The sequence below is a fragment of the Microcebus murinus genome, chromosome 20 (assembly GCF_040939455.1).
Source record: "Microcebus murinus isolate Inina chromosome 20, M.murinus_Inina_mat1.0, whole genome shotgun sequence".
Classification (NCBI taxonomy): Eukaryota; Metazoa; Chordata; class Mammalia; order Primates; family Cheirogaleidae; genus Microcebus; species Microcebus murinus.
The window spans coordinates 20,707,355-20,995,712 of NC_134123.1; the positions used below are offsets into that span (position 1 = coordinate 20,707,355).

At 42.0% G+C, this 288,358-nt stretch overlaps 7 protein-coding genes, 1 non-coding gene and 1 pseudogene across 19 annotated transcripts; 4 read left to right on the plus strand and 5 right to left on the minus strand.

The window, feature by feature from the left end:
- Nucleotides 1–205: 205 nt before the first annotated feature.
- SNTB2 (syntrophin beta 2) lies at nt 206–100,798 on the plus strand. The gene is made up of 7 exons (XM_075995759.1): nt 206–819; nt 53,731–53,944; nt 63,544–63,754; nt 73,918–74,060; nt 81,014–81,210; nt 91,711–91,895; nt 95,512–100,798. Exons 1-7 carry the CDS (start codon nt 234–236, stop codon nt 95,602–95,604), a joined length of 1,629 nt encoding a protein of 542 aa, XP_075851874.1. The 5' UTR covers nt 206–233; the 3' UTR covers nt 95,605–100,798.
- LOC105858966 (peptide deformylase, mitochondrial) lies at nt 66,304–114,487 on the minus strand. 3 transcript variants are annotated; one of them, XR_012913691.1, is made up of 3 exons: nt 111,922–114,487; nt 104,368–104,587; nt 66,304–67,132 (listed from the first exon to the last, which is right to left on the minus strand). It is a non-coding gene; the product is annotated as a peptide deformylase, mitochondrial (transcript). The 3 variants fall into 3 exon arrangements; XR_012913689.1 differs by lacking the exon at nt 66,304–67,132 and adding an exon at nt 95,487–95,600; XR_012913690.1 differs by lacking the exons at nt 66,304–67,132; nt 111,922–114,487 and adding exons at nt 95,487–95,600; nt 110,884–110,971.
- Nucleotides 110,597–121,847, plus strand: VPS4A (vacuolar protein sorting 4 homolog A). 2 transcript variants are annotated; one of them, XM_012742436.2, is made up of 11 exons: nt 110,597–110,879; nt 114,486–114,597; nt 114,691–114,838; nt 116,441–116,499; nt 116,605–116,724; nt 117,115–117,271; nt 117,815–117,963; nt 118,329–118,410; nt 118,621–118,840; nt 119,819–119,959; nt 120,997–121,847. In XM_012742436.2, the coding sequence occupies exons 1-11, from the start codon at nt 110,859–110,861 to the stop codon at nt 121,096–121,098; spliced, it is 1,311 nt and encodes a 436-aa protein (XP_012597890.1). In that variant the 5' UTR covers nt 110,597–110,858; the 3' UTR covers nt 121,099–121,847. The 2 variants fall into 2 exon arrangements, with proteins under 2 accessions (XP_012597890.1, XP_012597888.1); XM_012742434.2 differs by having other exon boundaries at nt 110,599–110,879; nt 116,438–116,499.
- A 2,734-nt stretch (nt 121,848–124,581) lies between these two features.
- COG8 (component of oligomeric golgi complex 8) lies at nt 124,582–134,085 on the minus strand. 3 transcript variants are annotated; one of them, XM_075995756.1, is made up of 6 exons: nt 133,606–134,085; nt 131,982–132,189; nt 130,161–130,988; nt 128,242–128,410; nt 127,129–127,305; nt 124,582–125,235 (listed from the first exon to the last, which is right to left on the minus strand). In XM_075995756.1, the coding sequence occupies exons 1-6, from the start codon at nt 133,998–134,000 to the stop codon at nt 125,078–125,080; spliced, it is 1,935 nt and encodes a 644-aa protein (XP_075851871.1). In that variant the 5' UTR covers nt 134,001–134,085; the 3' UTR covers nt 124,582–125,077. The 3 variants fall into 3 exon arrangements, with proteins under 3 accessions (XP_075851871.1, XP_075851872.1, XP_012597887.2); XM_012742433.3 differs by lacking the exon at nt 124,582–125,235 and having other exon boundaries at nt 126,830–127,305; XM_075995757.1 differs by lacking the exons at nt 127,129–127,305; nt 128,242–128,410.
- Nucleotides 134,086–134,123: 38 nt separating this feature from the next.
- Nucleotides 134,124–136,744, plus strand: NIP7 (nucleolar pre-rRNA processing protein NIP7). The gene is made up of 5 exons (XM_075995764.1): nt 134,124–134,323; nt 134,437–134,523; nt 134,621–134,759; nt 135,266–135,406; nt 135,681–136,744. Exons 1-5 carry the CDS (start codon nt 134,268–134,270, stop codon nt 135,798–135,800), a joined length of 543 nt encoding a protein of 180 aa, XP_075851879.1. The 5' UTR covers nt 134,124–134,267; the 3' UTR covers nt 135,801–136,744.
- Nucleotides 136,745–138,147: 1,403 nt separating this feature from the next.
- TMED6 (transmembrane p24 trafficking protein 6) lies at nt 138,148–146,473 on the minus strand. The gene is made up of 4 exons (XM_075995762.1): nt 145,478–146,473; nt 143,065–143,191; nt 141,366–141,514; nt 138,148–138,543 (listed from the first exon to the last, which is right to left on the minus strand). Exons 1-4 carry the CDS (start codon nt 145,688–145,690, stop codon nt 138,310–138,312), a joined length of 723 nt encoding a protein of 240 aa, XP_075851877.1. The 5' UTR covers nt 145,691–146,473; the 3' UTR covers nt 138,148–138,309.
- A 1,996-nt stretch (nt 146,474–148,469) lies between these two features.
- Nucleotides 148,470–176,223, minus strand: TERF2 (telomeric repeat binding factor 2). 2 transcript variants are annotated; one of them, XM_012742441.3, is made up of 10 exons: nt 175,816–176,223; nt 175,623–175,718; nt 174,860–174,990; nt 164,342–164,428; nt 163,189–163,335; nt 159,866–159,972; nt 157,329–157,721; nt 152,366–152,451; nt 150,092–150,132; nt 148,470–149,634 (listed from the first exon to the last, which is right to left on the minus strand). In XM_012742441.3, the coding sequence occupies exons 1-10, from the start codon at nt 176,192–176,194 to the stop codon at nt 149,476–149,478; spliced, it is 1,626 nt and encodes a 541-aa protein (XP_012597895.2). In that variant the 5' UTR covers nt 176,195–176,223; the 3' UTR covers nt 148,470–149,475. The 2 variants fall into 2 exon arrangements, with proteins under 2 accessions (XP_012597895.2, XP_075851875.1); XM_075995760.1 differs by lacking the exon at nt 175,623–175,718.
- Nucleotides 176,224–217,840: 41,617 nt separating this feature from the next.
- CYB5B (cytochrome b5 type B) lies at nt 217,841–259,890 on the plus strand. 6 transcript variants are annotated; one of them, XM_012742376.3, is made up of 5 exons: nt 217,841–218,102; nt 240,092–240,220; nt 240,761–240,790; nt 252,783–252,811; nt 255,872–259,890. In XM_012742376.3, exons 1-5 carry the CDS (start codon nt 217,941–217,943, stop codon nt 255,960–255,962), a joined length of 441 nt encoding a protein of 146 aa, XP_012597830.1. In that variant the 5' UTR covers nt 217,841–217,940; the 3' UTR covers nt 255,963–259,890. The 6 variants fall into 6 exon arrangements, with proteins under 6 accessions (XP_012597830.1, XP_075851867.1, XP_075851863.1 ...); XM_075995752.1 differs by lacking the exon at nt 255,872–259,890 and adding an exon at nt 254,391–255,855 and having other exon boundaries at nt 240,758–240,790; XM_075995748.1 differs by having other exon boundaries at nt 217,842–218,102; nt 240,758–240,790.
- Nucleotides 235,525–239,981, minus strand: LOC142862642 (ER membrane protein complex subunit 3 pseudogene; annotated as a pseudogene).
- Nucleotides 259,891–288,358: the final 28,468 nt, after the last annotated feature.

Sequence of the window (288,358 nt, forward strand, 5' to 3'; positions counted from 1 at the left end):
CCAGTGGAAGGAGAATGTGAGCTGGAGGCCGAACCGCAGTCACCCGGGCCGCCCGCGTCCGGTGAGCTGCAAGGGACCGGACAACTTCTCAACCTCCCGGAAGCGGCTCCGGGCCCCGGCCCGCCCCTCCGGAAGGTGGGCGTGGCCCTCATGAATAATGAATCGCGGCGGGGGAGCGGCCGGGCCCGCCCCCTCGGGCGGGAAGGGGGAAGCGCCGAGGCTGCCTGACTGGAATGAGGGTAGCTGCGGCGACGGCGACGGCGGCGGCGGGAGCGGGGCCGGCCATGGCGGTGTGGACGCGGGCCACCAAAGCGGGGCTGGTGGAGCTGCTGCTGAGGGAGCGCTGGGTCCGGGTGGTGGCCGAGCTCAGCGGGGAGAGCCTGAGCCTGACGGGCGACGCCGCCGCGGCCGAGCCGGAGCCCACTCTGGGGCCGGCGGCGGGCGCCTTCAACGGCCTCCCGAACGGCGGCGGCGCCGGCGACTCGCTGCCCGGGAGCCCGAGCCGCGGCCTGGGGCCCCCGAGCCCGCCGGCGCCGCCGCGGGGCTCCGCCGGCGAGGCGGGCGCGTCGCCGCCCGTGCGCCGGGTCCGAGTGGTGAAGCAGGAGGCGGGCGGCCTGGGCATCAGCATCAAGGGCGGCCGCGAGAACCGGATGCCGATCCTCATCTCCAAGATCTTCCCGGGGCTGGCCGCCGACCAGAGCCGGGCGCTGCGGCTGGGCGACGCCATCCTGTCGGTGAACGGCACCGACCTGCGCCAGGCCACCCACGACCAGGCCGTGCAGGCGCTGAAGCGCGCGGGCAAGGAGGTGCTGCTGGAGGGTGAGCGGGGCCGGCGGGCGGCGGGTGGCCTGGGCTCGCCGGCGCTCACTTTGTTCCTGCCCCGGCCCCTTCGCGGGGCGAGCCCCTTTCCTCCGCCTCTCTCCCCAAACTCCGGCTTCTGGGGCTTTGAGTGTGGAAGAACTGATGTTCCTTGCAGGAAAAGTTGGGCAGCCTCCGAAGTGTGGCTTGCAGCCCCTAACTAAGGAAGACTCGGCTGAGATTTAGCAAAAAGCAGCCGCGTAGGAAGCCCCCCCTTCTGCACCATAAGCTGACACTAAGAACTAGACGGAGACCGAACGGCTCGAGCTCCGTAGGTCTCCGTTTGCCTGCTGAGAAGTGCCCGGTTGGCGCTTTTCTTCGCTCACCTCTGGCTCCCCGGGGCGGGCGGATCTATTAAAAAAAAAAAAAAAATCCATCCACACCGATGCCAGCGGTGTGCTTGGGCAAACCACCAAAACGCTGGTTAATTTATGGGAATTTAACCCATCATTGGCTCTCAAGAGTAACCAAAGGAGATCATAGCACTTCGTGGAAGCCAGAAAGCTGAAGCAGCAAGTTTGTGTGGTTAATGAGCCTTGTTTCACTGGAGGCTCACGTGTTTGAACATTTACTGCCAACTAGAGTTTCGCCCCTTTTGCAAAAGACTGGTGCCAGCTTCCTACCGCTTACAGGCGTGCTGTTTGAAGACTATTAGGCTTTTTATAAGAAACTTGAAGTGGTAAATTACAAGATGGGTCTGAATGGCCAGGATTATTCTTTACCTTAAATATGTATGTAATCTGTAAATGGGATCTTTTATGACGAATTTATGAAGCTAAGACAGCATTAAATCTCCTCTAAGGACTCATGCATGTTGGAGGCGACAGAGTATGGTAAATGAAATTGTAAATGAAGCAATTGTCAGTTGCTTTCTTTAGAAATTTTTGAGCGATCACCTTTCTTTCTGATCCAGTCATTCAAGAAGCATTTATTGCTAGCTGCGTAGAAGAGACTATGGTGTCTCTGTTCGGTTTGTAATTCAGGAAATGATAGAAAAATGCAAAACAATTTATAGGGAGGAAAAACATCAAGTTCTTGGTTATAGAGTGCAAACTGTATGTAAATGCCAAAAGAATGCAACATTAGGAAGTAGTGGAAATGGGGTTAGCCAGGGAGGAGCTGAATTTTGAGCCAGGTCTCCAAGGAAGTGATGGACATAGACAGGCAGAGATGAGTCAGGAGGGTTTTCCTGGCAGAGAAAACAGGAGAGAAGGGCTGGGGTTGAAGAGGGACCAATTATTAAACCAAGAGGCAAGAAGTCTAACTTGCAAAATGATTTTCACCTTTTATAAATCTGTATTGTGAATGTTGGAAAGAAATATTAGCTTGCAAGAAATGACTATGCTCCAGTTGTGGAATTCCAGTGTGCTATCTTTATATCATTTTATTTGTAAATCTTATTTATATCCCACTTATAGGTGGAGCTAGACATTGCTCAGAAATTAGTGTTAATAGAAGGAGTAAAATTATGGATTGTGGCTTGGGCACATATGTAAAATAATTGTTACCCTGACCCTGTACCTTGAAATTGGTCTAGCTGAATATTTGGAGCTGGGGCAAATTCTTAGAGCACTGAATTTAGATACTGTTTATGTAGTACTCAGTGATGATGGCAGTTAAACCCTTTACGCTGGTGGTCCCCAATCTTTTTCACACCAGCAACCGGTTTCATGGAAGATAATATTTCCTCTGATGGGGGTGGTGGTGAGGGTATGGTTTCAGGATGATTCAAACACATTGCATTCATTGTGCCACCACACCTAGCTAATTTTTTTTCTATTTTTAGTAGAGGTGGGGTCTCCTTCTTGCTCAGGCTAGTCTCGAACTCCTGACCTCAAGTGATCCTCCTGCCTTGGCCACCCAGAGTGCTAAGATTATAGGTGTGAGCCTCTGGCTAGCCTCTGTTACGGTTTTGATATGAGTCTGCAAGCAATTGATTTATTATGGTCTCTGTGCAATCAAACCTTTCTGCTAATGCTAGTCTGTAATTGCAGCCACTCACCGCCTCAGTTCCACCTCAGATCATCAGGCATTAGATTCTCATGAGGAGTGAGCAACCTAGATCCCTTGCATGTGCAGTTTACAGTGGAGTTCATACTTCTATGAGAATCCAATGCTTCCCTTGATCCGATAGGAGGCGGAGCTTATGCAGTGATGTGAGTGATAGAGAGCAGCTGTCAATACAGATGAAGCTTCCCTGATAACCTGCCACTCACCTCCTGCTGTGTGGCCTGGTTCCTAACAGGCCATGGCCCAGGGGTTGGGGACGACAGCTTTACACTATATTAAAAACAAACAAACAGTTTTTGTGTGGATATAGTTTGAACCTGGTATTCATACCAGTAAAATAAAAACCCCCTAGTAGGCCTGGCGCGGTGGCTCAAGCCTGTAATCCTAGCACTCTGGGAGGCCGAGGCGGGCGGATTGCTCGAGGTCAGGAGTTCGAAACCAGCCTGAGCAAGAGTGAGACCCCGTCTCTACTATAAATAGAAAGAAATTAATTGGCCAACTAATATATATATATAAAATTAGCCGGGCGTGGTGGCGCATGCCTGTAGTCCCAGCTACTCGGGAGGCTGAGGCAGGAGGATTGCTTGAGCCCAGGAGTTTGAGGTTGCTGTGAGCTAGGCTGACGCCACGGCACTCACTCTAGCCTGTGCAACAAAGCGAGACTCTGTCTCAAAAAAAAAAAAAAAAAAAAAAAAAAAAAAACCCTAGTAAATGCTTCCCAGAATTTATTAGTGTAAAATAGGCCACATGTGCTTTTAGAAAGGTGGTTTATAGATGGCAGCATAATAACATATTTATTGAATGCCTTTTTACCTAACACACAGGTTCTACTTTATTTTCCCATTTGGTATAAGACAGGCAGTTTTTGTCCTTATAAATGTGGGGAAGTCAATATGGTAGACTTTAAGACATTGCATTCTCAAGCCAGGGGATATAAAAATAAAATTACTCAAGATATACAATGTCACTGAAAACAGTGATTTAATTGAACCAGTCAAACTATTTAAAGTTGAGTGCTGGTGTTCCATCCAGGTAGGCCACTTTTAAAAGACGGATTTTATGCTTAGTCCTTAAAGTTTTCAAACTGTACTGTACTGTCCTTCCATTAGATGTCTCAAAACTTGAAAAACTGCCTTAACATGGCACAGTGATGCGGGCAGGGAATTTTAGGCATGCTCTTGCCACCCCCATGCTAGGGAAAGCTGTAGTTTCTGGTTGCCTGTGGTTAGGGAATTGAGCTAAAGGGTTCCTTTTCATCTGAGAGATTTGTAGGGATTATTCATTCATTCATCAAACATTTAATTCAGCTCTTATCATGTGCCAGAGGCACTGGAAGATACCTGATTCCTGCCCTCAGGAAGTTTAGAGTTGAGATAAGAGAGAGAAAGAAGTAAATAAGTGCAGTAGTACAACAAAGGGCTAAAAATGCTGTTAACAGATGTCTGGAGAAAGCACAACACAAAGGAGAGGTCCTTATAGGTCCATAATAGGAATTAGAGGATACCCGGGAAAAGTTTGATAGAGAAGTTGAAGCTTGCATTGAGCCTTCCCTTAGGCAGAGAAAGCTGCCACCAGTAAAGACACAAGTGTGAGACATCAAGAAATTAATCTGTCTAGTAAGTTTGTTTCTGGCTAGTGGTTTGTAACCCTTAAGCAAGTTATTTAATCTTGCTAACCTTTAGTTTCCTCATATGTAAAACTGGGGTGATAATTACACCACCCTCAAAGGGTTGTTAATTCATTTGACAATTTAGGTGTTGGCTTTTTTAAGGATAAGGAATACAGCAGTGAACAACAACAAAGTCTGAATGAGGAAGGTAGGACTGGGTCATGAAGGTATGTCACCAGTTAGCAAAGACACTTTCAGAATAGCCAAGATAGCAAGTTGTTAAATCCAAGGCTCCATTTTACTTGAAAAGAAACACATGGTAAGACTTGTTTTAGGTGAATGGTTAAGAAAGGGTTTGGTCCTGTCTTAAAGTAAATCTGAACTATAGGGAAAAAAAAAAAATAATAATTTAAAAAAAAAGTAAAAACAAAATTAAAAAATAAAAAAAGAAAGGGTTTGGGCTGATTAAATGCAGTGGTGTTTACAACTAATTGATCACTACTTCACTTGACTACCCTGTTAAAAAAATGAGTTTGTATTTTTTGGGTGCAAACAACTTTTTCTAAACTTGTTTTTCTGCCCTCTCTTGCACAGGCCAACTTTTTTATCCTTAAATTTTGCACTTAGTTTCCTATCTCTGATTTTTCCTCTTTCTTCACGATTATTACTCAGAGCCTTAAAACTTGCCATTATTACTCAGAGCCTTAAAACTTGCCATTAAGTGTGCGTTGTAGTTTTGGCTAGTGACTCAGCATGAATATTAATTAAGTCATGCAGATAGTTTTTGTATTAATAATGGAAAACTTAAGCATAAAGGGGCAACTCTAGTCACCTATTAGATATTGTATGTTGAATGTACTGTGTCCTTTGTTCTAGAAATATGGTCGATCCAGAAAGTTTCTGGAATTTATATTTTTAAGGCTATGAAGCTGACTAAATGAACATGAATTAGACTACACATTGAAAAGTGTTCTAGAGGAGGTTAGGAAAGATGGTATAAAATATCTAGCTTGATGTCTGATGTTTGAGATAAGATCAATATTTTTGAAGCAATTCTCACTGTCATATTGTTGAAAAATCACCTTTTATTGCTTAAATAAGATTATAACAGTATTGTTACCGAATCTACTAACAAGAAATTGGACAGAGGAAGTACACTGGCATGAAATTTAACGTCAGTATTGAAATAATTTTTCTATCTAGAATGGTTTGCGGCTGGTCCCATTTGAATGGTGTTTACAACTAATTGATCACAACCACTTAGATTTTTTTGTTCCTTCTCCACCCCCACTGCTTCATTTGACTAACTTAATTTAAAAAAAAGGAAGTAGAATGGTTTGGGATTTTGAGTGTCATATATAATATGAATCTTTTTATATGTCAGGGGGCATGTAACAAATACTGCTGACATTATTATTAAGCTACTAAGTTAAAGAAGCTGGCTGGGATTTTCACACCGCCTCTTTCTTCATTGTATATTCAAGTTGAGAGTCTTCTAGGGAAAACATTTTACATTTTCTTTAAGCTTTGCATGTATATTCATTAATCAATCTCTTTTTTTTTTTGAGACAGAGTCTCACTTTGTTGTCCAGGCTAGAGTGAGTGCCGTGGCGTCAGCCTAGCTCACAGCAACCTCAAACTCCTGGGCTCAAGCGATCCTCCTGCCTCAGCCTCCCGAGTAGCTGGGACTACAGGCATGCGCCACCATGCCCGGCTAATTTTTTATATATATATCAGTTGGCCAATTAATTTCTTTCTATTTATAGTAGAGACGGGGTCTCGCTCTTGCTCAGGCTGGTTTTGAACTCCTGACCTTGAGCAATCCGCCCGCCTCGGCCTCCCAAGAGCTAGGATTACAGGCGTGAGCCACAGCGCCCGGCCATTAATCAATCTCTTAAAGAACAACTAAATTGTTAGGATGTTTGTGTTTCTGTGCTTGTTTCTTTTTGTTTAACTAGCCTCTTTATGTTGCACTTCAATGATTAGACGTGCTTACATGAGAAGCTGTTTTTGTAACCAGATTATTTCTCACAGAGCCCCCTTCATGCTCCAATACACCCTCCAAATTATTACCAAAATGTAAGAAGTTGATTGATTCTAAGACAGAGTGGATATGAAAATTCTAAGAACATTTTTAGGGATCATAACCAGGCTTTAATTTAGATCCCAACTGATAACTCAGTAACTTCAACTAACATGTGCCTTGTTGTGTAGTCTTTCCTGGATGAGGGTTACTCTGCCTTGTGATCAGATGTGTGCTTTTGTTCATAAGGGGTGAGGTACAGCCTGTGGCCATGGAACAGTGTTCTGCTGTTCTGAGAGTATCCAAGTGTCCAGTCAGCGTTCTTGGCTAGGCTAGCACACTATGCTAACTGAACAACAAATAATGTCGCTTGCTTGCATTTTCCATTAAATGGTATAATAATACCTTACGTTTTTGTCTGAATATGCCTTTGGATCTGTATTTTCTCAGTTGATTTTTATATAGTCCTTTGAGGTAGGCTGTTTATTTTTGTTGTGCAGATGATTAAACTGAGGTTCACTAAAGTTAGTGAATTACTGAAGGTCTTAAAATTTCTCTTGATTTTTAGGGGAAAAATTTAATGTTTCCTTTGGGCAAGAGGAAATCTCTGACCTGAAATTTTAAAAGTTGTAAAGTCTCATCTCATAGATGAGGAATGAATGGCCAGAGAGTTTAAGTGGCATGATTAAGGTCACCTAACAAATTAGTGGTAGAACTTGGATTAAAACCCAGCCAAGTGCTTCCTTTGTAGTGCCATGCTACCTACAACCGATCAGTCAGATCTTTTAGCCTCTCCTATAGCTCATCATATTGCAATATGCTGTGAGGGATTAATGTGCAAAAGAAGTTGAAGATGGTCCCTGGCATCACAGAATTTAGAGTGAAAATGGAGAGAGAAACTACCACATAGAGACTAATTGCTAAAATGTGTAGTATACACTCTTCAAGAGTCCTCTGAAGGAAATGTCGATGGGGGATGGAAGAATTGAGTGTGACTTCACGGGGAAAGGAGAATTTGATCTGACTCTTGAAGGACAGGCTGCTTCTCTGCAGATGGAAGTCAGTTCAAGTTGAAGGGACAGCTTGAACAAAAGCCAAAGTGAGCCTGACATATGATAGGAAGTGAGGAGAATGGCTAATTGGTATGGACTTGGGAGAAGAAAATAAAGTTGGATATATAGATTGGAGCCAGATTATGCAAGCCCTTGAAAGCCAGCCAGAGGAATTTGGACCTTTTTAATTTTGTCAGTCAACATTTATTAAGTACTGACTGCAAACAAGGTGTTGGAGACGCTGAGAATTCCAAATTGGGAGTAATCCCTGCCCTTTAGGCCAGTAAGGAAATGGGTTATTGCAGGTTGTGATAAAGGTGTGCTTTAATAGAGGTGAGAACACAGGGCACTGGAGGTAGAAGTGCAAAGGAGACGCGTGTCAAAGGTAAGGCAGTGATAAGTAGCTGCTGTGTTGAGAGAAGTGAAATGTGGTAAGGCACAAAAGTGTCAGCAGGCCGGAAAGATGGGCAGAAGCCAGATCGTCAGCGCCTTGTATGTAGTGCTAAGCAATGGTCTCTGAATGTGTTTATTTACTTTTTCAACTTGAAAAAAAGAAGAAATTAAGCTTTTTTTTTCTTTTTTTGAGATAGAGTCTTGCTTTGTTGCCCAGGCTAGAGTGAGTGCAGTGGCATCAGCCTAGCTCACAGCAACCTCAAACTCCTGGGCTCAAGCGATCCTGCTGCCTCAGCCTCCCAAGTAGCTGGGACTACAGGCATACCCCACCATGCCCGGCTAATTTTTTCTATATATATTAGTTGGCCAATTAATTTCTTTCTATTTATAGTAGAGATGGGGTCTCGCTCTTGCTCAGGCTGGTTTTGAACTCCTGACCTCGAGCAATCCTCCTGCCTCGGCCTCCCAGAGAACTAGGATTACAGGCGTGAGTCACCGCGCCCAGCCAGAAATTAAGCTTTATTAACATTTAATGTATAGATAACACTGGTTCTCTCAGTCTTATAAGATGGTACCATCACATACTTGATACACAAGATGATGTCTCAAGGGAAGAGTGGAAACTTCACAAAGCCGAGGAATGCAACTTAGTGCAGCTTACTTGAGACTGGTTGAGCGATTTATATTGTCTGCTTTGAGTTCATCTTCGCAAAGTGAAGTGGCTTAAAGATATGCACAAAGAAACCATAGATTGAAGACAATTCTAACACTGCAAACAATAACAAAAAGGTAGAGCTGACATTTCTCCTCCTAGTGGGAGCTCTTTGTCACATTTCAAGGTAATTATACCTGTCAAAAAGTCATCCTAAAAAACGAAATTGTCAAGAAGACTATTTGAAATATGGATATACACCCATTATCACCAGTAATGAACTTCACCCTAAAAGTATATTGTACTTTGAGTCATACAGTAGCTAATGATAGAATGACTTCATCAGGAATGTTTGTGTGTTTATTTTATCTCTACCTCATTCTTTCTTGATTTCTATACTTTGTATATTTTTTATAATATATATGCATTAATAAATATTCATAGATTGAGGGTGTATACTCAAATTTTTACTGATGTGTGTGCACTGTCAAGTTCTAGACCATGGGGTGCTGCTAAAGTGCTTTAAATGAGGGAGTGGTGTTTTAGAAAGTTGAGAGTGGCAGATGGAGTGTAGGAGCTCAAGATAAGAGGTAAGGGAAAGCAGGAGAGGAACTAGTTTTGGGGGTAAAGATAAATTCAAGTTGGGGCATGCTAAATTTGAGTTACCTGTGTGACATCCTAGTGGAAAAGGCCAGTAGCTGGTTGGAAGTACCAGTCTGTAGTCCAGAGGGGGTGTCAGGATCGAGATGAAGATTTACGAGATGTCAGGGTAGGTGGTAATTAAAGCCATGGGTGTGGATGAAGTTATCAAGAGAGAGTAGTGCAAGTTAATAAGAGAAGAAGAACTAGGATGGAATCCTGCAGAGCCCCTACATTTAAACCAGAGTAAGGGAAGGGCAATCTAGAAAGGAATGGTCCAGGAGGTGGGAGAAAATCTGGAGAAAATGGTGCAGTGGCGGTCAAACAGACAAGTTTTGAGAAGGAAAGGGTGATTGGCATCTTCAGATGCTACAGAAGCCACGACAGTTGAACTAAAAACAAGTCCATTGGATTTGATAATTAGAGAATAAGATAGTTGGAGTCCTCATATGAGCAATTTCAGCAAAGTGACAGGAGCAGAAGGCAGTGAGTAGACTGCTTTTAAAAAGCTGCTCAGCAAAATAAAAGAAGCAAAGGTGGTAACTACAGTTGAACAAAGTGTCCAAGGAAGGTTTTATTTTAGCGGTGGTTTGTTCTTTGTTTTGTTTTCAATGGGAAAGAATTGGGACATATTTGTACAGCAAGAGAAAAGGCCAACAGAGAAGGGGAGAGGTTGAAGAGAAAGAAGGGGTGGGGAACTGATGCAATCCATTTCTGAGCCAGGAAGTGACATGATGGGAACAGAATTTTGGGTTGGCAGCAGTGGATGCACTGGATGCAGTGCAAAGAGGAAAGACTAAAGGTAGGAAAAACGACAGCTGTTGTAGTGAAAAGTAATCCAAACCAGAGGTGATAACCTTTGGAGGGGGTTGTGGTGATGGCTGTGGGAAGAGAGAAGAAGATTCAATTCAAGAAAACACTTTAAAGCAGCTGATTCTTGCTGGGACGTTGCAGAATCCACTGGGGACCTTTTCCTACCTGGACAGTCTCCTTCCAGTTGCCTATGCACTCAGAGATTCGATACTTGTGAAGAATCTCTTGCAGTTGACTTCTGTGACTAGCATAGGTGTTCGATACCTTAGAGATATTGGGGTGGAAAATTGAGAATCACTATTTTAAAAGAAGAAATGACAGGATATGGTGGCAAACTGGATATAGTGAATTAGCCCTGAGATTTCTATCCAGGTTCAGTAGAAGAATGGTTACCAGTGAAAAAAATGGAATACTTTGGAGGGTATTACCCTCATAGCATTCAGCTTTGTTGTAAAGCACTTGTGCAATGTAACTCTGTCTGCTGTCTGTGGGGTTTGAAAAGAAAAATTTTAGTTTATAAACATTACTCTATATCTGGTCACATGGAATGAGAGCATATTCTTCCTTTAAAGGGTTTTTTTTCTAGATTAGAGAAAGGAGTTTTTGAATTCCTCTGGAGAAATGTTGGTGTGCTCATTTGAGTTTAATATTTTGTACCTGGAGAAATACAGTTGATTTGGTTACTTTATTTAAGTGCCTTTCTGAGGGAAATGCCCTGATTCCTTCATAAAATTTGTGTTTGATTTCAGTATAAAAACAAAACTCATGAAATAATTTTATATATGACTCAATTACTAGTGATTAAGGTGTCAGTAGATTTGCCTTTTAGAAAGAATAAGAGAATTAAGAAGATTCAAACTTGGCTTCATTTCTGGCTTCCAAGACATTGCTGGTATGCTTTGACATATAACTAGTTAAGAATATGTGAAATGCAAAATTTTAAATTTACTTTGGCTTTTCTGCAACATTTTTCTTTTTGTTGTCTTCTCACCCTCTTGCTTTTAAATTTGCAAATTGTCTAGAATGCTTTTTAGTCTTGAACTCCTGGCCTCAAGCAATCCTCCTGCCTTGGCCTCCCATAGAAGGCCTTCTGAAAAGGAAACTTAATGAGATAGATGAGAAAGTTGAATAGTGTGTTTTTCAATTTAACCTGTTGTGTACATAAAATGTTAAACCTCACACTTAGAAAATTGGAAGCTTTAATTTTTCATTGAAAGGGACTCAGAAAAAGTATAGATTGATTTATTTATAGTAAAATGTATAAACATGCCTTACTTAAGGCTCTTTGGATTTCAAAACACAGAAACCTACTCAAGCTAGTACAGTACCTACAGTGCAGGTATTATAAAGAAACAGACAGGTCTCAGGACTCGAGGAAGAGCTGGGCAATTGGGCCTTAGAAATGTCAGGAACCAGGACAGCACTGAGGACCACTGTTCTCTCTCTTTTCTCCTCATCTCAGAGCTTCTCTGTTTCTCTCTGAGAATATCTTTGCAGCAGCTTTGTTCTAGTCCTTTTATGGTTTCATTTTTTTTTTTTTTTTTTTGAGACAGAGTCTCGCTTTGTTGCCCAGGCTAGAGTGAGTGCCATGGCATCAGCCTAGCTCACAGCAACCTCAAACTCCTGGGCTCAAGTGATCCTTCTGCCTCAGCCTCCCGAGTAGCTGGGACTACAGGCATGCGCCACCATGCCCGGCTAATTTTTTATATATATATCAGTTGGCCAATTAATTTCTTTCTATTTATAGTAGAGACGGGGTCTCGCTCAGGCTGGTTTTGAACTCCTGACCTTGAGCAATCCGCCCGCCTCGGCCTCCCAAGAGCTAGGATTACAGGCGTGAGCCACAGCGCCCGGCCGGTTTCATTTTTTATATTTAACTCTTTAATCTATGTAGAATTTATTTTGGCATATGGGATGCAGTAGAGATTTAACTTTATTTTTGCAAACAGGTAACTGATTTCTTCAGCATTATTTATCAAATAATCCTCTTGAATGCTAGTTTGATTGGTGGTGGCTTCCGGGAGTGCCATGTGGGGAAAGATTCCAAAGCCATATCTGGGTTCAGCAGGAATGAGTGCTACACTTAATTAGTGATGTCTGCAATGCAATGAGTGTGCCCAAGTGTGGGGGACAATACACATGCTACACATCTGCCACTCTAGGAATAGTGACCTGCCCTTTCCTCATTGATTTGAAATATATCTTTTTTAATATACTTACTTTATTCTGTGATCTGATTCTGGTTTTCATATTCTGTTTGAGTGTTTTGTAACATACTACAATGTATATTATAGCTTTAACATTTAATATCTGGTAATTCAAGTGGACTAAACCAGCCAAGAAAATTTTGAAAAAATAAGAAACAGTTGCTGGCTAGTGTAGTTAGTTACTACTCCAAAAAAATTTTGCAGTGATTTTATTGTTCTTAAATCTTCTGGGATTTTTTATTAAAATTATATTAAATCCATAAATTAATTTGGAAAGAATTGATGCCTTTGTAGTATCTTTTTCCCAATCATTCCAATCAAAAGTACTGGTCCTTTACTCATCCATGTTCCAATCATATGGCCAAGGGTATCAGAAGTTGTGATTGGCTAGGCCTAGATCAGGACTCACCTTGGACCTGGGGAATGAGGCAACTCCCATGGAACCACATGGACTGAAAGTGGGGGTTTCTCAAAGGATAATCAAGGGATGTTACCAGAAGAAGGAGAAATGGATGTGACTACTAGGTAGACCTAAACAGCAGACATCCACTACATTGTTCTAAAAACATCAGAAGATGTTAGCAATTGAATGACAAACTACCATATTAAGAGATTTAGAAATTTTATAGACAGCCATAAAATGAAAGTCAGAATAATAAATTTGCTTGGATACAAATGACCTATAGTTGGAGCTTTCTAAAAATGCTTGAGGGCTGGGTGCCGTGGTTCATGTTTGTAATCTCAGCTCTGTGGGAGCTGAGGCAGGAGGATTACTTCAGCTCAGGAGTTTGAGGTTGCAGTGAACTGTGCTGGTACCATTGCATTCCAGCCTAGGGGACAGAATGAGACTCTGTCTCTAAAAAAAAAAAAAAAATTTTAACCCCTCAGAAAAGCTTGACCCTTCAAGTGAGTAATAAATTATTTCAACACTTACTTTAGTGGTATTTTGAACATTACATTTGTATGAATTTCAAGTAACTTTGCAAATGTGCATTATGACATTTTTAGTGCTAGGACAAGAAAAATATATAGAGGTGGCAGGGATAGGTCTTGAAGTGAGAGATAGATTGGGATGGAGAAAAATCTTTATCAAAATAGACATGCAAAATTTTTTATTTTGGTTGCAGAAACCAAAAACAAACTAATTTAAGCAGAAGTGGAATGTATTGCCTCATGTAACTCCTGAGACTGGGGGTGGATCTAGGTTTAGGTTCAGTGGGATCCAAAGGCTCAAATTATCTTGGCTGCAACATCTCCTGCTGTGGAGGGTCTAATTCTGTGTAGTCAGCTAAGATGGTGCCGGCAATTCAAGGAATGTATTGCCCCAACTTAACCCGTTTAAAAAACAGAAGGGGTTTTCTTGTAGCACCCACATATCGGTCTCAAGAAGGACTCCAATTATCTCTGCTTTGCCTACCCCTTGGACCTATCACTGTTACCAGGATGATGAAGACTGAGCTGGCCCTTGTTCATGTGCTCATCCCTGGTGTATGGAGATTGGCAGCCCTCACCAAACTATAAAATGTGGATTGGGGTGGTTGCTAGGCTAACCGATGTCCACTGTAACAATGCAGACATTGAGGCTATAGAGCTTAAAATATTTTTGTAGCTAAATTGTAAATTTTTAAAAATTAAAGCAATAGGCTGGCTGGGCGCGGTGGCTCACGCCTGTAATCCTAGCTCTCTGGGAGGCCGAGGCGGGCGGATTGCTCGAGGTCAGGAGTTTGAAACCAGCCTGAGCAAGAGCGAGACCCCGTCTCTACTATAAATAGAAAGAAATTAATTGGCCAAATAATATATATAGAAAAAATTAGCCGGGCATGGTGGCGCATGCCTGTAGTCCCAGCCACTTGGGAGGCTGAGGCAGAAGGATTGCTTGAGCCCAGGAGTTTGAGGTTGCTGTGAGCTAGGCTGATGCCACGGCACTCATTCTAGCCTAGGCAAGAAAGCGAGACTCTGTCTCAAAAAAAAAAAACAAAAAAAAACACCAGCCTGAGCAAGAGCGAGACCCCATCTTTACTATAAATAGAAAGAAATTAATTGGCCAACTAATATATATAGAAAAAATTAGCCGGGCATGGTGGCGCATGCCTATAGTCCCAGCTACTCAGGAGGCTGAGGCAGGAGGATTGCTTGAGCCCAGGAGTTTGAGGTTGCTGTGAGCTAGACTGATGCCGTGCCACTCTAGCCCAGACAACAGAGTGAGACTCTGTCTCAAAAAAACAAAAAAGGTAATACAAAAAGATAATAATGACCATTATTGAGAGCTTACTCTGCTAATAAGCATTTTACATGCATTATCATAACTTATTCTTTCAACAGCCCTGTGAGTCATGTGGCATCATCCCCATTTTAAATATGAAGACATCGAGCCCTGGAAGATTAAATAATTTGCCCAAGGTCACAGCGTTTGCAGGTGGTAGAGGCAGGATTAGTTGCTCTGATTTATTGGACTCCATAGCTTTTGGTATTAACCATTATAATACACTGCCTCTCTGGTGGATCAGTTTGGGTTAAGAAGCTAGCAAGTCTAAAGACTAGCAGGATTTATTGTTATGATTGGCTTAATGTTCAGGAAAATTGTGCTCTGGATTCTGTGTTGCATCTGTCTAGAGGTTATCCATGTAATGTCTCCTAGTCTTTGTCTCTGGTTTTTCATGATGGACACAAAGCTGTTATGTGATGAATCCACTTACATTGAATGCCTGCACTCTGCTTAGGCACTCTGGGAGAAATAGAAAACATGAGCCCTATAGATTGTACTTTTAAGAAGTATGTAGGCCGGGCGCTGTGGCTCCCGCCTGTAATCCTAGCTCTTGGGAAGCCGAGGCGGGCGGATTGCTCAAGGTCAGGAGTTCAAAACCAGCCTGAGCAAGAGCGAGACCCTGTCTCTACTATAAATAGAAAGAAATTAATTGGCCAACTGATATATATATATATAAAATTAGCCGGGCATGGTGGCACATGCCTGTAGTCCCAGCTACTCGGGAGGCTGAGGCAGAAGGATCACTCGAGCCCAGGAGTTTGAGGTTGCTGTGAGCTAGGCTGACGCCACGGCACTCACTCTAGCCTGGGCAACAAAGCGAGACTCTGTCTCAAAAAAAAAAAAAAGAAGTATCTAGAATGGGTTTATAAAGACTAATATAAATTGCGTATAAATGGATCCAGATTATCTTATACATTACAGGTGATACATGCCGAGAGAGCTTGGAATAAAGGAGCAAGTAGTGTTGGGAATGTATTTTGGGTCAGATGAGAGAAAGGTGGAACATGGAATGTGGGTGGGAGGTGGGGAAGATGGAGGTATTCAACGTGCAGGCAGTGGAAGTGGCATGTCCGGGGGCAAAGATGGGAATAAGCAAGTGATGTTCAAATACCAGCAAAGCATTTGATGGAATAGCTGATTTTCAAAGACTCTGGACCACTGACTTTTAAAAATAACTTTAATGTTTTATTAGTAATAACGACAAAGTTGACTTCTTATCTCTTTAAGTGGTGAAAATTTTAAAAAAAGAAAAAAAATAATGTAACACTCACTATCTGCTAATTGTTTTGTAATGTAAAAATCAGTTCAACATTTTTTGTTAGCACTTCCGTGTTTTGATATATTACTATGCTTTTTTACTTTTGGAAAATACCAGTTTTAACAGAGTAGTATTCTCCAAATTGTATCTATCTTTACAAAGAAATGCATGCCCAAACGAAAAGAAATTTATTTCACTGAACACTTGGATTTGCCTCTCTTCAAAGATTATTAATTACATTCTAGAATAATGTATTTTTTTTTTTTTACAATGAACATGAAGTAAAAGTAATTGAAACAATTTAGTTGGCTTTTGGCAAATATAAATTCTGCAGAATAACAACAAAAAAACTAAAGTGAATTTCTAAAAACCACTGCTCACCAGAGATGTTTTAATATTGATTTTTGTTGTCCATTTTACAGTGCAATACAGTTGATTTTTGTACTTTAGTTTTACTTTATGATACAGAATGACAGTCCTTATAAGCTTGATGTAAAGTATTTATACTGGAAAATAAAGAAGTGAAATAATTTTAAATACTGCCAAGCTGTTTTTTAGCTGCCAGGTCTGGCAGGTAGTCTCAGACAGTGATAGTTATATGTATATTTTCACATATATATTTTGACAAGAAAGATGTTTTTCTTGCACAGTTTTCCTTTGCTTTTCTCCAAGGAGACTGGTTGGAAGGAAGATCTGGTTCATTCTTATTACTCTACCACCTACCCATTTCCTCCCATTATTCTCTTTTAATTTCTCATATTCCCTCCTACTTCCTCTGTGCTTGAGTCTGAAAAGAAAGCTTTGGGATAGTTAGAGCATCTCCAAACTTCTGGATGTAGTTACAGAAATTACTTCATTTTTCTTGGAAAAAATATAGCAAAGAATTTCATACGACCATTTATTTTTGTGACCTTGGAAAAAATATTTCAGCATTAGAATCATTACATTTCTTATCTATTAATAATATTCCTTCCAGCTCATATTTTAGAATTCAAAATATGGGATAGAGAATGAAGAGTTGTGGTTAATATAAACTGACTATATACAAATGCATGGATTGTCAGAGATTTAGAATATAATCAAAATGATTTTTTTTTTTTTTTTTTTTTTTTTTTTTGAGACAGAGTCTCACTTTGTTGTCCAGGCTAGAGTGAGTGCCGTGGCGTCAGCCTAGCTCACAGCAACCTCAAACTCCTGGGCTTGAGCGATCCTTCTGCCTCAGCCTCCCGAGTAGCTGGGACTACAGGCATGCGCCACCATGCCCGGCTAATTTTTTACATATATATATCAGTTGGCCAATTAATTTCTTTCTATTTATAGTAGAGACGGGGTCTCGCTCTTGCTCAGGCTGGTTTTGAACTCCTGACCTTGAGCAATCCGCCCGCCTCGGCCTCCCAAGAGCTAGGATTACAGGCGTGAGCCACAGCGCCCGGCCTCAAAATGATTTTTAACACTAAAAATATTCTACATGTAATTGAATCTTTGATTAAGATGGAACCTCAGGATTTGCAATACCTTATTGTGAACTTCATTTATTGTTGTGATAAAGATGCACTAGAAGTGTCAGATAAAAGATTTTATGTTGTGTAATAGATTTGCAGATAAATCGGTTTTTTCCATATTTCAACATAACTAGCAACTAATCTCCTTCAGATCAACACAGGCAGAATTTATTAAAGTGATCTTTTTCTCTAAGCACAGAAGAATCATGTACAGAAGAGAGAAATATTGAGCAATCTGGATTGCAATTAATTTTGTCACTGATTGTTGTGTACCTTGAGATTTTTATAATATACAGTTCTTTAGTGAATGAGGGCAAGACTCTAACAATGAAGATTTGCCATCTTAGTGAATATTGCAAAGAAATTCCAAAGTCCAGGACTTACTTATTTATTTTTGAGACAAAGTCTCGCTTTGTTGCCCAGGCTAGAGTGAGTGCCTTGGTGTCAGCCTACCTCACAGCAACCTCAAACTCCTGGGCTCAAGCAATCTGCCTCAGCCTCCCAAATAGCTAGGACCTCAGGCATGCGCCACTATGCCCGGCTAATTTTTTCTATGTATTTTTAGCTGGCCAATTAATTTCTTTCTTTTTATAGTAGAGACGGGGTCTCGCTCTTGCTCAGGCTGGTTTCGAACTCCTGACCTGCAGCAATCTACCCGCCTTGGCCTTCCAGAGTGCTAGGATTACAGGCGTGAGCCACTGCGCCCGGCCCAAAGTCCAGGACTTAGATGTCAAATAATTCCTTCTACTTTTTAGTGTGAAAAATTAAGAGAAAGGGGAAAATATTTACATAAATTTTATACTTATTTGTGTTGGCCATTGTCATCAAACACCTTTACTCACAGTGAATTTAGGAATTTAGATGTTAGGCATATTTTGACAAGGTGGGAAATCAATTTCTTTTGCAAAAATATAATATGTATCTCTATTAGCATTAGCATACCAGCACAAAATTATTAATACTATATATTATTTTTTAGACACAGGGTTTCCCTCTGTGGCACAGGCTGGAGTGCAGTGGTGTAATCATAGCTCACTATAACCTGGGCTCAAGTGGTCGTCCCTCCCAAGTAGCTAGGACTACAGGTATAAGCCACCACTCCTGGTTAACTTTTTATTTTTTCTGGACACAGAGTCTCACTCTGTTGCCCAGGCTAAAGTGCTATGGCTTCAGCTTAGCTCACAGCAATCTCAAGCTCCTGGGCTCAAGCAATCCTGCTGCCTCAGCCTCTTGAGTAGCTGGGACTACAGGCATGTACCATCATGCCTAGCTAATTTTTTGTATATATTTTTAGTTGTCCAACTAATTTCTTTCTATTTTTAGTAGAGATGGGGTCTCACTCTTGCTCAGGCTGGTCTTGAACTCCTGACCTTGAGCAATCCTGTCACCTCAGCCTCCCAGAGTGCTAGGGTAACAGGCGTGAGCCACCATGCCCGGCCTTTACTAATTTTCTTAAGGGTGGATTTTGATGAGCTGAAACTTTTTCTTTCATGGTTAAATATTATGTGTCATGTCCAAGAAATGTTTGCCTACCTCAAGCTTGAGAATGTCTTCTAGGCTTTCTTTTGCTTTATATTTCTGAGTGTTAAGTCTAGACCTATGATCCATCTTGAAGTAATTTTTGTATGTTAACTGTATTTTGGTTTGCTACTACTTTGCCCTCACTTGACTGATAAGGTTTGTCTACCCTAGAGATCCTCATTATTTCTCTTTGAGGGGATAATGGCAGAAGACTGCTCTGTAACTTTTACCAGACACTTTACCGAACACTGCTGCAGCCGATTTGTTTGTGTTTCCTCTTCAGTGATGTCCTCTTTAGTGAAATCTCAGACAGATCAAGTCATTTCTCTGTTTTTTTGATAATTACTCTCCCTCTCACTTGCAGAGCCTCCAAGGGCCTGGTTTGAAAGTAGAACATTTAGGGAAGCCATAGGAAAAATGCATCCTGGCCTAAAAGTTATCACCTGAAATAATGAATATTACATGTGGGCTGGGCGTGGTGTCTCAAGCCTGTAGTCCTAGCGCTCTGGGAGGCTGAGGCGGGCAGATCGCTTGAGGTCGGGAGTTTGAAACCAGCCTGAGCAAGAACAAGACCCCATCTCTACTAAAAATAGAAAGAAATTAATTGGCCAACTAAAAATATACAGAAAAAATTAGCGGGGCATGGTGGCACATACCTGTAGTCCCAGCTACTCAGGAGGCTGAGGCAGGAGGATTGCTTGAGCCCAGGAGTTTGAGATTCCCATGAGCTAGGCTGATGCCATGGCACTCTAGCCCGGGCAACAGAATGGGACTCTGTCTCTAAATAAATAAATAACAAATATGTGAACAGGTGATTATATATTGGGTTTTGATGCTTTCTTTACCTTTTATTTAAGCATCTTGTACTTGTGTTAGCATTGTAATAGTATTAATGTCACCAAACTAGGGCTACTCATCAACACAAATGAGAGAAAATGCACTGAACTAAAAAGTTGTAGTCTTATAACTTGTAGAACTCTTTTCAATGTAGATCTGTACTTAAAGCAGCAGGCTTAAGTACAGATCTTATTTTTGTGATGTTGATGTTGTGCTGAATGGGGGGGAATGGCAAAATAGAAAGGATTAGGGAGGCATGGACATAAAAATCCTTTAATACTGCTTAGTAAGGTATTAATTTGATCCGTTTTAAGAAACCTGAAATTCTTTGTGAAAGGAATTTATTTTTAAGTTGGGGGTGGGGAACTGCTGCTAAATTGTTGGATATTAACCAGGTTTGGATACAGAGTACAGCCGAAAGGAATGTTAATCCTGTTAGATTCTTATTGTCAACAACACTCTTCAATAAAACAAGCAAACAACAACAAAAAAAAAATCAAAAACACTTGAAATTATTCTCTCAGATTGTCAGAAATAATTTGAGCAGTTGTTTTAGATTTCTTACTTGGAGGATAACAATCTTGAGTTTGGTTAAAACATGACCATTAAATAGCATTAAATAGTACTCTTTTTATTCCGAGACAGTCTTCCTCTGTCACCTGGCTAGAGTGCCGTGGCATCAGCCTAGCTCACAGCAACCTCAAACTCCTGGGCTCAAGTGATCCTCCTGCCTCAGCCTCCCAAGTAGCTGGGTCTGTAGGCATGCGCCACCATGCCCAGCTAATTTTTTCTATTTTTTGTAGAGATGAGGTCTTACTTTTGCTCAGGCTGGTCTCAAACTCCTGAGCTCAAGTAATCCTCTCAATTTGGCTTCCCAGAGTGCTAGGATTACAGGTGTGAGCCACCGCGCCTGGCTTTAAATAGTATTCTTTTTTTTTTTTTTTTTTTTTTTTTTTTTTTTTGAGACAGAGTCTCACTTTGTTGTCCAGGCTAGAGTGAGTGCCGTGGCGTCAGCCTAGCTCACAGCAACCTCAAACTCCTGGGCTTGAGTGATCCTTCTGCCTCAGCCTCCCGAGTAGCTGGGACTACAGGCATGCGCCACCATGCCCGGCTAATTTTTTATATATATATATCAGTTGGCCAATTAATTTCTTTCTATTTATAGTAGAGACGGGGTCTCGCTCTTGCTCAGGCTGGTTTTGAACTCCTGACCTTGAGCAATCCGCCCGCCTCGGCCTCCCAAGAGCTAGGATTACAGGCGTGAGCCACAGCGCCCGGCCAATAGTATTCTTAATTATTCATATGAGATTGACCAATTTTGCAGATTATTTTCCTAAAATATTTCATTGTAGCTTTTCTTCTTCTGAGTTGAGGGTGAATTACCACAATTTGTTGCATTTACTATAAGAAGGAAGATAAATTTTAATACTTGCTTGAGTAAAATAAATGTAAAGAAGTAAAGTTGCTGCTTCAAAATAACAAAAAATTCTGAAGATTTAAACTGTTTTTGAAATATCCACTATTGTGGACTGTTTTCTCATCCTTTCCACTAGTTGAGAATGGTAGAGTTAATTAATAGTCCTGACTCCTGTAGAATTTTGCTTCTTACATGTTTTTAACTTGCCTGCTATTAATGCATGCCTTTTCCATGATATTGTTCCAGCAATTTCTCCTCAGTAGTAGGAGTAAGCTGTGCAGCTGTCATGAGCCTATATATGGACAGCCTGGGAGCCACAATTAAGGCTAGACTAGGGAATCAGTGGCTTATTATGGTCTAGGAGAAAGCAAAAGGTCTGAAACTTATAGGTCAACAAATTGAGGTAATCAGAACAGGCCATGGTTGCCTTTCTTCCAGGCAAGAAAATGTGCTATTGAGCAGACGATACCCCAATGAATCTATGGCAGTGATTGTGTTGTGATGTAGCAATAGCACTGGCTTTGGAACCAAGCAGACTAGGGGTTCTACATGATGTCAGGAAAATAACTGATATTTATAGGTGTATAGTATCAGGAAAATAACTTACATTTTTCAAGCCTCAGTTTCTTTTTCAATTAAGTGATCATGATGGTTACATAAAATGTTTCATATAACATTCCTAGCATATGATAGATGTTCAAAAATTGTTAATTCTCTTTTGCTTCTATACTTCATACCTGGATGGAAAATTGCTTCGTGATGTCAGTCTGTCTGTCTGCAGAAACTGGTGCTAGCTCGTTTAGGAGCAGGCCAGTACAGCAGCACAAGCTGATAGGTGATAGCTGAAATTAGAGGAGCAGATGATCTAAACATAGGAGGGGATGAATCAGGGCCCTGAGTACCTATGATGTTTACCTACACCTTTTTGTCCCCAGCTTTTCTATTATCCCTTACCGGCATATCAAATTTAACTGGGACCTAGGCAAACTTCTTTGGGGTCACTTATTATTTAATTAAGAGGCTGTAGTCTAGGGCTCTGTCTCCTCTGCTCTCTTTGGCTAAGAGGCTCTCATTGTTCCTGTCCTTCCCAGCTTTCATCTCAAGGCTTTTAAAAACAGGAATAACTTCTCACATCTCCCTTGTTAGTAAGCCTTATTTTGAATAAACACACATTCCTACCTTTTAGGAGCTTATAACGGAAGGTAATATGATAGATTCTAATCATTCTAAATGTAAGTTGTGAATGTTATGCACTATTGGAATTTCTAAAGATAGTGTTAAATCTTTTGGATTTTTGCCTTTTCTTTCCCATTTAAAAATTTCCATAAACCCTTCCCTTCCCCACTCCTTTTTAAAAAAAAAATTTTATTTTTTTCATTTAAGATGTTGTGACACCATACCCCCTTCTTTTTTCTTAATTGTAATAGGAATCCATTATTTATTGAGAGCTTCCCCTTAATATTGTCTTACAAGCCAGAGACTGGTGAGGCCTGTCGTCCTTTGGAGTGTGAGGAAGCAGAAGTGGACAGCATTGGTGCTCAGCGCAGTGGCTTCCCCAGGGGTCACTAGGAGCACCAGACGTCTCCCCCTGGCCACCAGATTTCGTTTGGTTGTGCTATCAGGCCTTACTCCGTATAGGGAATTTCATTGCTCCCCAAAAGAAAAACATGTTGAGACAGTAGTTACTAAGAATTCAGACTTTGCCACAATCCCCTTTATGTGTAGCGCCTCAGGCTTTTCCTAGCATAGCTTTAAAATTCTTTCAGACTCACAAATTCTTCACAGGGACAGATGATTCATTAATTTTGCTCTGTGGAAAGAAAAGCTTTCAAGTTAATTCCCACAACCTAAATGAACTGACAGCAGATTTAAGCTTTGGGAAATCTAAAAGATATTTAAGAACGTTCAGTCTTGAACCGAAGCAAGGTATTTTCAGATGATCTGTCAACATAAGGACATTTACATTACATCAATAATCCATCCCAATTGAATAGTCTGTGGCCTAAGCAAGTATTTTTCCACTCTCTAGTTTAGCACATCGTTCTCGGCATCAAATTACCTTTCTACCTCATTCAAATTGCTAGTTTGATTGTTGGACTGAATGCACTCGTGAAAGTGAAAATGGAAATTATTTATTCAAGAGATTCAGTGATATTGCTGCTTTGTCCTTCACTTATGGTCATAGTATTTTTATACTGAGTACCTTGGTTTGTTTCCCTGAAGTTATGTATACGGAGTAGAACCCGCTTAGCAAAAGAGGAGTCCTCATATGTATGACCCAGTTTACTTCCCTAGAGTTTAAGGGAGGAAATATTAAGTACTTACTCTGCAATTGCCCTCAATTCCATCCTGGGAAAGAGGTTGTTGACGGAATTCATATGTAACAGATACCTCTTGTGGCCCCTTGTAAATCAGGAATAAAGATCTCCGGTTTTATCTTCTTTCCTCTTTTGTCCACTGATCCATGGGTGTGTGTTCTGGCATCTTGTTGACTTGTTCTTTTATTTGGATAATATTTTCTTTCCCATTTCCTCTTCCCTGCCTTAGGCTTCTCCAGCCAACTTCTTTCATATTTCACACATATGGCCCTCTGGTGATCCCAAACAAAAAGAGTTTTAAGATTCTGGTAACTTTAGATGGATTTGAAAGAGGAAAAGGTAGGATAGATATCTTTTCCCCAAATAAAACTGAAGTTTCTAATAATGCTTCCTGAAAATATTTAAATGTAGCCAATGTATTATTAAAAGTAACCCGTTGTATGTCCATGAAATCCTTTCTATTCAGATCCTATATACCAGCAGTCTCCAACCTTTTTGGCACCAGGGACAGGTTTTGTGGAAGACAATTTTTCCAGGGACTGTGGAGGGTGGGGATGGGGAATGGTTTCTGGATGATTCAAGCGCATTACATTTATTGTGCACTTTATTTCTAGTATTATTCCATTGTAATATATAATGAAATAATTATACAACTCACCGTAATGCAGAATCAGTGGGAGCCCTGAGCTTGTTTTCCTGCAACTAGATGGTCCCATCTGGGAGTGATGGGAGACAGTAACTATAAATACAGATGAAGCTTCACTCATTTGCCTGCTACTCACCCGCTGCTGTGCTGCATGTTTCCTAACAGGCCAGGGGTTGGAGACTGAATCTATATGCTTGTTAGGAAGTGAGGGGAATGTAGCAATTCCTTGTTTCTACCTTGTACCTTTTTGTTTAGCAGTCATTACTCATTTCTCTAATAATTTCTCTATATTATTTGGGCAATCGTAGGTAATTAATCTTCAATTTACATTAGGAAAATACCTTCTTTTTTTTTTTTTTTTGAGACAGAGTCTCACTTTGTTGCCCAGGCTAGAGTGAGTGCCATGGCATCAGCCTAGCTCACAGCAACCTCAAACTCCTGGGCTCAAGCAATCCTCCTGCCTCAGCCTCCTGAGTACCTGGGACTACAGACATGCACCACCATGCCCGGCTAATTTTTTCTATATATATTAGTTGGCCAATTAATTTGTTTCTATTTATAGTAGAGACGGGGTCTCGCTCTTGCTCAGGTTGGCTTCGAACTCTGGAACTCAAACAATCCGCCCTCCTCGGCCTCCCAGAGTGCTAGGATTACAGGCGTGAGCCACCACGCCTGAATATGAAAGAAATTCTTAGAAGCTTTAAAGTATAGATGTTTTAAATCAAAATTTGATTTTATCTAAGGTTATATGTTAACTAGTTATAAAGTAAATGAGAAGACGGCCTATTGTTGAGGTTCAGTTTAAATCTATATTTTAAACATATTTTAATATTATGCATACAGAAAAGTACACAAATCATAAATGTACAGCTAGATGAGTTTTCACAAACTAAGCATACTTTTGTAACCAGTGCCCAGATCAAGAAACATTGTCAAGACCTAAAATCCAGACGGGTGTTGTGGCTTACGCCTATAATCCTATCACTCTGGGAGGCCTAGGCAGGCAGATAGCTGGAGGTCAGGAATTCGAAACCAGCCTGAGCAAGAGCGAGACCCTGTCTCTACCATAAATAGAAAGAAATTAATTGGCCAACTAATATATATATATATATATATATATATATAAAATTAGCCGGGCATGGTGGCGCATGCCTGTAGTCCCAGCTACTCGGGAGGCAGTAGGATTGCTTGAGCCCAGGAGTTTGAGGTTGCTGTGAGCTAGGCTGACACCACGGCACTCACTGTAGCCTGGGCAACAAAGTGAGACGCTGTCTCAAAATAAATAAATAAATAAATAGACCTAAAATCCTCCTAATGCACCTTTTTAGGCACTTTCCATCCAAGGATAACTATTATTCTACCTCTAATACCAGAGATTAGTTTTGCCTGTTTTTGAACTTAATTTTAAAATGGGAAAATATAGTATGTGCTCTTTGTGTTTGACTTCTTTTGCTCAGCATACTTTCATGAGCTTAAACCATATTGCTGTATATATCTGTAGTTTATTCATTCTCATTATTGTATTATACATTAAGAGCATGCCACAGTTTATCCATTGTTCTGTAGAAGAGGTACAGAGATAGTCTATATTTCCCAGAGGCACACAATTAAGAAAGATGAGATCTTTAAAATAATGAAGAATAAAAAATAATTTTTGATAAAACCTTGCCCATTTTACTAGGTAATAAACATCTGCATTATAAAAATCATATATATATATATATTTCTTTCTGTACCTCACATACTACCTTTCTCAAATATTTATTAATTGCATGAACAAGGAGCTGATAGAGAAGCTAGATGAGTTTTTGAATGTTTTTAATCAAATTTTAGGTTCTCTTTCCCAAGCTGTCTGGGCAGATTTTACTGAAATTGGTCTAAACTCTCATTGTTGTATTACTACTTATCCCCATTTCCTTATTTGTGTATATACATGATTTTTACTAATAAGCTTGGTGTGTTTAATCCTGCCCAGGTGCTATAGTTATAACTGCTTCGCTCTGTTGCAGAAATTTGACATCACATTAAATTTATTATCCTGAAATATTGTGCTTAATAGTAATTCTGTCAGTATTCAATTCAACAGATATTTGCTGAGTATCGTTTTGTGGTAGTCACTATTGTAGGTGCTGCTGATATGGCAATAAATATAACGTAAGCTCCTATCCTTGTACAGCGTATATTCCAGTTTGAAATCTTTGGCCATTGGTAGAAATACTTTAAACAGTTTTAGTAGTTATCATAGCAGCTCATATTTTAGTGGCTATATTTATTATGTTTTTATTCTACTTTAATGGACATGTTTTGCTCAAGAATCCATTTTTGTTGAGTGACTTAGAAAATTTGCTCCGTCAGTTCTTCATGATGTTTAAACTTACCTCTATTTTAGAAGAAGAGATAACAGTATAAAGTTAATCTTTTTCCTACAAAATAGAATATTTTCACTTCTTCCTACAAATAAAATTTTTTGTTTTTCAGTTAAATAAATGATTTGTTTAAATTCCAAAACTGAATAACCTACAATGAACAAAAATCCTTAAGAAGTGAACTAGTGTATTAATAGAATAAAATAGCTTATTCCTAAAGAGGTAAAACTAATTATTTGACAAATTTGTAGGTTTCCACACTATAATCGTGACTGACTAGGCTTTTTAAAAAGTTACTTCATTTTTTAAGAGACAGGCTCTTGCTCTGTTGCCCAGGCTGTACTGAAACTCCTGGGCTCAAGTGATCCTCCTGCCTCAGCCTACTGAGTAGTTAGGACTATAGGTAAAAGCCACCACACTTGGCTAGGATTTTATTTTATTTATTTTTTGCTATCATTTGTCCAATATTTTTGCTTACTCATGTCTTATGGTAGTAGTATTGTTTTTTTACTTAAACTTTCTTTGTTTCTGTTGTTTAAGTTATTTTTGTCATCAGTACCTATCAGTTTGGGCTCTGTATTTAAGGGGCAGCAGATTCAACTCTCGACAGTATTTTGAGGTGACTTCTTGTTTTCATGGAGTGAAAAATACAGGAAGAAGACCATTTACATTAAGATTACACAGTACATTCATAATATACCTTAACAGAGCTGAGGTCAATTCAGAATTTTCCTTAACAATTGAAATGCTGTTACAACTCTAGACAAACTTACATTGGTCTGTGTGTGAAATTAAAGTGGGGGTGGAACTTTGTGGGAAAACCACAAGATCTATATTGTTTACACATCTTAGGGTGGGGGATCATTGAGTAGAAAGATTCTCAAGTTGAATATGAGATAAAGTATCACCAAGGAAGTTAAGGGTGTGTTTACCAAAGCAAGAACTGAAAATACTGTATTTATTAATATTAGGGAATCTTATGTTAATGTCCTGCTCACAAAATGGTTGTGATGTTTGATAACTAAGTGAGATCTATGTTGTATCCTTTCTTTAACTAAATTCTTTAAAAATAGATACTTGTCCATTATCTTCTCAAGTTTCCAGTCTGTGTTTTAGTGGTGATCTCAAGGAAAAAAGTCTTTTATAAATTTTAGGGTACTTCTTTCCTTTTGTATACTTATCTTGGGAGCTCTTTAAGGAGGAATAATCCAGAACAGTCAAGACAACATTTCATGATATCTGACAACCCTAAAGTAAATAATACTGGCAACCTTTCAGAAATAGAACCCTATAGTCTAGCCAGCCCTTGCTAGCTGCTTACATCTCTTTGTAGATTTCTTTATCTCCTTGCCTCTATGCCTTTGTCTCTATGCTGTAACCCCAGCCCGGCACACTCATTTCCAGGTTATCTGCCTGGGGCACTTCTACTTGTCTTTTGGTGATTAAGGTCTCCTGTGTGAAACCTTTCCTGACTAACTCCACCCTACTGCCCACCCCCCTTCATAGCTGAGCACTCTACTCTTTTGTTACTTTTTTACTTTGTATATATTTCTGTAATAGTGCTTAACTTTATTTGTTCACTAGTACAACACAGTGGTTGCATGCTGGGTCTTTCTTTCCATCTTTGCTATTTAATGGTAGAATGACAGTGGCAAGTTTTTCATCTTCTCTAAGGCCTCAGTTTCCTCATCTATAAAAGGGGAGTAATCTCATAAGGATGTTGTAAGATTAAATATACGCACAAAACAAAGCATTTAGCTCTGTTTTGACCACAAATTGAACATTAAATGAATAGTGGAAGTAGTGATTGCATATTTGTGTCCTCTATTATATTCTGGCTTCTTGAAAACCTAGGATGTGTTTTTTTGTTTTGTTTTTTTACAACCCTAGGATGTGTTTTATTCTTTTTTTTTTATTCTCCAGTATTTTGCCTATGATAGATTTGATCAGTAAATGCTTATTCAATGAGACATTAACTGTCCACTACCATGAGATCATCACACCTACTTTTCTCTATGTTCTTACTATGTACTTTTTCTCTTCTTCATTTTATTAGTCTGTGCTATGAGAAATACTAGTGTTTTAGGGTTTTTGTACAGTGTATATAAAATTCTAATAAACATCTATTTTAACCACTAATAAGGGTTACTTACCAGTTAATTGTAAATGAGAACTATGCTATGTTAAAATATATATATATATTTGAGACAGAGTGTCACTCTGTTGCCAGAGCTAGAGTGCCATGGCATTAGCCTATCTCACAGCAACCTCAAACTCCTGGGCTGAAGCAATCCTCCTGCCTCAGCCTCCCGAGTAGCTGGGACTACAGGCGCATATACCACCATGCCTGGCTAATTTTTTCCTATATATTTTTAGTTGTCCAGCTAATTTCCTTCTATTTTTAAAAGAGATGGGGTCTCGCTCTTGTTTAGGCTGCTCTTGAACTCCTGAGCTCAAACAATCCACCTGCCTCGGCCTCCCAGAGTGCTAGAATTACAGGTATGAGCCACCACGCCTGGCTGCGATGTTAATATTAAGATAGGATTTCATGACTTAATGGTCTTAGAAGTAACAGTCAATAATATCTTAGTGGCCAGGCGCGGTGGCTCACGCCTGTAATCCTAGCACTCTGGGAGGCCGAGGCTGGCGGATTGCTCGAGGTCAGGAGTTCAAAACCAGCCTGAGCAAGAGCGAGACCCCGTCTCTACTAAAAATAAAAAGAAATTAACTGGCCAACTAAAAATATATATACAAAAAATTAGCCGGGCATGGTGGTGCATGCCTGTAGTCCCAGCTACTTGGGAGGCTGAGACAGGAGGATCGCCTGAGCCCAGGAGTTTGAGGTTGCTGTGAGCTAGGCTGACGCCATGGCACTCACTCTAGCCTGGGCAACAAAGTGAGACTCTGTCTCAAAAAAAAAAAAAAAATAATAATATCTTAGCATATTTTTGGATATATATGAAGTATGTTCATAAATTCTTGCAGATTGAATTACTTTATGGATGAACAAGAAGCCATCTTGAGGGTGTAAATGATAAAGAAGACGAAAGTGACTTGCCTCCTCTAAGTTTGCATAATCGTGGGGACCCCAACACATGTATTTTCAGAGATTTCTGTCCTTATTTTTAATATACTGTCTTAGTTTAGGCTACTATAACAAAACACCACAGACTGGGTAATTCATAAATAATGGGAATCTATTTCTTACAGTTCTGGAGGCTGGGAAGTCCAAGATCATGGTGGCCGCAGATTCGGTGTCTGGTGAGGGCCTGTTCCATAGATGGCGTTTTCTCACTGTGTCTTCACATGGCAGAAGAGATAGACGGGGCAAAAAGGGACTAGGGCGTTCCCTTCATCCTCTTTTATAAGGTCACTAATCACCTTCTGAAGGCCTCACATGTTAATACTATCACATTAGTGATTAAGTTTTAACATATGAATTTGGGGGGGGGGACACATTCAGACAGACCATAGCACCCACATAGAAAAGGGATACATTTCCTATTAAAGAACCCGTTATGGTTCATATGTGTATGCTCTCCTGCTCATTCCAGACATTCTCTTCTTTACATTATTGCTGGGATAGTATTTGTTTAGTACTCTTCTACTTTCAGGATTTCTACCAACAGAAAATAAAAACATAATTGTAAATTAGAGCACTGGGGTGATTTTAAAGGGTGTGTGTGAGTGAGTGAGAGAGACACAGAGAGAGAAAATCATATTGCTCTCTGATTATTTTTTTTAAAGTCTTATATCTGATATATAAAAAGTGAATTACTGGCCGGGTGTGGTGGCTCACACCTGTAATCCTAGCACTCTGGGAGGCCGAGGCAGGCAGATTGCTCGAGGTCAGGAGTTCAAAACCAGCCTGAGCAAGAGTGAGACCCCGTCTCTACTATAAATAGAAAGAAATTAATTGACCAACTAATATACATAGAAAAAATTAGCTGGGCATGGTGGCGCATGCCTGTAGTCCCAGCTACTCGGGAGGCTGAGGCAGGAGGATCGCTTGAGCCCAGGAGTTTGAGGTTGCTGTGAGCTAGGCTGACGCCATAGCACTCACTCTAGCCTGAGCAACAGAGTGAGACTCTGTCTCAAAAAAAAAAAAAAAAAAAAAAAAAATGAATTACGACAGGTAAAAGTACTCTGGCCTGAGTTTTTATAGTATGTTAATGGTAAAGTAATAGTAATAAAATGTAGGCCAGACCTGGTGACTCAAGCCTGTAATCCCAGCACTTTGGGAGGCCAAGATGAGAGTATCACTTGAGGCCAGGAGTTTGAGACTAGCTTGGGCAACATAACAAGACCCTGTCAAATGCATGAAATGAAATGAGATGAAAGGAAACCTTCTGTTAGATCATTAGCTAAGACCTTTGGCCCTTTCTTTTTTTCCCCCATTCTTGAAATGTGAATTAAAATGCTTGCTTGCTTTCATACCTGGTGAGATATCATGTTAATCTTAGATAAAACATGACTACTTCAGTTGTTAACTAATAAAGATCCAGTGTAGGCTGAGTGGGGTAGCTCACGCTAGTAGTCCTAGCACTCTGGGAGGCCAAGGCAGGAGGATCGCTTGAGGCCAGGAGTTTGAGACCAGCCTGAGCAGGAGGCTGCTGAGGCAGGAGGATCGCTTGAGCCCAGGAGTTTGAGGTTGCAGTGAGCTATGATGATGCCAGTGCACTTTGACCAGGGCAATAGAGCCGAGACTCTGTCTCAAAAAATAAAAATTAAAAAAAGAGAACCAGTGAGCAAGTTTGAGTTCTGACTCATTTGTACTGGCTGCTGAGTAATCTATACAAATAGTGTTTTATGATTTTATGCTATCTTAAAAAACCAAACTGGGCTCAGGCATGGTGGCTAACACCTGTAACCCTGGCACTCTGGGAGGCCAACGCCAGGAGGATTGTTTGAGCTCAGGAATTCGAGACTAGCTTGAGCAAGAGTGAGAACCCGGCTTTACTAAAAATAGAAAAATTAGCTGGGCATTGTGGTGCACGCCTGTAGTCCCAGCTACTCGGGAGGCTGAGGCAGGAGGATCACTTGAGGCCAGGAGTTTGAGGTTACAGTGTGCTATGATGATGCCACTGCACTCTGCCCAGGGCAACAAAATGAGACTCTAGTCTCATTAAAACAAACAAAAAAACCAAACTGAAGGTTGAGGGTATATTTCAGGAATAGATAACAAGGGTTTTTAGCCCTGGGTTTGCCATAGACTGTGACTTGGAAGTTGTTTTCTAATTTCTTTGGACCTCAGTTTTATTAGGTGTTAGTATACACATCTTTAAAAACAAACATGTTGCACTGAATTATCACTAAGGTCTTCTCTAGCTCTAAAATTCTGTAAGTTATCTATTCTTAGATCAGTCTTTGTACATAGGACACTGTGTGTGTGTGTGTGTGTGTGTGTGTGTAGAGAGAGAGGGGTGAACACATACCCTTGAAATTAACAGCTATTTTATTAATCTTCCCTAAATATGGCATTTTATTTAGGCTATGTTGAATATAGCTCTGTAATTCATATGTATTTATTACACTGGTGAGTCTTTCTTCTTTCCTAGAATAATCTCCAGGAGAGAGAGGAGGATTTAGCATGCATAAAGACGAATATAATCTCAGGATAAGCACTCTTACTGATCGCAGGAGGCTAATATTAACACAATTGGCTGTCAGTTGCAAGGGCAAACTCCACGTATCCAAAGCTGCTCTGTAGTATTACCTTAATATTATTTGACAAGAATATTTGTCATGGAATTTTGGAATTAAATATAGATGCTGCTAGAACAACAGTATTCTTTGGTTTCGTCAAAGCATTTATGGTTCATTATTGTGACACCTCAAATTTACTCTGGCTCATTAAGAATGAAGGAAAAGAATTTGTAATAACCTTTTAGAAAATATATTTTAAGTGCTTAATTGCACATGGTACTGTGAATTTAAATTTATCTTATGCCTAGTAAGAAGCAAGAAAAATTATGAATTTAGAAATTCTAGAAACAGGCATTAGCATTTCTTAACCTACAACTCTATTATAATTCCTTAGTAAATAACTTTTTAGCACACTGGTAATGAATATGTAGATCTAACAAATGTTTAGGTAGGTTAAGTAAATACTAGTATGTAATAGGTTATAATAGGTGTATATTATAGATGGAATAAAAAGTGAAACATTGGCTAATTTCCTTTTTTTTTCCCGAGACAGTCTTGCTCTGTCCCCAGGCTGGAGTGCAGTGGCATTATCATAGCTCACTGTACCCTCTAACTCCTGGGCTCAAGTGATCCTCCTGCATCAGCCTCCCTAGTAGCTAGGACTATAGGTAGTGCATGCCACCATGCCCAGCTAATTATTTATGAAAAATAATCCTCCCACTTCAGCCTCACAAAGTGCTAGGATCACAGGCCTGAGCTACTGTGCCTGGCCTGCTAATTTCCTTTTTAAAGTAATACGAAACAGGAACTATCAGGCTAATAGATTTTTTTTTTTTTTTTTTTTTTTTTTTTTTTTTATTTTTATTTTTTTTGAGACAGAGTCTCACTTTGTTGTCCAGGCTAGAGTGAGTGCCGTGGCGTCAGCCTAGCTCACAGCAACCTCAAACTCCTGGGCTTGAGTGATCCTTCTGCCTCAGCCTCCCGAGTAGCTGGGACTACAGGCATGCGCCACCATGCCCGGCTAATTTTTTATATATATATCAGTTGGCCAATTAATTTCTTTCTATTTATAGTAGAGACGGGGTCTCGCTCTTGCTCAGGCTGGTTTTGAACTCCTGACCTTGAGCAATCCGCCCGCCTCGGCCTCCCAAGAGCTAGGATTACAGGCGTGAGCCACAGCGCCCGGCCAGGCTAATAGATTTTAACACATATTTGTAAATGTACATTTTAGCAATTATTTTGAATTATATTTTTTCACTTATTTCTCCTAAGGGGGTTTTTGAGGAGACACTTCAAGTATCAAATTTTAAAAGTTACATATATGTATGTATTTATTTCCTAGGTCTAGCATGAATTTTTTACAGTTAATAAAAATATCATCATGATAATATACCACATAACATGTAATAAAACATGTGTTATACTTAAAATTGACATCCCAATACTTGTAACTGGTTTGTATTTATTCATCTATCCCCTTTTGGCCCCATTTATCATCTGTAGTATGTATGTATATTTCAGTTTTCAAAATAAAGTTGTATTATAAGAGTGTGAATAGGAAAACAGCTCTTGATTTTAAGAAGAAACAAATGAATTCTCTCAAACATTGACTGAAAATTCAATCTCAAATATATATTTGAGATAAAGTACAGAAACAGTTGGGTAGGAGCATGTGGTTGTATTCAGACTCTCGTCAGAATTATTGTATATTTATCTCATAAGTAATGTAAGAAAAAATAATTAAGTCTGTACCATAATCACTAAAATATTAATATATCATAGTCACTAAAGGCAGCTTTTGAAAACCAGCCTTAAATAATGTCCACAAGAACCCACTAATTATATATAGTAATTATATTGAAAAATTCTTCAGTCCATATTTTTGAACATTGATTATATATGCCAGGCACTAGACGTGGCATTGGGAAAACAAAGATGGCTAAAACAGCCATAGTGTCATGTACAGAGCATCCAAATGCTTTATGTGAATAATTTAACTTAATTGTCAAACCAGTCTACTATTGTTTAATTCTTCTTCTACAAATGAAGAAATTGAGGTTTTGAAAATTGGGCAACTTGGTTAAGGTCTCTGAGCTATTATGTAAGTAGAAGAGCTACAATTTGAACCAAACCCTATCTGATAATAGAGTGGTGCTTGTAACCCAAATGTGGTATTACATGTATTCTACAAGTATTTAGCCCTCTGGAACATGGAGGAAGAACCTGGGAAAGGGGGAAGGGGATCCCAGGTACAGTGAACTTAGTGAATTAAGTCCCAGTAACCTGAGTAAAACAGCCAAGAGATCCAGGTTGCTGGAGCATAAAGGGAGCGGCAAGAAATGAGGCTGAAAATGTTACCAAGAGAGTTTTATGTCACGTTAAGGAATTTGAACTTTCTCTAGGCCAAGCTAAAGATTTTAAAGGAGGAAAGTATTTAATTAGAGCTGTGTTGTAGAAGTTGAACTGATGGCAGTGTAGAAGATGGATTAGGAAGGACAGTCTAGCAACTGAGAGTGGCATTAGAAATGGAAAATAGGGAGAGACATTTTTAATGAAGACTTAGTGGCACTTGCTAATCTATTACCTGTGTGTTTGAAGAGTCATGTAGAGAAAGGAGTTAAAGGTGACATTGGGTTTCTAACTTGGACAGCTGGTGATGCCATTAACCGCACTGAGTAATTTAGAAATAGGAGAAAGTATGGCATGGGGGAGATGACTTGGGTTTTGGACATTGTATAAGTTAGGCATGCTTTAAGCCACAAGCAAGAAAAACCCAACCAAGAATGTCTTAAGCAATAAGGTTTTATAAAATCTCATATCATAAGAGGTCTGAAGGTAGGCTCTTTTAGGACTGATACAGCATTCTGTGATGTCATATTTGTTCCATTATTCATAATAAGTTCGTTTATCTCATGGTTGCAACTGCAGACATCATATCTAAAGCTGCCTTAAGACATAATTTCAAGGCAGGAAGAAGGGGAACGGGAAAGATGCTAGCTGGATCTGTTCCCTTTATCAAGAAAGGCTTTCCTCAGTGCCTCCTGCAGATTTCAGCTTGTGTATTGTTGGCCAGAATGGAGTCCAGTGGCTTCCAGTAGTGGCAAAGGAGATTGGAGAAGTGACTATTTAGCTTTGTAGTAAAGACAGGAGAGAGAGGAGGATTGGGAATGGGTGTTGGGTTTGCTATCCAAGTGTCCACTATAGATTGTTGAATTTGCAGTATCTATAAGACAACAGATCTGAATCAGGAACTTTTCATTATTTAGCCCTGATTACCATATTATGAATCATAGAACTACAGCTGGTTGATATTAGGAAAGGTTAAATGACGTAAGGAAAATTAAAATGGGACCATCAAGGGCCATGATGGAGAAGCTGGGGAAAAGAAAGCTGTTAGTTTAATGGTTGCATCACTGGAGATGTCAATTTAGAGAGTATTCTAATATACCTCTGGAATTATGAAGCTGGCCCTCCAAATGCAGAACAGATAGTATTGCAGTTTGTGATGATTTATATTTAAGAATCTTAACAGCATATAACGGCAATATAACAGTCATTACGACACAGATGATTATAGTACAAGCTTAAAGATTAAGTAATTTGCTTTAAGGTCATGTAGTGAGCCAGTAATAAAGCAAGGAGGTGAAAGAAATGAACTCAGATTTCTGAGACAGTGAATCATATGATTCCTATTACGTTTGAAAGGGCCCTCTCACTTGGTTGTAAACTTTTTCAGTTATTTAATTGTTTGTACCCAATAGTCACAGAAAGTAGGTTTTGTATTTCTAAGCCAAAGGTACCCATAACTTGTTTAAGCTTCTTGATGGTTTTATATAAATACTTAGACGATGTGTATTTCATTGCAAGAAAGTCAGATGCTTTTATGTCAGATTTGTTGAGGTCTAATTTACATAAAGTAACATCTTCTCTTTTTAGGTGTACAGTTGTGTTGAGTTTTGAGAGTGTACATAGTCTTTGTCACCACAATTAAGATAAATAATATTTCCATCATCCCCAAAGGTTTTCCCAAGCCCCCTTATAGTCAGTCCCTTTCATCCACCTCTAGTCTCTAGCAACTGCTACTCTGTTTTTTGTCTTTGTAAAAGTTTTACCTTTTCCAGCCCGTCATATATTTTGACTCGCACAGTATTGATTCTGGTAAGAAAGTCATATTTGAAGAACACTTATAAATACCATACAATAACAATTATTTTGGGCATGTCATGTTTTTTAAAATTAACATAAAAGTTTAAAATATTCAAAAATAAAGGTAAACTTTTTGTATTACTACATACTTATAGTTTATACTTACACATTCCATGTCTCACTTCCATCTAAACCTGACCTCCTGAAAGTCAGGAATATTATGTGATTTTATATTTCTAGCACCTAACACATTGCTTCTATGATATAAGTGCTTGATAAATGATTTTTCTTTTTGAGACAGGGTCTCACTATGTTGCCTGGCTGGGATGCAGTGGCACAATCATAGCTCATTATAAACTCAAATTCCTAGGCTCAAACAATCCTCCTGCCTTAGTCTCCTGAGTAGCTGGGACTTCAAGTCACCCTGGCTAATTCTTAAATTTTTTTGTAGAGATGAGTCTTGCTGTGTTGCCCAGGCTGATCTTGAACTCCTGGACTTACGTGATTTGCTTGCCTAGGCCTTCTGCTGTGCCTGGCTGGCCTTCCGAGGTGCTGGGACTACAGGCATGAGCCACCATAACCAGCTAGGAACGATATATCACTATTAGAAGGTGGATACCATAAATATTAATAACTGTGACTTAAAGCCAGTTTGCTGCAACAGGTTCTTTGCAATGGTTATTTTCTATTCTTTCTGCTTTTTCTTGATATATAAAAAGTATCAGCTGTAAATTATATAATGTTTCCCTTTTTAATAATACAGCTTTTACAAAGAATAATCAAGTATATTTAAAAGGATCTCAGATTTTATTTTTTAAAAAGCAAGATATAAAATTGTTTGTACAGTATGATTATAGCTGTTAAAATACATAAGACTAGAAAGAAAGACATGATTTATTGGCATTAAAGGTGACTATTTTCTCTCTTTTCTATATTTTGTTTCTTTCTTATATAAAAAAATTATTTTGAAAAATAAGTTTGCAATTTCCCCTAATGTTAATGTTAACATGTTGTATAACCATTGTCAAAATTGTTTTTCTTTTTCTTTTTCTTTTTTTTTTCCTGAGACAAGAGTCTTGCTCTGTTGCCCAGGCTAGAGTGAGTGCCGTGGCGTCAGCCTAGCTCACAGCAACCTCAAACTCCTGGACTCAAGCAATCCTGCTCCCTCAGCCTGCTCAGTAGCTGGGACTACAGGCATGTGCCACCATGCCTGGTTAATTTTTTCTATATATATATTAGTTGGCCAATTAATTTCTTTCTATTTTTATAGTAGAGACAGGGTCTCGCCCTTGCTCAGGCTGGTTTCGAACTCCTGACCTCGAGCAATCTGCCTGCCTCGGCCTCCCAGAGTGGTAGGATTACAGGCATGAGCCACCACGCCTGGCCAGAATTGTTTTTCCTTTGTAATTAATAAGTATATTAGGGTAGATATGTTGAGACTATGTAAATATCCTGCCCACTAATTTTAGCATTCATCAGTGGATCTTATAATAATTATTACTATGGTGTTTTTGTTTTGGTTTGGTTTTTTTGAGACAGTCTCACTCTGTTGCCCTGGGTAGAGTGCAGTGGCGTCGTCATAGCTCACTGCAGTCCCAAATTCCTGGGCTCAAGCAATCCTCCTGCCTCAGCCTCCTGAGTACCTGGGACTATAGGCTTGTGCCACAATGCTGGATTCATTTTTCTATATTTAGTAGAGATGATCTTGAACCTCAGGCTGGTCTTGAACCTCTGACCTCAAGCAATCCTCCCGCCTTGGCCTCCCAGAATGTTAGGATTATAAGCATGAGCCACCGCCCCATATGATGTTTTAATGATTATCTTCTATTTCTCTCATTCCTTCTACATTTATTAATTAGAATTATTCTGTAAGAAAGAGCTGACATTTCTCCCCCATTTATTAACTTATTTTTTCAATTATTATATCAGTATGGACTCAGGGATATTTATTCTGTGGGTTTTAATCCCATGCTACTATTTATTTTGATGCTCAAATTGTTCCAGCTTTTGTTGTCATTACTTTTTTAATTAAGAAAATTAATAAGTTATCAGTGAATACAGTTAGTTACATGATGTGGGTTGAGCAATGTATTACACTATAGTTTAACATCCAATGGTTGATTTCTATTAACTCTGGCAGTTCTCAATTTACTACAACAGAATTCATTTGTTATGTGTTACGTAAGAAGGAAGAGGGAAAGAACATGAACACATCTTTGTCTTCTCTCCTCTTCCTGAACTCAGTTAATTCTGCCAATTTGGTCAGAAAATCCCTAATGACAACAAAAACCTGGCAGTTACTAATAGCAGTTCTTTTCTACAATAAAAAAAAATTTAAAAATGTTTAAAGATATGGAAACTTGGATGGCATTCTTGTTCTCCAGTAGTGACTGTGACTGGATGTTCAGGATGGAATGGTTGCTGACCCCTGAACACAGCTATTGTGCTGGGTTAATACTGTGTTTCCGTCTATAGTTTATCTCTTGGGGTGCTGATCTAAAACAAATCATCCGGTTTATCCACCTAGTCCAAGGCACATCCATTTAGCAACAAAAATAAGGATAAGGATTTCCTTGCACTTAAACTGCTGGAATTTGTTTAGTGGGAAAACTATTAGAAAGTATTTTGTAAGTATTTCCCAGTTATGTCATTTGCTATTGTTACATTAATTATGTGTAACATTTTATTTATACCTCTATAGTATTTGTCATGTTTTGTCTTATTATAATTTATACTTTATTAGTTGGCAAGTTGCAGAGGGGTGTCTTCCTTTTCCCTCTCTACTAAATAACTTGAAGACAATATGTGAATATCAGACATTTTAAATACCCTGTATACTTTGCACAAAAAGCAAGTTGTTGAAAAGGGGGAATGTTATGATTTTTAAGAGTACGCTTTATTTCCTATCATTTATTCTGAAATTGATAAAAGCCTACACATTGAGTTTGTGAGGCAAGGACTTTCTTTACTGATAGCAGAACGTTTTAATCCATTATTGACTCCTTATAATAAGATTATATTTTTATGTCACTGCGGGAACCAACTGCCCATACATAAGCCAGGTGTCTAAGCTGATAATAGTTTATTAAGGAGAATTTTGCTATGATGGCGGATTTGTTTTAATAGCAAACTTACTTAAATTAACATCAATAAAGAAGATCATACATATAGTTTCTGTAACAACCTTCAGTATTCAGAGAGTGACCATGTCCCACATATTGATAAGCACATACTGATATTGAGCAAGGGCCCTTTACCCAGACATTTGCAAAAATCCTTAATCGAGAGCAGGGAAATTGGGACTGGGAAAATATATCTATATTTGCAATAGAATCTTTCATAATTGATCTAATCAATATTTACTATGCATCTTCTGTATGCTAGTGGTCCTTGCTATGAACTCATCAATACACTGCCAAATTTCGACCAATGTATGAAATTTATTTGTGCTACAGCTAAGTATGCATATTGTTACAGTGATGTCACGTGGAGTGGGGTACACCTTGCTCTAAGAGGTTAGCAGCAAGCATAATGTCAAGCCAGAGTCATAGATTATGTGTGGACTAGAAACAGACACAGATTTTGTCTCACGAATGTGCAAAAGAACGTATTGAGTGGCCTTCACGTAGCCCTACACAAACTGCTACATGGTTCTTCTGAAGGGGAACTAAGAAAAAGTAAAAGAACCATGAAGATAAGCACTGTGGAAGTGATGTGTTGTAATTATTGTTGACTTTTTATGGTGTCTTGAGATTTAATTCCTTCAATATACCACTGGTAAGGTGGGAAAGATGGGTGAAACAGAGACTGTGATATATGACAAGAGCCATGATAGTGCTATGTAGAGTGTCAGGGAAATGTCAATGAGAAGACTGAGAGCTGCCAAAATTGGTCTTTTTGTGAAAGTTAAAGACAACAGTTAGTTGTCATTAGGGAAATATCTTAGTTACTATCTCCAGATACTATTCAGTGGTGCATAATAATTCCATTCTGAAGATCATTTCTGTTCAGTGCCTATTATCTTCTAGGCACTGTTAAACAGTTCACTGATATTTTATTAGTTAAGCTTCTTTAATCCCCTCAGTTTATGCAGTAAAAATTGGAATTAGGGTTAGTACTAGAATTTTAGGCTGGGAATGGTGGTTCAAGCCTATAATCCAAGGACTTTGGGGAGCTGTAGCAAGAGAATTACTTGAGGCCAGGAGTTTGAGACCAGCCTGGGCAACATAGCAAGATCTCTTTCTCTACAAAAAATTAAAAAATTAGCTGGGCATGGTGGTGTATGCCTGTAGTCCCGGCTACTTGCTGGGACTGGGAGGATTATTTGAACCTAGAAGTTCAAGGTTACAGTGAGGTATAATCAGGGCACTGCACTCCAGCCTAGGCAACAGACTGAGACCCTGTTTCTAAAGGAGAAAAAAAAAGTATTTTGTAGATTATAAATTAGGATTAAAAAGTGAATTTGTCCAAAATCACAAAGTTTATAATTGGCAGAACTGGAATTCAATTTTGGATCTGTTTAATTTTAAATCTTAGACTCTGGCCACTATTTTCCTTTCAAGTATGTTATATTAATTACGCACATAACACACTAATATTCATGCCTACCACACTCAGGCTCAGGCCTATGTAGATTTTGCACATTATCTCATTTAATTGCCACATCAGCCCTTTGAGGGTGGTATGTTACATTTTACAAATTAGGAGACTGAGGCTCAGAGGTAATCTTCCAACCTCCCAAGAGGTAAATGGTAATACCAAGACTTGAACTGAGGTTCATTTGACTTTAAAGTTTGTTGCTAGATATTCACACTTTAATAATTTTACAAAAAGTATCCAGAGAGCATCAACTATAGGTTAATGCACATTCATTGTAGGGTGTAAGATACAGGCAATTTCATACTGCTACCCCATTATTGCTTCAATATTTATTGAATGACTCTCCCACATGGGTGCATTGTTTTTGCTGTTGAATCTATTTCTGAAATTACTTTTCTAATCTATTTTTTATTTGATGGCATGAATTTAAGTCAACTTGATTGTAATTCATTATTGAACACACAGAGAAGCCAAAAATTATGTTTAACTTCTAAAATAGAAGTCCCTGTAATTGCACCTACAAATATAACCACTATTGGCAAATTGGCATATTTTCTTGAGCACTTTATGGACATTCTGATCTATATATAATTTTTTATACATAAAATTTAGAGCTTGCTTTTATCACTTAGCAAGAACACTGACAGCCTTAGTTTTATAGTGTATGAGTCATTTTATGATGTTTTTAGAAATCTGGTAGGGTTCTTTTTTTTTTCCAAAAATCTAGCCTCTACTTTAATATTTCAGTAGGAGTCTAAGAAGCATTATAAATTATTCCTAACCAACCTGTTTCTTATGCCTTTTCAGTTGTCTCTGCTTTAGTGAAAATGAAATTAAAGTATTTATATTTTTTCTAATCCTGTACAGGATCAAAACTTTTCTACTGTTGTCAACAGTCTCCTTATTTGATTTGTGTGTTTTGAAATAAGCAGAAGGACATGAAACAAATTGGAACATTGTTTCACATAAAGCAATACTTCTTTTTAAGGGCGAGAGAAGTACAAAAAATAAAAAAAAAAATTTGAGACAGAGTCTCTTTTGCTTAGGCTAGTGTCCCATGGCGTCAGCCTATCTCACAGCAACTTCAAACTCCTGGACTCAAGCGATCCTACTGCCTCAGCCTCCTGGGTAGCTGGGACTACAGGCATGCCCACCTAATTTTTTCTATTTTTAGTTGTTTTTTTGTTTTTTGTTTTTTGGGTTTTATTTTGGCTAATTTCTTTCTATTTATAGTAGAGACGGGGTCTCACTCTTGCTCAGCTGGTCTTGAACTCCTGAGCTCCAGCAATCCTCCTGGCTTGGCCTCCCAGAATGCTAGGATTATAGGCGTGAGCCACAGCGCCCTGCCAAAACTGACTTTTAAAGCAGTTGTGTGGGGGGGCGCGGTGGCTCACACCTTTAATCCTAGCACTCTGGGAGGCCCAGGCGGGCGGATTGCTCGAGATCAGGAGTTCGAAACCAGCCTGAGCAGGAGCGAGACCTGTCTCTACTATAAATAGAAAGAAATTAATTGGCCAACTAATATATATAAAAAAAAATTAGCCAGGCAGCATGGTGGCACATGCCTATAGTCCCAGCTGCTTGGGAGGCTGAGGCAGCAAGATTGCTTGAGCCCAGGAGTTTGAGGTTCTGTGAGTTAAGTTAGGCTGACACCACGGCACTCACTCTAGCCTGGACAACAAAGCGAGACTCTGTCTCAAAAAAATAAATAAATAAAGCAGTTGTGGCATAGAAAATAAATATAAATCTCAATACCAAAAGCAAAAGAAAAATATGTAATTTGGAGTGATTGTTAAGATGCAGTGTCTCCCAGATTTTCCAATTATATAAAGGATTTTAAACAAACATATCTACTGTATGACAGTTTCCACAGGGAAATTTGCTGGTAACTGTCTTCCTTAACAAAAACATTTATCACCTTTAAAAATACAAGATGATGGGAAAAAAAACATTTAAAAATGCAAACCCAAGATGTTTAAAATGTTTTTCATTACATCATTTTAAAGTGCTAAAAATTAAAGAACAAAAAGGAAAGAAGAAAAAAAATTTTTTAAATAAAAAATAAATAAAATGTTTTTCATAAAAAGTTGAAAAGTTCACATATTCTATTGCAGTTTGAGGAAACATTCCAAATAAAAACACTTTTTAAAATTCATTTAAGAAATATTTACTTTATAAATGACCCACAACTAGTTTACCATATAACATTAATAGTTAAAGAAATCTACCAGAAGAAATTATATAGTAAACAGTCCAAAACCCTAAATTATTTCAATCTAGCTTGTTCTGTGTTTGTTTATATAAAACCAAGAAAGCTAATACTTTTGTATAAAAGTAATAGATATCTACATTAGAATTTGATTGAAGCCTAAGAAAATATATTTTTTTTGCCCAGTTTGCCTAAATTCATTATAAAAGGCCATAATTTTAAAATCATGAAACTTTAATTGCTAGGAACAAATGTCAGAGCTACCTTATTTCTGGTTTATTTGGACTTATTTCACTATAACTACGAGGTTTAAAAGAATACTTAAGTTCTCCTTGTCATCCCAGTAGTAATTTGAGATCTTCAAAGGATATTTCTTCAACTTTTATTGACTGGGACAGGGCTTGGATTGAAATGGACAAGGAAAGATGGGTAATGAACTGAATTGAAAATCTCAGGACCACCATAAACCATAGTTACTTTTTAAACCAGAAAATGTTGAAATTGCATCTTATAAGCACACATGCTGCTTCTGAGGACAGGCTTGGTTTCCTGGTTGAGGACTTACCCTGCCCCCGACCCCCAAGCCTAGCAAGAAGAAAGGGGCTAACTGCACAGAGTTAAATGATAACGCAATAATGGGAAATTAGGTATGATTGGAAATGTACATCAAAAACTATAATTCAGGCCGGGCGCGGTGGCTCACGCCTGTAATCCTAGCTCTCTGGGAGGCCGAGGCGGGCGGATTGCTTGAGATCAGGAGTTCGAAACCAGCCTGAGCAAGAGCGAGACCCCGTCTCTACTATAAATAGAAAGAAATTAATTGGCCAACTAATATATACAAAAAATTAGCCAGGCATGGTGGCGAATGCCTGTAGTCCCAGCTACTTGGGAGGCTGAGGCAGGAGGATTGCTTGAGCCAGGAGTTTGAGGTTGCTGTGAGCGAGGCTGATGCCACGGCACTCACTCTAGCCTGGGCAACAAAGCGAGACTCTGTCTCAAAAAAAAAAAAAAAAAAAAACTATAATTCACATTTGTGTTAGTTATGAGTTTCTGGTAACTGTCCTGTGACTCCTTACTGTTAAGATGTTATGAATCACTCCTCCCAGTTCTTCAGACAAAAAAAAAAAAAATAGACATGGATTTCCTGCTTTTAAAGAGAAAAAAATAATAACATCCTGCATTTGTTGAGACAGGAGATTGGGTGGGCATATACACAGTTTTTCACCTATTAAAATAGCAAAGATTGTTTTAAATGAGGTTTCTTCACGTTGGCAAGTGTACTGACCTGGATGTGCTAATACACTGCTGGTGGGAGTATAAAATGATAGAATTTGGGGGGAGAAGCACTTTGGCAATATTTATCAGGAGCCTTAAATATTACTTTGACCCAGTAATTTCTCTGAAAAAGATGTTTATTATAGCATTGTTTAAAACTAAGTGCCCAATAATTAGGGAATGACTAAATAAATGGTAGACATATAATGGGATGCCGTATAGTTATTTTTAAGTGATGCTTGTGAAGAGTTATGGGGAAATGTTTGTTCATGTGTTAAGCACAGGACTAAAAAGTCTGGAAGGAAATACGGCAGAATTAGGAATTTTTGTATTTATCTACTTTTTCTTTACACTATTTCCAGTGTAATTACCTGAGAGGAAAGGATGAGGCCAACTGATAAATATTAGCTTTAATGGCTGTTCTCAAACAGCTGATAAGGAAAGGAATAAGACCAGAGTATTGAGATGCAGAGGATATTGTGTGTTATCCAACTTAGTTCTGATGAGTGATTTGGAATGTCTAAGCCAGTTTCAACTCTATGATGCAAAATGGGTGTTTTCTTCTTTTTCACTTCCTGGGTCTTAGAACTACCCTAAGCGATAAATCTTAAGTGTTATCTCAAAGCCCGTGTAGTATATATCTACCCATATCATAGAAACAGCATTGAGGGACATCTTTTTCTAAGAATTTCTAAGCCTTTGTGACTATCTTTCAGGTTACTGGGCTTTTCTCTGTAGCGTCTATCTGCACAGAGAAAGGTAGAGTTTGTTAGAGATTTTAATCACTATGAATGCCCTTCAGGATGCCTGTGAAAGTCCTAGAAGTGGGACCAAGGAAAAAACTAAGAGGAAAGGGGAAAGGAAGGAAAGAAGGAAGAAAAAAAGAAAATAAGAGTGGGGAGAAAGAAAGAAATAAAACAAAACAAAAAAGCCCTGGCACCAATCTGACAGCTTAAAACTGCTGTTTCCCCAGGGCTAACAACATATTAAATAGTACCAGGAATTTTCTTCTTTGCTTTCAGGCTTATAATGAGGAAATTTCTCTGACCAATATCAGGGGGCACATCAGCTGCTGTACTAAGTTTCTTCAAATATCCTGGAATTGTGGTGAGTTTGAACCCACTAGCTACCACTTCTACAGCTGTTCTTGGAGTTGTGTGGATGCAGTCTAGTTAGATATATATTTAATAGAATTATTGGTTTACTTGTACTAGATCTTAGTAAATTCCTATTACTTCTGGATTGGGATTAATAGAAGTGAAATTTGAGATGTGCTTTGGAAAGTGAGTAAGATTTGGACACATGGAAATGAAGAAATGAGGGCATGAATTTAAGTAAAGACACAGCTAGGAAAGGTCAGAATACACCTTTCTGCAAGCAGTTCACTGGGTTGTGGTGGCCTGTGCTTATGCTTGAAATCTTCTGGGGGTTTTCCTGTGCAAGCAATTTAGTAAGGAAAATATGTGGTGGTCAGGGGTGCAAAAGAGAAGAGTTGGTTGGAAAGATAAATTTACACAGAAGACTTAGGCAGTAGGAAACCACTGAGGCTCTTTGAAGTAGGGAGTGTCCTGCTCTGAGTTGGGGTCTAAGACAGTCAATCTGGCACCCTTATGTAAAGGATTGACAGAAGCGGGGAGAGTCTGGGCAAGGGGATCAACTAAGAGTCCAGTGCAGACAGAAAGGGACAACTGTTGTATGATTCCACCTATGTGAGGTACCTAGAGTAGTCCAACATAGAGACAGGAAGCCCTACGGTGGTTGCCAGGGGCTCAGTGGGGAGAGGAATGGGTAGTAGTTTTTAAGTTTGGGAAATGAAAAAGTTCTGCAGTTGGTTGGTGGTAATGCTTGCACAATAGTGTTAATGTACTTAATGCCACTGAACTGTACATGCAAAAAAAGGATTAAACTGGTAAGCTTTATATTGTGTATATTTTACCACAATTACAAAAAGAAAAAAAAAAAAGAGGTCATTACAATGATCTGGGTATCCAGAGGCATGGTGGCAGTGGGAATTGAGGGGAGTGGGTAGATGAGAGAATAATTTCAGAGGTGGGATGCAATGGTTTGGCACCTGATTGGATGCGGGGGCTAGGAACAGTTAGTAGTCTGCCAGGGTTTAGAGACGTGGTTCCCAAACCTTGATTGAGCATGAGAATAAATAGCCAGGCAACCTTTTTTTAATTTTAATTTTTTTATTTCAGCATATTATGGGGGGTACAAATGTTAAGATTACATATATTGCCCCTGCCCTCCCTCCCCCCTCGAGTCAGAGCTTCAAGCGTGACCATCACCCAAATGTTGCACATCTCTCTCATTGTGTTTGTATATACCCATCCCCTCCTCCCCCCTCCCACCCGCCCGACACCCGATAGATGTTTTCCCTATATGTCCACTTAGGTGTTGATCCGTTAATACCAATTTGCTGGTGAGTACATGTGGTGCTTGTTTTTCCATTCTTGAGATACTTCACTTAGTAGAATGGGTTCCAGCTGTATCCAGGAATATACAAGAGGCGCTATATCACCATTGTTTCTTAAAGCTGAATAGTACTCCATGGTGTACATATACATTTTATTAATCCACTCATGAATTGATGGGCACTTGGGTTGTTTCCACAACTTTGCAATTGTGAATTGTACTGCCATAAACATTCAAGTGCAGGTGTCTTTTTCATAAAGTGACTTTTGATCTTTTGGGTAGATGCCCAGTAGTGGAATTGCTGGATCAAATGGTAGATCTATTTGTATTGCTTTAAGGTATCTCTATATTGCTTTCCACAGAGGTTGAACCAGTTTGCAGTCCCACCAGCAGTGTAGGAGTGTTCCTCTCTCTCCGAATCCACGCCAACATTTATTGCTTGGGGACTTTTTTTTTTTTTTTTTTTTTGAGACAGAGTCTCACTTTTGTTGCCCAGGCTAGAGTGAGTGCCGTGGCGTCAGCCTAGCTCACAGCAACCTCAAACTCCTGGGCTCAAGCGATCCTCCTGCCTCAGCCTCCCAAGTAGCTGGGACTACAGGCATGTGCCACCATGCCCGGCTAATTTTTTGTATATATATTTTTAGTTGGTCAATTAATTTCTTTCTATTTTTAGTAGAGACGGGGTCTCGCTCAGGCTGGTTTCGAACTCCTGACCTCGAGCAATCCGCCCGCCTCGGCCTCCCAGAGTGCTAGGATTACAGGCGTGAGCCACCGCGCCCGGCCAGCTTGGGGACTTTTTGATAAAGGCCATTCTCACTGGAGTTAAGTGGTTTTAATTTGCATTTCCCTGATGATTAGAGATGTTGAGCATTTTTTCATATGCTTGTTGGCCATTATTCTGTCTTCTTTTGAGAAGTTTCTGTTCATATTCTTTGCCCATTTTTTGATAGGGTCGTTTGATTTTTTTCTTACTGATTTTCTTGAGTTCTAAATAGATTCTAATTATCAGCCCTTTATCAGAGGTGCAGCTTGCGAAAATTTTCTCCCATTCTGTGGGTTGTCTGTTTGCTCTCTTGACAGTTCTTTGGCTGTGCAGAAGCTTTTTAATTTGATCAGGTTCCATTTGTTTATTTTTGTTGCTGCTGTGATTGCCTTTGGGGTCTTCTTCATAAATTCTTTGCCTAGGCCAATGTCCAGAAGAGTATTTCCAACGTTTTCCTCTAGAATTCTAATAGTTTCACACCTAATAATGTTCAAGTCTGTTAGCCAGCATGAGTTGATTTTTGTGAGAGGTGAAAGGTGTGGGTCCTGTTTCAGTCTTCTACATGTGGCCATCCAGTTTTCCCAGCACCATTTATTAAGGATTCTTTTCCCCAGTGTATGTTTTTGTCTGGTTTGTCGAAGATTAGTTGGCTATATGAGGATGGTTTTATATCTGGGTTCTGTGTTCTGTTCCACTGGTCAATGTCCCTGTTCTTGTGCCAGTACAAAGCTGTTTTAATTAGTATAGCCTTGTAGTATAGTTTGAAATCTGGTAAATTGATACCTCCTATTTTGTTTTTATTGCCTAGGATTGATTTCGCTATACGGGGTCTTCTCTGGTTCCACACGAAGTGTAAAACTATTTTTTCTATATCTGTGAAAAATGATGATGGTATTTTAATAGGGATTGCATTTACTCTGTAGGTCCTAGGCAACCTTTAACACTGGTTTAGATACTGGGTAGCTAGAAAGATGCTGATGCTAATCCTAATAACTAAAACAGTGAGTATAAGAGAAGGGGATTAAGGATAATGAGGATTAGTTCACTTTTGGATATGTTGAATTTGATGGATAGGACAGCACCTAGGTGGAAGGAATTGGGGCCAATAACAGATATTTGTTGTAGAGATCTGTGTTATATCTAGACAACGGCATTAAAAGTTGTCAGGGACATGCAGATAAAGTGAGAAGAAAGTGCTCAAATTAGAGCCTTGGGGAACACACCAACATTATAGGTATAAGAGGAGAAAAAAAGGCACTGAAAAATAAGTGGCCAGAAAGGAGGAACAAAAGACAGTTGATAGTGCATTGTCATAAATATTGTAGTGGTCAAGAATAACAATTGAGAAAGGGCCTTTGGATTGGGTGAGTAAGAAAATATTGGTGACTCTTTAGAATGCAATTTTATTCAAAAGGGATTAAGGAGCAAAAGGAGAAAATAGAAATAGCACCATAAATGCTTTTTTCTTTTCTTCAAGGAATGGCGAAAGGAGGGAGGAGCCAAGTCAAGATTTGTCAAGTCAAGGCAGGGCTTTTTTGGTCTGGGTAAACTTGGTACTATTTTAGGCCAGTATTTCTATGGCGTACTTACATCTCATGGCTCTCCTGCTACCTGCCTTGTCTCCTCCCCAGCCCTTTAACAGTGGAGTGTCCTCTTCATCTACAGTCACTTCCTTGATTGTGTTGGAAGTCTTCTATTTGCCTGTCTAGATCCACTTCTCTACTTGCTGTCTGTCCCAGGAGGCTGACCTACATGTACTACATCAACAAGCTTCCTTGGGCTTTGGTTTTTGTTGGGTTTGGCCAGTGTGGAGCCCCAACAGGACATTAGAGGGAAAAGAGGGGGGAGAGTGAGGTTGGAGTATTTATCACCTTGGCTCCCAATCTGCATGTTCACCTCAGTCTGCCTGATTTGACTCTCAAGTCAGGCTCTGCAGGACTCTCTTCTTCTGGGTCTGGTAACATTTTCTCTCCTAGTCCCTTAGGCTTGGTATGGAAACAGCCACTTTGTAAATAGTCCTAGGACACTCTATTTTCCCATGTGGTTTCCCTCTACTCTTCCCATTCCTTCATAAATTGTCCCTTTGTTAAATACCCTGCCATCATTTCATGCTGAGACCCTGACTTATCCAATTTCATGGTTTTAAATATCAACCATATGCTATTAGTTCCCAAGTGCATATTCTAGGCCAGACCCATTTTCAGAACTACAGCCTCATGTATGTAGCCGCCTGCTAGACTTGGATTATCTAATGTATGTCTCAAGTTCCTGATCTTTCCTCCTAAACCTGTCTGTATTTTTCCAGTTGTTCAGGGGAAAATCTTGAAGTCATCCTTGACTCTTGTCTTTTTTTCACCCGTGTTATCAAACCTGTAGATCTACATGCAGTAGAGACGCAGAGAGTATGACCACTTCTCACCATGTCCACTTTTATTACCTAGTACAACTCCCATCATTTCTTACCTGATAACCTGCCAACTGGTCTTCCTGCTTCTGCCCTGGCCCTCTTTCACTCTGTTTTCAACATAGTCATTCTGCTCCTGAAAACTTGCCAGTGGCTTCCTGTTTCAAAATAAGAGCCAAAGTATTTTTGATGACATAAAAGGCCCTACCTGGTCTGCTTCCCACCCCCATTACCTCTGTGATCCCATTTTCTACTCTGTCTCTCTCACTTGCCCTGCTCTAGTTACTCTGGCTTTCCTTACTGCTTTGACACAGTCTCTTTCTGGTTGGAATGCTTCTTCCAGATATTTGTATCACTAACTCCCCCATCTCCTAAAATTTTTGTTCAAACATCACCTTATTTAGGCTTATCCTAACCACTGTATTTAAAATTGCAAACTGACCTCCTCTTAGAGCAGGTTTGTTTTTGAGACAGAATCTTGCTTTTTTGCCTGGGTGAGAGTGCCGTGGGGCCAGCCTAACTCACAGCAACCTCCAAACTCCTGGGCTCAAGCGATCCTCCTGCCTTAGCCTCCCCAGTAGCAGGGACTACAGGAACACACTACCAACCCCGGCTAATTTTTTCTATTTTTAGTAGAGAACGGAGTCTTGCTCTTGCTCAGGCTGATCTCAAACTCCTGAGCTCAAGGGATACTCCCGCCTCGGCCTCCCAGAGTGCTAGAATTACAGGTGTGAGCCACCGGCCTGGCCTCACAGGAGTTCTGATCTTCCTTCCCTTACTGTGTTTCCTTTTTCCATAACACTTAACATCTTTGAACATACTATGTAATTTACTTATTTTTTTTTTTTTTTTTGAGACAGAGTCTCGCTTTGTTGCCCAGACTAGAGTGAGTGCCGTGGCGTCAGCCTAGCTCACAGCAACCTCAAACTCCTGGGCTCTAGTGATCCTTCTGCCTCAGCCTCCCGGGTAGCTGGGACTACAGGCATGCGCCACCATGCCCGGCTAATTTTTTGATATATATATCAGTTGGCCAATTAATTTCTTTCTATTTATAGTAGAGACGGGGTCTCGCTCTTGCTCAGGCTGGTTTTGAACTCCTGACGTTGAGCAATCCGCCCGCCTTGGCCTCCCAAGAGCTAGGTACTTATTTTTTTAACTTTGTAATTATCATACAGTAAAATTGACTTTTTTCTCCTTAAGATATACAATTCTGTGAATTTTAACACATGTGTAAATTCTTAAAACTATCACTACAATCAGGATATAGGACAGGTTAAAAAAACTCTGTCATTATATCCCTTTATGATCACATTCTTCCTCCTAACCCCTGTAAACCACTGATCTGTTTGTCATACAGCTTTGTCTTTTCAATAATGGGATCATGTAGTATATAACCTTTTGAAACTGGCTTCTCTCTTCAGCATAATGCCTTTGAGATTCATCCAAGTTGCTGAGTGTATCAATGGTTCATTCCTTTGTATTGCTGAGTAGTAGTCTATAGCTGTACTACAATATATCCATTCACCATTGAGGGAAATTTTGGTTGTTTCTAGTTTTGGCAGTTATGAATAGAGGTACTAAAAAACCTTCAGGTATAGGCTTTTATGTGAATGTAAGTTTTTACTTTCCTAGAATATCATTAAAATTAATTAATTTTTGCATATTTTATTCACTGGTATATTATTCTAAGTGCCTAAACAGTTCCCAGCATATAGTAGGAGCTCAATAAATTAGTTAATGTAGTATGTTACTTTAGAATGAAAAGAGAAAGTGAAACCAGAGTCACTCTGAACACATTCAAGGTTCACATCGTCAAACCCTAGACTGCAGTCTACTCAAACCCCAAATGGCCAGGACACCTGCAAGTTAAGAATGTAAAAGGCTTTTTACTGAAAGTAAAGTAATTCCTCCCCAGTGTTTTTGGTGGCCATTTATCAGGTTCCTGATTTGGGGGAGGGACTTGGGAAGACGTTAAGGAGAAACCTCTTGAGAGAATATTTTAACAGTGATGTCAACATAACTCATCACTGTGCAAAATGCAAAGCCAGATCTTCTACCCTGAGGATAATCCAGAAACAAACTTGCTTGCAAAAGCAGGGGATATAATGGGATCATTTTCCTTACGTTGTTTGACCAACCTAGTGTCACGTAAACTCATAGCAAAGATCACCAGCTGGGGTAAGAAAAAAATAAGAGATAAAAAGGAAACTAATGATTATATGAGAGGTTGATATAAGGGAAGGCGATCTGTTTATCCAAATAATGTATGTTTTACAGCCATCTGCTATGTCTGCACTATGAAACAGATTTGAGATAAGCATAAGCCACGTAAGTTGCATTCAGTTTAAAATCAGGTGCTAATACTCCAAACATGGATCTCCTAGTAACCTTATTCATTAGAGCTTGGAATTCAAGTAAGAATCAGTTGGATCTTGGAAACCATCCAGTGCGTTAAAGTTTTTGAAGGCTTAACAAGATTTCAGCTTTACATTGGTTCCATACTTAAAGTCTGACAAGTCTGAATTAAGTTTTCTTAAACAAGTTTTTGTAATAAATGCTATGGACTTTAAAATTTTCAAATTATATAGAACTACATGAAGAAAAAATCAAATGCAACCCTACAACTATATATAAGCACTATTTTTATTTTGATGAAGCTCTTTCCAGATATCTTTATAGGTGTGTGTATAGTACATATATATGTTTCAGTCACTCTAAAAAGGACAAGGGGTAGGAGAAAGCCCCCTTAATGTTCAATAAGAGTGATAAGTAAATAGAAGATAGAAAATTAGCATCTAAACACCCAACATAGTTTATAAACATCAGTGTTTAAATATTTTGAGGATTATCTTCTACTGTGAGGAAAAATGAAATAAATATGAAATATATCATGGGTTCTTAGTTGAACTTAAAGTGACGTGGGCTTGTAAAGGCTCTGCTTATCCATGCAGGTGTCCAGGTTAAGGCCCTGTGACAACTAGGAGGTGTTAATATAGAACTGAAGACCGTTAACTTTCCACCCTTCTCAAATCTCAGATAGATCAGAAACAGATGTCTATTCATAGTTCTTCAGCCATTATGGATGGGTAATTAGATGGCGGTACACGCTGCATTGCTGTCAACTCACATGAAACTCGCTGCTTTTTTAATAAGGCAATCCATAAATTGTACGTAAATGTCTGTTTTTGTTTTAGGATGTGTATAGTAATCAGCCCAGTGATGCTACTGTGTGATTGAATGAACTTCTGAGTAGATAATTAGAGGTTCTTTCTAACTACTATAATATTCAAGAGTAGTCATTTAGAATGTCTTTAATTTCCCCCTGTTGGTAGCCCAATAGTTGGTGTACTGCCTTAAATGTCCAAAAAGCATGTCTCTGCCATTGGCAGTGACTGCTAACCTTAGGAATTTCTGCCAGAGTTCTTGTGATCTAATCTTCTCTTGAAAGCACAAAGCTGAAGTATGTATTGAAATACCTGAGTCAGCTATTCAAGAGATACACTGGCTGTACTCCTGCTGATTTTTCTAGGGTGAAAAATCTCCTTGGTGACCTGAGGCACCTAGCTTTTATTCTCTCCACACAGAAATAAACAAATTGTAACTCTACATAGAAAGCACATACATGTATACACATACATAAACTATATCTAAATGCTGGCATTGGGATTATTATATTTTTTCATATTATGCTTAATTTCAGCAGATCTTGTTTAATAACTTATGAGAAAACAACTTTAATTCTACTGATTACTTTTAAATTTCCACTCTTCTCTAATGTTCTAATTTAGCGAAGGAAAAATAAAGTCATGTATGTGAATATTTGTTGTCATTCATCATAGGAAGCAAAAATACTAACCTCTCCTTCTTTGATTTTCATTCATAGTCAAGTTCATCCGAGAAGTAACACCATATATCAAGAAGCCATCGTTAGTATCAGATCTGCCATGGGAAGGTGCAGCTCCCCAGTCACCAAACTTTAGTGGGAGTGAGGACTCTGGTTCTCCAAAACACCAGAACAGCACCAAGGACAGGAAGGTCATCCCTCTCAAAATGTGCTTTGCTGCTAGAAACCTAAGCATGCCGGATCTGGAAAACAGGTGAGCTGTACCTAGCAAGAACATCATACCTACAGCTTTACAAACTTAAGGACATGTTACAGTACTATGTGGCTCTGTTGACTAAATTATACAGAGGAAAATATTAAATATTAATCTGAGATGAGAGATTCATTTTTGGAGTTCCCTATTTATTTAGTTATTTATTTACTTAGAGACAGGGTCTCTCTCTGTTGCCCAGGCTAAAGTGCAATGACGTCATCATAGCTTACTTCAACTTGAAACTCCTGGGCTAAAGCCATCTTCCTGCCTTAGCCTCCCAAGTAGCTGGGACTACAGGCATGTGCCACCATGCCCTACTAATTTTTAAATTTTTTTAACTATATGGTCTTGCTGTGTTGCTGAGGCTGGTCTCCAACTCCTGAGCTCAAGCAGTCCTTCTGCCTCGGCCTCCCAAAGTGCTGAGGTTACAGGTATGAGCCACCATGCCCAGCCTTAAACTATTTTACATACGTGAACATGTATGGAAAAATTTTGGACAGACACAAAAGAAACTTCATGGAATTATCCTTAGGGAGTGAAATAGGAATAGAAGTTAGAAAGAAAGAGGGGGCCTCTACTCTTCCTTTTATACCTTTCACTAGTGCTATTATTACTTTTCTCACTATGAATATGTATTGCTTTATAATTGAAAAAAAATCTTAACAAATTTTAAATGTGTCCTTAGAAGCAAATTTCTTATATGATGGGTAGTATAAAGAATCAGGAGCTGCATTATAGATCTGGCTATATCATCTAGCAGTTGACTCCAGCAAGTGAGCTTCTCTTGACTTCAGTTTCCTTTTCTGTAAAATCAAAGTTAAATTGGGTAATTTCCAGTGTTCCTCTTAGTTCTGTAGCCATTTGCGTTCTGTGACTTTATTAACTCCACGAAGTGGCAGCAGGTAGAGACTTAGTGTTAAGTTAGAGATTGCGGGAAGAAGATGAAAAAACTTGTCCAAAGACATAGTTAATACAAACTCTTAATAATGTGCTTTTACTATTATGATCTCCTCTGATCTGAATGAACAGCCAAGTGCCTAATCAGGATGGGATGGAACACAGAAAACAGCAAGAAACTGAATGATCTTCTTGGGCATTTAAGGCCATGGGGACGTTAAAGCTTCTGGTGTGCTAGAAAGAGCTGAGTGGTGTGATCAGATAGACTTTGGTTTGAATCCCAACTAGGTCACTTGCTCAAAGTAAGGCTGTGAGCAAGTTCCTTCACCTCCATAAACTGCCATATTCTAATCTATACAAAAGGGATAATAAGGGCCAGGTGCAGTGGCTCATGGCTATAATCCCAGCATTTTGAGAGACGGAGACAGGAGGATCACTTGGGCCCGGGAGTTCAAGACCAGCCTGGGCAACATAACAAGACCCTATCTCTGCAAAAATTTTGAAATTAGCCAATTGTGGTGGAGCAGGCCTGTAGTCCCAGCAACTTGGGAGGCTGAGGTGGTAGGATCACGGGAGCCCCAGGAGTTTGAGGCTGCAGTGAGCTATGATGATGCTACTGTATTCCAGCCTGGATGACAGAGTAAGATCCAGTCTTCAAAAAAAAGGGTGGAGGGGGAGAGAGGATAATGGTACTTAGCTTACCCTGCAAATTAAATGAGATAATATATATGAAGGCCCTTGCACAGAGCCAAGCACATACAGTAGGTTCTCAAGAAACAGTAGCTTAGAAAAGTCTTGACTACTGCGTATACACATTTGGAAAATTATATTCTGATATATTGGTATTATTTTTGTTAGTTTTCTTATAAAAGTTCAAGACATCGTAGAAATTACTTTGTTACATATAGGTTTATTCCTGGAAAGGTCGTTTGCAAGTTGAATCATCTAAGTGCAACACAGCTTGATCTTTAAAAGAAATTTTATATTATTTTCATAAAGTAAGAATTAAATTTGTAAGACAGTCACCTCTGCCTCTTGAATACATATTTTAGTTTTTTTTTTCTTCAAATGGAATACATTTATATAGAGTTAGACCCTTTGGTCTATTAATCATGGGCTTAAAAAAAGGAGCCATAAGGCCGGGCGCTGTGGCTCACGCCTGTAATCCTAGCTCTTGGGAGGCCGAGGCGGGCGGATTGCTCAAGGTCAGGAGTTCAAAACCAGCCTGAGCAAGAGCGAGACCCCGTCTCTACTATAAATAGAAAGAAATTAATTGGCCAACTGATATATATATAAAAAAATTAGCCGGGCATGGTGGCGCATGCCTGTAGTCCCAGCTACTCGGGAGGCTGAGGCAGAAGGATCACTCAAGCCCAGGAGTTTGAGGTTGCTGTGAGCTAGGCTGACGCCACGGCACTCACTCTAGCCTGGACAACAAAGCGAGACTCTGTCTCAAAAAAAAAAAAAAAAAAAAAAAGGGGCCATAGAGAAGTAAATAGAATAGGAAAACAATGTGATGAAGAAGAACAAATTGCAACTAAACTTGTCAACTAGCTGTCTGGCAGAGGAAAGTAGAAAGTAGATTCCATTATAATCATTTCTGAGAATAGGTACCTATAATGCTGCTGATGTAGCTAGGTATTGGAAAAGGAAAAGCATTATAAAGTGTCTATAGAACTCTGGAATGGTGGAAGTAGGGAAAGGAAGGAAGGAAGAGATATGACTTGGCTTGTCTTGCTAGGTATTGGGGGGAAAGGCAAAGCATTGTAAAGTGTCTATAGAATTCTGGAGTGATGGAAGTAGGGAAAAAGGAAGGAAGGAAGAAGTGATATGACTTGGATTGTCTTGCTAAAAGTTGTGCTGCTTTATCATCCACTAAGGCATCTTTTAGAGACTAGTAATCTTGGTTTTCATTAAAACTTGGAGGTTTCATTCTCTTTGGTATATTCATATTTTAAAGACATTTGGTGATGGTTGGATTTGAAACAGGTCTTCAGAATCACATGGAGAAGGCAGTTTGGAGCTGCAAGAGTTGTAGTATTACACCTTCCTTTGAAGTAAGATGATTGGCCTTCTTGACCATGGTGTGTTATACAAGGAAAAGTCTTAGAAGTTCCAAGATAGTGCTGAGATTCTCAGTCTTAATACTGTGAAGTAATTTGTTTCTCATTTTACCTGAAATACCAAAGTTTGCAAATGATTTGCTTTTTGTAAAATATAAATATAAATTAGAAGAGAATCAAGGTTATTCCTATGATTATATCACTTTTACTTGCATTCCAGTCTGCTTTTTAGAGAAAAGGAAAAGCGGTAGAATTACAAATAGTTGGCAAAAATTGTGCATAACTTTGGTTATACCCGTGGGAATGTGAACATCTATGTGTCTTGGCAGAAAAAATGTACAGAACCATTGACTAATTGGACTTCAGTTAGGAGAGAAGATAGAAGTTAGCAAGATGGGCCTTGTAATTTTGGCCAAGCTATTTGTTTTTTCAAGAGCTTCATATTTCCCCTCTATTAAATGAAGATTATAGGAGGATTAAATGAGAAAATGATTATAAAACTGGCATAGTCAGTTCTCAAGGTTAGTGTTCTTGTGACCTTAAGTATGTTCCTTAACTTCTCTGTCCTCTTATTTTGTCTGTAAAACGGACATCATAATTCCTGCTCAACTATATACTTAAATGCACTTCAAGGATAAATAATACCTATAAAATCACTTGGAGCTTATTGGTCCTTAAATTGATCTGAGCTCTGTCAAATGAAATGTCAGTTTGTTTATCCATTTGCCTACTGATCACTTGAACAATTTCCAGTTTGTAGTTACTATTAATAAGGCTGTGAATATTTTTGTATAAGTCTTTTTTTTTTTTTTTTTTTTTTTTGAGACAGAGTCTCGCTTTGTTGCCCAGGCTAGAGTGAGTGCCGTGGCGTCAGCCTAGCTCACAGCAACCTCAAACTCCTGGGCTCAAGTGATCCTTCTGCCTCAGCCTCCCGGGTAGCTGGGACTACAGGCATGCGCCACCATGCCCGGCTAATTTTTTTTTATATATATATATCAGTTGGCCAATTAATTTCTTTCTATTTATAGTAGAGACGGGGTCTCGCTCTTGCTCAGGCTGGTTTTGAACTCCTGACCTTGAGCAATCCGCCCGCCTCGGCCTCCCAAGAGCTAGGATTACAGGCGTGAGCCACAGCGCCCGGCCTTGTATAAGTCTTTTGATGAGCATACATTTTAATTTCTCTTGGGTAAATTCATTAGAAGTGCAATTGCTGGGTGAAAGGCTAGGTGTACTTTAGTTTTAAAAGAAATTGGACAGACTTTGTTCCAAAGTGATGATGTCATTTTACATTTCCACCAACAATGTATGAGAGTTTCCATTGCTCCACATCTTCGCCAGAATTGGTGGTTATGTCTTTTTAGTATTAACCTTTCTGGTGAGTGTGGAATCTCTTTGTTCATCCTTCATTTTTATGTAAAGGCTTCACTATCTAAACCAAAAAAACCTTATTTGATACTAGAAGGAAACACCCTTTTTTCTGCTGACTGCTACTTTGATTTGTTTCCACTGTATAGAGCTGAAGAAAACTGCTATCAGAATGAGTAAGTGAGGGGGAGGAGGAAGTTGACTCCCTTCCCCCACTTTGAGTTTTCAAGACCTCACTAGGTGTGCCTGATAATTATAAACGTTTCATTCTGGAAAGTGAAAGCTAAATAAATAATGAAGTCCAGGGAGAGAACATGAGCCCTTTCCTAAGCAAACAGTATTGTGGGCAGTATGAAGTTTAGCAAGAACAAGGTGTTCTCAAATGCTACTTTTTGGAAATACAGATCTGTTCTTTGGTTCACAATGTCTTGGTCATCTTTACATTGGCTATTTTCCATGTAAAAGGTAAATTTTGGCTTTATAGCATAAAGTTACACAATTATTACTAAATTGAAAACAATTATATCAAAGACTTTACTAAACAGAAGAAATAAAGTAGGCTAGACTTATGCTCTTGTGTACCTAAACATTGGTTTGATTCATCTGATCAAAGTGTTAATTGCATTTCTCAGGAAATCCTCAGTGGTTTGACTAGAGGCCAAAACTTTATACATTATAGCTGTCTCCTCTCTCCTGTAGGCCCAATTACTGGCAGACCGCCTCTATATTTTTATTAGCAGAGTTTTCATTTGAATTTTTCTTTTAAAATAGCAGATTATAGGAATTACTTTGTCCCCTTTGTCAGCTTTAGGGGCTGCTGCTTCAAAGGCCAACTGTTCTGGATCCTAGACTCATTTGATCCTTTTTTGGAGTTTCTTTTCCGTTTCTTCTAATTTAATTTTCTATTTCACAATCCCTTTTTAAGAAACACTGCAAAACAGCTTACCGTCTGTTTTCATCTTTTTTCAGCCAGTGGTCCTGGCATCTACTTGTGTTTAATCAGGCTTAGTTTTATTTTATTATAACATTTAGTTTCTATTCTTTCAGTTATCAATAACTAGGATCTCTGATATCAGTATTTCCAGAATTTAGACTGTCAAAGTAGACATGTTTGAGAGATTGTCCTAGGAACTGTATGAGGTGTAAAAGATTTTAGAAGGTGAATGTTTTGTGTCTAAAGAAGGATGAATTGATTCCTGTCTTTAGTGGTAAGTAGGTCAGTAGGAGGAGTGAAGGAAATTTCTCGTCATGGTTCTGTGACTGAACTTTCAGCATGTGTTTAAAGGATGTTATGCTGGTTACTGTGCCAAAGCAACTAGGTGGAAATAAGTAGTCCCTCTAGAAAATGATCAGTCTGAACTGAGGACACATCATCTCCTCCCCCACCCAATTTAAGGGGATGAGGGTAGATCTGGATCTTTTGCTAGGATGAGGGTGGGGCAGTCACTGGCGCTGGGCGTGGGGAATGCCGAAACAGACTCATCCAGCCTTTATTTCAGCTGCATGCTTTGCTCCCACTTTCCAGGTAACTGGTGCCACCAATTCTCCAGGCTCTTAGGGATTCTGCATCAGGGATTGGCTGGGATTTAGCTTTCCCTACTTTTCTTAAATCTGCTAAGTCATGTAATTCCTCTGTCTGCTTGCCAGCTTCCAAAATTTGTTGTAGTCTTTGTTGTACTCGCTCCTCTCCTGTTCTTCTTGAGCTTGTAGGATTATGCTTTTAAAAAATGGTGATGACTTTTTACATAGAACACCGAAAGTACAATCCATAAAGAGAAAATTCAGGTTGAACTTCTTCCAAATTAACAACTTCTGATCCGAAAAAGAGAGGAGAATGAAAAAACAAGTCACAGACTGGGAAAAAAATCTTTGTAAAACACCCAGTAAAGGACTTGTATCCAAAACATATAAAGAATGCTTAAAACTCAACAAATAAGAAAGCAACCCAATTATTAACTAACAGATCCGAACAGATACCTCACCAAAGAAGAAATACGGATGGCATGTAAGCATATATAGGAAGATGCTCAACACTGTATGTCATGAGGAATTACAAATTAAAGCAATGAGATTACAAATGAGGAATTAGTAACGAGGAATTACAAATTAAAGCAATGAGAAACACACCTATTAGAATGGTCAAAATGCAAAACACTTGACAGCGCCAGATGCAGGCAAAGATGTGGAGCATCAAGAACTCTCATTCGTCGCTAGTGAGAATGCAAAATGGTACAGCCACTTTCTACCTTCATCTGTGCTCTTAGAATGGAAGAACTGTCTGGGAGTCTGTATTCTACTGATGAAGTCTGTGCAGTCTTATCCTTTCAGGGTACAATTAAATCTCATCAGGCCATTTTCCCTCTGTTGTAATCCATCTCACAAACCACTATGAAATTATTTTTTTTTTTTTTTTTTTACCTGCAAGGGAAGGATGGATGAAATTATTTTTATTTTATTTATTTATTTTTTTTTTTATTTTTTTTTTTTGAGACAGAGTCTCACTTTGTTGCCCAGGCTAGAGTGAGTGCCGTGGCATCAGCCTAGCTCACAGCAACCTCAAACTCCTGGGCTCGAGTGATCCTTCTGCCTCAGCCTCCCGGGTAGCTGGGACTACAGGCATGCGCCACCATGCCCGGCTAATTTTTTATATATATATATCAGTTGGCCAATTAATTTCTTTCTATTTATAGTAGAGACGGGGTCTCGCTCTTGCTCAGGCTGGTTTTGAACTCCTGACCTTGAGCAATCCGCCCGCCTCGGCCTCCCAAGAGCTAGGATTACAGGCGTGAGCCACAGCGCCCGGCCTGAAATTATTTTTAAATGAATTTATTTTTAATTATAGTGAAATATATATGGCATAAAATTTGTGATCATAATCATTTTTAAGTATATAGGTCAGTAGTGGTAAGTATTATATATTCATTCTTGTGTAGCCAATTTCTAGAACTCTGTTTTGTTTTCAATAGATTTAGGGGTTACAAGTGGTTTTTGTTACATGACTGAGTTGTATAGTGGTGAAGTCAGGGCTTTTAGTGTAACTGTCACCGAATAGTGTACATTGTGCCTGATAGGTAATTTTTGATCAAAAATAACCTGTAGAGCTTTTTCATCTTGCAAAACTAAACTAAAACTCTGTGCCCATTAAACAACTCCTTATTCCCCCTTCCTCTAGTCCCTGTCAACTACCATTCTTCTGTTTCTTTGAATTTGACTCCTTTAGATACCTCATAGAAGTGGACTCATACACTATTTGTCCTTTTGTGACTGGGTTATTTTACTTAGTATAGTATCCTCAGTGTTCGTCCACGTTGTAGCATGTGACAGGATTTCTTTTTCAGGCTTAATAATGTTGCATTATATGTATATACCACATTTTGTGTATCCATTTATCCATCAATGGACATTTGGGTTGCTTCCATCTTTTGGCTATTGTGAATGATGCTGCTATAAACACAGGTGTACAAATGTCTCATAAAATTTTTTAATTTTATTGTTGCTCACATTGTTCCCCTATTGAGAATCCTTAGTGATTTCCATGTTAGTTACTAATTAATATCCAGACTTAACATGCTATTCAAGACCCTCTAAATTTTTTTTAATAAATTTAATTTTCAGTTTAATCTTTTTTTTTTACAACTCTTCTAGCTTTAAGACCCAATTCCCATCTCAAGCTAACTCTCACTATATTTAGTTATAGAATAGGAAACCAAATAAATGAACTCACCAGAACTATATCTAAAACAAAAGCAAATAGCTTATGATTTACTATCTGAAGATTTTCATCTAAGTAATACGAACTTTCATGTATGGACTTTCTTAAGCACGTTGGTTGTTCATAGCTTTTATTTTATGTTTTGGCTATTTTCTAGAAATTTTGATATATTTGGCTATTGCCCTAGAAATTTGAAGTCATATAAAAGATAGACTGGTAGCTAGGCCTGGAGGTAATCAGATGGGTATTTCCAATAGGAGGGCAGGTGAGTGGGATAAGTAGATAGGTACCAGGTTGATGTGGTTGCAGATTGTATTATAGCATGACACCAGCCTGGTAAGTATGCTCCAGAAGTCTAGAGGTTTCCATTGCGGTCCTGCTTTGCTACTACCACCTTAGGAGTGCTTTTTAAGGCAAGAACATCATAGTAGTCATCACTGTCCTTTTTAACACTTTTTATAACCTGTAATTATGTTCCATTAATTATTCATTTTCTGCTTTCCCCATTACACTATAGGCTCAGTGAGGGCAGAGACTGGCTTTATTGTTATTTTTGTCATGACTCTCTCTCCAATACCAGTGTTGAGCACAGTATCTGACATTTACTAGGTGCTCAGTAAATGTTTATTTAAGAAAGGAAGGCCAGGCGCGGTGGCTCATGCCTGTAATCCTAGCACTCTGGGAGGCCGAGGCGGGCAGATTACACGAGGTGAGGAGTTCGAAACCAGCCTGAGCAAGAGCGAGACCCTGTCTCTACTATAAACAGATATAAATTAATTGGCCAACTAATACATATATAGAAGAAATGAGCCGGGCATGGCGGTGCATGCCTGTAGTCCCAGCTACTCGGGAGGCTGAGGCAGCAGGATTGCTCGAGCCCAGGAGTTTGAGGTTGCTGTGAGCACGGCACTCACTCTAGCCTGGACAACAAAGTGAGACTCTGTCCCAAAAACAATATATAGATTCTCAGTTCAGCATTAATACAGAACAGTCATAGTGTTGAAGATCTCTTAACTATACTTTCACCATGACTCATTAGATGATTTAATCACACGATGTTACCCACAGTTCCAAATTTTCATAAAGAATAATATTTTTCTGCTAATTACCTTTTTCTTTATTTTACATCATGTAAATTTTATTTCATTATTTGGCAATAGGTTGTTTTAACCTGGCACTATGTTATACCAGAATTTCCTAAATATTTAAAAGAATATCAGTTCTTTCTTTACAACATGCCTATGAGGTTCAGGAAGCATGCTTTTCATTTCTTTGACATGGATATTAAAGTGCAAAGTGTCCTACTGTAGACTATACAGTATGTTCCCTCATTGTAGCTCATTACATTAACATGCTGAAACAACAGATCCAGCAGTTAGTCTTTCTGATGATTATCTTTCCATATGTGGTTTTCTCTGGAATTAGACTCTAGGGAATTAAGAGAAATTATCTTTATTTGAGGAATGCAAAATTAAAATAGATTTGCAGTAATGTATGTTAAACTCTAGCAGGTTTGATGACTTCTGACCTAGCTCACTTTTTTTTTCCCTTTTTCCACACAGATTGATAGAGCTACATTCTCCTGATAGCAGGAACACGTTGATCCTACGCTGCAAGGACACAGCCACGGCACACTCCTGGTTCGTAGCTATCCACACCAACATAATGGCTCTCCTCCCACAGGTGTTGGCTGAACTCAATGCCATGCTTGGTGCAACCAGTACAGCAGGAGGCAGCAAAGAGGTCAAGCATATTGCCTGGCTGGCAGAACAGGTAGGCTGGGAGGCATGGCCAGGGCTCACCTGGTACCCATTCAGAGGCAGAATGGCTCCCTCATTTCATATGTCTATAATATTTATCATACTGTTAGGTCTTAGATACCTAGCTTACAGAGCTTTTGTCAGTCTTTTGTTCTCTTCTCTTTTTTCCTTTCTACCATTTAGCTCTTTGGTGCTAATTATCACTTCCACTGGGAAGAATGGAATGTCATGATAATCACCATCACAATAGAACTAAAAAGAGGTTCTTACTACAACTCTATCCTTAATGACAGAGGGTAATTTCATGATTTTAGACTAGGGTCCGCAAACTTTTTCTGTAAAGGGACATAGCATTGCAACCACTAGACTGTGCCGTTGTAGCAAGAAAACAGTCATAGAGGATATGAAAATGAATGGGTGTGACTGTGTTTCAGTACAACTTTATTTACAAAAACAAGTGATGGGCTAGATTTGGCCCAGGGGTCACACTTTGCCAACAGACTTGAACAAGGGTTGGGGAGAGTTTTTGTGGGCAGCAGGCTCTAGTGTATTCCTCTGCTCTGGGAAAAGCATAAAATACACAAAATATTTTACAAGCCATTAGACAAAGGTACAATTGTCTTCCATACCTGAAAAATGAAAGGAAAAGAAACAAGAAAGCCAAAATGGATGTTGAGTAAAGGGAAAGGAAGAAGACAAAAATCCAATTTATTTTAGATCTCAGGTTTGATAAAGGGGAGTAAAATTTCTATGTGGTATTATGTTACATGCCTTTTCCTTTCTGGTCCTATACTGTCAGCTGGGCCAGAGGGTTGGAAAAAAGACTGAACTAACGGGTTCAGGGATGAGCGTTCAAGTGCTAGGTCTGTTTTTAGATTTTTAAAATTTCTTTAGAGTCCTTGTTCCCTCATATGTGCGCAAAGGAGTAGAGAGTGGACTTGACCTTGGCTCCCAGATACATCCGAATCAGCCCAAAGAGTTTTCTCTTCTTTCATTTTTGATTTTTGTTTAACGTGGTTTAAGGCCAGGTATGGGGGGCTCATGCGTGTAATCCCAGCATTTTGGGGAGGATCACTTGAACCCAGGAGTTCAAGACCAGCCTGGGGAATAGCAAGACCCTGTCTCTACAAAAAAAAGAAAAGAAAATTAGTTGAGGGAGGTGGTAGAAGGCTGTAGTCCCAGCTACTGAGGAGGATCCTTGAGCCCAGGAACTGGAGTTTTGCAGTAAGTTATGATCACACCACTGCACTCTAGCTTAAGTAACAAAGCAAGATCCTGTGTCAAATAATTTCCCAGATCTGATCCTCCACCCCAAGAAAGTCCTGATTTTTTTCTTCTTTTTGAATCAAGGTTGATTTTGTTTATTTGGAGAGGATGTTGTCCCCAGTAAAGTTCTGATTTTGTAGATCTGTGGCAAGATTGCGTGGCAGACTTGGTTGGTAGCTCCCCAGATAATTGCAAGGTATGACCAATTTTGGGTAATTTTTTTTTTTTTTACCTCTGAAATTTTACGAACATTTCAAATAAAATTATGATACATGAGAACACAGAATTAGTACAGTGATCATTTCCATGAAGCACAATTCGGATAACTAAGCAAAGAAACTAATGAAAATCATGGTATAAGTACTTATGGCTTTGAAAGTTTTATTTAACATTTCAGTTGTGTTCCTCATTGTTATTTTTATATGTTAATTGAAAGACTGGACTGAGTGGTAATTGTTCTGTGCTTTCGCAATGTTAAAGTCTTAATGATTTTAAACAGGTAACACATTCACATGGTTTAGAAGTCAAAGAATAAAAAGTTAATGAGGCCTGGCGTGGTGGCTCACGCCTGTAATCCTAGCACTCCGGGAGGCCGAGGTGGGCGGATTGCTCGAGGTCAGGAGTTCAAAACCAGCCTGAGCAAGAGCGAGACCCCGTCTCTACTATAAATAGAAAGAAATTAATTGGCCAACTAACATATAGAAAAAATTAGCCGGGCATGGTGGCGCATGCCTGTAGTCCCAGCTACTCGGGAGGCTGAGGCAGCAGGATCGCTTGAGCCCAGGAGTTTGAGGTTGCTGTGAGCTAGGCTGACGCCACGGCACTCACTCTAGCCTGGGCAACAAAGCGAGACTCTGTCTCAAAAAAAAAAAAAAAAAGTTAACGGGTAAAAACTCTAGCCCTTGTTCCTGTCCCCCATCCTCCTCGTTCCCATCCACTCTCCCCCAGAGAGGTAATTACTCTTATTCCTCTCCATTTGAATCTTTTGAGAGTTCCTTTATGCAAATAAAAAGAAAATATGAGCATATGTTCTTTTCCTCTCTTAAAAAAGATAGCATATAATGCATATTACTTTATACCTTGCTTTTTGTTTCATTAAACAGTATATCCTGGAGAGCTTTCCGTGTCGATGCACAGAGAGCTACATCATTCTTTTTTTTCTAAACACCTGTAGAACACTTACCCAATTTTTTGTTACAATGTTTTGTCATTAAAAATGATGCTACACTATCTAAACTCCTGAAATAGATCAGATAAGGGAAGCCACATCATCTGAATACATTTTTTTGTTTTGTTTTGTTTTTTTGAGACAGAGTCTCGCTTTGTTGCCCAGGCCAGAGTGAGTGCCGTGGCGTCAGCCTAGCTCACAGCAACCTCAAACTCCTGGGCTCAAGCGATCCTGCTGCCTCAGCCTCCCGAGTAGCTGGGACTACAGGCATGCGCCACCATGCCCGGCTAATTTTTTCTATATGTTAGTTGGCCAATTAATTTCTTTCTATTTATAGTAGAGACGGGGTCTCGCTCTTGCCCAGGCTGGTTTCGAACTCCTGACCTCAAGCAATCAGCCGGCCTTGGCTTCCCAGAGTGCTAGGATCACAGGTGTGAGCCACTGTGCCTGGCCCATTTGGTTCTTAAGTTTCTAATAGTGAGTAGTAAAACTTTGGTCAGTAAGTTTGGATAATTTGGGTAGTGAGAGTTCAGAGAGTAGGGGAATATTTCTATACCTGTAGGTCAGATCCACAGAAGTGGTGAATTAAAGGGTTATTAGTTATGTATCACTACGTAACAAATTGCCCCTGAGACTTAGTGGTTTAAAATAACATTCACCTCACTTGGTTTCTAAGGATCAGAAATCTGATGCAGCCTACCTGGGTGGTTCTAGCCCAAGATCTCTGGTGAAGTTGGAATCAAGTGATGAGCCAGGGTGGCTGTCATCTGAGGGCTTGACTGTTGCTGGCCAGTTTATTTCCAGGATGATTCATGAATGAGGCTGTTATAGGAACCCTCAGTTTCTTCCTGGCTGTTGGCAGAAGTCCCCACTTCCTTGCCATGTGTGCCTTTCCACAGGGCTGGCTGCCTGAGTGTCCTCGTGACATAGCTGCTGGTTTTCCCTGAAATACGTGATCTGAGAGAGAGAACAAGGATGGAAGACACAGTGCCTTTTATGACCTAGTCTCTGAAGTCATACGTTGTTGCTTTATTCCTTTCAAAAGAAGTGAGTCCCTAAGTCCATCCTATACCCAAGGGGAAGAAATCCAGGTTCTACCTCTTGAAGGAGAAGAATAGCAAAGAATTCATGGACATACTTTACAACTACCACAAAGGATATATATTCTTTTGTAATTTTTTTTTTTTTTTTTTTGAGACAGAATCTCACTCTGTTGCCCAGGCTAGAGTGCCCTGGCGTCAGCCTAGCTCACAGCAACCTCAAACTTCTGGGCTCAAGCAATCCTTCTGTCTCAGCCTCCCCAGTAGCTGAGACTACAGGCATGTGCCACCATGCCTGGCTAATTTTTTCTATATATTTTTAGTTGGCCAATTAATTTCTCTCTTTTTAGTAGAGACCAGGGTCTCACTCTTGCTCAGGCTGGTTTCGAACTCCTGACCTTGATGATTTGCCTGCCTCGGCCTCCCAGAGTGCTAGGATTACAGGCGTGAGCCACTGTGCCCAGCCTTACAGTGTTTAATTGACAAATAATTGTATATATTCATGGGGTACAATGTGATATTTGTGACGTTTTGGGGGTTTTAATTTTTTTAAATTTTTAATTATGGGCATATTATAATAATCGTATCTTTCCAGGGAACGTGTGATGTTTTGATATGGGCATACATTGTGAATTAATCAAATCAGTGTAAGTGGGGTATCCATCACCTCAGCCATTTATCATTTCTTTGTGTTAGGAACATTTTTTTTTTTTTTTTTTTTTTTTTTTTTTGAGACAGAGTCTCGCTTTGTTGTCCAGGCTAGAGTGAGTCCCGTGGCGTCAGCCTAGCTCACAGCAACCTCAAACTCCTGGGCTCGAGTGATCCTTCTGCCTCAGCCTCCCGAGTAGCTGGGACTACAGGCATGCGCCACCATGCCCGGCTCATTTTTTATATATATATCAGTTGGCCAATTAATTTCTTTCTATTTATAGTAGAGACGGGGTCTCGCTCAGGCTGGTTTTGAACTCCTGACCTTGAGCAATCCGCCTGCCTCGGCCTCCCAAGAGCTAGGATTACAGGCGTGAGCCACAGCGCCCGGCCGTGTTAGGAACATTCTAATTCCACTCTCTTAGTTATTTTTAAGTGTACCCTAACTTACTGTTGATTATACTTTGTTGTGCTATCAAATATTGTTCATTCCATTTAACTATATATTTTTATACCCATTAACCATCCACCACTTTATCATCCCCTCTTTGCGACCCTTCCTAACCTCTGGTAACCATCATTCTACGTTCTGTCTCCATGAGATCAATTGTTTTTAATGTTTAGCTCCCACATATAAAAATGTGTGAGATCTGTCTTTCTGTGCTTGGCTTATTTCACTTAATATTCTTCAGTTCCATCCATGTTGTGGCAAAGGGCAGGATTTCATTCTTTTTGTGGCTATATGATATTCCATTGTGTGTATGTACCACAATTTCTTTGTCCATTCATCTGTTGATGGACACTAAGGTTGATTCCAAATCTTGGCTATTGTGAATAGTACTGTAATAAACATAGGCGTGCAGATATCTTTTGATAGACTGAATTCCCCACCCGTGGGATTGCTGGGGCATACAGGAGTTCCATTTTTAGTTTTTTGAGGAACCTCCATACCGTTTTCCATAGTGGTTGCACCAATTTACATGCCCATCAACAGTTTACAAAGGTTCCCCTTTCTCCAGCATTCATTATTGCCTTTTTGACAAAAGTCATTTTAATAGGTGTGAGATGATATCTCATTGTAGTTTTGCTTTGCATTTCTCTGATAACTAATGATGTAGAGCAGTTTTTCATACACCCATTGGCCATTTGTATGCCAGGGATGGGGAGGGGTGGCATAGGCGACGCAAGATTGTCTTTTCTGGCCTCTTCAGTGCCTCTTTCCATGATGCAGTGGTAAAACCAGGTAGTATGATCGCTCACCTGATTTTTGGTTCTTCTTAAGGTATGTGCTTGCATGGACAGTTGTTGAATTTGGTGTTCAGGTGGAGGAATGATCACTATAGGTTTCTATTTGGCCATCTTGCTCTGCCCCCTCTCCTGTGATGTTTTGATACATGTATACATTGTGGAATTATCATATTGGGCTAATTTACATATCCATCACCTCAAATATTTGTGATGAGTAAACTTAAAATCCTTTCTTTTAGCTATTTTAAAATACACAGTACATTTTGTTGCCTGATCAGGAGTGCAGTGGCATCATCATAGCTCACTGCAACCTCAAACTCCTGGGTTTAAGCAATCCTCCCACCTCAGCCTCCCAAAGTGCTAGGACTACAAGCATGAGCCCCCGCACCTAGGGCCTGTATCCCTTTAACCAACATGTCCCCTTTCCCTGTCTACTACCCATCCCCAGCATCTGGGAACCACCCTTCTGCACGTAAGTGACACATTTGTTTTTCTGTGCCTGACTTATTTTACTTATCATAATGACCTATAGGTCCATCTTTGTTGTCACAAATGACAGAATTTCCTGCTTTTTAAAGGCTGAATAGTATTCCATTGTGTATATATGAGTCACTTTTTTTTAACCCACTTGTACGTTGACAGGCACAGTGGTTGTTTCCATATGTTGGCTATTGTCAATAATGGTGCATTGAACATGGGGGTGTAGCCGTATCTTTGACATACTGATTTCAATTGCATTGGATATTTACCCAGAAGTGGGGTTGCTGCATCATATGGTAGTTCATTTTTCAGTTTTTTTGAAGACCTACATACAGTTTTCTCACATGACTATAATAATTTACATTCCCACCAACAGTGTGGAAGGGTTCCCTTTTCTCCACACCACTGTCTTTCATCTTTTTGCTGACAGCCAATGTAACAGGTGTGAGGTGATATCTCATTGTCATTTTTATTTACATTCTCGGATGATTAGAGATGTTGGGTAATTTTTTGTATAGCTGATGTCTTTTGAGAATATCTATTTGGGTCCTTTATCCTTTTTTTATTTTATTATTTATTTATTTATTTTTGAGACAGAATCTCAGTCTGTTGCCCAGGCTAGAGTGCCGTGGCAGTCAGCCTAGCTCACAACAACGTCAAACTCCTGGGCTCAAGCAATCCTTCTGCCTCAGCCTCCCACATAGCTGGGACTACAGGCATTCACCACCCTGCTCGGCTAATTTTTTGTATATATTTTTAGTTGGCTAATTAATTTATTTCTATTTTTTGGTAGAGACGGGGTCTCGCTCTTCCTCAGGCTGGTTTCGAACTCCTGACCTTGAGTGATCCACCACGCCTGGCCCGTTTTTAAAATTTTTAAGAGACAGGATCTTGCTCTGTTACTCAGACTGGCATGCAGTAGCCTGATCATAGCTCACTACAACCTTCATTCCTGGGCTCAAGTGATTTTCCTACCTCAGCCTCCCAAAGAGCTAGAACTACATGCCTGGCTGATTTTTTTTTATTTTTATTTTTTTAGAGACAGAGTCGTGCTATGTTGCCCAGACTAGTCTCAAACTTATGGTCTGATATGATTTGCACCCCGGCCTCCCAAGTGCTGGGATTAAAGGCATGAGCCACCTTGCCAGGCCTGGTTATATTCATAAAAGGAAGTTTTGAGTTGACCAAATGGAGGACATGTATTACCTATGAAATCAGTTTTTAGATGCATTTGGGTATTGATGAGAACAGCCAAAGAAAAGCTTTGCCTTAACAGTTCCTACTTTGTCCCTGATAATGCCAAATTGTATAAGAGTGAAATTAGGAACATACACACTAACTCTGGAGTAGTGGAACGATTTAGTTTTTCCTCCACCCTTGCACCAAAGATGAGTTTTTGCTTTCTGATTTCTACTGTAATAATAAAATAAAAAGAAGTGTATTGCCTGTCAAAAAGAGATTTAGAGGATTAAGGGATCTAGGGAATGAATAATAACTATTAGTGTTTTTTCATCTTTAGTGCTATCCAACTCTATGTATTAGGACATAAAATTTGGAGAAGGCTGTTGTTTGGCCAGGTGAATTATGTGTGAGTATTGAAACACAAGCAAACTAAGCCCTAAATTTAGTACTCGTTTTGTCTCCAGCCAAAAACTGAGTAGTGGAGCCCCAAGGCTGCTTGTGCTGATACCACAACCGAAAACACATACTATATATAGCAGGCAGCATTTTGACTCTAGTGAAAACAAACAGTATCCTTAAAAATTAAGGCAGATAAGCAAACAGAATGACTAAAATTGAGGGTTCACTTTTCTTCAGTAGTAACTAGAAGAGGGAAAAGATGTTCTGTAAAAACTAAGGACTTAAAAGAGCTAAAGAATAAACACTTTAAAAAATTGTTAATTGGCTGGGCATAGTAGCTCACGCCTGTAATCCTAGCACTCTGGGAGGCTGAGGTGGGCGAATCACTCAAGGTCAGGAGTTCGAAACCGGTCTGAGCAAGAGTGAGACCCCGTCTCTACTAAAAATAGAAATTGGTCAACTTAAAATATATACAAAAAGTTAGCTGGGCATGGTGGTGCATGCCTGTAGTCCCAGCTACTTGGGAGGCTGAGACAGTAGGATCACTGGAGCCCAGGAGTCTGAGGTTACTGTGAGCTAGGCTGATGCCACCGCACACTAGCCAGGGCAACAGAGACCCTGACTCCAAAAAAAAAAAAAAAAAAAGTTAATTATGGCCAAGTGGAGTGGCTCACACCTGTAATCCTATCACTCCTGGAGGCCGAGGCAGGAGAGGACTGCTTGAGAGACCAGCCTGAGCAAGAGCAAGGCCCCATCTCTACCACAAATAGAAAAGAGTAGCCAGGCGTGGTGTCGTTTTGTTTTTGAAGTTCTAATAACAACACTGTTAAGCAAAATCAGTATATTAAATTTTTCAAAATCTCTCCTGTAACTTAGGGGAAAAAATTTAGTTTTAAAAATCATTTTAACTCCTTGGGCAGATTTTATATTATTTTCCCTATTGAAATATTGTCCATAATCATCTTGGGGAGAAACACTTACTCTAGTGAACATAAACTAGAATTCCCTTTGGGGTATCTATGATCCAAAAATATAAGAACTGAGGGAATGTCTTTAGAGCTGATATTGCAGAGTTACCTGTAGACTAATATATATAGTCTTAGAAAATTAGAGTTCACTGATAAGAAATGTGTAATTATTTCTATAGTACTATGCTTCAATTCTCAGAGTTGGGTTATGTTTTTTGTTGCCTTCAGCACATAGTAGCTGGAGTTTGTTTACCACTCTTGGAATCTAGCTGGTGGCTCTGGCTAGGAGAAAAGAGTCCCTGTGGTAGATGGTGTACCACCGAACCACTTAGGCCACTGTCAGATTATAGATGTAAGATGTTCTGCCGTGTCCAAGTTACTTTCATAAGTCATTAAGGAAAAGACAATGAAAAGTGGCTCTGAACACAACTCTTTAAGAGGCAAATGATTGATCTACTTGAAGCTGTCAGTGATAGTGAGCTGAAGGATCATTGTTAACATACAGTGTTGTTAAACAGTCCTTGCTGAAAGGTCTCATCTGAGGAGGGCAAAAGTTTTGATGATAGGCCTTTTCTTGAATATAGTCTTTCACTTTTTGGCCTTGGATCCTTGACAGTATGGATAAATAGTGCTTGTTTTCCTGCATTTTTAAACCTTTTCAGAGATAACTGAATTTTATACAAGTAAGTGCAATGGTATATTTGAAGCAGAAATATAAGCTTTTTAAAATAAAATGAGAAACTCTTTGACAATGTATCAGTGTTTTGTAAAACACAACATTAGTGAATCATAATCAACATTTTTATTTTTTGGGACTATAGCTCACTGCAGCCTCCAACTCCTGGGCTCAAGCGATCTTCCTGCCTCATCCTCCCCAGTAGCTAGGACTACAGGGGTATGCCACCATGCGCAGCTAATTTTCCTATTATTTGTAGAGGCAGGGTCTCAATATGTTGCCCAAGCTGGTCTGGAACTCCTGGCATCAAGTGATCCTCCCACCTCAGCCTCCCAAAGTTCTTGGATTACACCATGCCCAGCCATGATTGGCATTTTAAAAAAGTAGAATTATTATCAGAGTACATTGCACAAAATGTAGAGTTGTTGTTTTGGAAAATGTATTATTCAGTTATCTATGTATGTGTGTATTGGGTTGCAATGTAAAACATTTATTATAGTTCTTGATCAAAAACATTTGGAAAACATTTATGTTTAGATCATAGAGACTCATTTTGTAGGATTTCTATCCTAATAGGACTAGGTAGTAGTAGTTTCGATCATGTACTTAGAAGATGTTACTCACACATTAGAAAACTGAAACTATTATTTTGAACACATTACTATGTACTTAATTACAATTGGTAATTGTAATTACAATACCATACAAGTATTGTATCACATACAAATGATATTCAGGCCAGGCATGGTGGTAGCTCACCTAGGGCAACAGAGTGAGACTCTGTCTCCAAAAAAAAAAAAAAAAAAAAAAAAGAATTGGTGATATTCAGTTATTGTGGAATGGGGGAAAAAACTATACTGTATGGCTAAATAATGTCTTCGACTCACTGAGGGAGATCTTTTTCAAATATACACACTACCTCACACCTCCTAGTGGAGAATCCTTACCAGTGGGTAGGAAGTCTCTCGTAGGCTAAGTCTGGTAGGATGGGGAGATGGCCTACCACGGTGAGTTTCCATTCTATCACTAAAGGAACTTTTTATTCTATAAAGACATATCATTACAGTTAGCTCTGATTTCTGGATTTTATCACTATAACAGGCAAAACTAGATGGTGGAAGACAGCAATGGAGACCTGTCCTGATGGCTGTGACTGAGAAGGACCTTCTGCTCTATGATTGTATGCCATGGACAAGAGATGCCTGGGCATCACCATGTCATAGCTACCCTCTTGTTGCTACAAGGTAAGACTAAAGACAAAAAAGTAATATAATTATCCTACTCTAAATCTACCAAACAGTTTTAAAGTGAATCGTATTATCTTAGGTGTCTTAAGTAGCATTTAAATAGGTGATAAATAGTTGATGTAGATAAAAACTTTTCTTTAACAACCTTATTGATCATTTTGCAGCTCCTGGCTCAGAATAAATTGTTTCTGTCACTAGTATTTTTGTGTGCACTTTCTAAGTTGTTAAAGCAACTTTCTATAACTGTTCCTTTTCAAGGCTTGCTTAGTCATGAAGATAATAGGGACTTTTTCTTTATTTTATTGACTGTGACTAGAAAACCACTGCAGCCTTTTGACTGAGTGATGAAATCATTTAAACCAGAATGTGGTACTGTGGATAAACCATACAATTCAGCCGAAATATTCTTCAACTTCTCTTTCTCTAATGTAAGGAGCACATAATTTTGATTATACAAAATAAACATTGATTTGGCCTAAAGCTACAGGATGTTTCTACCATGCCAGATGTGGGGGTTGTAAGGGAAAAGAATAGTGAAAATTAGATTTGGGGGCCAGGAATGGAAAATATATTCCAATTCAGTTCTATTTGGACTTAAAGAATGGGGTGTTGATATAACTCAAAAACTACACATTAAAAAGGAGCCCCACAGTAAAAGTATTTGGTAGTCAAAAGAGCTAAATGATGGAACCATCTGATATAGCCCAAGGGGAACAATGGGGGGGGATTTCCTGCTTTGAGTAGACAGATTCTTGAAAGGAAGAATATTCTTTGCATGCCAGAAAGACTTTTACTTTATATAGGATTTCTCTCAACTCACCAAGTTCCCTTACATGTATTTTTCTTTTTATAAAAATATAATTTTCACATAGCCTTCCTGGAGTATCTCTGTAATTTACAACTGGAGCTCCTAGATCACAGAATAGAATTAAAGGATTTGTTGAGCCTCAGAATCAATGAGGTGTACCCTCATTAATTCCTCCAAGTCATGCTGGGTACAGTGGCTACTGAAATCCCAGTGACTGTTTCTGCAGTGCTCTTCTGTCTTGAAGGAATTATTACTACCATTTTTTTTTTCTTTAGAGACAGGGTCCTGCTGTCACCTAGGTTGGAGTACAGTGGCTCAATTATAGCTCACTGTAACCTAGAACTTCCGGGCTCAAGCAGTCCTATCTTAGCCTCCCTGTAGTTGGGACTACAGGTGAGTGCCACAATGCCTGGCTGATTTATTTATTTATTTTTTTTTGTAGAGACCACTGTGTCACCTTGGCTAGGCGGATGTCAAACTGTCCTCAGAGAAAACCTCCCACCTTGGCCTCCCAAAGTGCTGGGATTACAGGCACGAGCCATTGCACCTAGCCCTTAAAAAAAAAAAAAAAACCAATATGTTTTTTTTTTGAAGCAGGGTCTTGCTTTGTTGTACAGGCTAGAGTGAGTGCTGTGGCATCAACCTAGCTCACAGCAATCTCAAACTCCTTGGCTCAAGCAGTCCTGCTGCCTGAGCCTCCCAAGTAGCTGGGACTATGGGCATGCCTGACTAATTTTTTCTATATCTATTAGTTGGCCAATTAATTTGTTTCTACTTATAGTAGAGACGAGGTCTCACTCTTGCTCAGGCTGGTTTTGAACTCCTGACCTAAAGTAGTCAGCCTCCTCTGCCTCCCAGAGTGCTAGGATTACAAGCATGAGCCACCATGCCCGGCCATATTGTTTCTTAATAAGCCTAATTAACATAACAGCAGGTATACTTTCCTCCTTGTTCAGGATGTACTTGTGGATTAGGATCAAAGACAACAGGCAAGGCCGGGCGTGGTGGCTCACGCCTGTAATCCTAGCACTTTGGGAGGCCAAGGCAGGCGGATTGCTCGAGGTCAGGAGTTCGAAACCAGCCTGAGCAAGACCCCGTCTCTACCAAAAATAGAAATAAATTAATTGACCAACTAAAATATATATACAAAAAATTAGCTGGGCATGGTGGCGCATGCCTGTAGTCCCAGCTACTCAGGAGGCTGAGGCAACAGGATTGCTTGAGCCCAGGAGTTTGAGGTTGCTGTGAGCCAGGCTGACGCCACGGCACTCACTCTAGCCTGGGCAACAAAGTGAGACTCTGTCTCAAAAAAAAAAAAAAAAAAAAGACAACAGGCAGAGGGGAGAGGTTTAGTTTTTCTATGTGGCCATGTAGGCCAGGTGGAAGGCACTGCACAATAGAATTAAGTGGGGCTTAATCATCCTCTGCAACCAGCTGGGTGGGGCCGCCACTGAGAGAACCAGAACAGGAGGTGTCAAGGCCAGAAAGTGGGTGCTTATGTCTTGTCAGTGTGGAGGGAGAGACATTGATAGGAGCAATGAAAAAGGACTGAAATGTTTCCTTTCCCTAAAAAAGATACCATAAACACATAGGTAAGGAAAAGAAAATATGGACCTTGATTATCTAAGTAGATAATCCCTGATAAATTAACAATTATAAGTCAATGTCAAATAATGTTAGAGTGATATAAATTAACATGGACTGCACATTTACAGATGCTTGGAAACCACAGCTGTATGTGTGCATATGTTTAAGTAAAACGTGAAAGTAATAAATGATGATTTTTATTTTGTGCAGTGCTGGAGATTAAAGCCAGATCTATGATATAGGTAGAAAGACATTGATTTTATAAAGTCTTTTGCTATAAGCTTTCTTTGACTGGAAGAGAAAAAGATCTTAAAAGTGTGGAATATTGAATAGCATTGGGCTTATGAGACTTAAGGGGCAAAAGCTGCAAAACGACTTTGCATGAGCTCATGTGGCCTCCCCACAAAGGGGGGCCTTTTGGCAGTGTGTCTTAACCAACCACTGCTCAGCAAGAGTCTAACAGCTGGTTTGAATTAGATTCCTTTTGCCAAATATTTCATAATCGAAATCTGTAGGAAAAAATTCTGCTAGACTTTATATTTTTTAATGTTTGTTTTGGGATTAGCAATCTAATTGAATATGGTAGAATACCCCTGTACCTCTTCCCAACACTGTCTTACTTGGATCATATGTGGAGTAACTTGGAAACTTATTTAACTCTAAGATAGCCAACATGTAACCGGCATTGTAGTTCTACATAATCAGTTCAGTAAAGCAATTTTCAAAGTATACTTCATGGACCTCTGGGGATCCCCTTTTTCAGGGGGTCTGAGTTCAAAGCTATTTTCATAGTAATACTAAGATATTGTTTGCTTTTATTCCCCCACTTTGTTGACATTTGCAGTGACAGTGGGTAAAATTGCAGGCGCCTTTGCATGAATCAAACCAAACTTAATGGTCATTGTGTCCTTCGCTACTCAGACTTGCAGGGGCAAAAAAGCCAGTTTAACTTTAAAATATCTTTGTTGAAATGTTAATTTTATTGAATCTTGGCCCCTGAGCATTCATCTTTTTAGTGTTCTGTGTGATGACATGGGAAGCACTCAGCATTTCTGCTGTGCCCGTTAAGTGTGATCGTTGTCTTAAGGAAAAGAATATGTATGACTGAGTTGTGAGTTGAACTTATTTGAAAGAATGAGGGACTAAAGAACTATGGTTAGTCAGACTTAGGTATTTGACAGACAAGGAAAACACCAATTGTATTGGTAGCCTACAAGCAAAAGTTAGAATTCTGGGAAACGTATCTGCTACCCTGAGCTTGACAGCTTTCTAGGACATACTTTGCCAATAAGTGGTGCTACTACTAGCAAATGAGATTTTTTTTTTTCTCTTTTATAATGAAATGTTTTTAACATTTGGAGAATCTGCATAACTCAGTGAACAAATATTTTCCAAATGACTGATGCATGATAAAAGCATGCATAAGTTAAAAAGATCCATTCAAAAGTGCAAGAGACACCAGTTGATTTTTAATGTAAAATGACACAGAAACTTTATTGATAAAGTTTCAGACTGCACATTCTAATTAACCTTTACAAAACTGCTTGTTGAGTTTAGGTTCCGTTGACAGAGGCTGTCCACAATTACCTGAAAAGGCTATTACAATGCTCCTTCCTTTCCAACTACATATTGGTGTGAGGCTGGATTTTCCTCATACACTATAACTATGTAATGCAACAAAATGCTGAAGCAACCGGGAAAATTCAGATCTTTCTTATTAAGCTAGACATTTAGATTTATAAAAATGTAAAATAATGCTATTTGTTAATTTTGGGAAATATTTTAATAAAAAATTGGAAGTTTTATTTTTATATTTAAATGAATTAAATTAGAAATTTTAAAATTTCTAATTTATTATTAGTAAGTATTAAGAGTTTGGGTCCTCATATCAAAAAGTTGGCAAACCACTAGGTTAGTGGTTCTCAATTAGGGATACACATTTCAATCGAATAAGGTTGCCTGAGACCTACACTAGACCAATTAAATTTGATTGTGTAAGAATATGAGCCAGGCCGCTGCGGTGGCTCACGCCTGTAATTCTGGGACGCTGAGGCGGGCCGGATCGCTCAAGGTCAGGAGTTTGAAACCAGCCTGAGCAAGAGCGAGACCCCGTCTCTACTATAAATAGAAAGAAATTCATTGGCCAACTAATATATATATATAAAATTAGCCGGGCATGGTGGCACATGCCTGTAGTCCCAGCTACGCGGGAGGCAGCAGGATCGCTTGAGCCCAGGAGTTTGAGGTTGCTGTGAGCTAGGCTGATGCCACAGCACTCACTCTACCTTTGACAACAAAGTGAGACTCTGTCTCAAAAAACATATGTTTTTTGAGACAGAGTCTTACACTGTCACCTCTTCATAGCAACATCAAACTCTTGGGCACAAGCAGTCTTCCAGCCTCAGCCTCCCGAGTAGCTAGGAGTATAGGTGCATGCTGCTATGTTCCCTGCTACTTTTTTCTATGTTTAGTAGAAATGGGGTCTCACTGTTGCTCAGGCTGGTCTTGAATTTGTGAGTTCAAGCGATCATCATGCCTCGGCCTCCCAGAGTGCCAGGATTACAGGTGTCAGCCACTGTACCCAGCCTTCATTAACAGTATAAGTTATGTTCTTTCCTTTTTGTCTAGAAATTATATGTATAGTGGTACAATCATAGCTCAGTGCAACTTCAAACTGCTGGCCTCAAGTGATCCTCCTGCGTCAGCCTCTCAAGTGGCTAGGACTACTACGGGATGCCACCCCACCAAATTTTTTTCTTTTTCTGTAGAGGCGGGATCTTGCTGTGTTGCCCAGGCTGGTGTAGAACTCCTAGCCTCCAGCAGTCCCAAAGTGCCACAGTTATAGGTATAAGCCACTGCACTTGGCCTCTTCATTCTCTTACCAGTAATCTATCTTTTGCAGATTAGAAGTTTGTAATTTTAATGAAGTCCAGCTTATCAATTTTTTCCTTAATGAATTGTGTTCTTGTTGTATCTTTTTACATCACTGGGATTTTCTCCTGTGTTGTCCTCTAAAAAATTTATAATTTTATATTTAGGTCTAAGAACCACTTTGAGTTAGACTTTATACTATTCATAAAAAATTATGTCTAGATTTTTTTTTTTTTGCATATGGATATCTACTTGTTTCTAGCACCATTTGAAAAAAAATTTTTTTTTGCATTGCCTTGGTTCCTTTGTCAAGGTCAGTTGGCTGTATTTGTGTGGGTCTATTTCTAGGCTGTTTATTCCATTGATCACTTTGGCTATTTTGCCCATCTTGATTACCATAGCTTTACAGTACCAGTTTTTCAACTTTTCTTTAGTATTGTGTTGGCTATCTGGGTGTTTGGCCTTTCCACATAGACTTGGCATCCGTTTGTCAGTATCTACAAAATAACTTGGTGGGATTTTAATTGGGAGTGCATTGCATCTGTAAATATGGTTGAGAACAATTGACACCTTAATATGAGCCTTCCTCACCATGAACACAAAATATCTGTTTGCTTTTAGAGATAAGGACTTGCTCTGTCAACCAGGTTAGAGTACAGTGGCCCACTCATAGCTCACTGTGTCCTCCAACTCCTGGGCTCAAATGATCCTCAGCCTCCCGAGTAGCTAGGACTACAGGCATTTACTACCACTTCCAGACAACTTTTAAAACTTTTATGATACAGGGTCTTGCAATGTTGCTCAGGCTGGTATTGAACTTTTGGCTTCCAGTAATCTTCCCACCTCAGTCTCCCGAAGTGCTGGGATTACAGGCTTGAGCCCCCACACCTGCCCTCTCCATTTATTTACATCTTCTTTGATTTCTTTCAAAGGTTTACAGTTTGCCTCAGGGATCGTGTACATATTTTGTTACATTTATGCCTATATATTTTTTATGGTTCTGATATAAATGGCATTGTATTTTAATTTCATATTTCAATAGTTCAACGCAACTGGCTTTTGTATATTAACCTTAAGCAATTTCACTGAGGTTGAAAGACATATTAGTTCCAGGAGTTGTCTTGGGATTTCTTTGTCTATTCATTGGGATTTTCTATGTATGTAGTCAGTCATGAAATCTGCATTTTATTCATATGACATTTCTTCATAGGTCAGTCAAATGTATAGCAGCATGAATTTTTAACATAAAACTCATTTGTTTTTGCTGTGTGTCTTTACTAACTACAACCCTTCATCACCCCAGAATTGGTGCTCATTAGAAGTTCTTTGGCTGAAAAGATTGAAATGCAGTCACCTATCCACTTTTCCTTACAGGAGCATATCTTCTCTCTAAAGTTATTGATAATTTATTTCCTACCAATCAAATTGCATCTTTTTTACATGCATAGCCTCTTGGGAACATGAAAGAACCTATGGAAAATTGGGGCCTAGTCTGTCCAGCTCAGGATGGTGTCTGACACCAGGGATCATTTTATGAGAAAACAATGGTGTCTACTTTGCTGATGGCTTCAAGATTAATAATCTTTTCTCTTTGCAGAAGTTTCTGCTTATCAGTGAGCATAATTACTGCATTATGAAAGGAAGATGTTAGGAATTACTTTTGATTTCTGCTTTATGGTCCTAGGTTGGTTCATTCTGGCTCCGGATGCCGATCGCCCTCACTTGGATCTGACCTTACGTTTGCTACCAGGACAGGCTCTCGGCAGGGCATTGAGATGCATCTCTTCAGGGTGGAGACACATCGGGATCTGTCAACCTGGACCAGGATACTTGTTCAGGGTTGCCATGCTGCTGCTGAGCTGATCAAGGAAGTCTCTCTAGGTAGAGATGTTGACATTTCATTTCTAACACTAATTAAATGGAACTGTTATATATAGTCGTGTGCCACATGACAACTTCTTGGTCAATGACAGACCACATGTGAGTGGTCCCATAAGACTACTGTATTTTTTCTGTACCTTTTCTATGTTTAGATGCCCAAATAGTTACCGTTGTTACACTTGCCTATAGTATTCAATGTAGTAACATGCTGTACAGATGTGTAGCCAATGCAATATGCTATACCATACAGCCGAGGTGTAGAATAGGCTCTGCCATCTAGGTTTGTGTAAATACTGATGTTAACAGTGCCAAAATTGCCTAATGATGCACTTCTCTGGTAAGTGACATGAGTACTTAAGTAGAGTACATGACTATATTTTAAAGTAAACCCATCATCATATGTACCGGATTTTAAAATGCACTAAACTATAGCAGCTAGAAGTGATGATGGAAAGAAACCTGGTTTCACTGGCAAAGTTTTCCTAAGCCTCATACATGGCTCTAAGCACATTCATAACACCCTATGTACAACATGGTAAATTGAGTCCTTCATTAAATGAACTGTAAAAATTCCAACTGTTAGATTCTAAAACTTCTTAACTAGAGAGTCAATGTATCCAAGTTATGGATAGACAGCCTTAAAATACAAGTAGAAAATGCTCATCAAAAGTTTGAAAATATATGCCTGACACTTAACTAAGCACCTCTAGGAGAAATAAGCTTGCTGGTCGCTTCCCATTGTGGAAGCGCCCTCTTGTGGCTAGTCTGTGAATTTGATTATCATTTCATATAGATGTATGTATACATATAGATATTTACAAATTGCTTTTCATTTCAAAGTATTCAAAATGAAGGCAAAATTATAGTTTCTAACATGGTTTCATTTACCTTGATCTTGGTTTAATTTTGATCTGCCAATTTCTATGTATTTTGTTTTATAATATTTATATAAAAAGAAAGTTTCAAGAACTGCAGGTCTTGTGAATTATCTTTCTGTTGCTTTTAGAAAGGGATCTCCACAGCTTTAGAACTACAAGGTAGCCCTTCCATAGCCCCTCTAGCACAGAGGTGCATTTTTAATGTTGTCACAATGACACAACTCAACTATTTAGAACTTGGCTGTTATTTTCCTCACACGTACACTGATGATTCAAGCAATAATACCAATGACTAACAAGACCCTAGCTTGACAAAAGATCTCCCCATTGTCTCTGTAGCATGAGGAAAGACAGAATTTGGTCACCACATTAAGAGCTGTGGGAGAGATTTTTGTCTTGGCCACAGACTGACGCTCTGATGGCTCAGGCCAGCACCCTCATAGGGCTCTTCACTAGCATCTGGTGTGCAACCCTCAAGAATCCAAGGTGTGGTGGCTCACAACTGTAACCCTAGCACTCTGGGAGGCCCAGTAGTTGGAAAACAGGCTCAGCAAGAGTGAGACCCTGTCTCTAAAACAACTTTAAAAAATTAAAGAATCCACAGGCATATGCTTCCCTAAATGAAAAGTACAACTTAGATTTTCACCATCTTTTAGTATCTAGCAAGCAGCTAAACTTCATATTATAAGAAATAAACTACCCAGCCTCATAGTTGTTTAAATATGGTGGCTTGAAGAAAGGGAGAGTAAGGGCTAGTTTTCTATATTTCACAAGTCAACTCATGTACTTGTTAGTCACACTGTATTTACAGCTTTGCCAGATACATTGAAATAGCTAAAGGTAAACCACTTTGAGAGCTAGAACTCCATGTGCATGTGTGTCCACACCTACACTTTGTCTAGTATGTCTTAGTGTGCACATCCACAAGCCACCATGTCATTCGGATGCATGTTACCACCCTTTATTACATTGTTGGGAGACTCACAAAGCCTTATTAAAACCATACTTGGTGCTTGTACCACATATTCAGATGTCTGTGGCCTAAAGAAATCAGGAAATTGACCAAAAGACAAACTCTGTTTCTCATCTCTTACATGTTTTGGTTACAGTCTACCCATCTAGAATAATCTCAGTGAATACCTACAAAATTTGACTAGGGAATGTAATAAATGATCTTCATAGTGTTCATTTAGTTTTAAACCTTTTTATATAGTTGTAGTAGAAGTAATCAACAATCCTGGTATGGAAGGACTTCTTCCTTCTTGCAAATATGAACTTCAAGATGAGTAGGCAGAAAACAGCCTCAACTATATAAAAGCATTTTCCATTTGTCACAGGATTTGAAAATACGTTTATAGTTGCTTGTACTTTAATTGGTATGAAAATAAGCCTTTAAAAGCATACTTCTTAATCAAGCCATTAAAGTTTTTAAATTATTCAAGAACTTCACGTAGGTACTTTCTATTTCTGTACCTTTGTAATAAGACGATAAAGGAGCAATACATACAGGTAGGAATTACATTAGTAAATATGCAGAAAATCAGAAAAGAAAAATGGGTATTTTAAACTATTTATATTGTTAGAAAATTCTTGAGTCCCTTTTTTTTTGAGACAGAGTCTCGCTTCGTTGCCCAGGCTACAGTGAGTGCCATGGCGTCAGCCTAGCTCACACCAACCTCAAACTCCTGGGCTCAAGCAATCCTGCTGCCTCAGCCTCCCGAGTAGCTGGGATTACAGGCATGCGCCACCATGCCCGGCTAATTTTTTTTATATACATGTATCAGTTGGCCAATTAATTTCTTTATTTATAGTAGAAACGGGGTCTCGCTCTTGCCCAGGCTGGTTTTGAACTCCTGACCTCGAGCAATCCGCCCGACTAGGCCCTCCCAGAGTGCTAGGATTACAGGCGTGAGCCACTGCACCGGGCCTCGAGTCCCTTTTTACTTATCTGTTTGGCAAATATTTGTGAGTGTATACTGTGCTTTTACTTATTACTTTTACTATTACTTTTACTTATTATACTAGCTATAATAAGGTAGGCAGAGTCTCTGCCTTCAAATTAAGAACGACAGAAACAGAATAATAGGTATTATGTCAGGGTTGTCATAAGGCATAAATGAGATAAGTATCATCTAAGCCTCACACGACCCTCTGAGGCAAAAGCTATCACCTCCATTTTCAAGACGTGGGCACTGGTCAGAGCCCCTGCACTGCCCTCGCCCGATAAGCCATTCTTATGACCAGACCAAACACTCCTGAAGGACGTACAGGATCCATCTCTTAATTCATTAAATCAATGAATTTACTGAGTATTTCAATATTTATCAGGTGTTGTGCTTTGTAATAAAAATAAATAAGACCTACTTCCTGCTTTTAATCAAATAGCTATAAGAGAGTAACACAGTTTCGTGTTCTTTGTAACCCTGGGTATGAGGGGCTGGGCTACCCTACGTGTAGGCACTGGGGATGCCACCCCAGCCCTTCTCTGAGACAGTCCTGGGCAGTCAGGCCAGGTTGAACCTGAGTTACCTCCTCCCTTGTTTTTTTTTTTTGAGACAGAGTCTCGCTTTATTGCCCAGGCTGGATTGAGTGCCGTGGGGTCAGCTGACAGCAACCTCAAACTCCTGGGCTTAAGCAATCCTGCTGCCTCAGCCTCCCGAGTAGCTGGGACTACAGGCATGCGCCACCATGCCGGCTAATTTTTTCTATGTGTATTAGTTAGCCAATTAATTTCTTTCTATTTATAGTAGAGACAGGGTCTCGCTCTTGCTCAGGCTGGTTTCGAACTCCTGACCTCGAGTAATCCACCCGCCTCAGCCTCCCAGAGTGCTAGGATTACAGGCGTGAGCCACCACGACTGGCCTACCTCCTCCCTTCTGGGTTGCTCTGGTGACACATGGTCCTATGACTGCTAGAGGGACAGGCCAGGGAACTTGCTGGAAACACTGGAGCCGGCCCCCCCCCCCCCCCCCCCCCCGTCTCCAAGTCCTACTACCAAGTAACTAGACCCAGAGCAGCAGAAACAGGATTTGCAGCATAGAACACCCTGGTAACCATAGCAGTCTCTTACTTAAACAGACATAAAGTAGATAACATAGGTTGTATTCATTAGTGTTCACCTTGGTGTAATACTGATTAGTTAATGAGCTGTTTTTCCTCCTAGCTATATTAAATTTCTTTACGATTAGGGAGCCCCTTAGTAGTTGTTGTTTTTGAGATGGAGTTTCCCTCTGTCACCTGGGCTACAGTGCCATGGCATCAGCCTAGCTCACAGCAACCTCAAACTCCTCAAGCGATCCTCCTGCTCCTGCCTCAGCCTCCCAAGTAGCTGGGATTACAGGGCAGCACCACCAGGCCCGATTTTTAGTAGAGATTGGCTCTTGCTCTTGCTTAGGCTTGTCTCAAACTCCTGGCCTCAAGTGATCCTCCTGCTTCAGCCTCCCAGCTTGCTACCATTACAGGCATGAGCCACCGCACCTGGCTGAAAGTTATTTTTAATGTGTCATTACACTAAACATCACCACTATGGTCTGAAAAAGCCAGTGTCCCCTCCACTTAAGAGTTTGAGTAGTAGTAGACAAAGCAATAAAAGGAAAACGAGGATTGATGGGGACAGGAAGGGTCATGAAAGCCAAAGGAAGAGTATTTCAAGGAGAGGAATGGTCTGTAGGTCCAGTGTATCAGTTGGGATGATTTAGGCTGAGACAGAACATGCCAATTAAAACTAGAATATTAAAGAAGTACTTATATAAAAGCAAGAATGAAAGAAAGGGGGGACGGCTTCTCTTCCCAATCTTCCCATAGTCCTTTTCGATCTCATTGAGCCAGGTTGGTTCATATGCTCACTGTGGACCATAACAATCACCAGGGGAAAGCCATGCTCTGATCGGCCCAGAAGCTGTCTACGCTTAAATGGAAACACATCAGGACAGAATACACACCTGAATAATGTTGGGGTTCAGCTACACAGAAGTAGAAATAGAAACAGGGTACTTGGCCAGTGATTAGCGCTGCACAGGAGGCTGAAGCAGCAGGAGGGAGGTAGCAACGGAGGGAATCAGTGCCCCTGGGGCGCCACGCTTGATGGTGGTCGCAGCAGATGCAGAGGGCTGAGGAGGGAACACAGGTGAAACGCGGGCAAACTGAGCACAGCTCTTTCAGCAAGCTTCGCTATGATGAGGACAGAGGGAGTGGTACTCGGAGGAAGGTAAGGAGTTGAATACTGGCATTTCTTTTAATAAAAAGAGACTTGAACATTTTAAAAAGTCAATGGGAGGGATCTGATTTCGAGGGAGGTTGAAAATGCAAGAGGTAGAAGGACTAATCAGTCTTGTACGGCTTCTAGGAAGGTGCAGGTAGATGCAATCTAGGCACAGGTGGAGGCGTCAGTCTTAGCCTGGGAGAGGGACGGATGGGAGACAGGAGAGGACGGGAGGGGGGAGATGGACAGCCCCATCTCAGCCGAAGTGGCCACTGCCTTTTTCCCCTGTGCGATTTCTTCCATAAACATACCTGGCTTTTTCTCTAACCCTAATTCTTCGTACAACTGTAGGCTGCTTTTACACTGTTTGGATATTTAACGTTATGTTTGTAGAATCAGGAAGAACAATTTATTTTTTGCTCAAGGAGCCATCAGTCCCGTACACCAAAACCATCACTATAAACAATTTACAATAGGACAGAGACACTGGGACAAGTATTAGAATTTTAGCATAAGGATTTTCTGTGATGTCTAGGAGCAAAATGAATGGATTGTGCTGGGACCCAAATATTGACCCTGCTGTCTCAATTCCAGTGTCCCATGTTTACCCAATTAAGTTATAATCATCAGGAATTATACCCCCAATTGAATATTAATATTGGCAGTTCCTATTAATATCAGCATGCCTGCTACGCCATGGAAACGCTTGGAGAACTTTAGAATATCCATGGGCAAGCTCTACCTCCACAGATTCTAATCCCATTGGCCAGAGCATGAAAAGTTTTAATTAACAAATGTTCATTTAAAATAAATGAATATAGGACTCTGGGAGGCTGAGGCAGGCAGATTGTTTGAGCTCAGAAGTTCGAAACCAGCCTGATCAAGAGCGAGACCCCATCTCTACTAAAAAAAAAAAAAAATAGGACGAAATTAGCTAGACAACTAAAAGTATATATATAAAAAAATTAGTCGGACATGGTGGCACACACCTGTAGTCCCAGCTACTCGGGAGGCTGAAGCAGGAGGATTGCTTGAGCCCAGGGGTTTGAGGTTGCCGTTAGCTAGGCTGACACCACAGCACTCACTCTAGCCAGGACAACAGAGCGAGACTCTGTCTCAAAAAAATAAATAACTGAAACTTTAAAAGTGAAATCAGAGAATCGGGAAGTGCAGATTATTCACGATACAGGGAAATTCTCATGAGAGTACTTTGTTTGGAACGATTGGTCTTAGATGAGCAATTCCTGATCTCCAGTGGTGTGTCTCGCACAGGCCTCGCCCCTCCACACCTCCTCGTCCTCCCTGATCACTCACTGCCTTGTCCCCAACTCCTGCCCCAGTTTACAAGTTAAGAGAGTAGGTCTCAAGGATGCCATGACTCTAAGAGATGACGATGTCTATTTTGCATAATATTTAGTAGTAATTTTCCCAACAGCCCCAAAATTTTAACTTTTAGATGAGTTAAAATGTCATGTATATGCAACTAATTCTGACATACACTTTCAGTGTGCACTCAAAGTGGCTACTGTTATAATTTTCATTTTTATTTAAGACCCAAGTGAAATAGCACTTTTATTGAGTCCTTTCCACTTCCCTGGAGTTACTCTGTTCCCCCTTCCTCCCCCCCCTCCCCCACCATTCTGTCCAGCTGTCTGTTACAGCTGCCCTTCCCACTGTGCCCGTTTTCCTTTTCTTTCTCACTTGTCTGAACAGAAACGATTTTTTATTCAGCTCTGTATCTCCCAGTACCTAACAGTGTCTGGCAAAAACAAGTGCTCCAAACAATTTTGTTTTAGTGTGCACTGGTTGTGATTACTTGCTGCCCTGTGGGAGCAGAGAGTTCAAGAAATAACAATACATGAATGAGAGCCAGGTGTGCCGGCTCACGCCTGTAATCCTAGCACTCTGGGAGGCCGAGGTGGGAGGATGGCTTGAGTTCAGGCGTTCGAGACCAGCCTGCGCAAGAGCAAGACCCTGTCTCTACTAAACACAGAAAAATTAGCTGAGCATGGTGGCAGGCACCCGAAGTCACAGCTACTCAGGAGGCTGAGGCAGGAGAGTCGATTGAGCCCAGGAGTTTGAGGTTGTAGTGAGCTATGATAGTGCCACTGCACTCTAGCCTGGGTGACAAAGTGAGACTCTGTCTCAACAACGAAAAATGAATAAATGAATTAATGAAGCACACTAGAGAACCAAGACATAATTCACAATTCCACTAGACAGTCAGTCTTCATATATATTTTCTGATTATCCTGGGTCCAGGCTAATAATGAAGTTCCTTCCCTTATCTTCACCTCTGCCCACTGACGTCAACCCCACACTACTCTACACAAGGAGCACAAAGCACCCACTGCGCGCAGAGCCCAGCGATGAGTGTTTTATTATCTGCCTCTCTTATCTCAAAAACAGTACTTTTTTCCTCTCTTACACTTCAGTATCTGCTATTGTGCTGCTAATGGATGTCTTTGTATATTTCTAGTAACAACCCCGTTAAGCAAAAATCAGTGTATTTTTTTTTTTTTTTTTTTTTTTTTGAGACAGAGTCTCACTTTGTTGCCCAGGCTAGAGTGAGTGTCATGGAGTCAGCCTAGCTCATAGCAACCTCAAACTCTTAGGCTCAAGCGATCCTTCTGCCTCAGCCTCCCAGGTAGCTGGGACTACAGGCGTGCGCCACCATGCCCAGCTAATTTTTTCTATATATATTAGTTGGCCAATTAATTTCTTTCTATTTATGGTAGAGACGGGATCTCGCTCTTGCTTAGGCTGGTTTTGAACTCCTGACCTTGAGCAATCCGCCCGCCTCGGCCTCCTAGAGTGCTAGGATTACAGGTGTAAGCCACCACACCCAGCCAATGTATTTAACTTTTTACTGAATTATGTATAAATTTGGGTAGACAATGGATTTATAGCCATCTGAAAATGTTCTCGTTGAATCACGACGTAATAAGCCACCTGCAACTGCTCAGACCTTTGCTAATAAAAGCCCCAGATTCCTATCGTGAAAGGGCCATTTCTCACAGGTACCTGCCACCCACCCACACCCACACCCCCACAGGTAAGACCCAAAGGCTTACTTACTTCCCTTTGGTTCATTACTCCTAAGACCCCCTGCAGGTGAGGGTGGGCGGTGTCAGGCCCTTAATCCCGGATGGCCACTGCTCTACTGATTGTTCAGAGAGAAACCGCTTAACTAGTTCTATGTGGCACAGCATTTTCCTAACCAGGCCGTGCCTCTCATTCAAAAGCACCTGGTTTATGAATTACAAGTTTTAAACTAAACTCACTCTCTAGACCTGAACGCGATTCTGTTTTTAAAGTAAAATACACAGACACGTGCACACTGGCATGTGCTCTGCTTTCCGTCCCTCCTAAGGGGAAACAATCTGAAACAGAACATTCGAGAAATCCATCATACAACGATCTTGTTGGGGTTAGTGGCTTGCCTCGGCCAGCTGTGACTGCCTCATCTCACTCCACTGGTGACACCTGTAGCGAGATGCTCATCCACCTGCATCGTGCCTTCTCCAGCCCGTGCTGCAAGGACTTGCTCTTTGAGCTTTGCTTTTCTAGCCTAGAAGTGATCCCCTTTCTCCAGACCTCAATGCCCTTGGCCATGGTATAGCTTCAGTCACGTTAATACAATTGATTTCTCTTGAAAACTATACTTTGCTTGCTTTGATTGAAATCTGGCTATTCTCCCAAACCCCTCAGCCATTCAGATTATTGTGCTGTATTCTTTCTACAGGTAGTTAATTTGTCCATGCTTACCCCCTCAATATTTTTTCTGAGGGTATCTATTAAATAACATTTAAAGTCCATTGTCCAAAACTCTTTGAGTAGTGCTGAGACGGACACGGATAATATTTAACAATTACTCTTTTTTGCTATTTCCTAAACACACCAGCAGCCTTAACTAATTGAATGTTTTTGCATAAGCAAATGAAAGAACATTGGCCTGGGTATGTGATGTGCTTGTTCAGAAACCATTCATTCTGTTTAAAGTGATCAAGCATGGCTTAGCTCTTATCCTTAGGAGATTTTTTTTGGAGACAATCTCATTCTGTTGCCCAAGCTAGAGTGAGTGCTGTGGCGTCAGCCTAGCTCACAGCAACCTCACACTCCTGGGCTCAAGCAATCCTCCCAGCCTCCAGAGTAGCTGGGACTACAGGCATGCGCCACCGTGCCCAGCTAAATTTTTTTCTATGTATTTTTAGTTGTCCAGCTAATTTATTACTATTTTTAGTAGAGATGGGGGGTCTCGCTCTTGCTCAGGCTAGTCTTGAACTCCTGACCTTGAGGGATCCTCCCACCTCAGCCTCCCAGAATGCTAGCATTACAGGTGTGCGCCACTGCACCGGCCCTTAGGAGATTTTAAGTTCAGCTCACAGAAGGCTGTGTTAATTCCCAACACTCAGAGGGTCTCTCGCTTGTAGCCCTATATTAACAACAAAACTGTACCCATATATTAGTGAAACAGACTTCACCAGTTTTGATAGAAAGCATTTGCCACACACCAGAGAAAATATGGTTCCCCCAATGCCTAAAACATTTACCATCCAATTCTTTACATTTACAGAAAATTAATGGCAAGTCCTGCATTAGAATGTGTGCAAGGGAAAAAAAAACAAAACATTCTGTATGACCATGTGTGGCTTAGTTAAAAAGAAGAAATTTAAAGAAAAAAATGAAATTAAAATTTATTCAAAAATAAACACAGCATTTGCCAGTCTCAATGACCAAAATTTTTTATATACTTTCAGTTTAGATGTGTCCTCTCAATTGTGTCTTTGTACCCAAGCAATCATGGCATAAAAAAAAAAAAAAAAAAAAAAAAATCAATTGTGTCTTTGATAAACATTACCTTTATCTTCTTCCCAAATACAAACCAAACTACGTCACTGCCCTGAAGGGTGTCACTGCCTTTGCTCCTTTGGTTGTTCCTTCCTGTCCAGTATCCTTCCCTGCCTATCCAGTTTTACCTATTTTTTTTAGGGCTATCTGAACCCCCATCTCCTGCGAGAGACCTTTCCTTAACTTTGGCTTTATTCAGTTTGGCGTTTAGTCGTGTCCTGGACATCATACCTTACAGAGATGAAGTCCTTGAGAGCAGGGACCATGCCTGTGACTTCTCCAGGGCCACCCGCAGCCTACACACACTTGCCAGCACGAGCGTTCAACAGAGACTCACTGAATTGAACTAAATCAGATGTCAAGGAGAGTCATGGCCATTTCTGCCTCATTTGCATCAAGATGTGAACCAAAACAGTGACCCAGACCAAACTCACTTTAGGAAGTTCCATGTAAGGTTAGACATCATACATACTCAAGAGATTCTCTTTTTTTTTTTTTTGAAGTCAGAACAATCCTTTTCTATACCACTTGCTAACTTCACTAATGATATGTTTTGCTCTTCTTCAACAGGCTGCATGTTAAACAGCCAAGAGGTAAGGCTCACCATCCACTACGAAAATGGGTTCACTATCTCCAGGGAGAATGGAGGCGCCAGCAGCATATTGTACCGCTACCCCTTCGAAAGGCTGAAGATGTCTGCTGACGACGGCATCAGGAATCTGTACCTTGATTTTGGTGGTCCCGAGGGAGAACTGGTAAGAGTGTTTCTGGAAGACATGTTTATTCTAATAGGTATTTCTCTTTCCTCCTCCTCCTCACTTCTTACTCTTCATAGAAAATCATGGACTGACGTTCCATTTGGAACCAGGACATTTTTTTTTCCATTTTCAAGATAGCATTGGGTTTAGGTTTCCATTGTTGTTTTTCTTTCTCCACATTAGGAAACCATTCTCTTTTTAAAGTTTTGTTTAATGTTAAAAGGAAATAGCCCTTGTAAGAAATAGGTTTTTATCAAAAATAACGTAAAATACTAAAGCTGGCAAACTTAAATAAGTTCTATCCATTGCTATTATCAGCAGTTTGCTGGAGTAAGAGTTGAGTAATAGAGTGACTTGGTTGCTACAGAAAGTCTGCTGATCAGAAAAAAAAGAAATACATATATCCACATAGCCATCATCTTTTTTTTTTTTTTGGTCTCCTTGTTCTTTAAAGGAAATAACACGAAGTCATGATTCCTCTTAGAAAGGCCAGAGAAATATGTCAGACATCGAAAATAAGTTATGACAAAGGAGTACAGTAGTACTTTTTCTTTCCTCAATATTTAGCCAACAGTTCAAAGTCTTACCACACATGAAATCTTATGTCTACTGACATAGTCCCAGTGGATGTAGATTTTGATAGTCTTGCAATTTTAGAACTGAAAGATCTTAGAGATAGGATACTTCAACCTCCAAATTAGAAAATTGCAGTTAAAAAAATCTTATTTTTAGGTTCCACTTGAGTATTGTAATATAAAAAAATTAAAAAAATATATAGAAAAAATTATTAATTTTTAAAACTATAAAATCTTATTTTGATTATTTAATTTTTTTTTTTTTTTTAAGAGACAGGATCTCACTATGTTGCCCAAGCTGGCCTTAAACTCTCAGGCTCAAGCAACCTTCCCACTTCAGCCTTCTGAGTAGCTGGGACTATTAGCATAGATAGACCCAAATATCCATACCCACCTCTGGAAATTTTATTTTTATTTTTTTCGAGACAGAGTCTCGCTTTGATGCCCAGGCTAGAGTGAGTGCCGTGGCGTCAGTCTAGCTCACAGCAACCTCAAACTCCTGGGCTCAAGCGATCCTGCTGCCTCAGCCTCCCAAGTAGCTGGGACTACAGGCATGCGCCACCATGCCTGGCTAATGTTTTTTGTATATATATTAGTTGGCCAATTAATTTCTTTCTATTTATAGTAGAGACGGGGTCTCGCTCTTGCTCAGGCTGGTTTCGAACTCCTGACCTCGAGCAATCCACCCGCCTCAGCCTCCCAGAGTGCCAGAATTACAGGCGTGAGCCACCGCGCCCGGCCGGAAATCTTATTTTTTATTTTGTATAGACAGTCTGTACACCCAGGCTCAAATGCAATGGTGCAATCACAGCTCGCTGCAACCTTCAACTCCTGGGCTCAAGGGTTCCTCCCAACTCAGCTTCCCGACAGGCACATGCTACCATGCGCAGCTAATTTATTTTTAGTAAAGATGGGGGTCTGTGATGCCCAGGCTGCTCTCAAACTCCTGGCTTCAAGTGATCCTCCTGCTTCACCTCCCAAAGTGCTGGGATTATAGGTGGGAGCCACTGCACCTGGCAGAAATCTTAAATGATGCACATACATGGGAGACTATGGATAAGCCATGGCCCAGGGCTTTACAAAAGCCTTAGGCATTAGTGAGAGTTAAATCCTTCTCTATTAAATTAGCCAGTTATTAATATCAGTTGCCATTTAGCAAGTAAGGTATTAGATTATTCCTGGCTATTTATATATTTTTAACCTGTTTTATTCCTGGCTATTTTTAACTCCTGATTTATATTTATTATTTTTTTTTTTTTTTGAGACAGAGTCTTATGCTGTTGCCTGGGCCAGAGTGCCATGGCATCAGCATAGCTCATAGCAACCTCAAACTCCTAGGCTCAAGCAATCCTTCTGCCTCAGCCTCCCGAGTAGCTGGGACGACAGGCATGCGCCACCATGTCCGGCTAATTTTTTCTATATATATATTAGTTGGTCAATTAATTTCTTTCTATTTTTAGTAGAGATGGGGTCTCACTCTTGCTCAGGCTGGTTTCGAACTCTTGACCTTGAACTATCCTCCTGCCTCGGCCTCAGAGTGCTAGGATTACAGGCGTGAGCCACCATGCCTGGCCTATATTTAATTTTATACAAAGTTTAGAAATGAACTAGTGCTTTATAATCTATGTTACCAGTAAGTTGTATTTTTCTTTAAAAGGCAAAGTTAACTGAATTATGTCCTCTTCCTGATGTGTTATCAGTGCCAAGGGGCGGCCACACACTGGCTGCTATAGCCTCATCACAATCCTGGTGCAGCAGGTGGCAGCTATTCACACTATAGGCCTATGCTTAGAGTTTAACTGGCCTTCCTAACTAGCCTCCCGTCTTGCATTCCCACCACAAACCCAACAAGGGTGTCAAAAATCACGCCCTTAGGCTGGTCAAGGTGCGGTGGCTCACACCTGTAATCGTAGCACTCCAGGAGGCTGAGGTGGGAGGATCCTTTGAGCCCAGGAGTTCGAGACCAGCCTGAGCAAGAGCAAGATGGGTTCTCTACTAAAAATAGAAAGAAATTAACTAGCCAATTAAAAATATATAGAAAAAAATTAGCTGGGCATGGTGGTGCATGCCTGTAGTCCAAGCTACCCAGGAGGCTGAAGCAGGAGGATCGCTTGAGCCCAGGAGTTTGAGGTTGCTGTGACCTAAGCTGACGCCATGGCACTCTAGCCAGGGCAACAGAGTGAGACTTTGTCTCAAAAAAAAAAAAAAAAAAAAAAAATATCACGCCCTTAGGCTGGGCGGGGTGGGGTGGCTCACACCTGTAATCCTAGCACTACAGGAGGCTGAGGTGGGAGGATCCTTTGAGCTCTGGAGTTGGAGACCAGCCTGAGCAAGAGCAAGACCCCATCTCTACTAAAAAATAAATTAGCTGGACGAAAATATATAGAAAAAATTAGCCGGGCATGGTGGCATATGCCTATAGACCCAGCTACTTGGGAGGCTGAGGCAGAAGGATTGCTTGAGCCCAGGAGTTTGAGGTTGCTGTGAGCTAGGCTGACATCACAGCACTCTGGCCCAGGCAACGGAGTGAAACTGTCTCAGAAAGAAAAAAAAAAATAAAAATTTTATATATATATACACACACACACATACACATACACACACACACACATATATATACACACACACATATATATATATATATATATCTCACTCACACCCTCAGATGGTCATGCTGAAGCTGAAGCTGAGTTTGCTGTGCCCACACCCCAGGAATATAATTACAATTAGTGGTGTCCATATGGGATATTCCTCTTTAAATCCACTTTTTAGTCCTTCCTACCAGGCGTGGTGGAACCCAGTATACCACCTAATTTGTACGTGAAACTTCACACCACTATTACATTATGACACAGAATAACCTGCTTCATAGTATACTTTTGTTTGTGGCTTTCAGTTCCCAAGAGTTTCCATAGCTCTGGTACATTCTTTATCCCAGTTCTTTCTAAAAAGTAGAACATCACATTTCAGTGTGCTTGTTTGGCATCTTTATTACATTGTCTGTGTTATATGGTGGTGATAACGTCCTCTCTCCACAGACCATGGACCTGCACTCTTGTCCGAAGCCGATCGTATTTGTGTTGCACACGTTCTTGTCAGCCAAAGTCACTCGTATGGGACTGCTTGTCTGAGCAGCAGCAAAAAAAAAAAAAAAAAAAATCAGAAGAGCCTTGACTGTCACAAGAAGTATTTCCAACTCCAGAAAAAAAAAAAAAAGCACAAAAAGCAAGCTCTCTGCTCTCTCCTCCAGCACAGTGCCTTCCCAAGAACCTGCGAACCACTGCTGACCCAGCCCCGCGTTTAAGGACGAGCTACCTTTCCCAATCCACCTTGGCCAGACATTCTAGCACTCTAATGAGCTCCAAAATGAAGCTGGTGATTTACTGTCTTGTTTCATTATGTGGTTTATAAGTAATTAGGTCTGTTTCCCCTGCTAAAAAAGGATGGTTCATTCTGTTTCTCATTTTAGACATAATCAAATAGCCAAGAGTTGTTTTCTTTTTCTTCTTCCTATAGGATTTGTTTTGGGCTTGGCCTTGATCTCTTATTTAGGACAACTCTCCCTTCCCAGGTGCTAGTTTGCACCAGCCCGTGGCTTCCGGGTCATTCCAGATAGGCCGTATGTCTTGGAGTTTACTGTCCTCCCTAGCTCCGTCCACCCTAGGAAGTCCTTCGGTTGCGTCACCAAAGGGTTCTTCTATCTGTCCTGGCTGTCACTCTATCCCCACCCTGGCCATTCCTACCTTATCACAAGCTTTGCTACTCTGAAGTGCTATCTTTAGGACTTAGAACTTCCAAGATTTGATTGCCTTGCCTTCCACCCCTCCCCCTTTCTGGTGATGACCACATTGAAAAGCCAGTTGGAAATCACTGCTTTGAAAGAAAGGTTTTGCTTCATTTAGGTTTTTCTGATTTATCTTGGTAAGAGCCAGGGAACGTTATAAGATTTACTTTAAAAGAAAAATCCTCATTTTAGGCTAAGCCATTTTTTTATTGCTTACCAAATGTGCCTTTGGTTAGGGTTAGTGGAGCTTTATCAGTCAGCATTTGAGCAACTGGATATCACTGCCATTCCAGGGAGACCATCCACCCTAGTTTTGAGAAATAGTCTTGGAGGTGGGTTTCCTCAATGGCATCTTTTCTAGCGGGCAGGTCTCTTTGGGGAAGGTTAATCCTGAAGAACCAGCTTGCTTGGAGAGTAGACTTTGTGGGTAAAGCCACGTTTTTGGCACAAACATCAGGTGCGATTGCTTTGGGCTGTGCGAGCCACGTGGCATCCTGGCCCTGGCCCTCTCCCTGTGGGGCAGCAGAGTGGCACGGACAAGCAGCTGCCAGTCAGGACTCAGTGTTGCCTTCACACCACATCCCACAGCGGGCAGGGTGACACCACCATGGAACCTGCATTTTGTTAAGCACTGCCAGCCAGATGTCGTCCTGAGGACACAGTGGCAGTAAGATTGTCATTTTGTGTTACTGGAGAATCACACTCTGTGTTTTTCCTGATTTTGAAGGAGGTATATATCTGACAACACAATAGTATAATATCTACGTAAAATGTCAAGATTAGTACAGTTCTTGGATCTGAAAGAAAAGGTAATATTGATTTGGATGTTATTTATGCTCTCTGAAGAAAACTCTAGGAGTAGTTCTCATTTACTAGATTTGTCCAGACTGCCAAAGGAGGACGTGAGCACTGTGGGGTGGTGGGGTGGCACTCCACAGGGGGCGGGGAGAGAAGCCGACACAGCCGTATATGCAAAACAGAAGCCTGTGGTTCTAGTGCGGACTGGCTGGTGGGACTGGTGAGCAGGGAGAGTCCTGGGTGGATGTTGTAACCTCGTCGTCTTCCCCTGCACGAGTCAGTCCTCCTTCCACGTGTACAGTGAGACCAGCACCAGGCAGAGGCTGGGAGAGATGCCTGTTCTTGTCCCAGCTTCATCTTACTGAAGTTCCAAAAACAAATTATCTGATCCACTTTAAACTGGAAATTAAAATCTAGACAGGAGTGTCTTTCGAGAGCTTGTTATGTTTTGAAAATTCATAAACCTAAAGATTGGTTCTACTTGAGATAAATTTTTCAGGGAAGGAAGAAAATGCCTTGAAGGTCCAGCTATGATTTCTAGAAGCAGAATTTTAGCACACAGTACCCTCCGATAAGACATTCGGACACTCTGCAGTGGAAGCATTATTAATGTGAGATGTTGAACCATGTGTTCACGGACTCCAGTGGCAAAGCCATTTGGTGGAGGGTTTCTGTGTTAACGTGAAAGGCTAAGTCACTGAGATTTGCAGGGAAACTTCTGAGCCACCCTGCTTATTAGTGACAGAAAAATCTGTAAAGTAGGTGTGACTATAATGTGAGCAGGAGAGGCAGGGCACGTGTGCATTTCAGCTTGCTTTGCTCAGGCTTACACTGTCACGTGTAACGCTGATGTCCATAGGGTTAATAGCTTGTGAGTCGTGATGTGAAATGAAAGTATACAGATTTCCTTTGTCCACTAGCTGCCCCCAAGAGCAAGAGCCCATAAGGCACTTGTTTTACATCAACGGCTTTCCAATCATGGGTAACAATTAAGTATGTTTGTGGGATTGCAAAACCACAATGGGACACCTTGGTAAATACGTATTAATATTTTGTATTTAGATGCCAAAATATGGCAGACCATTTTTAAATAACTAAAAATGGGCATTTTTAATATTTCACCTTTTATAAATCTAGCTAACTTTTCATTTTGCATTAGGAAAATTCAGAGTGTTGTGGGCTTGTGTGTGTAGAATGGAAAGGAAACTGCATATTGGTGCCCCCAATTCAGATGGCCCACTTCCTGTGCCCCCCGAGACCTGGGGCTTAGACATCTTCTCCACATTCCACACAGACCCTGTAAGCAGCCAGTTGGCGTGTGACAAGTCCTCCTCCGCTCTCCCTAGAGCTTCTCTCCACAAAAAGAGAAAGAAAAAGAAAAGGCTAGGTTTTTCTTTCTCTGAAAAAGGTAGGTCCTTTCCTGAAGTCATCAAATTAACCTACCCTGGAAATCAGTATCTAATATTTTATATGAAGAAATACTTAAATGTATGTTTATGCAGTATTTTATCAGATAGCTGTAACTGTAAACTCACCTACCTAGTAGGTAAGAGTTTCAGGTTAAATAATTGAAATATGTATAGGCAGTCAAAACGTTACTTTAAATTTCATTCACCTATTTTAAAGCCATGTTTTTGCACCCTTTAAGCTAGAGAAAGTCTAATAGTGCCTGTTTTTATCATCTGTACTCTCACAAACTTTGTTACTGAAAATTATTGCATGGCAGGAGAGATTATTTCTCATATTTTCGTAAGTAGAAAAATATAGACAATGAATGGCTAATATTGTTACTGATGGTTTTCTTAATTTATCCTCCTAAGCAAAATGGTAAAGATTTTTCCAGCTGAAAAATGCACTTAGCTGATAACTCAGAATTTATTCTTGGGGGGAAAAATTAAGCTGTGTGGAATCTGGACAAGATTATGTTTCTGTCGCAAACAGGTTTTGCTGTAAATGGTTTTGATGGACAGAAGTGTGAGAAAAGATGATTTTTTTTTGTTGTTGTTACTTTTGTGAGAAACTCCAGGTCTTCTTGCTTAACTTATATGCATGTGGATATATTTGTTTTCAAAGCCATGGAAGAATCTCTGTTCATATTTTTTAATGCAAATTACCTTGTATGCTGCTATGCAAATTCTATTAAAAGCCCTACCTGCTTAGAGTTAAACATTTTTGAAACTTTCAGGGAAGACCTGTAGACTCAAGCACTTTCTGCTTTTTTGTATCTTATCTTGGACACTTATGCTGAATTATGTTCTTATTTTCACTGGTTATAAGCTATTGATTGTACATAATATTTAAGCTATCCAAATATCCAACATACATTTCCACGTGGCTGCCATCGGCTGTTGATGCCATGAATGAAATGGCTGCTTAGAAAGCCAAAGGTCTTTTTTCAGTCCCTAATAAAGTAAAATGCCAGATCTTTTTGGTCTTGAAGCAAATTGCTCTGATTACATCAAATATCTATGTGATGAGAAGAGACATTTAAGTTTGGGATTCTGCTTAAACTTTAAGATCAATTTGATTAGAGTCATATTCATTCTTTTTACGCATCTGTATCAGGTATGATATTCTATCCCAGATATACATCGTATAGTATATTCTACTTTGAGTTTAGATATCATTTTTAGTTAAATCTCGGTTGTTGGGGCTTTTCTTTTTCCCTCTGAAAATGAAAGTACAAGGAATCTGCCATCACCTGCCATTCTCTTTCTGTGCCCTATGTTTTAATCGCTTGGTAATCTAGAATTATTTTGACTTTCCACACACAGCCTGTCTTTAAACAGTAGCAGTCCTCCTCCCCCCACTTAAGCTGTGTCTTTCCCTGTGCTGGATACATACATACTCAGTAAATGTGTGATGATAGTTCTGAAATAATTATATTGTATATCAGGATTATGTATTTCAGCACTATAGTTATTCCTATGCCATAATAATGTTAAGTGGAATTTATTTTACACCAGTATCAGAATCCTTAAGTGGCTGATGTGAAACCCTTTTTCTTAAAAAAAAATCTGGCAGATCAGTGATACGAGTTTGTCCTATTAAAGGATAGATATTTCAAGTTAAGGGCAAGACACATAAAGCACATCTCTTTTCTTGTCTCGCTGACACTAGCTCAACTGCCAACTAGAATGTTTATTATATATTAACTTCAGAGAATATTTTAACAAGATCTTCTGTTGTTTCACAACATAAACTTGAGCTTAATCTCTTGCCGCCTCTATTCTTCCTTCCCACTTTGGGTGACTGAACTGAAGTATATTCAGTTTGAGAAGTGAATCCACATTTAATATAACACATAAATACGCATTTGCAAATTATTGTTTGTTCTCCAATGATTGTATTCAACAAAAATCTACCATATAAGCCATAATCCTTGAATTGCCCTTTTCAAAGTAGATTGGTTAAAGCTACAGAAGTATAGCAGAAATGATACTTCATTATACTGTATGTAAGCTTAGGAATCCTGGCTATATTTCTGATTTCTGAGTCCCGTAAGTACCTTTCTCAGTTTTGGGCTAGAGCGCAGCGGCATCATCATAGCTCACTGCAGCCTCGAACTCCTAGGCTTGAGAAATCCTCCTGCCTCAGCCTCCTGAGTAGCTAGGACTCCAGCCACAGAACACCATGCCAGTTTTCTTCAGTTTTTTTAGAGACAGGGTCTATGTTTCTCAGGCTCAGTAATCTTAACCTCCATGTCATTGACACATGCTTTTTAGTTGTCACCTCTTCCAAAATGACAGAAGTCTCTTATGAATACACAAAAGGTTCTTTAGGTACTTGGAGGAACTTTGAAATGGCAAGGCTAATTAGTGACATATTAATTCATGTATTCTTTCATCTAATTAAAGCTTATTTAATGTGTAGTTCTGTACCAGGCATTCCAAAGGGTCCAAAAGAAAATTCCTGCCCTCAAGTACCAGGAATTTTCTCAGTCACACCATGCCATCTGTTTATCAATCGGCAGTTAAGTACCTCTTCATATTTTTACCAAAGTAAAAAATTTACAATTCTGCTTATCTAGATCTGGCCAACTGGAAACTATTTAAAGGGATGTCCAGGCTTTTATCCACACCAATGTGAAATGATTTTGAACTTCAAGTTTGGGAAAGAAAACAGTATCCTTAGCAAGATACATCACAACAAACAAGAATTAAGCTCTGTTGCCCAAAGTGGATCAATGGGATCAAGTCTTTTTTAAAAAAATGCTTCTTTCAACTATGAACAGCAAACCTGAATGCATATTTCCTCAACCCTCTAAGATTTGCTAACCCATTCATTTCTACGCTTATACCATTTATGCATCTAATTTGCTGGAAGTCTACTTTTTCCTGGAATACTCTGGCATTAAAATTCAGTGAAAAGGGGACCTAAAGAAAATAAGAGGTTGGTTGAATTTTTCCGTAAGTTTCACACAGTAACAGTCCCTTTCTGTCCAGCTTGCCTTCCATTAATCCACTAGGGTCACCTTTTCAGACAGTGTCCCTAGACATGCTCAGAAAGTAGCTAAGCGGTCTGTGATCGGAATGAAATAAGGGACATAATCACATGGGCTCCTTCCCCTTTGTTTTCCAGCATCCTGGAATTGTGCACAAAAAAAATCGGGCATGCCTTCAGTGTCTTGGTCTTTACTTTAAACCTACCCTTTGACAATCAGGTGCTAATGATTGTATATTACTGAAACCAGCACACATAAGTATTGTCTTGTAAGTGTCTGCCCCTCCTAGGTTGGAAAAGGTCCTTTTCCTTCTATCTTGGTTCTGCTGAGGAGGGTGTCACATATTTTCACCTGTTTTGTAAATTAATAGAATTTGGGGAGAGGAAATTATTTAAACTAAGTTTCGGGTTTGGCACGGTCATCGTTCTCGGTGATACTCTTCTCACCTTGTAGCAAATCTGCCCTTATCATAGCAACCGGTTTGGGATTTTTTTCCTCCACTATAGGCTCAAGTGTTATGTTTACAATCTGTTGGAGGAGTTCAGCATTATGAGACCTTGGTACCCAAAGAATCTGTTTCCTTTTTGGTACCAGATCTGAGGTTTTTTAAAGAAGATAATGTGGAAAACCACTACCTATTGAAGGCCTATTTTGGCTAATCTTTGCAAACTCTGATTATACCCACTTATATGTATTCTTTTCCTTACTGCTTTCATTTTTGTTAATTATAAAGACTTAGAAAGCTTAAATAATACTTCTACCAATAATTAAAACTATGTGATATTCTGGGTTCTTTCTTCTTTTTAGAACAGTGTATTTAAAGATGACTTTTTAAGTCTTATTTAAAATTTAAATCTCAAATCTTCTGGATACCAAATCAAAAACCCACAGCATAAAACAGGGCAGTACTTGTGTTCTTAATTTTTAAAAAAGCTTTATGTATACTCTATAAATATAGATGCATAGACAACACTTCCCCTTGAGTTGCATATCAACATATAGCATTGTACATTACAATGAAAATTTGTAACTTAAGGCTATTATATATATAAATATATACCTTTGTAACCTTTATACTGTAAATAAAAAGTTGCTTTTAGACTTGTATTTTCTCCATTTTTTTTAACTGTTAAAACAGTTTCAAACCTATAGGAAAGTTTCAAAAACAATACAAAATCCTCCTGTATGCCCTTCCCCCAGATTTTCCAATTGTTAACATTTTACCACATTGGTTCCATTACGTTGCCTTGTCTTTTTCTGACATGATACTCTGTCACCCTTCAATCCTCTGGTGTGTACCTCCAAAACACAAGGACATTCCCTGCATTGCCACCATGCCTCCCAATCGGGAGATCAACACTGGTACACCACCACCAGCCGCTCCAGAGACCCCGCCCAGATTCCTCCCAGCTGCGTTTTCCTTTCCCTTCTGGCCCAGGATCACGTGTTGCTTTGCGTTGTCACATCTCATCAGTCAGGACCAGCTCCTCAGTCTCACCCTCATTCTCATGGGAGTCTCAGAGAGCACAGGTCTCTCGCTCTGCAGGATGGCCCTGTCCCTACTCTGCCTGGGACCAGACCCGGTCACTGCTCTTGGCAGGAAAACCACAGAAGCAACGCCAGGCTCTCCTCAGAGTACCCTGTTAGGAGGCACACGATGGTCACCTGTCCCACCACTGGTGGTGTTAACATCAATCACCTTCCCCTTTGTATTTGATTAGCGTCTGGTGGGGAGACACTCACATGTACCAACATTCTGGGCTTCATCAAATCACCCCCACCAGCTTAACATCCATTAACTCCTGTCTGTATCTGCCACTGTGACAGCTGCCAAGGGTGATCATCTAGTGTCATTCCTTCTGCATTTAGTAGGTGGCATTTTGCCAGAAGCCAGAACTTCCTTCTCCCCATGTATTGACATTAAATACTCACAGATTTCTGGTTGTAAATGGGTTTTCATGCGCTGCTTATTTTCCAACTCCTGACCTTGAGTGATCCACCTGCCTCAGCCTCCCAGAGTGCTAGGATTACAGGCATGAGCCACCACACCCGGCCTGCACTGCTTACTTTAATGTCCAAATTATCCTAGAGTTGGCCAGTGGGAGCCCCTTCAGAAGTCCTGGAATCAGCCATTTTCCCATGAGGCCCTGAGGCTTTTTAATGTAGGCTGATACTCAGAAACCAAGACCTGGGTGCTTGGTTTGCTCATTCCTATGTGGCAAAGAAAACATGCGTGGGTGTGTACACGAGTGTGTTGTACGTATATACACACGCCTCTATCTCTAGATCATTTAAAAGCTATTCAGATACTTCTAAGATACGAGGAGTCTATCTTCCCCATCCATGTTTGTAACTCCCTTCTCAGCCAGTGAGTAATCTTTGACTCCAATTATTTTCAATACATTTACTTATCTGCTCAATTAGTAATTTGTGCAATGTGACCCGCACCCCAACCACTCGGGTCACTGCTCCCCACCCTCCCACCACCTCCCGGCACACTGTCCTGCGCCCCTGCCGGCGTCCCCTCCCTCTCACCTCAGGGTGGGGAGGGCAGGGAAAAGAAGGGAAGATGAGAACAGAAGCAACCTGCATGTTTTTTGCCCTCCATCTTTTCTCTTACAGGAGCAACTTGTGACCAAGTGAATCACCTGTCTCGGGGCCACTGTGAAGCACATGCACGACAACCCCACTCTTAAAAACTTCCAATTCCAATTCCACCACTTTCTGTGTGACGGAAGCTTACTCAGGGGACCAATCTGAGTTTTATACTTTGGGTCAAAGACAGGAGAAGGAGAGAATAGTTTCTCAGGAATCACATTAGAATCATCAGTGCTCCAACTATTAAACATTTGGGTGTCAGTCACTTACTTTTCCTGGTTGTTGTCAGAATCCCGGGTTTCGGCACCAAAGATGTCAGGGTGGAAGTCTGCCCTCAGTTTGTGCTGTGCTCTTGGCCGAAGAATAATCAGACGCACCAAAGTGTCAAGTCCAGACTATCATCCCAGTCCTCTCTGACTCCTCCTTGCTTGGAAAAGTCACCAGCAAAGCCAATACGCCGGCAGGAGCAATTTCACAAGAGCAGCTCTGTCTGCGAGTGGAGACAAACACACCAACTCACTACTAACGTATCGGATTGTTCTGGTTTAATAGCCCAGTCTGGAGGTGGACTCTTGGGAGGTGTGGGGTGTTAGCAAATGATCAACAGGTGTCCTCAAATTTCCATCTGCCTACACGAGCTCCCTCTAACAAAGCCCACCTGGGGGCTGAACTGCAATGCAGTTTCAAGCTAATGGCATATTAATTACCCTTACATTACTTTAGGTCACTTTCTAAATAGTATTATAATGCCTGGGCTGGGAATTCCCAGATTGATAAAGCATTCCGTCCTTCCCCGGGTGGAGCAGTTGCTCGGGATAGGATTCAGGGTGGGGCAACACGACACAAAAATGGAGTGCCAGCCCTTGCCCTTCTTCCCAGGTGGTGCACTTGTTTGAAACAGCACCAAAGCAGAGAACCCTTGTCCCAAGAAGAGCCTGAGATCCTACCGATCTGCCTAACATTATCAGCATTCAAAACTTCAGTCACCTGGCTGGGCATGGTGGCTTATGCCTGCAATCCTAGCACTTTGGGAGGCCTCCCGAGGTGGAAGCGTCCCTTGAGCCCAGGAGTTCGAGACCAGCCTGAGTAGCACAGCAAGACGCCCTTCTCTACAAAATAATACAAGAATTAGCCGGGCATGGCGGCATGCACCAGCTACCCAGGAGGCTGATGCAGGAGGATCGCTTAAGCCCAGGAGTTTGAGGTTGTAGTGATGCCACTGCACTTTAGCCTGCACAAAGAACAAAATCCTGTCTCAAAAAACAAAAAGCTTTCAAGAGAATTGGCTCAGAGCAAGAAAAAAAAAACTTTATTCACCTGAACCTGGTTGTTTGCCCTCCCTCCACACTGCTCTTGGCCCCCATTCAAGGGCTTCTTCAGCGAGTTGTTATATTCCGTGGCACGAGCCCCAGAATGCTGGTGTGATTTCACTAGGTTGTACTGACTAACCAGAGCTGACTCACTGGTCCAAGACTGGGTTTCCAATATGTGCCCCATTCTTAGCATCAGCAGAACACAATCTAGAAAAGAGCCGTGTGGGAAAGAGCAAACGGAATTGTGAATTTGAAAGTCAATGACTTGCTACCTAAAGTGTGGGCGCTGAGAACCCGATTTCTGCTATAGTGAGAAAGTGATAACATGAAGTTATTGATCTGATTTAGAATCATCAAGCCTGAATATGTCACATGTGCCAGCCCCAAAATGACTTGAAGTTTGGTGCCTGTGCTCCCCTCATTCCCTCCTCCACACACGTCCCCAGCGGTGGCAACACCACTGCGGAACTGAGGGCTTTGTTTTCGACAGCCTGAGGGTCTGTTTTGAAGCTATCATCACCTGGCTTCTAAGGAGAAAATCTTCAGTGGTGTCCTGTGAGATGGGGAGACCCCTGAGCCTCTAGAGCTCAGAGGGCAAAATAAATTTCTGTTGTTGAAGGCGCTCAGTCTGTTACTTTGTTACAGCAGCTCTAACAAGCTAATACAGCCTCTTCTCTTTATGGGGACTTTTTGTTTTAATTCCATCTTTCAACTTGGGCAGCCCATCTAATGTGGAGGATTAATATGTTCTCATCTTCTGTTTGCTTTTTGATTATTTAATTTATTAATTTAGAGACTGAGTCTCGCTCTGTCGCCAGAGCTAGGTGTGCTTTATGAATCTTTTTTTTTTTTTTTTTTGAGACAGAGTCTACCTCAGGCTAGAGTGAGTGCCCGTGGCGTCAGCCTAGCTCACAGCAACCTCAAACTCCTGGGCTCAAGCAATCCTGCTGCCTCAGCCTCCCGAGTAGCTGGGACTACAGGCGTGCACCACCATGCCCGGCTAATTTTTTCTATATATATTAGTTGGCCAATTAATTTCTATTTATAATAGAGACAGGGTCTTGCTCTTGCTCAGGCTGGTTTTGAACTCCTGACCTCGAGCAATCCGCCCGCCTCAGCCTCCTAGAGTGCTAGGATTACAGGCGTGAGCCACCGCGCCTGGCCCTTTTTGATTCTTAATAAACTAATTATTAATTCTTCCAATATGTATCTTGTGCTAAGCTCCTGGGGAAGACCCAGCCCTGCCTCTTCAATAAGGAGAGTGACTGCCAAGTACTAGGACATTAAATAATGCCAACTCCCCGCCCTAGCTCCATTGGTGTCTGCTTCTCACACTGGTCTCTGCTGCTCAGGCAGAAGCCGAGAAACCAGACTGGCAGGGTGGGGTGTGTTCTGCCCCATCTCCCCCGGACGCATCAAGGCTGCGTCCTGCCGCTCCTGCCATTGTCCCAACTCCAGTGTTCACAGAGATGCTCCAGCACCCTGGCCTTGTGGTCCCTGGACCTCCTCTCATGCAGTGATGGCCCCTGCACTCCATGTCACCCATCCATCCCTCCTGCTCCCATGGTCACCTCTTGGACTGCGTTATTGCCAGAAACAGCCATTTCCAGAAAGAATAACCGAAGCGTCCCTGTCCAGCTGGCTCCTCCAACCTCGTGGGTCCCCATCAATCCGCTGACTCTTCGGCCTCCTTTCCATCCGCCACCTGCCGTATGCGGCTGGGACCCCGCAGCCTCCCATCTCAGTAGCACACTTGCCAACCTAGCGTGTCCCCTCCTTCACAGCGCCACCTGGATGGACCCAGCCGTAGCTGAGTGAGTGCTGGGGGGGCTCATCGGGACCACTATACTTTTTTTTTCAGAGATTGCCAACCTCTACCGGGTCTTCCCTCCACGCTGCTCACTTCTGCTTCACTTGGAATGATTTTCAAACCATCCTTACTCTCCTCAAACCCCAGACCTCCCCTCCTTTCCCCATTCGGCAGATGCCCTTGTCACCTGATTGACCAAGAATACAGACGCCACCCAAAGGTACTCTCTCAACTTCTTGCTGCCCTGTGGTTGACCTAGGCAGGCAACTACCTTCTTCCCTTCTTCTCTCCTACCATAAGGTCTGACGCCGGCCCTCCCACCTACACTTTCATCCAGTCCCCGTAGGTTAGCTTTCTTACCTAGATCATTCTCGTTGTTTTGGTTTTTCCTACTGGGTTTTTTTTTTTTTTTTTTTTTTTTTAGCAGAGTCTCGCTTTGTTGCCCAGGCTAGAGTGAGTGCCGTGGCGTCAGCCTAGCTCACAGCAACCTCAAACTCCTGGGCTCCCGAGTAGCTGGGACTACAGGCATGCACCACCATGCCCCGCTAATTTTTTCTATATATATCAGTTGGCTAATTAATTTCTTTCTATTTATGGTAGAGACGGGGTCTCGCTCTTGCTCAGGCTGGTTTTGAACTCCTGACCTCGAGCAATCCGCCTGCCTCGGCCTCCCAGAGAGCTAGGATTACAGGCGTGAGCCACCGCGCCTGGCTGGCCGGATTAGCTTTCTTAACTCGATCATTCTCGTTGTTTTGGTTTTTCCTACTGGTTTTTAAACATGCTCAACTCTTCTCCCACTAACCACCATCAAAATAAATAAATAAATAAACTATCCTAGACCCCACAACTCCTATAGCTATTGCTTTAGGCTTTCCTTTTCTCTTCCCAGTCAGACTTCTAGAAAGAGCCATCCCTCCTCCTCACGGACTCCATGTCCTCGGCTCACCCCCGGCCCGCCGCAGTGTGGCTCCTGCCTCCGTCCCTGGCCAAGCCCAGCGGTGTCCCCCGGTCACTGCCGGCCTTCTCAGCTGCATTAGGTACTGCCGTCCCCTCTCTCCTTATCACCAGTCTCACCCCAACCCGCCCCTTGAGACACTTCCAGAACACTCTTCTGGCTGTCCTACCCCCCACCCACTGGCTTTCTGGGCTGCTTTGCAGGCTCGTCCTCCTCTGGCTAACAGATGTCAAAGCTCTCGTCACCTCACCCTACTCTCTACTCCCTGGGAGACCTCACTTGCAGGGCTTCCATTCCCACCTACGCCCAGATGTCTCACAGATGTTTTCTCTGAGTTCCAAATGTATATATCCAAGTGACATTTGAAATGTCCCTGTGAAAACATCAAAGGCACCTCAAACTCATGATCTTCCTCCGTCCCTACCCCCTAAAGCTGTATTTGTCCAGTCTCCCCACCAGCAGTTCAGGAGCTGAAACCAGGAGTCATCTCTGTCCCTTCCTGCCCCTTACTGTTCACCATGTCCAGTCTCCTTCCAAGTTCTCATGATGTGTTTTCTAAAACCTATCCACGCTGTATATGGCCATCCATGGCCCTCCAAGCTTCCCTCATTCTGGACTTCCCTCTTCTGAAATAAGGCAATAGCTTCGTACTGCTATAGAAACCCCATTCTTGGAATGTGTTTTCTATACTAGGGCTAGAATCATCTTTATAAAATACAAAATGCATAAACCAAAACCAACCCCCCACACACAAAAAACAAAATCTTTAAAAAAAATAGTTTCCCCACTTGTAATCCTAGTACTCTGGGAGGCCGAGGAAGGAGGATCACCTGAGCTCAGGAGTTCAAGACCAGCCTGAACAACAGCAAGACCCCGTCTTTACTAAAAACAGAAAAAAAAAAAAATTAGCCGGGCATTGTGGACCATACCTGTAGTCCCAGCTACCAGGGAGGCTGAGGCAGGAGGATCGCTTGAGCCCGGGAGTGTGGGGTTGCAGTGAGTTATGATGACACCACTGCACTCTACCTGGAGCAGCAGAGTGAGACTCTCAAAAACAAGAAAAAATAGTTTCCCATTGTTCTTGGGATAAAACCTAAAATCTTTTTTTTTTTTTTTTAAAGATACAGTCTCACTCTGTTGCCTGGGCTAGAGTGCCGTGGCATCAGCCTAGCTCACAGCAGCCTCAAACTCCTGGGCTCAAGCGATCCTTCTGCCTCAGCCTCCTGAGTAGCTGGGACTACAGGCATGCGCCACCATGCCCGGCTAATTTTTTCTATATATTTTTAGTTGGCCAATTAATTTCTTTCTATTTTTAGTAGAGACAGCGTCTTGCTCTTGCTCAGGCTGGTTTTGAACTCCTGACCTTGAGCAATCCACCCACCGTGGCCTCCCAGAGTGCTAGGATTACAGACAAAACCTAAAATCTTTACCATAGCCAGATGTCCTGGCCCCTGCCCACCTTCCCAACATCAGTTCAAGTTAGACTTTCACTTACTGTCTTGTGTGTGGCCATCTGAGCCTTCTTCCAATTTCTCCACCACTGGCCTCCTTGGGGCTTTGGCACAGGCTGCTTCATCAACCTAGAATGCGCCTCCGCCCCACACCCCAATTCCTCCAGACTCCACTTAAAGGCCTTTCCTGACCCTCTATCTTGGGTAGGTTACCTCTGAGAAGCTCACACAGCACATGGGCCTTAACACGCTTACTTAACACCTCCTGATGAACTTCATCTTTCTTAGACTCCTCTAGAACCAAGCAAGGCCCCTCTACAACCCTTTTGATCACGCTTGTATTCCCAGAAACCAGCACGGAGCTCCGTGCAAACTACGGCCCTCATAAATATTGAAAGAACATGAGACCAACCATCTGCTGTGCTGAAGTTCACCTGGGTGAAGTCCCCAGGTTTGGAGGTTTAGCCACCTTCCTTAGAAGAAAAGTAGAAGGCTTAATATTTAAAAAGCAAAACTGGCTTTAGAGTTACCAGTATCATAACAGTTACCAGTGACTGAGCCCCCAGCGCCGCGCACATTCTGTTTGCATTAGCTAGCTCATTCATTCCCCCAGAAAGCCAGACAAGGCAGGTACTAATTGTTATCATACCCTGTTAAACATGAAACATGAGGAAACCAAACCTCTGGGAAGTTAGCTTTATTGTGCAAATAAAACTGCCCTATATCCGGGGGGAAAGGCAAGACACGTAACCTAAGCATTTGTACTCCCCTAATATGCTGAAAAAAATAACTGCCCCATAGGCGCTGTTTTATTCCAAGTGGGTCCATGACTTCCGGATTCTACCTAGCCCCGCCCCTCGACTCCAGCCCCGCCCCTCAACCGCGGGTCCCTCCTACTCCCGCCCCGGCCGTCGCCCCGCCCCTTTCCCCGTCCCCACCCGTCCCCGCCCCGCCTCTCGTCCCGCCCCCTGCCCTCGCCCGGCCTCCGCGGGGAGCGGCGCTTGCAGTGCGGGCCGTGGCCGCCGGGGGGCAGCCGCGCCGCTCGGGCCCGGCCGCTCTGGGCAGCGCTCCTCGCTCGCCCCTCGGACTCGGCTCCGGCTGCGAGCTGCTGCCCTGCCCGCGCCCAGCGCCGACCGCCGGGTCCCCGCGCCGGACCCAGTACCTCGGCTCCTCTGGGCCGGACCGAGGTCGCAAGCAGCACCGCGGGGTGTGGGGCGGAACCAGGAGATGAAATGACAACGTCAACCCTCCAGGTACCTGGCACGGCCAAGGCGGCGCGGCGGGGCCTGCGGGCCGCAGAGCGGGGCGGGCGGGCGGCCTCCTCGGAGCCCCGGCCTCGCGGCCCCCGCCCCCGCCGCCCCGCCTCCACCCGTTTCTGTTCACGCGCTCGGAGCCGAGCGGCGTCTCCACCCCCAGGTCCCGGCCCTCGCCCAGCTGGCCGAGCCCCGTGGCCGCTTCGTGCCCCCGGCGCCCCGGGACCGCCGTGTTGGTCGGCATCACCCGGCCTCACGGGCCGCCTCGGGGAGCCCGGCTCGGGGTCCGGCTGGTCGCCCAGAGAGCGATGCTCACTCCCTTCTCCTGCCCCGGGTCCTGGAAGCCCCTCGGCCCCCCCTTTGGCACAAGGCCCGGCTTCTTCCTCAGTCTCGACTTCCTCTTTTCGGCCTGCGACCCTTCATTCATTCCCTAGGTAGAGAAGGGTGGTGCCACCTAGACGAATGACGGACCCACCCTCCAGGTGCTGTCAGTCTTGTAGGGCCAGAAAAGATAAACATGCTCGGGCGTCAGTCTGGGGTTTGTATCTCAGCTCTGCCACTCACTAGCATGTGACCTTGGGCTACCTTTTTGATCGTGAAATCTCAGGTTTCCTTGTCTGTAAAATGGGTTAATACCCTGTAAGGTTGTGACAATGGCTCTAGATTGAATAACTCAATTAAAGTATTCTTACCATAGTGTCTGGTACATAGTAAATGCACAGTAAGGACGGCAGGTAAAGTGCCTGAGGAAGTTAGGTAGGACTTCCTGGAAGCAGGGGCATCCGAGGAAGGGCAGCATTCAGACGCCTGGAGGTGGGGCGGATGGTTACTCCAGGTAAAGGAAGACATGGGGCCAGGCGTGAATAGGCTGGGGTACTAGGCTAGGAGTTAGATGGAGTCCAAAGCCAGACCTCCCCATCAGCCAGCAGAAGCTGCAGATCCCATCTGCCCAGCCAGTTTTTATATGGCCTGTGAGCTAAGAACGCTTTTTATGTTTTTTAAAAAATAGCTGAAGACATAACTCACATACCACGCAACTCACCCATTTAAAGGGTACAGTTCAATGCTATTAGTATATCCACAGAATTGTGCAGCCATCACCACAATCACGTTTTGGAACATCTTTCTGCTGGGCACAGTGGTTCCAGACTGTAATCCCAGAGTTTTGAGAGGCTGAGGCAGGAGGATCACTTGAGGCCAGGAGTTCCAGACCAGCCTGAACTGAAACCCTGTCTCAAAAACAAGAACAAAAAGCTTCATCACTCCCAAAAGAAACGTTGCACCCTTTAGCTGTCACCCCCCAATCCCTCCATTCCTCCCAGCTCCATGCAACCAGTAATCTACATTCTGTGTCTATGAATTTGCCTATTCTGGGCATTTTATATAAATGGTGTCATACAATATGTGGTCCTTTATGTCATAGGTTTTTACATTTTTTTAAATGGAAGACATGTTGCATGACACTTGCAAATCATGAAATTCAAATTTCAGTGTCTATAAATAAAGTTTTATTGGAACGCATCCCCGCTCATTTATTTACGTGTTGTCTGTGGCTGCTTCTGTGCTACAAAGGTAGAGCTGAGTATTTGCTACAGAGGTGGCTGGCTGGCAAAACCTAAAATATTTATTGTCTGGTCCTTTACGGAACGTTTGCCAGCCCTTCTGTCTGCATACCCTTGTTACCCTTTTCTTTCCTCCTCATCCTTTGCCATATGTGTTACTAGAGATGCAACAGGGCTGGCAGTTTTATTTGTCACCTTACCCTCTTGTTAGGCAAAACTGTTTCTATTGAAACTTAAGCCTCCTGCATGTGAAAAACTCTAAGTGGTTGCCAGAAAAATCTACTGCATCCTTAGGTGCATTAATAGAGGATCTAGAAGGAGGGAGGGAATGGGTCTGCTCTGCTCCATGGGGGACAGAGACTACCTGAGGTATTGTTGTGCTGAGGACAGACCCAAGAAAGCAGCTGTATAGAGTAAAAATGTCCAAGGAACCGGGGGTGTTTGCTCTGGAGAAGAGATGCCACCAGGGGCCGGAGCACTGCCTTCAGGTCTCATGTGAAGGAACATCATAAAGGAAAACAGTAGACAAGTGGCGCTTGTGTGGAAGCTAATTGTCCGAGAAGGTTCATTCTCTGTGGATGGTAGAGGGAGCCAAAGCTTGAAAATAGCAGCCGGCACCTGCACCCTTCTTGTCTCTTCCATCTGGTGGGTTCCATTAACTCAACCTGGCCCGACTCACCCAGACCCGTCCCCTCTGTAGAACCATCTGTGAGTCTTTCTTTCGGAGCTGGCAGATGAGGAAGGGCTGACAAATGCCCTGGCCCTGCCGAGAGCCCATCAGGAGGTGTATCATTTGCTGTGCCTAGAACTGTGGCTCTGGGGTGGGGTCTGCCTGCCCGGCAGCCAGTGCTGGGTCCAACTGAGGCGGGGGAAGCTGGTGTGCTTCCTGGGTTGGTGAAACTGTAGTTTTAAAAAGTGGATATGTAGGTGCTCTCAGTTCAGCCTAGGACACAGCCTACCGGATTTATTAGATATCCAAAGACACTCACTCTGACAGAGTTTTTTTTTTTTTTTTTTTTGAGACACAGTCTTGCTTTGTTGCCCAGGCTACAGTGAGTGCCATGGTGTCAGCCTAGCTCACAGCAACCTCAAATTCCTGGGCTCAAGTGATCCTCCTGCCTCAGCCTGCCAAGTAGCTGGGACTACAGGCATGCGCCACCATGCCCGGCTAATTTTTTGTATATATACTTTTAGTTGGTCAATTAATTTCTTTCTATTTATAGTAGAGACAGGGTCTCGCTCATGCTCTGGCTGGTTTCGAACTCCTGACCTCGAGCAATCTGCCTGCGTCGGCCTCCCAAAGTGCTAGGATTACAGGCGAAAGCCACTTCGCTCGGCCTCTCACAGAGTTCTTAGAAGGTTCCAGAGGACAGTTCCCCTCAATTGGCAGCGCATCGCTGCCTCTGGAGTAAGCAAGCACTTTTCATACTTGAGCGAACTGGTATATTGAGCCGTTTGTCTAAGCATCACCTCCCTGGGTGTTGACTTTTTCTTCTAGAGAAACAGGTTGCGTTGGGCCAGTAGAAGGGGTAGAGATGCCTTTAAGTCTCTCACAGACACTCAGGTCGATGAAGCACTCTCTTGGATGGCTGGCTCTTCTCTGGCCCTGAGGCCAAGTGCGGTTTCTGGCCTCCTAGCTGAGCAAATCATCAATCACTTGCTTCCGGGTGTCCCCTCTTCCAGGCTCTCCGTCTCATTTCTCTTTCCCTCGAGGCAGTGGAATAGAAAGTCCTGTGGAGTCGCCCTTTAAGCCCCAGCCTGAGATACTAGGTCAGGTGTCCACTTGCCGAGATCCAGAGTGAGGATCGAGAAGGAGGTTGCTTTTAACTGGATGAGCGTATTGTGAAGGAGCCAGCTAGCTTTCAAAGCCTCCTTTTAAGGCCTTCCTAGGAGATGTTGGAGAAGTAGGCCAGTGTAATGGTCTGAGAGTGATAAATCCACAGGCCTGGTGACATCTCTCATCATACCTCATCCGGCTGCCTGTGACCCCAGGGGCTTTCGAGATCTCCTAGGAAGCACTGAGCTATCTGCTTTGCCTTTCCAGAAAGCCATTGATCTGGTGACAAAAGCCACAGAAGAGGATAAGGCCAAGAATTACGAGGAGGCGCTGCGGCTCTACCAGCATGCTGTGGAGTATTTCCTCCACGCTATCAAGTGTGAGTCAGACGTGGGGTCCTCCCTGGCTGCGGCGAGGAGAAGAGGGTGGGCGCGCGGGGCTCACAGGGTCCCTCTCTGGTTTCCCGTTGCAGATGAGGCACACAGCGACAAGGCTAAGGAGAGCATTCGAGCCAAGTGCATGCAGTACCTAGACCGGGCTGAGAAGCTCAAGGATTATTTACGAAACAAAGAGAAGCACGGCAAGAAGCCAGTGAAAGAGAGTCAGAGTGAGGGCAAGGGGTGAGTGTGCAGGGCAGCCTGGAGCCCCCGACCATGTGTACCCTCTTCATGTGCCGCTGTCACTCTTGGTGCTAATGCTGCCTTGGACATCCACAGCGCCTGCCTTATGGGGAATTCACCCCATGATATGGTAATGGCAGTGCCGACAGCTGCTTTCGTTAAGCACTTCACGGAATCCCTCCGTGCACATCATCTCTTCGGATCTGCACACAAAAGCTGTGGGGGACGGGACACCCAGCTGGAGGCTGTCAGCCTTGGACTCTGCAGCCCAACTCTCGGGGCATAACCTGGCTCTGTCACTTCCTAGCCGTGTGGCCCTGGACAAACGCCATGACCCCCTGTGCCTCCATTCTCCACATCTGGGGGTGGGGGGAGATAACAGAACTCACCTCTAGCATTGCCGTAAAGCAGGCGTCCTCAAACTACGCCCCACGGGCCACATACGGGCCTGTTTTTGCCCGTTTGTTTTTTTACTTCAAAATAAGATATGTGCAGTGTGCATAGGGATTTGTTCATAGTTTTTTTAAAACTATAGTCTGGCCCTCCAACGGTCTGAGAGACAGTGAATTGGCCCCGTTTAAAAAGTTTGAGGACCCCTGTTGTAAAGAGAGGATGTGGGTGACGCCCTTAGAGGAGAGCGTGGCACACGGTCAGCAGCCGGCCAGGGCCAGCCGCTGTCATAATCTAAGCATCATCATCTCATCTGACAGGTGAGGCAGACGACTCAGAGGTTCAGAGATTTGCCAAGGCCACAGAGCTAGTACGTGATGGAGCCTGGACCCATGTGGTCCCCGTCTCTGACTCCTGAGCCAGTGCTTTCTGCACAGCCTCTCACCTCTGGGCTTCACCCACCGCGGTGATTCTCGTGAGCTGAGCACACGCCAGTGCTGTCCTGCAGGCAGGGCTAGGGGAGGGTCCTCAGGCCAGGAGGGTCACAGCAGGAGAGGGGTGGGTGGTGTGTCAGCTGCCTCACCAGAACCGAGGCGCTCTCCCCTCCCGGATGGAGGGTACGTGCCCCAGAGAGAGAGAGAGACAGACTTAGGAGCGGGCAGGAGGCCGAGGACCTCCATAAGGGATTAAAGAGTTTTGAGGATGACAAATGATGTCAGGGTAGGACTCATCACTGGGATGAGGGTAGTTACCATGTGGTTCTCCCCAGGTGTTCCCTTGCAGATCTACATTTTTCCTCTTCTCTGTCCTTGGGCGCATGACTACTTTGGAGTCACAGCCACATGCTGTCTGTCCCTGAGTCTGTACGAAAGGCTCGCGACAGCTGCGTAGCTTCCCTGGCTGCTCTTTAAGTGCAGCGAAGGCACATTTCCCTCACCAGCCTTTGCGAGAGGGCTGAGGCCGCTTTTCTCCTTCCCTTAATGAAGAAACAAGGCTGGGTCACTGGAGTGTGTGTTGCAGGATCAGAGGCGAGTTGCTCAGAGTGTGGGCCCAGACATCCTCAAGGTACCTGCTTGCCGGGCACTCATCGGTGTGAGCAAGGGCAGTGCTCCTTGACCACCGTGCCGGTGGCAGAGGCTGGCCTCACTCAAGAGCCTCCCTGCTCCCAGGCTGAAAGTCCAGCTTGTGATCACCTGTCTCCTTTCCCAGCAGCGATAGTGACAGCGAAGGGGATAATCCGGAAAAAAAGAAATTACAAGAACAACTGATGGGTAAGAGGCTCGAGGCGCTGTGGCAGTGGGAGGGGACAAGGCGTGGGGCCCTGTTGGGTCGGCTCCTGTTCATGGGCCGGGCACGGGTCTGCCTTCCTCTTGCAGGTGCCGTTGTCATGGAGAAGCCCAACATACGGTGGAATGATGTGGCCGGGCTGGAGGGGGCCAAGGAGGCCCTCAAAGAAGCTGTCATTTTGCCAATTAAATTTCCACACTTGTTCACAGGTGAGAGTTGAGCCACTTTAGGCCCAGACAAAGAAAAAAATAATAATATTAACCGGGCTTCTAAGGGAGCCAGCCCAGGCTGCCCATCCTGCAGGGGGCCCAGTCCCAGACTGCTCACCATGGTCAAAAACACTTTTGTGACTAGACCTATGTGCTGGCCATCACAGTGGGTGGGCAGGGCTAGCCAGTATCACTTTTCAAGGTCATGGGGTTATTAGCAAGGGCTGGGGCCAGGCTCTCAGTAGGTAATTTAGTTCTGTTCACTCCTTTGCTCCTACAATCATTTTACAAATTTTTTCTTACTGTATTTACAATGACTAAAGATTTGCCTTTTTTTGTTCCCTTTCCCCAGTCAGCAAGAAGCTCACTTCCGTTTGCTCTCTCTTGTAGGCAAGCGTACGCCTTGGCGAGGGATACTGCTCTTTGGACCCCCTGGCACAGGGAAATCCTACCTGGCCAAAGCTGTGGCCACAGAGGCCAACAACTCCACCTTCTTCTCTGTGTCCTCCTCAGATCTGATGTCCAAGTGGTTGGGGGAGAGTGAGAAGTAAGTCAGCCCTGGCAGCTGCCGGTGGACCAGCTGCTGGTGACCCCTGCCTCTTGGGGTCACCTCCCAGAGGAGCTGCTGTTTGACATTCAGAGAGAATAGCCAGATTGAATGGGACACTGTCCTGACAAAGGCGGGTGAACTTGGGAGAGATGAGGTGCCCAAGAAGGGAAGGGAAAGGAGCCAAGAATTGGCTAGCAGCTGAGTGTCCCCTGATGGGGCATTTTATATATTAATAGTTCACTTATATCCCACACTGACTTCCATTTTGCAGATGAAGAAACTGAGGCTCAGAGGAAGGGAAATGACTTGTGCTAAGTCCAGAGCCAACGAATGGGGCTCCCAGAGTTTGAAGCAGATGCTAAGCCTTGCCCTTCCTCTTGGTACAGTGGGGCCAGAGGATTGGTCACCACTATTTTTTCTGTGATCCAGGCATGACTGTTGTCTCAGCCTCTCCGTGGGAAGGGCAAGAGGAGAGAAGTGGCAGCTGGGCCCTGGGTGGGCGTGTACGACAGACTCTGACCCTGTTTCTCACCTCCACAGATTAGTCAAGAACCTGTTTGAGCTGGCCCGGCAGCACAAGCCCTCCATCATCTTCATCGACGAGGTGGATTCCCTCTGTGGATCCCGAAACGAAAATGAGAGCGAGGCCGCCCGGAGGATCAAAACGGAGTTCTTGGTCCAAATGCAGGGTACGTGCTAGTCCCAGGTCCCCCCTTGGTCTTCCCTCTACCTAAAGCCAGCGCCTGGCTTCATTATTTAGCTGTGGCTAGAGTCCTTCCCAGCCCATCTCCTCAGGCTGGGGACGGCCTGTCCCCGGGAGAGGCTCCTGAGGCCCCTGCCACGCCGACTACTCTGGGGCAGGCAGTGCTGGAAGTCTCTTCACCCTTGGCAAAGCCAGACCAGACCCTGGTTTAATTTCAGTTGGGACCTTGCCAGTGGTGGCACAGGGATGGCTTCAGTTGATGACACACAAAGCCCCTGAGGTCTGTCCCCACAGGTTGTGACTTACCCTTGCAGGTGTCCCGAGTCAGTGTCTTTTGTCTCCCTTTCTTAGGTGTGGGGAATAACAACGATGGGACTCTGGTTCTTGGTGCCACAAACATCCCGTGGGTGCTGGATTCAGCCATTAGGAGGAGGTAAGTCTTCCCAGGAGGAGCCAGGGACTGAAGTCTTTGTCCAGCCATGGTCAGCCTCCCGGCGTAGCCTGACCTCATTCCTCCGGAGTCTTCCCCGTGCCTGCAGGTCGAGCAGATTCCTGTCTCATCTCATGAGTCTCTGTGCTGCCCCTTCCGTTAGTAGCATCCTGCCATCTGCTCTCAATTCCTGCCATGTGCTCGGCTCTCTAGGTTTGAAAAGCGAATTTACATCCCCTTGCCAGAGGAAGCCGCCCGTGCCCAGATGTTCCGGTTGCATCTGGGGAGCACACCCCACAACCTCACAGATGCCAACATCCACGAGCTGGCCCGCAAGACAGAGGGCTACTCAGGCGCAGACATTAGCATCATTGTGCGGGACTCCCTCATGCAGCCCGTTAGAAAAGTACAGTCAGCAACACACTTCAAAAAGGTGAGTGACCAGCAAGCAACTGCTTAGAAAATGTCACAGAAAGGGAGGGACATGTCGGTTTTCTTTGCCAGCTCCCTGGTCCTGCTGCCTGGCTGCTCATATTACTGAGGTGACGTATTATTGGTCTTCCAGAGAGTCAAGGACAAGTGCCAGGAGGGGCTACTGGCTTCGGGGGCAGGGCTGTACCCACGTCCCCCTCCTGGCAGTTCTTGCTTGAGTGTGACCATCTCAGAATATGGAAAGCCAGAGGACAGCGCACCCTCTGAGCAGCTGGCTGTCTCCATCAGCACTCCATTGCACCAAACAAATGTCTGGAAAGTGCTGGATATAGAATTACTGATTGTAAGGAAGGCTCATCCATTTGTTCAGCAAATCTTCACTGAGGGTTTGCTGTGGGTCCTACTGTGTGCCTGGCACTGTCCTAGGTGTTGGGGAGACATTAGTGACAAGAGCCAAAAATCTCTGCCCTCCAGGAGCCTCCTTTCTGGTGGGAGGGGACAGTAAAGGAAATGCTGGTCTCGCAGAGGTGATGGGGGGAGCAGGGAGAGAGCAAGAGTCTCTGGAGAGGGCTGGGCAGGCTGCACTGTCAAAGGACACTGCAGGGGGACATGTGCGTCAAGAGTTGAAGCAGGTGAGGAAATGAGCCTTGGGGAGGACATTTGTGGAATGTTCTGCCAATGCAGCAGACTTCAGTTGGAAAAACATTTCTGATGTCACCAAGTCCATGGTGTGATTCGATGGCATTAATGAGGAAGGCATTTGGAGCTACAAATTGAGATTCTGGGGGACAGTGGCTAGATGTGCCAATACCCAGTCTCTGATCAGCCCGTGGGAGCCCATCCCTCCTCTGACCCTGATGTCCTAGAAACCCTGCATTACCTCTCTTCAGAAGGTCCTTAGAAACCTGAGCTGTCCTGACCCTTCCCCAAACACTAAGGGGCAGCCATTCCAGCCAGTCAAATTCCTGTTTGGTTTCAGGTTTGTGGCCCTTCCCGCACCAACCCCAGCGTTACCATTGATGACCTCCTGACCCCATGCTCACCAGGGGACCCAGGGGCCATGGAGATGACTTGGATGGATGTCCCTGGTGACAAACTCTTAGAACCCGTGGTTTGCATGGTAGGTGGCCACTTGGGAGAAAAGACTGTACAAAACCCAGAAAATTGGGAGCTTGGGTCTAAGCTTACAAATAAGGTCCCCTCCTCCTGTGTTCTGGGTTGCTGTGGCTCCTCCTAAACCAAGAGTGAGTGGCCCTTGCAGCTCTGGGTAGCGGGGGCTCCTGCCATGAGACTCTGCGGGCACCAGGATAGAGGCAGCAGCATTAGCATTTTATACACTTCAGCAAGAAAAGTCAAGTCCAGACAATGTGACTACACCATTCCACGGTTTGGCTGATTTGGTACATAGAAGGGACCAGTAAACGTATGTTGGCATGGTTTGATCTGGTGCAGCTGCAAGGGCAGCCAGCTGCTCGCCCAAATAGTCTGGACCTCTCATCATCTTAGTGTCACCCACGCCGTCCTGGCAGGAGTCTGCCCTGTGCTAGTATGGTGGGCATACAGCTAAGAAATGGACTCCTGGCCGGGTGCAGTGGCTCACACCTGTGATCCTAGCACTCAGGGAGGCTGAGGCGGGTGGGTTGCTCGAGGTCAGGAGTTCGAAACCAGCCTGAGCAAGAGCAAGACCCCGTCTCTACTATAAATAGAAATTAATTGGACAACTAATATATATAGAAAAAATTAGCCGGGCATGGTGGCGCATGCCTGTAGTCCCAGCTACTCAGGAGGCAGAAGCAACAGGATTGCTTGAGCCCAGGAGTTTGAGGTTGCTGTCAGCTAGGCTGATGCCACGGCACTCACTGTAGCCTCGGCAACAAAGTGAGATTCTGTCTCCAAAAAAAAGGAAATGGACTCCTAACAGGAGTTACAAGATGATGGAGCTTAGATTCTCCCAGACCAGAAGTAGGCCTGCCTGGAAATGGTATGAGCTGCCTTGGGAGGGAAGAGGGTCCCTGCCATAGGTGGATTCCAACAGGGCAGCTGTGAGAGTGGCCTCAAGGGCAGCCCTCTTCCCACCCTAGACTGCACGGTTGTGCAGCGAGGCGAGGCTGAGCACCTGGAGCCTGGCTCCTCAGTTGCACGCTCTTGTCTTTGCAGTCGGACATGCTCCGGTCTTTGGCCACTACCCGGCCCACAGTGAATGCAGAAGACCTCCTGAAAGTGAAGAAATTCTCAGAGGACTTTGGACAAGAGAGTTAAAAGCTTCCTCACTTGGGCGATGGTGAAAGTGGGAGGTTGACTGGGGCAAATCCATGGTACTCCCTACATCGGTGGCCAGATAGGGCTGTCGGGCTCATCCTAAGTCACTACAGCGTCCCCTCTGCCATCTGGCTGCCAGCCCCGGAGCAGGAAGGAAGGGCCTCCACAGCCGCAGAGACTCCGCTGCCCGCTGGGCACACAGTGGATCCTGGCTCTTCCTACTTCCTCCTCCTCTCCTCTCCTGGATGCTCACCAACTCCTTTCCGTGCCCGTGTGTCATCTTTTTTTTTTTTAATCTTTTTTCCCCTAAATTAATGCTGCTTGGATTTTCATCTTGTTCGTAAATAAAATCACCTGGAAGCATCAAGGGTTGAGCAGCCGAGATGTGAATGGCACAGACTTTGGACGGCTGGCCAGGCCCCACTAGCCCCCCTCCTTTAATTCCCAAGTTTTGCTCCTTGAGAACAGACTGGCTGACGCCCCTACGTCCCTCCCAGCCCAAGCTCTGCCTCAAAGACTGAGTAAGATAAGCCATTCCTACCCCTCTAGGCTGGCATCCAGGGCCCTGTGTCTTCTTGCAGGAGGAGATGGCTTCTGTGAACACAAAGCTGTTTCGATCAGAATGAGAGAAGGCAGTCAGGCGGGTTTTCACTGCTGCCTTTTCCTCCTGATGTAAGAACACTGAACCCAGCCACTGCCCATGGGTCCCTGTCCTGGAAATAGTCTAATAAATCCTTTTCCCTTTTTGAGCCACCTGAGTGATTGCATCTTTGACTCTTGTCTGGGGCTCTTGCTTCCAATAAAGACCCTCTGGTTTTCTCTCTCTGCTCTCTCCTCTCTTCTCTTCAGCAGAGTAGAAAGTAAGTAGAAGTGTGCGCCAACTGCTGTTCTCAGGCCTGTTCTCCAGTCAGGTGTGTGAGGCCTCTCCCTCTGAGGCCTCAGAAGTGTAGCTGGGGGTGGTTTAGGAGACCTGGATAGAGATCAGATAGACTGCAAGCGGGGAGGCTTATGGGCCAGACCTCACCTGCACCTCTGTTGGTTTGGTCTGGTCTGCCAACATTTAAAAATCAAGAGAGTTGACGTAAAAATTCAGATTTCTGGCTTCTAGAAGATTAAGTTATGCCTCAGAAGATGTAGCAGGCCAAGAAGGTGGCGGAGGAGATTAAGTTAGGTAATGCTGGGCCTGCATCCCCATGAGGCAGCCCATCAGCTGCCCTATTCAGAAGGGGTCACCCTTCCCCCCTCATTGTGCCTCTGATAATGAGACACCAAAGTGGCAGCTTTGGAAATGTGCCTGGCAGGCAGCAGAGCAAGTAGAGGTATCCCACATTCATCCCATGCACACAGATACACCAGCGTCAAACCAGGCTCACACGGACGAGGCCTGGCCTAGGAACTGAAGCCTGTAGCCTATGAAGGGGCTGGTTCTAACCTGCCTTCTAAACCCAGTATTATTCCTCTAGCTTTAGCCCAGAACTGATTAGGTGGCTGACTCTTAGGTCACACTGGCCTTGCACTGCATTTCTTTGCTCTGGTTAGGAGCCTCTGCTGAGCTAAATTCTGACCAGTAGCTCGAGAGTCTGACTCCAGTGCTGCTTTCCAAGGCACTTCCCCCTACATTATCTGGAGCATCGGCAGGCCTGACCTTCAGGTGATACGTATGCAGCAGCTATGGCTGGAATCATTGTCACTTGGGAGTTCTCACCACCAGTTAGATTGTAAATGCTGGAATAAAAGGATATGGACTGCTCTGTCTGTATAGCTTCACTGAGGCTACTTTAAAAGTGTTTGTAAAATTTTACTTCCAGTTACCTTTACTTGAATCAGAAGATCCTTGGTTCCTTTTTTAGCTTATTTCCTTCTCCTTATTGCTTAAATACCCTGACAAGTCATAGGGTTTAAGGGAAATGCTAGGAGTGCTATGGTCATCCCTGTAGCTCTAGTTCAGGGGTCCTCATACTTTTTAAACAGGGCCAGTTCACTGTCCCTCAGACCGTTGGATGGCCCTTAGAGAGTGCGGCGCACATTCCACATACGCACACTGGGGGCCCAGGACAAGTCAGCTGCTAAGCAGGACAGGCAGCGGCAGCAAAAACACCTGGCGGGCCGCAGTTACAGGACACCTGCTCTGGTTAGTGTTCAGACATGCAGCCTTTCCACGGCTCTCTCCACGATCAGCAACAGAACTACTACTGATGCTGAACTGACCTCAGACTGATGCAGCAGCCTTGGATTTGGGCTGCGAGCATGTGACCTGACTTCATCTATGTTAGACTTGTTATATGCAGAAAAATTTCCTTCCTGAAATACTTACTCTGAAATTCACTTCCGTACCTGGAGATTCTGTTCTAAATCCTCTCCCTACGCTGGCTTTCACTGTGAAAGTGGCTTTCTAAAACTTTCATTAAATGGCCGGGCGCGGTGGCTCACGCCTGTAATCCTAGCTCTTGGGAGGCCAAGGCGGGCGGATTGCTCAAGGTCAGGAGTTCAAAACCAGCCTGAGCAAGAGCGAGACCCCGTCTCTACTTTTAAAATAAAAAAAAAAAAAAAATTTAAAAAAAAAATAAATAAATAAAACTTTCATTAGCTCAAGATGCTGATTTGTGTGTATATGTGTTTTTTTGTTGCTGCTATCTGCCAGAAGTTGAAGAGATTTCCATTATTGGCAATGCAAGGATTTGTTGCTAATGATCTACATCACAAAGGTGTTAACCTCAGAAGACAATAAGGAGGCATCAGGATGTCGCCCTGCGGGAGCTTCTCAACGCTGTCCAACTGAAAGGAGGCTCACAGCATTCTAATTTTCATAAAGACCCATATTTCCAGCATAAATTAGAGCCTTCTAGAAAATTCCCTAATGGCTGAGTCTCTGACTTTAGTGGTGATTCCTTCTCAAAGTCTGACTGCACCTAGAGCCAATTTACTTCTGCTTGGCCTCCTGAGCCCCGCAGAGAAAGCTGTAAGGGAGGATGGGTCTTTCCTGGGTATGTTTAACTGCCACTTAAAACACTTTTTCTCTAAACAACTTACTGGACTTCCTACTGCTTGTATACTATGATTTTGGGCATTTTGCCTGGCAAGAGTACCTACTTCACAAAACTCAAAAATGAGATAAGATGATTTATCTAAAACTAGAGTTCCTTTGCCTCTTGACAAAGCTCTGACAGTTTCTTAAAGCTAAACACTGGTCAGCATCATGCCAATTTAGTGTTCCACAATAAGTGTGGTGACCAGGAAGCACTAGTTCTGCTGTTTCAGTGCTAGTTGTGACAGGAAAAGGCTCATCAATCCTCTCAATTATCAACCCCTCCCCTAATCCTGCTCTGTGGCCTCCACCCAAAGAAAGAGCCAAGTATCAGCTTCAGCAGCAAAATCCTCCCCAAGTTTGTAAAAGATGAAAGGCAAAAAAGACGGAGACCTAAACTATATGTGAACCTATTAAGATGTCTGGGTACTTATGGTAATATTTCATTAAACACTTCCTTGAGCTGGGACAATTGTTTCATTTCAACAACCAAACTGGCATCCAAGGCAAACCAAGGGCACATACACACAAGTCCTTCGTAAAAATAAGAACTCTGTGAAGACGGTCAACCACAGCCTTACCTGCATTTTTTAACACAGCTTTCAGAGATTTGGGGACTATATTATTACCATTTCTTGGCTTTGGGAGTAGATGATACAGGTCTTATGAACTCATTTCTATCGGGAATGAACTTACTTGCCCCATTTATCTCCACACAAAACTGTCAGGAAATGTCCATTCCTTTGGGGGGAGGGGATATTTTTCTTGTAGGCAACATTTTATCCACAGCTGATTTCAGGCAAACATTTCTAATATATTCCTCTGGCTCAGTTTGGCATGCTTTGGCAGACCACCACTTCCTGTCAGATCCAAATTGATGCCAAGTAAGACATACCCAGCTCAAAGCCTGTTTGCTTCCTGGTCTTCAGACTCCTTGGCCCCAACAGGAAAGCTTCAGTCATTCACCTCCATCCAGTGGATGTTTGTGAATGTCTTACTGTCCATTTTGTCAATGAACAGGCAGCCCTGCAAGTGGTCCATCTCGTGCTGGATGATGCGGGCTGCCCAGCCACTCGCCTGCCACACCACCTGCTCTCCTCTGAGGTCCAGCCCTATAAAGGAAGGTACAGCCTGGGTGAGTGGGGACAGCTCAGCTGCATCACTGTCAACCTCCTTCCTCTTTTCCCTGCCCCCACCACGGCTCTGCCCATTTACAAGAGGCAACAGCAGAAAGTGAACGCAGACAGCAGCTCCTCTCCTTCCTAGGAAAGGTGCCTCAACTCTGCCCATTACCAAGTATTCGACCTGGTTCCAAACCTGAATAATTAGGTTATTGGACTCACTATGGGGCTGAGAAATGAGAAATTATCTTTCTAAGGTACTTCCCTTCTGAACACTCCTCCCACTTGTGAGGAGTTGCTGTTGGCTTTCAATTCCTAAGTAAAGTATTTCAGCTTGGGACACCACTGACTTTCTGACCCTGTTGGGCCATCTGGCTTGCCCTGGAGGAACAATCATTGCAACCCCGGGAGAGAATCACATTCTGTAAAACACCCTAGGGTATGACAGGCTTCCCCGACAGTGGGCAAAGCCGGGTGCCACTTCTCCAACCCCATTGTGACAGATCTAACTGCGGCAGAAAAGTGTGTGAGTGCGTGTGTGTGTGTGTCTGAGATAGAGTGAGTCAGAGGGACAGAAAGGGAGCAAGAGAGCAGAAACAGAGGCCGGGGAGTGAGGTAACAGAGGAATTAGGGCACCCTCCCAGCCCGCAGTCCACACCCGCAGCCCTGTGCCCCATCCCAGCAGGCTCTGCTTTCACAGGAGCCTCCGCCAGTCCTGAGTCCCGTCTACTCCCGAGTCCTGCTTTGCTCCCGCGGGAGGCTCGCCGATCAGCAAGTCTGCTCCCACTGGCGCTGGGCGGGAACTGTTTCGTCAGCACCCGGGACGCCGCCTCCACAGGTGAGGAGACAGGCACGCAGTTACCCAGCCGCCCAGGCCCTCGCACCTGAGATCTGCACGGCCTGGAAGCGGGGCACCCAGGCCAGGAAGCCGGCGACGCTCTCGCAGCCCTCGGGGAAGGTGACCAGGCGGCTGTCCAGCACCCGCAGGCTGGGGTTCACGAACACGCGCAGAGGAAAGGGCTCCATCTGGCGCAGTTCGCGCAGGCGCGGCGCGCAGGCGCGGCAGAGCGCCTCGGGGAGCTCCAGGGCCAGCACCTGCAGCGGCACCCCGAGCTGCGGCGCGCTCAGCCCCACGCAGTGCCGGCGCCGCATCACCTGCACCAGCCGCTGCACTAGCAGCTGCAGCTCGGGCCCCGCCAGCTGCGCCGGCTCCACCGGGGCCGCAACGGTGCGGAGCACCGGGTCCCCGACCTGGCACACGTGCGCGTACGGCGGCCGCGGCGCCCCCCGCACCAGGCGCCTCACGTAGCGCCAGTAGGTGCGACGCCGCGCCGGGCCCTCGAGGCTGTCCGGGGCGGCTGTGGAGCTGCAGGCCCGGGCCCCGCCGTCCCCCGCATCCTGTCGCCACAGCGGGGCCGGCCCGGCGCAGCCACGCGCCCGCAGCAGCCCAGGCAGCAGAGCGCCCCACAGTCGGCCCATGGCGCCCGCCAGCGGAGCCGGCCTGGCCCCGCCCCGCCGCGGGGGACGACGGGAAGCGCAGCCCGCACTTTCCGGGAGCCGCCAGCCAGGGCAGGGGACCGGGCAGTGACACTCGAGCAGCTTTATTGTTTAACTCCACCGTATACATGAGTCCTCCAGTCATCTCCCACCACCACCTTCGCAGCCTGCAGGAGCCCGCCCCGTGCACTGCTGGGCGCGGCAGCCCCGGCCCCGCCGGCCGCTCTCTTTCCCCACAGACCTGCCTGCCAGTCCCGCCACCGGTGCACTGGGTGCTGCATAAGTTCCCCTAAGTCCCCACAGCAGCTGGCTCCCCCTGCGGGGGCTCCACTGATTCCACCTCCTGTTGCCCTCCCTCAGGGCAGGCAGGGGGGACAGGCTCCAGGCTGGGCTCCTCGCCTGGAAGCTCCGGTGCTGGCGGTGTGTGCTCAGGCACTAGCTCCTTTTCATCTAGAGGGAAGACCGTTTCTTTCTTTGGCAGGATAAAGGCGAGAGGCTCCTGAACGATGCTGATGTTCACGTGCCCAAGGTCTCCGTATTTGGAGAGCTGAGTGGGTGGAATGCCTGCACAGATGATAGGGAAAGCAAAATGGGGGAAAAGTTAATAAAATTCAATCAATATAGAGGTCACAGGAAAAAACAGAAGAATGAACACAAAGACCATATTCAATATAACAAAAACTGTGTTTGTGATATGAAACAGGAAGCTATATTGCAAAGCAAGACTAGGAAGGCAATCTGGGGCAGCACAGTGTAGGGTGGATGGAGCAGGAGCCAAGAGAACCTCAGTAAGCACGGGCTTCTCTGTAACAAACCCAAGGGAAAAGCTGGGGCCAAGCTCAGGGCAGCCACTCTTGGCACCTGTGGTCACTGACCCACTGCCTTTTAGGAAACTGTTTTCTACACCCCCACTCCCATCACTAGGGACACAGGGAAGTGAAAGCATATTGGAAAAAATATTTTAAAAACTCCTTCTCTGGATGTTTCATATAAATGGAATCATACAATATGTGGTTCTTTTGTGACTGGTTTCTTCCACTTAGCCAGATACAGCCACTTATTGTATGATTCCATTTATATGAAATGTCCAGAAGGGCAAATGTATAGTAACTGAAAGTAGGCTGCCAGGGGCTAAGGAAGATCTAGAAAAATGACTACAGTGGTCATGGGGGAGATCTTTTTGGAGTGATGGAAATGTTTTAAAATTGGATAGTGGTGATGGCTTACTAAAAACACAGACTTACACAAATCAGTGAATTATTTAGTATGTGAATCACATAACAGTAAAGCAGTTTTCTTTCTTTTTTTTTTTGAGACATGAATCTTGCTCTGTTGTCCAGGCTACAGTGCTGTGGCATCAGCCTAGCTCACAGCTACCTCAAACTCCTGGGCTCAAGCGATCCTCCTGCCTCAGCCTCCCGAGTAGCTGGGACTACAGGCACATGCCACCACGCCCAGCTAGGTAAAGCAGTTTTAAAAATACTTTCTTCTTTCTCTTACCTAAAGTCTGTGCTATCTGGGCTGGTGGAAAAAGGACTTGGAGACAGCGATTTAAATAAGGAACAAGGTCTTCCAGAAAGACAGTGCAGAACTGGACAAAGAGCTCTTGCTCCCCACTGGTGAAGGCAGCCTCTTCAGCGCGATGGAAGGCCAGGATTATTTTGGTTACCTAAGAGACGAGACAAAGGCACCACCGTCAATATCTGGGGCAGTCTATCACTGACAGCAGTACATGAGACTAAGCAAAGCCGTGCAGCCCTCAGGTTTTCATGAAGAAAGCAATTTTAAATAGTACATTATATTATTATGTTATTTAAACTCGGAATTGCAGTCAATCTCCACTTCAGTGATGTATTTCTGACCCAGCTTGTTTCATTACTGGTGTACTTTCCAGTTCCAGTGGAGGAGCACCATGAAATTCTACAGAAGTATGTAGTTCTTGACTTCCACGGGGGATCAACCAGAACTGTGTTGGATCCAGGAAAATGAAGCAAAACTACTGAGTACGACCACTGAGGATCCAGAAAGTTAGAACCACTAGAAATTTGTACAAGAAGAAAATAGCCATAAAAGAGAGGTTCCATAAACAAACAACAGAGCAGCCTAGCTGACTTAACAAATGGGTGGCACAGTGACAAGGTTAAGAACAAAAGATTCAGGGTTAAGAAAACAAAAGATTCAGGGTTCAAGTCCCAGCTGGACACTTGGTTTTGTGACTTCCAAATGATTAGTTAAGCACTCTGTGTCCTTTATGCCTCAGTTTCCTCATCGATAAAGTAGGCCCCGAAATAGGACCTAACTCATAGGGTTGTGAGGATCAAGTCTAACATGTATAAAGTATGATGAATGCTACTTTGCATGGAGTAAGTGCTTTATAAATATTTGCTGATTACTATTATGTGAATTTCATTGACTAAAAACCTTCAATGTCATGCTTTCTTGCTGTAACAGGACACTAATAGAAAGATTTTATACAAGTCACAATTGCCACCTGACTGACAGCAATTATAAGGTGCCATTAATTATAAGAAGCATCATCCCAATACCTAAGGATTTAAATGTGTAAAAACTGTGCATCATACTAGGATATTAGTATTGTTATTATTACTTGAGTCAGGCAGAATTCTAAGACAGCTGTCATGACTCCCACCCCCAAAATCCACTCCTGTGTTCAATCCTCTTTCCTTGAGTGTGGGCAGAATCTGAGACTTGCTCCTAACTAATAGAATATGGCAAATGTGAAGGATTTTACAGATGTAATTAAAGTCCTAATCAGTTGACTGAATTAATCAAAGGGAGATAGTCCTGGATGAGTCTGACTTAATCAGAAGAATCTTTTAAAAGACGATACTTAAGAGACTAGAGCAGGAGAAATGCTCTCCTGGGGCCTTGAAGAAGCAAACAGCCTTGTTGTGAACTGTCTGTGGGGGGGATGGCCTCTAGGAGCCGAGGGCCTTGGTTTTGCAACTGCAAGGAACCCAAACTCACCAACCTGAATGAGTCTGAAAGGGAGCCCCAGGCTCTAGGTGAGACCAGGTCAGCCAGCACTTTGACTGCAATACTCTAACACCCTGGGCAGAGGACACAGCTGTGCTGTGCCTGGACTCCTGACCCACAGAAACTGGGAAATAATAAATGTATTGTTGGAAGCTGCTAAGTTTGTGAGAATTTGTTATGCAGCAATAGAAAACTAATACATTACTAAATCATTATTACAGGTGAGCCACTTCATCAATCATTTTAGGTCCCATGAACAGAGGACTAACCAGAGCTTCGCAACCAGAGAAACCCCTAGAACCACACCAAACCTCTCCAAGTCGGCAGGCACCACTGTCATACGAACTGGCTTATCATAAAAGTCTGGCTGCCTGTTACCAAAGAAGGCCCAGAGTAGTAGAAAGCCAACAGAATGCACTCGCCTTGGCAAGGGCATCTTCCAAGGTCCCAGTCACATCCTGTGCCAGGGCGACGGGGCAGCAGAGGCGCAGATCATTGAAGGCAACCAGAATATTGTTGAGGAAGCAGGCAAGGGGTGGGAAGTCTAAGAGCACCATTGGCGGCTGCAGCGTCCCCGGCTGGGTGGCTGGCACAGCAGCGGGCATGGTACTGCTGCCCAGGATGGCTGGAGCTGAGATGAGGGTGTAGGAGTTCATTTCATCCTGGAATTTCTCCACTGCTTCCTGAATTGCTTTCTGGAAAGTGCTGATGGCCACCCGCTGGAAAACGGGAGCTAACTGGCCCCGGAAATCAGCCCCGACCCGGCTGAAGGAGAGCCCAAAGTACATGCACTGGCCCAGCAGAGAGTCCAGGCGGCTGCCTATCCCTCGGTAAAGGTCGGTCTCCAGCACCTGCAGGAACTGCGAGACTTTCTGTAGCACCCAGCCATGGAAGATGGCACTCTCATTCACGGTGTGCTCACCCACCGCAGGGGGCAGCAGTGGGTCCTCGTCTGAGAAGATGGCACGGTACTGGGTGATGATATCAAAGAGATGGACACGGCAGGCCTCAATGGTTTTCGTGATATGGAAATAAGGATCATCGTTAGGGATGGCAGTCAGGATGGAACGGAGCCAAGCATCTCGGGCCTGAAGAAATTTCACTCTCAGCTCAGCCTCGGTGAAGACATCCATGCGCCGCAGGTAGCCAATGACACGGAGGCAGGCGGGAAGCTGGACGTTGGTCCTCAGTTGCTGGATCAGCTGGCTCAGCATCAGCTGCATGGACTGGCGCACTTCATTCACGATGCCCTGACAACACAAGGAGTGCGTCACACCGTGCTGGGAAGGACACTCTGAAACCCATTCCACTAGCCCGGAATATTACAGACCAACATTCCCATGGCTTTTCAGAAATACGAGTAGATTTCCTAAAGCTGATGCTTGCAGGTTCCCCAACAAAGATCTGGTTAGCTAACTTTTTTTTTTTCTTTGTATTTATTTATATTTTAAGAGACAGGGTTTCGCTGTGTTGCCCAGGTTGGGCTTGAACCCCTGGGCTTGAACCCCAGGTAGCTGGGATTACAGGCATTCACCACCACACCAGGCCAGTCGGGTAATTCTCTTGCTTAAAACGCTCCGATGACTTCCCACTGCAATCAATAAAACTCCAACTACTGATCAGGGTCAATAGGCCCTGCCTGGTTCTCCAGCTTCAGCTGCTTCCTAATGCTCTCCGAGTGCTCACTACAATCCAGTCACACTGGCTATCTTTGTATCCCTTAAACACTCCAACTTCTTCCCACCTCAGCCCTCTGCACTTGTTCTTCCCACTTTCTAGTTTGCTCTTTCCCCGGGTCTTTGCATGGCTGACTCCACCTTATTTAGGTCTCAGCTTCAATATTACCTCTCCAGAAAGGCATTCCTGATCCCTCTACCTAAAGAAACCTACCCTAGCCTGCCTCTACTCCATTCCCTGGTTTATTTTTTTCAGACACTTACCACTATCTTAAATGATCCTATTATTTATTTGCCCATCGGCAGACTTCCCACTAGCATGGAAACTTCATGAAAGCCAAGTCCTTGTCTGCTTTGTTCATACTGTATCCCCACCACCTAGAACAGTACTTGGCACATGATTAATACATATCTTTGAAATAAATGAATGTTTTATGTTCAAACCTCCCTGGCTGGCAGAAACTGATGTGAAACATGCAAGAGTTTCTACCTAAAGGTTCTGTCCTGACCACAGAATAAATGACCATAAGAACATCACTTTGAGTCCTCTCTGGCTAAGTTGGTTACCTGAATGACAGGGATGGAAGAGTATTTCCTTTCCAGTCGGCGTACATAAGCTGCAAGCTCCAGGGCCTCTTCATAATAGCTGTTCCGGACACAAGTGTCCATTAGTTGAGGAATCTCCAATATTTCTAGGATTTCTGTGTGCCGATTTAGTGTCAGGGTGTTCATCCGTCGGTTGGTGCTGATCTCCTCAGCTTCCTTCACAAAGTTCCTAGTAACAATCAAGAGAACGTTGGTCCCTCACTGCTCTGTGCCCAAGCCTTAGCTACAGTTACCAACCATATTTACTATGAGCTGGGCACTGGGCTGAATGATCTGATTTAATCCTCGCACTGTATTTATGAGGTAAGTTCTAAATACTGAAGGAAACTTTTAACCCCAGAGAGATCACACAACTTGTCTCAAAACACACAATAAATCATTGATAGATCTGAATGCACATCTGCCACTTTTACTAGCTGTGGTACTTAACATCTCTGAAACGGTTTCCTCACTGGTAAAATAGTAATAGGACCCAACTCATAAGGGTGTGAGAATTAAATGAGATGATGTGTGTGAAGCACTTAACATAGAACCTGACAGAGTAAATGTATCAGAGTAAAGAATAAAAGACACACAGAGTAAAATGTTCCTTTAATAAATGCTATTAGCCTAGAAGCCTGAAGCTTACCCCACATTCCCTCAGGTCTCAGTCTTCCATTCTATTGTTCATTCTTAGTTCCTGCCACAGTCAACTTTCTCCCTTTCTTCCCTATAACTGCAGAAACCTGCTTTATCAAGTCCCCTATGTGGGGCATGGAAGGATACAAAAGCTGTTGTTAAATATTCAAAAGGCTCAAAAATTTTTTTTAAACTTTAATCAAGAAAGGCTGGGAGGGCCAAGGCAGGAGGATCCCTTGAGGTCAGGAGTTCGAGACCAGCCTGAGACCCCATCTCCACCAAAAATAGAAAAAATTAGCCAGGTGTGGTGGCACGGGTCTGTAATCTCAGCTACTCTGGAGGCTGAGGCAGGAAGATCGCTTGAGCCCAGGAGTTAGAGGTTGCAGTGAACTATGATGACCCCACTGCATTCTAGCTGGGGCAACAGAGTGAGACTCTGTCTCAAAAAAAATAAAAAATAAAAAAAGGGTGGAAGGCATAACTAGAGACAATGGACTGAGGATCTATAGAGAAGGAACAAAGAGACTTTCTTATAATCTTTGATGCCCCCAAATGGGATGATTTCCTTATTAGCTTCCCCTTAAATAAAGTTTTGGAACAGATGACCTCCAGATGAATGTGCACATATATTAAGCTGACACACAGAGTGTTAACTATCTCAGACCCAAGGACAGTGCTCACAACAGCCCTACAAGAGAGGGACGTGCTCCTGGGTTCCAACTCCGACTTCGAAACCTACTAGCTGCGTCCCTGGACAAGTCACTAACCCTTTCTGTGTCTCAACTTCCTCACGTACAAAATGGGATTAAAGTACCTACCTCGAAAGGCTGTTGTGAGGTTTAAATAAATAAAGCGATCGGCAAAGAGCCTAGCACACGGCAAGCGCTATGTAAGTGATAGCTATTTCTGTTATCGTAAATGTCAGCTATTACAGTTAAAAGCCCCTTTAATGCCAGGCCCGCCGCACCTGCAGCTCTGCTGGAAACTGGGCAAGCGGTCGAGCAGGCGGCCGAGCGACGCCTCCACGTCGCCAAACAGGCGGTGGATGCGCTCGGTGCACTCGGCGCCGCGGATGAAGGTCTTGTAGTTGGCGAAGGCCAAATCGCGCGTCTGCTGCAGCAGCTGCGCCCGCTCCTCCGCCAGGCGCTCGGGCTCGCGCCGCAGCCGCTCCAGCCCCGAGCCGCTCAACTCCCGGAGGTAGCGGCCCACATCGGGCCGCTCCCGCCACTGAGCCTCGGGGAAGCGGTCCCGGAACAGCGACGCCAGGAGCCCTTCATCCTCCACTTCCCCGAGAGCCGCTACCGTGGCCGTTGCAGTGGCCGAGGCCGTGACTGGGGTTGGGACAGTAGCCGCCGCAGCCATCTTCCCAGCACCAGCGCCACTTCCCCTCCGAACCGGCGAGGGCGCTGGCTTAGAACCTAGGACCGGAAGAAGTTGGGGCCCATTTCCGCTCTCTATGGTTTCTCATCCGGCCGGTTTTCTTTCTCCGGCGGTCCTCCAGGATATGGAGCGGTAGCGTGAAATGGGGCTAGAAAGGCAGGCTTTGGGGTTGCCAGGGAGCAGCCGGCGGTCGACTTCCGTTTCCGGTTACCGAGGCACGAGGATCCGGGGCTCCAGCCCAGCGGGAAAATGCGGCCTTTGACTGAAGAGGAAACTCGTGTAATGTTTGAGAAGATCGCCAAATAGTAGGAGCACGCGGGGCGGATGAGGGGATGTGTGGTGGGAAGGGGTAGAATGGGGTTGGGGTGTCGGGACGAGTCCCCCAAGGCGCAGCCTCCGGTCTTCCTTTTGCCCTCAGCATCGGGGAGAATCTTCAGCTGCTGGTCGACAGGCCCGACGGCACCTACTGTTTCAGGCTGCACAACGACCGGGTGTACTACGTGAGGTGAGGCGGGGCCAGGAAGGCAGCATGCACCCAGGTGGGGAATCTCTGTCCCACCAGCCTCCCTCATTTGCAGTCTACCTTCTCCTTAACTCTTTAGTGAGAAGATCCTGAAGCTGGCCGCCAATATCTCCGGGGACAAGCTGGTGTCGCTGGGGACCTGCTTCGGAAAATTCACTAAGACCCACAAGTTTCGGCTGCACATCACAGCTCTGGATTACCTTGCACCCTATGCCAAGGTTTGTAGGGCGTTTCCATTTTGCCACTGGGGATGAAGTCAAGGATGAGGGCTCCATCAGGACGCACGTTATTGGTTGGCTTTTTGTCCACGGAGCCCCTGACAGTGCTTGGGATAGTGTCAACACATGGAGATTTTTAGAGGTCTTGCGCCTGCTTGGGCATGGGATAGGAGTGCTGTGCCGCTGCGTAGTCCTAGTTATCGTTAGTAAAGTAGGAAAGTTTGTGCAGACCAGCTCAAGCAAAATGCAAATACGTGGCCATGAGGAGGATACTGGGGTCCAGAAAAAGAGCTGTTAAACTGTCCATGGAGAAGTTGCTTGTAGAGTTCAGGAAAGAACTTCCTGGCAGATGTGTTTAGGAGATGAAAAGTTTGAAGGAAACATGCATCCTTCTTTTCTTTACTATTCTTCCCAAAAAATTAATCACAGATCCAGCAGCTAGCTTATCTGCAGAGATATAACTATTAGCGTTTTTGTCTCTTAGATTTAAATTCTCTTTCTTATAGTATAAAGTGTGGATAAAGCCTGGAGCAGAACAGTCCTTCCTGTATGGGAACCATGTGTTGAAATCTGGTCTGGGTCGAATCACTGAAAATACTTCTCAGTACCAGGGTGTGGTGGTATACTCCATGGCAGACATCCCTTTGGTAAGTAGAGATGTTCACTAAATAAGTCACAAGGTTACGCTGAATAAAAAAAAAAAAAAAAGAGATGTTCGCTATTACAAAAATCAAGGACTTTTTGATTTAAGAAAGATATATTTTTAGTCCATGGGCTTGAAAGACTGAATTCTCGGGACCTTTTGAATTCCTCAAAGACAAGAACTGTAATATTTTTTTTAATCTTTGTTATTTTTTAAATCTTTGTTACATCCTCGGCATGGGTATATTGAATGACTTGAGTGTCTCTTTTGAATCCCAGGGTTTTGGGGTGGCAGCAAAATCTACACAAGACTGCAGAAAAGTAGACCCCATGGCGATTGTGGTATTTCATCAAGCAGACATTGGAGAATATGTGCGGCACGAAGAGACATTGACCTAAAAAGAAATCATCACAAAGACTTTACAGCTGGGCTGTATGGAAGGGCCGAGCTTTGTTTCCTATGTTTGTGTAGACTCCACCATCATGCTGAATTTTGTTGACACTGTGACATCTTCAGGAACTTCTTAGTTTAATATTCTATCACTGACAAATCCAGGCTGGATTCTTATCATACAGAAATGGTTCCAAAATGGGGTTTCAGATCTTTGTGTTTGTGACTAGTATACTAGTTTTATATTTGAGTCAGAGTGCTTCCTGTTCTGAGTAACAGATTCTGAATTTTGGAACTGAGGAGAAGAATAGCTTATAATTGTTATCTGTGATAACACTTTGTTTTCCAAACTCATGATAAAAACACAATGGATTTTCTGTTATTTATTAATATCATGAAAGATACATATTGCCATATCAGACTAGTAGGCCATGTCTGGGATCTTACAAATGAAATTTGTCTAAAACAGAAAGCCATTCATTCAGCTACTTTTCTATACAGTAAGTGCTGTGTGGTGTGGTTAAAACCCCAGTTCTGCCGCCTATGAGCTGTATGGCCTTGGATAAGTCATTCAGCTTTAATAAGCTTCATTTTCTTCTTCTGTTTTAAAAAACACAAAACTAACAATACAGCTTTAGCTATCTACCTAAGAATGGTTTTTAGAATTGGAAATCATGATTGTAAAGCATCTAGCACAGTGCCTGGGAAATGATAGGTGTTGAATAAATGGTAAGAATTATTTTTATATTGCATATATTATGTATTTCTATTACTAAGTGTTGGGCCTTATGAATGTAATTTGATTATATGATCTTGCTTTTTATAAACTGTTTTCTCAGTCTTTTTCTGGGATGGGATGATCCCAAGCTGAAATGTTTTTTTTTCCACTTTGATTTCATAAAACATAATTTCTTTTATGAACCTTTAGTTACCTGACTGTACTGGACTAAAAGCACTAATCAGAGACCCTGAAATAAGGACCAGGTGAAGGTGGCTAACGCCTGTATTCCTAGCACTCTGGGAGGCAGAGGACAGAGGATCGCTTGAGCTAAGGAGATGGAGACCAGCCTGAGTAAGAGTGAGACCTTGTCTCTACTAAAAAAAAAAGAAAAAGAAAAATTAGCTGGGCATGGTGGAGCACACCTATAGTCACAAGCTACTCTGGAGGCTGAGGCAGGAAGACTGCTTGAGCCCAGGAGTTTGAGGTTGCAGTGACCTATGATGACGCAATTTACACTAGCCAGAGTGAAACTCTCAAAAAAAAAAAAGGGGTCGGGCGCGGTGGCTCACGCCTGTAATCCTAGCACTCTGAGAGGCTGAGGCGGGCAGATTGCTCAAGGTCAGGAGTTCGAAACAAGCCTGAGCAAGAGCGAGACCCAGTATCTACTATAAATAGAAAGAAATTAATTGGTCAACTAATATATATAGAAAAAATTAGCTGGGCATGGTGGCGCATGCCTGTAATCCCAGCTACTCGGGAGGCTGAGGCAGTAGGGTTGCTTGAGCCCAGGAGATTGAGGTTCCTGTGAGCTAGGCTGACGCCACGGCACTCACTCTAGCCTGGCCAACAAAACGAGACTGTGTCTCAAAAAAAAGACCCTGAAATAAAAATTTAGCTTCTTTATCCTTTCCTATGCTTCTCAAAATCTTTAGAATTGTTAAAATATTTTTTAAAATTACAACGTTTTATAGACAGAAATTTTAAAGACTACCTGGATTGTAAAACAAAACTATTTATTTAATGAATGTAGTGCTTATTTTTAACTCCAAAGGTGACATCTCTAAAAATAAAACATTGTCAACTGGCCGTGCGTGGTGGCTCACACCTATAATCCTAGCACTCTGGGAGGCCGAGGTGGGTGGATTGCTTGAGGTCAGGAGTTCAAAACCAGCCTGAGCAAGACCCCGTCTCTACTAAAAATAGAAAGATATTAATTGATCAACTAAAAATATATATACAAAAACATTAGCCGGGCATGGTGGCGCATGCCTGTAGTCCCAGCTACTCGGGAGGCTGAGGCAGTAGGATTGCTGTAAGCTAGGCTGACGCCACGGCACTCACTATAGCCTGGGCAACAAAGTGAGACTGTCTCAAAAAAAAACATTTTCAACTGCAAAAAGGCACTCTACCAACTCCTGCTTTTATATACAAGCAAACTTGATTTTGGCCCATCTTTTTTATTTATTTAAAATTTAAAACATGCCAGCTATGGCCCATCTTTTTTTAACTCTTCTCTCTTCTAAGGTTTTCTGTTAACCCCTAAGTAGACTCAGTGAAGGTTAAGGGACTGCTATATGATAAACAGTATTTTGATGGTAGCATTTAATATGTACTTTAGAAATAGCCAAGCTCAGAACTTTTACATTGTTATTTTATTGCCATTTTCTCTTTGTAGATGAGTGCAATAGATGAAAATATTAACAAGAGAAATTGATTTTTTTCTAATAACTTTACAAAGCTTCTGTCAGCTTTGATTAAGTTTCTGCCCAGAAGAAAAGAGCTGTCATCATCCTAGCTTAGCACCTGGGCTTCTTTGTGTCTATAGTTGTTGGAACATTGAAGAGACGCTTCAAGAAATACAGCTGCAGGATCCCAGAAAGAATAATTAAAAGGCTCTGGGCTGTTGACCACCAGTTGACATAGTTATAGTTTGATTGGAGAAGAAAAAAATCAGCCATTTTCCGCATCCGGGCAAAGTTGTAGTATCGCCACATGTGAAAGATATTGTTCTGTACCTTTCGTGTACTCTGCTATGGGAGAGAAAATAAAGAGATTTTTCCCCCCTTCTGCCATCTAGCCTCATGCGGATGCTCACTAAGTTATCTGGAAGTTAAGTAATTTGCTCATAAGATTTTAGGATATATAATACTATTACAGTTGATTAATGCTGGTTTTACTGTATATGAAAAATGGTCTGGACTTTAGTGTTGTTTTTTAAACCCTATGGTGCTGGGAAGGACTTTAGTTTTTTGGGGTTTTTTTTAATTTATAATGAAAAACTTCAGTGCTCAAACTAGAGAGCTCTTCCTAAAGATCTCTAGATTTAGACATGTACTCTGCATATGATTTCTTCTACTCATCTCTGTATATGGCAGAAGACAAGGGCCTGTAGACTTTTAAGCTTTGCTGGCCATACTGTCTCTACTACTGATCTCTGCCATTGCAGCACAAAAGCAGCCATAGACAATATATAACTGTCAAATGAGCATGACTCTTCCAACAGAACTTCCATTTACAAAAACAGGCAGATTTTGTGCATTGTATAGATTATCAAAGTGAGAAAACATCCCACAGAATGGGAGAAAATACCTTAAAATTATATGTCTGACAAGGGACTTGTATCCAGAATATGTAAATATTCCTACAATTCAACAATAAGGAGAGCAACCCAATTTTAAAACAGGCAAAGGATTTGAATCTACATTTCTCCAAAGAAGATATACAGATGGCCAATAAGAACATGAACAGGGCTGGATGCGGTGGCTCACGCCTGTCATCCTAGCACTCTGGGAGGCTGAGGCGGGTGGATTGCTCGAGGTCAGGAGTTCGAAACCAGCCTGAGCAAGAGCGAGACCCCTGTCCCTACTATAAATAAAAAGAAATTAATTGGCCAACTAATACATATAGAAAAAATTAGTCGGGCATGGTGGCACATGCCTATAGTCCCAGCTACTCCGGAGGCTGAGGCAGAAGGATCGCCTGAGACCAGGAGTTTGAGGTTGCTGTGAGCTAGGCTGATGCCACGGCACTCACTCTAGCCTGGGCAATAAAGCAAGACTCTGTCTCAAAAAAAAAAAAAAAAAAAAAAACCTGAACAGATTCCTCAACATCATTCATCACTAGGGAAATGCGACTCAAAACCACAAGATACTACTTCACAACCACTAGACTAACTATAATAAAAAAGGCAATAACAACTGTTGGTGAGGATGTAGAGAAATTAGAATACTTATACGTTGCTAGTGGGAGTTTAAAATGGTTTAGCCACTGGAGAACAGTGATGGGTCCTCACAAAGTGAAACAGTTACCATGTTACTCAGCACTTCCAGGTATAAAGAAATGAAACATGTTAACACAAAACTTGTACACAAATGATAGTAGCATTATGATAGCCAAGAGGTGGAAACAACCCAAATGTCCATCAACCAATAAATGGATAAATAAAATGTGTATCCATATGACAGAATATTATTCAGCCTTAAAAAGGAATAAAGTAGGCCGGGTGCCGTGGCTCGCACCTGTAATCCTAGCTCTCTGGGAGGCCGAGGCAGGCGGATTGTTTAAGTTCAGGAGTTTGAAACCAACTTATGCAAGAGCGAGACCCCATCTCTACTATAAATAGAAAGAAATTAATTGGCCAACTAATATATATAGAAAAAAAAATCAGCCAGGCATGGTGGTGCATGCCTGTAGAAAAAAGAAAAGAAAAGACATAAAGTACATAAAAGAAATTGTGTGCTTTTTTTCTTTTTCTTTTTTTTTTGACACAGAGTCTCACTTTGTTGCCCAGGCTAGAATGAGTGTTGTGGCATCGCCTAGCTCACAGCAACCTCAAACTCCTGGACTCAAGCGATCCTACTGCCTCAGCCTCCCGAGTAGCTGGGACTACAGGCATGTGCCACCATGCCCGGCTAATTTTTTCTATGTATATTAGTTGGCCAATTAATTTCTTTCTATTTTATAGTAGAGACGGGGTCTCGCTCTTACTCAGGCTGGTTTTAAATTCCTGACCTCGAGCAAGCCTCCCACCTCAGCCTCCCAGAGTGCTAGGATTACAGGTGTGAGCCACCATCCCTGGCCCTGTATTTTTTTCTTAACTGATAAACAATTTATATACCACATACCATTTTATTCTTTTTTATTTTTTGTAGAGATGAGGGTCTTGCTGTGTTGCCCAGAATCATCTTGAACTCTTGGCCTCAAGTGACCTTCCCACCTCAGCCTCCCAAAGGACTGGGATTATAGACATGAGCCACCATGCCTGGCCCATACACCATTTTAAAGTGTACAGTATATAAAGTACTGATATATACAATGATGTGGATGAACTTTGAAAACACGCAAACTGAAAGAAGCTAGACACAAAAGGTCATATATTCTATGATTCCATTTATATGAAATGTACATTAGGCAAATCTATAGAGATAGAAAGTAGAATACCAGGCTTGGGGAGGGTCATAGGGGAGTGGTGACTAATAGCTACAGGGGTTTTGGAGGTTGTGATGAAGCTGTCCTGGAATTAGATGCTGCTGATGGTTGCACGACTTTGTGAATGTACTAAAAACCACTAAAATGTCTACTTTAAAATGGTATAAGATATATCAATTAAAAAAAAAAGAGGCCCATTGGCCTGTGAGCCATAGTTTGCCAACCCTTGGAATAAAACAAGTGTGAAATATCAAGATCTCCAAGCCATAAAAATGTATTAAAAGATTCAAATCCCCTTGCCTGTTTGGTTTCTACCCAAATGAACCCTCACTCAAATGGAATTACTCCCATAATTTTGATCTTCCCTCCAAATTTAAAATCAATTTTTACAGATGTTTCTCTCCTACAAAACACACTCCATTACCTCAATTGCATCCAGAGTATCATTCAGTTGTTTTCTTTCATTCTGTTTGTGGTCCATCTCAGGCTCTTCATAGAAGACTCCAAAGTTGAGGTACACTTGCACAGAACCAAAGTGATTTTGCTGATTTTTTAGACAAAGCTCATAAAAACCTGTAGGAATTCCTAGGTCATTAGCAAGTCTTTGGTCTCCCACCCTTTGTTAAGGTTCCTCTAGAGATACCTACTCTCCAGTTTTAGAATTGCTACTATAGCAGCTTCTTTTTAGGAAGTACAAAGATCCCACTTTGTACATGGAAGACACTGATCTTATGTGAAACTTATTACATATTAACTTAAAATGATTATATTTTGCCAAATTTCAGTAACCTTAGTTCTTTCCATACTGGACAGAAAATGTTTTATTCCCTCTTTTCCAACCTTTAATTCCCACATCTCACATTAAGATAACTGCTGCTCAACAGATTGAGTTGAAATGAAGAGCATGGCGTTTGCCTGCTCCTTGTATACCTTTAGAGCTGCTGATGCCACCTTGAACTTGAAACTAGGGGAAAAAATTGATGCATTCATTGTGAAGAAGCTGTCCTGCTGGAGTATTTGCCTGCAAGGTGTTCTGTACAGTGACTAGCGGTTTGGGGGTTTCTACTGACTCGAGCTGGCTCTCTACGTGGGGTTGCCTCCCTTTGTGTGTGAGGGGGCAGGGGGAGTTGGAAGATCAGGTGGTGATGGGATTACAAAGGTGTGGCAGCTTTTGAAAGTCCAAATGATTGAAAGGCATAGGATTGTCTGATGACCCTGTTAAGAAAATCTGTCTTTTTTAGTATACCTGGCTAGTAAAGAGGGCAGTTAAGACTGACTGGTGCTGTCCAAAGTGGGACAGGCTTGATTTGGATATAGGAATTTTCTTTTTATTTGTTTATTTATTTATTTTGAGACAGAGTCTCACTTTGTTGCCCAGGCTAGAGTGCCGTGGCGTCAGCCTAGCTCACAGCAACCTCAGTATCCTGGGCTCAAGCGATCCTCCTGCCTTAGCCTCCTGGGACTACAGGCACGCGCCACCATGGCCAGCTAATTTTTTGTATATATATTTTTAGTTGGTCAATTAATTTCTTTCTATTTTTAGTAGAGACGGGGTCTCGGTCTTCCTCAGGCTGGTTTTGAACTCCTGACCTTGAGCAATCCACCCGCCTCAGCCTCCCAGAGTGCTAGGATTACAGGCGTGAGCCACCATGCCCGGCCTGGATATAGGAATTTCCTAGCTGCTGAAGTGCTTTGTTGTGGATATTTCCCATGGCCATGCATGTTCTTTTGTTCTGAATCTGCTTTTAGTAACTCATTTAAGTATTCTGATGACTGGAAAGAAATGCATCCTTGTAATAAATTTATTAATTGGAATTCTGTATTATACATGGGTCTCTGTTTTGGTCACTTTCCCAGAATCTGATCAGTTGGAGATGATGAGATAAAATTGACCTGCTGAACCCTACAATTACAATGGTCACCTGTAGACCTGACACCAAACTGCCAGGGGACTAACTCTTGACATCCTTAGACATTGGCAGTCTCCAGGAACACTGGTTTTTGGTGCTAAAGGCTGATTTTTTTCCCCCTACTGTTTCACCATATCTATGTATTTCCTCATTATTTTCCCAATTTCATAGAAACCTATGATTATTATAATAGCTGGGGTGATGAAAACAGACCTGTCTCTTGAGTAGAGAAGTTAATCTGGCCCCGAACATCCTGGGAGGTGCCTATGAGGAGACCCTGTGGGGTATGTGCGGTGGCAACAACGTGTCGGTCATGTGACATCCCCACTGTCCGCTGAACCTGCAAAGACACATCAAAGAGGGAACAAAGACCCTGCTATGTCACTAAGACGCCAGCTGAGTGGTAAGAGTGACATCCCATAGTCGTCAGCACGGGATACCAATCTGGGTTGGTACCGCCTAACCCCTGCAATTTGGAACTGAGTAGAGGATTCTTAGCTGTCACAGTGACGGTGTTGGGGAGGGGGACACAGCAAAGCTAAACATCTGCCATGTCAGTAGCGGTACAGCAGAACAAAGAATTGCTCAAAATGCTAACAGCACCACTGCAGATAAAGAAGTCATGTCTTGGCCGGGCGCGGTGGCTCACGCCTGTAATCCTAGCTCTCTGGGAGGCCGAGGCGGGCGGATTGCTCAAGGTCAGGAGTTCAAAACTAGCCTAAGCAAGAGCGAGACCCCGTCTCTACTATAAATAGAAAGAAATTAATTGGCCAACTGATATATATATGTAAAAAATTAGCCGGGCATGGTGGCACATGCCTGTAGTCCCAGCTACTTGGGAGGCTGAGGCAGGAGGATCGCTTGAGTCCAGGAGTTTGAGGTTGCTGTGAGCTAGGCTGACGCCACGGCACTCACTCTAGCCTGGGCAACAAAGCGAGACTCTGTCTCAAAAAAAAAAAAAAAAAAAAAAGAAGTCATGTCTTGCTCACATGCCACAGCTGGTGTGAATTGGTTAATATATGTGATTCTGGCTGTAGAGTTCTTGAATGAACTTGGTTGTTGAGCTCCCTAGTGGTGTCCCAGATCTGGGCATTTGCTGCCTGGCAGCCCACACCTACAATAAACCCAGGCTACGGTGAGCTGACTAGAAGCTACCAGAAGCTACCGTTCTAATATAAATTCAGAGATAAGAAAAAGCTTTGATATGTCAATTTAAAATAAATTTTAAGTTCTAGTGTAGTACAGTAAAATCAACATAGTCTATTACTGTATAAACAAAAATTAGAAAGTTAACAGGTTTTTCAGATAAAGAACAAAGGAAGCTGGCACAGTAGCTCACACCTGTAATCCTAGCACTCTGGAAGGCTGAAGCGGGAGGACCATTCAAGGTCAGGAGTTCAAAACTAGCCTGAGGGCCGGGCGCGGTGGCTCATGCCTGTAATCCTAGCACTCTGAGAGGTCAAGGCGGGTGGATTGCTCGAGGTCAGGAGTTCGAAACCAGCCTGAGCAAGAGCGAGACCCTGTCTCTACTATAAATAAAAAGAAATTAATTGGCCAACTAATATATATAGAAAACATCAGCCGGGCATGGTGGCGCATGCCTGTAGTCCCAGCTACTCAGGAGGCTGAGGCAGCAGGATTGCTTGAGCCCAGGAGTTTGAGGTTGCTGTGAACTAGGCTGACGCCTCAGCACTCACTCTAGCCTGGGCAACAAAGTGAGACTCTGTCTCAAAACAAACAAACAAACAAACAAAAACTAGCCTGAGCAAGAGTCAGACCCCGTCTCTACTAAAAATAGAAAAAAATTAATTGGCCAACTAAAAATATATAGAAAAAATGAGCCGGGCATGGTGGCTCATGTCTGTAGTCCCAGCTACTCGGGAGGCTGAGGCAGGAGGATCGCTTGAGCCCAGGAGTTTGGGGTTGCGGTGAGCTAGGCTGATGCCACAGCACTCTAGCCTGGGCAACAGAGTGAGACTCTGTCTCAAAAAAACAAACAAAAAAAAAAACAACACAGGAAATGAACACACCCCTAACCTTAATATTGACCTCACCATCCTTGAGCAGTGTAGTATAAAACCACAGTATGGATTAAAGTACTTGACCTGTGAACAGGTGACCTACCTAAAAAAATAGGATTGTCTGCCTGAATAGAGAAAACTTGAGCTGGTGACTCTCCAATTTGCTGGATTTACCATTAAAAGCAGGAGAGCAGATGTTGCCCCTCCACACCCATAAACTGAAGCAGCTTTCTCTGAACTCTCTGGATCAGTCTCCAAAGTACCATATTGTCTTGTTATTATATTTTTAAAATGTATTCTCTCCCCTCTCATCCCCAAATCCAAGTAAATGTGATGATTAGCTCTCCAGGGAGAGGCACCCCATTTGTCCCATGGCTCTGAACACACTTCTATAGCCTCTCATTTGGCAAGCCAAACCATATGTTTTAGGTCCTGTTGGTGATTATTCATCTGTTTCCCTCTAGCTCTAGTTTCCGTTAACACGTGGGGAATCACAACATAATAAAGACAAACAGACCTTGTTTTGGTCTAAAACTTGATCCACTTTACAAAAGGAAAAAACAAAACAAAAAAAGCCCCAAGTATGGCCAGAAGAGCCCACATACCTCATAACTGAAATAGAAGTATCCAGTCTGGTGGGCAAATTGCCAAAAGCATTCTGTGCCTCCGGGAGGGATCATGATGGCAAAGTCATGTCGGTCAGCTCCTCGGAAGAGCAGCTGTTCCCCAGAGCCACTTAAGGGTTCTGTCTTCTGGCTGCTAGCAGAGGTCACTAGATTCAGAACCGCCAGCCCAGCCCCAAAGAGCAAGGGGAACATGCTGCTTTCTGGAGACGCCTCTGCAGGTGTACTGCTCGCAGCCCAGTGGGACCAAATAGTTCAGACAACCGTGGGATAATCATTAACGCCATGAGTCACATTTAGGCCAATATCAGGGCCATGCATAGATATTCAATAATAGAACTGCCATGACACTCCCATTTTGGCTCACAGGAAGAGGTTTTGCCTTCACCTCCAAAGCTCAATGGCTTCCCAAACCTGAAGAGATATTTCCATCCATCCTTTGGGCTGTCATTTTTCAGTTCTTCTTGGGTAAATTTATTTACAACCATCTGAATATATTTTAAAAAGCTGGCTGGGGAGATGTTTCTCTTATTCATGTCAAATTGCTAGGGGATACCTATTGCTCCTATGAAATAAATCAGACACCTGTTTCAGCAGACTCTCTGCCCAATGCTATAGCTCAGAGCAAAGCACAGCATGTGTGTGCACAAGTTGGAATGGATGAAGAGTGAAAAGAGAGTAGTCAAACCTCTCTGCTCAAAGTCCTCATTCTGCTACCTTCCCCCTGACTGATACATCCATCTAAAGCTATCCAAACCCACTTAAAGACTATTATATTCAGTAACACTCAGTCTTTCTTCTTTTATTCATGACTTCTTCAGCACCCACTAGAAGAAAAAAAAAAAAAGAAAAAAGCTATCCAAAACCCACTCAAAGACTATTATATTGTTCAAACCCTCAATCTTTTTTTATTCATGCCTTCAACACCCACTGACTTCATGGCAGGTGCTGAGCTGAGAGACTTACCCGCATCTTTTTTTTTTTGAGACAGAGTCTCATTCTGTTGCCTGGGCTAGAGTGCCGTGGCATCAGCCTAGCTCACAGCAACCTCAGACTCCTGGGCTCAAGCGATCCTCCTTACCTCAGCCTCCCAAGTAGCTGGGACGACAGGCACGCACCACCATACTCGGCTAATTTTTTCTATTTTTAGTTGTTTGGCTAATTTCTTTCTATTTATAGTAGAGATGGGGTCTCGCTCTTGCTCAGGCTGGTCTGGAACTCCTGAGCTCAAGCAATACTCCCGCCCTAGCCTCCCAGAGTGCTAGGATTACAGGTGTGAGCCACCGCACCCGGCCTTACCTGCATCTCATTTTACTCTCACAACAGCCCCCTTCCAGAGGTGCTGTGAGCTCCCATCTCAGAGACAAGGACACTGACATTCAAGAGAGTCAAGTGACTGGCTCACAGTCCCACTAGCACACCTGGCAGAGCTGGGGTCCTGAGGGGCAGGGTTATGCTCTTAACCACCAGGACCATGTTTCTCAAACTGGCAGCCTCTTGAGTTCTGACGATGTGTAAACATTTTCATTGTAGTCATCATCTTAAAAACCACAATAGTGTTAGCAACTGCTAGCCAAGAACTGCTTCTGAATTCATCCCATTGGCTCCAAGTGTCACAAGCTAATAAAGCAGAAAACAGACTTCATAAATGTGGTTCAGTTCTAGCAAAGGCCTAATGACATCACGGCACTAGAGGCACAGTTACTCTGTGGCAGTCTCACTCAAGGGGAAGTGGGAGAGGCTGGGATCATCTCTCAATGCAGTGTGGCACAAGCCTCCCTCACTGAGTCCCACCACTGCCACAGTCCTAACACTACTCAAGTCATCAGCGGCAACTTGGACGCAGCAAAACAACTGTCGGTTTGTGGAAAGTTTTACAGTTCTACAGAAACCGTGTAAGCACAGTTTAACATTTGTACACACTTCAGTAACGCTGTAACAACACTGAGGTTCCATGAAAAAATATTCATGGACTTAGGCATTTCTCAAGTTTGAGAAAAACGCTGGGATATTTTGCTTCCCTAAGTCCATCACCTTTCTACCTACAGAACACCATCTAATGATGTGACTTGAGGGGAGAAAAGCTTCAGGATTCCAATCTGGTTTCGAGGGAGACCACACCTAGCTGCAACCAGAAGGTAGCTGGACCAACAGGAGCTCAAGTTCACAACTTCTCCTTGTGGTTTCACTTGGGGTTGGCTGATAGAAAAACAGTAGTACCAACTCTCCAAATGCATAGTTAATAAAGCTGTACAATGTTTTCAACTTATAACTAAAAGATGAATTTTAAAACTTTTTAGCATTTTTTATTTCAGCATATTATGGGGGTACAAATGTTAAGGTTATGTATATTGCCCTTAAAACTTTTGGCATTTTTTTTAAACCTTGCCTTTTACTCAAGTGGAAAAGGGGGAATTCATTTGTCTCAAAAAAAAAACTATGTTATATGAGGTAAGGGGCAAAACAAGAAGAAACTTTGACATCATGTGTTTGACACAGCTTCCAAGGATCACAGCGCCCCAAACAGTTTGACACCAGCTTTTGTTTTTTTGTTCTTGAGACAGAGTCTCACTCTGTTGCCCAGGCTAGAGTGAGTGCCGTGGCATCAGCCTAGCTCACAGCAACCTCAAACTCCTGGGCTCATGCTATCTTCCTGCCTCAGCCTACCGAGTAGCTGGGACTATAGGCATGCACCACCATGCCCGGCTAATTTTTCTACATATTTTTAGTAGTCCAGCTAATTTGTTTCTATTTTTAGTAGAGACAGGGTCTCACTCTCGCTCAGGCTGGTCTGGAACTCCTGAGCTCAAGCGATTCTCACGCCTTGGCCTCCCAGAGTGCTAGGATTACAGGTGTGAGCCACTGCACCGGCCAACACCAGCTTCATGACCAAATAGCTCAGCAAAGTTTGTTCAACCTTTTGCTACCTCCATCTGTGAATACATGTTGTGCTGCAATTAAACAGCTACTTAAATTTGAGAGAAGCAAGACTTTAATGAAGAATGCTACAAGTATGGACGATAATTAGTTCTCATATTTTAAAAAAAGATTACAGAAAACACCTTACTGAAATTTTTTGCTAAAAAGACAGTCTTTAAGGATGTCCAAGAGAGACAGCAAGCACAACACAGTACAAAAGGAAAAGGGAATGTTGAACTGCAGTGCAAGACACTAACATACCACAAGTACGGAATTGGGTGGAAGCAACCACTTCATAAAGAATGAAATTAGGCATTTATATTCAATCAGGATTTTTTTTTAAGCTTCAAAAGCCCAGCATAAGGAAGGGAATTGGGAAAAGAGGCAGGGGGCGGGGAAGGGAGGCTAAGCTTATCTACATAATCACTTTTACCAAAAAACACACTGGTTCAACCACATGAGAAATGGAGGATAAACCTGCCTACATAGCCCAGCAGATATTAAGAGCAAATGCCAAGGCAGTCAGGTCTAGGGTTGTCTTAACTGGCTAAACCATTTTTAAAGAGAATCTTACCATTCCACAAGGACTGGTCTCTCATCAACCCGGGCTCCCAACAGACAAAGTTCCTTTGCATTTGCATCACAAGGCCAAAACTTTATGTGAACAAGTTCACTCCAAATAATGCTCATGTTGCTGGTTTTAACAGGTCATGGAGTCGTAAGTGGCTCCTAATAGACTCCACCATTTTCTAGGAGAAGGTTCTACAGATTATCAGGGATTTAAATTTAAGCAAACCACTAAGTAAGGGAAACACTAATGATATTCTGGCACTGTACAAGCTGTGTGCCTGTCATCTCTGCCAAAGACATGGGTGGACTTGGCTTTGCTTCTTAGCTCCATGATCTCCGACAGTGATGAAGTGGAACTGGGACCTCCCCCATGTGGAAGGAGGTTGCCCAAAATTCTCATCCCAGCCCAGCTTCTGAAAGAAACAGCAGACTATCAGGGGCTATTATTAGGAACCATGCTCCTGTGAATTCTGTGGAAATGAAAGCCTGTTTCAGTTTATGCCAAGTCTTTTCATGGTCCGCCAGCGATCCTTAATCATCACAGCTGTTCGGTTAACAAACGGGTAATTTTTAGAAATGGCAGCCCAGTTTCCTTCCCCGTATTTTTGCACTCCATCCTTGATCCACTCGCTTTCTTCTACAGTCCACTTCTGAAAAAGAAAACAAAAGTTTTATCACAGCCTTTCTCTATACTTATGAACCTTCTCTCCAATACAGTGAAGAGGTAAACTCAAGGATCCTAGGAGAATTGTCTGAACCCCAAAGCAGGGTTTATGTTTTTAAAACATGGCATAATGAACACCGTGGATCTGGACATTTAATGATTCTCAATGTCCTGTCATTTCATCCTCAACTAACAATCACTTCTGCATTCCAAACTTCAAATGTGTATATGTTCTTCCCTGTCTGGAAAATATGTTGGGCTTCTGTCCTCCTAGGTTTTTCTTTCAGAAAATAACTATTACTTTAACTTAGTTTGAACTACCTGAAAATCTCAAAAAAGACTTTTACTGGGCACACGGGCAGCCTATGCTTATGAGCTGGGGGGCTTATTTTACCTCTGCTCTAGCCACACAAACAGTATTAGGAAAGAGAATTTTAAATTACCTGCTTTTTTGTTCCAGGGGTTGTGTGATCTTCCTCTGGTGCTGTTGGAAAACATTAAAAGTAGATTTATTTCAGAGATCACCTTCCTCTGTACAAATCATGAGAAAAAGATACAGAATGTCCCCAAAGGGAAAACTTCATTCAAATTTCACAAACATTGAAAAGAGAAAAGACATCACTAAAGGATAATTAATTTTTATCCTTTGTTTGCAAATGCCAGTCATTCAGCCCACAAGATTCTATACAATGCAAGTACTTTACAATAGACAGTCAATAAATGCTGGTTAATGATGGATTTTAGGCTTTTTAGTAAAATCAACTTTTTTTTTTTTGAGACAGAGTCTCACTCTGCCCGGGCTAGCGTACCATGGCATCAGCCTAGCTCACAGCAACCTCAAACTCCTGGGCTCAGTCGATCCTCCTGCCTCAGCCTTCCGAGTAGCTGAGAATACAGGCATGCACTACCATACCTGGCTAATTTTTTCTTTTTTTTTTTCTTAGAGATGCGGTCTTGCTATGTTGCCTAGGCTGGTCCCAAACTCCTGGCAGCAAATGATCCTCTTGTCTTGGCTTCCCAAAGTGCTGGGATTACAGGTGTGAATTACAGCACCTGGCCATTACTTATTTTTAAATTATGAAGTATTATATACTATAGTTGGAAGATATCTAAAGCTAACACATCTGGATTGCATTGGAAGTAGATGTTTCCTAGAACTTTTATGTCATGTTGTTTTAAAATAATGTCATTTTTATTATTTTTCTGTTACTTCCTCCATTTTCCATGTGATCTTGATCTTGCCAATTATATTTAGCCAATAGCAAAAAAAAAAAAAAAATTTAGCCAATGAAGGTAATTTTCAAGAACAAAACCTTTGAGATTGGCAAAGGATTTACTATTGCCATGTTACAAAAGTCTTTAAAGCCACTCTAAATTAAGGTTTAGCAAATAGTTATATCCATTAGAATACAAAATATGTGGTGGGAGAGATTCTAATGTAAATGCTGTGAAGTTATTAATTATGGAAAAGTAAAGTTTCTTATCTTAGAAAAAACATTTATATATAGAAACTGGAAAGAGATTTTTTACTTAAACAGGAAATACAGAGAATGAACTGTACTATCATTTCTTTTTTGTTTTGTTTTCTTTTTTTTTTTTTTTGGGACAGAGTCTCATTGTGTTGCCCAGGCTAGAGTGAGTGCCGTGGTGTCAGCCTAGCTCACAGCAACCTCAAACTCCTGGGCTCAAGCAATCCTCTTGCCTCAGCCTTCTGAGTAGCTGGGACTAGAGGCATGAGCCACCATGCCCAGCTAATTTTTTCTATATATTTTTAGCTGGTCAATTAATTTCTTTCTATTTTTAGTAGAGATGGGATCTCACTCTTGTTCAGGCTGCTTTCAAACTCCTGACCTTGAGGGATCCTCCTGCCTCGGCCTCCCAGAGTGCTAGGATTACAGGTATGTACTATAATATCTAATTAATTAAAGGGTTTTAGGAATAATAATTAAATATCATAGGAGTTATTAAAACAAAATGAGGAATTTTCCTTAAAATAAAACTCTTGCTTTTAAGGTCTCCATTGTTTAATGGGAAAGGACATAAAACTGACTCCTCAAAAATCAAAATGAGATCAGGAACTTATTAAACTTTTTCTAGTTTAGAGACAAGCAGTTTCTGGAATGTTTTTTGTTTTGTTTTGTTTTGTTTTTTTGAGACAAGAGTCTCACTTTGTTGCCCAGGCTAGAGTGAGTGGCGTGGCGTCAGCCTAGCTCACAGCAACCTCAAACTCCTGGGCTCAAGAGATCCTACTGCCTCAGCCTCCTGAGTAGCTGGGACTACAGGCATGTGCCACAATGTCTGGCTTTTTTTTTTTTTGAGACAGAGTCTTGCTTTGTTGCCCAGGCTAGAGTGAGTGCTGTGGCATCAGCCTAGCTCATAGCAACCTCAATCTCCTGGGCTCAAGCAATCCTCCTGTCTCAGCCTCTCGAGTAGCTGGGACTACAGGCATGCGCCACCATGCCCGGCTAATTTTTTTATATATATATATATGTTAGTTGGCCGATTAATTTCTTTCTATTTATAGTAGAGACAGGGTCTCGCTCTTGCTCAGGCTGGTTTCGAACTCCTGACCTCGAGCAATCTGCCTGCCTCGGCCTCCCAGAGTGCTAGGATTACAGGCGTGAGCCACTGCGCCTGGCCTGGAATGTTAATATGACAGTAACATATATCTATACTTTGGCAAGCATCAAGAAAAGGCCAAGGAAGATACTGCTTACCCTGAACTGAAAACAGGTTTTCTTCTTCCATCCAAGTCTCTTTTTCTTCAACCCCATTAGAGCTGTTCCACTTGCCTTTGGATCCTCTGAGGGAAGATCAAAGAGAGGACACGTATCAAATAGCCACACTGGATTGTCCCATACTCTGTCCTTGGCTTACCTGCAACCCTGTACTCCTCCCTGTTCTGCTGTGACCACACTCAAGGTCCCCTTACACACAACTCCCACACCCACTGTCCTTTCTCTTGGGCTGGCTAGGTATCGCCGCAAAACATCCCTCAACTTCAGCACTGAGTATATCACTATCCCCCTCCAAAATCTGTTCATTTTCCTGGTTTTTTGTTTGTTTGGTTTTGCGTTTTTAAAGGTCTCAGTATTCTTCTAACCTAGAAACTGCAAACTCTACCCTCTCTTCCTCGGACATGCCGTATTCCTGTCTGGACAGATCTCCTCTCCCTCCCTGTTCCCCTCATTTAAGCCTGTGGTGCCTTTTGTCAGTATTACCCCAGCCTCTTAACTGGAGTCTGCCGCTAGCCTCTTGCCCTTCTAAAGCCATGGGGACAATCATGCTAAAATTACATCCCTCCTCTTTTCCAGGATGGCTTCTCATTGCCTCAACAATCCAGTCCGGATGGGTGCAGTGGCTCACGCCTGTAATCCTAGCACTCTGGGAGACAGAGGTGGGCGGATTGCTCAAGGTCAGGAGTTAGAAACCAGCCTGGGCAAGAGCGAGACCCTATCTCTACTGTAAATAGAAAGAAATTAATTGGCCAACTAATATATATAGAAAAAAAAAAATTAGCTGGGCATGATGGCGCATACCTGTAGTCCCAGCCACTCGGGAGGCTGAGGCAGTAGGATTACGTGAGCCCAGGAGATTGAGGTTACTGTGAGCTAGGCTGACGCCACGCCACTCACTCTAGCCTGGGCAACAAAGTGAGACTCTGTCTCAAGAAATAAAACAAAACAATCCAGTCTGGCCCCAGTCAGTGTCCTACCCACTACTCCCCACCACACCCACACAAACAGCAGAGCCATGCTGTTCTATTCCCTCCTAGAAGCTCTGCACTTTCCTGGCTCTCCATATCCTTCTACTTGTAAGTTCCTTCCTAGCCAAATGAAATCCCAGCCACCTTTCCAGGCCATGATTCCTAGTGAAGCCACAGCAGGATGCTTCCACTGTTTTCCACAATGTACCCAGAACCAGGAGACCTCAAAGGCAGGAGTATATCTTCCTTTGTCTATCCAAACACCTAACACAGTAGCACATACCCTAACATAAACTAGAGATGTATCAGCTCAACTAATACTGGGATTATCAAAGAGTCACAAAGCAATTACACCATCAAAGATTAGAGTAATAAACAAGAATCTTTCCTGTGAATATGAAATATTAAGCACTTGACTGTAGCCAAAAAAAGTCCCAAAGTTGAAAAATAATGTAAAACCTAATTATTAAATGAAAATTATAGCTCATCTCTCCTAATCAACTTTAACTGCGTTTATGTGATTAATAATATAAATGCCCTGGGAATACAGCACAAATCTGACCTCAGAATCATAACATCTTTCACAAAACATGAAAAGTGTCTGAATTAAGAGTTTTGAAGAATTTATATAGATCAAAATGACCTGCAAAAGTTGATCAAGAGAGTAGAGACAAAATTCTGTCTCCCTACCACCACCATGAAAAAGAAACTTATTTTTAATGCTGTCTAGGAATTTTGCAAATGAATCATGAAAGCAATTTGATTAGTAAATATACAGGCTTGAACAAATTCCTTGGGTTCCATCAGTTTTCTATGAAATTACCTAACCAAGTGGCTGAGACAAATAGTGGACTATTTCCTTTCCCTTGTTTTTAAATTGGATCACATCCCCTAAAATGTTGAGAATAATTTGCTTGAGACAAGGTGAAAAAAAATTACATAAGGTTTTTCCTTTACAGGATATTACTGTGTTAATTACTATTTATAAATCAAAGTCAGATAGAGTTTTTCTATCTGCTTATCTCAGTGTCCAGATAAACCCATTTGAACCTCAGTGCCCTGATGGCCCAGCATTTTCCCTGGGGAGCTGTCCACTTTTCCTGCAGACAGTGTTTGCAGGTCACTTTAGTAACTTTTCCCTCATCTGAGCTCTCAGCATTATTACCTGTACAAATGTCTTGGTAGTTACTTTATGGGACCTATGAAATCTTTCACATAATAGTGTTACGTTGACTACTTCTCTGACTTCTCATGTGGAAGGGACTGAGGTCTGGGTCCTCTTCCCATTTGTTAGGTGGCTGAGTGGTGCCGGGCAAGTCAGCCCACTTCTGGTCCTTGTGCTCCTCACTGGTGAAGTTGGAACTTGTGAAGAGCAATGGTTTATCAAGGGTTGGCAGACTATAGTCTGTGGCTGCTGGTTTCTGTACCAGAAAGCTTGGGCTATGAATGATTTATACATTTTTAAAGGATTGTAAGGAGGAAAAAAAAAATATATATATACATATATATATATATAACAGAGAATTTATACGGCCTACAGTGCCTAAAATATTAACCCTCTGCTGGCCTTTTACAGAAGTTTTGGGGGTCACCCCTTAAAATGCAAGAACTAAGAATCTTTATTTGGTTAATAAATACCTGGAAAGTACTTGCTATGTGCAAGGTGCCATGGGAGATATAAAAACCCAGGGTTGTGCCCCTGCCCTCCAGGTGACAGCCTCTCACCCTGCCTTCTCCCCTCCCTACTCCAGGGGCAGCAGTCGCTAGCCCCTCCTTTCCTCAGTGCCTATTCAGAAAACCTCAGTGGTATCTCATCAGGCCTTCCTATTAGTTGTATTAGAATGATCTGGGGCATAGTTAGAAAAGCAGATTACAGTGCATTCTCCAGCCTCTTCTAATTTAGTAGTCAAGAGCCTGGGAGTATGCACTTTTGGAACATTCCACAGCTAACTGTGTCATGAAGCCCAGTTTGAGAACCTCTGCCTGATAAACAAATAGAAACTCTCAAGATCTTCCTGTGGAGGTAAAAAGAAAAAAAACTAAATAAATAAAATAAAAAATAATAGTAAAAAAAAGAAACTCTCAAGATCTAGCCCATCTACCCATCCAGACTCTTCTCCATTCCTTCTCTCCTGTGCACTATATTCTACTATACAGACTACATGGAACCTTCAGGAACATACCAGGCTTTCTCTTGTCTGTATGTAAGGAGTTCCCACTGCCTAGAAGCCCCTGTCCTCCAATATGCTTGATGACTCCCTACTTAACCTTCTATAGGTTTGCTCCACTTAAAACTTTCCTGAGCAGGCTCAGCTCTTCTTCCCATGAGCTCCCAGGGCACCTCACACAGACTTCCTTTAAAGCAGGGATCAGTGGACCCCTTTTTTCTGTAAAGGGACAAATAGTATTTTCAGCTTTGCAAGCATTACTGTCTGTCACAACTACTCAACTCAGTGTCATTGCACCAAAAGCCGCCCTAGAATATACATAAATGATGGGTGTGGTATGTTCCAATAAATCTTTATTTACAAAAACAGGCAGCAGGCGGATTTGGCCCAAGGGCCATAATTTGCCAACCCCTGCTTTAGAGTACTCCATACTTCATACCCCTGACATACGAGGGGGGGGGTATATCTGAAACGCTCACAAATCCTCCCACTTACAAAATCACTGTAATCCTCACCTGTTCATGGGAGCAGTATCTACACTTCACAGGATCGCTTTGAGGAGTCAATGAGATCATGCATCAAATGAGAATAATGTGTGTGGAGCTGCATCTGCTGCCCATCAGCAATACTCTTTTGCCAGCCAACGACTCACTTCCAAATTCAAGTAGTGGTGCACACAGTGCATATTTGTGCCTAAGTATAACTCACTTATCAGATGCCACAGCCCTTCGAGGCACCTAGTACAAGGCCTGCCAGAGCATAGGTCCCCAAATAATACAACATAGAGCAGTGGTAGAGATGGCCTTCGGAGATCAGTGAGGTGGATTACTTACAGCAGGGGTGACCAGGGAAGAATCCATGGAGGGAGAATTTTGAGAGACAACGTGGTGTACATGCTAAATAGGCCATGGGCTTTTGTGTCAAGACTGATTTGGATTAAAAATCCCAGAGCCCAACTGTGCTACTTTCAATTGTGTGACTTCAGGCAAGCTAATAACTTTTCTGAGTCCTCCTTATCTATACAATGGGGTTGATCTATCACCTCACAGAGTGAGGATTGTAGAGATTTGGTAAGACAATACATGAAAGCATATAATCAACAACAGCTTCCTTCCCTTTGAAGGATGAATGGGATCTGGACAGGCAATGATGGAGGGATGGGAGTCCGCTGTGGGGAATGAGAGAAAGCAAAAGTACAGTAGTAGAAACAAACACAGTGTGTTCCAGAGAGAGTAAGCAGACCAGTTTGCCTGGAGGGAGGATCCACACAGCAGGGCACAGAGAGCAGCAAAGGCCAGGGTGGGAGTCATGATGTGGGAGCAAAATTAAGGTATTCTAATGACTGTCCCACAGTACCTAGCAGAATATGGGAAGTCAATAAGTAAATATGCCAAGTCTCACAAGCTCCTAAAAGGTACAAAACCATAAATATTCATCAGTCTCTTTTAAGGATCAAAGGATATTGTGGCCTAATTCAAACAAATTTCCTTTCATAGCTAGACTAACATTTAATAGTTAAGACACTTGGATGTTGGCTAAAAATGAAAGCAGCGATGAGCAGGAGGCTCTGAAACCTTTCCATCCTCACTCATGCCCTAGTGCAATGCTTGAAGCCCAAGTGTAGGGCTTCAGAACTGGCAGGGACAGCTACGTCGTCACTCCCCGCTCCTGAGTCACATTCTAGCAGTCCGAGCAAGCCTTGGTGGTGAATAACTTAGCTGAAAGTTACTTCATTCATGGAAGTAATACAGGTCCAACCAGAACCACCAACCAGCCCCAAAATTTCTACAAAGAAGGTCTTCATACTTGGGATTCTTCTCCCCTGGCAGGGGCTGGTTGAGAACGGTGGACTTCGATCGTGATGCTGGAACGACCTCCTCGGAGGAGTTGAGGCCTGGGCTTGGCTCAGTACTCTCACTGTCCTCCTCCAAAACTAATCTGCTTATTGTCATGCGCTTGTTCTTGGGCTGCAGTTCTGAGCCACCCTCACCCTCAGCAGGGACTGAACTTTCGTTTTCATCTTTTCTCAGTCTTTTGTTTTTGAGGGCTGATGATGATACAGGCGCTTGACTAGGAAGTACCAGATCTTTCTGGTCCAGTTTTGCAAAGGCTGCCTCAGAATCCTGTGCACCAGACAGAGTCTTGAAAGCTGCCTTCAAAGTGGTAATTCCAATGGTGGTTGGAGGATTCCGTAGCTGCCTGCAAATAAAGCCAATCAGTTTTACTATTGTTGATACTTATCCAAACAGCCACAACTTTTTTGAAGTTTGAAGCTTTAAATTAGATAGAGGACTCCTCAAGCTAAGCAATCTCCATTTGAACAAAAAGGAGAAGTCAGGCACAGTGGCACATGCCTGTAATCCCAGCTACTCAGGAGGCTGTCACAGGAGGATCACTTGAACCCAGGAGTTCAAGACCAGCCTGGGCAACACAGCAAAAGTTTGCCTCAAAAAAAAAAAGAAAATAGGCCGGATGCCATGTCTCACGCCTGTAATCCTAGCACTCTGGGAGGCCGAGGAGGGAGGATCCCTCCAGGTCAGGAGTTCAAAAACAGCCTGAGTAAGAGCGAGACTCCGTCTCTACTAAAAATAGAAATTAGGCTGACAACAAAAAATATATAGAAAAAAATATTAGCTGGGCATGGTGGCGCATGCCTGTAGTCCCAGCTACACAGGAGGCTGTGGCAGAAGGATCATGTGAGCCCAGGAGTTTGAGGTTACTGTGAGCTAGGCTGACGCCACGGCACTCTAGCCCGGGCAACAGAGGGAGACTCTGTCTCAAAAAAAAAAAAGGAAAGAAAAGAAAAAAAAATAGAGAGAGAGAGAGAGAGAGAGAGAGAGAGAGAGAGAGAGAGAATTTGGCTTGACACCACCTTTATTTATGAAAGCCTCTATAATGAGTATAAATGTAAGTTGCAACATGGAGTTGCAAGTAAGAGAACCTTAAAGGAACTATGGCCAATGATACTCCCTCTAGAGACCTCGTTAGACTGTGTGCTGTCTAACCCTTTTAGTTTGTACGGACTAAAGCAATGCTTTCCATTACATAAGACTTTGAATGGTGGCTACCTGAGCAACCAACTGATAATAATCCAGCAATCTCACCTTGAAATCTATAATCATCTTCCAGCTGCCCAATCTAACCCTCATGTGAGAGAAGTAACAGACTGGTCTCCACTTTGCCCCTTTCTCCTATAACACACTTATGAATAGGATCTTGAGAATTCTCAGAATAAAAAGCATGCCAACCAGTCTTGGAACAATGAGAAACCACTTTTTTTTTTTTTTTTTTTTTGAGACAGAGTCTTGCTTTGTTGCCCAGGCTAGAGTGAATGCCGTGGTGTCAGCCTAGCTCACAGCAACCTCAAACTCCTGGGCTCAAGCGATCCTGCTGCCTCAGCCTCCCGGGTAGCTGGGACTACAGGCATGCGCCACCATGCCCAGCTAATTTTTTCTATATCTATTAGTTGGCCAATTAATTTATTTCTATTTATAGTAGAGACGGGGTCTCGCTCTTGCTCAGGCTGGTTTCGAACTCCTGACCTCGAACAATCCGCCCGCCTTGGCCTCCCAGAGTGCTAGGATTACAGGCGTGAGCCACCTCGCCCGGCCGAGAAACCACTTTTAAAAAATAAAGTTCATATAGCATTTGGAACAGTGAATTTGCCTTAAGTAAAAACTTAGAAGAGGGGCAAACTGGCAGCCTGCAGGCTAAATCCAGCTGGCAGATGTGTCTTGTTGCCTAACCCACGTGAAGTTTTACTTTTTTCAAAAGTAGATACCCACATTCAAAGGTTGGGAAATCTCACAAAAAACTTGGACGTCTCACACAAAAATATTAATCGAAATTTGGGCATCCTTGGAAATTCCCATGGAGCAACAATCAGGAGAAGGTGAAACACATGCCCTCTGGCTCACAACTCCATGCCTGTGACTGTCTTATCCTGGGCCCACTTTACTCCTTTATATTTCCTACCAGGCCCTCACAGGCATCTAAACTTGTGACTCTTGCTTCAGCAACTGGTTTTGGTGTTCAACTCACAGATCTGAACACTGCTTCCTGAATATATTAAAAGATTGTGTACCCACAAGAAGTACTGAGTAGATACAGGTGAGGTGGGAAGAGAGAGATGGAGAAAGAATCTTTGAGTAATAGCCAATCAGGAAGTTCTAACACCCCATCTTCAATATATTCATTTTCCCACAGTGCCTTGTACAAGTAACTTAGTAACATGTTAGCAGGTCAAGTCGCCCAGAGGAATTGCTTCTGCTCTAAGAAGGAGACGATGCTTCCAACAATCACCCCAGGGCTTTACCCAAGATCACCAAAGAGCATCCTCTCACCTTGCAGGTTCTCTGGGTGGCTTTTCCACAGGCGCTGGTGTTGGCTGTTTATCTTCCTTCACTGTACTTGAGGCAGCTGACTCAGATTTCAAAGCCTTTTTGGCCATCTGGGAAAGGAAGGATGTCATCAGGAAAAGAAAGCTACAGAGTTTCATTAATTCTCTGATTCTTTCACCATGAACAAACACTCAATATGCAAACATTCACTTACAAATCCAATCTAGCATAGAGCTGGAACCCATTCTACTAAGTGAAGTATCTCAAGAATGGAAAAACAAGCACCACATGTACTCACCAGCAAATTGGTGTTAATGGATCAACACCTAAGTGGACATATAGGAGAAACATTTATCGGGTGTCGGGTGGGTGGGAAGGGGGAGGAGGGGTTGAGTATATACAAACACAATGAGTGAAACATTTGGGGGATGGTCACACTTGAAGCTCTGACTCGAGGGGGGAGAAGGGGCATAGGCAATATACATAACCTTAACATTTGTACCCCCATAATATGCTGAAATAAAAAAAAAAACTAAAAAAAAATATATATATATATAAAATCCAATCTAGCATAAAATCGAGGATATAAAATGAGAGAGACCTTACAAGAATCATCTCAAATTTCTTCTTTACTTCCTCAAAAAACAGTAATAACTCCAAAAATGGCTCATAGTTTTTTCTTTCTTTTCTTTTTTTTTTTTTGAGACCAGGTCTCCCTCCGTCACTGGGCCATGGTGTCAATCATAGCTCATTGCAACCTTGAACTCCTGTTTGAGGATGCCATAGCACTCTAGCCCTGGAACAAAGGAAGACTCAAAAAAACCCTCCTGGACTCAAGCAATCCTCCTGCTTCGGCTGCCAAAGTAGCTGGACAACAGGCGCATGCCACCATGCCCAACGAATTTTTCTACTTTTTATAAAGATGGGATCTCAATTTTGCTCAGGCTGGTCTCAAACTCCTGGCCTCAACAATCAATCCTTCTGCCTCAGCCTCCCAAAGTAGTAGGAATATAGGCATAAGCCATCTCACCTAGCCGGCTCACAGTTTTCTACAGTAGAGGATGACTCAATTTCAGTGGTAATCACCACCTTGACATTGCAAGAACTCCTTAATCTTTTGGTCAACATATAATGACATGATTTTATTCCACATTTCCTCTTCTATCTTTCTAGTCTCAGTCCTAATTCAGTTTCTGACCCCCAAGTACACCTTTGGGTCACGTATAAAAGTCAAACATTTTTTCTTCAAATTTAGGATAACAATACATGTTTCTTCTAACATCTTTTAGTGAATAGAATTTTTTTTTTTTTTTTTTTGAGACAGAGTCTCACTTTGTTGCCCAGGCTAGAGTGAGTGCCGTGGCGTCAGCCTGGCTCACAGCAACCTCAATCTCAGGGGCTCAGCGATCCTACTGCCTCAGCCTCCCGAGTAGCTGGGACTACAGGCATGTGCCACCATGCCCGGCTAATTTTTTGTATATATATTTTTAGTTGGTCAATTAATTTATTTCTATTTTTGGTAGAGACAGGGTCTCGCTCAGGCTGGTTTCGAACTCCTGACCTTGAGCAATCTGCCCGCCTCAGCCTCCCAAAGTGCTAGGATTACAAGCGTGAGCCACCACGCCCGGCCAGTGAATAGAATTTTTAATAACTCCATTTCCACAAATGTTTTGCCTTAATAACTGTTAAAAAATCCTAGGCCAGGTGCAATGGCTCACACCTGTAATGCTAGCACTCTGGGAGGCTGAGGCAGGCAGATCATGTGAGCTCAGGCGTTTGAGACCAGCCTGAGCAAGAATGAGACCCCATCTCTACTAAAAAAATTAGAAAGAAATCAACTGGACAACTAAAACTATATATAGAAAAAAATAGCTGGGCATGGTGGTGCATGCCTGTAGTCTTAGCTACTCGGAAGGCTTGAGGTAGTAGGATCGCTTGAGCCCCGGAGTTTGAAGTTGCTGTGAGCTAGGCTGACGCCATGGCACTCTAGCCCGGGCAACAGAGTGAGACTCTTGTCTCAAAACAAAAAAAAAAAGTAAAAGAAAATCCTTACCTATACCTCACATATATAACCTGAGTAGGCTAATCTTGCTCTAACTCCAGGTATTCATCTGTTTCCCTCTGATTTAAGTTTTAGGCATTTCCAATCAGTCAAGTACCACTCAGTTTCAGTTATGTATACTTGTAATGTGAGGTGTCCTACGATCTAAGAGTTCGATCCACACACACAGACAGTGGTAGGATATTTTCCAGTTACCTAGAATGCAAAGGAAAAGACCCTAGGCCAGGCTCAAGTATCCTTACACTTGCTCCCTGAATATCCCAAACTACCTGCTTATTAATTTGAGATTTGACAAATAACTACTGGGATTATTGATACTATCTTAACATAGGCCTGGCAGATCAACTGTTACAGATAGGATATTTTCAACATTCTCAAAATCTTGCTTTAAAAAAAAACAAAACCGCCTTCACTCAGTGTTCCCTCATCATGGTCCACGACCTGGGACCCACACCTGGGTTCTAATTCTTCCCTATGTTGTCCCGAGGCTCACTGTTTCCAAGCTTTATGCTTATCTCTTTGACCCAATTACAGTATACCTTCCATTGGCCTCTTTTGACCTTATCATACTTATATTGACATCTTTCTCCACACCATGCCTTCTTTCTGTTAACAACCCCATCATGCCACATCTACCAAACCCTCTTCCTTCAAACTTAGCGCACATTTCATTTTCTTTGGGAGCCACCGTCAATTGTAAGTGAATGTTCTACTTGAGCCACAACAGATTAATCATAGGTAAAGGAGGTAAAAATGGCAGGTGGGACAGTTGTGGTGGCTCATGCCTGTAATCATAGCACTCCAAGAGAATGAGGTGGGAGGATCACTTGAGGTCATGAGTTTGAGACAGCCTGAGCAAGAGTGGGATCCCGTCTCTATTAAAAATAGAAAAAGAGAGCCAGGTGTGGTGGTGTGCGCCTGTAGTTCCAGCTGAAGCAGGAGGATCAACTGAGTCCAGAAGTTTAAGGTTGCAGTGAGCTATTATAATGCCACTGCACTCTAGCTGGGGTGACAGAGTGAGACTCTGTCTCAAAAAAAAAAAAAAAAAAAAAAAAAAGGCAGGTGAGGGAGACTAGGTGTGCTCCATTTGCCTCTGCTGTTCTCCCTGCTTTGGAATTTCTGTGGCATTTACTTAAAGAGGACAGTGCATATGATTCAATGTTTTTTTCACACATTAACTCTTTTCATTTCTAATTTTCTAATTTCCTGCACATCCTCAAGGGCAGATCACAGTTAGGGGAAGAGAAGAAAGGCCAAGGCACACCGTAAGGAGGTAGGGCTCTCCATCGTCCAGGTGGCTCTCCAGGAAGCGCAGCATCTTCTGCTGGAAGGTCTCATAGGAAAAGTTCTGGATAACAGGGTGGGCCAAGTTCCTCTCTCGGATAATGTTCAGGAGATCATTTCTCAGCTTCTACACAAAGGACCAATATTTGCAACATGAGAAAAGAAAACTCCAGTAAAAATTCAATGATGATGAGTTGAGACCTAACACTATCAGAACTTTTACAACACTGTTAAAGAAAGTCACCGGTACACATACGGGAAGGAAAACCCATGTAAACACTGATTAGTAGACTGTGGTTCAGCCATAGCGGGTTATTATATGTAGCTATAAAAAAAGAGATAAAAAAGTTCCTTATGTGCTAACATAGAATGAGCTCCAAGATACACTATCAAATGAAAAAAGCAATTTCTAAAAATGTTCAAATTAACATGTAGAATATGCTATCACATATGTGTTTGGGAAGAATAGGATAAATTGATTTATGTGTGTCCGTGCAAATACACATACACACACATTTGCGTGCATATGCACAGAGTTATCTCTGAAAGGATAAAAGAAAAAAAGAACACTGGTCCCTCTGAAGGGAATTAGATGGTTGAGGATATATATGAGAGAATTTTCACTAAGCTTTTTTGTCATACCTTTTGGATTTTATATTATGCATGCACATTACCTTTTCAAATAATAAAATTTAAATTTATAAAGAAGAAAAAATAAGAGCAGGGGACCAACACAGCTTTTGACACCAGGAAACAGAGGTGTGTTAAGTCCTCACTAAAGCTGTTTCCTCAAGTCTTCCAGGATCAGCACTTAGGTAAATAAAGTCAGGAGTGTTACAAATTTGTCAGCTGAATACCTGGTGTTGACTGCTTAAATAAATGTTCTGTCACAAACCATACATAAATGACGCAAGTAAATGATTTATGTAAAATTCTGTAATGAAAAATAAAGTTTGAAAATCCAATCTTACAGTGAGTTATCTTTGATACAAAAAAACGACAATGCTACAGGTGTTTCGTGTTTAAAAGTGACTATTTAGATGATATTCCTGACAAAGAACCCTTTCCCTATTTCCCCCCCAAAAGCAATGAGATGGATTTAAGTCATGGAAACAAAAATAAATAAAATTTACCTGAGTTGTGGGGTCCTTAGACATATGTTTTTTCAAAATTTTTGAAGCCTTTTCAAACTCTTTGTTTTTGATACAAATAATAACAGCCTAAAAAGGGGGGGGAAAAACTTTTACTTTTATAATGACAAGTGTAATCAAAATATCAAATATTAAAATAACTTTTTCACATTGTATCAAATTCCTGTACTTAAAAACTGACAATTTATTTTTCAAGTATGTGAACAACTGTACACTGTCTCTTTCAGCTTACAAGGTAGTAGATTTGCAACATTACTATAGATTATTTTTTAAATGGCTGATAGAGCAATATCAGATGCCCTACATTACAGACCATCTAATCAATGTGAATAGCACCTCCTAAGGAAAGACAAAATGGATAAGAGTCATTTTAGCTCCCTGTAATTTTAGGTCCCAGAACAAGTGGTTCTGTTCTTTATAGAGAAAAAAGCTTTGATGTAAAGGGCTGGGGGGGGGGGGATGGTGGAGGGAGGATATACTGTAGGGAAAAAAAATCAAGCAGTTTGCTGACTGTAGAAATTCTGCTAGTTCCATTCAGTAAAGGCCTGAGGCCAGTTCTGTAGAATGAAAAGACAAGCCTCTTACTGCTGCAAACCCCAGCCAACAACTTTAGTTAGTAAGTATGTAGGGAATTACTAAGACCAACAAACCCAGATCATCCACAAGCAACAAAGAAAAAGGACAAAGTTCCAGGGAGGTAGGATAAGGTCTCACAACCCACAGAAAAAAGAAGAGTCCTTCTGTAAAGAAACTCCAAGAGAACATATGTAGAGGAAAAATAACAGTGATTGAAAATTCAAAAGGACATTTGAGCATATATGAACATTTAAAAAAATAAGAAACACCAACAGAAACCTGGGAGCATTTGGAGTTATGTTATATAATAACGTAGCTACCTTAAATCCTATCTCAGAGACAGACACTTTTTTAAAAGACTACCATACACAAAAAAGGAAGGAAAACTGATCCACAGATATTTTCAGTCTTCATAGGGACAAATGTATGGAAATACAGACCGAGAGGAGGAAGAGCAAGGGAAACCATTAAGTACCAGTAATTCTATCCTCAGCATGCTGAGCACAGCCACATAGGGCAGAAGGAAACTGGCTCTTGAATAAGCAGGCACAACTTGCTGCCCAGAGAAGGTACAAAATAAGCCTTTTTATTTTACTCAGACGACCCATATCCACTTATACATCATTTTCAGCAAAAAAACCAAAAAAACCCTTAAACTAAGACTATCTTCACTTTCTTAAATACAGAGTTTTTACTTTTTTTTTTTTTTTTGAGACAGAGTCTCGCTTGTTGCCCAGGCTAGAGTGAGTGCCATGGCGTCAGCCTAGCTCACAGCAACCTCAAACTCCTGGGCTCAAGCAATCCTGCTGCCTCAGCCTCCCGAGTAGCTGGGACTACAGGCATGCGCCACCATGCCCGGCTAATTTTATATATATATTAGTTGGCCAATTAATTTCTATTTATAGTAGAGACGGGGTCTCACTCTTGCTCAGGCTGGTTTCGAACTCCTGACCTCGAGCAATCCGCCCGCCTCAGCCTCCCAGAGTGCTAGGATTACAGGCGTGAGCCACCGCGCCCGGCTGAGAGTTTTTACTTTTTACAAATTGTATAGGTCTTATTATGTTTTAAATTTTTATTTAATTTGCATACAGTAAAATTTTCTGGGGGGGGGTGTACAGTTCTGAATTTTAACATATTTTGAGATTTTGGATTCTGGTATCATCCATCATAATGAGGATCCAAAAACCTCCCCTGGGCTGCTCCTCTGTAGTCATACCCTCCTTCTGTCCCTAACCTCTGACAACCACTGATCTTTTTGCTGTTTTGTCTCTTGAAGAATGTCAAGAAGAATTATACAGTATGTAGCACTGTTTTTTTTTAAAGGATGTAGCCTTAACACTGGCTTTCACTCAGCATAATGCCTCTGAGGTCCATTCATGTTGTTACACTACCAATAGTTCAGTTTTTCTCATTGCTGAGCTATATATTCCATTGTATGGATGTACTATAGTTTGTTTATCCATTGAAGGACTTTTGGATTGTTTGCAATTTTTGGTTGTTATAAACTGAAATGCTAGAACATTCATGTACAGGTTTTGGTGTGAATATAACTTTTCATTTCTCTAAGGTAAATATCCAAGGACTGGGATTGCTGGGTCATATGGAAAGTATGTTTAACTTTATAAGAAACAGCCAAACTGTTTTCTGGAGTAGCTGTACCATTCTGCGTTTCCATGAGCAACGTATGAGAGTTCCAGCTGCCTGACATCCTGACTAGCACTTTTTTTTTTTTTTTTTTTTGAAATTGACATATAAAAATTGTATATGTTTGTTGCGTACAACATGATATTTTGAAACACGTAACTGGCACTTTTTTGTTTTTTTTTTAGACAGAGACTTTGTTGCCCCAGCTAGAGTGCTGTGGTGTCAGCCTAGCTCACAGCAACCTCAAATTCCTGGGCTCAAGCAATCCTCCTGCCTCAGCTTCCCGAGCAGCTGGGACTATAGGCATGAGCCACCATGCCCGGCTAATTTTTTCTATATATTTTTAGTTTGCCAATTAATTTCTTTCTATTTTTAGTAGAGATGGGGGCTCGCTCTTGCTCAGGCTGGTCTCGAACTCCTGAGCCACCCAGAGTGCTAGGATTACAGGCGTGAGCCACCATGCCCGGCCTCCATTAGGTCTTGATTTCTTTCATCAGCATTTTGTACTTTTCCACATACAGATCCTGCACATCTTCCTAAACTTATGTCTACTTCTTTTCCTTTCTTTATTGCAGCTATTATAAATGGCATTATTTTGGTAATTTCATTTCAAATTGTTCACATATGAAAATATGATGAATTTTTGTGATTTTGTATCCCATAACCTTGCTAAACTTAATTATAGGAGTTCTTTTGTATATATCAGGGGACTTTCTATAGTCACATCATCTACAAATAGGGACAATTTTATTCTTTCCTTTCTAGTCTGTGTGCTTTTTTCTCCCTTGCCTTTTTGCACTGGCTAGACATCTTTATTTGAATATAGAATGGACATCTTTACCTTGTTGTGGATGTTAGGGACAAAGCATTCTGTTTCACCATTAAATATGTTAGTTGTTTTTTTTCTTTTTAATAGACAGGGTCTCACTTAAGTTGCCCAAGCTGGACTCAGATGATCTTCCTGCTTTAACCTCGCAAGTAGTTGGAACTACAGGCACAGGCCACTGCACCTGGCTGAGCTGTGGGCTTTTTGTAGATGCCTTTTATCAGGTGGAGGAAGTTCCCCTTTTATTCCTAGTTTGCTGTTTTTATCATGAATTAATGTTGAATTTTATCAAATGCTTTTTCTGCATCAATTGGTATGATTATATAGTTTTTCTTCCCTAGATTAATATGGTAGATTACATTGATTGATTTTCAAATACTGAACAGGCCTTGTGTTCCTGGGCTTTAGTCTCCCTATTCTGCCACACAATAACTGCATGTGCATGCAGGCCCAAGCAGCAGGACAGAGACAGTGGAAAAAAGCAATGGAATTCACTCCTAGTGATGGGGATCACAGTTCCTCTGGTGAGAGAAGGAGTTCTCCTCCTGGTTTTAGGTGCCTGCTCTGTTATCACTGTCATTGCTCAGCCACTACTGCCATCAGGGTAGTACCGTTTGAGAGCCAGGGCAGGAGAGAAGGGAAAAAAGAAAAAAAAGACCTAGGATTTCTCCCATCATTTCTGACCCTTAGGAGATCCTTCCCTGCTCCTCAGACCGGAAGGAAAAGGCTTCTCTTGTAGCTCTTTCTGTTCACACCTTGAGTGCACTTCCAGGGTTCAGGCTGCCTTTGAGTCCAAGGTAGGTGATAACAGAGGAGGAAAAAATGATAAACTATTCATCACTGGTTTGGTGGAACTTCAAATTCTGGTCTTCTACCCCCTCTGCCTAATACCAGAGAGAATCCTCAGATAGCTGTTCCATGCATTCTGTCCAAGACTCATAGTTGCATTAAGAGGGAAAGACAAGAGAATTTGTTTACTCTATCTTCCCCAGAATTGGAACACAGGTCCTATCATATCAAATTTGTGAAACAAGAATGGAAATGTGAATGCTTTCAAATTGAAGTTAAAAGTCTGCTTCAAAGGTTGTGCTATGTGCTTATCTTTTAAAACTATGTATTAATATCCTACAGAAAAAATTCCAAAGAGAAGAATCATTGCATTATCACTTGGCAGTCCTTAGAAATAAGTATAATTTCTTCTCTTACATATTTGTTAAGTTTTTTAGGGTATAAGCAGTATCAATGGTCTCTGGCTAACTTAAACAAAAAGGAAATTCCAAGCACAGATTTTCAAACTAAATGAGATAGGTTTATGCTGGGAAGAAATGTCAGAAAGCATATTTGAATAAAGGGAAAGAAAACCAAAACTCACAGAACTGAAGAAAGGTTAAAGCAGCAGATGTTGTGTTTCTCTTCTTGGACTACAAATAAAAAAAAAAAAGAAAAAAAAAGAAAAAAATAAAGCAGCAGATGTAAAAAGAAAGGAGGCTGTTCTGGGAAGCAGCAATGTTTAAAAAGCCTCAACAAAGTTTTTTTGTTTCAAAATTTACAGTTGTGAGTGTGTGTGAGGTGTCAGCACCTCAAATGGGTAATGCCCCCCAAAAACTCAAGGTTCTATTACCAAAGATGCAGAGAATGATACACAGCAAAAAGCAGCAAATGCTTCTCCAAGAATATGCCATACATGCTGGTCTCCAAAGAAATCTAACAGAGGAATCTTTCTTTCAGTTATGCAAAACAAACTAACGTAGTCTCAACATAATTAACAGCTTGCAGAAACAAGTTCAAACTTTTTGGTCTTAGGATTCTTTTAGACTACTCCTAAATGTTAACAAAGACCCCAAAGATCTTTTGTTTACGAAGGTTATACCTGTTGATATTCACTGTATTAGAAATATAAAACTCAGAAAATTTTAAAATATTAATTCATTAAAAAAATAATAGTAAACTCATTACGGATTAACATAAATATCTTTATGAAAAGTTACTATACTTCCTACGACAAAATTTTAATGAGAAGAGTGGCACTGTTTTACATTTTGCAAATCTCTTTAATATAGAAGATAGCTAGATTCCCATAACTGCTTCTGCATTCAATCTGTTATGATACACTGTTTTGGTTGAGGTATATTTAAAAATCCAGCTTTATAATGATATAAAGTTGGAAAATGGAGGAGTATTTTTATAGCTTTTTCAGAAAACAGTGAATATTCTGAATTCTACACCAAACTTTAACGAGTAAACTTTTTTCAAACTGTCACATTAAAATCCATCAGTCTATCTTGCACTTTAAATGGATCTTTTATCCATGAATGATTTTGTATCATGTATTGATCATCTGAAAAATATCTGTTCATTGCGTTATGTAGATCTTCCAAATGTTGACTTATTAATTAAAAATATTTGTTAAATCTCAGCTGTTATCACCAATCTTCAGAAAACTGTAAGTATGGGGAAGCTATCAAGCACATGAATTCAAGTTTTCCAAAATTCTAATTTTCATTTGAAAGCTGGAATCTTATCTTCGGTAAAAAATTCTGTCAACTGTTTTAAGTGACAGGTTCATTTTGCTCATTCTCAAGAATATACTGCCAAATACCCAAGTCTGAATATCCAGTTTGTCAGTTTTTCTTTCAGGAAAAAAATAGTGTTCCACTAAAAAAGCAGCCAGTACAGCATGCAACTCAATCACACAAGCGCTTTTCCTGAAGGTAACCATCATGTTTTCGCATGTAGCAGAAATATTTTAGGTATACTCCCTATTTCATCAAACAAAATACTAGATTTAATAAAATTAATACGTTTACCTCTTGATCAAAGACATTTGTAATTGAAACTAGCAGTTTTTTTTTTTCTGAGACAGGGTCTCGCTCTGTTGCCTGAGCTAGAGTGCAGTGGCGGCATCGTAATAGCTCACTGCAACATTAAAATCCAGGGTTCAAGCAATCTACCTGCCTCAGCTTCCCAAGTAGCTGGGACTACAGGGGCATGCCACCATGCCTGACTAACTTTTGTATTTGCGGGGGGAAGACAAGGTTTTGCTATGTTGCTCAGGCCAGTCTCAAACTCTTGGCCTTAACTGATCCACCTTGGCCTCCCAAACTGCTGGGATTATAGGTGTGAACCACCGCACCCAATCTGAAACTGGCAGCTTTTAAAAAACTGCATCTAACAGTGAAGAATACAATGACTACTAGTACAATTTACCACTGTCGTGATCATGCTAAGGCATCAGCAATCTTACCCATCATGGCTTTTGCACCATCAATGAAAATGTCAATGCACTGAAAAAGTCAAATATTTTGGTGTTGTTGTGAAAACAGTTTTGACCTCATGGACGTCTCAGTAATCCTGACACTACATGTTCCAAAGTTCTAACTTAAAAAACTTGATAAACCTTTTAAAAAAATTAATATACTTTTAAATGAATTGTGACACCTTACAAAGCTTAAATACATCAAAAAGGCTCACTGACACCTAAGTGGACATATAGGAATAACATTTATTGGGTGTCAGGCAGGTGGGAGGGGGGAGAAGGGGAGGAGGATATACAAACATAATGAAAAAGATGTGCAACATTTTGGGGATGGTCATGCTTGAAGCTCTGACTCAAGGGAGGAGGGGGGCATGGGCAATATACATAACCTTAACATTTGTACCCCCACAATATGCTGAAATAAAAAAAGAGTCTCTTCTTTTTCTTTTAAAATATAATTTTTACTTTCCTTTTTTTTTTAATTGTTTCTTTTTTTAGTCTCTAAACATTTGGCAAAAAAGGCTCATTGAACCTAGGCATCCCATGGTATTTTCCTAAAGATGACCATTAACAGATTCTATGACTCTAACCCAGAAACTTAAAAATGTAAATTAAAGAGACAAATGATAAATCATTTAATACCTTAGGAGAGCAAGTAATTGCAGTTGCCAGCCTCAAAGATAACTGCCAGTGCTCCCCACCTCATGCACAGTCCCATTCACACTCTACCAGAGTTGATCTGGCCTGTGACCAATAGCACATGGCAGAAGCAATACTTCCAAGATTAGATTATAAAAGACCGTGGCTTCTGCCTTAGGTTCTTGCTCTGTCGGATGACTTGCCCCAGAAGCAGCAGCTGCCATGTTGTAAGCAGCCCTATATGTGGAGAGGTGAGGAGCTGAAGCATCCAGCCAACAGTCAGCAAGAAAGCGAGCCATGGCCGGGAGCGTGGCTCACACCTGGCTCCTAGCACTCTGAGAGGTCAAATGGGAGAACTGCTTGAGCTCAGCAGTTCAAGACCAGCCTGAGCGAGAGTGAGACCTTGTTTCTACTAAAAATAGAAAAATTAGCCAGGCATTGTGGCACACACTTGTAGTCCCAGGTACCTGGGAGGCGGAGGGAGGAGGATCACTTGAACCCATGAGTTTAAGGTTACTGTAAGATAGGCTGATGCCACTGCACTCTACCACAGGGTGACAGAGTGAGACTGTCTCAAAAAAAAAAAAAAAAAAAAAAAGGAAATTGAACTCTCCTCACTCCCCCACTTCATATTTAAATTTAAAAAAAACAAAAGAAAAGAAAAGCAAGTGAGCCTGGTAACAACCATGTGAGTGTGGAAGCAGATCCTCCAGTCCCAATTGAGTCTTTTTTTTTTTTTTTTTTTTTTTTTGAGACAGAGTCTCGCTTTCTTGCCTAGGCTAGAGTGAGTGCCGTGGCGTCAGCCTAGCTCACAGCAACCTCAAACTCCTGGGCTCAGGCGATCCTCCTGCCTCAGCCTCCCGAGTAGCTGGGACTACAGGCACAAGCCACCATGCCCGGCTGATTTTTTTTTTATATATATATTAGTTGGCCAATTAATTTCTTTCTATTTTTATGGTAGAGACGGGGTCTCGCTCAGGCTGGTTTTGAACTCCTGACCTTGAGCAATCCACCCGCCTCGGCCTCCCAGAGTGCTAGGATTACAGGCGTGAGCCACCGCGCCCGGCCCCAATTGAGTCTTTAAATGACTGCAACCCTAGCTGCCAGTTTAACTGTAACCTCATGAGAAACCCTAAGCTAGAACCACTTAGCTAAACCACTACCAGACTCCCAACCCTTAGAAGCTGAGAGAAAATATTTATTAAGATGCTAAGTCTAGGAGTAATTTGTTAAACTGTGGTAACAGTGATACAGTAAGTGTAACAAGAGATCTGGTATCTAGTGGAGAATGGAAAAGCAGAAGGGAGTCAACATAAGAAAATGGTTGATGATCAGGCACGGTGGCTCACACCTGTAATCCTAGCACTCTGGGAGGCCGAGGCAGGCGGAATGCTTGAGGTCAGGAGTTCAAAACGAGCCTGACAAGAGCAAGACCGCGTCTCTACTAGAAATAGAAAGAAATTAATTGGCCAACTAATATATATAGAAAAAAATTAGCCGGGCATAGTGGCACATGCCTGTAGTCCCAGCTACTCAGGAGCCTGAGGCAGAAGGATTGCTTGAGCCCAGGAGTTTGAGGTTGCTGTGAGCTAGGCTGACACCACGGCACACACTCTAGCCTAGACAACAAAGTGAGACTCTGCCTCAAAAAAAAAAAAAAAAAAAAGAGTTCACGATCAGCCTGAGCAAGAGCAAGACCTCTGTCTCTATAAAAAATTGGAAAAACTAGCTGGGCATGGTGGTGTGCGCCTGTAGTCCCAGCTACTCAGGAGACTGAAGCAGGAGGATAGCTTGAGCCCAGGAACTTAAGGTTGCAGTGAGCTATGATGACACCATGGCACTCTGGCCAGGGCAACAGAGCGAGACTCTGTCTTAGGGGGGAAAAAAAGGTAGTGTTCTTGAAATTAGTTGGAGTGTTTAAGAAATTGGGAGTACTGGCTGGGCGCGGTGGCTCACGCCTATAATCCTAGCACTCTGGGAGGCCCACGCAGGTGGACTGCTCGAGGTCAGGAGTTAGAAACCAGCCTGAGCAAGAGCGAGACCCATCTCTACTATAAACAGAAAGAAATTAATTGGCCAACTAATATACATAGAAAAAATTAGCCAGGCATGGTGGTGCATGTCTGTAGTCCCAGCTACTCGGGAGGCTGAGGCAGGAGGATTGCTTAAGCCCAGGAGTTTGAGGTTGCTGTGAGCTGGGCTGACGCCATGGCACTCACTCTAGCCTGAGCAACAAAGCAAGACTGTCTCAAAAAAAGAAAAGAAATTGGGACTATCACTTGGTCATGGTTCAGGTAGCTTCAAGTAGCGGAACTAATTTCTTGAATACTTAATTTCGGCCATGCGCGGTGGCTCATGCCAATAATCCTAGCACCCTGGGAGGCCGAGGCGGGCGGATTGCTCCAGGTCAGGAGTTCCAAACCAGCCTGAGCAAGAGCGAGACCCCATCTCTACTAAAAATAGAAATAAATTAATTGGCCAGCTAATATGTATATATAAAATTAGCCGGGCATGGTGGCGCAGGCCTGTAGTCCCAGCTACTCAGGAGGCTGAGGCAGTAGGATCGCTTGAGCCCAGGAGTTTGAGGTTGTTTTGAGCTAGGCTGATGCCACGGCACTCACTCTAGTTTGGGCAACAAAGTAAGACTCTGTCTAAAAAAAATAATAATAAAAAAATAAAAATACTTAATTTCAAGAATACTTTATGTGTTGGGCACCATGGCTCACACCTGTAATTCCAGCATTTTGGGAGGCTGAGGCAAGAGGATTGCTTGAGGACAGGAGTTCGAGACCAGCCTGAGCAAGAATGAAACCCTGTCTCTACAAAAAAAATAGAAAAATTAGCCAGCCGGAGTAGTGCACACCTGTAGTCCCAGCTACTTGGGAGGCTGAGGCAGGAGGATCGCTCAAGCACAGGAGTTTGAGATTGCAGTGAGCTATGATCACGCCACTGCACTCTAGCTCAGGCAACAGAGCGAGACCCTGTCTAAAAAAAAACAAAAACCAAAAAAACATTTCCTGTGCCAGTGTTTAACCATTCATCTACCATTACTATTTTTCTAGCTGGCTCATTATCCCAGCACCTGTGATTCTAATCTATCTGCTCAAAGGGAATGTTCCCCAAGCCTCCCTTTCTGCAGACAATTGCATGAATGAGCTCAAAGCCAGTCCCACATTTCCCAAGGCCCCACCTAGTATCCTTGGTTTATTATAAACAAGGGTGACCGAACCCTAGGCCAGAGTTACTCGTAGCCCTTCACAGTGCTCCCAAATGGTGCAATAACCTCCAAAATGTCAGAGCCTTCTATACCAACCCACTTCCAGTGTACTGTGGCCCCTTCTGCCAGGGCCACAAGAAAGACCACCAAAAGCTGAGCACCCAACATTACTTTCCAAGCCGGGGTGGGAAAGAAGTCACTTGAAGGTAACATCAGTGTGTTTGCTTGCTCTCTTTCTCTTCATTCTTGTTTTCTCTACCCCACACAGAATAAAATTAAACACTATATTCTCAAACACCCCTGGTTTGGGTTAAAAGAAAAAAGAAACAAGTAGAGCCTTACAGCCTCCTTGACTAGTTTTCTACTGGATTCGATCACTGCTTCTGTCAGTGTAAATTCCGTTTTAATCATCTCCAGCACATTGATAGCTGATTCCAGGGGTGTGAGCTCAGCTTCCATATCAAAGGAGCAATCTAGGACAAAGCACAGTTTTCACTTTAAGCTCTTTTCTAAAGAGTGGAGAAGTTATATCCAAAACTGTATATAGCTATGGAAAACGAACATGCAAATATAGTAAGATTTGCATTTACTTTGTTGACATACTTGCTACAAGCTTACATACGTTGCAAGAGTCCAAATTCAAATCAATGAATTTAAAGTGACCATCTTCTAATACTTTTCAAGACAGGCAAAAACATTATTTTTAAACACATGCACTTGCCTCTCCTTTTCAAGATACAACATCCTCAGATACAGAAACAAACAACAGTTTGCTTAACAGCTGGAGTACAATTCAGGGGGGAAAAAAGGTACTGTACTCTGAAAAACACTCTACCGTAGAGAAAAAGATGTCCATATCAACATAATTCACTTTAGATAGCAACAAAGTTGCGGTGATCAATTAACAGGTGGGCGAAAACAAAAAACATAGAAAAGCTGCCAAGAGAACCTTAATTGGAGAAAACTACAACAGACCCATCCGTAGAATGAAAAAGACCACTGAGATGGAAACCAGCGCACTTTAACCCGGAATCCTTAAGATGCAAGTTTAAAAACAACATCCTACGTAAGTAAACCAAGAGAAGAACACAAAAATAGCCCATACCTAAATTTTCCCCTTCTTCAATGCGCGACAGGCACTGCATAACCCGCAGCAACCGGGACACTGTATGCTCCTTCCCCAAGGGCCTCACAAGCAAAGCTGCGAAAGAAGACAGCGTTGGCTCGGCCACCCAGCCCCGACAGCCAGTCCTCATAGACCCCCTTCCCCAGCCTCCTTCCCCCGGCCCGGCCCTCACCCTGCATGATGTCCCGGATCTGCCTGAAGTCCCCGTACCGGCTACCCCGAAAGGCCCGCAGCGCCTCGTGGAAGTAGAACTTGAGCACCCAGCGGTTGACTGCCTCCTCCAGCCGTGCCTCCCCCGCGCTCCGCTCCGCGGGGCCTCCTAGCCCCGGCTGGTGGCGCCCCCGCCGAGCCCGCCCGCCATTTCGGGACGCCCGCCGGCTTGCCGCCCTCCCGCTGCCGTCGCTACTCCCGCCTCCTCCCGCCATCGCGTCCGACCGTCGCGTGCCCTCCCCGCCCTCTCGGCCGGGCCGCTTCCTCGGCTGTGACGCCGCCGGGTCACGCACGACGCCCGGGCCGGAAGCGGAGCCTGCCGTCCCGGTTCCCGCGGCCATGATAGGAACCGCGCTCTGAGCCGCCCGCGGGCTTCTGGGAGGGAAAGGGCCTGAGGGTCCGGCCCCCCTCTCGGACTCCGTAGTTCCCGATGCGCGGCCGCAATGCTTGCTGGGACTTGAAGTCCACGCCGCCCAGGCCTGTGTGCCCACCAGGGTTTGCAGTCAGGGGTCTACTCTGCTCCTAACTTACGGAGTACTAGTACTATGCTAGAGACGCGGGACTATGTATACGAGATTGAAAGATAAATATGTGCATCTTATGAAACACTTTTACGGTTGTGAAAAGGAGCATACATAGAGGAAATTCATTAAAATTTACATTTTAGCAAATACTGTAATTATGAAGCAAAGGCCACTTGTGATTCCAACTGGGGTAGAAAATGGAATACGCCTGGCACTCCAGAAACCTCCAGACATGTATTTTTTTTAAATCACAAAAATAACATATTTTGTTATAGAACAATTAGAAAAAATAAGCAAAAGGATCACTCCTAGTCCCACGTGAAAAAATAAGTTGACATTTAGGTTTATAGCCTTTCAATGTCTTTTGTATACTTAGTGTGTGTGTGTGCTTACAAACATGGCTTTGGACCTTACGTAATCTATTATAACCATCATTTTCCTTTTTTTTTTTTTTTTTTCTTTTCTCTGCCACCCAGACTAGAGTGCAGTGACTGGATCATCACTCACTGCAGCCTCTAGTTGCTGGGCTCAAGTGATCCTCCCGCCCGCCTCAGCATCCTGAGTAGCTGAGACTACAGGTGCACCATTTTCCTTTTGACATGTGATGAACATCTTTCAACACCACTAATATTTTTTTCTACAGTGTCTTTAACACATACATAGCATTCCAGTATATGGATGAACCAAAGTTTTTTTTATCTAAATCCCTACTGTAAGATGTTTAGGTTATTTAAAAATTTTGTAATGCTAGTCAATTACAAAATTTCTAGCATTACAATTTTGTAATGCTAGAAACATCCTTTTAGCTTTATTGCTGCACAAATTCATAATTATTTCTTTAGGATAATTTCCGTTAAGTGGAATTGCTGAGTCTAAGTGCTTCGTGTAGTTAAAATGAGGAGATGATCAAAGCAAGATTTCACAAATCCCACACTTAATCGCCATGCGAAGAGAATTTGCCCCCTTAGGTTCACAATGCTAGAAGGGGGAGAAGAACAAGAGCAAATGTCACAGGGAATAAGCTCTCGAAAGCTATTAGTCTAGTTGCTCAAGTAGATGGAAGCAAGCCTCTGTGGAAAGTCAAGTCCAATTAAAGTTTGATTACACCTGTAATCCTAGCTCTCTGGGAGGCCAAGGCGGGCGGATTGCTCGAAGTCAGGAGTTCGAAACCACCCTGAGCAAGAGCGATACTCCGTCTCTATTATAAATAGAAAGAAATTAATTGGCCAACTAATATATATAGAAAAAATTAGCCGGGCATGGTGGCGCATGCCTGCAGTCCCAGCTACTCGGGAGGCTGAGGCAGCAGGATTGCTTGAGCCCAGGAGTTTGAGGTTGCTGTGAGCTAGGCTGACGCCATGGCACCCACTCTAGGCTGAACAACAAAGTGAGACTCTGTCTTAAAAAAAAAAAAAAATTAAAATTAAAGTTTGAGGCGTATCTTTATTCCAGCGGTTTCTTGGGAGAGGCGGCGTGCAACAGAAGGGAGAGCTGCGCGACATGTACCGTCCCTCAACACTAGAGGGCAGGCGAGGCTTTGGAGAGTAGCTCAGAGGCTAACAGGGTGGCTTTGTTACAGCCTGAGCTCTTGGTCTCTGGAGAGGTGGCTGACAGACTGCAGCCCATGGTGTAAGCTCTCACAGTGACTGTAAAACTCTTGAGTTTTATGTGCATTTTGAAGTCCAGTAGGTGAGGTCAATAACTCATATATAGGGTCTGATAAGACGTGACATAACATTCCCCAGGGGAAGAGGAGCTCACTCCAAGTTCTCACATCTGAGAAGGCATCAAATCTGAAGAGGAGAGAAGAAATACACTCCAAGTTCTTTTTTCTTTTCTCAGACACCAGGCAAGAAACTCCAAGTTCCTGTCACAGCAAAATATATATCATCCACATAGCAAACTATGTAAATGTTTGAAATCATTTCAAAGCTACATAACACGGGCTGGTCAAGGAGACTTACACCTGTCATTTTAGCATTCTGGGAGGCTGAGGCAGGAGGATCAGCCTCCCAGGAGGATAAGCCTCCTTGAGTTCAGGAGTTCAAGACCAGTCTGAGCAAGAGCAAGACCCTCATCTCTACCAAAAATAGAAAAAATTAGCTGGACGTGGTAGCAAGCACCTGTAGTCCCAGACACTTGGGAAGCTGAGGCAGGAAGATTGGATTGCTTGAGCCCAGGAGTTGGAGGTTGCAGTAAGCTATGATGATGCCACTGAACTCTAGCTGGGGTGACAGAGCAAGACTCTGTCTCAAAAAAAAAAAAAAAAGAAAAGAAAGGAAAAGAAAAGAAAAAAGCTATATAACACAAAGGATACACAGCAGAATACAGACTAGAACAGCCACTCATCATCCTTTTTCCTTTGGAACACATGCAGACTTCTTAACTGGCCTTTGAAAGGCTGAAGAGGTCACCTGTTTGTCAACCTCATCTTGTGATCACACATGTGTGCGTGTGCACACAGCTCCAATCATTTCCTTTTCACATGCTACTCAGTCTGCCTGGAACCTTGCTTGTCCATTCTAGCCTAACTAAATCCTTCTTGACATTCAAGCCTCAATGAAAGGACATTTCACCCTTTCTTACTTGCCAGGCTAGGATAAATCTCCTCGTTGCTCTCTCCTTAACACTTCCTATTTCGCCTTTCCTGAAACATATTCTCCCAGTTAGCTCCTTTAGGGGCAGGCACGCTACCTGCTTGTTCATCCTATATCTCAGAACCTAGCCCAGAGCCTGACACATTTCTTGAATTTCTATTGAATTGAGTAGGCACATGAATAAGGCATTTGATACACATTGGAAAAGCTGTACTGGTCGCATGGCCCCCTGCAAAATATATTTACTGATATAGGGGCATTCTTAGGGCTGCCTCCAATTTCTTATGTCTTTATGTCATGATTTTCTACATACAAAACAGCTGACCACATAATCTTATGACTGACTGCACAGGGTACCTTCCCTGAGTTCTTTTCGCCCTTTCTGCCCTTGTAGATGGGTCTGAAGAGGACTTTAAAAAATCATGGTCCCTGCCTACTTCTCTAGGTACTCATTCTTGTCCAACCTCAGGTTCCAGCCCCACTACCAGCCCCTACCTTACCGGACACATTCCTAAACCTTCCTTAACTTCTTTGTGCTTCTGTGGTGGGTTTGTCACCTTGACCTTGGAGTGTCCATTCCCTACTCCTTCCCTGGGTGCATCATTGCTCATGTCTGCCAGGGGCAGGGGAGTGATGTGAGCAAGGAGCATTTCCAGAGGACTTGGCGGTGGGGGAGGGGGTGTAGGAAGGAGGCAGGGAAACAGCCTGTGAGTCATCTTCAGGTGTTTCTGATGCTCTTGGAAGGCAACACCAAGAACCTGGGCCAAATAGAGAAATCCAGACCTTTGTTCAGGACGGTGGGTGGGCTTGCCTCCGCCCGAGGGACCCAGTCACTATTCTAGCTTCAAAGGTTGTCCTACCAGTGCTACTGGACCTCTAATTCTGACTGATCTTTGGTGACCATGGCTGCTTTGTGATCACAGCCTGCTTGCCTTAACCAGGAGCCACATGAAATGCCTTCAGATCCTGACGCTTCTACTTGCTATCTGTGTAACCTCGAGCAAGTTACTTAACCATCTCTGTGCCTCTGTTCTCTTATGATCAAACACAAATAGTAATAATAGAGGTGCCTGATGAGGATTGTATGAAAATTAAATGAATTGTTATTTCCAATGCCCTTAGTGCAGGGCTTGGCTTATTGTAAGGGAAGAGTAAGTTGGGTTTTGTGTTTGTTTTTCAAGAGAGTCTCACTCTATTGCCCGGGCTAGAGTGTCATGGCATCAACCTAGCTCACAGTAACCTCAAACTCCTGGGCTCAAGCAATCCTGCTGCCTCAGCCTCCCGAGTAACTGGGACTCCAGGCATGTGCCACCATGCCCGGATAATTTTTTCTATATATTTTTAGTCAGCCAATTAATTTTTTTCTATTTATAGTAGAGACGGGGGTCTCGCTCTTGCTCAGGCTGGTCTCGAACTCTTGAGCTCAAATGATCCGCCTGCCTCAGCCTCCCAGAGTACTAGGATTATAGAAGTAAGGCACTGGGCCTGGGCTTTCTTTTTTTTTTTTTTTTTGAGACAGAGCTTCACTCTGTTGCCCGGGCTAGAGGCTAGAGAGCCGTGGTGTCAGTCTAGCTCACAGCAACCTCAAACTCCTGGTTTCAAGCGATCCTTCTGAAATCCCGTCTGAGAGCCATCTCTCAGGACTCAAACCTACAGGCCCTCCAGAACCTGCTTCCACCCACGTGGGCTCCCTGAGAGTCCAGCCAGTCACAGAGACCATGCTCCGAGAACATGCTATGAGATACAGGACTCCTTACTGTGCTTTGCCTCCTCTGTATACTTCCCATGTCACTCTATGATGAATGCCACCACAGGACAACTTACATACCAGGCCGGTCAGTCCTTTGCCTGCGCTGGAAACCCTAATAATAATAGCCTTGCTGATAAGGAAGACCCCCCACTTATCACCTGATGCTTCAGCCACCTGAGACCCCACCCCTCACGGAAGACCCTCATCAACATAATACTAATATATCACCTGGCACATCAACTAACCTATTACCTGGCTCATTAGCCAGCCACCTGAGACCTCACCCCTTGGACTGCCCCGATCTAATAAAAGTGGGAAAAATCGGGTAGACGGGGCTCAGAATTTTGGTGGCTGACTCTCAGTGTGCCACTCTGTTTGTCCTCAGGACCATAAAAAACAAACAAACAAAAAAACTTTTCAGGCAAGTGCTGGATGAGTTAATAAAAACAACTTACCTCCAGCCTGAGCAAGAGTGAGACCCCATCTCTACTAAAAATAGAAAAAAATGAATTGGCCAACTAAAAATATACAGAAAAAATTAGCCGGGCACAGTGGCGCGTGCCTGTAGTCCCAGCTACTTGGGAGGCTGAGACAGGAGGATCGCTTGAGCCCAGGAGTTTGAGGTTGCTGTGAGCTAGGCTGATGCCTTGGCACTCTAGCCTGGGCGACAGAGTGAGACTCTGTCTCCAAAAAAAAAAAAAAGTATCTTCATTTTTCTTTTCTTTTCTTTAAAATAAAGGTATATAACTTACATAAAATGCACAAATCTTAAGTGTACTGCTTGATGAATTTTCTTATTTTTTAATTATCCCATTATCACATGGTTATCCCAACACCATGCTCTTCTTTATCACGAATACCTAATTATCCAACGAAAGGCTTCAAAGAACTTGAGTGCTTCCTGCCTTCTTCTTGAGCTCCAGCAGGTGGCAGTGTAGGATAGGGAAAAGGCCACAGTCAGCCTGCTAAAATGAGCTAACCCTGGCTGTACCTTTGACTGGCTTGGGTAAGAATTTAACCTCTGGGAACCTCTTTTACCCCTCTGCTAAAGAGGATGGACTACCAAATGGACACTTCATAGAGCTGTAGTGTAGATGAAATGAGATAAGGCCTATAAAATGATACGTGACACATGCCAATCAAATTAGCAAGGTTTTAAAAATTAACAATCCCCATGGTCAGTGAAGGTTCTGTGAAATGGCACTTTGGGCCAGTGCTGCTTAAGTTCAAGGATTTTTCATCCCAGCATTGCATATGATGTAGAAAAGATTAGAGCTTTAAAAATCGGATAATAAAATGATTAGATAAATCATGGTTTGTTCATATTAAGGAATTTTATTCTGTGATAAAAATTCTGTTCTCCATCCCTATGAAAGTAAATAAATAAATAAATATGTACTCAAAGATTATTTCATGCTCAAGATATAGTAAGAGGAGAAAAAGTATACAAAGATATAACATGACTACAAATTTACAGAAATAATTATATAAAATTTTTGAGCACTTATTATTTATCATTTATTGTGCTAGGGAGCTATGCATCCTTTATTTCATTTAGTCTGCACCAAACTTCTACAAGAAGTTTGATTTGAATCAGATTTTTTTTTTTTTTTTTTTTTTTTGAGACCGAGTCTCGCTTTGTTGCCCATGCTAGAGTGAGTGCAATGGCGTCAGCCTAGCTCACAGCAACCTCGAACTCCTGGGCTCAAGCAATCCTGCTGCCTCAGCCTCCCGAGTAGCTGGGACTACAGGCATGCGCCACCATGCCCGGCTTGAATCAGATTTTAAATACAGATCTGTTTAATGTTAACCAAGATAGAAAGAGATTAGATTGGCTTTGTCTGTTCTTGAACTTCAAACGAGCAAAATCATCCACTAGGTACTCTTTGTGTCTGGCTTCTTTGGCATAACAGTGTTTTTGAGATTCATTCATGTTGTTCCTTTTTATAGGTGAGTAAAGTTCAATTGTATGAAAATTCACAATTTATTTATCCATTCCCTTGTTGACAGACATTTGGGTTGACCAGTTTGGGGCAATTAGGAGTAAGGCCAGGCCAGGCATGGTGGTTGGCGCCTATAATCCTAGCACTCTGGGAGGCCAAAGCGGGCGGATTGCTTGAGGTCAGGAGTTAGAAACCAGCCTGAGCAAGAGCAAGACCCCGTCTCTACTATAAATAAAAAGACATTAATTGGCCAACTAATACATATAGAAAAAATTAGCTGGGCATGGTGGTGCGTGCCTGTAGTCCCAGCTACTTGGGAGGCTGAGGCAGTAGGATTGCTTGAGCCTAGGAGTTTGAGGTTGCTGTGAGCTAGGCTGATGCCATGGCACTCACTCTAGCCTGGGCAACAAAGTGAGACTCTGTCTCAAAAAAAAAAAAAAAGAGTAAGGCTGGCAGAGCATGGTAGTTCACGCCAGTAATCTTAGCACTCTAGGAGGCCGAGGAGGGAGGATTGCTCAAGGTCAGGAGTTCCAAACCAGCCTGAGCAAGAGTGAGACCCCCATCTATACTAAAAATAGAAAGAAATTAATTGGCCAACTAAGAATATATAGAAAAAATTAGCTGCGCATGGTGGCGCATACCTGTAGTCCCAGCTAGTCAGAAGGCTGAGGCAGTAGGATCACTTGAGCCCAGGAGTTTGAGGTTGCTGTGAGCTACACTGACACCATGGCACTCCAGCCCAGGCAACAGAATGAGACTCTGTCTCAAAAAAAAACAACAAAAAAAAGGAGTAAGGCTGCTATGAGAATTGCTGTTCAAGTTTTTTAAAAAAGAAAAAGAAAAACTTTTAGATGCCAATTTTAAAATGTGCAAGGGGATACACATTTTTGTGTAGTGGTTTCTTTTCTTTTTTTTAATTATGAAATATACATACAAAAGAAGGCCAGACTCTTTTCCAAAGTAGTTGTACCATTTAACACTGTTGCCTCTTCCTTTACAATCAAGTGTTAAAACAGTCTGGTGAGCATGTAGTAATATTTGTTGCAAATATATTCTTTCACTCTGTACCTTACCTTTTTTTTTTTTTCTGAGACCGGGTCTCACTCTGCCACCCAGGCTGGAATGCAGTGGCTCTATATTATAGCTCACTACCTGGAACTCCTGGGCTCAAGCAATCCTTCTGTCTCAGCCTCCCAAGTAGCTGGGACTGCAGGTTCACATCATCATGTAGAGATGAAGTGGGAGGGGACATCTCACTATATTGCTCAGGCTGGTCTCCAACTCCTGGCCTCAAGCTAGCCTCCCACTTTGTCTTCCCAAAGTGCTACGATCACAGGCATGAGCCACTGCGCCCAGTCAACCTTTTATACTCTTTATGGAGTATATTTAAGAACAAAAATGTGTAACTTTCATGTAATTCAATCTATTGTTTTCTTTGATTGGGAATGACATTAGTGGCTTGTTTAATAAATCTTTTCCTAGTCAGAATTTGTGAAGATATTTTCTTATATTGTCTTCTAAAAAGCTGTAGATATTTGCCTTTCACATTTAATTCTGTTATGCACCTGAATTTGACATTTTTGCATGGTATAAAGTAGTTCAATTTCATTTTTTTCCTGTATAAGTATTCAGCTATTCTGGCACAATTTATTAAAAATTATCTCTTATTTGGCCAGGCACAGTGGCCCATGCCTGTAATCCTAGCATTCTGGGAGGCCAAGGCGGGTGGATTGCTCAAGGTCAGGAGTTGGAAACCAGCCTGAGCAAGAGCAAGACCCCGTCTCTACTAAAAATAGAAAGAAAATTAATTGGCCAATAAAATATATGGAAAAAAATTAGCTGGGCATGGTGGCACATGCCTGTAGTCCCAGCTCCTTGGGAGACTGAGCCAGAAGTATTGCTTGAGCCCAGGAGTTTGAGGTTGCTGTGAGCTAGGTTGACGCCATGGCACTCTAGCCCGGGCAACAGAGTGAGACTCTGTCTCCAAAAAAAACATCTGTTTTCAACCTGGTGTGGTGGCTCATACCTGCAATGCCAACATTCTGGGAGGCAAAGTCAAGGCAAGAGGATCCCTTGAGCCCAGGAGTTCAAGGCTGCAGTGAGCTGTGATCCACTGCCCTCCACCTTGGGCAGCAGAGCAAGACCTTGTCTTTCTTTTTTTCTTTTTTACAGCTTAATAACTTTTCCTGACTTAGTAAGGACCTTGTCTCTTTAAAAAAATTTTTTTTTGCCTCCTTTCTGTAGTGTCACCTTTGGATTTTTGTTTGTTTGCTTGTTTTGGTGGATTTTTGTTTTGTTTTGTTTTTTTGAGACAGTGTCTCACTCTGTCACCCAGGCTGGAGTGCTGTGGTGCAATCATAGCTCACTATTACCTGGGCTCAAGCAATCCTCCCTCCTCAGCCTCCTCGAGTGCTGTGATTACCAGTGTGAGCCCCATGGCACCCAGCCACCTTTGTTATAAATTAAGTGGCCCTATGTATATGGACCTGTTTCTAGGGATGCACAATTTTTCAAAATGATTTTCTTTGATTGGGAATGCCAATCAAAAATACACTTCATGCCACTTTGCATGAAGTGTACATGCAAAAACATTTGAAGACCTCTCTACTAAACAAATTGGATGGCTTTTATATAGTTATCTAACTTTTCTAAGTTCCCTGCACTTTGGGGAGAATCAAATGGATCACACAGTAAAGCAGCTAGAAGATTTTCTGACATAGGACACCTCAAGGAGCAGTGGTAGTATTTTTTTCTCTTGTTAGAGGTCAAGTGCCATGAAGTACATGGAAACAACACCCACTTGTGGCAGGAGCTGCTGGGAAAGAGCCCAGAGGACGTGACATTTGGGTTGATCATGAATAACGGTGAAATCTGTCATCTCTTTTTATGGCTGGGATCTGTTGACTGTCCATGGTGCACTTCCCACGTGGGTTTCATCTGCATTCTATTTTATCTGGTTTTGCAGGGCCCAGCCCAAAGGGAAATGTCTGTACTCTGCCCCATACACTAGCTTGCAGGGAACCCCCAGTAGAAATCACCCAGGAAGACCTAGCAGTGGTGCTGGCTCCATGTTTATTTATTTATTTATTTTTTGAGACAAAGTCTCACTCTGTTGCCCAGGCTAGAGTGCCGTGGCGTCAACCTAGCTCACAGCAACCTCTGACTCCTGGGCTCAAGTGATCCTCCTGCCTCAGCCTCCCCAGTAGCAGGGACTACAGGCACGTGCCACCATGCCCGGCTAATTTTTTTCTATATATATTAGTTGGCCAATTAATTTCTTTCTAATTATAGCAGAGACGGTGTCTTGCTCAGGCTGGTTTTGAACTCCCGACCTTAAGCAATCCTCCCTCCTCGGCCTCCCAGAGTGCAAGGATTACAGGCATGAGCCACTGTGCCCCGCCTCCATGTTTATTAGACACAGAAACATGTCACTGACAGCAGGGCTGGGCCTTTTAAAAATTCTGGCCACTGTAGTGCTGCAGGATTCCTGAGTCCCACCCACACGCTGCTCCTTCCCCAAACCCCGGCCAGCAGCTAGCACGTACAGCCACAGACTCACCCACTCACCGTGGCACTTACACCCACGGGAGAGGCGAAATACACACCACGGCCCCAGTACCATGTTGCCTCTGGAGAGGGAGCCTAGTGTCTGTCACTCAGTAGGCACTTGATAAGCATCGGGTGAATAACAAGTGAGTAACCAGATTAAGATTAGGATATAGGAGCACGTTCCCATCTGCTACTGTGTGGCAAGAAATGGATAGATTCCGTGGCCCTTCCCTGTCCTGATTGCATGGGGAATCGCTGGGGGAGCTGTTAAATAAACAGAATCCTGCCCCACCCCCATGCTGAAGTAGCATGGAGAGGCGGTGTGCTAAAAGGAGGTTTTTTTTTAGAGTGCAGTGGCATCATCATAGCTCCCTGCAGCGTTAAACTCTCGGGTTCAAGCGATCCTCTTGCCTCAGTCTCCCAAGTAGTTGGGGCTATTGGCACACTCCACAATGCAATGGCTAATTTTTCAAGTTTTAGTAGAGACGGGGTCTCGCTCTCGCTGGTCTCGAACTCCTGAGCTCAAGCAATCCTCCCACTTCAGCCTCTCAGAGTGCTGGGATTACAGGTATGAACTATCACACCAGGCCCAACAGGAGTTATTTTATTTTTATTTTTTTAATTTTTTTTGAGATGGGGTCTCACTCTGTTGCCCAGGCTAGAGTGCTGTGGCGTCAGCCTAGCTCACAGCAACCTCAAACTCCTAGGCTCAAGTGATCCTCCCGCCTCAGCCTCCCGAATAGCTGGGACTACAGGCATGCGCCACCATGCCCGGCTAATTTTTTCTATATACATTAGTTGGCCAATTAATTTCTTTCTATTTATAGTAGAGACGGGGTCTCGCTCTTGCTCAGGCTGTTTTCGAACTCCTGACCTCGAACGATCCGCCCACCTCGGCCTCCCAGAGAGCTAGGATTACAGGCGTGAGCCACCTTGCCCGGCCCAGGAGTTATTTTAAATTCAACTATCTGGCAGGTTCTGGTTTTGGTGCCCCATAAGGTATGGGAATGATAGAATTACTAAACATCTGGATCCACTCCTCCATCAAAAGCACCTATTTGACAGTATCTATCAAACTTGAAATTCACGTGACTTTTGAAACTGTGTTTCCTCCTAGACTTTATCCTATGCCAAAAATATAGGCACAGGGGTATTCAGGGCAGTATTTTTGAAATGGAGAAATAACTTGAAACTAGGCAAATGTCTGTTCATTCATTAGACACACTTTATTGAACATTATGCCCATTACTGGAGACAGCAGTTAACAACAACAAAATACCCATAATAAAGCCTCTACTCTATTATAGAGACTTACTGTCTAGTCCATCAAAGGAGGACTGAATGAATAATATATGATACACCCAAGCACTGGAATATTATGCCTTCATCAAAAGGAATGAAATTTGTCAATATATACTTACTTTGAAAACATGTTAAGACACTATTTTTTTAAACTTAGGAATCTTTTGAATGTCTTACCTATTCCAAATAAATAAAATAAAGAAAAAAGAGAAAAACAAGTTACAAAACAGTGTGTGCAGTATTGTCCTATTTGTGGATAAAAATTATATTTCTATGAATATATGTATATATAACATGTATACATTAATAGAAAAAATTGTGAAAGAATGTTTACAAAATTAAAACAGTTATCACTGGAGAGTAGAATTGAGAGAAGGAAGATTTTGCTTTTCTCTTTATAGCCTTTTATGCTGTTTAAAATTTTTAACCGGCCGGGCGTGGCGGCTCACGCCTGTAATCCTAGCACTCTGGGAGGCCGAGGAGGGCAGATTGGTCGAGGTCAGGAGTTCGAAACCAACCTGAGCAAGACCCCGTCTCTATCAAAAATAGAAAATATTAATTGATCAACTAAAAATATATATAGAAAAAATTAGCCGGGCATGGTGGCACATGCCTGTAGTCCCAGCTACTCGGGAGGCTGAGGCAGTAGGATTCCTTGAGCCCAGGAGATTGAGGTTGCTGTGAGCTAGGCTGATGCCATGGCACTCACTCTAGCCTGGGCAACAAAGTGAGACTCTGTCTCAAAAAAAATAAAATAAAAAATAAAAATAAAATAAAATTTTTAACCTGAGGAAATACTTTATAATTTTTTAAACCATTGCAAAAATTCCTTATAACCTTGAGTGCCTGTGAGATTTTTAAATTTCCACCAGGGGGCAGCAGTGATTCTCAAATGTCTCTGACGTCAGCACAAAGCTGGGGATTAGTGTCCACAGGTTTCCATTTCCAAGCCCAGATACTGTCCTTGGATCACCAGATCATAAAGGAAACAAAATACAACCACCACGGAAAGCTTCAAATGCTGTAGGAATTGTAACAAAACATTTTTGTATGCCACTTTATTAACATCTATCCAGGAGTTTAAATTGCCTCTTCCCTCTCTGGAGCTCACAGTTTTCTCCTCCACTGAATTCAGAGGGTTTATCTCATCACATAAATCCCCTGAATTTCTCTTTCCATCTCTAAAATGCTAAGGCCTTAGGAATCAAAATCAGCATCGGGAAGAAACAAGCCCCAATGCCCTCTGAAATTAACTAACTGGTTTATCAAAGAATCTGCTCTATAACCCTTAGCTGATGAATTATTACCAGTTTATCTTTAGTGTAGATCAAAGAATACTTTTTTGCGGGGGTGGGGCGGGGAGCGAGGATGTTGGCATTTATTTAACTCACTGATGGAGAAAAAGAATTCTCCCATTCTATAAATGTTTAGCATGTGTATAAAGGTCATAGGTCTGGCGTTTAGAAATTACACACGGGCTTACGAAAGAATCTTCACTGGGCTGGCCAAATTAAACAACAGGCAGTTGTAGAGAAATAAACCCAAGTTAACATTTAACCACAACAAGTCTCTGTTCTTGCTGCTCTGTCTTTCTCAGTAGGAGGGGCCTTCAGAAGGTCAGAGGGCTCTGGCTACTCTAGCAAGAAGCTGAGCTCCTCTGAGAATCTACTCACCTACCACTTTTATGAAATATATATATATTTTTAAGCATTGGAATCATAAACTTCCCCAGCTGTTTTTCATGCCCCAACAGCAATGCTTTTTTTTTTTTTTTTACAAATGACCTTTTATAAATTGTAAGATTTATTTTTTTTTCTTTTAACAGTTGCCCAAGGTAATACTGCCAATAGGTAGCTGAGGTGGGATTCAAACCTGTGACTGGCTCCAAGACCCTCACACTTGACCATGGCACTATAGGAAAGGGGAGGACTCACTTCATCCACGTGTTTTACTGAAGCTGTGAGTATCTGCAAAAGTAATTGAGTGTAAGTACATAAAATGAATGAATGGTTATGGAGTTACAAAGCACCTTCTGGCTCGCATATATTAAGCACTCACTATGTGCTAGTCTCTGTCAGTTGCTGGGGGTAAGAGTGTCAAAGGATGAATGGGACTTGATTGTATACTTAAGAAACTTTTAGGTTTTTTAAAAAATTTTCTCTAGAGACAGGGTCTGGCTCTGTTGCCCAGACTGCAGTGCAGTGGTGTGATCATAGCTCACTGCAGCCTCAAACTCCTGGATTGACATCATCCTCCTGCCTCAGCCTCCAGAGTAGCTGGGACTGCAGTCTTGTGTCACCATGTCCAGCTAATTTTTTTTTTTTTTTAGAAATGGGGTCTTGCTATATTGCCCAGATTGGTCTCAAACTCCTGGCCTCAGGTGATCCTCCTGCCATGGCCTCCCAAAGTGCTGTGATTACAGGCATGAGTCACCATGCCCGGCCCAGAAACTTCTAGTTTTTGAGAGAGTGAGAAGCCAGCAAGTAAATACAACATGTGAAAGATAATAAGGAAACACCAATAAGGGTGACTAAACCAGGGCAGCACAGTAGGATGGTTTAATCCATGGGTCATGGAGTCTTCAGTTCTTAGCTTCAGGACCCCTTAGCCTCAGTTTCCTCATCTGTAAAATGAGGACATGAATAACCTCTAATACAGGTAACTGCTGTGAGTATTAAATGATATACTACATTATTAAATTGCTCTAGCCAGGTGCGATGGCTCACGCCTGTAATCCTAGCACTCTTGGAGGCCAAGGTGGGCGGATCATTTGAGCTCAGGAGTTCGAGACCAGCCTGAGCAAGAGCGAGACCCCGTCTCTACTAAAAAATAGAAAAAATTAGCCAAGCGTGGTGGTGCATGCCTGTAGTCCCAGCCACTTGGGAGGCTGAGGCAGGAGGATCGCCTGAGCTCAGGAGTTTGAGGTTGCTGTGAGCCAGGCTGACGCCATGGCACTGTAACCCAGGCCACAGAGTGAGACTATGTCTCAAAAAAAAAAAAAAAAAAAAAGAGAGAGAGAGAGACAAAAATAAAATAAATTGCTCAATATAGGATCTGGCAGATGGAAAGAGTTGTTAAAATATTAATTAATATTGTTTAATAAAGCTTAAGCAAAATAAGAATCATGTATACAGCCACATTTCTGGGGTGTAGACAACCCTTTCTCAAATTATTCTGAATCTCCCAGCATGAAGAGACCCATTTCCTTGAGATTTATTCTTTGTCTTTTTTTTTTTTGAGACAGGGTCTCGCTTTGTTGCCCAGGCTAGAGTGAGTGCTGTGGTGTCAGCCTAGCTCACAGCAACCTCAAACTCCTGGGCTCAAGCAATCCTCCTGCCTCAGCCTCCCGAGTGGCTGGGACTACAGGCATGCGCCACCATGCCCGGCTAATTTTTTCTGTATATATTAGTTGACCACTTAATTTCTTTCTTTTTTTTTTTATTTTTGTTTTTTCCTGTTTAAGAAGTTTGAGGATTTTTTTTTTTTAAAGCACTCTTTATTTATTTATTTTTTTTAGTTGTTTGGCTAATTTTCTTTCTATTTATGGTAGAAATGGAGTCTCACTCTTGCTCAGACTGGTCTCGAACTCCTGAGCTCAAGCAATCCTCCTGCCTTGGCCTCCCAGAGTGCTAGGATTACAGGCGTGAGCCACCACACCTGGCCTTTCTTTCTATTTTTAGTAGAGATGGGGTCTCGCTCTTGCTTAGGCTAGTTTTGAACTCCTGACCTCAAGCAATCCGCCAGCCTCGGCCTCCCAGAGTGCTAGGATTACAGGCGTGAGCCACGGCGCTCGGCCTATTCTTTGTCTTTTGATCTTACTAGAATGTGTCCAGGAAAGAATGATGCTGCAAAGGGGCATGAGCCCTTGTGCACCAGAAACCTAGGTTCGGTCCCAGGGCAGGAGAGCTGAGATGGGGAAATCAAGACAGGCAACCCATTTGCTAGAAAATTCCCAGGGCCTGCTCTCTGAGATTTTCATCCCGTTCCAACTTCAATACCTACTTTACTAATATTTTCATAAAACCATAATCACAGGAAGGCTTTCAGATGATCTTACCCTGCAACCAATTCCCTTCCCCACCAGTTTATTTATTGTTTTCTCCCAAACTCTGACTCACCTCCTTGATCCTCGGTCAAGGACATTGCTTTGATATGCTACACTGGCTGCCCCTTTCAGCTTCTGAGCCTTGGCACCAGGGCTCGTGAATTCCTCATCTGAAATCCTCTGCCTTCTCACAGCCAAGCACAAGCTAACACTTTGCCTCTGTTCTAAAACCAACTGAAAACTCACCTCCTTCTGGAAGCCTCCCCTGCTGAGTATTTTTGCTTTCGAGCTGTGTGCGATGCAGATGGGGTTGTGGGAATCTAACCAGGGCTGTGTCCTTAAGTCTTTGCTGTGCGTGTGTACGTTCTGGTTCTTCCCATAGGGGGCAGCATGGTTTTGTGGACAGAGTAGGTATTCCAGATTGGGTCTGGCATGAATGTCCGCAGCAACACTGCTCAAGAGCTCTCAAATTCAGTCTGGCTGTCCTTTGTCCCTTGGGACCCGTGCTTTCTCCTCGTGGGCTGTTGTCTTCCAGCCCAGCTTCTCTTTCCCTCTCTTTAGTTACTTCTAGGAGTGGACGAAGGGGCCGGGCGCGGTGGCTCATGCCTGTACTGTAATCCTAGCACTCTGGGAGGCCGAGGAGGGCAGATCATTTGGAGCTCAGGAGTTCGAGACCAGCCTGAGCAAGAGCGAGACCCCGTCTCTATTAAAAATAGAAAGAAATTAATTGACCAACTAAAAATATGTAGAAAAAATTAGCCGGGCATGGTGGGGCATGCCTGTAGTTCCAGCCACTAGGGAGGCTGAGGCAGGAGGATCACTTGAGCCCAGGAGTTTGAGGTTGCTGTGAGCTAGGCTGACACCAGGGCACTCTAGCCAGGGCAACAAGAGTGAGTCTGTCTGTCTCAAAAAAAAAAAAAAAAAAAAAAAAAAGAGTGAGCCGGGCGCGGTGGCTCACTCCTGTAATCCTAGCACTCTGGGAGGCTGAGGCGGGCGGATTGCTCGAGGTCAGGAGTTCGAAACCAGCCTGAGCAGGAGCGAGACTCCGTCTCTACTATAAATAGAAAGAAATTAATTGGCCAACTAATATATATATAAAATTAGCCGGGCATGGTGGCGCATGCCTGTAGTCCCAGCTACTCGGGAGGCTGAGGCAGCAGGATTGCTTGAGCCCAGGAGTTTGAGGTTGCTGTGAGCTAGGCTAACGCCACGGCACTCACTCTAGCCTGGGCAACAAGCGAGACTCTGTCTCAAAAAAAAAAAAAAAAAAAAAAAAGAGTGGACGAAGGGCCCCCTTTTAACTCCGCAATGCCCAGCTAAGACCATACTGTGTCCCCCGTCCATTTACTGTTGCGTCCTCATCTGTCAAATGGAGGGAATTCTAGTCCCTTTAAGCATAAGATGAGGCACATTTTCAGGACTTGGCACCTGGCGGGTTGTGGCACATGTTTTAGACTGGCTCACTCAAAACCCATTCCAGCCCCTCTCTAGCTTGCTTCCTGGACTGCACCAGGATGGGAAGCTAAATGCCACATTTCTCGAACCTTCTTGCAGCTGGGGTTTTGCTTGTGATTTAAGTTCCACTGTGTGAGACTTTCTAAATATGAGTTGTACGGAGGGAGAGGCAGAGTGTGAAGCATCCATTTTGCTGGTGCTAGTCAGGGCAGAGGCAACGTGATTCTGGAGCCAGCAGCTGGTGGTGGCAGCTTAGCAATTCTGAAGCGTCTGCTGGTGGCAGAGGCTGTGTCTTGCTTGTCAGCCCAATTCTGTAGTGTAATTTTAAAAGTCATTCCTGGATGTTTAGCCTGAGTCCATTTCTTCAACTTTCCTAATGATTCTGTGAGCTATCTAGATCCCTCAATAAATCCTTTGGTGCTTTAATTGGCAAGAGTGAAATCTGTTGTCTGCAACCAAGAAAACTGCCCAACACATGAGTTCAATAAATGTCAGCTGGTATTTTTATTTTATTTTATTTTAGAGACAGAGTCTCACTTTGTTGCCCAGGCTAGAGTGCTGTGGCGTCAGCCTAGCTCACGGCAACCTCAAACACCTGGGCTCAGGTAATTCTCCTGCCTCAGCCTCCCGAGTAGCTGGGACTACAGGCATTCACCACCATGCCCGGCTAATGTTTTCTATATATTTTTAGTTGGTCAATTAATTTCTTTCTAATTTTAGTGGAGATGGGGTCTTGCTCTTGCTCAGGCTGATTTGGAACTCCTGACTTTGAGCGATTCTCCCTCCTCGGCCTCCCAGACAGATAGGATTACAGGAGTGAGCCACCACACCCGGCCGCAGCCTGGTACTATTATTTTAAAACTTTGTTGAAGGCTTAGGAATAAAGGAAATAAATACATTTCAGGAAATAAAAAAATTCTTTTATTTTACTTTTTTCATTTTTTTAAGCCAAATTTAGCAGCATAAAAAAACTTTTTTGGCTGGGCACAGTGGCTCACGCCTGTAATCCTAGCACTCTGGGAGGCCGAGGCAGGTGGATTGCTCAAGGTCAGGAGTTCGAGACCAGCCTGAGTGAGACCCCGTCTCTACTAAAAATAGAAAGAAACTAATTGACCAGCTAAAAATATATATATACAAAAAATTAGCCGGGCATGGTGGCGCATGCCTGTAGTCCCAGCTACTCAGGAGGCTGAGGCAGTAGGATTGCTTGAGCCCAGGAGATTGAGGTTGCTGTGAGGTAGGCTAATGCCATGGCACTCACTCTAGCCTGAGCAACAAAGTGAGACTCTGTCTCAAAAAAAAAAAAAAAATTTTTTTAAACATTTTTTTTTAGAGACGGGGTCTTGCTATATTGCCCAGGCTGGCCTCAAACTCCTGGCCTCAAGGGATCCTTCTACCTCAGCTGGGACTATAGGTATGTTCCACTGCGTCCATCTTTTTATTTATTTTTTTTTTTAAGCCAATAATGAGCTCTTCAATGCGTCCATCTTTTTAAACTGACGGCTAGGTAAGACCGTGTAAAATAATTTCTAGAATGGTGCTGTCCCACGGAACTTTCTTTAATGATGGAAATGTTCTATATTTGCATTCAATATGGTAGCCACTAATTATATGTGGTTACTGAACACTTGAAATGTGGCTGCTGTGACTGAGGAACTGAATGTTTAATTTTAATAAATTTAAGTTTAAAATTCAATAACCACACACACAGCTAGTGGCTACTGTGTTAGATAGCACAGTCTTAGAGTATCTCAACCTTGCCTCCCACAGGGGTATTTTACAGCTCTCTTTTTCCCTAGCCAAGAGACATCTTTAGTCACTTCTTCCTCAGTCCCCAGTCTCAGGCCACATCATAATAATCTACAGAGATGCAACATGCCCACAATAATGACACCTTTTATAAGTTTAGGGTTTCATTGTCCCTAAACTCCATTCTAGGATGGTATATTGGCTTTTTATTTGCATAACCCAGTTTTTATTGATTACAAGGTACTTGTACATGTGTATAATGAGAACTGTACAAGAATGTTTACTGACACATTGATAACCGAACATAATGGAATATTATCTAAAAGTTTAAAAGAATGAATATCTAGAATATCTAGAACAGAAAGTGTTCAATATTATTGAGTGAAAAGACTCAAACTGCAGAATAACACATACAGTATAATTAGGTTATTTAAAACACATGGCCGGGTGCAGTGGCTCACGTCTGTCATCCTAATACTTTGGGAGGCTGAGGCTGGGGGATTGCTTGAGGCCAGGAGTTTGAGACCAGCCTGAGCGAGAGTAAGACCTCATCTCTACAAAAAAGAGAAAAAATAGCTGGGCATGGTGGCACATGCTTGTAGTCTCAGCTACTCAAGAGGCTGAGGCAAGAGGATTACTTAAGCCCAGGAGTTTTGAGGTTATAATAAGTTGTGATGACACCACTGCACTCTAGCTTGGGCAACAGAGTATTACCCTATTTCAAAAAAACAAACAAAAAACCACATGCATGTAAAAATACTATATGGTCTCTATGAGTACATTTATATGTGTATGCAAAAGTATAATGAAAAATCCATGAAGATAGTTTTAAAATTCCTAGAAGTGATTTTCTTTGGGGAAGGGAGAAAGGAACTGGCATTGTGGGGAAGTGATTAAATAGAATGAAAACTTTATCTGCAACATTTTAATTTTTTCAAAAAAGAATGTATTCCTACATTAACCAGTAATTAAAAGTTAACAAAATATAAAAAATAATGGTACAATTTTAAAGGGGAGTAACTTACTGTGAAATAAGACAAATGAATTATAAACTTGTTCTCAAAGCCAAACTTTTTTTTTTTCCATTTTGGTTGACTAGAGGTCACAAGTAGACAGTAGTCATAGAGCCATCATCCAACAACTCTGGGAAACTTCTAGAACACAAACATTGACAAAGAGTGCAGATTTCAGTCAGGCTCCTCTTCTGTTCGCCACTTTTACATGTTATATGCATAAACTCAAACCGTAAAGGTTTCATAGACCTTTCCTCCCATATGACCAAACAAACAACTCAAGGGAAGTTGAGAAAAAAGACAAGGGGTGTCCAAGTTCAGTTTCAGGTGGTCTCTTTATTATGCCCTGTATCCGCCACTTCCCCCCACACAGATGTTCCCCATAAATGAGCGTGGCCCTCTGTGATTCATACCAGAATGGGATTGTCCAAATGGTTTGAAGAGAGGAACTCACACTTCCTGAAATGATTCTCTCTTGACATGAATTCAAATTTAGGAAGGAGCTGTCTAAGTCTTTTATAAATACCCATGATACATATGTGACTCAAGACTGATTTTATTTCCTTCTGTCCTCAGTATCTCTTTCATCTCACGAGAGGCATGCTATGGCTTCGGTTCATGACTGCAATGAGTGACAGCTGGCCGCTAGCCCTTTCCTCCCACCCTGATTCAAAAACAGGGAGGCGTTTCCCACATTTCGAGGGGCCAGGTGCTTGACAATACTGCCAAATACTTCTTCCAACTTAAAAAAAAATTGTAATTATGTCCACTAATTCTGGATTAGATCAGTCATGTAATTTAAAAATTCAGAAGATACAAAGAGCATAAAGTGAAATTTGTTCCCCCAGCCCTGTTGCCCAGCCTCCCAGTTCTACCACCTTCTAGTAGATAGATGTTTTGTGCATATTTAAAATAACACATTCGTATTTTCTTCCCTTCTCTTTTTATTCTTTTACTTTACATTAGTGATAGCATGCTATATGAATACATGGTTTGTTTATTTTCTTTCCCACTCCTGCCAGTAGAATGGAAGCTCCATGAGGGAGGGGATTTTATTTTGTATGTTGTATCCTCAGCATGTACAGTGATGCCTGGCACATATTAGTTGCTCAATAAATATTTGTTGAACAAGTGCATAAACACACACTGTTCTGTCTCTTGCTTTTTCTACTTTGATCATCTCATTTCTTTTCTTTCTTTTTTTTTTTTTTTTTTGAGACAGAGTCTCACTTTGTTGCCCAGGCTAGAGTGAGTTCCGTGGCATCAGCCTAGCTCACAGCAACCTCAAACTCCTGGGCTCAAGCAATCCTTCTGCCTCAGCCTCCCGAATAGCTGGGACTACATGCATGCGCGACCATGCCCGGCTAATTTTTTCTATATATATTAGTTGGCCAATTAATTTCTTTCTATTTATAGTAGAGACGGGGTCTCGCTCTTGCTCAGGCTGGTTTCGAACTCTGGACCTTGAGCAATCCACCCGCCTCGGCCTCCCAGAGTGCTAGGATTACAGATGTGAGCCACCGAGCCAGGCCTGATCATCTCATTTCAGTACATAAAGAACCTCCTCATTTTTTTCATGACTATACAATGTTTCATTGTCTGGATTCATTATGATTTATTTAATCTGGCCCTTATGATGGACATTAGTTTGTTTCTAATCCTTGGCAGTGACCATAATGCTACCATTCATATCCTTGTACAAACATTGTGACACACATGTGTGAGTAAGTGTGTCTATCTGTAAGATTAACTGCTCAATGCAGAATAGCTGAGTCAAAGGGTGAGGTACGTATTGTCAATTTATTTTAGTCAAAAGCACCATTCCATGTCTACATAGCATTACTGGGGTCTGTGGCAGTTGACTACACCAATTCTAGGGAAATCTATCCTATATGAAATTGTTCTGGTTAGGCCTGAATTGATCACCTCTTATTCTTGCACATCTCAGTAGAAAATCACTACATAGGTTGGAACTGTTGGGACAGCCACAGATGAATCTCAAAAGAATAATGTTGAAAGAAAGAAGTCAGATGCAAAAGAGTGCACTGCACCCCGCAGATTCCATTTATATGCTTGTAAGTCAAGAAAAGACAAGGCCGGGCGCTGTGGCTCACGCCTGTAATCCTAGCTCTTGGGAGGCCGAGGCGGGCGGATTGCTCAAGGTCAGGAGTTCAAAACCAGCCTGAGCAAGAGCGAGACCCCGTCTCTACTATAAATAGAAAGAAATTAATTGGCCAACTGATATATATATAAAAAATTAGCCGGGCATGGTGGCGCATGCCTGTAGTCCCAGCTACCTGGGAGGCTGAGGCAGAAGGATCACTCGAGCCCAGGAGTTTGAGGTTGCTGTGAGCTAGGCTGACGCCACGGCACTCACTCTAGCCTGGGCAACAAAGTGAGACTCTGTCTCAAAAAAAAAAAAAAAAAAAAAAAGAAAAGACAAGATGCATCTATGGTGACAGAAATCAGCAACAGTGGTTGCCTGGCATTGGGGCACTGACTGGAAAGGGTACCATGGAACTTTCTGGGGAGGAGATGGGAAAGCTTTGTTGCACTTGTAAGAACTCATTAATCTGTACACTTCAATGTGTGTGTATGCATATATATTTATTTTTTATTTTTTTTTTTTGAGACAAGATCTAGCACTGTCACCCAGAGTACAGTGCAATGGCCTCATCATAGCTCACTCCAACCTCAAACTCCTGGGCTCAAGCGATTCTCCTGCTTCAGCCTCCCAAAGTGTTAGGATTACAAGCAGGAGCCACCACACCCGGCATAGACATTTTATTTTATGTAAATTATACACTTCAATTTTTAAAAACTTAAAAGAACTGGGCTGTGGGGTCGTAGCATGTTGCCATCTGTAGGTTGCAGTCACACTGGTCTTTTGTCAGTTTCCCAAACACACTGTGCTTTTTCCCACCCAACAGCTTTTGCACATGCTGTTCCCACTACCTGGGACACTCTTTCTTCCCTTTTACGAGCACACAACCGCAGCCATTCACTTGTACACACATGCACACACACTCTCACAAACTATCCTTTTATAATTCACTGTGTGTCAAAATACCTATAGTATGGAAAATACCTGGAATGATGCCCCTAATATTATAACCTGCATGAATTACTTTGCAAAACGCAGGGATGGGAAATTGCACATTTCTCAGTTTTGGAGGGACTCAAACTGAAATGCAACTCATGCAACTCTATCTGTAGCTTCTAGGTGCTGGTGGAGATATAATCTCCTCCCTACCCTCTTGGCCTCCTGAGATTAGAGAAGTATCTGAGCTTCAGAAAGTTCAGAAAAATTGGAGAAGGGCTTTTGGTCTATGTGGTGTTTACTGAGATGCTTGTTGTGCTGTGCGGTTGAGTTCAAGGTAGAAGGCTCAGCCTCACTGTCAAGCTCAACCATGGGAGTGGAGGCAGAAAGAGAAAGAAATGTCTTTTTTTTCCCTCCAAGCTTCTGAGTTTTGCAAACAATTGGAGTAATTAAAAGTTCTCAGAAGTAGCCGATGGTGTGCCCTTTTCACCGAGGGAATGTGGGCCAAGCATGATATATTAAAAGAGAGGGAGCTGCTCTATTGAAGTTAAAAATAATCTGTCACATGGCTAATTTGTTGGAATGCAGCAATAAGGGCTGTGGGCAGAGGGCGAGCTGGAAGCAGCTGGGGAGTTTGCAGGCAGAGTGCACGCCCTGGGGATTGTGTTTGCAGGGAGAGAAAACAGGGTCACAGCTGACTTAGGGCACCTTATCAGAAAAGCCCACAAAAGGGGCAGGAAGAAGGAAAAGTGGGTTCGAGTTCAGAGCATGACCTATGGGCTTATCGGACAGAGAAGGGATGGGTCAGAACTAGTCACCTGTGCTCACGGGATGCTGATTCACTCAGCAAAGATGAAGGCTTTCCAGTCCCCAAAGCCTTTGAATTCATTTCAAAGGAATTAATAACCTGAAGGAGCCCTTTGATCCTAAATCCATGGGAAAACCAATCTATAGGATCTTGAGGGGAAAAAAGCTCAGGCCAGGAATACAAATCCTAGTTTGGAGAGTTGGAGACTTTTAACGTTTTTGAAATGTTAAAGTTGAAAAAGAGAGAGAAGTTATTTAGTATAATCCCTGAATTTTCCATGTGCAGCAAAAGGCTCAGAGAAGCTGACTTGCTCAAGGTCACTCAACCAGCAAGTGACAGAGCTAGATTCAAACTCAGGTCTTTAGCTAGAGGGGAAGGGCATGGTGGTTGGAAAGCACTAGGTTCAGACTGCCCTGATGTCAGATTCTGGCTCCACCAGCTGTAGGACCCTTGGGCAAGTCCCTAACTCCTTTCAGTGTTAGTTTTGCCATCTGTAAAATGGGAATAAATAACAGGCCGGGCATGTGCCTCATGCCTGTAATCCCAGTCCTTTGGGAGGGCAAGGCAGGACGATCACTTGAGGCCAGGAGTTCAAGACCAGCCTGGGCAGCATGACAAAATGTCATTTCTACAGAAAATAAGAAAAATCAGCCAGGCATGGTAGCACATGCCTATAGTCCCAGCTACTTGGGAGGCTGAGGCAGGAGGATCACTTAAGCCTAGGAGTTTAAGGTTGTAGTGAGCTATGATAGTGCCACTGCCCTCCAGCCTGAATGACAGAGTGAGCCTCTTTCTCAAAAGAAAGAAACCAAAACCAAAAGCACCCCCCCAAACCCAAAGTACGCACCACCTAGAATTGCTATAATGCAAGTAAAGTGCTTAGTATAACATCCAGCCTAGAGGAAGTGCTTAATAAAATGTTAGCTGTTATTACCCCGCAGATTTTTCTATATCATTGTGCATCACATGGCCACAGCTTTTTGCAGATTAATTTTTCAAACATCCTTTTCGGTTTAGGTGGGATTCTCTTTCTACCTTTCCCACCTACAACTCTCACTCATTATATTAAAATACATTAAACAAAGAGGATAGTTGAACTTTAAGATAACCTCTTGCTGTAATGCTAGCACTCTGGGAGGCCCAAGTGGGAGGATCGCTCAAGGTCAGGAGTTCGAAACCAGCCTGAGCAAGAGCGAGACCTCGTCTCCACTAAAAATAGAAAGAAATGAATTGGCCACTACTAAAAATATAGAAAAAATTAGCTGGGCATGGTGGCGCATGCCTGTAGTTCCAGCTACTCGGGAGGCTGAGGCAGAAGGATTGCTTGAGCCCAGGAGTTTGAGGTTGCTGTGAGCTAGGCTGATGCCACGGCACTCTAGCCCAGGCAACAGAGTGAGACTCTGTCTCAAAAAAATAAAAAATAAAAATAAGATAACCTCTCTATCCTTGGGTAGACACTTTCTCTAGCATATCCTACATTCTAATACACCCATGTAACTTGTTTTTTCTGAAGCCACATGCCCTCTGGCCTCCATTTTCAGTATGGTTTCCAAGTTGCTGACAAGCAGAAACTGGTGCCAATGTGAAGAGGCAAGTATTGCTGCCCCGAATGCAGCAGCCAGATCTTCTTGAATCTTCTAGAATACCTGATCAATTTTCAAATTCATAATGGGCACCGCTAATAGAAGAGGCTCTTAACATCCAGCGGGAGTTTGGGCTTATAGTCTGAACATCTCTGGGAAGGGAGGACCAGGTTCTGTGTGTGCACATACACTGCAAAGAATAGCAACCTGCCTCATGCCAGCTTGAGCAAAAAGAAAAAGGTGAATTTAGTGGCTCATGTAACTAGAAAGGAAAGGCAGGCAGACATAAACCGTAAATACCAAAGTCTCTGACAGTGTCTATGTGCATTTTTCTGGGATGATGGTTTATAGCTTGCTTCACATTCTCAAAGTGTTCTATAATCCAAGAAATAGTAAGAACTTTTGGAGAGGAAAATGCTTCCTTCCACTCCAGATACTTCCTTCAGTGTGGAGGGCCATCAACTAATGTAACTGTGCAGCCCCCTCTTCACCCCTTACCCATTCTACACAGAGAAAAGGGAGAGCACAGGGGAACCTGGGCATGAGTTGCTGTGTCTTCCTTTCTCTGGTTTCTGAGGATCAAGATCACGGAGGGAGTACGAGTTCTTCTCTCCCTCCATTGCGGAGGCCACGCTGGTCCATTGCTGCCTGGGACACAGGGGACAGAGTGTTCAATTAGGCTACAAGGAGGTCAATTCTGCACACACTCAGCCACATTCTCCAACCTGTAGCCTTTATCAGAAGATCATCTATCTTCTGACTCCCCACCCTCTGCCCCAATTGGTTTATAGCCTGAACAGGGAGGAGGCCTGCTATTTATTGAATTCCTTCTGGAAAGTTAACAAGAACCACCAGCTCAGAGCATCAGGGACCCACTGGTTCATCCTGTCACCTCACCCCTTTCTTGCTGGGTCCCCAGTCGCAGAAACAAAGAGATATTGGCCTTGGTGATTCACAGAGAGCATGGAGTGCAAGGAGAAGGCTCACAGGGAAGTCAACAGAAAGGCAAGGACGCTAGATTTACTTCCAACAGCAGGTTAGAGGAACGGGGTTATTTCACACGGAGGGAGGGAAAAAACAACGTGGTGGTGATTTAATAGCGGCCTGAATTCACCAGAACCACGTGCAGGGCAGGGTGTGGCATCCCTGGTATTTTTCCACAGCCTCACCCTGACTGGGACCACGGTGACATCTGTCCCCTACATCTCCCATCCCACTCGCATCCTTCCACGCCCACCTCTTGGAAAAATAAATTGTTTCACTTCCACAGAGAGGTGCATGCGGGAGCGTGGGGCACAACAAACCAACTTAAGCAACACGATGTTTTATTATTAACTCTTTTCAATTACACAAGTAACGTACAATCTTTAGGAGAACTAAAAAGATACAGAAAAGTGTAAAGAAGAATGCTAAAATCAACCCCAGACCCTCAACTCTGAGATAGCTATTGTTAGCATTTGGATTTATTAATGTCTAGCCTTTTTTCTATACATTTTACAATTCCTTCATTGTTCCTTTAAAAATTTTATAAAAGTAGTTCAAATGATATAGAAATGTATCATGTAGAAGGTGAAAATGTTATAGTCTGTCATTTCTCTTAATATCATGATGTATGTGTACTATTAAATTGAGGTTTGTTTTTGAGACAGAGTCTCACTATGTTGCCCCAGCTAGATTGCCTCATGGCGTCAGCCTAGCTCACAGCAACCTCAAACTCCTGGGCTCAAGCAATCTTTCTGCCTCAGCCTCCCAAGTAGCTGGGACTACAGGCATGCGCCACCTTATCTGGCTAATTTTTTCTATATATTTTTAGTTGGCCAATTAATTTGTTTCTATTTTTTTAGTTAAATTGAGGTTTTTTTTATTGTAACAACTTCCCTTTCTCTCTCCTGACCTTAGGAATGTTTCTTGGGGGGGGGGACGGGGGGGTGAGAGGGGAGGAGGGAGGAATGGTTGAAATTAATGGCACTCATTTGAGAAGGTACTGGGATTATGGCACCCACTTAAGAGTTGAGTTACTGAGGCTCCCAGACTTGCCCATAGCCACACCCAACTCCTGCTTGTGTGGCCAGGGTCCCTGGGGACAGGAACAATTTCCTGACTTAATAGACAGCTTTGTTAAGAAAGGGTGGTCAGAGAAGTGGCTTCCATAAGCCAGGACTCTTAGCTTTCCTTTTCTACCAGAAATATCCATCACATCCACCCTTACTCACATTGGCCTCTCCAGTTCCAAGAATTCGAGTCTGGGAATATATAGTTGCAAGTGAGCAAAGAGTCAAGGGAAAGTTCTTTATCAACAGGAGAATTATTTTATTCAATGTGTTTCCTTACATGAGTTGAGACAATACGGGCAAAGAATGAGAAGAAATAAAAGGCCAGTTACATAGGCCATGTTTAATGAATCACCCCCCAATGTCATTACCCATCCTTAGTCAGGAAAAGCTTGAGTTTTCTATGCCAAGAAAAACAGAGGGCAGGAAGAAACAAATTATGACCTTGTTTGTGTTTTGAGTCTTAACTATTTGATTTATAGGCCTTGATCCAGTGATTATGGATGAAAGAAAATATCCCAGTGTCCCAAACCTAACCTGAACTTAACCGGGCGTGGGTCTCACGTCCACTGCTCAAGTTAGCACGAAGTTCAAATGCTTTAAGAATAAAGCACGAATGTTCGGGGCTGCCTGTAGGCATTCTTAACCCAGCAGCCAGACCAAATTCCTTTCCCACACTCCAATTTCAAAAAACTCTGTTTAGAAACTTTGCCCCTTTCCCTTTATTCCACAAGGTGGACATTTATTCAATGGACAGTTGAATCAAGCACCTACTGTGTGCAGAGCACCATGTCGGACACTGGGGGTACAATGATAAGCATACAGATAACTCAGCACATAAACTGGAAAATGTCATGTAGCCATGAGTTGTATGAAGAGAAAAGAAAACAGAATGATGTTAGAGAGAGACTGGGTAGCCAATTAGGACAAAATGCCGAGCCTAGACCTTAGGGAAAGGATGCATCTGAACTGAAATTAGAATGATAAGATCTATATATGAAGCTGAGGTCTGGGAGACCATTCCGGACATAGGGAATAATCCCCAACACAGGCTCACACTTGGCATATAGGAATTAAACCATCTCGGCAGGCGTGCTCGCTGGGCAAGGGCCAAGGTGGCTGCCCCCGAGGTCCCAGGGTGCTCACCATTCCTGCTGGCTGGCCCTCGCTAGCTGCTCGGATTTGTTTTATGCACCACCCAGACCTTGTTTCCCGAGTCAGTGGCATCAAGTTTTGAAAGAAATGGAAGAAAAGGAGCAACTGATTTCGTTCAGTTCTCCTACATTGAGGTTGGCATTTGCAGAGAGGAAAATACTGCAATAAATCTGTGTTTTTGGGGGGGAAAGTGGGGAAAGGGAGACAAGGTCTTACATTTTATAATTTTAAAAAATTCTGCACATTGACAGTGGTGGTGAAATAAACTAATCCAAAAGTTATTTTTCTACTGAGAAAAGAGAAAAGGGTGGATTTTTTTCCCCTTTTGATTCCAACCTTTTCTCCCAGTGACAAAGCATAAAACATGGATACCAGAGAATGAGGTAGACCTCAGGAATCCTGAAAAGTATGAAAAGCTTACATTCTTCCTCAGGATGGAAGAGTGGGGTATTTTTAGCCTTCTCTGGATAAAACGAAAAACATGAGTTGTATGCCATGGAAAGGAGACAAGGCCAAATCTATATCGCTGGAGTGGCCCCAGGCAGCACAACAACAAATCTACCATGAGAAACAAGACAGGGGCCAGGCACAGTGGCTCATGCCTGTAATCCCAGTATTTTGGGAGGCTCAGGTGGGAGGACTGCTTGAGGCCAGGAGTTGGAGGCCAGCCTGAGCAACATAGCAAGACTCCATCTCTACAAAAAATAGAAAAATCAGCCGGGCATGGTGGCATGCACCTGTAGTCCCAGCTACTTGGGAGGCCCAGGCAGGAGCATCACTTGAGCCCAGGAGTTTGGGGTTATAGTGAGCTATGATGGTACCATTGCACTTTAGCCCAGGCAACAGAGTGAGACCCAGTCTCAAAAACAAAAAAACCATGGGTGGGGAGGCAGAAACCAAAAAAACTACCTTGTGACATAAATTTTAAAAATATAAGATTAGCATAATTTGAAAGCACCAATAACACACTATATGTTGGTCTGGGTAAACTGGCACTTAAACATAATGCTGGCTGGGCACAGTGGCTCATGCCTGTAATCCTAGCACTCTGGGAGGCCGAGGCAGGAGGACTGCTTGAGCTTAGGAGTTTGAGACCAGCCTGAGCAAGATCGAGACCCCGTCTCTACTAAAAATCGAAAAAATTAACCGCGCATGGTGGTGCATGGCTGTAGTACCAGCTACTCGGGAGGCTGAGGCAGGAGGATCGCTTGAGCCCAGGAGTTTGAGGTTGCTTTGAGCCAGGCTGACGCCACGGCACTCACTCTAGCCTGGGTAACAAAGTGAGACTCTGTCTCAAAAAAAAAAAAAAAGTGATCCTTCTGCCTCAGCCTCCCGAGTAGCTGGGACTACAGGCATGGGCCATCACACCTGGCTAATTTTTTCTATATATTTTTTAGTTGGCCAGTTAATTTCTTTCTATTTTTAGTAGAGATGAGGTCTCGCTCTTGCTCAGGCTGGTTTCGAACTCCTGATCTTGAGCGATCCACCTGCCTCAGCCTCCCAGAGTGCTAGGATTATAGGCCCCATTTCTTCTTATACATGTGCATGATAATGTAAGATCAAGGTTTTTTTTTTTTTTTTTTTTGAGACAGAGTCTCCCTTTGTTGTCCAGGTTAGAGTGAGTGCCATGGCGTCAGCCTAGCTCACAGCAACCTCAAACTCCTGGGCTCGAGCGATCCTTCTGCCTCAGCCTCCCGAGTAGCTGGGACTACAGGCATGCGCCACCATGCCTGGCTAATTTTTTTTTTATATATATATCAATTGGCCAATTAATTTCTTTCTATTTATAGTAGGGACGGGGTCTCGCTCTTGCTCAGGCTGGTTTTGAACTCCTGACCTTGAGCAATCCGCCCGCCTCGGCCTCCCAAGAGTTAGGATTACAGGCGTGAGCCACAGCGCCCGGCCTAGATCAAGGTTTTTAATTACAGTATTGTTTGTAATTGAAAAACACTGGAAACATAAATTGAAACTAACCGATGGGCACACATGTGCACAGAGAGAAGTAAAAGTCACTGGAAATCAAGCAGGGGGGAGGGGGAAGAAAGGGAGGGGCAAAAACCTACCTAATGGGTACCATAAACACTGGGTGATGGGCACATTTAGAGTCCTAACTCAAGCATTACAAAAGCTATGCATGTAACAAAAACATTTGTACTCCTTAATAGTTTTAAATAAAAATTTTAAAAATTTTCAAAAAAATTAAAAAAGACTAGAAACAACCCAAATCTCCATTAGTAAGAGACCAATTAAATTATGGTATACTCATACCAAACTGTGAGTTCTAAACTATGGATAAACAATACTACTGTAAAAATGAGCAAGGAGGCTCTCTATGTAAATAGCTAAAGGTGTCTAAGATATGTCATTAAGTAAAAAAAGCAAGATGTGCAACTGTGCATTTTACCTTTTATATTAAAAGGGGGTAAAATGAGCACATACATTTATATTTACTCACTTTTGCATAAAGAAACTCAGAAAGATACACAAAAAAATTAATAAAAGCAATTATCTGGAGTGGGTGAGTAGAAGGGGATAGAAACTGAGTAGAAAAGGTGGGTAAATAGAATTTTTATTCTACAGCTTTTATTCAATAGCTTTATTTAAGTTTTGAACCATGTGAACATATTATGGATTCAAAAAATTAAAAAATTGTTTCCTCTATCACTCCAGTAATTTATCACATAATCCATAACCACTTTCACTCCTCTAGTTACACCCTGAGAAAGTTTTAATTTAAACAAATGTGAATGTTGGTTAATAAAAAGTACACTATAGCATGTAAATGATATCTTAATAAAGCTGATTTAAAAATACAGTTGAGGTTAATTTCAGTCCCATGGAGCTTTCCATGCTTTGCTACTCATCCTCAACAGACTAGATAAAAGCTGTTGACTAAAGGCAAGTGGGGCATTTGGAGGGCAAAACCAACCTAAAGGAAACTTTGTGTTTATGGAAACATTATGACTTTTCAAAGTGGCCTTTGCCCAGTAGATGGTAGTAAAAACAGTGACAGTCACCCAGTCTATGTACTAGGTTATCTTTAATAGCAACAACAAAAAAATCACTTATGCTATGAAGAGCTGCACAATTTCAAAGTCTCTTAACATCCATTTTCTCATTGGCTCCACACCTGAGAGGTACTGCAGTCTTTTAATGTTTTTATTTTATTTTATTTATCATAATAAATAAAAATATCATAAAAGGCCGGGCGCGGTGGCTCACGCCTGTAATCCAAGCATTTTGGGAGGCCAAGGCAGGCGGATTGCTCGAGGTCAGGAGTTCGAAACCAGCCTGAGCAAGAGCGAGACCCTGTCTCTACTATAAATAGAAAGAAATTAATTGGCCAACTAATATATATAGAAAAAATTAGCCGAGCATGGTGGCACATGCCTGTAGTCCCAGCTACTCGAGAGGCTCAGGCAGGAGGATCACGTGAGCCCAGGAGTTTGAGGTTGCTGTGAGCTAGGCTGACCCCACAGCACTCACTCTAGCCTGGGCAACAAAGTGAGACTCTGTCTCAAAAAAAAAAAATCATAAAAATATCATAATTGTTTACTGACTGAAAATCCATCATATTGTTTGAAAAACAAGTCAGTAAAAAAAATAAATGTGAGCATTAAAACAGCCTATTTTAAGAATTGGGCATTTTGCTCTCATTAAAGAAGAATGTACTTATTAAATTTTGTCATAGTTTTTTCTCTATTAATTTTAATTAGGTCATATTAAGTATTCTAGGATTTATCTTATTTTTTAATGTTTTTCATATTTATTTTTTTTTTTTTGAGATAGATCTCACTCTGTTGCCTGGGCTAGAGTGCCGTGGCATCAGCCTAGCTCACAGCAACCTCAAACTCCTGGGCTCAAGTGATCCTCCTGCCTCAGTCTCCCAAGTAGCTGGGACTACAGGCATGTACTGTATATTTTTAGTTGTTCAGCTAATTTCTTTCTATTTTTAGTAGAGACGGGTCTTGCTCTTGCTCAGGCTGGTCTTGAACTTCTGACCTCAAGGAATCCTCCCACCTTGGCCTCCCAGAGTGCTAGGATTACAGGCATGAGTTACCGTACCCGGCCTAAGCTATGCTTTTTATAAAATGGGAAGGAGTGTGGAAAGGATAAATGAGAAAACAAAAGTAGTTATTTGGTAGGAACTGTATATATATTTTAATATATATTTACACACATGCATAGATATATTTATACATACATATTTACTTTTTGAAATATATAAATGTATTTATTACATGTTACAAATAAATAAACTAACAAACTTGGGAAAGAGGAACAGTGATTGTTCTAGGCTGGGCACAGTGGCTCACACCTATAATCCTAGCACTCGATCGCTTAAGGTCAGGAGTTCAAGATCAGCCTCAGCAAGAAGGAGACTATGTCCCTACTAAAAATAGAAGAAATTAGTTGGACAACTAAAAATATATAGAAAGAATTAGCCGGGCATGGTGGCGCATGCCTGTAGTCCCAGCTACTTGGGAGGCTGAGGCAGGAGGATCGCTTGAGCCCAGGAGTTTGAGGCTGCTGAGAGCTAGGCTGACGCCACTGCACTCTAGCCCCTGGCAACAGAGGAGACTCTGTCTCAAAACAAACAAACAAACAAACAAACAAACAAACAAACAAACAGTGATTGTTCTGAAGCCAAAGAAACCAACCCAGGGAAGAAAACATCCTAGTCAAATGCTGTTTGCATTTAAGCACCACAAAAGTCCTGTGATAATAAAATAAAAAAATAAAAAATAACAAAAAGAATTAAAAAAAAGGCTGTTTGCAGACTATAGTTTCTTTCACTTCTAGAAATGGGGCTGGGCTGGTGGGGACTGGGCCTGGCATAATACTCAACAGCATGGTTTTGGGGTAAACTCTAGAAGAGGCCACCCAGGGAGGTCTGGCTGACTTGGGAGTGGGAAGTACCCTAGAATGCTAACAACCAAACACTGCCTGAGACCATACCATGGAGGATACAGGTTCCTAACTTTGCACCTATTTCCTGTAGTCTCCTGGACACTGGATGATTCAGGCTTGGCCCAGGGAAGGGAAAGAGAGTGTTAGACTGTGACAGCTTTAAAAGTTTGTCTTCCCTCTGGCAGGGGAAGAGAATAGGTTGCCAGGGAACATAATACTTCTAGAAGGGCAAGAACAGATTGAGAGCCACCTCATTGTATTTCATTCCTGGAACAGCAAAGGGGAATCCTCCCCATCCCCCAAAAAAACTATGAGAACACAGGAGGTATACTTGATGTCTGTAAGAAATGGGATGGATTCCTTGTTCCTTGCCCTATTCTCAAGGAACATGCACAGTGCTTGCCTTGTCAGTTTCCTGTTCTAAATCCACTGTTTATATAAAAGCAGTAAAATGAGCTCGCAAAGTAAATAACAACTCCCCTGAAACAGTGTCTTACACACTGATCCTACTGTTATCTGAGATAAATTACAGGGCACACACCTTGATAGCCTGGGGAGAGGATTGCCTAATTTGTAGAAACAGCAACAATAAAATGTTAATGTTAAAAATGTGTTCTATGATAAGTGTCATCTTCCTCCTAATTTTTCTTAAGAACTGGATCTCATTTAGAGGATCTAGAAATAACCCCAAAATAGCCAGCATTTACTGAGGACTCTCTGTGGCAGACACTGTGCTAAGAGTTTTGTTTAATTGTCCTGTCAACACAGTGCTTAACTGTAGCTACCAAGTAAATATTTGTCAAACAACTTGAAAAACAAACTATCAAAGACATTCAAGAAGAGAAATTTATAGACCAATATTCTTCATGAATATAGATGCAAAGATCCTTTAAAATATTAGCAAACTGAATCCAACAACATATTTTTTAACAAAGACTAACATCATAACCAAGTGGGGTTTCTCTCAGGAATCCAAAGATGGCTAAGTTTTTTTTTTTTTTTTTTAACAGTGTCTCACTCTGTTGTCCGGGATAGAGTACCATGGCGTCAGCCTGGCTCACAGCAACCTCAAACTCCTGGGCTCAAGCAATCCTTCTGCCTCAGCCTCCCAAGTAGCTGGGACTACAGGCATGTGCCACCATGTATAATATTTTTTCTATATATTTTTAGCTGGCCAATTAATTTCTTTCTATTTTTTAGTAGAGACAGGGTAGGGTCTTGCTCTTGCTCAAGCTGGTCTCCAACTCCTGAGCTCAAACGATCCACCCACCTGGGCCTCCCAGAGTGCTAGGATTATAGGCATAAACCACCATGCCCAGTCTGAAGATGGCTAAGTTTTTGAAAATCATTCATTATAATTCACCATATTAACAGAATAAAGGAGAAAAAAATCATATGATTATCCCAATAGATGTAGAAAAATAGTCAATAGGATTTAGCACCCTTCTTAATAAAAACAAAACAAAATCAGGACACTAGGAATATAGGGGAACTTCTTCAAGCTGATAAAGAGCATCTACTAAAAAATCATATTGAATTATAAAAGACTTAATGCTTTCCTGCTAAGATTAGGATCAAGACAGGGATGCTTGCTTCACCATTTCTATTCAACATTGTACTGAAGTACTAGCCAGTGCAATAAGGCAAAGGAAACAAAAAGGCATACAGCTTGGAAAGTGGCAGGAAGTGAAAGTGTCTCTATTAGCAGGGGACATGACTGTTACATAAATAATTCTAAGAAATCCACAAAATTACTAGAACTATAAGTTAATTTAGCAAGGTCATAGAATACTAAGTCAATGCATAAAATCAATTCAATTTCTCTACACTGGCAGCAAACAATTGGAAAATGAAATAATTCCATTTATAGTAGCATAAAAACATAAAACATTTAGAAATAAATTTAAGGAAACATGGCCAGGAGTGGTGGCTCATGCCTGTAATCCTATAATCCCAGCACTTTGGGAGGCTGAGGCAGGAGGATTACTTGGGTCCATGAGTTGAAGACCAGCCTGGGCAACATAGTGAGATCCTGTCTCTACAAAAAAATAGAAAAATCAGCTGGGTGTGGTGGCACACACCTATAGTCTCAGCTACTTGGGAAGCTGAGGCAAGAGCATCACTTGAGCCCTGGAATTTCAGGTTGCAGTGAGCTATGATGACACCACTGCACTCTAGCCTGGGCAAGAGAATAAGACCTTATCTCAAAAAATAAATAAATAAAAGGAAAGAAGTAAAGAAAGGGAGAAAGAGAAAGAAAGAAAGAAAGAAAAAGAAAGAAGGGAAGGAAAAAAATTAACAAAAGATGTGGAGACTTGTATATTGAAAACTACAAATTAGGGTCTTGCTCTGTCACCCAAATTGGGGTACAGGGGCATGATCATAACTCACTGCAGTCTGAAACTTCTGGTCTCAAGTGCTCCTCCTGTCTGAGCCTCCCAAATAGCTAGTACTATAGGTCTATGCCCAGCTGATTTTTTTTATTTTAGTAGAGACTGGGTCTCACTATGTTGCCCAGGCTGGTCTTGAACTTCTGGCCTCAAATGATCTTCCTACCTTGGCCTCCCAAAGTACTGGGATTATGGGATTACAGGCATGAGCCACTATGCCCAGCCTGAAAACTACAAATTTAAAACAGTTTGAAATAAATGGGGAGGTGTGCCATGTTTGTGAATTGTGAGAATAAGGTTGTCCATTCTCTGTAAATTCATCTATAAGCCCTCTTGTAGAAATTAACAGACTAATTAAAATAATCTTTCTATTTTGGAATAATTTTAGATTTATAGAAAAGTTGCCACCGGGCGCAGTGGCTCATGCCTGTAATCCTAGCACTCTGGGAGGCCTAGGCAGGTGGATCGCTCAAGCTCAGGAGTTTGAGACCAGCCTGATCAAAAGTGAGACCCTGTCTCTACTAAAAATAGAAATTAATTGACCAAGTAAAAATATATAGAAAAAATTAGCTGGGCATGGTGGCGCATGCCTGTAATCGCAGCTACTCAGGAGGCTGAGGCAGTAGGATCCCTTGAGCCCAGGAGTTTGAGGGTGCTGTGAGCTAGGTTGATGCCACGGCACTCTAGCCCGGACAACAGAGTGAGACTCTGTCTCAAAAAAGACAAAAAAAAAAAAAAAAAAAAGAAAAGTTGCAAAAGTAGTACAATGGGTTCCTATATACCCTAACTCAGTTTCCCATAATATTAACTTCTTACATTACCATGGTACGTTTGTCAAAATTAAGAAAACAGCAGTACCTTACTGTTTGGATTTCACTAGTTTTTCCCCAGTGTCTTTTTCCTGTTCTAGTATCCAATCCAAGACACCACATTGGATGTCATTGTCATGCCTCCTTAGTTTACTTGAGACTGTGACAATTTCTCAGTCTTCCCTTGTATTTTCATGAGTTTGACAGTTTTTAGGAGGATTGCTCAAGTATTTTGTAGAATGTCCCTCAATTTGGGTTTGCCTGATGTTTTTCACATGCTTAGACTGTGATTACAGGTTTTAGGGAAGAATACCCTAGTCGCAAAATGCCCTTCTCATCACATCATACCAGGGGTACAGGCTATCAATGTGATTTATTTATTTGAGCCAGAGTCTCACTCTGTTGCACAGGCTAGAGTGAGTGCTGTGGCGTCAGCCTAGCTCACAGCAACCTCCAACTCCTGGGCTCAAGCAATCCTCCTGCCTCAGCCTCCCAAGTAGCTGGGACTACAGGCATGCGCCATCATGCCCATCTAATTTTTTCTATATATGTATATTAGTTGGCCAATTAATTTCTTTCTATTCATATTTGAGACAGGTCTCGCTTTTGCTCAGGCTAGTTTTAAACTCCTGACCTTGAGGAATCCTCCCACCTTGGCCTCCCAGAGTGCTAGGATTACAGGCGTGAGCTACCTTGCCCAGTCCACCACACAGTCTTGGTTATTGTAGCCTTGTAGTAAGGCTTTAATCAGACAATATAAATCCTATAATTTTGCTCTTGTTTTTCAAAATGATTTTTGCTATTCTACATCCTTTGTATTCCATATAAAATTTAAAATCAGCTTGTTGAGAGCCAAGTAATCTTGTTAACATCGCTTGTGATAAGTCACATTGATAGGCCAGGTGCGGTGGCTCACGCCTATAATCCCAGCACTCTGGGAGGCCGAGGCGGGAAGATTGCTCAAGGTCAGGAGTTCAAAACCAGCCTTAGCAAGAGCAAGGCCTGTCTCTACAAAAATAGAAAGAAATTAATTGGCCAACTAAAAACATATAGAAAAAATTAGCTGGGCAAGGTAGCGCATGCCTGTAGTCCCAGCTACTCGGGAGGTTGATGCTGAAGGATTACTCTTTCTCAAAAAAAAAAAAAGACTGTGTGGAATTGGCATAAGGATAGACAAATACAACACTGGGACAGAACAGAAAGTTCAGAAAGAGACCCACACTTATATGGTCAAACAATTTCTAACAAAGACATGAAAACAATTCAAGGGCGAATTGTTTTCATCAGATGATGCTGGAATGAGTGAGTATCCATGTGGAAAAAAAGAGGCTGAGAAATCTGGCTAAGGTTATCGAGTTTGTGAGTGGCAGGGACAGGGATTCCAAGCCAGACATTCTGGCTAACACATGCTATAAATTATGAATATGAATTTATAATCAATACATTTAGGCTACGATAATTTTTTTGTATCAAATCAATTTGAGGCTATACTCTTTAAAAATGTCAATGCCATGAAAAAAAGGGAAAGGTTGAGGAAGTGTTCCTGATTAAAGGAGACTGAAGAGACATAAATAAATGCAATACACAATCCTAAATTGGATCTTGGATCACACAGACACACCAAAATTCCACAGAGGTCATTATTGCGATAATTGGAAAATAATACAGAGAACATGTCAGATAATAGTTTTTTTTTTTGTTTGTTTGTTTTTGAGACAGAGTCTCACTCTGTTGCTCAGGCTAGAGTGCCGTGGCGTCAGCCTAGCTCACAGCAACCTCAAACTCCTGGGCTCAAGCAATCCCTCTGGCTCAGCCTCCAGAGTAGCTGGGACTATAGGCATGCACCATCATGCCCGGCTAATTTTATATATATTTATATATATATTATTTATTTATTTTTTTTTGGAGACAGAGTCTCACTTTGTTGCCCAGGCTAGAGTGAGTGCTGTGGCGTCAGCCTAGCTCACAGCAACCTGGAACTCCTGGGCTTAAGCAATCCTTCTGACTCAGCCTCCCGAGTAGCTGGGACTACAGGCATGCACCACCATGCCTGGCTAATTTTTTTTTCTATGTATATTAGTTGGCCAATTCATTTCTTTCTATTTTGTAGTAGAGACGGGGTTTTGCTCTTGCTCAGGTTGGTTTCGAACTCCTGAACTCAAACAATCCGCCCGCCTCGGCCTCCCAGAGTGTTAGGATTACAAGCGTGAGCCACCGTGCCAAGCTTTATATGTATTTTTAGTTGGCTAATTAATTTCCTTCTATTTTTAGTAGAGATGGGGTCTTGCTCTTGCTCAGGCTGGTTTCGAATTACTTACCTTGAGTGATCCGCCCGCCTTGTCCTCCCAGAGTGCTAGGATTTATAAGTGTGAGCCATCGTGCCCGGCCCAGATAATAGTTTTGTATGAATGTTAAATTCCCTGGATTTGAAAATGATACTGCAGTTATATAATAAGATGTTTTTATTCTTATAAGATACATGCAGAATTATTTGGAGGTAAAGAGTCATGATGTCTGAAAGTGTTCCGCACTATTAACAACAAAGATAAAAAAAGCACATATGGAAGAAATCAAATATTGCAAAATATCAACAATTAGTAAGTCTAAGTTAAAAGTAGAGTAAGTTAAAAGTAGAGAGTTCATTGTATCATTCTTGCAACTTACCTATTTGAATTTCTAAAAAAATTTAAATAATTGGAAAACCCTTTGAGACACATTCTACTTACCACAATGGTAACACATTCAGTTTTGTCATTTACTGGTGTTTCTCTCCTTCCCAGGGATTCTTTACACAATGCAAACCATCAGGAAGATGGTTTATATTCAGCCTACATTGGTCACTGCCTGAGAGATCTGTTGCAGGGTGAACAGTCTCCACACTGAGACTCAAGTATGTCTGCTAGCTGGGTCCAGTCTTCCTGCATGCACCATGTAGCCTTTCCCCTTTGGAATCCTATCACCATGCAAGTACCTTTGAGGAAGCCAATGGGGTCCCTGCTCTGCAGGGATCCCCAACCATTATCCTCTTCCCAGTCTTGGAAATCTGTCCCCACTCCAAAGGTACGCCTGCTTTTGCTGTACTCCAAATATATTTTTTCAATCTCCACCCCCCTACCCTGCCCCACCTTTGCTGAGAGGATCTTTTCAAGGTCTTTAAAAAACACTGTTGGACTCACTTTCCTAGGTGGAGGTAAAAAAGGAAATGCATAATTTTATCAAGTCATTGTATGAAAGATAAAGACATATCTGTTAGTATAGGCTTCAAAAAATTTTCAGTGTTTCCCAAGGTTGTCTGCAGATTTGCATTAGAATCAACCAAAATATTTGCTAAAAATGTTGATTTCTGGCTGTATAGCTGGATGCACTAGACCTGAATCTCTGAGGTGAGGCTGGGAATCTGCATATTTAACATACACTTCTCAGGTGACTCATGCACCAGGGTCAAGTGAATTATTCATTTAACAAATATGTGTTGAGAGCTGTGTTTAATTGCATTTGTTAGAAATCTCTATTTCAGCATTAAATTTTATATATATAAAACATTTGATAACTTGGTAATACATATATATATATTTGGTAAACTTTTTTCTTTCAGAGATCTTGTTTCTTATGTTATCTTTTTATTTCCAGAGCCTATCATAGGACTTGTGGCAGTAAATATTCAGTAAATATCTCTGAAATAAGTGTAAATATTTGAATCTAGAGTTTGTGGAGGATCCTAAGAATCATATGAGATTGATCTCATAGTTTCAGTCTAATTAGGGAGGTAAAATATGGAAAATTAAAGTTTACACATACATTGGGTTTTCTAAAATGGTATATGCTTAGGTACTACAAGAGGATGGAACCATGGGAACTCAGAACAGTAGAAGAAGGACAAAACTGAAGAGGGATTGAAAGGTGAATAGGGCCGGGAGCGGTGGATCACACTTGTAATCCTAGCAGTCTGGGAGGCTGAGGTGGGCGGATTGCTCAAGGACAGGAGTTTGAAACCAGCCTGAGTAAGAACGAGACCCTCGTCTCTACCATAAATAGAAAGAAATTAATTGGCCAGCTAATATATATAGAAAAAATTAATCGGGCATGGTGGCGCATGCCTGTAGTCCCAGCTACTCGGGAGGCTGAAGCAGTAGGATCATTTGAGCCCAGGAGTTTGAGGTTGCTGTGAGCTAGGCTGAAACCAGAGCACTCTCTAGCCTGGGCAACAAAGTGAGACTCTGTCTCAAAAAAAAAAAAAAAAGAAAGAAAGAAAGGTGAATAGGCATTGGAAGGAAAGGGATATCTTAACTGGGTACACCTGGGATGTCCACGGATGTGGGTTTAAAACCAGCAGGTTTAGGAGTCTGGGCTGGTGCTCAAGGCTTATGAAAGGAAATGGTGGAAAATATTAAAAAGACGTTGCGAATGGATTGTGGAGAGTCCTGAATGGTAGGCTGCGGACTGACATGATGAAAATGACATTCCAGGAAGACCAATCTGTCTTAAAAATAAGTTAAAGATAAGTAGCTCACAACACTGCATGTTAACCAAATTTGGAATTCCAAAGTTCTGGGACCTCCAGCAGGGGACAGTTGAGGTGAATTCTATTTTAGGTCTCGCAGAAACGAAAATAGTGTGGATAGAGCCTGATCGTCAGAAAATTCTGAGTAGTGGTAGAAACTTGGGGAACTCTATACCCTATCCCCAATCGCTCCCTCAGGCCAATCACCCTGCCTTTCTAGTAGCAGCCTATTATTTACGTAGCGATGACTACGCACCAAACTCTTTACAGACACTTTCATTTAAATATGCAAACCTCTCTGTAAGGTAGAGCTTATCATGCCCGCCCATTTTATTGGTGAGGAAACTGAGCCTTAGACTGGATCTGTCAGATTACAGCCTGGAGGTAGAAAAGCAGAGCTGTAAACCTGAGGTTGGAATACAAGGCTCACAGGAAGTGGAGGAAACGAGCTTTGCATGATTCAGGAGGGATCCACAGCGATGGGAGGGGAAGCGGGAAACAGGAGACTCACTCCCCTCTTGTAGGACTCCGCAGGTCCATAGGCCGAGCGACGAGGACTCTCTCCTGAGGAGACCTGTGTCCACACGTCTCTATTAGGCGCCGTTCCAAAATCACGGCATCTGATTTGCGAGGTTGGAGGGGCAGGACGACTCTGATTGGTTAATTGGACCTCGAACCAGACCTTTATTTCTAGGATCGGGTGAGGAGTGGGCGGGACTTGGAACTAAACTCCTCGCGTCATTGGTGAAAAGAAAACGAACCAGGAACTATTCGGAAGTGTGATTGGCTGTTACTAGGAACCTCCTAAGGCCTTATGGGCCTTGGTTACGGAAGCCGAGGAGGGCTGAGCGCGGGCTCTACCTCAAGGAAGTTAGCCGCGGAAGCCCGGTAAGCGGAGGTGTCTCGGCTCCAATGGCGACTGTGGAAGCTAGCGGCAGCGATGGGAAAGAGCAGGGGGTTGAGACCTCCGTCACCTACTATCGGTTGGAAGAGGTGGCGCAGCGCAACTCCTTGAAGGAACTATGGCTGGTGATCCACGGGCGAGTCTATGATGTCACCCGCTTCCTCAACGAGGTGGGAGGCCCCTGGAAGCCGCTGGGGTGAAGGGTGAAAAAGCCGTGTGGAGCGTGTGTAAGAAGGCTGTGAGGCCTGGCTGAGGACGATAAGGCGTACAGAAGGGACCACGACCCTCTGATAGGGAAACTGGGGGGCCTTAGGTCTGCATGCATTTCCAGCCAGCACCAAATTCTGTTACTTTATATAATAATCGTGTGTTAATTGTGTATTGAGTGTTTGCTGTGTGTTAGGTTAAACTCTAAGCCATCATTTTCTCCATTTTGCAGAAAGAGAAACTGAGGCTCTGGTTGAGAACGCTCAAGGTCACATACTTAACGGCCTAGATCGATTCAAACCTGGATCTAGGCCTGAAGTGCACAAACCTGTGCTTTTCCCAGTATGCCTTCTTAAGTAATACCATTTTTGGTTTTCTTTTTCTTGAGCAGCTGCGGTCCCCCGCTTCCTCCCGCCATTATGCTGTTACTTTTTTTTTTTTTTCCCCCTAATTTGAGTTGAGTTTTAGGCCAGAAGGTCAGAAGTTGACTTTTTTTTGCCACTGACTCAGGTTCTGTCACCTTTCTTATATCTTCAACCCTGTTGTATTAGATCTCGTTACACAAATTCTCTTTGCGACCGTGCGGCAAGTGAGTGATTTTTTTAATTTAAGGGGAAAAGCATTTTCATTTACTTTAACTTAATTGAGGTATAATTTACATACAACAAATTGTGCCCATTTAAAATGTACACTTTGATGAGTTTTGACAAATGTATTCATTCATGTTCAGACGTAGAGCATTCCATCACCCTAAAAAGTTCCCTTGTTCCTTTGCAGTCATTTCCCCACCCCCTGCCAACTATTTATATGCAACCACTAAAGATTAGTTTGAAGCCTTGATTTGTGTGTGTGTGTGTGTGAATCATTCTGTTTTGAGTAACAGATTAATAATCTTGTAGTCAATTCTTTGTAAACATTTGCATAGTATAACATGATAACTGAGAAAAAAGTTTATTTTTATTTCATTTCTCTGAAGCAAATATACTAGTAAAGTATTTTTTCTATTAATCTGGGGCCTAAGGGAAAACTCACTACATCCTGACTCATAATTCTATGAAGTTTTAAAACTTAGTTTCCCCAAAAGAGCATTGTTGTTAGTAAATTTTTTTAGTGGACAGTAATAACTCAATTTAGTTTAACAATTCAATTTAGAAACTTTTCGCATTTGTATGTGTATGGCATTTTATGCTTTTAAAAGTGCTTACCCACTATTTCATTCTCAAAACAACTAGTTGATAGTGACTTCTATAGGAACGGTCCTTATTTTAGCAGGGATACAAGAAATAGGTTTAGAGAGATTCCGGTTATAGAATTGATTAATGGCAGAATCTGGCTTAGACAGATCCCTTGATTTCTCTCATCTGTGTAGCATTACTTCAAAATTCTAGCCTTATCTAATCCTCTGGTGTTTGCCTCATAATAAGTTCCATGTTAAAATACAGTTCATAAAGGGTAGGCAATTGTGTTCTTAATTTGTGGTTTCCTTTCACCCAATTTTCTTCTTGATTGATTCAGAATAAATGGTGAACCTGGAAGGAACACTGAGTGCTTATAGAGAACATTAATTCAGTCTCTCCAGTAATAGTTGGCTAACCTGTTTTACCACATCCTGATATAGCCATAGACATCACTGATGCACCAAGGCTGGTGAAGCTTGAGCCATAGATCTTTACCTGCAGTTAGCCATTTTCATTTAACCTGTTCTGTAATCTCTATCCGTGTTTTCTTGTTCATTCCATTCACTTATTCAAGTATTTATTAAGCCTTTATTGTGTGCCAGATACTATTCTAGGTACTGGGGATATTGTAGTGAATACACACTTACACCCTCATGGAGATTACATGCCACAGGAAGAAGACAATAAGAATAGATAAATATTTACTAAAATATATACTGTATTAGTGGTAAATGGTAAGAAGAAAAATAATGCAGGGAAGAGGACTGTGGAATGCAGTGAGGGTGCGAGGATGAGGGGTAGAAATTTTAGGTATGATGACCAGAGATGGCTGTATGTAGATGACTAGAGTAAAAGCCATGAGCAAGGTAAAGGACCTAGCCATGTGGATAACTGCAGTAAGAGCATTCCTGGCAGAGGAAACAAGTTCAAAGTTCTTGAAATGGGGGTATGTCTGGTGTGGTTCAGGGAACAGTGAGAGAGGCCATGGTGGTTAAATAGTAGCTGCGATCAGAATGATTGGGGAGGGCAGATCAAGTATGGCTTTGCAGGTTTTTTTTTTGTTTTTTTTTGAGACAGTCTTACTCTGTTGCTCAGCTCATAGCAACCTCAGACTCCTGGGCTCAAGCGATTCTTCTGCCTCAGCCTCCTGGATAGCTGGGACTACACGTATGCGCCACTGTGCCAGGCTAATTTTGTTTTTCTATTTTTAGTTGTTTTGGTTAATTTCCTTCTATTTATAGTAGAGACAGAGTCTCTTGCTCAGTCTGGTCTCAAACTCCTTAGCTCAATCAGTCCTCCCGCCTCAGCCTCCCAGAGTGCTAGGATTACAGGCATGAGCCATGGTGCCAGGTCGGCTTTGCAGGTTTTAAGCAGGACTTTGGCTTTTGTTCTGAGATGGGAACGATTAGAGCAGAAGAATGATGAGATGTGACATAATGACTGCACTGGTGAGAAAAGACTGAAGGAGAACAAGAGCAGAATTGAAGAGTCCAGTTAGGAGGCTCTTGTAATAATTAAAGCAAGAGATGGTGGCTTGGACCAGTATGGTGGCGTGAGAGTAGTCACAAGTCTCTGATTTTGGATGTGTTGTGATGGTAGAGCCAATAGGATTTAACAGTGCTCTGGATTTGGGGATTGAAAGAAAAAGTTAAGGATGACACCCAAGTTTTTGGTCTGCAAGAGTTGGGTTGCTATTAGATGAGATAGGGAAGGTTTACATAGGTTTTAATCCTTCTCTTTCCAATCTGAACTCACTCTGGGGCCCCTCCTTAGCAAAGGGATTCTAATTGAAATATCCTGTGTCTATAGATTACCATTTTTTTGATTAATGACTATGGTTAGAATATACTGGAGTTTGAACGTGATAATTTAGAATTGGTAATATAATTGAATTATTTTTTCCCTAATAGATTAATTTTGCATTTTTGAAATCAGTGCTGTCAGTTTAATCTTTTGAAATCATTAATGAAAATAGTACACACATCATTGTCTTTCTACCATTGGCTAGTTTAGAAAAATCATGTTAAAGTGGTCACAATATCTTATGATATAGACTAGAAAATATCAAAGTACACTTCCCTTACCAAGGGTAAGTATGATTTTGTGAAACTTTGTTTCAGTTAGTTATATATAACATTATGTATATGGTGTGTACTAGATTGCAGTGTAAAATTATTTTCTTGCTGTGTATCACAAGTGAAAATTTGGGATTTATTGACTTGTGTATAAATTGCCATTCCTCAAAAGAGTAACTTAATAAAATAACACATTGCAATATTTTAACTTTTATATGTGTTTTTTAGTAACTGTCGTCATAAATAGAAATATTACTTTAGGACCTGTCTTATAGATGGGAATAGTTTTTTCATTCAACAAATATTTGTTAAATGCTATATAGAACTAGGCCCTGATGGTGTATAAAAATAAATATGGTCCAGCCTTCTTGAAGCTACTATTCTAGGAGAGACAAAACAAACAAAAATAAACAAATGAAATAATTTTAAATTCTAGTACTTTCTATAAAGGAAAAAAGGAGTTGAGAAAGAAAAATAGGGGAAGATCTTCAATAAGAGTGATCTGGGAAAAGCCGCTGAGAAGATGACTTTTTTTTTTTTTTTTTTTTTTTTTTTTGAGACAGAGTCTCGGTTTGTTGTCCAGGCTAGAGTGAGTGCCGTGGCGTCAGCCTAGCTCACAGCAACCTCAAACTCCTGGACTCGAGCGATCCTTCTGCCTCAGCCTCCCGAGTAGCTGGGACTACAGGCATGCGCCACCATGCCCGGCTAATTTTTTTATATATATATATCAGTTGGCCAATTAATTTCTTTCTATTTATAGTAGAGACGGGGTCTCGCTCTTGCTCAGGCTGGTTTTGAACTCCTGACCTTGAGCAATCCGCCCGCCTCGGCCTCCCAAGAGCTAGGATTACAGGCGTGAGCCACCGCGCCCGGCCGAGAAGATGACTTTTAACTGAGCTGATGAGCATGAATTAGCTTTAGGAAGAATAGAGAAAAGAGCATTCCAGCAGCATTTGCAGTCAAGCAAGAATTTGGCATATTAATAAATAGTGGGACTGAAAGAATCTCTGGCTGCAGTGTAGTGAATGAGGAGAGCTAGGCAGGAGCCAGGACATGCAAGGCCTGGTAGTTAGTTTGGATTTGATCCATAAGGTAATAAAAAACCACTGAAGTGTTTTAAGATGAGGGGTGACATTGAAGCAGTTTACAGATGGTCTCCAACTTACCATGGTTTGACTTAAGGTTTTTTGACTTTATGATGGTAAATGATACATGTTCAGTAAAAATCATACTTTGAGTACCTGTACAACCATTCTGTTTTTCACTTTCAATAAACTACATATTTAATACTTTGTTATATAGGCTTTGTGTTACATGGTTTTGTCCAACTGTAGGGCTAATATGAGTGTTCTGAGCATGTTTAAAGTAGGCTAGGCTAAGCCATGATGTTGGGTAGGTTAGGTGTATTAGATGCATTTTTGATTTAAGATATTTTCAATTTACGATAAGTTGAGCATCTCTTTTTCAAGTAGATATTTTTGCTGAAGAGTTGAGAATAGGTTAGAGGGGAAGCAGTATAGAGGGGAAGAAAGAACGTAAAACTCTTTCAATACCAAGAATTTGTTTGAATCCTTCTACAGCTTCCGTGCTTATACTTGTATATGTAAATATGTATAGATACATACAGAAATAGAATCATAGTATTCTTTAATTGAATTATATCTATCAGTTGATTTACTTTAATAGTAATAATGGTATTTTTTTTGGTGCTTATTGTTCTAAGTGCTTTACATGTAATTTTCTTTTAACCCTCCCAACAACCCATTTTAGAGATGAGAAAACTGAAGAGTAGAGAAGGAACTTTCACAAAGTCATAAAGTTAAGTGGCACAGTTGGGTTTGAACTCTAGCAGTTTGACTCTACTAACCATTCATTACTTTAGGATTGGCCTCAGTTTTTTTCATGGCTGCAGAGTATGAAATTAGGTCTGTTTTACAGATTCCTTGTTTTATATTTTAGATGTAATTTGGAAAGATTGGGAATGTGATGTAGGGAAGTTAGAAGAACAGAGACCTCTTCTCTGGAACCTAGGTGATTTTTTTCCTTTTTGAAATAGGTCAAACCAAGTATGTAATGAAAAGCCACCTTCTGCTCAGTTTCACTGCCTTCTAAAGTTAACTACCATTGTTTGTGTATCCTTCCAGATTCTTTGTGCATATATAAGCAAAAGGGAATGTAGTCCCTCTCTTTTTTTACACAAAAGGTAGCATACTATATACAGTGATGTATGCCTTGCTTTATTCACTGAACTGTGTGTCTCAGAGGTCTTTCCATATTAATACCTGGAATCCTTCCTTCTTTACTAACAGTTACATAGTATTTGTTGTATTCATCATAATTTATTTACACAGTCTCCTGTTGATAAACATTTGGGTTTATCAATATTTTACCATCCAGTTTTTTCCCCTAAGTCAAATTTATTGAGATCTAATGTATGGACCATAACATAAATGTACAGATTTTGAATGTAGAGTTCAATGAGTTTTGACAAATGTCTCACCTGTGTAATTACCATCACAATCAATATACTGTCATGGCTTCCTTAGCAACAGGGATATGTTCTGAGAACTGTATCATCTTAGAGTGTACTCACACAAACCTAGATGGTATAGCCTATTACACACCTAGGCTATATGGTATAGTCTGTTGCTCCTAGGCTACAAACCTGTACACCATGTTACTGTACTGAATACTGTAGGCGGCCATGTAATCCTAGCACTCTGGGAGGCCAAGGCAGGCGGATAGCTCGAGGTCAGGAGTTCGAAACCAGCCTGAGCAAGAGTGAGACCCTGTCTCTACTATAAATAGAAAGAAATTAATTGGCCAACTAATATATATAGAAAAAATTAGCCAGGCATGTTGGCTCATGCCTATAGTCCCAGCTACTGGGGAGGTTGAGGCAGTAGGATCGCTTGAGCCCAGGAGTTTGAGGTTGCTGTGAGGTAGGCTGACGCTACGGCACTCACTCTAGCCTGGGCAACAAAGCAAGACTGTCTAAAACAAAAAATACTGTAGGCTATTGTAACAATGGTAAGTATTTGTGTATCTAAACATATCCAGACATAGAAAAGGTACAGTAAAAATATTGTATTATGATTTTATGGGACTGCTGTCATATACGTGGTCTATCATTACGTGATGGTACATGACTATATAGAACATTTCAACTACATTTGTCCCCGTACAACTGCTAACTTGATTTCTAACACTATAGAACAGGTGTACTCTTCTGTCTAGTTTCATTTGCTCTATGTATCTGTAAGATTCATCTGTCTTTTTTTTCTATGTACCAGTAATTTGTAGCTTTTTATTGCTTATTTCATTGTATTATATAAATATACCAAAATTTATCCATTTACCTGTTGATTGACATTTGCGTGTTTCCAAGTTTTGGCTGTTATGAATAAAACTGCTCTGAACTTTCATGTATAAATCTTTATGTGGGCATATGTTTTTATTCCTCTTGGGTAAATACCTGGTGGTAAAATTGCTAGTAACATTGCTCAGTCATATGTCTGTTTAACTTTTTTTTTTTTTTATACAGAGTCTCACTCTGTTGCCCGGGGCTAGAGTGCCATGGTGTCAGCCTAGCTCACAGCAACCTCAAACTCCTGGGCTCAAGCAATCCTGCTGCCTCAGCCTTCCGAGTAGCTGGGACTACAGGCATGCACCACCATGCCTGGCTAATTTTTTCTATATATTTTTAGTTGGCCAATTAATTTCTTTCTCTTTTTAGTAGAAATGGGGTCTCACTCTTGTCAGGCTGGTTTCAAACTCCTAGCCTTAAGCAATCCTCCCACCTCAGCCTCTCAGAGTGCTAAGATTACAGGTGTGAGCCACCGCGCCTAGTCTCTGTTTAACTTTTTAAGCAACTGTCAGACACTTTCCCAAACTGTTTACATCATTTTATTTTATTTTATTTTATTATTTTATTTTTTTTGAGACAGAGTCTCACTTTGTTGCCCAGGCTAGAGTGAGTGCCGTGGCATCAGCCTAGCTCACAGCAACCTCAAACTCCTGGGCTCAAGCGATCCTCCTGCCTCAGCCTCCTGAGCAGCTGGGACTACAGGCATGCGCCACTATGTCCGGCTGATTTTTTCTATATATATATTAGTTGGCTCTTGCTCAGGCTGGTTTTGAACTCCTGACCTCGAGCAATCCGCCCCCCTCAGCCTCCCAGAGTGCTAGGATTACAGATGTGAGCCACCACGCCCGGCCTGTTTACATCATTTTAGATGCCCACCAGCACCATATGAATTTTCCAGTTTCTTCACATTTTCATTGACACATTGTATTTATCATTTTACTTTTAGCTATTCTAGTGGGTGTGTTGTGGTATATAATTGTGGTTTTAATATTTGCATTTCCCTGATGACTAATGATGTTCAGTATCTTTCCATGGGCTTATTATCCACTTATATATGTCTTTTTGTGAGGTATCTGTTTAGTCTTGTCCATTTTTAAATTGGGTTTGTTTTCTTATTATTGACTTGAAAGCATTTTTTCTAATGGCTGGGTGCTGGCTTGGAGATCCAAGTGTCTGGTTCAGTTTCCTACTTTACCACTTAATAGTTGTGTAACCTTGGGCAAGTAAGCTCTGTACAGGCCCTTTTCCATCTGTAAAATGGAAGTAAAATTATATCACTGGGTGATTGTGGTTATGACAATTAATTTAAATAATGCATATAAAGACTTAGTATGGCATATTACCTGGCTTAAATAATTCTGGAAGTGTTAGTGGTTATTTTTGTTATTAATACAAAATTACAGTGTTCCCTGCAGCATCTTTTGAGTGCTAAGTGGCAGGTGCTTTGAAAGATTTAAAGGTAAATTAGATGCCTTGGATTTGTAGGGAGGATCTATGCACAAGTAATTGTCATACAAGGTAGAGAGTGGCCTTGCCTTAAGGAAGACTGAGAATGCCAGCTCTAGGATATCTCCTGAAAGCTTCAGAGTTTGACTAATAATTCCTACTGGGTTTCTCTTAGATTGATCAAAAGAAAGTGCAATTTGATTGTTACCTAGCTAGTGGAATTAACATATTTAAGTGGTTAGTCCTGGAAAGACTAGAAATAAGATGGGACGGAATTTAACCTCTAGCACTGCCCAGGCGAGGTGACCGGATCGAGGAATCTACTTTTGTTTATTTATTCATTTTGCATGTGGGCCTGGGTGTGGCCGTGGAGATGTGTGTGTGTGCACTTTTGAGAACAGAGTGAGTGCTGGCTCCCTGTGTTCCAGGCACCATGCTGTGTGCTGAAACAGCTATGAATAAGACAGCCAAAATGTCTGTTCCCAATGGAGTTTATAGTCTGGTAGGGAAGAAGCACATAAATAAAGAAATACAGTGTGATAAATAGATATTAATACCATGAAGGTGCCTGTGGAGTTGTGAGAATCTATAGCTGTGGGTCCTAATCTGGTGGGGATGAGGATGTCAAGTTATGTTTGGATCTGCAGACCTGACCTTCAGACCCTGGGCAGTGGTGACTTTGCCAAGGTTACACCCTTCCTGGCAGCCAGCTAGTTTGCCTCTCCTAGGTAACACCTCTGTTTTACCAGCTTCAGTCTAGTCCCAATGCAAATAAATGCCTTTGGGCCTCCACCATTTCCTCCTGTTCACTACCCAGGTCTGTTATCTTTCTCTGCCTTGCATACCATTTTTTTAGGAAGTAGTTTTTGTCCTCTCCAAAATTTTAACCTCCATATTTTATTTTGATGAGGTAATATGCTTGGCTAGAGGTCCCTCTTTTCATCACGAGGCCTAATTTTGCAGCTTCCTTAATGTTTCTAGATTGTACTTTCCAAGTCAGGTGGTCTCTAGTATCTCTCTATTGTTGGGATTTTATTACATCAGTGTGGAATTTCCACCCACAGATGATTTGTAATTTTTTTTGCAACAAGATTTTTATTCTGTAACTGTTTGTCATTCTTAACATTCTTCTCTTTTCAGCCCATCAGTCCCCTATTCTTTTTTTTTTTTTGAGACAGAGTCTCACTCTGTTGCCTGGGCTAGAGTGCCCTGGCATCAGCCTAGCTCACAGCAACCTCAAACTCCTGGGCTCAAGCAATCCTGCCTCAGCCTCCTGAGTAGCTGGGACTACAGGCATGCACCACCATGCCCAGCAATTTTTTTTTTCTGTATATTTTTAGTTGGCCAATTAATTTCTTTCTATTTTTAGTGGACACAGGGTCTCACTCTTGCTCAGGCTGGTTTCGAACGCCTGAGCTTGAGCAATCTGCCTGCCTTGGCCTCCCAGAGTGCTAGGACTGCAGGTGTGAGCCACCGTGCCTGGCCTGTCCAAGAGATTTTTTTTTTTTTTTTGAGACAGAGTCTCACTTTGTTGCCCAGGCTAGAGTGAGTGCCATGGCGTCAGCCTAGCTCACAGCAACCTCAAACTCCTGGGCTCAAGCGATCCTCCTGCCTCAGCCTCCCCAAGTAGCTGGGACTACAGGCATGCGCCACCATGCCCGGCTTGTCCAAGAGATTTTAATGGCATAGACAATCAGTCTAGATTACTGAGGATAGATAACTCCTGCATCCTTCCATTTTATTTTGTTTTGCTGTGATTCAGACAAAAGCAGATTTTTGCCTTATGTTAATTATAGGTATGTAATGTCACTAAATTATACAGTTAAAATGGTTAAAATGGCAAATTTTGTTATGTATATTTTACCACAATAAAAAAGATAAAGCTAGGTTTACATATCTATAATGAAAAATTTATCTTTTAAAGCGTACAATTAAGTGGATTTCAGTACATTTAAAAGGTTGTGTGGCCATCACCACTACCTAATTTCAGAACATTTTTTATCACAACAAAAAGAAACATCATGCCCATTAGCCATCACTCCTTATTTTCCTTACCAGTCCCCTCAGCTCTAGGCAACCTCTAATCTTCCGTCTCTACAGATTTGCCCATTCTGGATGCTTTGTATAAATAGAAGAATACAGTATGTAGCCTTTTGTGACTGGCTTTTGCTTAGAATGTTTGTAAGGTTAATCCATGTTGTAGGGTGTATTAGTACTTCATTATTTTTAACTGCCCTAATTTATTCGATTGTATGAATATATGATGTTTTATTTATCTATCAATTAAGGACAATTAGATCGTTTCTACTTTTTGGCCATTATGAATAGTAATACTGTTATGAACATTCGTGTACAAGTTTTTATGTAGATACATGTTTTCATTTCTCTTGAGTGTATTCTTAGGAGTGGAATTGCTGGGTCATATTGTAACGCTATGTTTAACTTTTTGAAGAACTGCCAAACCATTTTTCATAGCAGCTGTTTCATTTTTTTCATTCCCACCAGCAATATGTGGGTTCTGATTCCTCTAAATCCTTGCCAACACTTGTTATTGGCAAAAAGATTGTCCATCTTTTGATTATAGCCATTGTTGTGGGTGTAAAGTGGAATCTCATTGTGGTTTTGACTTTTCCTTAATGATGAATGACATTGAGCATCTTTTCATGTTCCATTTGTACATTTTCTTCAGAAAAATGTCTATTCAAATCCTATGCCCTTTTAAAAATTGAGTTATTTGTCTTTCTGTTGAGTTTTAAGAGTGCTTTATATATTCTGGATATGAGTTCCTTATCAGACACATGATTTGCATTTATTTTCTTCCATTCTGTGGGTTGTGTTTTCACTTTCTTGATAGTGTTCTTTGAAGCACAAAAGCTTTTTTTTTTTTGACAGAGTCTCGCTTTGTTGCCCAGGCTAGAGTGAGTGCCATGGCGTCAGCCTAGCTCACAGCAACCTCAAACTCCTCCTGGGCTCAAGCAATCCTCCTGCCTCAGCCTCCTGAGTAGCTGGGACTACAGGCATGCGCCACCATGCCCGGCTAATTTTTTCTATATATATTAGTTGGCCAATTAATTTGTTTCTATTTATAGTAGAGACGGGGTCTCGCTCTTGCTCAGGCTGGTTTCTAACTCCTGACCTTGAGCAATCCACCCGCCTCGGCCTCCCAGAGTGCTAGGATTACAGGCCGTGAGCCACCGCCGGCCACAAAAGCTTTTAATTTTGATGAAGTTGAGTTTTTCAGTTTTTTCTTTTGTTGCTTGTGTTTTTGATGTCTCAAAGAAATCATTGCCTAATCCAATGTCATGAAGATTTACTCCTATGTATTCTTCTAAGCCTCAAGGCCTCATTCATCACTATTTGTAGACAGAAACTGGTTGGACCAAATCTGTTGATAGTCTGAGCTCCAAGACTGAAACTTGGCCCATCCATTTCAACATGTTGGAACATACTCTTTTACCTACAACTAGCCCTATAATCTTTGAATCAGTTTAAGGAGTGGAACTCCCTGTGTATTGTCCTAGTTTCTTTCTCTCTTCTCTGACCACTTCTGGTGCGTTTTAAATTTTGATAGCTACATTAAGTTTATTGCAGCACATTTCTGTTTACTGATGATTTATAAGTGTGCTCTCTGAAGATTTGGCTGACTGAGCTTAGCCCCTTGTACTTTGAATTCCTGTTATTATCTCAGACCCAGCACGACTGAAATTAAACTCATCTTCCAGAACCTACTGCCCTGTGTCTGCCACTGGTATTACTTAATTTGTAATCTAGTCTTATTTCTTCTTTTGTCTGTGTCACTGATTTTCAAATTGATTCTTGAAGATTGCTGTACACTTTAATCACATCTACTTCATTGTGTATATTGGGCTTCTGTCCAAAATATTGCTTGAAGAAAGTGTTCTGCAACTAAATATTTTTGAAGAACTCTGTGTTGTGTCTAATCGGTAAGTATATTCAGATCTGTCTTTCTGTCTGTCTGTCTCTCTTTCTCTTTCTTTTTGAGATGGAATGTCTCCCAGGCTAGAGGACAATGGCATCATCATAGCTCACTGCAACCTACAACTCCTGGGCTGAAGCTATCCTCCTGCCTCAGCCTTTTGAGTAGCTGGGACTGTAGGCACACACCACCATGCCTGGCTAATTTTTTTTTTTTTTTTCTATTTTTAGTGGAGATTAGGGTCTTGCTCTTCCTCAAACTGGTTTCCCATCTCCTGAGCTCAGGCAATCCTACTGCCTTGGCTTCCCAAAGTGCTACCATTATAACTGTGAGCCACTGTACCCAGCCTAGGTATCTCTTCTTACAAAACTCAATTGCATGATTTTTAAAAAATAGTTTTTAAAACTGTAACAGAAAAATGCACCAAGCCTAAAAGGACATTCAACAAGTTTTCACTAAAGTCCAGAAATTTGTGAAACCACCATCCACCTTGAGAAAGAGAATAGTGCTAGTACCCTAGAATTGCTCCTTCCCAAATAATACACCTCCCTCCTTCCCCTAAGTAATTGTTCTAATTCCTGATGCCTTTTTTTGCATTATATACTCCATATGTAATACATTTCTTCTATATATGTACATATATATAAGTGTATGTAGTTATTAATTGTTTTAAATATAACACCTGTCAACTCACTACAAAAATTAGGACCTTAAAAATAACCTGGATCTGGGCCGTGGCGCGGTGGCTCACACCTGTAATCCTAGCACTCTAGGAGGCCGAGGCGGGTGGATTGCTCAAGGTTAGGAGTTCGAACCAGCCTGAGCAAGAGCAAGACCCCAGCTCTACTATAAATAAAGAGAAATTAATTGGACAACTAATATATATATAGAAAAAATTAGCTGGGCATGGTGGTGCATGCCTGTAGTCCCAGCTACTCGGGAGGCTGAGGCAGCAGGATTGCTTGAGCCCAGGAGTTTGAGATTGCTGTGAGCTAGGCTGACGCCATGGCACTCACTCTAGCCTGGGCAACAAAGCAAGACACTTTCTCAAAAAAAAAAAAGAAAGAAAAGAAAAATAACCTAGATCTAATCAAATGGGTCTTTTACCCTTTAGACCCTTTATTGCCTCTTGCCTCGTCCCCCCCCAAATAACCATCACTTCTAATTCCACTTTCATTATTTCATCCTTTTCCTAGTTTTATAACATGTAGATATATTCCTTAAAAGTGTGTGTGTAAATATATATACACATTTCTATTTTTAATTGTATTTTACTTTAAAAAATTTTATATATAATGGTAAAAACAGCATAAAATCTACCATCGTAAACATTTTTTAAGTGTATAGTTCAGTAGTATTAAGTACATTCATTCATATTTTGTGAATCAGCTCTCCAGAGCTTTTTTATCGTGCAAAAAGGAAACTATGTGCATTAAACAAGTCCCTTTTCCCCCTCTCACCAGCACCTCGCAGACACCGTTCTACTGTCTGTTCCTGTGAATTTAACTACTTCAGATAACTCATATAAGTGGAATGATACAGTATTTGTCACGTTGTAATTGGCTTATTTCACTTAGCATAATGTCCTCAAGGATCATCCATGTAGCATGCAACAGGATTTCATTTTTTCTTTTTAAGGCTGAATAATATTCCGTTGTGTGTATATACATCACAATTTGTTTATCCATTAATGATGGACATTGGAGCTGCAGTTTATTGGCTGTTATGTATAATACTATGAACATGAGTGTGCAGATATCTGTAAGACACTGCTTTTCAGTTCCTTTAGATTTTTACCAAGACGTGGCATTGCTGGATCATATGGTAGTTCTTTTCTTAGTTTTTTGAGGAGCTACCATACCATATTCCATACTGGTTATACCATTTACAATCCCCACAAGGGTTCTGATTTCTCTACATCCTCACTGATGTTTGCTGTTCCAGTGGTTGTTGTTGATTTTTTTTTTTTTTTTTTTGAGATAGAGTCTCGCTTTGTTGCCCAGGCTAGAGTGAGTGCCATGGCGTCAGCCTAGCTCACAGCAACCTCAAACTCCTGGGCTCAAGCAATCCTTCTGCCTCAGCCTCCCGAGTAGCTGGGACTAGAGGCATGCGCCACCATGCCCGGTTAATTTTTTCTATATATATTAGCTGGCCAATTAATTTCTTTCTATTTATGGTAGAGACGGGGGTCTCGTTCTTGCTCAGGCTGGTTTCGAACTCCTGACCTCAAGCCATCTCCTCGCCTCAGCCTCCCAGAGTGCTAGAATTACAGGCGTGAGTCACTGTGCCTGGCCTGTTGTTGATTTTGATAGTAGCCATCCTCATGAGTGTAAGTTAGTTTCTCGTTGTGATTTTGGTTTTCATTTCTCTGATTATTGGTGATCATCAGAGCATCCTTTCGTGTTTGTTGGCCATTTTAGTATCTTTGGGGAAATACCTATTTGGGTTCTTTGCCCATCTTTCAATGGGGTGAGTTGACTTTTTTGTTGTTGTTGAGTTTTAGAAGTTTTTCATATAGTCTTACCAGACACATAATTTGCAAATATTTTCTCCTATTGTGTAGATTGTCTTTTCACTCTGCTGATTGCATCCTTTGATGGTTAAAAGTTTCTAAGTTTGATGTAGTCCCATTTTTCCTTCTGTTGCCTTTTGGTGTCATGTCCAAAGCCAATGTCATGAAGCTTTCCCCTTGTGGTTTCTTCTAGGAGTTTTATAGTTTTAAGTCTTAAATTTAGTTCTATAATCCCCTTGAGTTAATTTTTATATGTTATAAGACAGGGATCCTTCTTCATTGTTTTGCATGTGGATATTCAGTTTTCACATCACCATTTGTTGAAGAAACTGCCTTTTCCCCATTGAGTGTTCTTGGCACCATTGTTGAAGTTCATTTGAACTGTATACATGAGAGTAGTTGTATTTTACCTTTTAAAATAGTATCATATTGTATATGATATTCTGGAATTTATTTTTCTATTGAATTATATACTTCTGAGAGATTTAGCCGTAAGATGTCACTCTAGCAAGTGAACGCACTTGGATAACCACCATCTGGTTCTTATGCTTAGAGGTACCCACTCTATGGACTGTAACAGTGTAAATTCACTTTTCCTGTTTTTTTTTTTTGTTTGTTTGTTTTTTGATACAGAGTCTTGCTTTGTTGCACAGGCTAGAATGAGTGCCGTGGCATCAGCCTAGCTCACAGCAACCTCAAACTCCTGGGCTCAAGCAATCCTGCTGCCTCAGCCTCCCGAGTAGCTGGAACTACAGGCATGTGCCACCATGCCTGGCTAATTTTTTTTTTTTCTATATATACATTAGTTGGCCAATTAATTTCTTTCTATTTTTATAGTAGAGACAGGGTCTCACTCTTGCTCAGGCTGATTTTGAACTCCTGACCTCAAGCAATCCACCCACCTCGGCCTCCCAGAGTACTAGGATTATAGGCATGAGCCACCGTGCCCGGCCACTTTTCCTGTTTTTAACTTTTTATAAATGGGAATTTCACAGTATACATATACCTTTGTGTCTGGTGTCTTTGATTCAACATGTTATATTCCCTTGTATTTTGCATATAGCAATGGTTCATTCTTTTTCATTGCTGATTAGAACCACATTATATGATTATACCTCAGTTTAGGACAATAATGAATAATGCTGCAATGATTGTGTGTGTGTGTGCATGTATCTATTACACAACTCTCTTGAGTATGTTCTTAGGGAATCTCATTTGATTTTTTTAATGGAAACTTTTATTGAGGTAATTGTAGATTTATATATAGTTGTAAGAAAAAATAGATCCCTTGTACCCTTCACCTAGTTTTCCCCACTTATAACATTTTGCAAAACTGTGGTATAGTATCACAACCAGGATATTGACATATTCTGATTTTCCTTTTCTTTTCTTTTCTTTTTTTTTTTTTGAGACAGAGTCTCACTTTGTTGTCCAGGCTAGAGTGAGTGCCGTGGCATCAGCCTAGCTCACAGCAACCTCAAACTCCTGGGCTCAAGCAATCTTGCTGCCTCAGCCTCCCGAGTAGCTGGGACTACAGGCATGCGCCACCATGCCCGGCTAATTTTTTCTATATATTAGTTAGCCAATTAATTTCTTCTATTTATAATAGAGACGGGGTCTCGCTCTTGCTCAGGCTGGTTTCGAACTCCTGACCTCGAGCAATCCTCCTGCCTCAGCCTCCCAGAGTGCTAGGATTACAAGCGTGAGCCACCGCGCCCAGCCTCATTTGTTCTTAATTATAGTGTTCATCATGCAAATTACATCTACCTGTTGATACAGAAATGGCACCGTGGCACATTTAATCCAGACAGAATAATTCCTGGGCAACACTTATCTCTCTGTCTGCTAGCAATTACTCTCTTCTTAAAACGTTATATAAACTCTCTAATCCAGAATAACTAGGCCTTTAGTTCAACTGAGTGGCCGTATACAGTATAGAAAGAGTGATTTTTTTTTCAATGGATTTGATACATTCTCAACTCCAGATTAAGAACCTCTCATTTGTTAACCTGTCTTTGATAATCCCGAAAGCACTTGAGAATGCAGCAGTATGTCAGGGTTGCCAATTTTCCCTGGACAGTATTAAAAGATAGAAAAGGTTTGCTAAGTCTGTCCTAGCCCTGGGTATGCACTCTAAAGAGTTTGTGAATAAAATTTTGACACATTTGCTCTTCATGTCATTCTGTAAGCTCAAGAACAATAATACAGGACGATTCATTTTACTTATTCATAGTTTCTATGTTTTCAGTAATGAAAATTACTACTTTTGTAAAGAAAGTTATAGAAATACTAACACAATTAAATGGAGAAATGCAGGGTATTTGGATCCCAAGAAAACAAGAGTTTACTGTGGTTAAAAGACTGACTAGCAAAAAAAAAAAAAGACTGACTAGCCAGGTGTGGTGGCACATGCCTGCAGTCCCACCTGCCCTAGAGGCTGAGGCTAGAGGATCCCTTGGGCTCAGGAGTTTGAGGATGCAGTGAGATATGATGGTGTCACTGCACTCTAGCCTGGGTGACAGAGCAAGACCCTATCTCTAAAAAAAAAAAAAGAAAAAAATGTCAGACTTACTGGACATAATAATTAGTTATAATCCACAATGCTTTTTCCAAAGATTGAATTTTTGGTAAGTTTTTATATATTATCACTAGCTTGAGTTTTCTCCCTTTGTCTTACTTTCATTTCTAGAGTCACCAGAAGGAAAATTAAAAACATTTTTTACATGGCTCTTTTCCTGCAAGTCACCCAGCACATGCTCCTCATTTCCTCTAGTTTCAGGCAAAAAAGGGGAATCTGGCTCCTATAAAAGTGATGCTTGCTGCACACCCACCAGTTCATGCATCTTTCTTTTTATTCTAAGAGGCTGTATTTCAAATGAACATTAGCAAGTTAAGGGCTACTCCAAGTTCTGGCAGAGCAAATCTCTGCTTGGTCTTTAAAGAAAAAGAGTTCTGTAATTCATTTTTGAACATGCCTTCAAAGTGGAGGTCTTTTCTTTGCCCATGAGCTCTTCTTTGACATCATCTGTTGCCCATCATCTGATTCATTACCTTCAAAACTTCCCATTTTGTCTTAGAAGCTTTGTTGGTATCTGTGGGCTGGCCTTGGCTGCTCCAGTCATCTGCTCTTGCCTCATTCCTTATTGATCATGGCCATTATCTTGGCCCAGGATCACAGACTAAATGCTCTAAGGCCCAAATACATTGAGGAAATACCAGGATGCAGAACTCTGCCACGATACTTCTAATGTGGCTAGCTTGATTCCTTGCTGCAGCATAGGCTTAAAAACAGAGAGTCTGGAAATAGGACCTTGGTGGTGAGAAAGCCTGAAAATGTCATGTTGATTAAGGCACCCGTAAAAATCATAAGGAGGACATTTGTTACAATCCCTTTCATCATGTCCCAGAACATAGTGGGAGAATGGCACTGTTTTCCTTTTAGTTTTTTGAAAAACTCATCCTCTGGGTTGTTGGAAGTAGAATTTTCATGTCAAGAAAACCTTTTTCGGGAAGGTAATTTCCATTTTCCCTGAAGACTCTGCTTCAGATTAGGACTTAACTGTCAAATACTTGCTCGTGGATGAGCTTCTTGTCACTCTGCAGCAGGATGAACACGCAGTGGTGGATGGTGCCCTAGAAGGCGATGATAAATATGGCAGGACTATCCAGGGGCTGGCTTGGAGTCTACTAGCAGCTCCTACCAGTCATCTTAAGTGAGAGCTAGCCTGGTTTCTAATCGGGCGAGGTGGCTCTTTGGATTCTCCTCAAGGCCTTCTCATGCCCCTCAGCCTGGGCATTCTCTTGGCTTAGAACTGGCCCAGGATGCTGCTGTGGCTTTGGGCCTAGTGCATTGCTTTCAGCTGGGTTGCCGGAGGCCCTCCCTCCGTAGCCTTGTATCCATTTGATTTTAAATAACAATATCTGAAGATTATAGAGTTTCTTTTTTTTTTTTTTATTATAGAGTTTTAAGACAGCAACCAAGGGTTCCCTAAAATCTGTTTCCTTCATTCTTTTTTTTTTTGAGACAGAGTCTCACTTTGTTGTCCAGGCTAGAGTGAGTGCCGTGGCGTCAGCCTAGCTCACAGCAACCTCAATCTCCTGGGCTTGAGTGATCCTTCTGCCTCAGCCTCCCGAGTAGCTGGGACTACAGGCATGCGCCACCATGCCCGGCTAATTTATATATATATATATATATATATATATATATCAGTTGGCCAATTAATTTCTTTCTATTTATAGTAGAGACGGGGTCTCGCTCTTGCTCAGGCTGGTTTTGAACTCCTGACCTTGAGCAATCCGCCCGCCTCGGCCTCCCAAGAGCTAGGATTACAGGCGTGAGCCACAGCGCCCGGCCTTGTTTCCTTCATTCTTTATCTCATTCTAAGCCATCTCTATGAAGACCACCTTTTAGAATGAGAATTACTAAGGTTTTTGGGGACCATTCTGATCACCTTTCAGTGAAAAAAAGGATAAAAGACATGTACCGTATGAATTCACTTTTGTAAGAACACAAAAACTTTTATTTATCACTACCTACTACATAAAATACTAATAGTACAGCCTCAATAGAAATTGTAGCATAATGACTGAAATGATTGAAAGAATGCACAGGACAAGCAATGGAATTTTATGCACCAAATTGTTAAGTGTATTTCTTTCTTTTTTTTTTTTTTTTTTTTTGAGACAGAGTCTCACTTTGTTACCCAGGCTAGAGTGAGTGCCATGGCGTCAGCCTAGCTCACAGCAACCTCAAACTTCTGGGCTCAAGCGATTCTGCTGCCTCAGCCTCCCGAGTAGCTGGGACTACAGGCATGCACCACCATGCCCGGCTAATTTTTTTTTTCTATATATATTAGTTGGCCAATTAATTTCTTTCTGTTTATAGTAGAGACGGGGTCTCGCTCTTGCTCAGGCTGGTTTCGAACTCCTGACCTTGAGCAATCCGCCCGCCTCAGCCTCCCAGAGAGCTAGGATTACAGGCGTGAGCCACCGCGCCCGACTGTATTTCTGTTACAGGACTATATAGTTGATTCTTTATTCTTGTTTTTCCCAAATTTATCACAGTGAATCTATTAATATAATTTTTACTTTTATATTTTTTAAAAGTGTGCTTCCTCTTGTTTACTCATTTAAAGAGATTGGTGAAAATGAAAGTACTTAGTAGAAAGAGCTGTCTAGGAAGTCAGTCCTTCTCTGAAATATCTCAAGCTGCTAAGAAGTTTTGTTGTCCTTTTACTCTGAAAGGAAACATAATAGTTGGGATATGTCATAAGGAAAAAAAAATATCTTCCCTAGCTGAGGTGCATAGAGCAAATTGGGACATAATTTCAGAGCTAATGACTTAGTTCCATGACAGAAAACACATCTGAGGTTTCAGATGTAATAACAAGTGGTTACTGTCTTTTGCTTTAAAATAGCATGCTTAAATACTGGGATGTGAGACCCACTTGCTGGGTGGAGACCTTTTAGGAGACAAAAATAGAAGTTTTCCTTATCCTCAGGCAGCTCATAGGCAAGTAACTATGACTAAGAGGTTACACTTAAGAGTTTTTGTACTTCAGTTGAATAAATATTTAAAATAGGAATGATATTGTTCCCCCTTAAATGATTGTTAAAAAAAACAACCAAGTAAAAAGCATTATTTCAAAATATAAATTTGGATTTGTTGAATAATGTAAATTCTAAATTTGCCAATTATAAGTAATGTTTATTGAGCGTTTACTTTAAGTTAAGGACTACAGTAAGCTAAGTGTAATTTTAAAAAAACAATTTATTTTCTGAATAGGTAATGCTTTACTTGGTAAAACAATTTCAAGAGTGTATACAGGGTAGTCTTCCTTCCCACCCTGACTCCCAACCACTAGGTTCTCTTCAGCATTTCCAGGTGTATTTTATGCATGTGTAAGCCTATGTGTATCTATTTTTTTCTATGTGTATCTATTAATATCTGCTTTTTAAAATCATAGATGGTAGCGTATTATACCTACTATACCTTGCTCTTCTGGAGCACAAAGCGTTTTGCATCCTTATCTCATTTAATATGCACAATAGTTGTCAAGATAAATATCATATTATCTCCATTTTATAAATAAAGATATCTCAATTTTTTAATAACTTGTTCAGGGTCACATAGCTTATAGTTACAGAATCTGTTTCCTCTGGTACTGCTTATTTATTTATTTATTTAAACTTTTATTTTATTTTATTTTTTATTTTTATTTTATTTTTTTTTTTGAGAGAGTCTCGCTTTGTTGCCCAGGCTAGTGTGAGTGCCATGGCGTCAGCCTAGCTCACAGCAACCTCAAACTCCTGGGCTCGAGCAATCCTTCTGTCTCAGCCTCCCGAGTAGCTGGGACTACAGGCATGTGCCACCATGCCTGGCTAATTTTTTATATATATATATATATCAGTTGGCCAATTAGTTTCTTTCTATTTATAGTAGAGACGGGGTCTCGCTCTTGCTCAGGCTGGTTTTGAACTCCTGACCTTGAGCAATCCGCCCGCCTCGGCCTCCCAGAGAGCTAGGATTACAGGCGTGAGCCACCGCGCCCGGCCTAAACTTTTATTTTAAAACAATTTCAAACTTATAGAAAAGTTGCAGGAAGATAATAAAGAATTCACAGGCCGGGCGCTGTGGCTCACGCCTGTAATCCTAGCTCTTGGGAGGCCGAGGCGGGCGGATTGCTCAAGGTCAGGAGTTCAAAACCAGCCTGAGCAAGAGCGAGACCCCGTCTCTACTATAAATAGAAAGAAATTAATTGGCCAACTGATATATATATAAAAAATTAGCCGGGCATGGTGGCGCATGCCTGTAGTCCCAGCTACTCGGGAGGCTGAGGCAGAAGGATCACTCAAGCCCAGGAGTTTGAGGTTGCTGTGAGCTAGGCTGACGCCACGGCACTCACTCTAGCCTGGACAACAAAGTGAGACTCTGTCGCAAAAAAAAAAAAAAAAAAAAAAAAAAAAAGAATTCACATACCCTTTGACAGGAGTCCCCATTTGGGTTTCTGCAGCTGACTCAATAATGTTGGCAAAAGGAACCAACCCAAGATCACTTGTTGTTGCCAGTTGTCATGTCTCTCTAGCCTCCTTCAATTTGGAACAGTTTCTTCAGTCTTTCCTTGACTTTCATGACCTTGATATCTTTGGAGATCATAGGCCAGTCCTGTCCAGAGAGATTTTGTAGGATATTTCTCAATTTGCAGTTGTCCTGGGTTTTCTCACAATAATCCCCATATTGTGCATTTTTGGCTAGAATATCACAGAAGTTATACTGTGTTCCTCCACTGCATCCTCTAAGGTGGCACATGATGCAGCTTTGTTCCATTATTCCCATTAAAGGGAGAAAGGAGAAAGGAAAATGGGGTGAGAAAATAACTTACTGGCTTGCTTTTCAGAGAACGAACTCCCTGTTCAATAAATCTCTTTTCCTTGTAGCATCCTGGAGGAGAAGAGGTTCTGCTGGAACAAGCTGGTATAGATGCAAGTGAAAGCTTTGAAGATGTAGGACACTCCTCTGATGCCAGAGAAATGTTAAAGCAGTACTATATTGGTGATGTCCATCCGGTAAGAACTCTCGGAGTTAGGAGAACTTATGCAGAGAAAACTACTAAACAGTCATAGAACACAATGAGGGAATGAATTATTAAAAGGGACATTCATTCTACCCAGCAGCCAGGCTAAATTTTCTCTAAAATCATCTAGCCTTACTGTGCTAAGATATAGCCTCTTGTTGGCCAAGTAGCACATGTATATCTCTGAAAAACTAAGGGAATTGATTCGGGATTATTATTTTTATTGATTGATGTGTTTTTTATAATGCAATTAATAACATCTCTATCTAAAATAGTGGTTTGCCTGTTCTTGCAAGTTCCTTGCTATAGGTAGTAACTGTGGATGTTTTAAACCATCCATACATACCATTCTAACAGGGCACCCTGATGTACTCAGGGTGGGTGGGGTTCAGTACCTATGTAAAGCCCTGGAAGTCTTCCAGAGAAGTCACTGTCACCGGAATGTAGTATCAAGTTTCAAGGTTAGAAACAAGCACAGAGTAAGAGTTCATTTGGATATATCTTAAAATATTTGTTTTCCTCTTTTGAGCAGAGTGACCTTAAACCCGAAAGTGGTAGCAAGGTAAGAAGTCATCAACTTGTCTTATGTGTTTTAATTATTTATATTTCTGTTTATTCAAGTAGAATTGCTTTTTAAAAAAATTATCTGAAGTGAAGTTAAAAAGTATTTACTTTTTCCCCAAGCCAAAATCCTATTTTTTCAGGAATTTGGACTCAGTACCATCACAGGAAAAAAGAATAGCTGACTTGAATAGTAGGAAATATTTTATTAATGCATCTATATAATTTTTCAAAAACAAACAAAAAAAACCTCTAAAGCCATGCTCCATATGGTTTTGAAAGAAATTAGTTTATGGCTGCAGTTGTACAGAAGTATCTTAACCCTTTGCACTCAGATGTCGAGTGTGACTCCACACGGTTAGCAAAAATTATAGAGATTAAAATTACTCTTTGAATGTATCAATAATTTGAAACATAAAAAAATCCAAATAAATAAAAGAAACTCCAGTTTTTTATTCTACTGCCACGCTTTGTAAAATCTGGAGTATTTAAAAAATTAAATCCCAAGTAGAATAAAGGAATCGAGAAAAAAGCGAGTGCAAAGGGTTAACGCTTACATTATATAGAACAGGTGGTAATAATTGCTTCTGTGTTGAAAAAATAATTGGAAAGTTGGTTTTTTCTTACAAGTTTAGTTATCGTCTTTATCTGTAATATAGAGCCCTTTCTGTCTCTATTTCCTTAGTTTAATTCTTTTATCCTGGAGGCTCAAAGAGGCCCACACACTTCCTAGTTACTCAGTGATATGGGAAAAACAAAAGATTAAGTATTTGAGTATTTGAAAACCTTAATGTGCACTACATTATATACCAGGAAGAAAATATGAAAGCCTTTTCTGCTTCCCATAAGCTGAGTGGTTCATCTCCCTTATGCCCTTAAAATTTTCTTTGACTTCCATCCTTCAGAGAGCTGTTACAGTGCCCTCTAATTTATTTGTTTGTTTGTTTGTTTGTTTATTTATTTATTTATTTTTTATTTATTTATTTATTTTTTATTTTTTTTGAGACAGAGTCTCGATTTGTTGCCCAGGCTAGAGTGAGTGCCGTGGCGTCAGCCTAGCTCACAGCAACCTCAAACTCCTGGGCTCGAGCAATCCTTCTGTCTCAGCCTCCCGAGTAGCTGGGACTACAGGCATGCGCCACCATGCCCGGCTAATTTTTTCTATATATATCAGTTGGCCAATTAGTTTCTTTCTATTTATAGTAGAGACGGGGTCTCGCTCTTGCTCAGGCTGGTTTTGAACTCCTGACCTCGAGCAATCCGCCCGCCTCGGCCTCCCAGAGAGCTAGGATTACAGGCGAGAGCCACCGCGCCCGGCCTATTTATTTATTTTGAGTCAAGGTCTTGCTCTGTTGCCCAGGCTAGAATGCAGTGGCGTCATCATAGCTCACTGCAGCCTCAAACTCCTGGGTTCAAGCGATCCTCCTACCTCCCGAGTGGCTGGGACAACAGGCAGCCACCACCATGCCTGGCTAATTTTTATACCGACTGGGTCTCACTATGTTGCCCAAGCTGTGCCCTCCAGGTTAAAGGGACAGCAGTTTAGGTGCTACCTAGAACATATGGAAGCCATCCTGCCTCCCTCCCCTTTTCCTCTTTCTAACTGCTTACTTCCCTCCTATTCCTCATTGAGCCAATTACTGAACGGATTTGACATAGCAGTTAAAGTTGGCCAAGACAAGAATTCTATCAACTCAAGAGATTGCTTGACAGTGTCTGCCATGTGTTGCCCTGCAATCCAGAGCGTTTGTGTAAATTAACTCTTGCATCTTGCTAGATTCTACTACTATGAACTATTGATTGTTTATGAAAGGGGAATGAAATCGTTCTTTAAACACTTTGTAAGTACTGTAGCTTCCTCTCCTAATATATGTACTACCCTTTTTTTAAAATTTAATTTAATTAATTTATTTTAGCCAGTCAAATTTAGCAGGGGAGGGGTTGAATACCAACTTTAGTGACACTAATGTTAATGAGTTCTGATAACCCACTACCATCGGACCATCCTGTACTACCCTTTTATGAATCCTCACTTGTGTTATTAAGATAGAATTTGTTTTCTTTTTTTAGACAAAGTCTCACTCTGTTGCCCTGGCTAGAGTGCCGTGGCATTAGCCTAGCTCACAACAACCTCAAACTCCTGGGCTCAAGCGATCCTTCTGCCTCAGCCTGCCATGTAGCTGGGACTACAGGCACGTGCCACCATGCCCAGCTAATTTTTTCTATATATTTTTAGTTGGCCAATTAACTTCTTTCTATTTTTAGCAGAGATGGGGTCTTGCTCTTGCTCAGGCTGGTTTCGAACTCCTGACCTTAAGTGATCTGCCTGCCTCAGCCTCCCAGAGTGCTAGTATTACAGGCGTGAGCCTCCTCGCCCTGCCTTTAAGATAGAATTTGAAATAAGCACAGCCTTGATTAGTATATTGAACATATCCAGAAAATACCATACTCAGAGGTGAACATTTGATTCACGGGATATTCCCATTTATACAAGAGATGCCCCTTGTATCTAGGAGCCATAATCAATTTCTGCACAGCAGCCATAAAATCACCCTTTATATTAAAACAATAGAAAAAATATTTTTTGTGATTATAATGTCTAGAAGTCTACAAATTGCTTCTTGTTACTATTTTTCTTTCTTGGTAGTATAGTTAGGACCATTCCCAGGAATGGAGAACAGTGTTCCTCAAATTCTATTCTTGTACCACCTAGATTGGAATCCCTTGACATGTACATGAAAATACATGAAATGTATATTTCCTTTGCTTCTCCTACTGCTGATTTGGAATCTCTGGAGATGGGGCTTGGGAATTTGCATTTTAAGTAATCTAGGTGAGAAATACATAGCCAAGCCCAAACTTTTTGCTAAATGATATGCCCATCTTTTCATTTGAAAAGTTAGGAAAATTTAATTCTCTTCTGTGGAAAGCATTGTCTGCCTTCTATAGGCCAAAGAATTAGAGTTTCTCGGCTGAATTAAAACTGTTGAGACTTAGATTTTTTTGTAACAAATATGGAAAAAGCAACCATTTCAGCTCACCAAGTTCTATAATAATTCAGAAGCCTCCAAATGTAGTTCAGCCCCTGCCTGGGTTAAAGAGTGACTAAAGGCAGTGTTTCCAATCCTGTTTTCCTCATGTGCCTGTGCCCAAGGAGCATGTCTTCATGAAGTGGAGAGCCTGGCAATATATTGTGTTTCCAGTCTCACTGCTATACTTCAGGCACATCAGGCAAGAAAAGCCTTTTGGAAAATTTTCAAGACCACCTACGGTGATTTTCTTATAGCTATATTCCAAACCATTTTCAGTTCCAGGAAGAAATTCTTTTTTTTTTTTTTTTTTTTTTTTTGAGACAGAGTCTCGCTTTGTTGCCCAGGCTAGAGTGAGTGCTGTGGCGTCAGCCTAGCTCACAGCAACCTCAGACTACTGGGCTCAAGCAATCCTTCTGCCTCAGCCTCCCGAGTAGCTGGGACTACAGGCAGCACCACCATGCCCGGCTAATTTTTTCTATATATGTTATTTGGCCAATTAATTTCTTTCTATTTACAGTAGAGATGGGGTCTCGCTCTTGCTCAGGCTGATTTCGAACTCCTGGCCTCTTGCAATCCACCCACCTCGGCCTCCCAGAGTGCTAGGATTACAGGCGTGAGCCACCGCGCCATGCCCAGGAAGAAATTCTTTATCCCTCAGATTTATTTCTTACAGAGGTTTAAATAGGCACTTGGTGTCTAGGATATAGATATCTCTTTTCGTCATTTTTCTAGCTCTGGTTTAAACATTCACCATCAAATAATGGAAATGAAGTTCATTGTTTCCTTTCTTTTAGGTCACGGTTTCTGAATCTCTATGAAGTAATGTTTTTTTTGAAACAGTGTCTCACTTTGTTGCCCTGGCTAGAGTGCCTTGGCGTCAGCCTAGCTCACAGCAACCTCAAACTCCTGAGCTCAAGCAATCCTACTGCCTCAGCCTCCGAGTAGCTAGGACTACAAGCATACGCCACCATGCCCGGCTATTTTTTTAATATATATTTTTAATTGGCAAATTAATTTCTTTGTATTTTTAGTAGAGATGGGGGTCTCACTCTTAGGCTGGTTTTGAACTCCTGACCTTGAGCGATCTGCCCTCCTCGTCCTCCCAGAGTGCTAGGATCATTATTTTAAATAGGTATTTAGTATTCCTTAGATAAAGTTTTGATGTGATGACATTTGTTTTAACAGAATTTGATCTGGTTTTTATTTATTTATTTCTTTATTTATTTTTTAGTAGAGTCTCGCTTTGTTGCTCAGGCTAGAGTGAGTGCTATGGCATCATCCTAGCTCACAGCAACCTCAATCTGGGCTCAAGCAATCCTTCTGCCTCAACCTCCCAAGTAGCTGGGACTACAGGCATGCACCACCATGCCCGGCTCATTTTTTTTCTATATATATTAGTTGGCCAATTAATTACTTTCTATTCATAGTAGAGACAGGGTCTCGCTCTTGCTCAGGATGGTTTCGAACTCCTGATCTTGAGCAATGAGCAATCCCCCTGCCTCTGCCTCCCAGAGTGCTAGGATTACAGGCATGAGCCACCACGCCCGGCCTTGATCTGGTTTTTAAAACAAATAAACTTGTATCCATAGAGGCCTGACTAACTTGTTCTTTAAACTGTATTTTTTTTTTTTTTGAGACAGAGTCTCGCTTTGTTGCCTAGGCTAGAGTGAGTGCCGTGGCATCAGCCTAGCTCACAGCAACCTCAAACTCCTGGGCTCAAGCAATCCTTCTGCCTCAACCTCCCAAGTAGCTGGGACTACAGGCATGCACCACCATGCCCGGCTCATTTTTTTTCTATATATATTAGTTGGCCAATTAATTACTTTCTATTCATAGTAGAGACAGGGTCTCGCTCTTGCTCAGGATGGTTTCGAACTCCTGATCTTGAGCAATGAGCAATCCGCCTGCCTCTGCCTCCCAGAGTGCTAGGATTACAGGCATGAGCCACCACGCCCGGCCTTGATCTGGTTTTTAAAACAAATAAACTTGTATCCATAGAGGCCTGACTAACTTGTTCTTTAAACTGTATTTTTTTTTTTTGAGACAGAGTCTCGCTTTGTTGCCTAGGCTAGAGTGAGTGCCGTGGCATCAGCCTAGCTCACAGCAACCTCAAACTTCTGGGCTCAAGCAATCCTTCTGCCTCAGCCTCCCAAGTAGCTGGGACTACAGGCATGCGCCACCATGCCCGGCTAATTTTTTCTATATATATTAGTTGGCCAATTAATTTCTTTCTATTTATAGTAGAGACAGGGTCTCGCCCTTGCTCAGGCTGGTTTCAAACTCCTGACCTCGAGCAATCCGCCCGCCTCGGCCTCCCAGAGAGCTAGGATGACAGGCGTGAGCCACCGCACCCGGCCTAAACTGTATTTTTTAACTTAAGAAACATAACTTTTGAAATCTAGTAAATTCCACAAATGTTAGAAGCAATCTATAAGTTGTATTTGAAAGCAGATAAAATTTTTTCTCCCAGACGATTTATACATACAGTTTCCTGTTATATAATGTATTACACATACATACATAACCTACAGTTTACCTCCTCTTTTATGAGAGAGAAACTAAAAAGAAAACATTGTTTATAATCACATAATGCAGTCAGTTGATTACATTATGCTAAAATACACTTTTAAGAATTATTTAATATCCCTATCATGCCTACTGTTTTGTTTATTAAAGTTTGGAATGGGAATGCAGCTGCCCTTTAGATGAGCAGTGATTGCTATTTACCAAAGAATTTTGTCTGGTTGTTTATTGTTCCCTGTTTTTGTCTAACATTGTATTTTCTAATATAATCTTTTAAATAAAGCATAGAATATAATGGCAAAATCACTCTTGCAGGACAAAATACCCTTTGCTGAAGGCTCTAAAAGATTAATATCTTCTATTGGTAAAGCTCTATTTAGAATTGATGTGTAGTTTTGCAAAACAAGTGAGCCGAAGGGCAAGGGAATATCATTTTCAAATCAGTCCTCCACTATTATATAATAACAAGTTTTTTACTTCTTAGATCTCAGTTGAGGTCATTCTCAGTCTTTTAATTTTTTTTCTTCTGTGATGTGTTATATATCTTATCATAATAAGTTTGGAAAATAGTTGTATAGCAATTTGTTTTAGGGGTGATTTTTTCATTTTTGAATTTTGCCTTACCTACAGGGAAATATTTTTTACATAATTGGGCTAACTGTAGGAATATATGCTTTGCAAGGCAGTACATTTTTTTTTCTTTTTTTTAGACAGAGTCTCACTCTGTTGCCAGGGCTAGAGTGCCATGGCATCTGCCCAGCTCACAGCAACCTCCCAACTCCTGTGCTCAGCCTCCCGAGTAGCTGGGGCAACAGGCATGCACCACCATGCCCGGCTAGTTTTTTCTAAATATATTTTTAGTCGTCCAGCTAATTTCTTTGTATTTTTTTTTTTTTTTTTTTTGAGACAGAGTCTCGCTTTGTTGCACAGGCTAGAGTGAGTGCCTAGCTCACAGCAGCCTCAAACTCCTGGGCTCAAGCAATCCTGCTGCCTCAGCCTCCCGAGTAGCTGGGACTACAGGCATGCGCCACCACGCCCGGCTAATTTTATATATATATATTAGTTGGCCAATTAATTTCTTTCTATTTATAGTAGAGACGGGGTCTTGCTCTTGCTCAGGCTGGTTTCGAACTCCTGACCTCGAGCAATCCGCCCGCCTCAGCCTCCCAGAGTGCTAGGATTACAGGCTTGAGCCACCGCGCCCGGCTTATTTTTTTTTTTTTTTAAGTAGAGAAGGGGGTCTCACTCTTGCTCAAGCTGGTCTCAACTCCTGACCTTGAGCGATCCTCCCACCTCGCCTTCCAAGAGAGCTAGGATTACAGGTGTGAGCCACCATGCCCCGCCAAGGCAGTAATTTTTAACAGTGTTCTTATCCAGAAAGAAATGGATTTCAGTGACTTGTATATTTTAGTATACTAGAGCTATAGTGGCCTCAAGCTCCACACCACATGACCATGTCATAGTTGGGACTATAAAATGTTGAAATCATGTACCTTCAGTACTCAAAGATTTTAGGTGGTAAGATGAACCTAATACTAAAATTCATATAGGTAGTTCCTGCTATAAGATCCATGGTGTTATTGGGGTGGAGGGGGGAAATCCTTTTCCAGTAGTATTTGAAGCCAAAAGCTCCCAAGCTATTTTTAATAAGTTTCTAGCCACAGAGATATTGAAGTGTTACAAATAAAAAGCAGCAAAATCTCTACCATACCACCCAAATACCCATTAAATTTCCTGAAGGTGTCCTGTGGCTTACAATCTACCTTCTCCCGCTTTAAATACTTAGAATCCTCTTGGAATTGCAACTATTCAATTTAGGAATTAAAATGTAGCTCCTCATATACCTTATATTTGCCTTTACTTTAAGCCTTAGAAAGCCTAAATATAAACTATATAGGTGAAGGTATATAATATACTGTCTGCATGTTTTAATGCATCATAATCATAATTCTGTCTCATTTTTTCCTACATTTTTATCCTGATGACAAAGTACATCACATTCCTTAAGTCTGTGCTCTGCTCTCATGTTTTCTCATGAACAGAATTCATAGTGAAATCCACTCCTACTGAACCCTAAGTCCCTTTCCATGTGGTTGCCAATTGTGACATTTCTTTGTCATTCTTTTAACCATATCAAATTGAGTCAGTACTTATTTATGGTGTAGTGCCTCTCTCGGAAGGGTTTCTGGAAAAACACTCCTTTATATAGCTGCTGGAAGAGAGAATAATCTACATGTGCTCCTTCAGTCTTCCTAGACACGAGAGAATGGTGTTTCCTTTCTCTCTATCCTTTGGAAGGCTGCTCTCGTAGGTTTTGCTAAAATGCCTTTGGCCCAGAAAATTGTGTTGAGATTATTGAATATGACTTTAGAATTCAAGTTCATCTGATCTGAGCCTTTCATTTTATAAATGAAGAAACTGATTTGTAGCATTGAGCTTGAAGATATTAGAGATAAATTAAGTTATGAGCAGCTTTATAAAAAGATTACTTAGGTATTACAAAATATTTCCTTTCGGCTAGGCGCGGTGGCTCACGCCTGTAATCCTAGCACTCTGGGAGGCTGAGGCGGGTGGATTCCTCGAGGTCAGGAGTTCAAAACCAGCCGGAGCAAGAGCAAGACCCCTTCTCTACTATAAATAGAAAAAATGAATTGGCCAACTAAACATATATATGTATATAGAAAAAATTAGCTGGGCATGGTGGTACATGCCTGTAGTCCCAGCTATTAGGGAGGCTGAGGCAGGAGGATCGCTTAAGCCCAGGAGTTTGAGGTTGCTTTGAGCTAGGCTGACGCCATGGCACTCTAGCCTGGGCAACAAAAGTGAGACTCTGTCTCAAAAAAAAAAAATTTCCTTTCACCCTAAAGCCCATTTTACTATTTATATGTATATAAATACATTGATTTCCTTATTTATCTTAATGGGGAATTAAAGCCTTAATGAACCTTTAACTTTAGGGACTAGTTTTATTTAAATAGTTAATTTCTGTTAGTTTTGAGTGAGAATAAAGAAACATGCATATTAATTACTTAATAAGGCTTATGCTGGAAGAACTTTGGATTTGAACTGTTCTCTTGTAACTAAAATCACAGCATTGCAGTACTTCCCATGCTAGAAGTCGAGAGCATTAAAGTCTGCGCATGAACATAACTAGCCAGATGTGCCTGGACACCCGAAGGGATAAATGAAAGTCAGCTATAAACTGTAGGAATGTCACTTAAGCACCCATTAGGTTTAGCACAGCACTTAGCTGTGGAAATGAAGATTGGGGAACTATATACATAGAGGAAGGATGAAGGCCAAGGAACATTATGTGTTAATAGAACTTTTTTCGGTTTTATAAAATTAAAAATAACTTATTTGGCTTCTTTCCAAACTTGGTTGAGGGACTTGGCTGCTAAGAGCTGTGCCTTCAACATCTCTTTCATTATATTGTAGTTGATTACAGGTGGGGTCGCCATAGTTTGGCATTTACTTGGCTGTCAGTATCCTATAGGGAATGTATGCTTCCTTTTCTTGTTCCTCTAAGGTATTAGACAAGTCAGTCTTTTTTGCCTCCTGGGATGGATTAATCTTAAAAGATGGGCACTTTGCAGTACTTAGTTGATAAAACACCATACATATTTTTAATTATCTATTGTTTATTAGAAACCATTACAATTTCAGCATATTCTGCTCATGGTTCTCTCTGTTCTCTCTTTCTCTTTCTTCTCTCAGTTGCTTATTACATTGCCCAAACCTCACTCTACTTAGCACACATCTAGGGCTTTTGGTTGTAAAAAAGGCTAAAAACTTTGACATCTAGAGAATCCATTTATATGAAGTATATAACTTTTAATGTAGTTATAGATTAAACATCATAAAACATTATTCAGTGATGCTCTTGTATAAACCTTTCAAATTATCCCAGTTTTCATTTTATTTTATTTTTATTTTTTGAGACAGAGTCTCACTTTGTTGCCCAGGCTAGAGTGAGTGCTGTGGCATCAGCCTAGCTCACAGCAACCTCAAACTCCTGGGCTCAGGCGATCCTCCTGCCTCAGCCTCCCGAATAGCTGGGACTACAGGCATGCGCCACCATACCCAGCTAATTTTTCCTATATATATTAGTTGGCCAATTAATTTCTTTCTACTTATAGTAGAGACGGGGTCTCACTCTTGCTCAGGCTGGTTTCCAACTCCTGACCTTGAGCAATCTGCCCGCCTCGGCCTCTGAGAGTGCTAGGATTACAGGCGTGAGCCACCGCACCCGGCCCAGTTGTTTTTTTTTAAAAATAGTAACTATATATTTTGTTCTGTAAATCATTGGTATACGTGTGGATAGAGCATAAAAGATCATGGACATTTTCTAGATGGAATTCAATTATATCTTGGCTACTATAATAGAATATTTCAAAGGGGAACATTATAAATTAACTGGATGCACTCACCACCATTGCCACCACTACCACTTTCCACATCTATAAGACAGTAACATTTGTTGTATTTTTCAAAGACTGACCTGTAACATGTTTTATTAGTTGGTTGCTTACTATCCTAGCAGAAATGTCTGAGATGATATTCATCAAGGTCCCAAAGAAGTATAGTAATACATTAATATATGGTTTATCCAAAACTTTTATTTGAAGTTTTACTTGCCTATAGGCTAATTTCTTTCCAGTTTGGGGCATGGAGTCATTATTTGCAAGAAAGGGTTTTGGATATATGAAATTAAAACTCATTTCACAGACTACTCTAAAGTATCTCTGGGCCAGTATGTTTGGTTTCTGAAAATTCTTGGAGATTATTGAAAACTGTGGTTAGGTAGAGTTGATATTCTATGTTTCTAAACTGCTATACTTCTACATATTGGCAAAGATGATATTTTGGGCAGCAGCAACCTATGCTAATGGGTTATTGTCCCCTGGCAGTAAGTTTGCAAGCCTCCTGTACTATACAGCTAATTAATGGAATCAGTAACTTCATTTGATATTTATTTAAAGTGAGTTTTAAAAATTTTAATAATAGGTTTATTGAGATACAAGTCTCATACCGTACAATTCACCTATTTAAAATGTATGAGCCAGTGATTTTTAGTATATTTACAGAGCTGTGCAATCATAATCACAGTCAATTTTAGAACAATTCCATCACTCCAGAAAGAAACCCCATACCCATTAGCAGTCATTTTCCATTTCCCCACTACTCCTCCTCTGTCCCTAGCCCTAGGCAACCACTAATCTACTTTCTGCCTCTATTGGTTGTCCTATTCTGGAGATTTCATATAAACAGACATATACAATATGTGGTCTTTTGTGTCTGGCTTCTTTCACTTAGTATAATGTTTTGAAAGCTCATCCATGTTGTATCATGTATCAGTACTTCATTACTTTTTTTTGGAGACAGAGTCTCCCTCTGTCACTCTACCTAGAGTGCAGTGGAGTCATCATAGCTCACTGCAACCTCAAACTCCTGGGCTCAAGTGATCCCCCTGCCTCAGCCTCCTGAGTAGCTGGGGCTACAGGTGTGCACCATGATGCCTAGCTAATTTTTCTATTTTTTTTTTTTTAGTAGAGATGGGGTCTTGCTCTTGCTCAGAGCTAGTCTCCAACTCCTGACTTCAAACATTCCTACTGCCTTAGCATTCCGGAATGCTAGGATTACAGGTGTGAGCCACCACACCCAGCTTCATTACATTTTCACCTTTTTAAAATGTTTTCAGAAGATGTCATATTAGGCCAGGCATGGTGGCTCACGCCTGTAATCCTAGCACATTGGGAGGCTGAGGTGGGAGGATTGCTTGAGCTCAGGAGCTCAGCCTGAGCAAAAGCAGCGAAACCCTGTCTCTACAAAAATTAGAAAAAACTAGCAGGGCATGGTGGCATGTGCCTGTAGTCCCAGCTACTCGGGAGGCTGAGGCAATAGGATCACTTGAGCCCAGGAGTTTGAGGTTGCAGTAAGTGAGCTACAATGAGGCCACTGCACTCTACCAGGGCGACAGAGTGAGATTCTGTCCCCAAAAGAGAGAGAGAGAGAGAAAAAAAAGACTATCTATATAACCAATAAACATATTATAAACTTCTCAAACTTATTTTTAAAAAAAGAAAAAAAATGTGATGTTAGCTACTGCCAGTGGCAAGCCCAGCTCAACCAGGCACATCATTGTGACTGCAAATTAGTCCATTTCAATATACTTTATATCATAAGCATTTTTTTTACATCTAATATAGTTTAGGTCATTGCTTTCATTAGTGGTTCTTCACTAGGGAGTACTGGGATGTTATCAGAAATAAAACTCCCAGCCCACCCATTGCTTATAGATTTATAAACATCAAAATGCATGAAAGATGATGTTCTGTTATCAGCTACAGTGTTTATATACATATTCAAGAAGATTTTATATGTGCTATATTAATCATCTTTTTTTGTTTGTTATTTTTTAATGTGTGTCATCTTCAGGACCCTTCGAAAAATAACACGTGCAAAAGGTTAGTATCCCCTTAACAGACTTCCTTATGCTCAACATAATGTGGCAAGAGGTTCTTCCGTAAATATGCATGTATAACATAATTTACGAGTACAGTTTGACAGCTAATTCTTTTTTGGCCAAAATCTTGGCAAATTCAGTAGTTCCTTGACTTTAGCAAAATGAATTTTTACAGTTTCCACCATTTTGAATGATCTGAAAGGTTCACGCTTTCAGTAATTGTTAAATCTTGTTGTGACATAAATTGGAATCACACTAAGATTGCTGTCCATTATGAGTGGAGAAGTAACTACTACTAAGTCAATCTCCCAGTCTCTGCAGCTCAGCTCAGCTATGTGAGTCCACCAAAACTTAATCTCATTTATTCCTCACAACCACTCTGTAAGGTAGGTGCTATTATTACATTTTAACGGAAAAAAAAAAAAGATTATTACAGTCATATTTAGGAATTTGGATTTTCTCAGAGGTTTCCTTACAGTATATCTCTTACAGTAATATTAGTAATATGGTAGTATTAGCTCTGAAAGGTATGAATTCCCATCCCTTGAGTGTCTCTATTTGAGATGACTACTGTGAGATCCTTGGCTTGTAAAAAAAAAAAAAAAAAAATCTTTGTAGAGATTATGTAGATCCTACCTCTTGTACTTTTGGACATCTCACTTAAAGTATTACAGAGAAAGTAGAAAATTACATCTTTTTTCCAATAAAATGTCAGGTCTTTTGTTTGAAGTAATGGACCAAGTATGAACTATTAGTAAATTCAGTTTCCTTGATATTAAGGATTATAGTCAGCCAAATGCTGCATAAAGAATTTGAAAATGCGGCCGGGCGCTGTGGCTCACGCCTGTAATCCTAGCTCTTGGGAGGCCGAGGCGGGCGGATTGCTCAAGGTCAGGAGTTCAAAACCAGCCTGAGCAAGAGCGAGACCCCGTCTCTACTATAAATAGAAAGAAATTAATTGGCCAACTGATATATATATATAAAAATTAGCCGGGCATGGTGGCGCATGCCTGTAGTCCCAGCTACTTGGGAGGCTGAGGCAGAAGGATCACTCAAGCCCAGGAGTTTGAGGTTGCTGTGAGCTAGGCTGACGCCACGGCACTCACTCTAGCCTGGACAACAAAGGGAGACTCTGTCTCAAAAAAAAAAAAAAAAAAAAAAAGAAAATGCAAGCCACAAACTGGCAATAGACTTAGTGCATAAAACTGATTGAGGTTGTTGTGCAGAATAAAGAATTCCAACAAATCAATTTTTAAACAATAACTCAGTGAAATATGAGAAAAAGATTAAGCACTTTATGGAAGAGGAAATACAAATATTATGTAAGCATATATAAGAAAAGGTTAATCTCATTCATCATCAGAGAGATGTGAATTAAAATCATGGGTTTATTTCATACCTACAAGATTGGCAAAAATGAAAAATTCTGCAAATAAGAGTTGATTAGGAAGTGGATCACCAATCATCTTAAGCACTCCTAAGGTAATGTAAATGGGTATAATCACTTTGGAAAACAATTTGGTATTGTCTAGTAAATTTGATAATATGAGTAACTTTTGACCCTGCAATTCCATTTCTAGGGATATATTCAATAGAAATGTATGTACCAGTATACCAGGAAATACACACAGGAATGTTCAGAGTAGCATTGTTCAAGATATTCTACCATTGGAAACAACCCCAATATCTGTTCATTAATAAAATGAATTAATAAATTGTGGTTTATTCATACATTGGAATACTACAAGTACAATAAAAATAAATGAATCACACACATGCAGTAACGTGAATAAATCTCCAAGAAGAAAAATTCTGTCTTGTGGCATGAAGTTTCTGTTGAATCTAAATCTCCTTCGTTGCAGTATAAATGTGTTTCTTCTGGTTCTCTCCTCAGTGGCAGTTAAGTATTAGGAAAGATTTTATGAGGATTAGTGGTCAACCATTCTCAGTCTTTTGCACCGAAGAATTTTTCTTCTTCAGTGTTTTCTTAAGGATCCTACTTTCGGATTCTTTAGTCTTTTGCGATTGTTCTTCAAGAAGTCTGAATTCATTACTCTTACGGGGAGATTAATTCAAAGTTCCCGTGTGCCATCTTGCCTGTTTTTAAAATAAAGCTACCTGGCTGACATTCTAAACTTGTCCAGAGTAGCTTTCTGCCATACTTAAGTGTACAAAGCGCTAGGCATGTTTAGGCAAAGAGAATCATTTTTATTATGGATCTCAGGTGGTTTTATTAGCTTCAAATCTTTTAATGCCAAGATTGTGGATGTCTTAAGTAGAAGGGCAGCCAGGTCATTTGGATCATGGAAAAATTATGCCTTAAAACTAGTATGCTAATAAGCTCTATTAAAGAAGAATTTAAGGAGAATGATTACTTTTCTGAAACTCCTACGGATAGTCTCTTGCAATATTTTTTAAGCCAATTGTCATTTGCTCAACTCTGTTAGAGCCATCTATATGCTGTGTGTGTGTCTGTCTTATTAGTGTCCAAACTTAACTAGAGATTAAGAGGATGCATATTTCTTATGTATGAGATGAGGATATTAGTACTTATTATAGCACTTTTATGAGGATTAAATTTTTAAATACATGTGAAGCAGCTAGAATATTGCTGATAGTCATATTGGATATTACTGCTTACAAATTTATAATGGGATAAATATATATACCTCCATACATACTTACATGAAATGACACTTATATAATGTTAATTGTAGAATATGTGAAAAACAAAAGCACAAATAAGAAAATGTAAAACTATCCATAATCCCATAACCCAGAAATAACCACTATATGTCTTTGCAGAAACTCATCTTGAGGTGTATGTGTGTGTGTATGATTCTTTTCTGAAATTATCCTATTCATTCTGTTTTTGAACTTCGAAAAATATTCCAATCCAAGTATTTTTTTTCCAAGAACTGTATGATAAAAGCAGTTAAATTTTCCAAAGTAAATCAAAACTCTTTGCTCATACAAATATTAACATGGGAATGCCGAAACATAGTGACCATTTGGTATAAAACATTCACAACTTTATTTCTTTTTCCCCCCCTACTTCTAGTTGCTGGGGATATTGGATTTTCCCCATCGTAGGTGCTATTCTCTTAGGTTTCCTGTATCGCTACTACACGTCGGAAAGTAAATCCTCGTGAGGAAGCCTTGCTGAAGTCTGGAAAACACATCCACTTGGGAGTGCAAACCAGAGACTTGCTTGGGGGCTCAGCGATGCCCTCTCTTTGAATCTTGCCAGTTGTATTCTTCCCCCTTGGAGTCAAGACGGTTGGTTAGACATCCACCTCAGATCTGGGACCAGTGTCCTTCATCTCTCAGAGCCTTATGTCCAGAGCACCTGCTCACCACTCTGTGTCCTTGCCAGTGTTTGCTGTCTTCACTGGTTTCCACTTACATTTCAAAACTTTCTGTTCATAATTTCAATTCATACGTCGTAGTAACATTGCTTTTTGGTAAAAATGCCTGCTTTCCAATACTTTGCATATTAGATATTCTTAACAGGGCAGCAGTCTAGTGTGGAAGCTTTTTCCATTTTTCTTTTAAGTAATTTTTTTTTGAAATGCTGATTTCTATCATTTATCATAAGGGGTTTAATTATGAAATAAAGGTGTGTACTTATTACTGAAAACATAACTGCCAAATGATCTTGTTCCTTGTTTGTGTTTGTTAAAACCACAAAGAACTGTGTGGTCTTCTCCCTCCCAAGCTAATGTAGCAGGTAGCTCTTCCCATCCAAGTCCAGTCCCTTCACTTCCAAAATGGTGCTGGACAAAACTATGTTTCCCTGTTATTTCTTGTGGATGGGAAGAGACCCAGAAAGGAAGGGGGATGAACTGGAGTGTTAGAACCTGACGAATTCAGAGTGATCTTTTTTTTTTTGAAAAATATTGAAAAACACTACTTCAGGATAGGAGTTTAGAGAAAGCACCAAAGCTTTCGCTTTGGTTTGGTACCAGTTTCTAGCCAACTCTTCCCCCCTCCCCCCAGCTATCTTTTATTGGTAAAATATAAATGTATAATTATGTCTGTAGAACTTTACCAGGGATTTTTGTTGCTTTTTAATTTATTGATTAGCAAGTTTTTGATTCTGTATTTTACAAAAGTAAGAGACTCCAATTTGACCCTCTGTTTGCCCCAGTAAAATAACTTTCATGTAAAATGGCATTTCGAAGTGGAAGATTGTGACAGGAGACTGTTTTCCATTGCATCTGTATTTTACCTCCATGGCTCCAAGTTGTGGTTTTGTTTTTCTATTGAGAATAAAAAACAAAAAAATGGTAGTTTTTTTTTTCTTGGATGTGTGTTTCCTTGAGAAGTAGGTTATTATTTAGAATTATGTTACTGTTTCTTATTGTTTCAGGGATTTCTCTAGCATATTTGGCTTTATTTGTCCCCCCTGGAAGCACCTGAGGAGATGGTACACTGTTTTCTGCCAGCACCTGTGGTGATTTTTCTCCCCTTCCTTCGAGGCTTACCAGTCTGCTTCTGAGCCATTGTCATTTCTAGCAGGAGCATCTTAGTTCAGGAATGATCATAGATGCTGCTCAGTATCTCCTCTCTCCCTTCCAGCCTGCCAGGGACTTGAGACAGGAAACTGCCCAGCAAACCAGTGTCTGCCCATGTAAACTATTTAAGAAAAAGTTCAACCCAGGTCTTGTATCCTGTGATTAAGCAGTTGAATGAATTCAGAATTCATCTAAATAATATTAACCTTGTACTTGCACACTGGAATATATTTTGGAGTCATTTTAGGGGATTTCTGGCTGACTTTTATTATCTGGGATATGGGTTTAGTAAAACTTTCATCTTTCGAAAATATTTGTATGTCTTATAAGATGCCACTCGAAGACAATTTATTGAAGAAAAGTCTCTGTTTATGATGTAATGAAAGTGGTGTGAGTTGATGCTCCTCCATTTAAAGGCTAGAAAGGATTCCTTGAATAAGGATTGATGTAGAGTTGCTGTAATAATTAAGTTGCATGATTACGGGGAGTACATTGAGGTAGAAGTAAAGAACAAAGGAGCAGTGAGGAGCTGGAAAAGGGGACATTGAAGCTAAAACTAAGCCAGAAGATAATTTGAATCAATTGTAAAAGTGTGTTGGCAGTCTCCAAAATTGAATGGAAAACATCTGGCTTGTAAGAAATGTGAAAGAACTATAGTCTTAGGTGAAGTTGGTGTTTTTGATAGTTTTAAGGTAAACACCAATGGAAAAGGTATGTTTTTCTACTTCATATTGGTTTTCTTTTCCTGTTTATATGTAGACTTGTTTTTACTGAGAGCCAGAGGGAAGAAAATTTTCAAATGTTGTCACTTCCATCCATGAAATCCATCCAATACCCAGGGCTTCTTTTGAAGCGACTGCTAATGTGATGTCACTTTGTATTATAAAAACCGCTTTTGGGTCCATTTACTATTATTCTGCTGCCTACAAAAACAGCCAGGTGAAAGGTGGATCTTGTGTAAGAGTTTGCAGAGTTTGGTCTAAACAATAAAGTAATACAGTACACGAGCCAAATCCATCAAAAAGGAGTTTTGTTTAAGAAGCAGACTTGAATTCTCGAAACAGTCTTGACATTAGTAGGTTGTGAAAACACCTCAGGAGAGCAAGTGGAGCCAGTCCCTGTTGGCTTACAGTGCCCCCTGAAGCTGGTCTCTGGGGTGCTGGGTTGTTTATTCCTGAGGAAGACTGGCTGCTGCCGCATACCATATTGTACACAAAATGGCTGGGGAACACAGAAGGAGCAGATTAGGGGATTCTTGTGCCACCAGAATAGAGGGTGTTAGTGCCTGTTTTCTAAAATTTCCTAGCCTCTGACTCCTAGGAATTGGTTTTTGTTTCCAAATGACTTCTATGTTTGTAAAGATGAGAAAGTGGCATGATCAAAGTTTATGTTGTTTTTATTTTTTCAGTTTTTATTTTTATTTTTTTTGAGAGAGTCCCACTCTATTGCCTGGGCTAGAGTGAGTGCTGTGGCATCAGCCTAGCTCACAGCAACCTTGAACTCCTGGGCTCAAGTGATCCTCCTGCCTCTGCCCTTCCCCCCTCCCCCAGTAGCTGGGGCTACAGGAATGAGCCACTATGCCCGGCTAATTTTTTCTATATATTTTTAGTTTGCCAATTAATTTCTTTCTATTTTTAGTAGAGACGGGGGTCTTGATCTTGCTCAGGCTGGTTTCGAACTCCTGAGCTTGAGCCATCCGCCCACCTCGGCCTCCCAGAGTGTTAGGATTACAGGCTTGAGCCACCAAGCCCGGCCTGTATTGTTTTTTAGATCTCCTTGTGACCACTTAAGCAAAAACAAAACTCCATTGGAACCTATAATTTGGGCCTGTAAATTTCTTTAAGCAGTTGTCATAAATGCATATGTTGTGAAATAAGCACATTGTTGAGTTTATACTCATTTAGTTCCTATGTGGTGCACTGAAAAATGCTTTGCAGGCCTGGGTATATCATTACTTACCATATCTCATGCTTTCAAATGTTAAGTGATATCTATCTCGTTAAATTCCATTTTAGGAGATTGAAATGCAGAACATTAATGTTCATTGCCTCCTACCCCAGGAGAAATGGATTCAGACATGTCTTGTCTCAACAAGAAATCAATTTTTTAAAACCATCTCCTTCTGTTGCCAAATATCACAGAAGTAATGGGGAGTTTAGTCACATTTGGCTGTTGCGCTCTGAAAGAGCCAAGTTTGGAATTTGTGGGGGTGATCTAGGACAGAGGTTCCAAAGAAGTAGAGAGGTATTTGTCAAGTTACCTACCCTATATCCAGCATCTTACTCATAAGTTTTAGTAGCTGCTCTTTGCCCACGCCTGCATCAAATATTTGCTATTTGGGCAAAACACTATTTCAAGTATTTAACTTCTGTTCTTTTTACTTCACCCTCAACTGTGATCTAGTAATATTAACATTCCTTTTGCTATTCAATAATGGAGTTTGTTTACCTATTTTATTTCAGCATATTTTGAACAAAGATCTTTGTCTCTTTCTGTTGGAATGTGCACACAATGAATGTTTGTTAGAACTACACACAATAAAGATACTGTTTTCTTGCCTTGACTACAGTTGTTTTTTTGTTGGTTTTTTTTAATGTGGTCTTTTAAGTAGAAGTGTTGGCTCTGTAATCCTCAGGTGTTCTGGAAGAAAAGAATTTGAAAAGGATGAAAATCACCTGTACTGGTGCTAATATAGTGTGTAGTGTTAACTTGATGGGAGTTCTGAGGGTCTTCAGGATTCTTGTCACAGCTCTTTGCTTGAAGTGAGTTGCTCATTTTATAATCCTGGGATGCAAAAAATCAAGGCTTTTACCATATTCGTGTATGTGAAGTGGGAACCAGCTAGACAGGTTTAAGGGGTCTGTTTTTGCTGAAACTATCTGGTAAAGAGAAGCCAATACAAAGTAATAATGTTTTGTTATCTGGAAGGCCAGTCTTCAAATGATTGTTTTTTTTGGAAACAGCTAAACTGTTGGGGAAAATTAAACACTGAGATTGAGGTTCTAGTGATTATGTTAATAAAACAAGGGAAATAAACCATTTTTATAATTACCTTTAAAACATACTGATGGCCTTCTAACATTATATCAGATTACTGTTGAGAGATGATTTATTAGGGCTAGGTGGTTTCATTATCACAGGAATTGAGGATTTCTCTCAGGAAAGCATAGCCCCATTCTTGTTAACCCACGTTTGGATCTAATGTTTAATCTTCAGTGCTAGTAAGAAGAGTTCATTATCACAGCATTTTCTCTGATCCTGAGTATTTTGGTAGGTGCTTGACAAATCCCAGTTTGATTCATGAAAGCCTGAGGTAGAAGACTGTGATTCCAATTATGTAAATTTAAGGTAAGAAATTACCACACAATCTGTTAAACTGCTGGTAATTGATAGCATACATCTGACATTAATTAGCTAAGTAGATATCTAGGCTATGTATTTCAATGCCCACTCAGCTCAATCACATATATGCCAGCATTTTAAAAACGAAATTCCTTTAGGAAGCATTAAGGAGAGAATAGAGTTGCTTTTCAGATGAACTGTGAGGATGCAGCTATAATACTGTCATTTATATGACACTTGTGTGCCATCCAGTGTCTAAGGTAGTTTACGAGCATTGCTGATCCTTACTCTTAACAGTGTCCTTACAGGGTGGTTGGGGGCATCCAAATTTTACCAGTGGCTCAGAGAGCCACCTGACTTGCCCAATGCCACAGAGCTTTTAAGAGGAGAGCCAGGGTTTAAACCTGTCTCAGTGGAGACAATTGGTTTGAAATGAACCTCAAATCCCTTGCAAAACAGTTTTGTGTGTGTTTTTTTTTTTTTGAGACAAAGTCTCGCTTTGTTGCCCAGGCTAGAGTGAGTGCCATGGCGTCAGTCTGGCTCACAGCAACTTCAAACACCTCGGCTCAAGCAATCCTGCTGCCTCAGCCTCCCGAGTAGCTGGGACTACAGGCATGCGCCATGTCCGGCTAATATTTTCTATATATATTAGTTGGCCAATTAATTTCTTTCTAATTATAGTAGAGACGGGGTCTCGCTCTTGCTCAGGCTGGTTTTGAACTCTTGACCTCAAGCAATCCTCCCGCCTTGGCCTCCCAGAGTGATAGGATTACAGGCGTGAGCCACGGCGCCCGGCCCAAAACAGTTTCTTGAAGCCAGTTAGTGAGACTTTAAATTTGAACTATGTTGCTATAATAGTTCAACTATGTTGAACTGGTTTTTTTTTGGTAAAAAGCAGCCTATAAAGGATTGAGGATGACTAATGAAATCCTGAAGCAGCAAAGATGAGAAGTTTCTGTGTAAATTCACTAGTCTAGGGTCCCGGTTAAGATTTAACCTGGAACAATATGTGTAAGTAAATAGTTTTTAATGAGAAGCAATGTTTGATTGGTTGACTGAACTTTAGCCTCTTCTGAATGGATCTCTATGAATCTTGGAAGGATGAGAAATGGAATCTTACACTTTACGCATGTAACATAATATTTGGTAACTGTTGTTTCCAGCTTTTGAAATTGTTATACGATGAAAAGATGATTCAAGTTCATTGGAGAAAAAAACAACACAATGCAAATGCAATGCTGTTTGTTACAAATGTGACAAGTGCTACTCTTAAGGAAGTTTCCTATTATTTGCTCCTGGTCCCAATCTCTGCAACTGAAACAGTGAGTGATGTTAACTTTAGAATCACATGGACCTGGAAGGAGAAAAAAATTTTAAAAAGAAACACAAGAAACTCCAGGTAGTTTCATTTCCCTTTAAAGAAGCTTACTTTGGGGATCTTTATTTCAGTTTCCTTCTTTTATCCAGCTTTTCAGAAACGGAGTTGGGATTATTTCATAGAATAGAATGATGTTCACAGTAAAAACAAATCATCTTACAAACCTGCCCAATCTGATTTAATTGCATAGGAAATCTAATCAGGGACAAATAGAGATAGAATTGGGAGAAGCTAAACCATGGACAGCACAAGAAAATAAGGTTTCCAAGACTCCCAGTCTGACCCCCTTTTCTCTCTCTTTTTTTTTCTCTCGTTTCCTTTTCTCTCTCTCTCTTTTTTTTTTTTTTTTTTTTTTTTTTTTTTTTTTTTGAGACAGAATCTCACTATGTTTGTTGCCCGGGCTAGAGTGCCATGGCATCATCCTAGCTCACAGCAACCTCCAACTCCTGGGCTCAAGCGATCCTCCTGCCTCAGCCTCCCCAGTAGCTGGGACTACAGGCATGTGCCACCATGCCCGGCTAATTTTTTCTATATATATTTTTACTTGGCCAATTAATTTCTTTCTATTTTTAGTAGGGACGGGGTCTCGCTCTTGTTCAGGCTGGTCTCGAACTCCTGAGCTTGAGCGATCCTCCCTCCTCAGCCTCCCAGAGTGCTAGGATTACAGGCGTGAGCCACCACACCCGGCCCCTTTTCTCTTTTGTATTTTTTTTTTCATTTTGGATTTCCCCCACTTCTCATCCTACCTCATCTTGCCCCCCTTACTTTGCCTTATGTTTTACTCTATAAAGGACAAGATGTTGCCTCAGCTGTGCTTATCTTCTTCTTCTTTTTTTTTTTTTTTAAAGAGACCCATCATATGCCCTGGTTGAACTCAAACGTCTGGGCTCAAGTGATCCTCCCTCCTCAGATTCCCAAGTAGTTGGGACTACAGACACATAGCGTTGTGCCTGGCCACCTCTTCATTTTTAAGTGTGGTACAAAAATGTACCCAATAGACTATCCTAGAGAACATTTGTAAGAGATAACTTGATTTGTTTATAAACTGAATCATCTAAGTAAACTAGTGCATTTCTCAGTTCTGTTTGAACATTTCTATTAACCTTCATTTAAGGTTACATTCTACCTCTGGACATTTCATATGAGTCAATTAATTTGCTTTTGTCTTAAATTAGTTCAAATTCGGTTTCTGAAATGCACATGACTACTACGGTGTCTACAACTTATATGACCTTAAAAGACTTGCCATGGTAATGTCCTTATAAGGGTTCTGCCTTTCCAAGTATAACTCAACTCCCATAGGGCAGAAACTCATCTGGTATTCCCTGCCAGGTCTCAGTATCTCTGGAAAGAAGAAATATTCCTCACTTTAAAACATCCACAGGCTGGGTACGGTGGCTCACTCCTATAATCCCAGCCCTTTGGAGGCTGAGGTAAGAGAATGGCTTGAGGCCAGGAGTTCGAGACCAGCATGACCAACATAGGGAGACTTAGTTTCTATTTTTTAAAAAAGCCAGGCATGGTGGTGTGCTTCTATAGTCCCAACTACTTGGGAGGCTGAGACAAGAGGGTTGTTTGATTCCCAAGACTGTGAGGTTGCAGTGAGCTATGTTGATTCCACTGTACTCTAGCCTGGGCAAAAGAGCAAGACCCTGCCTCAAAAAAGAAAAAAAAAAGAAAAAACCCACAGATTATTTATTATTGTCATAGAGTAAGATACAGAGGCCTATTTAAGCGAATGTAGATAAAATAGAAATGACTTGCTATGCATCAGTAATGAAATGAGTATCTGATGGAACACAAATATAGAAAGCACAACTGGCCCTTATGCTACAATTATTGAGCCTATAGTGATACATTGTTATTAAATGCTTATTAATGAAGTCCATATTTTATGCATATTTCCTTAGTTCTTAGCAAATGTCTGTTATTCTGTATCAGAACCTCATCTTAGGATACCACATTGCATTTTGTCATCATGTCTCTCTCAAGTTCCTCTCTGCTGTGACAGTCTCAGACGCTCCTTGTGTTTGATGACCTTGACAGTTTTTTGAGGAGTAGATAAGTAGGATGGCCAAGTAGAATGTCTTCTATTGGAATTTGTACAATGTTTTTCTCAGGATTAGACTGAGGTTAGGGGTTGGAGAGAGGAAGACCGCAGAGGGAGGTTGCCATTTTCATCATATCATATCAAAGGTACACACCATGAACGTGATTTATGACTGTTCGTGTTGACCTTGATCACCCGGCTGCGGAAGTATTTATCAGGTTTGTTCACTATACTTTCTATACTGTTCCACACCATGGAACAGGAGAAAGTCCCTGCACAGCCCACACTTAAGGAATGCGGAGTTATGCTCCGTCTCCTGAAGGATAGAATATCTACATAAATAAGAATTTTTCTGGATGGGAGATTGCTTGCAACTGGGTCTTGCCATGTTGCCCAGGCTGGAGTACAGTGGCCGTTCACAGGTGAGGTCCTAGTTCATGGCAGCCTTGAACTCCTGGCCTCAAGTGATCTTCCCACCTCAGCCTCTCAAGTGGCTTGGACTGCAGGTGCGTGCATCACTGCACCCAGCTGTGGTTTCTTAGAATTTTACAGTCGATTGATATTTAGATTACTCTTTGACCACCCTAAAAAAATGGTAAGGGGTTTGTGGTTGAACACAGTAGTTTGAGCAAACTTGTTTCTCTCTGCTCCTTTCCAAAAGCTACAGAATGATGACAGTAAAAAATAAAAAAAGATACAAATCTACAAAGACAAAAATGAGAGAGTATGCAGCAGATGATAAAAGAGCCCAAGAAGATTTTTGGAAGATGGAAGGCCAATAAACTTAGAAGAGTGTAGAAAACAAATTTAAATGCCTGGTGGTGGGGGTGAAGGGGACAACAAGAATGAAATCATACTACAGAGCCCTGAATGGGAAGCACCATTTATTTACTTCTGAGAGTAGATGTTATAGAGTGGTCTTGAAACCAGTGAAGTTAGACTTCTTCCCTCCCACCCAACCACCTCCATCACTAACCCTACCCTGCACGAGTGAGCATCTCCCACTCTCCCTCTCTGACAAAACCAGAGGTTTAATCCTGGGAAAAGTTGAGCCCAAGAGGATCTTGATGTGAGGGCAGTGGTGAGTCCGTGGAGGTGACAGTGGGCATCAGGTGGCATTCATCATTGCTGAGACCTCCCACCCCTTGCTCCTAGAACACCAACGGCCAAAGTTGCACTCCCTGGGGCAGGTAGTAAGAAGATTCCTCTCTAGAGACACTGACCAGTTCAAGAAAAAAGAGCTTACAGGCTGGGTGCAGTGGCTCACGCTGTAATCCTAGCACTCTGAGAGGCTGAGGCAGGCAGATCACTGAAGGTCAGGAGTTCAAGACCAGCGTGAGCAAGAGCGAGACCTCATCTCTGCTAAAAAAAAAAAAAAAGAAAGAAAGAAAGAAAGAAATAGGCTGGACAACTAAAAATATATAGAACAACAACAAAAATTAGCCGGACATGGTGGTGCATGCCTGTAGTCCCAGCTACTCAGGAGGCTAAGGCAGGAGGATTGTCTGAACCCAAGAGTTTGAGGTTGCTGTGAGCCAGGCTGACGCCATGGCACTCTATTTAGCCAGAGCAACAGAGTGAGACTCTGCCTCAAAAAAAAAAGAGAACAAGAAAAAAGAGCTACAGATACTGACATCACGAGGCTTCCACATGGTCACCCTACAGTGAAATCCTTCAATTTATTAGCTCTGCTGATGCAAAGTATCCTGAAAAGGTTTGTAGTGCCTTGCCTAGCAGTTAACCATGAGTAGATAGCCAAAGACTATCACCCATTTTTGGAAAGCCTTCCCATAAAAGATAGAGATCAAAACAAATAGGAAGAAAAAAGTCAGAGGAAGAAACAACGCAGAAGAAAACTCAAGGGGGAAAATAAAGCAACGTGATAACTTTAAGAGAGATGAGAGATGATATTGTCTCCATGAATACAATTTTATGCTATTTTAGGAAAGTAACATTCAGAGAATAAGAATTCTAGAAATTACAAATATAAGCCTACCAATGAATGTTAAGATTAATGTACAGGGATTCTTTAGCAATTTTATTTGGCTTTCGACAATCTATTTGTTATAAGCAGCCTTGCAAAGTAATCTTTGTCAGAAAGCCTTTTCTGTGCTGCTTTGCTTTTTCCCCTATGGATAAATTTCTTGCTCTGGAATTATTGGATCAAAGGATATGCATGTTATTAAGGCTTTATACCACTTTCCAAGTCACTTTCTAAGGGAGGCATAATTTACATTTCCCACCAGCAGGATCTAAGGGGGCCTGTTTCACTGCAGAATTGGATATTGTCTTTGCCAATAATCTCTCAGATCCAATGCTAGTGTATCTCTTCTTATGTACCTGGAAAGTAGAAGTCATTTTGGCAGCATAATCCTTTTCAAATGAACCCAATCTGTTTACTTAAGAAATCCCTTGTTCATGAGAATTATCACTCTTAAGTCTATTCAGAGGTTTGGGATTTTCTTCTAAATGAGATTTGTTTTAAGCCAATGTACCCATATCATTTTCCGTATTTGCTATGCATATTCCTTCCAAGCTATTCTTTATTAAACACATTATTTGAGAACTGCCTAATTTTCAATATCCTCTATGATTTGACCCAATACTACCTATCAGACTTTATTACCTAGACAGCCTGCTCTCAGCCAGCCACTTCTAACGTCTTCTACTTCCACCTTGCTCCTTCCTACCTGGGGAGTTCTTTTCCATGAGCCGATAACCAACACCCACTCCCATCCCAACACTACCACCAAATGGGTTTCATCATGAGTCCTGGTTCCAGTGGATTGGTCTGGGTTGCCCCAAATCACTCCCATCTGCTTCAACTGAATTCCCCCTTCTCTGAGTGTCTGTCAAACTCATGCCATTTCATTCTTTGGCACCTGAATAGTTTGTGTATTAGTCTTCCCAACTAGACTGGAGTCTCTCTGAGGGCAGGGATGGGCTAGTATACTTACTTTATATTCTGTCACCGTACCCAGTGAAATGCCCCGCACACAGTAGATGCCCAGAGTACACTGGATTGCTTGGTTGGGGTACTTATAACAAAACAGAAGTGGAAAATACGCCCTCTGCTGGTAGGGCAGAGAAAGAGCATTCCTCTTAAAATCTCTATAACCTTGATCTGACCTTTATAAAGCAAACGAAACGGAGGCTTCTTCATAATATTTAGGATCAGCATTAGAGGATCCTTGACTGTTTTGGATCTTGACATCATGAAATACTCAACTTCTTTCAAAAAGGCCAAAAAAGTAAAGTAGGGTTGTATTAGGTTGTAAATAAAAGATACATTTGCAGTTGATGTAAGAATGGATAATAAGATATATATGACTGCTATGTTATTCTTAAGAACTGGAATCCTAACAAGAATGAAAATTTAGGTATGGTGGCTCACGCCTGTAATCCTAGCACTCTGGGAGGCCGAGGCGGGAGGATCTCTCAGGTCAGAAGTTCATAACCAGTCTGAGCAAGAGCGAGACCCCATCTCTACTAAAAATAGAAAGAAATTAATTGTCCAACTAAAAAGATATAGAAAAAATCAGCCAGGCATAGTGGCTCATACCTGTAGTCCTAGCTACTTGGGAGGCTGAGGCAGGAGGATCGCTTGAGCCCAGGAGTTGGAGGTTGCTGTGAGCTAGGCTGACGCCATGGCACTCTAAACCAGGCAACAGAGTGAGACTCTGTCTCAAAAAAAAAAAAAAAAATGAATGAAAATTTAAACATCCTAATAATGGCTATTAGATATTGTAAGAACAACTAAAATGAATGATGATTACAGTATATTATATTTTCATTTTGTAAAAAAGAATAAATTTCCTGAAACTTGGGGAGGTTGAAGCCCATTGAGATCAAGTGTGTTATTGATGTACTTTATCATATTAGAACTGTACATAATAGATATTATCATGTTTATAATATTTGTGCTGATACATTATCTTACAAATATGGTACAATTAAAAGATTACATTAGTAAGAAAAACATTCCTCAGGAATGTCAGTTTTGTCGTAAATATTTTTCTCAAGGATATGTTGGATTTTTACTCTTCAGTTGGAATTGTCATTGTATTTATCCTTTCTTTTTGGTGCAGAGAATAGTATCAGTTGTGTATTATTCCACTGTGAATGATTAAAGACTTATTTTTTATAAAATATAAAATTATCGACACACATGCACATATATATGTAAAATATTATATACATAGTGTGAGGCCTAATCTTTGAAACCTACCTACTATCTGTCCTATCATCCATGGATATATACATTTTACCATTTAACACAAAAACAGCACTATTGTACCTATCAATATTTTGATTGTTTTTCACTAATGATCGCAGCTTACCTACCCAGACCTTCTTCAGAGACAGATTCCTCCAACAAATATTCCTCCAGTGTTCTAATAGGTGACTAGCACATTGACTAAAGGCATGTAAACATGTTACATTCCCAACTACCTTTTTTTTTTCTTTTTTGAGAAAGAGTCTCTGTTGCCAAGGCTAGAGTGCAACCTCAAACTCCTGGGCTCAAGTGATCCTCCTGCCTCAGCCTCCCGAGTAGCTGGGACTACAGGCATGCACCACCATGCTTGGCTAATTTTTTCTATATATATTAGTTGGCCAGTTAATTTCTTTCTATTTATAGTAGAGATGGGGTCTCCTCTTGCTCGGGCTGGTTTACGAACTTCTGACCCGGAGCAATCTGCCCGCCTCGGCCTCCCAGAGTGCTAGGATTACAGGTGTGAGCCACTGCGCCTGGCCAATATTCATTTTCTTAAGGTAATTGGGCCAGGTGCTGTGGCTCACGCCTGTAATCCTAGCACTCTGGGAGGCCGAGGCGGGCGGATTGCTCGAGGTAAGGAGTTCGAAACCAGCCCGAGCAAGAGCGAGACCCCCATCTCTACTATAAATAGAAAGAAATTAATTAGCCCACTAATATATATAGAAAAAATTAGCCGGGCATGGTGGCGCATGCCTGTAGTCCCAGCTACTCAGGAGGCTGAGCAGGAGGATTGCTTGAGTCCAGGAGATTGAGGTTGCTGTGAGCTAGGCTGACGCCACGGCACTCACTCTAGCCTAGGCAACAAAGTGAGACTCTGTCTCAAAAAAAAAAAAAATAGGAAATGAATATTAATACATAGATCCATATACATGGCTCTCATTGATTGATTATATTCTTTAGAAAAAATTGGGATTTTAAAGTGAGAATATTCAAACATCTAGGGGAACCGAGTGACTATTGGCTGTTGTCGTGGTAAGTGAAGGACCCTGGAGTCTTTTGAGGAGCCATGGCTCACACACTTGGCAGCATTTAAGTGGCATGTCCCCCTGTGTGCTGCATGCCGCCATGTAATTTGTAAAGAGCTAGGATTTGTCCTGATTGTATACTGAAACATTATGTCCTGTGCTTAACATAACTGGTAACAGACTATCCTGATAACTTTCAAAAATATGTGTATGACTTAGTGCCCAAACAGTCAATTCAGAGAGGAAGGATCGTTGACATTCAGAGCAGAGAGAGAGAAAGAGAGGCGGGGGGAGAGAGACAGAGAGAGCAAGCGAACAAGGGCTGCTGTGTTTATTTTGCCACAGTCAATTTATTCTTTCCTCCCAGAGAGTTGCTTACTTCCCTCTAACCTTGAATCTCCGGCAGTATGTTCGGCCACACATCTCCACTGTTTATAACCCTCGTTACCATTTAGCCATATACAGCATGTCTATAAATAAAATCAGACACTTTCCATTTGATTCCATGGCTTTCTGTAGGGAGCTTTGGAGTGGACTTCTCAAAGTCCATCCCACCCCAGATGATAAATTTAAGTCAACTGGGGTAACCCCAGCCCCCCGGGGTTGGACATGTAATCCAGTTCTTACCAGTGGAATGTGAGCGGCCATCGGCCGAGGGACCTCCGGGAGAAGTTTCCTCTCCAAAGAGAGTGTCACCAGAAAGAATCGCTGAGGCCATCCTGTGACCAGCCTGCGGATGAAGCAGACACCAAGTAAAGAGCTAGACGGCACATGAGTCTTTGTTGACTCAAGGTGCAAACTTCCTTTAACCCTGAAGCTTGCCCTATGGTAGGACTTCCATTTACATGAAGATCATAAGTTTCCTTATTGTTTAAGCCATTTGCGTTGAGGTTTCTATTACTTGCAGCTGGAAGCATCCTCACTGATAAACTAGTCTTCTGAGGAATGACTCATGGGGAAACAATCCTCCCGGCTTCTGATTAACTCTGGCCTCCTGAGATAATTATCTGGGCCATCAGATATAGAAAAATATGGAGGTCATAAGATTAATTATAGTGGTTGCCTTTAGGGAGAGGGTGGGGATGGTGACTGGGAGGGGGCCTGAGAGGGGCTTCTGGAACACTAGTAATGTCTTGATCTGGGGGTGGTGACATGAGTGTGTTTACTTTAGGATATGAGCTATACACTCATGAGTTTGTGTACTTTTCTGCATGTAAGTTCTATTTCAATATTAAAAGCTTACTGGCCAGGCGTGGTGGCTCATGCCTGTAATCCTAGCACTCTGGGAGGCCGAGGCAGGAGGCTCGCTCGAGATCAGGAGTTCAAAACCAGCCTGAGCAAGAGTGAGACCCCATCTCTACTAAAAATAGAAAGAAATTAATTGGCCAACTAAAAATGTACAAAAAAACTTAGCCGGGCATGGTGGCACATGCCGGTAGTCCCAGCTACTCAGGAGGCTGAGGCAGATGGATGGCTTGAGCCCAGGAGTTTGAGGTTGCTGTGAGCTAGGCTGATGCCACGGCACTCTAGCCCAGTCAACAGAGTGAGACTCTGTCTCAAACAAACAAAAAAAAGCTTATTATTAAAAACATAATACTGTAACCAGACCTCCAAACAAACCCATTATATCCTGTCTGGAAGGATATGGGTACTAAGTTGGTTATTTATTAGGCAGCCAAACAAAGCTATAGGATATGCTTTTTTAAAAAAAAATTTTAAGTTAAATTTTATAATTGATTCTTTTTTTTTTTTCTTCTTTTTTTCCCATGGTCTAAGAGTTGAAAAACAGATATTCTTTCTTTAATAAACTCCCAGAAGCTGATTATAAAACTCTCATGTCTCCAGATAAGCCCAACCCATCCTTATCAGCCAAAATATTTCCCTTTTTGGTTTGGATGGAAGGACCTCAAAACCTTGCAAATGAAGGGCTTCATCATTTTTAGAATCTAGTCATGATTAATATTAATATTAAAAACCAGAATAAAAACTAACAGATTGGAGTCTGTCCACGGAAGAGCAACATTCTGGGAGATGGTAGTTATGAGAGGAAAACTCCAAGGAAACCACTGGGTTTGGAAGAAAGCAGCTGTGAGCCTCATGCAGCCCAGGTTACTGAAACCTGTAGTTCATGGAGGAATAGACATAACGTGCTTACTTGTTGGTGGAAGAAGAATGGGCTTTGGGGACCAAATCATCTAGAGAGACCTGCAAGGCTCTGCAAGAGGAAACTCAGCTAAGGAAAGTTACCATACATCATAGCTTAGAGAGTGGAATGGGATGTGTGGAGGCAGGAACCTGGGAGTATCAATCCTCATGAGGGACAAAATTTGGAGAGGCATCACATCATGAAACTAAATGGAGAATATGGTAGGTTGGTGGTCTGGTCCATGGAATTCCAATTCTTTTAAAAATGTTTTATATATCGAACCTATGCTCTGGAGGAAAAAGAAATAAAAAATAAAAAATAAAAATGTTTTATATATATATATATATATATTTTTTTTTTTATTTTTATTTTTATTTTTTTTTTTTTTGAGACAGAGTCTCACTCTGTTGCCCAGGCTAGAGTACCATGGCATCAGTCTAGCTCACAGCAACCTCAAACTCCTGGGCTCAAGCAATCCTTCTGCCTCAGCCTCCCGAGTAGCTGGGACTACAGGCATGTGCCACCATGTCCGGCTAATTTTTTCTATATATATTATTTGGCCAATTAATTTCTTTCTATTTATAGTAGAGATGGGGTCTCACTCTTGCTCAGGCTGGTTTCGAACTCCTGACCTCGAGCGATCCACCTGCCTCAGCCTCCCAGAGTTGTAGGATTACAGGCGTGAGCCACCACGCCCGGCCTTTTTTAGATATTTTTAAAATTTTATTAATTTTATTCTCTTCTCTTTTTTTTTCTTTTCACCCAACATGAACTTTGACTATGGAATTCCAATTCTTTAGAGATGTAGGCCCCTGTCCTGCTAAGCAGTCACCTAGATCCATGGAACTGGAAGCTCATAAGAAAAATGTGGAAACATTATAATACATTCATCTTCCACCTAACCATGGTGCTTTCACATTTATATCTTCATTACAACCTTTTCAGGTATGTTAGATATTATCATAAGAGAGTCAGTGACTAAGACAACAGGCTTTAGAGTCAGACGACTTGGCCCTGAATCCCGACTTTGACTTACTAGGAGAATGGAATTGCACAATTTACTGAACCTGTGTCAGTGAATGTCAATCTCAGAAGACATTTGGCAAAGTCTGGAGACATTTTTGATTGTTGCAACTGGAGGGATGTCATTGGCATCTGGCGGATAGAGGGCTGCTGCTAACATCCTACAAGGCATGTGACAGCCCCCCACAATTCTTTAGCCCAAAATGTCCATTGTGCCACTGTTGTACAACCTTGGGCCTCATCAGATTCTCTCTCTCTCTCTCTCTTTTTTTTTTTTTGAGACAGAGTCTTACTCTGTTGCCTTGGCTAGAGTGCAGTGTGGCATCAGCCTAGCTTACAGCAACCTCAAACTCTTGGGCTTAAGCAATCCTCCTGCCTCAGCCTCCCGAGTAGCTGGGACTACAGGCATGCGCCACCATGCCCGGCTAATTTTTTCTATATATTTTTAGTTGGCCAATTAATTTATTTCTATTTTTTTTAGTAGAGATGGGGGTCTCGCTCTTGCTCAGGCTGGTTTCGAACTCCTGACTTCAAGCAATCCACCCATCTCGGCCTCCCAGAGTGCTAGGATTACAGGCGTGAGCCACCACGTCCAGCCTGTCTCTTTATCTGTAAAATGGGGATATGGACATTATCTCATTGGGCTGTGATAAAGATTAGATCAAATAACAGTTGATATTGGGTAGCCTGTTCTAGGAACTGCCTTCTTAGACTATACTTCTCTACAGAATGAAAGTTCCAGGGGTTGAGTACCAACCAACATAGTCCCTGTTGAGTTTTGCGATGCGTGTCCCTACTACACACTTTGCAAGATGTGACTCTGCCCCTTTGTTGCAGTTCATTGGATCAGAGGTGGACACTCGATGCAAAGTAGAGCAGTGAGACTCCCTTCCCCAAGGAACTTTGTCATTTGCACTGAGAAATCCCAGGCTCAGTCTCATTGGTGTCTTGAATGCAGAATATATAAACCTGGGAGTTGTGGGTGGTCATTTTCTCACACGTGGACTGGGATGCAAAGACAGCGCTCTGTAGCAAGAGAAGAGAATGCAGCAGTTGCAGAAAGAAATGCAGCAATAAGAGATGGAGTCTCTAGGGTCTGTGCACTCTGCCCTTAAGTCCTGCAGCCAATTTCTTTCTCCTTATAATACTTTTTGCTTAAGCTGACTTCAGATATGTGTCTCTTGTGCCCAAGAGACATATGATAACTAGTGACAGCACATATAAAAGCACTTCACATGGTGCCTAGGAATAGTAAGCCCTGAATAAGTGGCAGTTATTATTAATCCCCATTTTATTTTATTTTTGTAGGTTAGTCAAGTGAAGCAGTGGGAGTGGAGAAGGAACAAAGGAATCTGTAACTGGTTGTGATCCATTAGTTGCAAACACCACTACTCTTAGGATCAGCATAATCCCCATTTTAGAGATAAGAAAGTTGAGGCAGAGAGATGAAATAACTTGTCTTGTGTCACACAGCTCTTTAGTGGTAAAGCTGATCTGGGATCCAGGTCTCCTGACCCCTAGACCTGGGTTCTGTTCTGCCAATTCTTTGAATTGCGAGATAAAAACTTTCGGAATAGGCTGTAAGTATGTCAGTACCCATACACAGTTACAAATAATTAATTCAAAATAAACCCCAATGTATCCATCACCCAGGATAAGAACTAGAAAATTGGCTACAGCCCAGAAGACCTTCCTGTGCCCCTCCCTGACACGTCTCTCTCTCTTCCCCCACCCGAGGTAACCGATATCCTGTTTTTTGTTATAGTAACGTTTTAATAGTTTTTCCACCTACATATGCAACCTTAAGCCACATGATTTAGTGTTGCTTGTTTTGGAACATTTTTTTTTTATAAATGAAATCACAATGTGCCTATTCTTTTTTGACTTGTTTCTTTCTACACTATGTTTGTTCTATCCATGCTGTTATGTGTAACTATGGTTCATTTATTTTCTTTGACGTACTGTTCACAATGTATTTATCCAGGCTATTGTTAATGGATGTTGGGTTATTGCCAATTTTTGGCCAGCAATACTACTATGAGCATTCTTATTTGCATTGCCTAGTGTATATATGCAAGAATATCTCCTGTATGTATAGCTCGGAGTGGACCTGCAGTATTTCTGGCTTCCTTTGCTCTATATCCTTGTCAGTTTGGGTTCTTTTCCATGTAGATGCCAATACTCAAGACCACAGTACACAGTACTTTTACTGTGTAGTTCTGTGAGAAACACAGAGATTTAAAACATGGTATCCTTCCTCAAAAAGTTAAATGTAGAGTTACTATGTAGCCCAGCAAGTCCATGCCTAGGTATGTACCCAAGAGAACTGAAAACATGTTCACACAAAAACATGTACACCAATGTTCACAGAAGCATTATTCATAACAGCCAAAAGGTGGAAACAACCCAAATGTCCATCAACTGATGGACGGATAAACCAAATGTTTTGTATCCATACCCTGGAATATTATTCAGCTATAGAAAGGAACAAAGTACTGACCCATGCTACAACATGAATGAATCTTGAAGTCATGATGCTATGGAAAAGAAGCCAGACACAGAAAACCACATATGATTCCACTTAAATGAAATGTCCAGAATTCAGAGACAGGAAGTAGATGAGAGGTTGCCAGGGACTGGGGGAAGGGGACAATAGGCAGGGACTGCTACGGGGTTCTTTTTTGAGGTGATGAAAATGTCCTGGAATCAGATAGTAGTGATGGTCTCATAAGTACGGAAAAACACTGAACTCTGTATTTCAAAAGGGCAAACTTTATGGTAAGTGTGTGTCTTTAAAACGTAAATAAAAACACATCCTTATCATTCATTCATTCAAAACACACGTATGAAGTACCTAAGCTATGCCAGACACGCCCCAGTGCATTGTGGGGGAAGCAGTGCCCAGTGAGTTAGCCAGGCCCCTGCATTAGTCAGGACTGTCATCAGGGTCCTGGCAGGTAACAAATGGCACATGCAAAAGGGGTCGCTGAGGGGAGTTTAATGAAGGGGCCATTTGCAGCAGTGTGGGCAGGGCTGAGAGAAACCCTGGATGAAGGCATGGTGGTGCGTTCCAGGGGTGGCAACACATGGCAGCCATGACCCCGGCCCTGACCCTGCAAGGGCAAGAGGAGAACGTGGTTAGCAGGGCCCGGCAGGAGCTGTAGCAGAGGGCAGAGACGGAGCCACCCTGGCTTTGTCGTCCTTTGCTCTTCAGTCTCCTACTTGTGGCTGCCATTAGAGGACACAACTAGAAGCCAGTGGGGTTGGCAGCTTGGGCTACGGATTCTGTGCCCCGGGGGCAACGAGCCGCATGCGCCTGAGCCAGGAGCCTGCAGAGACCCCAGGCAGCCGCCCCGGGCCCAGGCAGGAGGGGAGAAGGCTGGAGAGAGAATCCGGACCATCTAGCTGTCCCGATCCTCCTCGTGGAGTTTACATTTTTTGAGCGGGAGACACAGAAAAATAACACAATCACAGAATGCGATGAATAAACAGGCTGACAAGCAGCAAGGGCGTCTTGGTGCGTGGGCGGGTGGCGGAGGCACTTTAGATCTGGTGCCCGGGAGGGCCTTTCCAGGCAGGGGGCTGCCGCTCCAGCGGGGACCCGAAGGACGAGCCCCTGGGTGACGAGGAAGCTCGGAGGAGAAACCGATCTGGGGGAGGGAACCAAGAGTCCCCTCTGGGACATATGAAAGATAGGACAGATGCAAACCTAGAAAAATAACAACTTGGGGCTGACTGAGAGCCCCTGGGGCTCTCGGCGAGGTCGAGCCAGGGAGGAAGGCTATGGCCGACGCCCAGGGCCCGCCTCCCGGAAGCCGGGACGTGTGTGGACTGCGCCCTCCCTGGAGGTTACACCAAGTGCTGGCGCAGCAGGCTGGCTCCGGGCCCGCTGCTCTTGGGGCTCCTTCCAGCGTTTATTGGGACCTCTGCCATGCCCCAGGTCCTCCTCTCATAAAGGCAAGAAGGGCCAGGGGAAGGGAGTGTTCACTTGAACACCAAATGTGACACAGCCTTAAATATGTAGGAGCTCTGATCTGGTAGCTGGGGTGGCCCCAGGGAGAAACACAGGCTTGCCCACGACAGAAGGTCCAAACTCTACTTAGTAAAACACAGAGGCCCATGATTAACACCGTGGTGCCCTGGAGCACCGAGACAGAAAAGCAGGCCCAACATCCTGGCTGGAGCCAAGTCAAGAACGCGGGAGACAGCCTTGCACCCCGCACATTGCTCCCCCTGCAGTGGGTCTGTCCCACCGCTGGCCAGAGCCCACCTCCGAGATGCTTCCAGCCTGTACGACTTGGCACATCACCATATTTTCTTACACTGAGGTCTCTCCCCTCCGGCTCCTTGCCCAGCCAGTTGCCCACAGGCTGGAAAACAAAGGCTCACTGCTTTCCCCCGGGACCTGGGCTTAAGGGATGGGCCTTGGGCAGGCTGGGCGGATGCTCTGTTGATTTTTTTTTTTTTCCAAGTACAGAGAATGTGACAGCCAATTCCTGTTGGAAGTGGCTTTTGTTTTCTTTGGAGCATGAGACACTTTTCCTTTCTCGTGATTGTTTTAGTTCAGGTCATGTTTAGGATGGAGATGACTCGCTAGCCTATTTGCATGCCTGCCAGGACTGTGGTTTTTTTAACCTTTGGGGACATAGATCCTATAGCAACCCTGATAAAAACTATGGACTCTCTCTCTAGAATACACACACACACACACACACACACACACACACGCATGCACACGCACATGCAAATACCCCAAATGAAACACTGAATTTCAATCCTAGCAGATTAAGATCCCTCAGGTTAAGAAAGGTGAATCCTTCCTACCCATCCTCAACACCTCCTCCCAGCCCCTTAGCTTTCTTTTCAGTTTGGATCTTAAAATTCCCTTTCTTTAGTGCTTTGCGGGGGCTAGCATTTCTTGCCCAGCTCCTGCCGGAATTAATCCCACGTGTCCAGCCCACAGAGGAGCAAGGGCCCTTGCTGGTTTCAGGCTGCCCCCGATGGAAGGCTCCAGTCCAGGGGTTCTCCAGTTTTTCAGCAGAATATTCCAGGAGGGTTTGTAAAAACCTCTGTCTCCTCCATGCTTCTTTATTCTGTACAGAGGACCCGGCAGCCGGGGTCCCAGCAGAGGGAAGAAGAGGTGGCACAGCTTTGGATGAGACTCTAGGGAGACAGGCGTTGTCTGGTTTTGTCAAATTCCAGAAGCAATTTGCTTTGCCAAAAATACCAAAAATAAAAAGGACTGTCTAGACACTTACATATTAGAAGCTCTACTATGAAGAGAGAACTGATCTTGAAGGTCACTGATTTACGCTTCAGTGGCGAGACAGAGGGGTTCAATTATTTTGCAGACACATAGTGTGTGCCAGGCAGGGTTCTAGGCTCTGGGGGTACCCGGAGAATAAGACACACAAGGCACCAGATAATTTTAGGTAGTGACAAGTGCAAGGATGAACATAAAATAGGGTGAATCAATCGACGTGATGGTGGAAGGGATAGGATCAGAGAGACGTCTCTAAGAAGGCAGGGTTGGAGAGCTCTAGACAGAGGAAACAAAGATTCTGGGGCTGGGACAAGTTGGCCTGCTTGAGGCACAGATTGGAGATGGGGGTAGGAAATGATATGGGAGAGGTAGATGAAGGCTAGGTCGCACTGGGCTTTGCTGGCCACGGGAAGGAGTTGGGATTTTATTGCAAGTAGAATAGGAAGACAATGTAGAATGCAGAGCCAGGGACTATATGATATGCATTTTTAGAAGTAGCCTCCATGGACAGAGTGTATTTGGGGAAAGCGAGAGTGAAAGTGGGCTCCCATGAGAAAGGCTGATGAGTGGTCCTGGTGAGTGGGGTCATGGTGCCGTGCACCTTGTTGCTGGCGCTACAGATAGAGAGATAGTGGACCGTTTTCCAAGCAAACACACCCAGTGGAGATAAATCCCTTTGTAATACAATATCCTGCAAAATGCACGGTGGTTAAGACCCCATGGAAACTTTCACTTAATATATTTTAGAAGGGCCAGAGCTACAGTGCTTTTCAAAGTTTCCTGTTCCTGCCCTTCCAGGAAAACAAAAATAAAAATTCAAATCCCCCTAAAGAGAAAGTTGCTTGGCTGATCTTGTCCCTGCAGAATGTTAATCTCCTCGGCAGGCAGGAGGAGGGCAGGAGGGTTGAGATGTATTGAGTGCCAACTGCATACCATGGTCTCATCTAATCCCACCATAACCCTACAAAGCTCAAGTTATTAGCCTCGTTTTTTTGTTTTGTTTTGTTTTGTCTTGTCTTTAGTTTTTGAGATGAGGAAACTGGAGTTCAGCGAGGTTAGGCAAAATGCCCCAGGTCACATAGCTAACAAGTGACAGAGATGGTATCCAAACCCACATCTGTCTGAGTCCAGTTCTTTCCACATCGTCCCTGGCTGTGGGACCAGTTCAGCACGCTGAGGAGACCTTGATAATCTCAAGGCTTCTGGAATTTAGCTACTCCTTGGAGGAGGACTGGGGCTCCTTTGGGGGCTCCACTGGCTTTTTCAGACCATGGGGCTACGCTGAGTGCAATGACATTTAAGAGTAGCTTTTTAAGATTTTCTCTAATGGTTAAGATTGAACGATGCCAAAGAACCTAATAGAAAAACAGGCTCATTAACCGCCAATAAATCGATTAGGGTGAACCTAGGCTAACTGTCTTGATTGCTTTGAAAGGAGAGACTGATGGTGGCTCCCAGTCGTATCATGGGGGAGTACTCAGGGACCAAGACCCTTATGACAAAGAAGTGTACGTTGTACATCCTGCCCTGGCTGCTCTGTGGGGCACCGACGTTTCCAGCAAGACTCCCTGGCCCTTCCTTTTAGCAGTCGCAGGACTGTGTGTGTCACCAGAGCAACCCAGAAGGGAGGAGGTCTCTCTGGTTCAACCTGACCTGGCTGCCCAGGACTGTCTCAGAGAAGGGCTGGGGTGGCATTCCCGGTGACTGAGCGTAGGAGAAGCATGACACCAGCCCTTCAGGTGTCATCACGGGCTCCTCACACCCAGGGTTACAAAGATGACTCTGCCACTCTGTTTTTTTTTGGTGTTTTTAGCTACCTGGTGGGTATGTATACCTACTGCTAGACTGCAAGCTCCTTGGAGGGAGGAATGTGTCTCACTGTTATTATTTTTCTCTCTTCTTACTATTATTTTTGCAAGGCTTGAATGAATTAACTCAGATTGACTGACAGATATCGTCTGTGTCCTCCAGGATTTGACATTTGGCAAGGGTGTGTTTGTCAAATATTGAACGCTGTATTTAAATGAGTGAGTTTTTTGTGTAGAAATTAGCTCTCAATAAATTTGCAACATTCTAATGTTTCATTGAGATGCAATTCACATTTCATTAAATCTATCCATTTTAAGTGTACAGTTCAGTGACTTTTAGGATATTCACAGGGAAATCATCTAATTCCACTAATTCCAGAACATTTTTATCACTTCAAAAAGAAACTCCATACCGTACCCATTAACATTCACTCCTCATGCCCCAACCCCAGTGCCTGGCAGTCACTGATCTCTTTCTGTCTCTATGGATTTGCATGTTCCAGTCCAGTGAGGCCAGGGAGAACAGGCTTTGTGGCTAGACCAGTTGCTGGTCCTCCCAGTGAGGGGACATGCCCACCCACCAGCCCAGACAATGGTCTGAACTTGAAGTTTCTCTATTTGGTCCAGGTACTGGGTGGTGAATTCTAAGAGCATCAGAGACACCTGAAGGTGACTACGTTGGGGAGGCATGCCCCACCCCCCACACCTCCTCCGCTGCCATGTGGATCAACCTAGATCCACTGACGCCGGCTCTGCCATGGTCTGGAAACAGTCTGACACTGGGGGTTTAAAAGAGAGGTGGAGGTGTTCTCAGGGGAGGCCTGCACAGTAAGAGAAAAAAGTTCTAGGACTTTCGAAGCCTTCTTTGTTCAGCCCATCAACAGGAAGGGAGGCAATGTCTAGACTCTGGTGATGTCTACAGAAAGAACACATGCACACTGACACGGCAAAATGTCTAAGAGACAGTGTCACTGGAAAAAAGCACACTGCAGAGCACAGGTGTCTATGACCCTGTTTCCATAATAAAGGTACTATGTGCGATTGTCCATAGCAGACCCAAGTCTGGAAGGATTCTCATTAACCTGCCAATAACCTCCAGGGAGAGAAGAATTTCACTGTCTACTATTAGATATATTTTTAAAATTACTGTATGCCATTTGCATAATTAAAAATATAAGACATATTTTTCAATTCATTTTTTAATCTGATTTTAAATAGGTAATACATTCACATGGAAAATTTCCCTCCCATTCTTGTCTTCTTTTGCCAAGATACCCACTTTCCATGCCATAGGTAACTAATGTTTCTAATTACTTATGTGTCCTTCTAGAATTTCTTTATGCATATGTAAGTGAATTTGCTTCGAGATCCTTACTACGCCTCTATTGTACTCGAGTTCTAGGAAGGAAATTAGAATTCAAACCCAATAACCAGACATATGGGCTCTGAAGAATTAAAGATATACACAGATGGCTCGTAGGCATAAGGTACAAACCTTTTGGGGAGGCTTTTAAACATGATATATATGTAAAACGAGAATTGATAAAATGCTCATTATAAAGGGGTCAAGAAATGCAATAAAAATAAAGTCACCCCAAATCTCTCCACCCCAAAATAATGATGATTCACATCAATTGAACATTGTTCTGGACTGTGCTGTCCAGTAGAGATTTCTGTGATGGTGGAATTGTTTTCTGTGTTGTCGGTGATGGTAACCACTAGCTATATATACACGTGTTGAGCGCTTGAAATGTGGATAGTGAAATTGAGGAGCTTAATTTTTTAAAATTAGTTTTAACTTAAATACACATAGCCATGTGTGGATAGTGGCTGCTGAAATGAACAGCGCAGCTCTAGGCCTTATTCCGTGTGTTATGTGTCAGTAGACGATGTCAAGAAAGCTAGGGAGAGAAGCCATTGTGGTGCTGTCTCATAGTCTCATAGGTGTGATGACTCATTAACCTAGGAATTCAACTTCTAGGAATTATCCTAAAGAAATGGTTATGAATTTGCTCAAAATCTAGCTCTGAGAGTATGTATTAACATAAAAAAACTTGTAAGGAAATATTTACCAACGTGGGAATATGTTCACAGCTGTCTAATAAGTGAAAGGGAGTTTACAAAGCAGGATGAGTTCCCTAAAATATAAATATAAATAGCCTGGAAAGATATATTTCAAACTGCTCAGTACTGCTCAGGTACTCAATAAAGGTTTGTTAAAGAAATGAGTGAATGTTAGTAAGAGTTAGCACCGGGTGGTAAAATTGAGTGGTTTTGTATTTTCTTCTGTACCCTTATTTATATTTTCTAGCTTTTTATGGTGAACACATGTACCTTTGTAATAAGAAAAAGCATATATTGAAAAAAAGAAGCATAGTTGTTGCACCATAGTATTTCATGGCTAGCCAGTGGCCGAAGCCCAGAATTTCTGACTACACACAAACAATTCCCAGAGCCAAAGAGAAAATAGTGCTGGATTGTCTTCTGTTCTGATTATCCCTAGCCGGGATAAACCCTCTCAGTGTGGTGATTCAGGGATGGATTTACAGAGGGAAAAACAAAGGGTATTAATGCCCCTCAACACGATACAAAACATCATGAAAAATCCTCCCGACAAACCAAGCAAGGGCATTGTCATCTTTGCTCCAGCAGGGCCTCCCTCCCCTACAGGGCCCCCGGCTGTGACACCAGCAGGGACACCCTCCAGGACTCCCTGTCCAGCCAGCGTGTGGGAGAGAAGTCTCTGTCCCTTGGAGGAGGTTGTCCCCATGCTTTGGCTCTTCTTCAAAGCCTGTCCTTTTTCGAAATTCTTAACTGAATCATTAAGTGTCTACCTCAGATGTCCTTTCCCTTTATTTAGCCTTTGCCATTGGCCTTCATGCTCAACTTTGGAGCTTTGCTGCACTTTATTATATGAAATGATTATTGCCACCTCACAGCTATTAGTTCTGTAACTCAGTTCATCTTAAACAGTTTTTGTTTTTGAGACAGAGTCTCGCTTTGTTGCCCAGGCTAGAGTGAGTGCCGTGGCATCAGCCTAGCTCACAGCAACCTCAAACTCCTGGGCTCAAGCGATCCTACTGCCTCAGCCTCCTGAGTAGCTGGGACTACAGGCATGCACCACCATGCCCGGCTACTTTTCTCTATATATATTAGTTATCCAATTAATTTCTTTCTATTTAGAGTAGAGGCAGGGTCTCGCTCTTGCTCAGGCTGGTTTTGAACTCCTGACCTTGAGCTATCTGCCCGCCTTGGCCTCCCAGAGTGCTAGGATTACAGGCATGAGCCACCACGCCTGGCCTTAAACAGTTTTTGAGCACCAATGAGGTGCTAAGCACTGGTAGATACAGAAATGTATACAAAGGTATTTAGCCAAGAGAAATGACAACCTATGTCCACAAAAAGACTTGCATGAAACATGATTTGTTTATATTGTAGCCAGAGTCCCAGCAGGCAATTTGAGGAGACTACATAAAGGTGTGTTTGGTACAGAGAAACCACAAAGGCTGCACCTAATGACTTTCTTCCAAAGTGGGAGAATTAGAAAGAGTAACTCAGCCAGATGATCAAGGTCACCATCAAGAGTCACAGATCATGTTGATAGTATGGGCCTTTGATATGATGTGATGAAAATGGCAATTTACTTCCGTGGCCTTTCTCCCCCAAACCCTCAACCTCAGTCTAATGGTGAGAAAATCATCAGACATATTCCATTAAAGGGGCCATCCTACAATGTCAGGGTCAGTACTTCTCTAACCTGCTGAGGTTGTGCATCTAAGGACACAATCAAGCTATGGAATGTGAGAGAATATTTGCAATCATATACAGTCATGTACCATATAAAGACATTTTGGTTAATGACAGACCACATATACAACAGTGGTCCCATAAGATTGTAAGGAAGCATACATAGAAAGCTGATATATGGCACTTCATATTGGCATTGCTGATCAAGTAGGGGTAATGACTGATGTTCAGTAATGGTGCTGGGACATTTGGTTTTTTTTTTTTTTTTTTTTTTTGAGACAGAGTCTCGCTTTGTTGCCCAGGCTAGAGTGAGTGCCATAGCATCAGCCTAGCTCACAGCAACCTCAAACTCCTGGGCTTAAGCAATCCTCCTGCCTCAGCCTCCCGAGTAGCTGGGACTACAGGCATGCGCCGCCATGCCTGGCTAATTTTTTTCTATATATATTAGTTGGCCAATTAATTTCTTTCTATTTATAGTAGAGACGGAGTCTCGCTCTTGCTCAGGCTGGTTTCGAACTCCTGACCTCGAGCAATCCGCCCGCCTCGGCCTCCCAGAGTGCTAGGATTACAGGCATGAGCCACCGCGCCCGGCCTGACATTTGGTTTTTCATATGAAAAAATATATATAAATAAAAAAATATACAATCAAAGCTTATGTATGTGATAGTCTCACGGTGACAAAATTGCTCACTTTTCAGAATGCATTTCTCACAACATATCCCCGTTGTTAAGCAATGCATGACTGTATCTGATATGGCGTGAATATCTAGAATATATAAGGAACACCTACAACTTAACAACAACAAAGCAACCTGAATTAAAAATGGGCATGACCAGGTACGGTGGCTCACGCCTATAATCCTAGTACTCTGGGAGGCCCATGTGAGCGGATCGTTTGAGCGCAGGAGTTCGAGACCAGCCTGAGCAAGAGGAGCAAGACCCTGTCTCTACTAAAAAAATTAGCTGGACAACTAAAAAAAAAAAAAAAAAAATATATATATATATATATATATATATATATGTGCATGCCTGTAGTCCCAGCTACTCGGGTGGCTTAGGCAGGAGGATTGCTTGAGCCCAGGAGTTTGAGGTTGCTGTGAGCTAGGCTGATGCCATGGCACTCACTCTAGCCCGGGAAACAGAGTGAGACTCTGTCTCAAAAAAAAAAAGAATGGGCAAAGAACTTGAATAGAGATTTCTCCAAAGAATATATACAAATAGCAAATAAACACATGCATAAAAAGGTGCTTGTCACCCCAGCCACTGGGAAAATGCAAATCAAAACCACGGAGTACCACCTCACATCCATTGGGATGGCTACTGTCAAAAACCAGAAAATTACAAGTGTCAATGAGGATGTGGAGAAATTAGAACCTTTATGCAATGTTGGTGGGAATGTAAAACAGTACAGCCACTGTGGAAAAACAGTATGATGGATCCTCAAAAAATTAGAAATACACTTTATAACACAATGTGATCCAGTGATCCCACTCCTGGGTACTTACCTCAAAGAATTGAAAGCAGGGTCTTAAAGAGATATTTGTACATCCATGTTCATGGCAGCATTATTCACTAACAAAAAGGCAGAAACAATACATGTGTCCCTGGATGGATGAAGAAATAGACAACATGTGATATATACATACAATGAAATATTATTCAGCCTTTTTAAAGGAAGAAATTCTGATATATAGCACAAAATAGATGAACCTTGAGGACATTATGCTAAGTGAAATAAGCTAGTCACAAAAAAACAAATTCCGCTTATATAAATTATCTACAGTATTCAAATTTACTGAAACATGAAGTAGAATGGTGGCTACCAAGGAGGGGGTAGGGAGATATGGAGTGGGGAGTTGCTGTTTAATAGGTATACAGTTTCAGTTTTACAAGATAAAAATGTTCTGAAGAACTGATTCATAACAATGTGAACATATTATACTTAACACTACTGAACTGTATACTTAAAAATCATTAAGATAAATTTGTTATGTATATTTTAACACAATTTAAGACACTGTCAAGTCATTAAAAACAAGGAAAATCTGAGAAACTGTCATTGCCAAAAGGAGCCTAAAGAGATATAACAATTCAAAGTATCAATAATATAGTATCCTGGATGGGACACAAAAAGAATATTAGGCAAACTAAAGAAATATGAATAAATATTAACTATGATTAGTTAATGATATATCAATATTGGTACATTAATTGTAACAAATATATGATACTAATATGTTAATAGTAGAAAGTGGAAATGGAGTATATGGAAACTCCCTGTATTATCTTCATAATGTTTCTGTAAAACTAAAAACGTTCTACCAAAAAAAGTCTATCAAAAAAATAACAATTTGGCCAGGCACAGTGGCTCATGCCAGTAATTCTAGCCCTTTGGGAGGCTGAGGCGGGAGGCCTTGAGGGCAGGGGTTGAGTCTGGAAAACATAGTGAGACACCCCGTCTTTACAAAAAATAGAAAAATCAGCCTGGTGTGGTGGCATGCATCTGTAGTCCCAGCTACTCAGGAGGCTGAGGCAGGAGGATTGCTTGAGCCCAGGAGTTCAAGATTGCATTTAACAATGATGATGCCATGGCACTCCAGCCTGGGCAACAGAGTGAGACTCTGTCTCAAAAATTAAAAAAATAATAATTAAGGTCCTCCCTTCAAGGAATGTCATGGCATGGGCTGGGAGTCGGTCTCCTGTGTTCAAACTCTGGCTTCACCACTACCTGGCTGTGGGTCAGTTTCTTTCTGTGTAAAGTGAGGATAATACTAGGACCCACCTCGTGGGGGCGCTCTGAGGACTGACTGCAAAGTATTCAGCACCACCCCTAGCTGGTTGTAGATGCTGCTATTCCAATAAGTTAGAAATAAAGGCAATAATAGAGTGTGTATTTTAGAACCAGGAAGTCTGGATTCAAACCCTGGTTCCTAGTGTCTATTTATAAAATCTTGGACAAGTCTCTTGGAGTGAGCCTCAGTTTACTTAGCTATAAAATGGGATGAACAATGTCTAGCTCACGGGTGGTTGGGAGGACTGAATGAGCTCACGCCGCCAAGCCCCAGAATAGCGTATGTGCGTGGTAAGCCCTTGTTCAGTGAGAGCTATACAACCACCATGCAAGAAGATTCCAGGGAAGAGCAGATAAAACGGCCTGGGCTTCTGCGATGACTTCCCTAAGGAGGCCACAGAGAGAGGCCTGCTATGCCTTCTGGGCTCAGGCCACTGATGGGCCTGCTTTACAGTCCTCCAGGGTCCTGTGTGATGCCTTCCCTGGCTCACGAGGTCCTCCCAGGTCCCCAGCGTTGGAACAAAGCCTCCGCCTGCTGCCGTTCTTCCACTGTTCTGTCTAAACTCTGATTAGGCCCTTATCTCAGCCGGCTTTGCCCTGCTTGGCTGCCTGTCACATTCAATTCCATTCCAGGGCGTTCAACCTACCCTGGTCTGAGTGTCCCTGAGTGTGAGGTTCTGGGACACAGGGCCTGGTCTTGATCGTCCTTGGCTCCCACAATCCTCAGCACCGTGTCTGGAACACAGCAGCACACGACGGTGGAAGACAATAGAATTAATGAGAAACTAGCTCCCTGGCCTTGATGTAGTTGGATTTCAAGGCGCTGAGAAACACCCATGCACTTTCTCCTTCAAAAGTACCTTCTCTCTGGACTCTCTTTAGCCCCCAAATCTATGATTAGAGCTTCATTTCTTTGGTTTAAGCCAAATCGGGGCCCTATATCTGATAAAAATGCAACATTTTCTATCAGTCAGAGTCCTAGCAGGAAACACAAGGCACGCTGAAAAACTCAAAAGGGATTAATCAAAAATCAAAAAAAGATTAAAAAAAAATAAAGTAGTAAAAGGGCCATTTATGGTGAAGTGGGCAGGATTAAAGGAACCAGCAGAAACACTGAGGCACCCAGGAAGCTGTTCGCACCCCAGAGCAGGAGAGTCAGAGGGGGCCCAGAGAGAGCCACGCTGTGCAAGAGCCGCCTTGAGCGAGACTGAGGCCGTGGAGACTTGGCCACTGCTCAGCGATGCGAGAGTCACCGCCATGTTGTGCTCCTTTGCTCTCCGCTCTCCCGGAAGTGCCGCCCATTGGCCACGCCCAACCGGAAGCCAGAGGCTGAAGGAGCCTGGGGATGCAGTCCCCGGGGGTCAGCCTACCATGGGCTGCGGAGAGTAGGAAATAGATTTGGGATGGGGTTAGGGGAGCGAACCGAGAATTATAAGCCTTCAGAAATGACATAATTTAGTCTTATCAGTCATTTACAATTCAGCATTAAGACATCAGATCCATGGCCGGGCATGGTGGCTCATGCCTGTAATCCTAGCACTTTGGAAGGCTGAGGCAGGAGGATCACTTGAGGCCAGGAGTTCGAGACCAGCCTGAGCAAGAGCAAGACTTCTCTCTACAAGACACACTTCTCTCTACAAGACATCAGATCCTTCAAGAAGGAGATGGAAAGGAGATTAGGGAACCTGGTCCTGAGGAGTTAGGAGGAAAAGAGCATCACTGACTGGGGAAAGGGTGCCTCCCTTCTGGCCTTCCCCCAAATGAAGACAAACCTTACCTGTTCCCAGTGGTGGCTCTGGAATTTACGTATGGTAAGGATCTAAGAATGGCAATCAGGATGACCGGGAAGCCACCATTGTGTAGCAAACACGGACTTCACTTAGATTTGAGTCGCTGGGGAGGGGGGAGGGTTGCTGATGAGGATTATGGGGGCACTACGTTTCTCCCCCACCTCAGCCACCCCTTCCCCTCCTCCTCCCACCTGCCCCAGCTCCCAAAAGCTTTCTCATTGCAGGACTTCTTGGCGCCCCAAAGAAGCCTTTAGCTTCTTGGAGCTAAAGCGAGCTGTGATTCTGAGTTCTGGGAAATGTCCTTGACTGCAGGAACCCCCTCACCAGGCCTCTCTTGGGACGAGTGGAGCACACTTTGTGGGAACCGCTGGTATCAGGTAGGTTGTTTTCAAACCTGGGGCTGGGAAGGAGCAGCAGAAACAGGAGCAGTGGCTAACTAAGGCTGTGAGTGG

Excerpts from the sequence above, each read along its gene's own strand:
- SNTB2 (XM_075995759.1), top strand. The coding sequence starts at position 234 with ATGAGGGTAGCTGCGGCGACGGCGACGGCGGCGGCGGGAGCGGGGCCG. Across the intron at positions 74,061-81,013 it reads TACCCTCTTGTTGCTACAAG|GTTGGTTCATTCTGGCTCCG; the intron begins GTAAGACTAAAG and ends TTATGGTCCTAG. Across the intron at positions 81,211-91,710 it reads GATCAAGGAAGTCTCTCTAG|GCTGCATGTTAAACAGCCAA; the intron begins GTAGAGATGTTG and ends CTTCTTCAACAG.
- VPS4A (XM_012742434.2), top strand. The coding sequence starts at position 110,859 with ATGACAACGTCAACCCTCCAG. Across the intron at positions 110,880-114,485 it reads TGACAACGTCAACCCTCCAG|AAAGCCATTGATCTGGTGAC; the intron begins GTACCTGGCACG and ends TTGCCTTTCCAG. Across the intron at positions 114,598-114,690 it reads TTTCCTCCACGCTATCAAGT|ATGAGGCACACAGCGACAAG; the intron begins GTGAGTCAGACG and ends TTCCCGTTGCAG.
- COG8 (XM_075995756.1), bottom strand. The coding sequence starts at position 134,000 with ATGGCTGCGGCGGCTACTGTCCCAACCCCAGTCACGGCCTCGGCCACT. Across the intron at positions 132,190-133,605 it reads AGTTTCCAGCAGAGCTGCAG|GAACTTTGTGAAGGAAGCTG; the intron begins GTGCGGCGGGCC and ends GATTGTTACTAG. Across the intron at positions 130,989-131,981 it reads CTTCCATCCCTGTCATTCAG|GGCATCGTGAATGAAGTGCG; the intron begins GTAACCAACTTA and ends TTGTGTTGTCAG.
- NIP7 (XM_075995764.1), top strand. The coding sequence starts at position 134,268 with ATGCGGCCTTTGACTGAAGAGGAAACTCGTGTAATGTTTGAGAAGATC. Across the intron at positions 134,524-134,620 it reads GACCGGGTGTACTACGTGAG|TGAGAAGATCCTGAAGCTGG; the intron begins GTGAGGCGGGGC and ends TTAACTCTTTAG. Across the intron at positions 134,760-135,265 it reads ACCTTGCACCCTATGCCAAG|TATAAAGTGTGGATAAAGCC; the intron begins GTTTGTAGGGCG and ends TCTTTCTTATAG.
- TMED6 (XM_075995762.1), bottom strand. The coding sequence starts at position 145,690 with ATGTTCCCCTTGCTCTTTGGGGCTGGGCTGGCGGTTCTGAATCTAGTG. Across the intron at positions 143,192-145,477 it reads ACTTCTATTTCAGTTATGAG|GTTCAGCGGACAGTGGGGAT; the intron begins GTATGTGGGCTC and ends GTGTCTTTGCAG. Across the intron at positions 138,544-141,365 it reads ATACTCTGGATGCAATTGAG|CAGAGTACACGAAAGGTACA; the intron begins GTAATGGAGTGT and ends TCTCTCCCATAG.
- TERF2 (XM_012742441.3), bottom strand. The coding sequence starts at position 176,194 with ATGGCCGCGGGAACCGGGACGGCAGGCTCCGCTTCCGGCCCGGGCGTC. Across the intron at positions 159,973-163,188 it reads GAGAGCCCTACCTCCTTACG|ATGGCCAAAAAGGCTTTGAA; the intron begins GTGTGCCTTGGC and ends TTCCTTTCCCAG. Across the intron at positions 157,722-159,865 it reads CCACCCAGAGAACCTGCAAG|GCAGCTACGGAATCCTCCAA; the intron begins GTGAGAGGATGC and ends CTTTATTTGCAG.
- CYB5B (XM_075995752.1), top strand. The coding sequence starts at position 217,941 with ATGGCGACTGTGGAAGCTAGCGGCAGCGATGGGAAAGAGCAGGGGGTT. Across the intron at positions 218,103-240,091 it reads TCACCCGCTTCCTCAACGAG|CATCCTGGAGGAGAAGAGGT; the intron begins GTGGGAGGCCCC and ends TTTTCCTTGTAG. Across the intron at positions 240,791-252,782 it reads AACCCGAAAGTGGTAGCAAG|GACCCTTCGAAAAATAACAC; the intron begins GTAAGAAGTCAT and ends TGTCATCTTCAG.